This window comes from Homo sapiens, chromosome 8, assembly GCF_000001405.40.
Source record: "Homo sapiens chromosome 8, GRCh38.p14 Primary Assembly".
In the NCBI taxonomy this organism is placed as follows: Eukaryota; Metazoa; Chordata; class Mammalia; order Primates; family Hominidae; genus Homo; species Homo sapiens.
The window spans coordinates 92444474-92695711 of record NC_000008.11 but is presented as its reverse complement, the minus strand read 5'-3'; the positions used below and the strand labels follow the sequence as shown (position 1 = coordinate 92695711).

The window sequence follows — 251238 nt, the reverse complement described above, 5'->3', positions numbered from 1 at the left end:
GTCAAAAGAAAAATCTACTCGAACCTCACAAGTTGTAGTCCCTTAGGAATAGAAAAATGAAATCACCATGGTGGAGAAAGGGGGAAAAAAGAATATGATTAGAAAATATCACCAGTATTATGCTCATTCAGTCCATAAATATTGAATGGCTACTATGTGGTAGAAGCCACAATGGCTCTAGTTGGATAAAGTTGAATACAACATGGTTCCCAATCACAAGAAACTTATGGTTTAGTCCTTGAAGATACACAAATCACTATAGTCCAACAATTTGGAAGATTATTCACTTTGCCCTTCTGATAAAACTACAAAAAAAAAAAAAAACTAAAAAGAGGCAGCATGAAAACCTGTGCAATGTCAAGTACAAATGCAGCACATTGGAGGCGGCTTCAGAATTCATTATTAAACAAACATTTTTTTACCAGCTATATGTCAATCACTCCACTAAGCTGTAGACATAATTCTCTCAAATATCAGAGGAAAGAAACCTCAAAAATTGTAATAATCTTAAAGGAAGAAACAGACATGCGTGCACAGGAAGAATTGTGTAACATGTTAATGGGTCAATGCAATAATGACTAATTTGCCTTATTATTAGAGTCACTGAATATTTCTGTTTAGTTCTTTTGCAGGCGTTGAATTACAATAAAGTTGTAGTATAACACCATACAGCCCATTCATTGAAATTAGTCTTCTTAATTCTTTTCTGTTTTACTCAGTCAGATGATACAAGGGTGGCTTAACTCTAACACAAAGTTTACCAAAAAAGATTAAGAACCTGTAGAAATTGTGGTTGTAGTCAAAATAAGTAGTAGCAGCAATTAGTACTGTTTCTTGGGGTATTTATTTATAGAGAGAACTGTGCTAAATACTTTGCACAGTATGTACCCTTACAGAACAAACTTTTAAAAATTTGACTCATTTTTAAGCATGGTCTATTCCCTGAAAAATTTCAGATGAACAAAACTCAGTCTATTTTGAAGATATTTGCTATGTTCTAGCTGGAACTCAGTGGGTTAACTCAAAGCCATCTGGAACATTCAGCTGTTCAGAATAACTCATTTTCAGGGAGCTCTGTATAGTTGAGGACTTACTATACGTGTTTTCACATAATGTGAATAGAAATGTGACTATTTGTAACATTTAAACACCCACAATTTCCACAAATGAAAGAAAGTTCAGCATGATATTTATCATGACTCAGTTTTTTCTCCCTCCTCAGAATGGCACTTGCATCTTTTGGGGAGCTTTTGAATAGGCGCTGCTGCAAAATGCAGTAGGTGACAGTTAAACATACTCTTCAGCATTTGCACAAGATGAATCATGTTCTTTCGCAGTCATTTGGCTTTTCAAGATCTCTGTTAAAGAGGAGATGCAAAAACTCTCTCTTGCGACTCTTTCATCAGTCATCAAACTTGTGGCTTTTAGAGCACATTGGTTTTGAGAAGCTTTTCATGAAGCACCTTGAAACAGCTTGCCATGGAAATAGAAAAAAAAGGAAGGCAGATGCCTGAAAAAGAAATTTTTTCTTTTAGTTAACATATCACAGGATGGGCCCTATGCCCAAACTTGAGAATTCAGAATTCTCATTGACATGAAAAGGAGTTTTCTATCATTTTTTGTAAAGCTGCTGGATTAGTCCTTAATTTTGAATAAAATTTTCGCTCTTCTTGCTCTCTTTCTTTTCTTCCCCACTTTTGTTTTATAGGCATTTTCCTTAAAAAAAAAATCTGGATATCTCTCTTCATGTTGAATAATTATGTCTCTGTAGATGGTTCCAGAAAAGTTAGATTTAATGGGTTCCTAAGAAAACACACGTAATAGTAACCTTCTTATCAGACATGAAGTGGTAGAAGACAGAGTTAGGGCTGTCTTTCATCAAGGTAATATTTATAGCTAAGCAAATCAACATTTCAACTCTGCAAATTCTAAATTTGTTGCCAGACAGTATCTGGAGATTGTTTTGTGTGTTTTGATTAAATACAGGTTCCTTGAACTTTTTTTTTTTTCCTAACAAAACCAGAATCCTGTGTTAGTTCTTGTTCTTTGTTTTTTCTAGTTAGGTCTTTTGATAAATGAGATGTCTAATTAATGACTCACATCACTGAGTGTAAAGAGTCTCTTTCTTTATGATCATAGTCACCTATATTAACTTTTCTATAGTTTGTTATTGAAAATTTAGTAATAATATTTGAAAACAAAGCATTTGAATTTATTCAAAAATAAAACTTCTGACAGAAAACAAAGTAGGAAAAATAAGGTAGTAAATTGTTGCTTCCAAAATTATGCTTCTCTGTTTGTACATTGGAAAGAACAGTCTGTGTATACTTAACAAACATTTGAGTATATTCTGTGTTCCAGGCACTGTGGTAGATGCTGAAAATACGAATAGGGTGTCCACCCTGGAAACTTTATGGTGAAATCAAGAAATAGGGAGTGAAATGATTAAGACTGTAAATGAATATGCAAACTAAGTTACAGGTCTTAATAGGGTGCACAAAGAGGTTCCCCAAAAAGAATGAGGAGGGAAGAGTAGTTTCCTAGAGGGATTTTTTAAAAGAAGAAATAAAGAAAACTGGAGAATTAATCTGATAAAAATACAATCTCGTATTATAGAATAAGATTAGAGGTCCCAGACCTGACTTGAATCTCTGTGGCAGAGTGGGAAACATCATGAAATTCTTGATATGGACAAAAGAACTTTCCCAGTAGGAAAGATAAGAACAATAGAGTTGTTTCTAGATAGCAGCCATGGCCAAGAAGAATGTTCATGAGCTCACATGAAACAGTCCCAAGGACACACAAAAAAACTCACATTGAGTGAGGTTTTTAGAAGGAATAGAAATTAGCATGTGTGAACATAGATTTATAAAATACAATTGATTATTAAGAGTATAACCCCATTCATCCTTACAAGTGGTTACAGCTTGAAGACTTTAACAATGTAAAAGTTCTTACATTAACCCCCATTTATGAAAGCAAGAAATAGTGAGGGTAGATAGTCAACTGGAGACCAAACTAGAGTTGGCTGTATAAGCCATGCTAAGAATTCTTAATGTCGTCTATCAGATTTGACAATTTTGTTTGAGCAGATTTGAATTTTTAAAAGATTTTGGCCAGGCGCGGTGGCTCACGCTTATAATGCCAGCTTCTCGGGAGGCTGAGGCAGGAGAATTGCTTGAACCTGGGAGGCGGAGGTCGCAGTGAGCCAAGATTGTGTCACTGCACTCCAGCCTGGGTGACAAAGATTCTGGAAAAAAAAAAAAAAGGGTTATCATGGCAGCAGTGCAGAGAATGAATGGAGTTGAGAGAAAGGCAAATTTGAAGGTTAGACTCTGAAGAGACAGAGGAATAGAAAGAACAGCCTGAAGCAAAGCAAGCCTCAAAATAGGGCAATAACTGTGGCAATAAAAAGTATGAATGAAATAAGACCTGTTTGAGAGTATGAATCGAAAGGACACAGGTTGATTGAATGTGTTTAGCAGGAGGGATTTTAGTGGAGATAAAATATAAACAAGAAGTGTCCATGGTTTCCAGTTTTCTGGCTTGGGTGCTGGGTGGATGGCCATGCTAGTCGCTGAAACAATGATTACAGAAAAAGGAAAACATTTGGATGAAGAGGAAGAGATTGGTTAGGGATGAGATTGGTTAGACGTAGATATAGATGGGTTTATAAGTGTTGCTTTAGACTTCAGGGTATAAGTTGGAGTTGAAAGTATAGACTTGTTGTTTCTGTCCTCTTATGTTTTGCACAGAGATATTTTACTTAAATAGCAGTGCTATTAATTATATCATGTTTGGATCCCTGGCCAAGTTGCTTAGTTTTGTTTTGTTTTGTTTTTTGAGACAGAGTTTTGTTCTTGTCGCCCAGGCTGGAGTGCAATGGTGTGATCTCAGGTCACTTCAACCTCCGCCGCCCAGGTTCAAGTGATCCTCCTGCTTCAGCCTCCAGAGTAGCTGGGACTATGGGCACCTGCCACCATACCTGGCTGATTTTTGTATTTTTAGTAGAGACAGGATTGCACCATGTTGGCCAGGATGGTCTCAATCTCTTGACCTTGTGATCTGCCTGCCTCGGCCTCCCAAAGTGCTGGGATTACAGGCGTGAGCCACCACGCCTGGCCATAGCTTAGTTTTTAAGAGGAGAATGTTCATGGGAAGTTGAATTATGGAAGACTAGCTCTATATGAACTAGTTATTTTGCCTGAACACCATGAATTTAAATATGTAACAAAAAATATGTAACAGATTTGGAAACACATTGTTTAAGGAAAATTGCTTATAATGTGATTTAGGTTGTCTGAATCAAAAATATTTATGCCCCATCTCACTTGACATAACATTACTACAAGCCAAGACACGTTTATTTTTAAGAATTCTAGCATTGATCTGCCTGTTGCTGTCTGGTACAGAATGTCTTTGAAATTAGGTTTAAGAAGTTAACCATACTTGGCTTTAAGATTAAATGTTAATTAGAAAAGTGTGTTGGTTAAGAGCAACTTTGCATCTCAGATTTGATTCTTAGTTGCTATTATAACCTTTGCCAATTTACTTGTATTTCTGGGAACTTAATTTCATCATCTGCAAAATAAAAGTCATGGTAATATTATCTAAGTCATGATAATATATAGAGCTCAATTATGAAACAGGCTAAGCAAGGTACCCAGCATGTTAGTAAGTATCAAAAATGTTATCGTTTATTAATATACAACATCGCTGATAAATTGAGAATAATAAAAAAAACTGTAGGAATGAAAGTTAGAAATGGAAATGTAAAGAACAATTGAAACACTTACTAACAGAGCAAACCTCTTAAAGTTGGAAACTGTGGCTTGTTCTTTTTGTTTTGGCATTATCTGAGCATATGCAACATTCTAAAAAAAGGGGGGCACTTAAAATATGAGAAGACATTATTTAAGGTAAACTTTAAGATAATATAAAAATATAAACTATTATAAAATTTGCCATTAATTCTACTTAATAAAATACCCCAAGATTTGAAAAGAAAATATGACAAGTATAAGACAATAAAAAGCTAAAATGTCATGAGTGAAATTATGTGAAGTAAAAATTAAGTAAGCGTAAGAAAATACATTAAGAAAATAAAATTTAAAGTTTGAATTTAAAATATATGAAAATGATGTTCTAATAAATGTACAAATTTAAAGAATACAAATGGAATAAATATGCTAGTTCTCCAGATTTCGCCATCCTCCACTTTGTAGTTTTCAAATAACATTGTTCCAGCAGAGAGCTGGGAAGCAGAGTTCAGTTTAGTGTTACAGGAGAGTCTTCCCTTGGTTTCAGGCCCCTGGGGACCTCTGAGAAAGTATCCAGAGGTGTGGGATTCGCCTCCGGGCTATGACAGAGATGTTACACTTTGTGATGAAAATTGTAGCACTGTGGGGAGAACATTCTTAGAAAGATAGAAATTACCAAAAATGATACAAGAGGAAATAATCACAATAGACTCATAACAAAAAAAAGTGATTAAATTAGTAACCGAGAACTTTCCACAAAGAAAAACCCAGGACCAGATGGCTTCACTGCTGAGTTCTACCAAACAGTTAAAAAAGAATTAACTCCAATTATTCACAACTCAAAAAAAAAAAAAAAAGAAAGAAAACAAGGAAGCTCCTCTCAACTCATTTTCAAAACCAAAGACAGAAAGACACATTACAAGAAAGAAAGCTATATATATATAGACATAAAACTTCTCAAGAAAATACTAGTACACTGATCTGGTGACATATAAAGTAGTATATACACCATGACCAAGTGAAATTTATCCCAGAAACACAAGGTTGGGAAAATTAGACAGGAGAAAGAAATGTAAAGCAACCAGATTGGAAAGAAAAAACAAAATTATCTGTTTGTAGATGACATGATCTTGTATAGAGAAAATCCTAAGGAATTTCTATGTAAAAAATTCCAAAACTATTATAGCTAATAAGTCAGTTCAGCAATCTTAAAAGATACAAGAACCACATAAAAAATCAATTCATTTCTATATACAGGCAGTGAATAATATAAAAACAAAATTTAAAAACAAATTCCATTTACAATTGCATCAAAAAAATACTTAGGAATAAATATAACAAAGAAGTACAAGACTTGTAGCTTCTCAAGAAAGTGAAAAACGACTCATGTGGGAGACAATATTTGCAAATCCTATACCTGATAAGAGAATAGTATTAGAATATATAAAGAGCTTTTCTAACTCAATAAGTAGATTAGTAACTCAATTAGAAATTAACACAAATATTTGAATAGACGTTTTCCAAAGAAAATACACAAATAGCAAATAAAATACATGAAAAGATGCTCCAATATCATTAATCATTAGGGAAATGCAAATCAAAACCACACTGAAATGGAATTTCATACCCACTAGGAAGGCTATGATAAAAAATGACAGAATATAAAAAGTGTTGGTAAGAATATGGAGAAACTCAAACTCTCATTCACTGTAGGTAGGTATAGGAAATAGCACAGATACTTAAGAAAACAGTTTGGCAGTTCCTTAAAAAACTAGACATAGAGTTGCCATATGACCCAGCAATTCCATTTCTAAGTATATACTCAGGAGAACTGAACATATATATCCACGCAAAAACTTGGATACAAATGTTCACAGCAGTACTGTAGATAATAGCCAGAGTGGAAAACAACACAAATATTCATGAACAGAGGAGTAGAACAATAAAACCTGGTATATCAATACAATGGAATATTATTTGGGCTCAAAAAGGATTGAAACATTAATGCATGCAACAACATGGATAAACCTTGAAAGCATTCTAAGTGAAAGAAGCCAACCAAAACAAAAGGCCAAATATTACATGATCCATATGAAATGTCCTGAATGAGCATATCCATAGAAATAGTAGCAGATTCATGATTGACAGGGGCTGCGGCTAACGGAGAGTAAGGAGTGACTGCTACCAGTGCAGCATTTCTTTTAGAGGTGTTGGAAATGTTTGGAATTCTATAGTGGTGACGGTGACACAATCTTATACTAATGTATACTGAATTATAGATTTTAACATGATGAAATTTATAGTATGTGAGTTATATCTAAATAAATAAATAAATTGCATATAAAAGTTGTAAAATAGCATTTGGCCCCAAATATGGATTTAACATCAAAGTGGTAAGGCTTAAACTTCAGGATGCCTCACTTGCACGGGCCCACCCAAAGCCTTAGGAGGAAGCCCTGTTCATGTGGTGTTTTGTAAAGTTTGCAAAAGTAAAGTATTTTAACTCTGATTGGCCAAGACTATTATCTTTTTCCACTCCAATTTCCCTTTCAGCTCCTTCTCCTTATGTTGGGCAGCATTGGAGCAACTGCAGAAATTTAAACTGATACATTTTAACTGCTTTATCTAGGGGCCACAAGTGGCCTGAGACCCAGAGAAGAATCTCAATGTCACACTAACTTCTTGGTAAGATGCTTCCAGTTGTCCTGGTATCTGAATGGCTTCTAGGAATGCTCGTGTTACAAACTGCCTAATTCACGCTGTGTCATGAGGAAATGGTGCAGGGACAGAGACTGACTGCAAAAGAGATATGTCCTACAATTTTTGTCACCAAGATGGAAGTGGGTAATGGAGGAAAACAAAGGCACAGGGCCAGAATCTCATCTGTGGAAAATCCTTATGGATCTTATAGCTCATATGTCAAATAAAATTGATACAGGTTCCCCATAAAAATGTGTATTATGTTACTGCAGTGATTTTGAACCTAAAAAAATGTTGTCAACTATCAGTAATAGAAAAACAGTAACAATACATTTCAATCAACCACCCTATATGAAAAGCAGAATCATCTTTCTATTCTCTGCAGAAAATGACATCACATTGTTCAAGATGAGTGTATTTGTCTGTTCTCACACTGCTATATAGAATTACCTGAGACTGGGTAATTTTAAAAGAAAAGTGTTTTAATTGCCTCATGGTTCTGCATTCTGTATAGGAAGCATGGCTGGGGAGGACTCAGGAAATTACAATCATAGAAGAAGGAGAAGGGGAAGCAAGCACCTTGTTCACATGGTAAAGCATGAAAGAGAGTGTGAAGGGGGAAGTGCCACACACTTTTAAACAACAAGATCTCATGAGAACTCCATCATGAGACAACACCAAGGGGATGGCACTAAACCATCAGAAACCACCACCCCCATGATCCAGTCATCACCCCCATGATCCAGTCACCACTTTTGGGGTCACCCCCAGGCCCCACCTCCAATACTAGGGATCACAATTCAACTTGAGATTTGGGTGGGGACACAGAGCCAAACCATCTCAAAGGAACACTCAAAGAGGGCAACCAAAATACAAAGAAATATTATAGCGGTATGACAGGCAGTTAATTGATAAAAATATTATGCTATTTTTCTGAATTTTGTGGTGTTTGTGACATTTGTGAGATCTTTAAAATGTATAATTTGTTGTGATTTCTTTTTCTCATGCAAAATAAAAATTAATAATAATATTTGTTAATTTTGTGATCTTTTTTCTTAAAAGGATAAAGGTTTATTTTGGATATTAATGTAAAATATATCAGAGAAAAGGAAAAAGTGATAAACATATGATCCCATGAGAACATTTTTATATTATTTTCAGAGAGTTCCCCAGGAAAACTTTGCTACAGAACTTACATTTACATATGAAGTGATACAAAGATAGGAAAAGCAACCTTTTTTATATTGTTCATTTCTTGGGGCCTTCATGTTAGTGAGAAATCCTTTAGAATATATGGCTTTTAGAGCATGAGCTTAATGCTTTTTTCTTAAAAAGATTATCCCAATGGGATAGCTTTAGACATCTCAAAACCTGAGATCTGTCCCCATGTGATGCTCAGCACATGTTAGGCATTATACTAGAAAAAGAGAAAAACATACTCCTCTTGGAAACTACTGCAGACGTTTTAGCTTTTCCTCTCAGTGTTCTTTCATGCGAGAACAGTGTTTATCAGGACAGTGAGTGAGTGTCACCAGATACACTCACATTGAATGAATCAGGTCATTCGTGCTCAGTGATGGCTAGCATACACAGGTAGCAGGTTTACCTCCTCAAACCTGGCTTATCATAATGTCAAAAAAATCAGCAAATTAGAATATCCCTGTTCTCTGAGAGTTGAAGACCTGATTCCTCTGTCACCTTCACTCAAAAATGGAGAGAAGAAATCCACTTAGGGTTACTCTTCCTTTCATCTACCTTGTACGTTTCAACCAGAATTTTGAATTTAAAACCTCTCCCCTAAAAAGATTTGGTGTCTAAAATAATCTGGTTCTTACAAATAATTTTAGCACTAGCCAAAATAATTTTTTCAATACATCAGTGTCTTTATAGTTGTCAAAAGTTTTGTATTCAAAAAAAGATAATTAATAAAAATAATTTGCTGTGTATGCAAAAACCTGAATTAATAAACTGAATTAAAAAGTATAGATTTACTTTGGATATTGATGTCAAAATACCAGAGGAAAAGAAAAGGGGCTCAACATATGATCTCATATGAACATTTCCATATTATTTCAGATGGTTCCCTCAAAAAATTTTGTTAGGAAAGTTATATTTACATATGCAGTGACACCTATAAAGGTAGGAAAAGCAACATTTTTAATATTGTTCATTGCTTTGGGCCTTCATGTTAGTGAGAAATCCTTTAGAATACGTGGTTTTCAGAGAATGAGCATAATGCTGACAGCCATGTGTGGGGAGCAAGTCCAATGTTGAGAACATAAAGCAATGTGGTTTTCAAAGCTACACCCAATGGCGTTTCATCCAGGAGGTGAGGACTGGATGACGGATCTTCTAAGGCTGACAGCAGTCAGGGATACCTAATATCAGCTCAAGCTGAGAAGCTACAAAGTCACAAGAGAATCCTCTGAACTTGTCTCCTTGAGTATTCAAGCATGACTTAAAAGCTACAACTTTCCTAACTAGAAAGTTGGGGTGGGGTGAAAAGGGGGAGGCAGGAAATTGAGCCAAGCATTGTAATGGTATTCCTAAAGAGAAGATCCTGTCTCTCCTGCTCTCTTTCATTTGTACAAGAGGTGTTCAAAAGGAAGAATGTCAGGCATTTAGGATAGAAGCCTGTGTGGCATATTACACAATTTGCTAGCTTACCGCACCACATTCTACCTCCATGTATTTACTTCTGTTCTCATAACTTTGGACCTCCTTTACCTCTCCTTTTAGAACCATAGTCTTAAAAGAAAAAGGGAAATTACGTATAAAGATATATGCAAAGAAACAGCCACTACTACTAAAGGATAGGGAAATGTATTTTGGTTATGTGTGAATAACATTAAAAAAGGATACGCACACAGAATATTTTTAATACTTACATTAAGTCTCATTACTTTGTTCTTTCTTTGAATATTAATATGGCACAACTTTTGGCACATGGATGTCACTCAGCACTTAATCTAAAGCTTTGCAGCAAAATTGAAGGATTTAAGATACTCATACAGACAGGAAAGAAATCTGATTGTTTTTATCCTATAAAACAAAGCCTCTAAAAGTCAGTAATGTTCTTTGGTTTCACATTGCATACAAAATAAACACACTATCCTTATTATTGTAAATGTATGCAAAACCCCTTCCCTTTTTGTTGCATTAAATATGGTGATGTCATCTCACTTCAGAAACTGCTATTACATGCCATGACACTCTTAGGAAAGTCAAAGGTAGGGACGGAAAAGTAGGCACTTTTATCCTCCACTGGCTCTTTTTGAGTAATTATTGTGACCTCATTTCCCCAACTTCGAGAGGCATTGAGTTGTACTTTGACTTGCTACTATTTTTAAATCGAAGCATCATTCAAAACATATGTTTTAATCAAATCAAGCAAAGATGTCTAGGGTGATTAGCCTGGGATTTTCATGCCTTGAATTCTTTTGGCTGTGGATACTCAATTCCTCCTTTTTTACATTCCCCAGATACTGTTGATTTCTCTAGCTATAAGCTTTACATCGTTCGTGTTTATTTTAGCTTGTTTGTGTGAAAGTTGACACCATTCAGTGACAGGAATCACATTCCGAGCCTAAATGTTTAACATGTAACAGGGATTTTTAACTAAGAGACCCAATGATGCCAACTGTAAAATAATCTGTCACTTCTAGATGATCTGCTTTGTTTAATTAGAGTAAAGGTCAGAGTGGCCAATCGTATTTTAAAAGAAAGCATCCCATAATGGAGTTGGCAGAGAAGATGGAGAAAACAGAAAATTAGAAAAACATGATGATAAAAGAAAAATAGAAGCACTGGTAAATTAATATATGTATCTCATATTTGTTGTCATCTATTAAACTACTATCTGTTCCTCATTCTAGGTGGACAGTAAGGATATAGTTTGAAATTATTAAGTATCAGTTTACAGGCAGGCATGGAAGGGAGTGTTTTTTGGTGTATAAATGTTAACATCAAACATTCCAATTAAGAATGGGAAGTAGCAAGGGACTTTTGGTCATTTTCTTATACAAAATTAATTTTCTTCTACCTAGAGTGATTGATTTAAATCCGGAAGCAAGGTTTAAACTTAAGACACAAAGAGAAAAATCAGTGAGTCAAATCCATAGTGGTACATAGAGAACGAAAGTGCAATATTTGTTTAACAAATAATTTCCTTTACATAATGATACTGAAACCATCCAGGCTGCTCAATTCTTGAGCCAGAGTTGCACTGGTGGGACTACTAGAGGCAAAGAATCTTTTATTAGATTTTTCACTAAAATCTGAGGAAGGCCATAATCTCCTCCCCGTGCACATTTTGTTGGAATGTCCTGTAGCCTATGTACATGTTTTCCTATAGCCTCATAATACAAACCAAGCCTCCTGATGGTCTTCATGCACACGTTAATTCACATAGAAACAAACACGTAAACCTACTACTGTTAGGTTACTTTGCAATGAACAGCATATTTTGCTCACTGAGGGGAAAAGGCAGGAGGCAGCCTATTGTATTGTAACAGTTATCTCTGAATGAATAGAAGGAATTGCTTCCAAATGCAATAACAGAATTACTGTAGATTAGTGTAGCATTTGAGTGTTAGTGCAGAGGTAAAATTGTTTTCTCTATTGCACAACCATGATCTTGAAAGTTTTTATTTTATTCCAATAATGGAGATGCTTGATCACATACTGAGCCAGGTAAATCACAAAGCCAGCTCTTCAGCAGTCCTGGGCAGGCCCTAACTAGTGCCATAGCTGAGGACTGCATTAACCACAATTCTGATGAATAAAATTCAACACAAGCTCATTTGATTTGGTACAGTGGGAATAGGGATTTTTATTCAAAAATACAATAATGCAACAATAATAAATGCTCTCATTCCACACTGTAAAAAAAGAAGCCAAGGTACTATTCATGGCAGTCTGTAGTCTTTCATTACAAAGGACAGCATACCCAGTTCATGAACACTACAAGAAATAGCAACTTGTGTAAAAGAAATAGAAATTTGTGAACTAAGAATATATATATATATACATTTGAGAATGAATGAGTCAAGGAACAGCAGCATTGTGGTATCAATTACAATGCCAAACATGTGGCCACTTAAAAATTTTAACTTGAAACAAGAAAAGAGATTGTAATTCAGCACAACGTAGCCCATTAATAGCTTATAGTTTCGCCTTTGAAGTCAATGACCCACTTTTCCCTCTTGTGCACCCATTAAAATTAGGTAGCACCTTGCTTAAAATGTTGACAATTTTGAGATAGCATATAAAGTTGAACAGATGCTATAAATTTACCCTTTAAATGAACAGATTGGGACAGAATTGTATTTTTATGTTAGATATAACTTAAGTAAGAACTGGGTCTCTCTACCTTCGTAAATTTGTAGTGAAAGTAAGAGTCAACAGCAGATGACAGATTTGAAATTCTGCCTAACAAAAATTCTCCATCATAATAATTTTTAAAAATAAGCATGTAATTCATTAAAAAATGCCAACCAAAATTCCAGGAAAACAAATAAGAAAAAGTTATTAAAGAATATGGTTTTACTATTACCACACCCATCCCAATTGGTATCCCATCCAATCATTTTACACTAGAAAATTTTCTGGTAAGAAGGCTTAGGGATAGAACTAATTGCACCTGCTAAGCTAAGTCAAAGAATTAAGGGATTTCTATATTTGCTATTCTCAATACCGAAAACAAGATTGTCCTATTCTGTTTTTAGGAATCAGGGTTAGTTTGGAAGATCTTAGAATATTCTAGAATCAAGGGATCTAGAATTCCCAACTTCTACTTCTGTCCCTCACCTCTTTTTCCAAATGAAACTTCCAAGAAATCGTGAACCGAAAGGGCGAGGACAAGTGCTAAATTTAAAAGTGCCTCGGTTCCTGTCAGCTGGCCCCCCATGTTCTGTCACAAAGCTCTCTGGACAGCTGGGCTGTGCCTTTGGCTCAGGCTCATAGCTCGAGAGAAGTCTCTGGATTCATTTGTCTTCGTCTTAGCTGCAGCTGCCCACTAGAATCAGAGCTGGTGCTCCCAGGGAAGGAGGGACTGGAGAGCCTTGCTGCGGTGCCTCCCTCAACTAAAAGCTGGCAAGTGTGCCTCCGTCCGGCTTCCCTCAGGCCTGTCAGGCCAGCTTCACCTTCTCCCAGAACAGAGGATGGGAGTTGAGGGAGGCAAGAAAAAGAATGAGAAAAAAGAAGCTCCCGTGGAAAGGGAATGGTGCTGAGAGTTCTCCTCCTGTCCAAAGGCAGATAGCTCTGCACGGAAAACACGATCATTCAATTCCAGGCGCAGCTATGTTCTACAGGACCTGGAAAGGAGGAAGGGGTGGACGGTTAGACACGGTTCTTGTCCTTAAAAGGACTCAGAGGTAGCAGAAAAATGGGCTCTAATCACAAAACAAGGTATTCGGGCTTTATGTGTTTAAAAACCAACTTACATAGAAAGTCGAAAAAGGCAGTTACTTCCACTGTGAATGTGAGTGGTTAGAAGTGATTTAAACAGAGACATTCAGTTAAGGTATTGAATAACTAAAAGTAATTTTAGCAAATTATTGAAATGAGAAAACAATACCAATGAAAGGGAAACGGGAATAGGTAAAGAAAGTAACAAGAATTCAGGAGATAGGAAATTATGTGGCATCTGTGGTGAGTGCTGTGGTTAGAGATCTGGGGGGAAGAGACAGGGCAAGAGGGAAGCATCTGGAAATGATCCAAGAATGGTATGTTGTTGCTAATTTTGGAAGGGCCTTGAGTGTCCTGCTAAGAAGTTAAGAGTTTTATGAAGAGAAATAACATAATCAGGTCTGCTTTTGCGGAGATGACTCTGACAACACTGTGAAGGGCAGACTTGAGGTGAGAAAGGTATAGGTAGAGACACCAATAAGGAGGCTCAGGCAGCTGTCAAGGAGGCAGTTGCATTGGATATGAAGTCCAGCAATGTTGGGTTTCTCAGTAGACACTGAGGCTGCCTGCAAATGGAGCTACTGAAATAGTTTTTGAATAATTCAACATTTTAGAGTTCGAAGATGTTAAAGTTGTCATCATGGGAAAAATCAGATTTTTGTTAGACTTTATACTGATTCTATGAATAGTTTGTAAAGTACGTGTGCTTAGTGGGAGTAGGGGCTGCATCATTATTTTCTCCATATTTAGGGTTTCCAGAGGTCCTAATCAGTGATGAAATCTGTTCCTTAGGCAGTTGAATGTACAGGTACAATTAACTGAAATAAGGAACACAGAAACAGAGCAGATTTCGGAGGAAACAAGTTTAGTTTTGGGATTTTAGAAGTTAAGGTAACAGAGGGACTTCTAAGTGGTGGTGTCCAGTAAGATTTGGCACTCACTGGGTGGGACTGCACTTATAGACAAACAATATCTGAAGAGCACAAAGTTCCTTCACATGCATTATGAAACAGAAGGTAATGGTGAAAATGTCATCGCAAACACAGAAAAAAGGGGAGGCTATTTGATTGTTTAATAGCACTAAACAGACTTATTTTCTGTTTAAAAAAAAGGAACTTGTTTTGTTTTATTTCTGGGTAAGAAGACTTACAGTTTTTTTTGTTTTGTTTTGTTTTGTTTTTTTTAAGAGACAGGATCTCACTATGCTTCCCAGGCTGGAGTGCCGTGAGTATTCACAGGTGTGATAATAGCACACTATAGCCTCAAGCTTCTGGGCTCAAGTTATCCTACTGCCTCAGTCTCCCAAGTAGCTGGGACTATAGGCACATGCTACTGCACCCTGCTGACTTAAGGATTTTATAGGCTGTTATGGGTCAGTCAGTTGTTCAAAAGAGATGCCATTCTGTTTCCTGGTCAATTTTGTTATGAAAAGCTTCTATTTGTGAATTTTCTGGTTTTAGTTCATTGTACAGTTTGAGGCTACAAAAGAGAACTTGACTGACTGACATATAATGGAATCAAATTTTACTGTGCCAGGCACATAGTAGTTATTCAATAAATATTTGTTGAATATAAGTTTGTGAGATGATTATGCCTGTCTCACATACCACGCTCTTCAACTGAGTTCAAGTTGTGAAGCAACCATGAGTTTTTCACAATTCTAAACTTCAGCTTTTCCTTCTAAATGAGACTAACAGGGACGTTATAAAATGAATAGGAAAACAAGTGCATTTTTTTCCTCCATAACGTATACTGCAATTTGCGTGATATGATTTTTCCTCTTCTTATAGAATATGGAGACTCATTCACAGAATGGTCGAACGTATCTCCCGCTGATTTTGTTTTATTTTTAGAATGTATTCAAACAGCATCAAAATCTGTTCTATTCTAATGAACCAAATTAAGTCCTATCAATGCATTTTAAAATAGGATACATTAATTATCAGGCAAATAATAATAATACCTAATGAAAGTATTTTGACAAGTCCTATGATACGGACTTGTAAAGACTTTCCATACGTTATTTCAGTTTTACTATGAGGGAGGCACTTTTATTACACTCCATTTTCATATGTAAAACCCTGAGAGGTTAAGTAGCAAGCTCAAGGTCATACAGCCAGTAATAGGTGGAGCTGAGATTTGAACCAGCCAAGGGAACTCCAGATCCCATGCATTTAATTCACAAAATTACATTGCATTATTTCATGCCTTAGTTGCCATAAGGGAGGATTCTTTTTTTTTTTTTTTTACCAATCCAGCCTAAATGAAAGTAGGTTTTCTGAATATGCCTATTCTTCCCTAATTTTTTTTTTAATGAAACTTTTTAAAAGCCTCGTTTCACAGTTTCTAGTAAAATTAAAACTTCTCCTTTGTCTTAGCCACAAAGGAAATTCTCAGGAAATAATCTTGACATTTTCTCAGCAATTGAAGCTGAAACCATAGAACAAAGAAATTACACAAATAAACAAAATCAATCATGTATAAGTTTCAGGAAGGCATTTTAAGATTTCAGCCTCACTTACAAATTAAGAGTTTACCTGTTAGTAGCACTCACATTTGGCCATGGCAAGAGAATGGCATTGTTTTTTTGCCAAAGAATAGACTGTTGGAAATGGCTGTTTGAAAAGCATTTTGATAATGTATCAGCAATAAAATGTTTATAGCTTAATTGACATTAACATGTAATCTATAAAATAGAACAATAAAAAAATTATCTTAGAGACTGAGACTCACCTAATTGAAAAAGAACATTTTAAGCACTTGTAAGTACTCCAAAACAGACACCAAATATAAGAAAACAAATTTGAGGTAACAGCTCTAACAGTCAGGGTTATCCAGAGAAACAGAACCAACTGTCAGCATGTATAAATAAATTTATATAAGGAATTGGCTCATGTGATTATAGAGGCTGCAAGTCCAAAATCTGAAGAACAGGTGCTGAAGTTTGAGTCTGAAGGTTGGAGACTACTGCAGAACCAGGAAGAACTGATGTTCTGGTGGTTTGAAGCCCATCAGGCAGGACAATTCTCTCTTAGCTGTGGAAAGGTCAGACATTTGTTTTATTTAGGCCTTCTACTAATTGGATGAGGTGCACTCACATTATAAAACTTAATCTGTTTTATCCAGACTATTAATTTAATTGTTAATCTCATCCAAAACACCCTCACAGAAACACCCAGAATAAAGCTTGACCAAATATCTGCCCATGGCCCAGTTGACACATAAAGAAATCATCAAAATACCATGTTCTCTGATCACAATAAAATTAAATTTTAAATAAATAGGAGATACACATTCAGAGAGTTGAAAACTCTTCTAAAGAACTCATAGGTCAAATAAGAAATTATGATGGAACTTAGAAAACATGTAGAACTAATGACAAATAAAATGTTTTATATTAACATTTGTGAAATAAAATCAAACTGGCACTTAAAAGGAAATTGTTAGCTTTTTGTGCAAATACTTGAAACAAACTTGAAAAACAATTAACTGAATATTCAAATTATATATCAGTGCAAGAACTTAGAAAAACAATAGACTAAATTAAAAGATAGAAGTAATGACATAATAAAGAACAGAAATTAATAACCTAAAAAGAAAAGCAATAAAATAAAAATGTAAAATGGGAAAAAGACAATCATAATATAATTGTCTTAAAAAGTAATAAAATTGATAAAATGCTGGCGAGTCTAATCATAAAAAAGAAGATAAAACAAATTAACAATATTATAAATAAAGAGAAGAATAACTCCAATTGTGTCAACACTTAAAAAAATCTTACTCATATACAATTTTATGCCAATAAATTTGAAAATTTAGAGAAAATAGATAGTTTGCTAAGACAATACATCCAAAAATTAATAAAAATATTATCTAACAAATTTATTTTTTAACGTAATTAGATAGATAAATATTTACCCTTTAAAAAAAATTAGAAGTATTCTCACACATATTTGAAGAACAGCTGGATTCAACCCTATTCTGTTTCTGTAAAAGAGCCTGCTAATTATCCCCAATACCTGTTCTCTCTCTTGAATTTTAGCTGATCATGGAAACTCAACTACAGACCTCATTTTGTAGTATGTTGGCAGCTAGTTTTGTTAATATGACTGTTTTGGCCAAGAAGCTCTGAATGGATGCATGCAACTTCCAAATCACATCCTTTTGTGATGATAGAATCTGTCATCAATTTCTTCTTTTTCTCCATCCTCATGGGCTGAAATGTGTAGGCTTGGTATGGGTGAACCAGTTTTTTCTTTTAGATAATGACAAAATTTAGAAAATGGTTAAGCAACAAAATAGAAGAAAGAGCCTTGTTTTATTGGATACTCTTATGAAGCCCAGATGCCTACTCATTGCCTGTATGTTGTTTGTGCCACTATATTTTTGGACTTTATTGTTAGACCTTGTGCATGCCAGTTACAAACTTGATTCTAAAATTGGATGAAAAGGGCAAAAGAAAGAAAAATTACACTTTCCTGACTTAGTATAGACTCAAAAGTCATAAATAAAATGTAATTTATTTGAATAAAATATAATCTAATATTTTAACATTAAAAAATTAGTACATAACAACTATGTAAGGTTTGCTTCAAGAATGCAAGGATGGTATAATACTAGAAAATTTATTAATGTAATTTACTACATAGACAGATAAAAAGAAAAAAGTATATGAAATCTCAATGGATACAGAAATATTTGCATTTGGTAATATTTAGCATCACTTTGTGGTGAAAACTGTAATCACCCTGGAACTGATGGGGAAGTTTTTAAACTGATAAGGGCTATGTACCAAAATTAAGTAGCAAATGACAATTTTACAGATAAAATATTAGAATGGTTTTCTTCTAAAGTGGGAAGCAAGATAAAGGTGCCTATCATTTTTAATTTTATTCAACAGTGAATAAATAAGCTTTCAATGCATTAAGTAAAGCAGAAGAAACACACAATGTAAGAATTAGAAATAATTTGTACAACTTTTATTACTGATATTTAATATAAATTTTTATTAGATAAATTTTTTGTGGCATATGTTAAAAACGGAACATTATACCAGTTAATAGGAAGAGATTAGGGTTACTTTTACCTAAATCCTTAAAAAAATCCATTCATTCTTCACTCTAAAATATTTATCATGTGCATATCCTATGTCAGGCATGGTTTAGGTAATGGAATATGGCACAATACAAAATAATATTTGAAAACCTGAAAAGCAATACACATTTTATTTATAAGCATACACATAAGTAGTGGCCATAAAAAAGAACATATAGGGAAATGCCTGGAAATAATAAACATGAAACGAGTAGAGGGATTACTATCTTAAGACGAGGAAGTATGAAGAGTGAGAAAGGAAGAGCTCCCCGGGGGCTTCACTGAAAGGAGGTATAAATATCTACATTTTCTACATCTATATCTACATCTGTGTCTCTCTACACAATATATAATACAGATGTAAACATGTTAAAATTTAACAGAGTTGGAGGGTGGGTGCATTGATTATCATTACATTATTTTTAAAACATTCTCTGAATGCATAAAATATATCACAATAAATATATAAGAAAAAAATTTTTTACTGATGTTCAGATCCTGTATCTCAGGATGTTTAAAAAGGTAATGCTACCCTGGGACACCCATCAGCATCCAGCCAGCCAGCCAGATATCAGCTGCTTCCTACCTTGTGCTTGACTTATTTTTCAAACTTAAAATGTTAGGATTCCATATTGACCCCTGAAAATTTGCCCTACTATTGAGACATTGGACATTGGAGTGTAATGCTTAAATGCTTAAGAGTGGCCAGATTCTGGAATATAAATCATAGTTCTATCATTTCCTACTTATGTAATTTATTGTAGGGGTGATTAATTTACTTAACTTCACTGGGCTGCAGCTTTCTCTCTGAAAATGTGGGTAAAAGTAGTACCTATCCCAAAGGATTTCAACATTTGCTGAGTGCTTTTTAAAAATTCCTGGTATCACATAATGCATTTTAACTGTTACTACACATTAGAACTGTGCCTGACACAATAATTGTTTGATAATTGCTTATAATTTTTTTTAAAATAGGGAATAGCATGGTAGTTTAATAGGCTATAAAATTAGGTTGCTAGGTGGAGATCTTGGATCTATCGCTCCCTGTCTCTATGGCTTTGGACAAGTCACTTCTTTGGGCTTCAAATTTCCTAACTGGGTAAAAGGGAGATAGTAATAGCATCTACTTCCGAAAGCTGTTATGATGAGTAGATGCATTCATATAGGTTAAACCCTCATGATTGGGCTATTGGAGGGATAATTGCATTTAATATTATTTTAACATACACATATATGTCCATACATATTCATACAGGATGTGTGTGTGTGTTTGTGTACATAAATATGACACACACATATTCTGAAATCCTCTTGCTAGCAAATTAACAGAGTGTAGAATTTCATCTCACCCTGGTTTGTGTACTCTATGAACACACTCATTATCTCCCTTCTGAGTAGCATTTAATATCCATCATAGAACTGTTTATCAAGAACTGACACATTACTTTGTGACCACAGATTTCCATCATGTGACAAGATTTCTAGGACCTGAGAACTACTTGCCTGTCCAGTGCCATGAAGACATCTGAGTAATTGGATATGTCTGTTTAGTTACAGGCTCCAACACTCATAAACTCTGCCACACTGCCTGGATCCAATCTTGCCTCGGCCATTATGACTGAAAACTGTGGACAAGTCTTTCACTCCCTTGGTGTCTCAGTTTGTTAATTGATAAATGGTGAAAATTGTGGCACAGTTGGTTTATTGTGAAGATTAACAAGTTGCTACATGTAATGCACTAGAACCTACCATAAAGAAGATTGCAATTACTACCATGTCTGCTACTTTTATTACTACTAATTTGTTCATGTAATAAATGCACCCATTATGTCCTTGGCACTAGGGTAGTTGCTAAGAATATAGCGTTAGTGAGACACACTCATGATTTCACAGAGCCCAATTTTAGCACTATGCAATGGAGTAGAAGAAACACAACATTGGAATAAACAGAGTTCTTTAGGAACTCACAACCAGAGGGAGTGGTTTCCTTTGTAATCGTTGCTGGGGAAGGAGGAAGAGTGCTATTGACTGAATGTTTACTTCCCCCTAGTATCCATACGCTGAAATCTATTCCCTTAAGGTGATGGTATTTGGACGTGAGGTCTTCGAGAGCTGATCAGAGGGATGACTGTCTTCATAAAGGAAGTCTCAGCGAGCTCTCTCACTCCTGTCATCTTGTGAGAACACAGTGAGAAGTATCAGCCATCCATCTGTTAACCAGGAAACAGGCCCTCACCAGACACCAAATCTGTTGGCCCCTTGATCTTGGACTTCCCAGCCTTACAGTACTGTGAGAAATAAATTTCTGTTGTTTATAGGATGCCCATCTGTGGTATTCTGTTATAGTCTTCTGAATGGACTAAGATAAGGATCAAGACCATGAAAGACTTCACAGAGGGAGTGACATTTGAACTAGAGTTTGAAAAATAGACGTTGAAGGGGAGATCACTGGCATAGACTTGAAAGTAGAGAATGGAAGATGGTTACAGAATAGGAAGGAAAAGAAACAGTGTGTGTAAAGATAAGAAAGTATATAATTACAGTATTCGGTTTGTTTAAGGAAAGTCCCTGAGGCCAATAAGGTTCAAGAATAGGCAGGCTCACAGAGCTGTGGTAATAGTTAAAATACAACAAACAGTATACACTAGTTGGTAAATAATTGCCCTTCCACACTTCCAATATGTCACTCAAGCTCTGCAGCCTGGACTACCTTAGAACCTTCCAAACACCTCAGATTCTTTCTTGATCCACCAACTAAAGGGTTGCGCTTCCATGACTAATAGCTGTGCCTCTTCTGATTGGTTAGAATCCTATGGGTTGTTGAATATTTTTAATATCATCCCTGAGTACAGATAGTGGGAGTATGTGAGTTTACTTTTTTATATCTAATTAATTGGTATTTAAATTGACACTAAGTGATGTGAAGCTAGTTTTATCCCTATAATGCCTGCATTTGAATGACTACTTATTAACCTTAGAAATACCTAAAGAAAAAGGTATTTTTTCAAGTTGTCTTTATTGTTAATTTCTATAAATTAAAATGCAAGGAGATGCCACAACAGAACCTGGAAAATGCAGAAGTTACTTGTCTACTATCTTCTGTCAATTAATACATAATTATTGTAAAAATGTTTTAAAATGCTTAAAATAACCCCAGAATTAATAACCGTTAACTTTTTTTTAGGAATCCTCCCAGCTGATTTCAATGTAACTGGTGTTATAATGTATGTGTATGTATGTGTGTGTGTATGTGTATGTGTGTCCCCCCCAGGTAATCTTAGTGTAACTAGTGTTGTAATAAGCATGTGCATGTGTGCACACAAATACATTATGTGTATTGTTGTTCACATGAATTGCTTTCTACTAAATATTCTGCTCTGTAATTTTGCAATTTTTCCACTTAACAATGTATCTTGCACATGTTTCTGTAACAGTATATATAGATTTACTTATTTTCTTTAAAAAAATCATTGTTTAGAATTCTGCCTAGAATGTCTACCATAATTTATGATGGATATTTAAGTAATTTCCAGACTTTTATTATTGTTAACAGGGTTGTAGTTAATATCTCTGAACATATATCATTGTACATTATAAAAGTTTTTTGTGAAATTGATTCTTTGAACACACAAGTAACTCATGCTAATTGTTTTCAAATATAAATTGTTGTTAGTGTGCAAAAAAAATACAAGTTTAATTACCTGAATCCTTAATAAGCTTCTCTGAAAGCTTTATATATCTCTCAAGCAGAAAAAATAAGTAGATGATATAATTGTCCCCTGTCTAGACTGAGGCAACCATGGTGACATTTGTTCTCAATTATTAATTAAACACACATGAAACCCTTTAGATAAGCAGGTGATATGGTTATTATTAGATGTATTGCTTGTTTACAACAAGGACATATTTAGAGCTTGAGATCAAAGTTCCAAAGCTGATTTCAAAACAGTAGCATTAATTACGCTAAGGCCTGGGACTCTGGGGAAGCAATTCAAAGCGAATAAAAATGACTTCAACTACAGCGAAGTTATGTCTTTACATCATTATTCTAAATCCATTACTCAGACTGTTGCAATGGTGCTGGTGGAGGCGAAAAAAACAAAACAAACCCTCAAAAAATTTCACTGTATTCTCTCAAAGAAGATATGCACTGTACATATGTGAAAGAGTTATATCAATACTTATCCATTAATTATTTCACTTAAAACCCATTTATTCACCAATACCTGAGTGCCAAGCTCAGTGCTAAGCAGTAAGGAAGGAGCTTTGAACAAAACAGACATTATTCCTAAACTCACAGTCCTCTCCCTAGACTTGACGTTTAGCCACCATAGCAATTTTTTTCTGGGGGGAGGGGGCAGGAGGGGCAGAATGTGTTCATATAAACTTCTTCCTCAGCATTTTCACTGCCATTATTCTAGCTCAGGTCATTACCATTTCATTCCTGAACTGTTAGATTTTTATAATTGCTTACCCTGCTCCCAGCCCTAATCTATTAATCGACTTTAACCCAGTATTGCTAAAAGTGTTTTTTCTAAACACTATTCTTTTTTGAGACAGAATCTTGTTCTGTTGCCTAGGTTGGAGTACAGTGGCACCATCTCTGCCCACTCCAACCTCTGCCTCCAAGGTTCAAGTAATTCTCTTGCCTCAGCCTCCTGAGTAGCTGGGATTACAGGTGCCTGCCACCATACCCTGCTAATTTTTGTATTTTTAGTAGAGACAGGGGTTTCACCATGTTGCTTAGGCTGGTCTCGAACTCCTGACCTCAAGTGATCTGCCCGCCTTCGCCACCCAAGGTCCTGGGATTACAGGCATGAGCCACCACACCCAGCCACACATGATTCTTTTAATGTTGATCCCTTATTCAATCACAATGCCTGAGTGTTTTCTGCAATGTCCAAAATGTATATATATGCCAGTACTAATGGCCTACCATATTTTCCCCAATCGATCTGTCTAATCTGCTTACAGATGTCCCCATAGACACACACACACACACACACACACACACACACACACACCCCTACCTCACTCCAGTTAGTACGTGCTCCACACTAACTTCAGAAATCTGCTTTGGATCTTTTTGTGTCTGATTCTGAGTTCAAAGTCTTATCTCTATTAGATTCCTCCTTTGGTTGCAATGATCTAAATTTTGTTCACAATTTAAGACTGGAATGAAGCCCTCACCTAACAAAATTAGTTATCTAGTGTCTATTACATGACAGACACTGAATTAAAGCATTGGGAATAAAAATAAATATAAAAATATAGTCCTCTTACTTAATAACAGACATCAGCAGATAATCACACTATAAAATGGCAAATCTGGTGAAGACGTATGTCTACTATGGAAGTAGAGAGACGGTTACCCAGTCCAATTAGAGGTATGGGTAAGGAGCAAGGAAGGCTTCTTGGAAGAGGTTACCCTCAAAAAGAATCTTATTAGGAGGAGTTATCTAGGTGAAGAGGATAGGGACATTCCAAGCAAAGGGGAGAGCCTGAGCAAAGGCAGAGGCAGGATAAACAATATAGCATATGAGAGGAATTACAAGGCCTTCAGTATTGTGGGAAAGCAAAGCATGAGGTAGGTGGTCATGTAAAATAATGACAAAGAAATAGACCAAATAATGTGGAACCACTGGCAAATTTTGTTAGGAAAGTAACAAAATCAGAATCAAATTTGGATGCATTTTTCTGTCCACTGTGAGAGGATGAGTTTGGGCACAGAGTTGTAGAGGCTGGCAGACTACTGGAATAGTCTAGGGCCTGCATTAAAGTAGCATGAGTAGTTATGGGGATGAAGAAACTGATTCAATATTACTTAATTGGGTTCCTTGAGGGAAAGTACACATTACATGGTGATTATCTGGATATAAAAGCCAAAGGAAAAGAGGAATTCAAGGATGAGCTTCAAGCCTCAGTTTCTATTTTGGATGACTAGGTAAATGGTGTACTCCTGACAAAGTTGGCAATTACAGGGAGAAGCAGCAGATGGGGAATACCCTAACATGCTCCAAAGGATTTAGGGTGGTGCATGGAGCTACAAGTTCCCATAGGGACAATCAGGTGGAGATGATGAACTGGTTCTGGGAAAATTTCAGAGCTGGAGAGATAGCATGGAGCATTACTGGCAAAGTAACACCAGGATTACTAAAGTACACATCTTTTCTGGTGGCAGTCAAAATCCTGAAAGTGGATTAACACAAGGAAGTACAGAAAATGGAAGACATAGTGGCAGAATGTCAGGAATATCAACATTTAAGAAATAAAAAATGACAGAAAAAGTCGTGAAAGAGGACAAAAAAGAGTGATCAGAGATTGTAAGCTGGTTAAAGACAGAGCAGCAGAGTGGTGTAAAGGAACTCAGAGATTGAAGCGTTAAATAAAGGAAGTCATTACCATTGCCAGATGCAACAGAAACATCTGCCCAATTTTTCTTCAAGAGCAATTTCATTGAGGTGATGGCAGTAAAAGCCAGACTTCAGTCTATGGAAAAGTGAATAGAATAACATAGAGATAGCGTAATACTACATTCATAAAAAAATAGAAATACAGGAAAGATGGGACATAGACTGGTATAAAAATAGTGTGGGGAAGGATTTTTATTTAGGATGCAGGATATTTATTTATTTATGTTTCTAAGCTATTAGGTTTTTCTAGCAGAGAGGTGAGATGGAAGGTTGAGAAAAGAAAAGATAACTGATGAAGTAAAATATAAAGATAGTAAAAGGAAATTGAACCAAATGCACATTATTCTCAAAGACTAAAAGGAAAAAGAGAGATGAATTGTGCATGTAAATACGTTTGCAAATAAGGAGGGCAGAGTTAAAGAAGAGCACATCTAAGGAGCTCACCTCTCTCTTCACCTATCAAAGCAGAATGCTTTCCCTACAAATAGCCCCAAACAATTCTCTTTATCACTATTTTACTCGTATTATTTTAATGATTACTTAGAAATTTTCTAGACTGCCTCTCATGTGTACACACACACACACATGTACAAACACAATCTTGAAACAAATTATTAACCTTGAATAGTTAATATTGGTGCATATTGGTCAGCACCTATACACAAAATGGGTTTGCTTTATGGCTAAAGAATAAAAGTAGATTCAGGAATAAATTCAAGCACTCCAGAATGTCACATGACAATATACAAAATTTAAACGTTAAAGGAAAAGTTAAAATTAAAGTAACAGGCCTATAATCCCAGCTGCTCAGGAGGCTGAGGCATGAGAATCACTTGAACCTGGGAGGCGGAGGTTGCAGTGAGCCGAGATCATGCCACCGCACTCCAGCCTTCCAGCCTGGGCAAGAGAGCAACACCCTGTCTCAATAAATAAATAATTAATAAATGAACAAAAAATAAATAATAGAAAAATTAAGAATCACTACTTGTTTCCAACTCATCAGAAAGAGAAAGAGATTCTAGAGGCTTTTAATTCTTTGCAATTTTCTGTATGAACAAAGAAAGGAAGAGAGGAAAGACGAGAAAAAGAGAAGAAAAAAGAAAAGAAAAACACAAACTTAGAAAGACAAATATTATTTTGCTATCCTTTGAATACTCCACAACACCCACTGTGGTGCTTGGCTCATTGGAGGGGTCAATAAATGTATATTAATAGTTTGATATAAACATGGATAAAAGAATTACACGTAGGATACATGTGGAAACATATCTCCTTCATAGCACTCTCACTCACAGTGAAGAACCTCTGAGAATTAGAAATAATTAAAATAAAGAACTGAAGCAGCACTCTTGGGACATTCTGTACTCACATGAAAGACCACATGATAGCTCCTTCCTGATCCCCAAGGCCTCTGGGTGTTTGACAGCCTTTTTGAGGGTTCACCAAGCCCTTTGCTGCTTATGGCAAGGTTATGTCTGATCTCAGATCCAAATTGGTGGTGCACAGGCCCATGGGAAATAAGGCCAGATCTGTTTGGCTTCAGCTCAATTTCCACGTCTATAGATAGCCATAAAACTCAAAAAGAATCTAAGGAAGTGAGATATTTCATAAACAGGAAAACAGGATTACCACTTGTCCTGGTTTCACTTCCATGGTGAGAACAAATATAGTGATCCCTTTGCAACCAAAATTTTCCCCTACTAACTCCACCCCATATCTTCAGGGATCTCCCTGGAGTTTGACAGAAAATGTGCACTGCTTGGCCAGAGCAGTCTTTGCTTTCTCCTCTTTTTGCTTTGCCATCCTGTTTAAGGAACTGACAAATATTATCTTAAATGCTCAGGCACATCTTGTTCCTGAGACAGTCCTGCTCACTGAGGCTGGAAAAAGATTTCTTTTTCCTAAGGCTGGAATAAGATTGGCTAGCTTTGCAGTTACATGAAGTGAATTCTACAAAGCTTCAGACACTTCACTGCCCACTAAACCATGCTGGCTTTCCCAGTGAAGTTCTTTTCTACAGTGGGCAGCTCCACAGGCAGGGCTGTTGCCTATATGACCAGCTGGCCCTCTGTTTCTCTGCTGGGAGTGGTCCTTATGCTCTGAATACTAGCTCACTATCAGCTTCCTTGGTCCTTCCTACCCCTCCTCTCCATCCTTGCCTATAATTACTCAAACATACTGTTTCAGTAGAAAGGACAGGAATGTCAAAGACATATCAATGTAGGCTCTTTCATCTCAAGGTAAGGAAATGTTTGCAAATTTATTTAACCAACAGTGATTTAGCACTTGCTTTATCAGACAGAAAACATGCATGAGTCAAGTTTTTATGAAAAGGCATTTTCTGAAGGTAAAAAATAACACAAATACTAGTTATAAAAAAAATTCTATCTTTACTTAGGTCACAGAATTAATTTAATGCGTAAAGAAAGCCGATGAGAGGAAGAATACAAGATGGTGAAGAAATGCCTCATAGGCAACCTCATTAAAAACAAACAAACAAACAAAAAACCCAAAAAAACAAAAGAAGGGCTGCGCACGATGGATTATACCTGTAATCCCAACACTTTGGGAGGCCAAGGTGTGTGGATCATTTGATTCCAGGAGTTTGAGACTAGCCTGGGCAATAGGATAAAACTCCATCTGTACTAAAAATATAAAAAATTAGCTGGTCATGTTGGTGCACACCTGTAGTCCCAGCTACTCAGGAGGCTGAGGTAGGAGGATCCCCTGAGTCAGGGAAGTTGAGCCTGCAGTGAGCTAAAATCTTGCCCCGGACCAATTCTAGAAATCCATTCTACTGAAATGCAACAGTATAAAATAAGCTTGTCTATTACGGTAGAATCTCAAGACACTGGAAATGACCTTGGCACCGTTAAAAGAGAATGATTGAATAAATTACATATCTACACTATGGAATGGAATATTTCATAGGTATTTACAAAGTCTAGAGAGATATTCAATATGTGATATGAACTTTAAGAAACTGAGTGTTATTAATACTTGTAATGTGATCCTATTTTTGCCTAGAAAGCTGTGTATGTGTGCGTATTTGTATTAGTGTGTCTATGATCTTACATGCACTGAATAAAATATAGAAAAGTAAGTACCAAGTTGTCCACACAATTTATACTATTGGTTGAGAGGTTATCACAACTGTATTGATGTGATAATCCATAAATGGGTAAGCATGACTTATGTTTGTATTTTAAAAATGAAACACTTGGGGTGGCTGGCAAGATGGCTGAATAGGAACAGCTGTGGTCTGCAGCTCCCAGCAAGATCAACGCAGAAGGCGGGTGATTTCTGCATTTCCAACTGAGGTACTCAGCTCATCTCATTGGGACTGGTTAGACAGTGGGTTCAGCCCACGGAGGGCGAGCCAAAGCAGGGTACCATCTCAGGTCAGTTAGAATGGCAATCATTAAAAAGTCAGGAAACAACAGATGCTGGAGAGGATGTGGAGAAATAGGAACGCTTTAACACTGTTGGAGAGTGTAAATTAGTTCGACCATTGTGGAAGACAGTGTGGAGATTCCTTAAGGGTCTAGAACCAGAAATACCATTTGACTCAGCAATTTCATTACTGGGTATATGCTCAAAGGATTATAAATCATTCTACTATAAAGACACATGCACATGCATGTTTATTGCAGCACTGTTCACAATAGCAAAGAGTTGGAGCCAACCCAAATGCCCAATGATGATAGACTGGATAAAGAAAATGTGGCACATGTACACCATGGAATACTATGCAGCCATAAAAAAGGATGAGTTCAGGTCCTTTGCAGGGACACAGATGAAGCTGGAAACCATAATTCTCAGCAAACTAACATAGGAACAGAAAACCAAACACCACATGTTCTCACTCATAGGTGGAAGTTGAACAATGAGAACATGCAGACACAGGGAGGGGGAACGTCACACACCAGGGCCTGTTGGATGTTGGGGTCTAGGGAAGGGATAGCATTAGGAGAAATGCCGAATGTAGATGACGGGCTGATGGGAGCGGCAAACCACCATGGCACTTGTATACCTATGTAACAAACCTGCAGGTTCTGCACATGTATTCCAGAACTTAAAGTATAATAAATAAATAAATAAATAAATAAATAAATAAAACACTCAGGGCCGGGCATGGTGGCTTGCCTGTAATGCCAGCACTTTGGGATCACTTGAGACCAGGAGTTCAAGACCAGCTTGGCCAACATGGCAAAATCTGGTCTCTATAAAAAATACAAAAACTAGCCAGGCGTGCTGTAATCTCAGCTATTCTGGTGGCTGAGGCTCAAGAATCACTTGAACCCAGGAGGCGAAGGTTACAGTGAGCTGAGATTGTGCCACTGCACTCTAGCCTGGGCGACAGAGCAAGACCCTGTCTATATTTAAAAAACAAAACAAAACAAAACAAAACAAAACACCTCATGCAGACTTGCAACATACCAAGGAATTACATGAGAAGGCTTATGACGAAATAAAATGTATATTATGGAAAGAGATAATCATGGACCCATTAAAGCTCTTCCATCTCTTGGACCCAGGATGTGTTACTTTGTTCCGTTTACAAAGATCTCTCTTTTGCTCTCTTACCATATAATAAAATCCTAGCAGTGTTGACTCATGTTAAAGAGCACATGTTTGCTTTCCTTCTGACCACTGTCCTTTGTTAACACTTAAATCAAAAGTTCTTTCTCAAAAGAGCTGCGATACCATTTTTCAAGGGCGGAACACAGCTGCTTTATAGGAATGGTCCTGTATGCTACTGATAGCTTGATATTTGTTAAACGCAATCAAGCTAACCCTAAGATGCAGAAAAATAAGGCCATTCTCCTATTCATTTATGACTTAAGGAATCTAAGCCTTCTCCATGTAACAAGTATTTCATTTTAAAATTCTTAATTGGGACCAAAAAAAAAAAAAAACCACTTAGAGACATTGAAAACGATAAGCTGCTTTTGGGCATTAAAACAATTCCTCATGATTTCCCTCTCCATCATTTTCACAGTGGACTTGTCACTTTTATGAAATGCCAGGACGACTCAGATTGGCTGACATGGTTGGCATCTCATTGGAAGGTGTGATTTAAAGTAGTTTGATATAAACTAAGAGAATGTTACTAAGAGATTGAGATACCTGGAGCTATAGAGCTGGATAATTTTTTTAAAAATCTTAATTTTAAAATTTTCTAAATATAAAATTAAGGCATGGTTTCAAGGCAGGTTTCTTTAACAAAAGACAGGTAGTTTATTGCAATTGCAAACTGTGAAACTGGAAGCTTAATATTTATTCCTCATTTTCTAAACGTATATTATACTAAACACTTAAGCTCAGGAACAGGCCCTTTGTCCCAGTGTATTAATTCTTCATCACAATGTTTTGCACATAGAAGGTGTTCTAAATATTTGTTTAGTGAATAACAGAATTTGCTTATACAATTCTATGAAGCTTTTTATGACTCAGACATGGTATTTTTATATTCAACTCAATTAATATAGCTGCAGTATCAATGACAGAAATAAGAAAGTCTTGAAACTAAATCGTTTTGATGCCAACAGTTTTACACACACACACATATAAAACTTTGCACATAAATAAAAACCTGTTAAAAAATTAAATAATGCAATACCTTTTATTTTTAACTAGCACTTTTAGCTTCTGAAACAGGATAAGTAATGAAAAAATTTTGAGAGAAACAAAAGTCAAATTGAAGAAATATGATACTGTAGCTTTTTAAAACTTTCTGTAAAGCAATATATTGAGGAAAGGATTGAATTAGAATAATATTGATTGCTTCATTTAAAAAATTATTTGTTTTATTACAAGTGGTCATAGCATAAGATTTTTAAAAATTTTGACTTTTCTTTTAGACATAGGGGGTACATATGCAGGTTTGTTACATGCGTATGTTGCACCCAGTTATGCTTATTATGATAAGCATCATGCATAATACCTGAAAGATGGTTTTTCAGCCCGTGTTCCCCCTCCCTCCCCTCTGAAGTGGTCCACAGTGTCTGTTGTTCCCATGTTTATGTCTATGCGTGCTCAATGTTCACTCCCCACTTATAAATGAGAACATGCAGTATTAGTTTTTTCTGTTTCTTTATTAGTTCACTTAGAATTATAGCCTCTAGCTCCATCCGCGTTGCTGGAAGGGACATAATTTTATCCTTTTTTTATGGCTATGTAGTATTCTATGGTGCTTATATATCACATTTTGTTTGTCCAATCGACTATTGATGGGCACCTAGGTTAATTCCATATCTTTGCTGTTGTGAACAGCATGGTGATGAACATACAAGTGCATGTGCATTTTTGGTATAATGATGTATTTTCCTTTGGGTATATACCCAGTAATGGGGTGGCTGGATCAAATAGTAGCCCTGTTTAGAGTCCTTTGAAATATCTCCACACCATTTTCCACAGGGGCTGAACTAATTTACATTCCCACCAACAGTGCATGAGTGTTCCCTTTTCTCCACAACCTTGCTGGCATCTGTTGGTTTTTGACTTTTTTTTTCTTTTGTTTTTTTTAATTATACTTTAAGTTCTAGGGTACATGTGCAAAGTGTGCAGGCTTGTTACATATGTATACATGTGCCATGTTGGTGTGCTGCACCCATTAACTCGTCATTTACATTAGATATATATCCTAATGCTTTCCCTCCCGACTCCGTCCTCCTCACAACAGGCCCCAGTGTGTGATTTTCCCCTTCCTGTGTCCAAGTGTTCTCACTGTTCAATTCCCACCTATGAGTGAGAACATGCAGTGTTTAGTTTTTTGTTCTTGTGTTAGTTTGCTGAGAATGATGGTTTCCAGCATCATCCATGTCCCTACAAAGGACATGAACTCATCATTTTTTAAGGCTGCGTAGTATTCCATGGTGTATATGTGCCACATTTTCTTAATCCAGTCTATCATCGATGGACATTTGGGTCAGTTCCAAGTCTTTGCTTTTGGGAATAGTGCCGCAATAAACATACGTGTGCATGTGCCTTTATAGTAGCATGATTTATAATGCTTTGGGTATATACCCAGTAATGGGATTGCTGGGTCAAATGGTATTTCTAGTTCTACATCCTTGAGGAATCACTACACTGTCTTCCACAATGGTTGAACTAGTTTACAGTCCCACCAACAGTGTAAAAGTGTTCCTATTTCTCCACATCCTCTCCAGCACCTGTTGTTTCCTGACTTTTTAATGATTGCCATTCTAACTGTTGTGAGATGGTATCTCATTGTGGTTTTGATTTGCATTTCTCTGATAGCCAGTGATGGTGAGCATTTTTTCATGTGTCTGTTGGCTGCATAAATGTCTTCTTTTGAAAAGTGTCTGTTCATATCCTTCACTCACTTGTTGATGGGGTTGTTTTTTTCTTGTAAATTTGTTTAAATTCTTTGTAGATTCTGGATATTAGCCCTTTGCCAGATGAGTAGATTGCAAAAATTTTCTCCCATTCTGTAGGTTGCCTGTTCACTCTGATGGTAGTTTCTTTTGCTGTGCAGAAGCTCTTTAGTTTAGTTAGATCCCATTTGTCAATTTTGTCTTTTGTTGCCATTGCTTTTGGTGTTTTAGTCATGAAGTCCTTGCCCATGCCTATGTCCTGAATGGTATTGCCTAGGTTTTCTTCTAGGGTTTTTATGGTTTTAGGTCTAACATTTAAGTCTTCAATCCATCTTGAATTAATTTTTGTATAAGGTGTAAGGAAGGGATCCAGTTTCAGCTTTCTACATATGGCTAGCCAGTTTTCCCAGCACCATTTATTAAATAGGGAATCCTTTCCCCATTTCTTGTTTTTGTCAGGGTCAAAGATCAGATGCTTGTAGATATGTGCTATTATTTCTGAGGGCTCTGTTCTGTTCCATTGGTCTATATCTCTGTTTTGGTACCAGTACCATGCTGTTTTGGTTACTGTAGCCTTATAGTAAAGTTTGAAGTCGGATACAGTAATGTTGCTGGCTTTGTTCTTTTTACTAAGGATTTTTCCAGCAGCTTAGAATAAAATTGTTTTGGCTATTCAGGTTACTTTTTGGTTCTGTATGAATTTTAGAATACTTTTTTTCTTATTCTGTGAAAAATGATGTTGGTAGTTTGATAGGAATAGCACTGGATCTGTACATTGTTTTGAGCAATATGGCCATTTTAAAGATATTGATTCCTCCAACCCATGAGCATGGAATGTTTTTCCCTTTATTTGTGCCATCTCTGATTTCTTTCAGCAGTATTTTGTAGTTTTCCTTGTAGAGATCTTTCACCTCCTTGGTTAACTTTATTCATAAGTATTTCATTTTCCTGTGGCTATGGTAAATAGGATGTGCTCTTGATTTGACTGTCAACTTGGACATTATTGGCATATTTGTGTACATTGATTTTGTATTCTGAAACCTTACTAAAATCATTTATCTGTTCTAGTAGCCTTTTGGCAGAGTTTCTAGGATTTTCTAGGTGTTGAATCATATCATCAGTAATGAGAGATAGCTTGACTTCTTCTTTTCCTATTTGGATGCCTTTTATTTCTTTCTCTTGCCTGGTTGCTCCGGCTAGGATTTCCTAGATTAACTTTTTTAATTCCAAATTTATGAAGTATTAGAAGGCACTCTCAGAAATTAGCTATTTGTCTTTTTCTTCTTCGTCTGTTTTTCTCTTATAACCCCTAATTTTGTTTCTCTTTTCACTGTGTGTATAATAATAAACAATTTTATTCTAAGCTGCTGGAAACATCTTTTTGGCTCTTCTCTCTGACTCTCACATGAGGAGCTGCCATTTTTTGTCAGACACATTGGACACCAGTACTCAGAATGGTGAGTGAATCCGGATTTTGACAGCACTTATTCATGTCTGCAATTCAAAATCCATAACGTCTTTCATCCTTAGCAGTAAAGTTGGGAGCAGAATGGTCTTTCTCTTTTTCAGTCAGGCTGCATTGCTGATATGAATCTAGAACCTCTCTTGTCTTCCTTGCTTTGACATTTGATTTCTCTTGGCAGAATGAATGAAACTTTCATTTTTTTCCCCAAGAAATTTGTCAAAGTCCCTGAAAGTATCCCGAAAACATCTCTCCCACCAAAAACATGGCAACAGAAAACGAACCTGATCAGTTAATGGTAAATGAATCAGAAACATACGGATTAAATTCCCCTTAAAACACACCAGGGTTTAAAAATTAAGCAGAAAATTACTGAGTAAAATATTTTTTTTTGCCAAATCCCAAATGTTTGAAAAATAGTTCAAGATGTTTGTTGAACCTGAAATGGGTCTGAATTACCCACCCATATTTAATTCAGGCAAAAATAATTCCTACCAGATGAATGCTCTAGTCAGTAGACTTGGTAAGAAAAAAAAAATATTAGCAATGTAGAAGATACTCTTTTTAACATGTAGTAGGTCAAACTGGAAAAAAATTACCTTTGTGAAAGGCTTTCTAGGAAGATGTGATGACTCCATTCCTGACTTTTCAGGCCACCCAGCTCTCACCCCAAATGATGTTTTGGTACCCTATGAGTCACCCCTCCTCTATACCTTCCTATGCCTGTCAGCTTCACTATTTATTTTGATAATAATATGGCCAAGTAATACTGTGGAATGGTGGGAATGACCATGTCAAGATCTTGTTAACTGGAAGAAAAATCTCTTCCTGGGGTAATTTTGGCCATTAGTGATATTAAGGATTCCTATTTAATTTCAGCAATATCTGGCCTTATAAATACTGGTTCCATTAATTTTGACAAAGGATTTATCTCTTCCTAACAGATGGGTCCAACACTAGATAGCTAAGAAATAAGTATGTTTGCTGGAAATTTAAAATTGTTAACAGAAAGGTTGATGTGAACTGTATACAAATAACATGATTTTCCCAAAATAAGTACTTCCTTCTGGCATAGAAGTTTGATGAAGTAAAATAAATAGAGCAAATGAAAAAATGTCTGAGAGGCAAATAAAGGAGAGAGAGGACTCTTAAGTACCTTCTGTCAAAGCTATAGATTGGGGGCCAGTTTAGTTGCTATTGCACACACTTTAATGGGAGGAAACTGGAATTTCATAATGGGAAGGCATTTTAAAAGTTATCCAGGCTACAGTAGTTTTCTCATTTTCAAATTTCCAGATATTCCACTTAGTAACTTTAGAAAGTTATATAATAATAAGCACTATATATTACTTTCTATTGCTGCCATACCAAATTACCACAATCTTAGTAGTTGAAAGCAACACATATTTATTTTATTGTAGTTAGGCAGGTGTAAGTCCAACCCAGGTCTGGCTGTGCTAAAATCAAGGTATCAGCAAATCTGCATTCCTTCAGGAGGCTCTCCGGGACGCTGTGTGTCCTTGCCTTCTCCAGCTTCTAGAGGCTGCTCACATTCCTTGGCTGGTGTCCTCTTCCTCAATATTCAGAGCCAGCAGTGCCTCACCACTCTGACCTGGCTTCTGCCATCACGTCTCTCTCTCTGACTCTCTTGTGCTTCTGTCTTCCACTTATAAGGATTCTTCTGATTAATTCGGCCCACTCAGATAATCCAGGATAATCTCTCTATTATAAGGTCAGCCACTTAGCAACCTGAAGTTCATCTGCAACCTTAATACCTTAATCCCTTTTTGCCATGTAACATAATGTATTCACAGCTTCTAGGGATTAGGACTTGGACATTCTTCCGAAGGGAGGGGGCTGGTGGGCATTATTTTGCCCACTAAACGCTATTATCTCATTTTTAAATGGAAGTGGAAAGTTGCATAGGAGGGAGGGATTGGACTACTGCCTTTATGCAGAACTTTTTCTTTCTTCTATATTTTTATGGGAGTGGAATGACACAATAATAATCATCCATTACTAGTAATTCTACTTAATGATTTCCAAAACTAGAAATGTGTTTTATCTTCTACTCAGAGTCCAAATATTAATTTACTTTTAGGCCTGGCCAGGCCAGTGCATGGAGAGTGCAAGAATCAATCAATTTTAAATTAGTGAGTGGCTACTATGCACCTACAAGTGGAGTCCTGACTGAGATCATTCATTTGTGCTATGTTTGGGGCTTTTGGAAACCAAACCCCAGTAGTGTACACAAAAATGCAACTAACTACATTATAACTTAGTCAGAGTCAATATCTCATAGAGGTCCTTGGAGTTTTCTGAATATAAATTAAAAAGTTTTTTTGACAATCGGTGTTACTGAAATACAATATAACATAAACTGTTAGATAAAAGACGGAAAAGCCACTGGCCCATATAAGAATGTCATCAAAACTCAGCATTATAATAAACCCTAGTCTTATAACTCAGAAATATAATACTTGTAGGAAAAAACAATGCTTAATTATTTTTTGGAGAAACAAGTAGTACTAAAGATAAATGAAATATAGCATAATTTTGCCACTATATTCAATACAACTAGACTTATGCAATTTTTCAATTAAGTTTCAGACACTGGCCATAACAAGTATACCTTTGACTTTCTCACATTTACTAATATCATTTAATTTTCTTTCTATTTTCTCATCTTCTTCATTCTTCATTTATCATGAGATTTTTTTAGCTCTGTGACCTGCTCATTGATCACTTATCTTTTTTCACAGAAATAATAAATAAAAATATATTTATATATAATAAATAAGCAATAAATAAAAGGAATAACTTAATGCATGAGAAAATTGATTTAGAGTCTCAAAAAATACTTGAAAAGGACTAAAAGGTAAAGATAAATTAGATATAAATTTTTAGCTAAACAGAATTTTTCAAAAGTTCTCTTTGAATCCATGCCATGTGAGTATACATTTGTGCTTTCCAAAATGGGAACATCTAGTTGGTCAGAGAGAGAAAGAAACATCAACATGCTTTTAAGTTTTTATAGTAGGAGGTATGACCCAGTTATTCACCTCTCTTGAGAGCCCTTTCACATTACAAGTGTTTACATGCTGGACAGTCAAAATAAACTCTGAATTGTAAAGGTCATCTTATATGAGAAACTTATAAAAGCAATTTTATTTGTAAAGGTCATCTTATAAGAGAAAATTATAAAAGTGATTTTATTTATGAAAATAATGTTTGTTATTATTAGCAATAAGAGTGTCTATTAATTTATTAAGACAAAATTACTAGCTCCTGTACTAAGCCCATTATATGCATTATCTAATTCATCTCTTACATAGTACTAGGGAGGTGTCATTATGTTCACTTTACAGTGAAGGTTCAAAGTTGTTACCTAGCTTGCAACAAGATCTCACAATTGATTCCAAACACCATACTCTTCTGCTGGTTTTTAACGCTAACCCTAACTATATTAAAATCAGCATGATGTCTTTTTATATGCAATATTGTACCAAATTAACAAACTCTTCTTGCTGGGCTTCAACAAGACCCAAGGGAGTGTTGCATCTTACTCTGTTCTATTGGAAAAAAAGGACCTGAAGTCTTTACATATTAGATGAATACAATTCATCTAATTCGTTTTTTTTCTTTAAGTGAAGCACAGTTCTACTGAAATCATTATCTTAGTACTGAGCACTGACTTTAAGATTATTTCTGGGAAAGCAGCAAAGATAATTTTGGATCACTTACTGAGGAAAAGAGAAGATGGAGTTAAAATTTAACACTGAGGACATAAACAAATAAAATGACCTTATCCACTATCTACATTTGATGTAACGAAAGCCCAATAATTAGTTTCAAAATTCACTGGACTTGGTTACCAAAATAGTGTGAGCTTTTAATCCCCCACCAGTTCTTTAAATCCTATAGTGTCCTAGAATTCCTAAGGACTAATTTCTCCTGAGGAATGGCTTGGGTATTTTAGCCTCAAAGAGTGCTGTTCTAATCAATTTGACTTGTTCTTAAATGTACATACAGGAAAATATAAGGAATAAATGAAACCCAAAACCTTAGAAAAGTTGAAATCATTTTTCAAATATTAGGTAGTGTTTCCGTCATCAATTTCTTCCCAATAATTTAATCTGGATAGATTTTCAGTGGAGTTATAAAATTTTCATAGTGACATTTTCTGCTCATCCTAATATCTCTCTATCTCACACCTATAAAACTATTTTGGTGAGTGAGCGTCTTAGTTCATCTAGGCTGCTATAACAAAATACCGTAGACTAGGTGGCATACAAACAACAGAAATTCATTTCTCACAGCTCCAGAGGCTAGGATGTCTGAGGTCAAGGTGTGGGCCTGTTTCCCTATTTATAGATGGGACCTTCTCCCTGTGCTCTCATATGTTGTAAGGTGTAAGGCAGCTCTCTGGGGACTCTTCCATAAGGGCATTAATACCATTCATGACAGTTCTACCCTCATGACCTAATCACCTCCCAAATGCCTCACCCCCTTATAGCATTGCAGTGATTCGACATCAACAGATGAATTTTGTTTTTGTTGTTATGATTACAGCTTTATGGTTTGTTTTTTAAGGTATATCATTTAAGCATTTGAGTCAAGTTCAAATAATAACCATGTCATACTTCCATATTTTTGTTTCACAGAGTCTCTCATTTGATCTTCAAGGAATCTCACAGTACAGTAAAGGCCTCCTGCTCCTTTCATGCCACAGCTCTCGCTGAGTGGTGTTATTAACAAGCAAACTTTCAGGAGCTGAATGCCCTTCTAATGCAGTTATGCTGCTTGCTGGTAACTTCTAGTGACTCTCTTCAGCCAGAATCCTCCCTGAGTTGCTGGCTCGTGTATGCAGTTTTCTTCTGTCATTTCTACCTGGAAATCCATAGGTGCCTAAAACTCCACATGTTTGAGCCCTCATCACCTTCCCCATCACACCAGCTTTGTTTTCCTTATTCTTGGGGGCGGTCTTGGTGTGTCCTCTAACCTGTATCCTTGATTCCGTTCTATTTTTGCAAATTTAATGTCCCAATACTCCCTAGCTCTTCTCCAACCTCTTTCCCTCAGCCCATTGCCAGGAGACTCCTAATGGTCTCCTTTAAATCCACCCTTTGTAGAGTAATCCACATAAATGATTTCAAATATAAATATGAGCATAGCATCTTCCAGATGGTTCATTGTTTTCTTCAGGATTAAGTCCAAGCTCCTTAATGAGGGCTGTAAGACTCTCTATGAGCCATCCTGTACCCTTCCAGCACTTTTTTTTCTCCTAAAGTTAGCCAAAGTTGATCAACGTTGTCTTGTTTCATGTCTTGCCACTTGTTGAACTCTGAAAATATCAATTGCTTGATCTCCTTAAAAGGGGCACCGTTCCCTAATGTTTTTTTCCCCCTTGAACTGGCTCAATTCCCTGGTGTAAGAGAAGACTTCGAGTCTTAATTCATGTGCTGATGCTTATTGGAAGCTTTCCCTAGTGCCCCCCGCTTTTTTTGTTTTTTTTTTTTTTTTTTCTTTTTGAGACGGAGTCTCGCTATGTTGCCAGGCTGGAGTGCAGTGGCACGATCTTGGCTCACTGCAACTGCCGTCTTCCAGGTTCAAGCGATTCCCCTGTCTCAGCCTCCCGAGTAGCTGGGACTACAGGCATGCGCCACCACGCCAGCTAATTTTTGTATTTTTAGTAGATACGGGGTTTCACTGTGTTGGTCAGGCTGGTCTCGAACTTCTGGCCTCAAGATCCGCCTGCCTCAGCCTCCCAAAGTACTGGGATTACAGGCATGAGCCACCACGCCCGGCCCCTAAGCCCCTTTTTAATCCACACCCTCCTGAGATGAATTTCTCTCCTCTATGTTCCCATAAACTTATATGTTTTCATTACAAATGAACACAAGGTCATACCATTTATGACGTTTCAATTATGTGTCTGCCTCTGTGTTCCTACCCTGTGGAGCCTGAGCATTTCTTAAGAAGAATACCTAGAAACATCTGGGGTCCTTCTATTTCATTGTCTTACAATTATTAGGCTTTGTGTAAACGCTCGCAGATTGAATGACGAAATAAAAGAAGAAACTACAGCACAGGTATTTCAATCTATTTTCTTTTCTTTTCTTTCCTTTCTTTTTTTTCTTTTTTGCTACACCATGCTGTCTCTAACACTGATCCTATCTACTTCAAAACCTAAATAAGTACTGCAATTTTGGTAGGATAGAAATCACTAGTTTGAAATGTTACATTTTCATAGTTTGATACCATACACAATGAGTAGAATTTTAAATGAAAATTGATTGATCTGGTAAAATGTTCATATTCTGCCCTCTATTTTCACAGTTCTGGGTCCAAAATCATTATAATAAAGTTTCTACTTTAGCATTCATCAAAACTATAAAAGAAATGTTGCCATTCATAAATGTATTAGTGCAACAGGACCCAATGCTGCTTTCAAGGACTATTTTCTTGTACAGAGAATTTTATAGTCAGGCAATCATCTTGTTAAACATTTCCTATAAAATTTTAAAAATCATTACCTGGGAGTCTATCACTGTGGCATTAATCACACCTCTACAATTAAGCTTATTTCAACCCTTTCACTGTAATCCTTTTTCTTTAATCAAGGGTTTATTATTGGACTGTTAATGTGAGAGTTGAAATTAAAAAAAAAATGTCTCAGCCCAGGAATGAATCCTAATAGTAGCGGTTATAGAAAAATGAGAAATTCTAATTTTTTTATGAGATTTATGTTAGGATGTGGGTTTAGTGCAACACCCTCCATCTCCACCTTTTTTTCTGTAGAAGGATTCACCTGACTGAAGGGAGACTGGAGCTTTTCCTCCTGTCTTTAAGGCTATCCTTTATCTGCTGCAGTTGGGTTTTCCTTGGTACGAGCACAAAAGCGCAATTATTTTATTAAGCTGGAGGGAGCAAATACAGTTGACTCGGGGTTATTTTTTGTCTTTTCTACATCACTAAATAGAAGTGAAGTTTTGACGTTTTTAAGGAAAAAAGATCAGAATGTAGTTTTATTTTACCAAATGAATCAACTGGATTTTATATCTTTCAAGAGTTCTAATAAAAGAGGAGTTTTAAATTCAAGGACAACATGTATCTTAATAGCAAGCTAGTCAAATTTTGACCTTAAAATGCACGAATTTCATATAAAACTTTATAATTTTAAAGTGCACTCATACACATGACTGCATTTGCTATACATAACAATCCTATGAATAGTTAGAGTCATCCTAAACCTTCTGTTTCCTGAATCCCTCTTCTCCCCCTCTCTACTACTATCATCTCCTTTCGTGTCTCGGGCATTTTTCCCCGGTTAATATCTTTCTGTCACCACATATCATCTCTTGCCTCTTCAGTCAATTTTCTCCATGACAGCCTGAGAGATGTAGCTGGTGCTGCCACTTTTCCTTCATTTTTCCCTGCCTTGAATATGGTGGTGATGCCTGGAGCTTCAGCAGCCATCTTATGGCCATGAAATGGCAAGCATGAGAATGAAAGAAAATGCACTCATCATGAAAGGAGGAAGAGCAGAAGAAATCTGGGTCACTGGTGATATCAATGGATAGCTGAAGCAGTGTGGGTAATTACTTATCTCTAAAATTTCTGTTATATAAGAAAATTTCAACCCACATTTTAAAGCCATGTTACTTATCTATGACTTGAAATCAGAGGTATTCCTAACAAATATATAACTTACAAGGCTTTCCATAATTCTTCCACCTTCCAACAGCACTGGTGTTCTTTGAGTTCCTAGGATGTTCTTTCCTACCTTGGTGACTCTCCTATGACACCATCCCAATCCCCTCATTCCACGCACTTCATCTGGTTGACTCCTACCCAATCTTCAGATCTCAGTTAAAATGTGTCTTTCTCCAAGAGACTTCCTCTGATGCCTAGAGGAGCTTTTCTTTTCCAGTTGCATACTCTTATAACATACAACAGTTGTCCTTGTTGGTACATATTATATTGTTCATACGTACAATTGTTGGTACATATTATATTGTTACCACTTATTCATTCATATAAGTAATTAGTAATGTTGTATTTTTCAAGAGACTGTAAGATTTTTTAGGGCAGAAACTGTGTTGCTCATTACTATCTGCCCGATTTCTAGCAAACTGTATGGCACCAAGCATGTATTCAATAACTTTAAAGCAGGAAGGAAGGATTTAAAGAAAAAGAGAAAGAGAAAGAGAAAGAAAGAAAGATCTTTCTTTCTCTTTCTTTTTTTTCTGAAAACTAAAACCCCAAATTTGAAGGTGAACTTGAGATTTCTTTTGATATTGTAATTTCTATCTCATTTGTAGAGAAGAAATAGCCAAAAATTAGTGGTCCATGTTTTTGAAATCTAATGTGAAAGCAGCCTAGTGCACTTGTTGCAAAAGTGTTAAAAAAAACATATTTCTTCATTATTTTGGTTTTTGGTTTTCTTTTACTTCATTTAATTTGCCTTTGTTTTAAAAAGTGAGTTCATGCCTTCTGCTGCAGATCGGTGTTTGGTAATCAATGTAGTGTTGTCAAAGAGCCAGGAATGGACAGAGTGAACAGTCTTGACACTGGGTTTCTGAACATTGGGCTTTATGGCTTGATAAAGTTTGAATAGATTGCCAGAAATTCATGCATAGGCTAGAAGGGCCAATGAAGCTCTCCGGAGTTATATATACATCTTTTTTATGTATGTGTGTTTTTCTAGGGAGAGATCCAAGGGCTTTAATAAGATTTTTAATGGGGTTTCAGTTTTACAAGAGGTTAAGAATTACTGGGTCAGATTACAGGTTATAGTGATGATACTGGAAATCAGAAGTCACATCCTTTTAAAAAAGATTAACTTGTGTTTACTATATGTATGTTTTGGGGAGTTGTACTTGCAGTATAAATAAATCCATATAATAACCAGCGGTGTTTTACAGTTTCTAAATAGATTATTTGATTAATTTATCAGTCAATTTCTTAACCTACTTCATTGCAATAGATGCCAGGCACTGTGCTAAACTTATTACATGCATTATATCATTTAATTCTTGTAGCAAATCTGCAAACCTACCATTATCATCCCTCCTTTCAGGTTAGTAAATACAGTCTCTGTAAGGTTTTCAGTAACATGTCAAAGTTTGAGTCCGAGTAAGGGGAGAAAGTAAAGAAAAATATATTTCCTAGGTTTGAGTTGAGAGGAGTGCGAAAAAAATAGAAAAATATATTTCCAGCCTTCAAGGAAACAAGACTTAATTAAGGAGAAAATAATGATCATTTAGAAGTAATGTGTGATAATGGCCAAAGCTACAATAAAGAATAATAAGCATTTTAGGATTTTTTAAAAAGTTCCTTTGGGATTCTGTCTGGACCATGATTGCTGGTTAAAGGCTGAATAGAAGAGGAGAAGATTTTCATCATCCTAAGTTCCATGGGCAAGACGGGGAGTGGACAACATGCGTTCAAGGGGCTAAGGAGTTCCCAGCTTCACTAGGACTGGGTTCCTGTTGAGGAGCCAGGGGAGATAAGGCTGGGAGGGTTGTCTGGGTGAACTCCCATGGTCTTGTGTGCTAAACTAAAACGTTTGACCTTTACCCTTAGATAATGAGAACCACTTGAAGAGTGTTTTGAGCTGGAAGGTGACATCATGCATACTGTTTTTAGTAAGATTAATTTGGCAGCAGTGCACTGGATGGACTGGGAATAGTCAAGACCAGAACAAGGTGGTCCAGCTCAGAAAGCATAGAGAACTGAGAGAAACGGTCCCATGAATGGAGGCAGAAATGTCAAGAGGGGAAGGGTTTGAAAAGGCAGTCTCATGGATAATTGATTGTATTCAGTGACTTTGTCCCTTTCAAATCCAACTCTTCCCAAACAGAGGAAAAGCCACAGAAGAGACCCCACATTTATGGGCTTGGATTCTGAAAGAAGCATCAGCTCTGTCTCTACTCATTTTGTTTCTACTTCCCTTTTTATGTGTTCTGACTTAGTTTCTATTTTTCCCCCATTTTCATTCCTTTATTTATTCAACAAACTTATTTTTTCCTGTAAAAGGCCACACTCAATCTAATGCTAGATTTATGGCAGTTAGCAAGAGAGACAAGGACCCTGCCCTGATGAAGCTTACATCCTATTGTTGATGGATAAACAGTGACCAAATAAATGAATATATATTATAGAGAATCAAAATAAGGTAATGTGACAGAGAGTGACTGGGGGAAAATTTAGGCAGAGTGTTAGAGTGGCCTTTCTGAGGAGATGACATTCAAACAGACGTTTGAATGACAAAAAGTAGACAGCTACAATATTTCCCAAAATATTGGGAAAATAATATTTTAGGTATAGAGAACATCTAGTGCATTGGTCTTAAAACAGAAATGAACCTGGCTTAATTCAGTAATGAGAGAGGGTCAGTGGGCTTGAATATGGTAAGCCACAGGAAAAGCAGAAGGAGGCAATATCCAAAAGGTAGAGGCTAGATGAGGTAAGTTTGTACAGGCCACTGTAATGAGTTAAGGTATTGGCATTGAAATAAGGTAGAATGTTCCTCTATTTATGAAGTAAAACAACTGGAAAGTTTTCAAGAGGAGTGTAAGATAAGACCTAATTTCCATTTTTAAAAGATCACTCTGCCTTGAGAATTGATTACAGGAGCAAAAGAAGAGGCAGGTACATTGGGGAGGAATCTGTGATGATAGTCTAGGGAAGAGACTGCTGATATGAGAGACTTGACTAAAATTTTAATAGTGATAGTAAACAAGCGTTTGAGAGTGGGGATGTGTTTTGAAGGCAGAGTTGGTAGCATTTACTGGTGGATTACATGGGGGTAAGGAAAGAGCAGAATACAGAACAATTCCCATATTCTTTGGTTTGAGCATGAATTATGAAAGTGGAAGATGGCAAATACTAAGAGGGAAGTGGGGGAAAATTAACGAGTCCTCTTTTGGCTGTGTTAAATTCATGTATTTTGCTCCATTTCTTAAGGTTTTAGCCAGATTTTCCCCTCTTTGTTTAAAAGTCTGATGACTTAGTAACAGCTCCATCCCCTGGGCATATTTTCCCAGATGGTCAGTTCTTTTGTATTGGACTCTTGAGAAGTCTTGACTGCATAGTCTGACTGACAGATAGCTCTTGGTGGTTGGAAGACTAGTGATTGAATGTAGCATGGGTGTTTGAGATTTTTCAAGGGGATCTAAGACGTTAAAATTTAGGGATTTTGAGATTTAGGTTTGGAGGATGAAGTTGCAATTGACAGATATGTGGATATCGAGAAAAGTAGCTTGTTTTGAACCCCAAAATATACTGAATTTGGATTTGGTATGCTGTTTGAGATCAAGGCAAAAAATGTCCCTGGTAATATTCTGCATGAGTTAGAGACACATCAACTTATAGAGTCCTTTATTCCTGGATTTACAAATAAAGCATGTTGGGGGGAGTTAGTCTGGCTTCTAGAGTCACTAATTAAGAAATCCACATAAACATCTAAACTTTTAAGAGTAATACCTTTCAGCAGTTGATTTATGTCACTTTAATTTAATTCAATTCAGCATTATTCCTTGATGTTAGCCTCCATATATCAATAAGAAACTTTATTTACAGAAGGATTCACCAGAAGGCTTTAAATAGAAAGCAAATAAATGACAAGCCCACTTTAAAACAAAACCAAACAAAACAAAACAAAAGCAAAGTGAATGTGGCTTTTGAGAATCACAATTTAATGCATTAAATAAGGTATAACTGTCTAGGCAGTTACATTTTTTTTTCTGAGGAATTTTACAAAATGTTTTGCGCTTTGTTTGGAGGTATCAGAGAAGGAATGGTGGGTCCCTTTATTCTCATGGGTTGACTGATTTTTTTTTTAGGAAAATAATTTTTAAAAACAATGTTCTTTGGTAAACTCAAAATTGCCTTTATCTTGAAAAGGAAGCATCTGAAGAGTTAAGAAAAATTACTATAGTTGAAAATTTACTTCAATTTCTTTCCAGATTATTTTAAATCTGCTTTAAGAAATGCATATGTCCTCTCTAAATATATTGTGGAAATGGTTCACTGAGTGTTATGAAAAGAAAGTTTAGTCTCATTTCCTAAGCCGACTTTTTAACCTGACAGTGCTAAATGGGGAAGAATTCTTTGGGATTATTGTGTGTGTTTTGATAGAGATCCTGAAACAGCTGGTTATTTTCAGTCATTTTCTCACTGCGGGAAGATACTTCTGCTGTTTGAAGCATGGGAGACAGACCCTTGCAAAATTGGGGGAAAAAAAAGGCGAAGAAATTCAGAAGGAAAAATTTCATTTTATTTTTGAACACACATCTCTTACTATTCTATTAAAAAATGTGTATTTGTGTGACAAAAATAATATATCTACTAGTAATATTAGATTCTGACGATCCAAGGAAAAACAATTTTAAAGTCTTTAGGTAGAGAGAATTTGCGGCCTCCCTTAGTCATTTTCATGACAGAGAATCTGGAATATTTAACAGGTCTTGAACTCACCTTTTCTTAACTGAAAGGGCATTGGACTACTTGACAACTCTGATTCAAAACTCTAATCATTTCATGATGAGATTTCTGAGAATTCACTGTGTGGTTTGCTCTGAGGCCATGAGAAACACATCCATCAGGTACAGTTCTGATTGTACACAGGTAGATGGTTTATAGACTGTTAGCCTGCACTGCTGGTTTAGATTTGAGGAATTACTCTACAAGAACAAGGCAGGTTCTATTTTTGACATTTTAGCAATGAGACCACTTGTACATTATGGCCTGATTTGATTTACTGTAAGAAAATAAGAGTGCTGTAATTTGTAAAAGACATTTATTACACGAGTCCAAAAATTTAAAAAAAAAATACTTAGTGTCTCTGTCCATCCCATCTGGTTTTATTTTAATCTTACTCTAGTCACATATGAAATTTTGCTTAGCTGTCTTCATTTTCTTAGTCAATCTTGATTAATGGCCTTCAAAGTAAAAATAATTGGCCTGCATCAGGGTTGTTTTATAACTCTTGTTCACAAAGAATGTGAAAGGCTGGAAAATGAGCCTAAACAGAAGGAATGCATTACGTCCGTCTTTGAGAAAGAGCAGTCCTTCAGTTGTGTTTCACTGTGTATTTTTATAACAGGCGCCTCCTTGACCGTCCATGATATTGCAAATATGTGGTGCCAAAAGCTTATGTGTACTTCGTCAAACTGACCATGGCAGCTGGACGTCTCCAAGCAGCCACACATGTGAAGGCGGAACTCACCCAGGCCAGCCTAACAGGCCTGGGAATTTCCAAAGTAAATTATCAAGAAAGCCGAGGCTATGAAACCCACAAGTTTAAAATGGGCAGGGGGCTAATTGTCTCTGAAGTTTAAATGGCTTGTTTATAAAAGGCTTCTCCAGCATTCGTATTTTTTCCCCATTTCTTGAAAACTACATTCCACTTGAAAGGAGTGAGAGGGAAACGCAGGCGCCCTGTGAGCCTTGTGAGTTTGCCGTTGAGCTCTGCTTCCTTTCAAGATCTTCACTTCTGGGAGAGCTCCTCAGTGAAAGAAATAAATTTGAGTTAAAAAAAAAAAACATGCTGAGAAGATAATTTCTTTCTTACGCGAAGTTTTGGTAAATGGATATATGATGGCTCTTTAAAAGCTAGTTATTTTATGCTCGTACTGATGAGAAAATTAACATCAAGAATGTTCCAATTTTTCAGTAATTCCAATACTAGGTTCAATTACTCAGTAATTATTCAGAAATTTCACATGTCCTCATATTTGATAATTTAAAAACAAAATTCCCACTAGGAGTGTTGGATATAAATCGGTATGCAATGACCTACCTGCACCCACCAACAGAACAATGTTCCACCCCAGCGTGTTCAGCTGGCACCTCTGGTCCACACAGCCCGAGGGCTGGCTGGCTGCCTCTGGGAGGAGGGAGGCAAAAGGTGGAAGAGATAGCAGAGAGTTTGCTGATGTTGGTAAAAACTTTGACAGTTCGATTAAGGGTAGTTACAGTAGAGTCTTGATTGAAGACGTATTATGTTCCATGTGTTTTCACAAGAGGAAAATAAGTTATTTTTTAGTTGGGGTGGTTGGATTCTTACGATCTCAAGATGGCAGCTATAGGTAAAAATTAGCTTTAGAATTCCAACCCCGCTTCCTTCAGTCTCCCATATGTGTGTTGCTTTCTGTCAGGCTTTCTGGGCCTCTACTTTCACGGAGGTTTCTCAGCTGCCATCCTCCGTACTCAGTTCCCTCTGTCTTTCCATCTGCTCCTTTTCTTTCTTCACCGCCTGAGCCCTCTCGTCCTCTTGCTTGTCCCTTGCTTGTCCGTTATCCCCAGAGCCCACTGATCTCTCAAGAGGTGAGGCTGGATAGAGCTGGGATTTTCCTGGCTGGTGATTTGCACTCCCTTCTCCTATGCATCATAGGATAGTTTCACTTCTCAGGACAATGGAGCAATCACAGGTAATTTGCCATTCTAACACACACACACACACACACACCCCACACACGCATGCACAGGCAACACACAGAATCCATAATCTAGTCTGAATGCTATATATTTACAACAGTTTTTTCATTTATTTAGAAATCTATCGCGGTTGTTGCTTACATTTACTTGATGCTTTCTGAGTCAGTCACTGCATGAAGCACTTTAGAGTTTCTCCAGCACCTGGTTTATGCTAAACTGACAATAAATATATTATCTCAGTTACTCCTTATAAAAGAACTAAGAAACGCATATTTTAATCCTCATTTTATAGGTGGGTGAATTTAACCTTGGCTAGGCCCAGGAAATTATCTAGGTAGCTGTTTAAGTCCAAAGCCCATTTTCTTAACCTCTACAACAAGATTTTCCAAACTTGGCCCTATTGACATTTGGGACTGGATAATCCTTTGTTGTGGGGGCTGTTGTGTGCATTGTAGGATGCCTGGCAGCATCTCTGGCCTCTGCTTACTAGATGCCAGGGTTACCCTCCCTGCCCACCATCGAGTAGTGTCAAGCCCAGATTTCTCCATACATTATTGAATGTGCCCTGGAGCGGAGAACCACTTCTAAACATGTTTCTACCGCACGGAGATTCTCTCAGCTTCTTATGTAACTTAACCGATCTAGTCAAAACCCTAACAGGTCACCAAGGCTTGTTCAGCACTGATACAATCTCAATCATAGTTAATCCCATGAAATGGGAAGAGGCAGTAAGGGCTCCTCAGAGGGACCCTGCAGAGAAGCTAAAATATGTGAGTGGCTATCACCCTTCTGAAGGGACTTGTCAGAGGCCAGAGAGGATTTCTGAAAATGAAAAGGAAGCCAATGGCAATGACTACCTAATTATACATTCAAGTTTATGAACCCACCGGAGGGTGACATGTTCCCACTTATCCCTCCAAGGAAAGCATGAAACACCATGTGACTCAGAAAGAAAGTAGGACACAGGTCCGCGTCTGACTCTGTGGCTCTCAAATAGAGTGTAGACAAGTGACTGGCAGCTTTCAGCACTGCCTAAGATCTGTCCCCAGTCTAAGTCACATTGACCCATAAGACTTCGAAGTCTCTTTCTCATCAAGCCAATTAGGACTATAAGCATCAGCTGCTAAGATAACATTTTTTCAACTTTCGTTACTCCACTGCCTATAGATTCTAACTCTCTTATAAGTTTTCCAGTTCTCATTTTGTATTTTCACAAATGTAAAAAGTAGGTTTACTCCCACAGAGGGGCTCTCCCATTGATTTTTCATACTCTGGCCTGGAGCTTTGGTTCACACATGTTTAACTCACTTAGTGCCTACTTCAAGACAATATTCCAACTCATAACTATACGCCATTATCATAAGATAGAAAAAATATCAGGCCTACTACTGGGAGCATGCAAAATGGCATTGGTCCTGTGGCTTAATTTAAAACTGCCACCTAACCCAGACTTTAAGGTTAGGGAGAGTTCCCAGGAGAAAAGCAAATCATAGCCGTGACCTGATTCATGACTAGTGTTATGGATGGAATTATGTTTTACCAAAATTCTTATGTTGAAAACCCCCAATGTGACTCTATTTGGGGTTAGGGTCTTTAAGAAGGTAATAAAGGTTAAATGAGGTCGTAACAGTGAGACCTTAATTTGACAGGGCTGGTATTCTTCTAAGAGGAAGAGACACCAGAAATCACTTGCATTCTCTCTCTCTCTCTCTCTCTCTCTCTCTCTCTCTCCTTACCTCCCCACCTTCTGCCATGTGCATACAGAGGAAAGGGCACATGAGGACAAACTAAGAAGGTAGTCATCTGTAAGCCAGGAAGAGAGGCCTAGTAAGAAACCAATCCTGTTAGCACCTTGATCTTGGACTTCCAGCCTCCAGAACTGTGAAAAAATAAATAAATAAATTTCTGTTGGTTAAGCCATCTGGTCTGTGGTACTTTCTATGGTAGCCCTAGCAAACTAACACAACTAGAAATTAGCCAGATAAAGCAGGAGAGAACAGGTTCAGGGGCAGGGGTGGTGACAACACATACAAAGTCCTGGAGTGAAGGAGAGTGGCCATCTCCAAATGAAGGCCTAACAAAACGTCGTGTCTAGCACATTGTGCTGGTGTTTATGCATGATCTGCCTACCAGCTCTTCTTCTCAAATCTTACCCACCATGAATCTGATGATAAAGTAGAAATGATATTTTCTTAGGTCAAGCAGAGGGTCTGATATATATGTTGAATATTTGAAACCCCTCAAAGCCATCATAGGTTTGCTTCCAGCCCCAATTATACATTATGCATGATAACTAAAGTTGGATAACATATTTTAAAAGAAAAAAAAGGCTTTACACCAAACAAGTACTTAGTAAAGGGTGAGGTGAATAGATAAAAACATCACCTAATGTATTTATTCTGAAACCCTGTAAATCAGATTCCAATGCTAATGAGTTTTAAATTTAAAGAAATTGAATCTTCAAGCTGTTTGAGCTTTTATCAGTTTATGTGTCAAATATCATACTCATTTAGAAGACTTTAAAAACAACACTGACAACATTATTTAGACAAACAAACAAACAAACAAAGAGTAAATATTATAATTGTCTTGTTGTTTCACCACTAACAGCTTACTTGCTCCATAAAAGAGAAAGTAATGGAATTAAAGGAACACTATCATCTTCACTTTAATTGTGGACACTGCTATGTCTTTATAGGTAAAATAAAATAAATGGTTGATAGGTCCAATAATTTTGACAACTACAGAATGTGAAGACAAATAATAAGACCAAAAATCTACTTTTTTAGGTGAGTCTTGCTTGTTTTTAAGGGCCTGAGTAAATTATGTACTAGGCCCTTCATTTTCTTATGCTCTCTTCCAATCCCTACTGAAGATATCTGCGTTGATCTTTTCATACGATATGCAGCTATATGCTCTTTCTTACATAAACATTTGCAATTCACCAAGGAGAATGTAAGATGCATCTTGCATGCTTATCAAGCGCCACAAGAACTTTACAGATTACTGCCTGCCTCAGGATTCTAGTTCCCTGGTGCTTATGCATAAGCAATGGATTTATGCAAACATTGTAACATTTCCAAACAGACTGTGACATGAGTCGTTCCTAGTTCATATAAGGTTCAGATATGCAGCCTATTTTCTGCTAGTACTAGATCATTCATCTCATCAAGCTTAAAATGTATCATCTCAGCTTATAATGTTGTCAATATAAAATGTCATAATGTGGTACTCAATTTGAACAGCAAGATGGATATTAATCTCAAAGGCTTCTGTGCACTGCTGTGGTGGAATTGAACAATGTGAAGCAGCATTAGTCTGTTTGTTTGGTAGTCTTAGCATCAAGCACCATATGCATAGGTGGTAAACATTTCGTTATATACAGTCTACTAATTCTCCCTGATCTAGAGTGTTTATACAGCCCCAGTGGTATAATATGCATTATAACTTAAATTGGATAATATATTTGGAAAAGGAAAAAGCCTTTACAAAGAACAACATCATCGAAGTATAATCATAACATGCCTATTTACATAATGATAATGCACGTATTTACTGCCAAGCATGTTTGTTTTGCCTTAGTGTTTATAGCAGGGCACAGGGAACTAAAGAATTACAAAAGGGAGTTTTTCTAGTCTCCATTACTGTGGTAGGGTGATATTGGCAGTGAAGAAAGAAATAGACAAACCCGTATTTTAACTAGTGAGAAAAATGAACAATGCTAGTTGTTGGGTTCACGTTGTTTACGAGTACAAATAGGCATGTGCCCAAACTCTTCAGGTTTTTTCTCTAATTCTGAGACACAGTATCTCTTAAAGAAAGTACAAACCCTTACACACATTTTTTGGCAGCCGGAATAAAAAATTAAATACTAAAAAACATCTCTGTTGGCTGTATTCACTCTTAACAAACATGTGCTTAAGAAAAGCCACCGTTGGAATCATTTACTCCAAGATGTGAAAATCTGCATTTTTGCGTTTGCATCCAAAACTGTGAATTTTATTTATATGTCTACGAAAGCCTGGAACCTTGCACTTTAAAAAAAAGTTGGGAAATGTTATTTTGTGAGCTGTCATATGTTTTCTGAACTTTTTATAATAGAAAGGAGTCTCTGAAGAGCCCTTTTCCTCACTCCTTTAACAAAGGCATGTCCCAGTTTATTAAAAAATCATACACAACAATACTGCTTGCCAGGTTTTATAGTCCTAATGAAAATTTGGTCCAGAGCACAAAAATTATCTGGAAAAATGCCTAAAATTTCCCTGTCGCAGATGTTTCAACAGAAGGTGCTTGCATGCCATTCGTTAATACGGCGCCATACGGGACTCAGTGTGGCCACTGCAATATAACCAGTAAGTAACACACGCAGCGTGCGCAGAGCTGCGCCAAATTCTCCGTCTGTTGTGTGGGACTCGTATCCCGTGGATTGAGACGTACCTTGATGAAACTGCATTGTCATGGAATGGTAATATTTGTGGATCACCATGCACAGAAAACATCCTATCGAGAATGTGGGAGGTCCGTTTAAAGATTCAGTGCATTTCTTGGCATTGGAGTTGGTTAGAATGGATGTGAACATTAGTGTTTTCAGTCCTTTTTTCTTCCTTATATGCCAGTTTACAGGAATAATTGCATGGAGAGAAAATTCTTTTTCAAAGAATATTAGTTTGAGGGAATGTAATTAAAAGGCCGTGTGAAAGTTGTTTCATGTGGACAGAGAAGACAAATGTACAGGCTGCGTTAGTTTATTCTCTGCTTTAATATATATACGAAGGAAGTGACTCAATGTTCACTCTCTTTGAAATAAAAGGAATTGCTTCATCCTTGCAGAAGCTGATAAAAATAGAGGCACATCTAGGAGGCTACTCACGTGTTCTGAATTTTTCTGGCGAACCTAGAAAATTCTTGCTGGATAAGACTATTGAGAGCAACATCATTATCCATTGTGAGGAACAGATTCTCAGCTACCCAATACATACTCCATACTCAAATCTGGCTGCTGGATCATGAAAATAATGAGCTTATTACAGTGGTGAGACGGTTGGAAGAAGGCTGCAGAATCATTTATCCAGCATCTTGTGGTCATCTGGGGTGCTAAAGGGATGTATACACATAGTACATTATTTTTGTGTTTCCTAAAGTATTACTTTGCTATGTAGAGAGAGCTAAAATATATCACAAATTTTGAGACTCCATTTTGGCATGTTTATGTTCTCCTACTACATCAGAAAGCCTCCATCAATAAAAGTTAACTGGGCTGCTAAGAAGCTCTCTATGCTCATATTGTACCGTGTTTTTCAAAACAATAAAGTGTTTGATTAGGCTACTTTATTCACATCTTATAATTCTTTTGAGGGAAAGATGTTGACATGTTTTCTTTAAATACTTTGTTTTCTCTTTTTGGGGGAGAGAAAACAAATTGTAAATACTTCTTCATATTAAACAATTTAATATCTCTCTAAAGAAAAAAGAATTTACAGTAAGCAACAATTACTTAAAATTTTCCTTAGATTCTTTCTTATCTTTACCAAAGATTTTGACATCAATGTTAAACATTTTTGCAACAAGGTGGAAGGTGGATAGGTTATTTTGACCATTTTTCTTAAATAAAATAAATTATTGCTTGTTGTTAGTAATTATAATAGTTATTATTTTCTTAGTGTGTTCATTTATATTAATGCTTTTCAAATATATTATCTTTCTTGATCTTTGCATTAACCAATAAAGTAAGTATCCCCAATTATTGGTAAGGAAATTGAGGCTCAATGCATTTACAAAACTTGCCTAGAATCATATTTTCAGTTATGGGTATTTCTAGGTCTTGAACTTGGGACTTCTGACTCTGAATCTTGGTTTCCTCTTGTTGGATTATACAAGATTTCAGTATAATTAATTCATACTTTTAACCATGAAATCAATTACTACCAAGGCATGGTCAATAAACAATTCTTAGCCACAAAACCAAGGATTTCTGTAGGTCTACTCTAATTGGTATTATTATAATTTATGCCATTGTCTATATTGACAATATAGGACATAATTGTCTAAACTTCTATTTCTGATTCATTAATATATTTATAAGTCCATTTATGAAACTTTAAGCAGTACCCCATTCTTCAAAATTATTTCACTATTTTAAAGTATATATATATATATACACATTTAAGTATATATTTTTATGTATTTTAGTATTTTTATCAACATTTTTCAGAAAAAGTGATAAATGTGGCCTACAAATCTCTTTACTTTATAGAACATGCCCCCAGTCAAAAATAGTTTGAGGTCCACTTGGCTAACCAAAAGTCATGAGAAACCAACAACCACATTGATTTGTAGCCATGAAATTCTGCTTCAAGATGGACTCATATAACCTGTTATCTTTTTTAAAGGCGAGAAAAATGTTATTTTAAAAATCCCACAAATGTGCTTTCCTTTGAAAAGCACCTATCCTCTCTAAGTCACTCTGAGATTTTAAGTACTGGTATATTTCTATACTCCAATACAGAAAAAGACTAAATTTATCTTTGTGTGATTATCCTTCAGTTAAGAATACTACGTATGTGCCCTGAGATGACATTCCTGTTATAACATTGTTAGAAACCATTGATTGCGAGTAGCAAATTGTTCACTGATGATTCTTAGTAAGATCAATTTGAAAATGCTTCTCTCCACAGTAGCACTTCACAGGGGGGAAGGAGGAAATTTCTCTGCTTGCCAGTGAAACTCAACCAAATGATAATATGCTGATATATACTATGCCCTTCCAGACACTGATCAAGTTAATTTTTTGCTCAACTCAAAACGGCATGCTCTTTGAAGCTATGCTGCTATCACTTGATATTATTTTAATGTATATTTACTAATCTCCAAAATTCAGCTCGTTCTCTGTTGATTTTTTTTTTTTTTTTTTTTTTACCTTCGGGTAGACTAAAATATTCCTAAATGCTGCTTCTGTGGAAGATTCCCCAAGTATTCTAAGCCTTCCCAGAAGCTATTGGTCAATGTTAAACAATACTGAGAATTCTAAAGTAGTTCCACACAGTCATGCCCACTGGCTGAGCCTCGAAGGAAAAGATGCTACCAGCTGTGTTTCTGATGCATAAGAACTGTTTAATATTTTGATTTTAAATAATTTCCTTTGATATTTTAACATTTTTATAATATATTTTATTTTGTTTTCTCTCTTTCTTCAATTTGCTTCTCCCTCCTTACCATCACCCCTCCCTCGTCTTCTTTCTCACTGTTTCTTAGTTATTCCGGTCACCCTCTGTGCTTTCCAACTGGGTTGCTTAAGAAGAAAGTGCAGTTGGCTTTGCCTGTTTAATCAACTTCAGAATATTAGCCAGGTCTCAAAATACTTCTTTACTTACCAGAGGGTTGCTCAATCATTGTTCTGTTCTTTTGAAACTAAGTGAGATTTAAGGTTCTGATCTTAGTAACTGCCTATCAGTGCTCTCAGATAAGAGAAATCAACTAAAAAAAAAATACACACTTAATCTAGATGTCACTCAAATTGTTTGCCCCAAACTGAAGTTAATAATGATTGCAGAACCTCTTCATACATTCTGCTCCTTGGTAATATACGTCCTGCTTTCAGAAAAATTCATTGTTTCCCCTCAGTCCCACTTTTTTGTTTTGTTTTGTTTTAAACATCTGTCCTACTTCTGCTTCAGAATTCCGAGACCTTGAGTGGTCCCTCATCTCATTGCTGAAAACACTGAGGCACAGAGAAGGGAAAGGGCTGGCTCATGACACCAAATCAGTAAGAAGGCCCCACTCCAGGTTGCCATCTAATAGGATATTCTGAATTGAAACACATCTGGTGATGCAAAATAGAGACACTCATCTCATGTATAGAGAACATTTCAGTGTTCAGAACATCTTCAGACACCTTATCTCATGCCAGTATCCCTTTCTTCATTACCAATAAATCTTAAAAGACAACCTGAATGTCCTATGGCCTTCTCAGGACAAATATCCCAGAGACTGAGGGGAAATAGATGTGCTTGCTGATGGCTTTAGAGTGTTTTGAACCGATTAAAGTGTGTGGGCTAGGCACAGAGAAAACAGGAAACTAAAACAGCAAAAAAGACAGGACAGAAAAAAAACAAGAAAGTTATGAGGTCATGAAATGTTGATTAGGGTGGTAAATGGATATCTAAAAGGATGAAAGGAGAGGCACTGTAGAAAAATGATTGATAAGTTGGAGAATGAAATTGGCTGTGTAGGAAGGGGAACAAGAGTGAAGGAGAAAGAAAAAGTTAAAACATGAATGCCTAGGAAAAATCCTGTTATAAAGCAAAAATTTTTTCATTGTTAAAAATGCCTTCTTGGTGATGACTTCATTCATCTGTGGCAGTTGAGACTTTATTTTGTTGAGTTTTAAAATGACTATTTGTTTTGGGTGCAGGAGTGCTGGGAGAGACATTAACCTGGCCACTCTATTGATAAGAAGCTACTGCGGGAATAATGTGAAGATGTAGATCTCCTATTTTTTCTTTGCTTTTTGTTTCTCTATATAATATTTGGAGAAGTCCATTGACCAAGCATCCCTCTAAGTTTGTCATTAATAATATGTCCAATGTCTTCCACAAATGCTGCCCCCCACAGTAGAACTCATTATGAGATCCAGGGTGTGATTGCCCTGAACACAGATTTTTCCTGAGTTGAAAGATCCCTCAATTCATTTGGAATCTCATATTTTTCATTTCATATTTGAGCATTGTTTGTTGTATTTCCCCACTAGGCTATGAAATATATGATTATAATTATGAAGAGATAACATATGAATTACTATGGTATTTCAAAATAAAAATATTGAGATATTTATGTCAACAAGTAGGCAAATGAATACACCTACTTGAAATTCACAGAAATAGGTGGCAAGGTAGGATTTTGGCTTTTATTTATTATCAATTTAAATTCTTGCTCTGAAGAATAGAGATATTGCTAGTCTTTTGGTGACTGAGTTTCCTCTTACCAAAGTTTACATCTAATTTCTCTATGGGTGTTTAAGAGTAGCTATCCAGGCTGGGTGCAGTGACTCACACCTGTAATCCTGGCACTTTGGGATGCCAAGGTGGGCAGATTGCTTGAACCCAGGAGTTCCAGACCAGCCTGGGTAACATGGTGAAACCCCATCCCTGCAAAAAAATACAAAAAATTAGCTGGGAATGGTGGTGCTTGTCTGTGGTCCCAGCTCCTAGGGAGGCTGAGGTGAGAGGATCACCTAAGCCCAGTGAGGTTGAGCCTGCAGTGAACTGTGACCACACCACTGCACTCCAGCCTGGGTGACAGGCTTAAAAAAAGGAGGAAAAAAAAGAGTGGGTATCCACACACAAATTGCCCTGCATCTTTTGTGAAAAAATAGTGTGGGATTAAAATGTATTTTAGATGGATCCAGATTGGCTTTTCTAAAATGATTTTTAATTTGACTTCGAGAACTCTGTTTCTTTGTTTCCTTCATGGTCTTTATAAGTACATTTACTGTAAAACAGCTCATTAGAATTACCACGTGTGGTTTTTGCAAAGATTATTTTTAGCAAGGGTGGCTTAGTTCATTAACTCTTTTATTTTGATCACATCAGCAATAAGAGGGACTAGTTACATAAATGTTAATGAATGCATATTCATGGATGAGAACTAGGGAACTGATACCATGGCACTTTGAATTAGCTTTCAGTTTTCATGCTGAATGCAAGATAAGATCATTTTAGTGACCACAGAAATGAAGAAATGTTTGGGCTTTCCATTTTTCTCACACATCAGGATGGTGAATCGTCTGTTTAGGGGCTCTCAGACATTTTCTCCTGACTAAAGTGGTTAAGAGAGCATAGCTCCTGGTCATGCAAACTTAGGCACAAACCCCAGCTCTGCCATTTGCTGACTTAGATATGCTATTAAAACTCCATGTGCTTCAGTTTCCTCATCTATAATAAGGCAATATGATACCTCACATAGATGTTGTATGTTTTAAAATAAGATATAATAAGACATATATTTTCAAGGCACAAGAAATATCATTCCATACTGTCACTTACTCACTTTGTGAGCTATACATTTTTCCCCCTCTTATTATTGGAGTAGAAAATTGAGCTGAAAGAACATGGAAAGGTGCCAGATAGAGAATATCAGGCTGGGGTTAAATTCTGATTCTCCAGCACCGAAAACAGTGTCAAACAACACTCACTAAATGTTCGTTGAATAAAAGAGTTGACAAACAAACAAAAAATTCTTACTCTCCTTATTCAAATAGCTTATCATTTATAATAACAGCTTCATTTATTGGATATTTATTATATTATAAGCACTTTATTTTTTTACTCCCAGTAATTTCTCAATTAATTCCTTCAAAACCACACTAAGAACATTTTTATTACTATTTTACAGATGAGGAAACTGAGAGGGGAAAACTTTCCCCAAAGACATAGTAGGTGGCAGAGCCAAGAATTATTCCAGTCGTGTGCTTCAGGGCACAACCTCACAAACACTGGGCTCCACTGCATTTGCTTCTTGGTTAAATAGCGGCTTTAAAGTCAGCTGTCCTGGCCACATGAACTTCTTGAGATCCTTCCTTAATCCTCTGCAAGGAATCTGACAACCAGTTTAAGAGTTACAGTGATATTCCAATTTAAATGTCATAAATGTCCGAGCCTTTCATCCTTAGTAGCATTTTGGGGGTGTTTTAAGAATAATCAAGACTTGCAATACTCAGACTTTTGTCTATTATCTAATTTTCCTCACTTCTTAACACTTTTTTAGAGTAGCCAATAGAACACACTACCCCCTTTCTTGAAAACCTTTCATAATTTACCTCAGATCTTTCGTCTACAGGAATGTCTTATTTTTCTTCTAACAGGTGGCCAGTCACAATCTCTGTTTTAGCCAAACTAAACATTAGATGATTGTTATTTTTGGAAAACAATGTTAAAGTCCAGAGCCGTAATTGCCTGCCAGGTAACATGGCATAGTAAAAATAACATAACATTGTGCTTGTCTTGTTAAAGCATCACATTTTTCGGGATCAGAATATATTGGTCTTGGTGCTAGCAAAGTATATAGCAGCAATAAAATGCTATCAATACCAATTATTGTGAAACGGAGTCAGAAGGCTGAATACCAAGAGAACTTTCTAATTGGCTATTAATGATGTCATAATGAGTACAAGCCCAATATATTTGTGAATGTGACCATTCTTTTTTTTTTTTTTTTTTGGCTTAAACTTTTTCCATTCCATCTGAATAGCAAAGACCTTCACTATATTTACAACTTTTCTCTGGGTTTCACACCATTTCCTAAAATCAGAATCATGGGGTATTTCATCTTTAAAAGTATAAAACAAAGAGATGCTCAATTTCTCATCAAGAATTGACTGATTTTTAATTTATGGACTATCTGAATAAGAAAATGTGTTTTATATAGTGTTTGTTTTTTGAATTAAGTAATTTAGTAGAATAAACTTAAAGTCATTTCAAACATAAACATAATGTAGAAAAGTAATTTGTTCAAATGTAAGTAAAATATGGAATTAATACATTCAAAATATGAGAGCACTGTTATCTAATATAAGGAGTGTGGAAGCTAGAAAACATAAAGCCAAGTAAGTGTTTCAGATAAAATACAGTGCCCAGTTAAAGTTGAATTTCAGTTAAACAAAAAATAGTTTTAGTACAAGTATGTCCCAAATATTGCATAGGACATACTTATCCTAAAAAAGTATTCATTGCTTATCTGATATTAAAATTTAACTGGATATCTTGCATTTTTATTCGCAATCTTGTAATCCTACTAAGCTTCAGTATATTTTCACTTGTGAAATGGCTTAATAATTTCTAGCTACCTCTTCAGCTTGTTAAGATACTCAAATGGGATACAACAAGTGTATATAATGAGATTTTTGACTTAAACATATTCAGCTATATGCCTATTCCCTCATAGTCTAAAAGGATAAGGAAAATCAGAGGCAGAGAGAAAGACAAACAGCGATGGAGAGGGCAATGTGCAGGGGCGTGGGCCATTCCACACAGCCCTCCAGGACCTGAGCACATGCCCGCGGGTGAGAGTGACATGGAAGGCTCTTTCTGGTGGTGCTTCTGTCTCCCCGTGGCTGCTTCTCAGAATGTGAGCACCTGATGGTGCAGGAGTGTGATTCTAGTGTTTAAAGATACTTATTTTTCATGCAACATGGTCCCTAAACGCAAGCCAACTGCTTCAGCTGGAGCTTAACCAAAGAAACAGTGATCTGTTCCAATAGCAGGAGAAAAAAGAAGTCTTTGGATTTACTGAGAAATGGTATGTTGATATTGCATGTGGCACTTCCTAAGGAATTTTTAAGGGTAATTTTAACTGTAGGCAATCTTCATCTTACATATTGGTTTGAGAGCCCAATCTCCATATAAGATGAAGTTTCACAATAATTGATGTAGAAAGTGTTTTGTACACTATAAGGTAGTAAACTGATGGAAGGTATCATTATTTTTATATTTTTCTTTTACTTACTATTGGTTTTATCATTTTTATTATCAAAATCATTACTCCAGATGAAGTGACATTTACATTTTTGAGAGTTTGCCAGATAACTTTGAATAAATAAAAGGCAATATGAAGGCACAGACAGATTCAATGATAACTAAAGTTTGGCTACTTATGACTAATATCTTACAAGAATAAAGGAATGAATGCTTATGGTATAGTACCTTAGGGGAACAAACAACTTAGAAGCAATGAGATAACTATGAACACTAAGCATAATAATTAAACATTGACATTACTTCTTTATAATGAAATTATGGGACATGAGGTTTGTTGAAATGATTAGAGGAAAAGTATAACCCATAAAAAGAAATTTCCTGGAACTTCTGTCTAGTATATTGTAGGACAATCTTTCATGGGTTGTGGTAGTAGCCAAGTAGTTTCAGTGATTTAAAAATAGACTAATAAACACTTAAGACTATGCTACAGGGAATTGCTCTGCTATAGCAGGAAGAAAGATCAACAAATCTAAATGACCTAGCTTTGGCTAACTGTTCTAAAACTTTTCACTACATGTCTACCAGTATATATGTCCTGAATTATTCATTCGCTTTAGAATAATGCTGGGCAGGATGGCAAGAACTGAAGTAAAGTTAGTTGGGATGATGATGATGATGATGATGGTGATGACTGTGATGATGATATTACACTCATAGCTTATTACAGTTACTGGAATTGTGTATATTATTAGTTACTTGACCTAAACCTCTTTGATTGAAGGGACCATTTACCTCTTTATTCTTCCCAGTACCCGGGTGAGTGCTTTTGTCCTCACTCCTTTGGGATAGCATTAAATTTATTCCTATTTTATAGCTGGAGAAATAGACACTAAGAGGTTAAGTCACCCATCAGGGTCTCATAGCTGGGATGTGATGTACACAATATAGCCCCAGATATGGAGTGATCCAATCCTCATGCTATGTGCCTTTTCCAAGGTCATGTGAAGAATGGGCTGCAGGTTCTTGGGCAGAGGACAATTGATGCACATGAAGGAAGATTCAGTAAGATTTCCTAAGAAGATGAACTGAGACTGTAAACATGAGACACCTTGTAGAGAGATAATTTTACAGTCAGAGTAGGAAGATTATTCAAGGCAGAAGAAATATTGTAGGCAAAGAGGATAGGTAGCTTGGGAGGGGTGAGTGAGCTCCCAGAGCTAGAAGCCCTGAGAATGTTGTGCTGGCAGAGGAGAGGGTTGGGCACAATTTTCTGTGACTCTTTGGCCATGTGTGGGGCATGGGGGTTGGGGAGAGGTTGGCCATACCAGATGAGGCTAAAGAGCTAATTAGGGCCCAGAGGGTGAGTGTAGGAAGAACTGCTGGGATGGTAGGTGGGGTGGAAAAGGCTACAAGAGGAACTGTAGAAGGGCAGAGTGGAGACCCTTTTCTTTTCTCCTGCCTCTTCAGTTTGCGGCAAGTTGAGTTGAATCTGCTGAAAGGTCTTTTCAGGTGGACATATTTGCCAGGTAGTTGGAATGCAGTTTTGGCACCCAGAGAAATATCGTGGCTGTGGAAGCAGATTTTTCAAGTTACCCAAGGACAGAAACCTCAGGAGAATATAAAGCTGTCTTGGGGGAGACAAGTGTGAAAGAGAAAGAGAGTAGAGAGTAGGACACAGGATGAGGCCGACACTTGATGTGTGGGCAGAGAATGGACAGAGACTGAGCAGTCAGAAAAGCAGCAAGAGGCTAGAAAGTCTAAGGAAGTCCTATGTATTTACATAGGTAAACATGACTGGTTAGCAAATGATAATTTTGCTTTTTAGATCACACAATGTTGCCTTCTCATCCTTCTACCTAAAGATATGTACACACACACACACACACACACACACACATGCAGCCTACCTTTACTAAAGGCTTTCTGTTCTATATTCTACTTAGGAAATAAATACTTCCAAGAACTGTATAGGAAGATTCTTAGGAGCAGAGAACCAAAAAGGATTTCAAGAGCCCATTTGGTCCATCTCCTTGCCAGTAGGGGCATTTCCTAAATCATCCAAAGAAAAAAATTGTCAATTCTATTTTTGAAGTATCTCCACAGATGGCGATTCCATAAGCTTCCCTGCTAATTTGCTCCAGTGTTTAATCAGTCTGAGACACAAAGTTCTTCTTTACATCTAACTCAGTGCTCTCTTGCTATAACTTAGAATCTATTTCCTCCTCAGAGGTGGAAATGCAAGGCAATCTAAAACCCCAGAAAGCCCCCAATCAAATGTTCTCAATCTTAATTGCTGAAGAAATGTATGTGGTATTTTTTTTAACCCTTGTCAGTAGCATGCAATTTGGTCCTAATGAGAAGAAAAGGCATCTACTCCTAAATCTGCTACAGACACTGATTAAATAAATGCTCAAATGCCCTTTTGCTTGAACATGGATAATATAAGATGAAACCTCTTTAGAATTACTAAACCACTGTTTTCCCAGAAAAAAAAAAGCCCCATCTAAGGATTTTAATGAATCTTTTGGGGGAACTCTAAACATTTTATCTATGATATATATGATAAAGTGAAAAATCTTCAAATGTGTATAGATTGTTTATGAGTATTATAAACATTATTCTTAAATTACTGTCCTTCTTAAATAATGTCATTGGACAAATAGCTTATTCTTCAAGCCAGAAATCTACAATAGAGTCATTTTGAATGTTTGTGAATGATACCAGTCAGGGAAGAAAGAGATCTACTGAAATAGCTGAAAAAGAGCAACAAGATGAAAACTTTACATTTTAATATTATTTTTAACATTGGTTTGGGCCAATTATGTGGGCCTTCTACTGTGTAATACTTCATTAACCATAGTGATATGGCTAAAAAAAGACACATCCTTATTGAGAATATACATGCGAAAAGTTACAAAGCAGAGTTTTAGAAGCCTTTCCTATTGTTCTAATGAACATTCTCAGCAACTTCTTGGGAGTAGCACAGTCCGAAGCCCCCAGGATCACCGATGCCAAAGGAGAGGTGGTCACACCAAAGTTAGAGACATGATTATCAAGGAAAAATGACATGACGTTCTCTCATAGATGGAAACAATCCAAAATAAACAAATGAGAAGCAAAGCATTAGCTCCAAGATATTTAGAGATCAACTCCCAATATTTTAAAAGTGCTATGAAGAACACTGCATCAATGAATACAGAGAAGTATTATTCAGTTCTCACACATACACACACACACACACACACACACACACACACACACACACACTCCAAAAAAGAAGCTGTCCTCTCAGTTTCATGAAGGATGAATATGCTGTGCTATCTTTCTCTTACTTACAAGTCTAACATCTAGAAAACATGCTCTTTCATCTACTGGGAATTTTCTTCCCACTCTCAGATTTTTTTCACTTGCCCAACACTTTAATTTTGAAGATTCACTTTGGATGACATCTACTCAGAGGAGGCCATTCTTGACCTTCTTAATAGGCTGAGATGCCCCTGTTCTCCATTCTCCAGCTACTTCTGATACTTAACCCATCCTGAGATGAACTACATTATATTTTAATTATTCCACCCCTTGTCCATGTCTCCTACCCAATGTCAATCACAGAGGAGAACATCTTATCCATGTCTGTATATCCAGCGGCTAGCATGTTGCATTTATAACATATGTCAAATATGTGAAAATCAAATGCATATATGGCCACCAATGTCTTCCCTGCTACTCTATTTGTTGATGCCTTTCTTAGCTGAGCCTACCTGACCTTTCAACTAGGTCAGTGTTATGGATTGAATTGAGTACCCTCTAAAATTCATATGTTGGAGCCTGAAGTCCCAACACTTCAGAATGTGACTGTATTTAAAAAGAGAACCATTAAAGATGTGATTAAGGTAAAGTGAAGCTATTTGGGTGGGTCCCAATCCAATCTGACCAGTCTCTTTATAAGAGGAGACAAAGTGATACGCAAGCACTGAGACATGACCATGGTGAAGACAACAGGGAGAAGGCGGCCCAGGAGAGAGGCCTCAGAAGAAACAAACCTGCAGACACCTTATCTTGAACTTCCTGCCCCTACAACTCTGAGAAAATAAGTTTCTGTTGTATAAGTCACCAAGATTCTTACAGTTTGCTTTGGCAGCCCCAGCAAACTAGGGCTCTTCTTATACAATCTATAGTACCTCACTGCTACTTTTGTTTTGCTAATCACATTTGTAATATCTCATTTAAAACTTACTTCCCCACTTAGGGGCCCATGAGAAAAAACAAAACTAGTTTAGGTCTTTCGAAAAGAAAATTTAATTCAAGGATTTGGCCACATGGATCATGAAGGCTGAGAAGTTAAACAGAGATTGTAGGCAACACAGAACAAAAGCCACTGCTATCCCAAGGGCTGGAGGCACAAGAGCCTAGAAAGGAGGAGGTGCAATCGGGGTTACAGCCAGGCTAGCAGGAGCTAGAGTTTAGAGGAAAGGCAGCCAGCACCTGCGACAGAGAAAGGAAGAGGCAAGGTCACTCCTTTCTTGTGTTTCCCCAGACTTTGGTTAGTGCCTGCTGCTCTTGAAAAACTGATCAAGTGCCATTTGGCAGGGGAATCTAGGAAATGTACTCTGTAAAGATTACTTTCCTCTTCTCTCCCACCTTCAAAGGAGCAGGAGAATGGTAAGAAATGCATGTGAGAACAAACAGTTAAATGATGGGCACGAGAATGTAAGTAACATGATGGCTGGAATCATATCTTTCTGGTTCCTGCTTTAACTCCAACAACTGATAAACACTGTACAATACATATTTGGTATTTAACGAAGAGTTGTTGAATTAATTTAGCTGAATGAACTTCCTATTTCTCATTTGCCAAGTTCTCTGACATAATTAATATATCATGTATCTATAACCCCTCACCAGAGAATAATATTCAAGAGACAGAGATTTATTATCTGTTTTCTTAACTGACTTAGAGCTAGCACTTACAACATGTCTGGCTAGTAGTAGACACTCTATGTATTTGTTAGCCCAATGAACACAAGTTTTGTTTGATAAAAAAGCCCAACTTACCATCTTCTTTTTTTCTCTTTTTTAAGAGAAGAGTCTTGTTATGTTGCCCAGGTTGGAGTGCAGTGGCTATTCAGAGGCTCATAGTGCACTACAGCCTCAAATTCCTGGCCTCAAGGGATTCTCCCATCTCAGTCTCCTCGGTGGCTGGGACTATGGGTGTGTGCTACTGTGATCAGCACCATCTTCACGATTAAGGTGTGAGGAATCAGGTCATGAACCAGATGCCTCCTGAGTTTAGAGGAAAAATGGAACTGGTTGCTATTCAGGGGAGTCACAGAAACTTCACTGCTTTGCCACCATCTTAACAGAGCGTGATGACTGCCTGCAGCTAAGGAAAGCGGCAACATCAGAAGCACCAAGCCTCGCAAAGCTTTGTGACAAATTTGCATAAGGGATGGAATGCATGGATATAGCTGCTAACATGAAAAGCCATATCTCAAGGCTGAGGTTCCAATTTGAGATATAAGGGTTTATCTTAATAGACCAGAAACTTGAAACTTTATAGCACTTATATGGAGTTATAAGGCATGCAGATCAGATAGGTGATACTCCAGCTGAAAAAACATATAACAATGTGATATAGGGCATATACGTATAACATATACAAGCTGACCTATATTTAAACCTAAAACAACACATTAGAAGTTTCACAGAATATTGGGGAAAAATTTAATTAGGGAGATCAGAAACCTAAAGAAGAGATATCAGACTGAAGTCACAAGAGGAGAAAGGCTTAGAGGGAAGAAGGTTATTTAGCCGACAGAGAAACTTGAAATGAGAAATAGGGGAGTATCCCTGTGAATGGTTATTTAAAAGTATGAGGATTCAATGAGAAGCAGAATTAGATCCCTGCTATTTCACTTATTAGCTATATGACCTTAGGCATGTTCTTTGCACCTCGGTTTTCTCATCCAGAAAGTGAGGATAGTAATAATATCTACCTCATAGGGCGTTTATGAGGATCACACGAAAAAGATACAGGTAAGAGGCTTAGGACCGTGTCCGCTCACAGTAAGCACTCAGGGATGTTAGGAGTGTGTGCTATTATTATCTTCAATGAAGCTTGCGGAAAAAGAAAGAAATACATCCTGCAAGTGTTAGGTTGGGTGTCAGAATTTCCTCCAGGCCAGGTTTGCAGAAAAGATTTACATAAAGAATGTATGAGACATGCTTGTAAGGTAGAGTCATTCCAGTCTATTCAGACTTGAAGGCTAGAAGGTAGACTAATTCTCCACATTCTCCCTCAAATGACCTTTCAAGTTCTCCTTCAGCCTTCCCTTACATAAAGTGTATAATTGCCCTTTCTGGCAGTTCATAGAAAAGTGCTATTTCCAACCCTTCTAGGCTGCTCTGGATGGAAAATGCCCTGGGTTCTCCGAGACTTAACACCCCGCCTTGTGAACGCGAGCAAGATTATTCTCTCTGAGCAGCTCTTTTCACATGTGATAAGCTTGGCAAGTTGCCCTGGTAAGTGTCAAGCCCTGAATGTTTTTGTTTTTGCCCTGGTGGTCCTGAGGAGTTACTGGAATACTTCTGGGGATCTGTTTTTTATCAAACTCTTGGCCGACAGTGACATTGAGAAGAAGCAGGTAGAAACAGAGAGCAGGGCTCTGGACTGCATCGCGTTTAATTCTGATAGCAGACTCCCTGTCTGCCCTGGCCGCCTTAAAGCTTCCTTCAGTCTTTTTTTGGTCCCTTTACTTTGTGTTTCTCAATATTACAGGGCAATCTTGTGTGTGTGTGTGTGTGTGTGTGTGTGTGTGTGTGTGTGTGTGTGTGTGTGTATTTTCTCCCTTTTGCTCCCCAGAGAGTCTTGTCAAAACTCCTTATCTGTTGATGAATGAAAGGAATTTCTCCTGTGCGGGCGGGACCTGGTTAATGCAGCTCTGGCCAGCACGGGTGGGTCACGGAGCTCAGGGAGCAACAAAAGGCAAAGCCCACTGAAAATATCACAATTGCTGTTGTGCCAGGAAGTGCCATCAGCAAGCATTTTCCTCCAGGCAGATGGGGGGATGAGAAGAGGAAAGGCTAATGGAAGCAATCTTGAGTTAATTTACTCCACTGGGGAGAGAGACAGAGGGTACCATTAATGTCTTTCACGTTTGCAGCATTTATTCAACTTTGAAACTTGAAAACATGTGCTTAGGAGTTTGACTGTATGTTAGAGCCAAATAAGAATCAGCACCACTTCTTTTCATACAGGACTTTTTGGTTATTTAAACTGAGATTTCTTTTCTTAATTTCCTCCAAACTTCAATCATCTGAAACTTTTTCCAATTATGCAAAGCAAAGGAGACTAGGCTGCTATATCCATTACCACAAACATTCTATGATGCCTCAGTTATGTTCTTAGTGCCCATTGTATCTCACACAATCACCTGCATGGTGTGATGACTCATTTAATATATAGTGAAAGATTCATTCAAGGAATCAGTGAATGGGTCCCCCTTCTGCCAGGAAGCTCTAGTGTATATGGCACCATTGGCCATACAACGCCTAAAGAGGAAACTGCTAAAGAAAGGAAGAAAGCTGTCCTGGTTTCACAATGTGACCTATGGGTTGGGAGGGGAGATGTCAGGGAAGCCACCGGTGGTCATTCAGTGATTCTGTTAAGATGCTCATTATGTCTGTTACAGTCACATGATTAATTTACTAAGTGCATGCAAATTAAGAATGTATAAGCAATTTACCCTTCTCACAGTCTAGGGGAAAGCCTTTAGGAGTGTAGTATGAGGACCATAGCACTTAAAATCAGGAGATCTGGGTTTAAATCCCAGCTTCACTTCTTTTTTCATGTGATCAGCTTCACCTTAACCACTCTGAACCTCCAAATACTCATCTGCAAAATGGATATAGGAATAACAGCTACCTGACTTGCGCATAAAGACATTTTAACTTTAAATTTGTTTCAATCCAGTCACTCATTTCCCAGAAGGAATTGTAGCACATATACCTCTAAACCAAAAAAAAGAAAAAAAGTTATTTGTTTGAAAAATTAAAAAAAACCTTTTCAATAAAACAAACTTCTAGAAGATAGAAAGCTTATCAATTTTATTTTCAGGAAATAGAATGTCTGGCCAGGCACAGTGGCTCACACCTATAATCGCAGCACTTTGGGAGGCCAAAGTGGGAGGATTACCTGAGGTCAGGAGTTTGAGACCAGCCTGGCCAACATGGTGAAACCCCGTCTCTACTAAAAATACGAAAATTAGCCAGGCATGGTGGTGGGTGCCTGTAATCCCAGCTACTTGGGAGGCTGAGGCAGGAGAGTTGCTTGAAACTGGGAGGTGGAGGTTGCAGTGAGCCAAACCTGTGCCATTGCACTTTATCCTGGGCAACAAGAGCAAAACTCTGTCTCAAAAAAAAAAAAAAAAAAAAAAAAAACCCAAAAAGAAAGAAAGAAAAGAAAAAGAAAAAGAAAATTCTTTGCAAGAATCCTCCTTGTTCAGAAAGAACTGCTTTTCTGAAATAGACCTTTTCCTGCCCCCTGATGTGCTGTCTACCAAACAGAATGAAGGGAGCATAATTGTATTTCTTGTATTACCTGAATGACATAATAGTCGTATCATGCGATCAGTAATCTAGTAAATGAGCGGCAGACTAACAAATACCTTAGCCAACTCACAATCCAAGAAACATAAGAGCTAAAAATGAAGTTCATCTATTTCTGCTCATTGCATTCAGAAATTATACTTTGGGTGATTGGGTGATTTTTATTTGGGGATGACAAAAAGACTAAGGATTTGGGGCTCTTGTTCTCTTCTCCATTCCCCACTTAAACTTGCCTCTGCATCTGTTGGTAGATCTTGCATTGTTTGTTCCTCTGTTTCATTGACCTCTAAACTCATAATCTGAGAACATATATTTCTAAAGAAAAAAATAACCTTTTCTTTTCTGATAGCAGAGTTCTAGTTCTTTTTCTCCTTTCTGTTAATTCTCGCCCAGAAGTCCTGACACTGGCCTAGTTCCTTTTAGTTATAATCTTCTGGGGTGTCATGAAGTCATTTCAACTTTTATCTTTGCCTGTGACTGTCCTATTTCAGTTCACCTTTTGGCAGCTTCTTGTGCTTTTCCTGCTTTCTCTTCTCCCAATCGGGCCTCACATTGTGCTAAGACAAAAACAGCTGTGATGCTAGAACTGGCTGCTGCTCCTTTTGCGTGATGCAGTTTTATATTGAATGTGCCAATGGCCATGCAAACATAGATAGACTACACAGCAGTAAATAACCCCTAATCAATTGAGGTGTACCAAATATGACAAATCCTCTTATTGTCAGAGTCGCACTGTTTTTGCTGAAGCAGAACTTAGAGATGTCTTCCAACTGCCTCATTTTATAGACAAGGAAACTGAACTCTAAAGAGAGAAAGAGTCTCGCAGAGGTTGTAGATAAGAGTTATTTATGACCTTTAAATGTAAATCTGGGACTTAGAACACTAATTTGAGATAAAACAGATATGTTTTTTAAATAGAGAAATGAACAATAGGGAAATAATAAAATTTGGAACCCAAGTGGCTGGTATTGGGAAAGAAGTGGAAAATTGTTATGTGTGTAGTGAAAAGAAAGCACAGGAGAGTAGAGGCAAGACGTGTTCGAAAAGGAAATTCACCAGATAAAAAGTTAAGGAGCTCACAATGAAAAATTAAAGGACTTAATAAGGTAACCAGGTCCAAAACTGAAAGGCCCAATTTGGGAAATTACGTAGACTGAACACTTTCAAAAGCCAATGATGAAAGGTTATTTCTAGGGATAAGGAAAAGAAACCTCAAGAGAAAAGCTCAGGGTGTTAAGAATAGCTTAAAAGAATGATTTGGGTGAAACCTTGAAAGTGATTGCTCTTTCCTTAAGTGAATTAGGGAACATAGAGACGTAGTATAACTTTGTGCAGAAGTACTGTACAGTAGTTTGTAACCAGACTTGTTTAAATAAAACAGAGCTAACTACGCATGATTTGCTGACCTGTAAGCAGCAAATCCAAGCATCTACACTCCGAGATAAGGTAGGTCTTGCAGCCTAAATACCTGGCTGAGCATGAAATTCTGAAGACCATGCTTTCATATGCAGACTTTGTTGTTCACTCTTTTGAGTTAGGAGTTGATGGTTGCATCTTTTGCTGTGAGTTTGGTCAATGACAAAATTAACAGCAGTAAAGAAGGGCTGCTAATCTTTTGAGGGTTACTTGTAAGTGAAAACAACACCAGCATAAGTGTTCTAAATCTACTCTCAAATAATACCAGAAGCTGGTGATTATGGAAACTTCAAGGTCATGTCAGCAATGCTCATTTCTGTTCTGATTCGCCACATGCATAAGCTTTGATGGAAATCATATACAGAAATCAGCTATGTTCTTTATTGCCTATGAGATTGACAGATCTTGTAAAATCTTCTCAAGAGTAAGGCAGGTGATGAAACACATGATTACTATCATGAAAATATTCAATAACTATTTATAAAGTCCTTACATTTTATAAGGGACCATAGAGTATTCAAAAATAATTACGTAAAATTGAGTGAGTTTACAGTCTTTGTTGTGCTTTTTAGATTTTAGCTATATGTACCAAATAACAGCTTGCCTAGAGTACAAAGCTTCCCTGCTCTCCAACAAGGCAGCTTTGGGGATTTTTGGACAAAGTAGTGTCACCATATAGGTGATGTTGCTAATTTAGTCTTCAGACAACATTTATTTAAAAAAAATGAAAAGAATCTAACAAGTAAGATAGCATTATGCTATACTACACTACAAATTATAGATATAAATAGCAATTTTTAAAAAGAAAAATGCCATCCATAATAACTATGTTAAAATCTCTACATAAAGTCAGCAAAACAAGGGAAAAAGATAGACCAGAGATATGAAGATGAATTATTCAGATTTACCAAGTGTCACTCAAGCTGTTCTGTTTCAAAGATTCACTCATTAATTTATTCCTTTAGATAATCTTATTAAATATCTACAAGGTACTTGACAGTACAAAATAACAGGACAATGTGTTTAGCCTCCAAAATGCTAAAAATCTGGCAATGAAAACTCTCTACATGAATATCTATGGTGCAATACATGTGGCAATGAAGGTTATAATCAACACAGAGAAGGGGAAAGAAAGGTGAGAGCTATTTCATAAAGAAGATGACATTTAAACTAAGACATAATAGGAGAGGAGAATATTTGCAAGTCAACAGAGTGGGGAAGGACATTCTGGACAGAGATAATAGCTTATACAAAGTCACTGAAGTATAATAGCATATTCCCAACTCACATATCTATGAAAACTTAATATGAGAGAGATGACATTAAAAATTAGTAGGGATAACATGACTATTTAATAATGCTGCTGAGAAATGAAGTATCCTTGTGGGGAAAAAATAAAGTTAAACCCCTACCTCACACTGTACAGAAAAAAATAAATTCCAGATGGATGAAAAATATAAAAAGTTTAGAAAAAATATAAAAGATCTTATTTCTAACCTTGAGGTAGGATAAATAAGAAACAAATGCACATACTATTAAATAAAGTATATAGCTGAGTGTATTTCAATTTAAACCAATGTTACACAACAAACATTACAAATAAAGTAAGAAGATACTCCACAAACTGAGAAGGGTTTCTGCAAAGCATATAACAAAACAAATTATAATCCATAATTTTTAAGAAATGCTTACAAATTAATGAGAAATAACACATAAGAAAACTCAGTAGAAAAATAGCGTGAAGATACAAATAGGTAATTCACAGAAAAGAGAAAAAATATTGTCCTATAAGCATATGGAAGGTTGCCTAGCCTCCCTTACAAGGGGAAAACCACAATTAGATATAATTGCAGACTTATCAGTTTGGCAAAACATTAAATGTTTAATAGTGGCATATGTGAGCAAATTATATGAAACAGTAGAACTCTTATATACTGTGGTAGAATAAAAAATTGTTTGGAGAACAACTTGGCAATATCTAGCAAATTTGAAGATGCATATTTTCTTTATCTCATAAACTTTACCCCTAAACATACAATACAATGAACTCTATCTAGTAAATGTGCCCAAGAGATCTGTAAAGAACATGGACTGCAGCATTTTTGTGAAAGTTAAAAGCTGAAACAAATAAACAAAACTTAAAGCATTAATATTCATTAATAAGAGAAAGGATAAGCAGTCAAAGATGAATTAAGCTAGGCCTGTGAGCATTAACATGAATAAAACTTAAAAATATACTAGCAACCAAAAATCAAGTTTCAGGTTGATGATACCATACATAAAATATGGAAAGAAGCAAAAAAATATTATTTTCTTTAAGGAGTAAATAAATAAAAACATGCATGGCTGAAACTAATGAATGACAAATTCATGATCATGCTATCTCTGTAATGTATCTTTCTTTAAAAAAAATGGACTCAGAGCAGATCCCTAGGTAGCTATGTTTGCTCAATGATTTTCTATAATTTTCTGTGTTCTCTTTGCTAGGTAATGTGGAAACAGGGTTCTCAATTATTTGTATGAAGCTCAGGAATCATCCAATGAGATTTTTTTTAAGATTATGATATTTGCAACAGTTCTATAATCGGTAGAGATCATAACAGTGAAAGTGATTATGAAGATGGCTTATTCTTGTAACAATAAGGGTGCCCCTATGTCCGTTGGTATACTTCTTTATTTATTGTTCACTGTGCTTTGGCATCTTGTTCCTAACCATGGCCTGACACTTTAACAGGATGAGACATCCTCAGCAGTTAGAAATGGGCTGATGCTTATTGTAATTTAGGATCATGAAACTCAGTAATCAACAATTGTTTCACAGACTGGAAAGTTTCCTCATGTTCAGCAAGGCATGGAATAGAGACAGAACAAACCTCATGTTTGTTAGGTTTTTTGGACAGCCCCAAAAGCCATTTGAACAGGGCTCAGCAGGGGCAGCTCAACTCCATTCCACTTGGCATCATTGGGAGCATCTTGAAGCTTGGGCACTGGCGTCATCTGAAAGCTCACTCACTCACCTTCTTAGCAAATGATGCTGGCTGTCAACCAAGATATTACCTGTTAGTTGAAACACCTCCTCATGGCCTGAGCTTCTTCACAGAATGGTGGCTGTATTCATTTTCTATCACTGTTCAAGAAATTACCATAAATGTAGTGGCTTAAAATAATTCAAATTTATTATCTTACAGTTCTATAGGCCAAAAGTCTGATACAAGTCTCACTGGGCTAAAATCCAGTTGTCACCAGGCTGTGTTCGTTTCTGAATGAAGGCTCTAGGGGAGAATCTGCTTCATTTTCCAGTTTGTGGAGGCTGCCCACATTCCTTGGCTCATGGCCTGCTTCCTACCTCTTCAAAGCCAGCAACACTGCGTCGCTCTGTGCCTTCTTTCCACGATCACATCTCCTTCTGACTCTCTGCTCCCTCTTCCACTTTTAAGGACCTTTGTGATTATATTGGGCCACTCACATAATTAAAAATAATTTTCTCATTTCAAGGTCCTTAATTTTATTACATCTGTCAAGTCCCTTTAGCCTAGTAAGGTAATATATTCACAGGTTCCAGGGACTAGGACACAGACATCTTTGGAGAGCCATGACTCTGCCTTCCATAGTGGCTGAGTTGCAAGGATGAGTATCCTGAGACAGAGAGCCTAGCAGGTTCTGTATTACCTTTTCTGACCTAGCCCTTCTACGTGTGACCATGCAATATCACTTCCACCACAGTGCTATTTGTCATGGCATTCATAGTGCCCACAAGGTTTCAAGTGGGGGAAGAATAGACTCCAACTATTGATGAGAGAGTGTAAGGTTCTGGAGGAGTATGTGGCAACAGAAATATGTTCTGGCCATTTTCACAATATGCAACCTTCTGCACAGTGTAATGAATGAAAACATTGGCTCTGGTGTCCAACTTTCTGTGTTAAAATCCTGGCTCTTAGTGGTAATAGCAGTGTACCCTTAAGAGAATCAATCTTTCCAGTCTCAAGTTTTTTCATCTGTAATATGAAGATAGCAGTAATACTATCCCAAAGGGTAAGTCATAGGGATTAAATGACAATATGCAGAATACTGTAGAGAATGTAGAATTCTACTATGTAAAATACTTAGCCTGGTGTCCGGCTCACAGTAAGTCCTCAATAAATGTTGCTAGCAACCAGCTGTATGAATTTAGGCAAGTTACTCAATCTCTCTGAAACTCAGTTTCTTCACATATAAAATAGTGATGAGAGTACTTATTTAACAGGATTGTTGCAAAGATTAAATGGTAGATAATAAGCATTCAATAAATACTACATGGATATAATCATAATTATACACATATATATTTAGAATTATATGTAACTCTAAGTATACTTATAATAATAAACATGATGGATTTTTCCTAATCACTATCCCAAGAAAGCAACATCATACTACAAAATTTAAAAAGAATTAAACCATGAGACCATACGTGTGAAACTATTAAGAACCTCAAAATTATTTGTTAAATCTAAGTTTTTAATGACGTTTTTCAAATATGTACTGCAATAAAGATTATCAACCAAATAGTATTTTGAACATTATAGCAGTATAAATATGTACACTGATTGATCATAAACCAATGACGTTGGGATCTGCTGGCTGTGGTTTAACAACAATATTGATAAAGAAATGGGGTCACAAAGATGAGGGAAAATGGTCACTATGAGGCTTGGATGATTGTTAAGCCAGTCCAGGCTGTAAAGGACTCAGAGAGCTATATCTGTCTAAACTCACTGAACCCAGCCAAGACTGCTTGGAGCAATGCCCTAATTACACTTTGATTAGAAAAGCACCACTCAGAAACAGACTCCAAATTAAGTCATTGTTGTTCTTTGGTAAGTTCTCTTAGTACTACTAGGTATGATCTGTATAAACCCATGAAATAAAAGATACACTGTTTTTTAAAATTTCTAAAATGCCTTGTCTTTCTTGTCTTACTGAAGCAGAAAGCTCTTTTTCAAAAATAAGATTGTATATGTTGGAGGAGAGCCAGAGTTGGCAGGTGCACACAGCTCCTCCAGGATGTTGCAGGATCAGGGCCCTGTGATGTCACCAGCAAATCCACTTCCCATCAGGGTCAGCTTCACAGGAATGACCAGTGCAGTTGCACGTGGCCACTGGCTCAGAAGGATCTGGGCTTGCCATTCTATGCTCTCTAGTCACAGTCTCGAAATTACTGATAATTTTATCTTTGAATTTGGATTTTGTAAATGAAGTCTGCTGGAACAATAGAGCATGGGTGACTGCAGAGGGATGGTGGCTTAGAGAGTCACTCATGTGAGTACTGCCACCTGTTGCCTCCCCTACTTTCCAGGGACAGGTTTTGGTAGCCATGTTGCCATCATCTGGAATTTGAACCCCACATTTTCCCCTTCCCACTCTGCCGCCACTGACACCTTCAACCAGGAGCAAGAGCAGGACAGCAGGGGGAGGCCAATATCCTGCCACTACCTGCCACCCCTGGCAGGTGCCTGGGGAGGACATGGGAAGGGGTGGGGTTGGGTGAGCCTGCACCCCATAGAACCTTGGAGTATTGCAGCAGCTCTCCTCACCCAGGATTAGCAACACCACAGAACATTTGATAAGCAACCTGGGGAGAGGCCTGTTACCTATTCCTGATCAAGGTCCCCAGTGTGTCCCCCCGTGGAGGTTGGACTCTCTCAGGACCTCCCGTCCATCGTGACTGGAGTGATGGGTGTGGAAGAGGGAGACTGACAAATTGGTCTGGCCGCTCAGGCGCCTGTGAGGCTCAGCAGGCTGTGTGTATTCACCTGCCTGAGGGATTGCAGTGTTAAAAAGTCAAAAAACTTCATGAGAGGTCAACAGGGAGACCTTGGAAGGAAAAAGTTTTATATTTTTTAAATTTTAATAATACTTTCTTCCTGCATTTTGAACAAAGGGCTCCCATTTTCATATTGCACTGGGTCCCGCAAAATATGCAGGCAGCTCTACTTTCAATAGATGGGTGAATTTTCTTAATTTCTTTTAACTATAAGCAGTGATGGAAGTGAATTCAGACACAGCGCTGGGACTTGCTATGCCTACTAGAGAGGAGCCAATTCCGCAGGTCTGAATGGCAACAATTCTTAAGGTGATCAAATATGGCTTCAATACTGAGCTCAACCCGCTCTCTTAAAATAGTCTTTAAATTGGCCGCTGGCCGGCAGTCTCCAATTAAACTCCCATTCTGATTCATTTCTGTGGTTTGCTCTTGGCACTTTTTTAACTGAAAGCAGACTTGTAATTGGTTAAAACTGCATAATGATTTTATGGATTTTTTTTAAAGTGCTCCTCACTTTTAGCTGTTTCTCTTTTTTCTCTTTTTAATGGCTTTTGTTTATTTGTCGCAACAGTGATAATGATATAGCTCATCTCACATGTAGGTGAAGTAGTTGAATCTTAGGGACCCCCTAAAGAATCCAGGATCTGCCCCCAAATATCCTGGTATCCCTCTCCTAATGGCTTGGTTTTATGTATTAAAGAGTTGTCCCTGGTAAGCATGAATAGACTCCTCCTTTAGACTTGAAAGGACAGAATGTAACATGAGTTGATTTTCCACAGGATTTTCAGATCACTCCCTAAGATCAAGCTGGATAATAGTGCAAATTTCCCCAAAAGGAATTTTGTCACAGGTGTGTTTTTTTTGTCCAATATTGGCTTTCCACAAGTCAATAAATATCATGGGGTTTTAAATAATATTCTTTCCACTCATGTTTTATGATCTTACAAAATCTGAGCAGGTTTTGCCTATTACAACATATGTATTCTTTTTCTTCTTCATTTCTTCACTATATTAGCCACATGCTTCAGAGAAGGAGTCACACATTTGAACTAAAAGTGCTGGCAACCTTTTTATTTAACCTCAGACTTTAATTTTAATGACCAATGGGTGGTAGTAATAAAGATGTTAACAAGTAGCTTGAAGAGGAGGAGAATAAAGCTGACAGGATTTGCTGGTAGCTTAAAGTTGAGGGGGAAGTGAACAAATGGACATCAGGAGGGCCCATAGGTGTGAGACCTAAGCATCTGAGTTGATGAGTGCCATGTTTACTCAACTGGAGAAAACTGGCAAAAGAACTGGTTTGGTGTAGGGGCAAACCAAGGATTCTGTCCTCAAGATGCCTTTTAACATCTCAGTGGAGATGTCAAGGATGCAGTTAGACACAAAAATTTGGACCAAAGTGGAAATGTCATAAACATACAGATGTGGGAGCTGAAACAGCGTGTAAGTTTTATGCAAGGTCATGAAAGCTAATGTGATTGCCAGGGGCCAGATTGCTCTAGCAAAGAACAGCAGGTTGGGGCCTATGAGGCAGCCCAATGTCTGCTGGTAAAACAGGAGCACAAGCAAAGGGAACTGTAGAGGAGTTCTCAGAGAAGGTGGAAGAGAACAGGGAGAGTATAGCGTAACCTCAGCCTACAGGAGACAGGGCTTCAAAGAGTGTCTGGTCAACTGTGTCTAATGGGAGAGGAGTCAAGAAAGCATGGGAAAGAACTGTGGGATTGACTTTAGAACAGTCACTGATGATCCTAAGGAGAGAAATTGTAGTGGAGTAGTAGAAAAAGATGCTTAATTTGAAAAGATGAGAAGAAAGAATACATACAACACTTTCAAAAAGTTTTGCTGGAAGGGAACAAAGATGTTGATGGTAATTGGAGTTGAACTCAAATTGCTTTAGTCCATTATAAAATGTTAGCTATTTAATAAATAAAGTTAGCTATTATGGACTGAATTGTGTCCCCCCAAATTTCATGTTGTAGCCCTAGCCCTCAATGTGACCATATTTGGAGATAGAACCTTTAAGGAGGTGACTAAGGTTAAATGAGGTCATAGGGTAAGGCTCAAATCCAATAAAACTAGTGTTCTTATAAGAAGAGGAAGAGGTACAAGATCTCTCTCTCTCTCTCTCTCTCTCAATGTGTACACAAAGGAAAGGCCGTGTGAGGACACGGGGAGAAGGAGAGAAGTTACAACTCAGAAATAAAAGCTTCAACAGAAGCCAATCTTGCTGACACCTTGATATTGGAATTCTAGCCTCTAGAACTGTGAGAAAATAATTGTCTCTTGGTTAAGCCACCCAGTCTCCAGTATCTGGTTATGGTAGCCTGAGCTGACTAATACACTAGCTTACATGGTATACTTACGAAGTATAGTTTAAAATTAAAGTATTTTTAATAGTTTCATATTGCTTAAATGCTTCTCACTTTTCTGTTGATCTCAACCTCAATTTAGTATTTTTTTTAACAGTTTCAACTGTATATTACCCTCCTTTCAACTGTATATTACCCTCCATTTCAGCAAATGCACCAATATAACATTATTTGTGCAGGCCAAAAATCTCAGAGCCACCCTTGATTACTCTCTTTCTTTTATGCAACACTTATGAAAAATTGCACTGGCTCTACCTTCAAAATATAATCTAACCACTTCGTTTTCCTTCACTTCCTTTTCCTGAGTTTTAGCTACCATCATCTGTCAGTTGAAAATCCCTCCTAACAAATCCCCATATTCCACGCTAGCTCTTCTGCAGTGCCTTTCTGACATATCCCAAGTAACACATCTAAAATATGAACCAAGTCTTATCTTACTTCTTACCTTACCTTCAACATGCAAATTGTTTTCCTTCTCACAGAATTAAGTCCAAAGTTATTGGGGCCACGAGGCCATCATGATATGGATCTTGGCTACTTCTCTGTATCACTTAACTATTTTTTATATAACAAACAGTCTGAAAACTCAATGGCTCCACACATTATTTATTATTATTTTGTGCCCGGAACTTGGCTAGGAGTTGACTGATCCAGGCTGGACTCAGGTAGGATTGCTTGGCTGGGTGGCTCTGCTCCTTCAGGGACCAGAAGGCCAGCCTGAGCTATTCTTCTGAGAGCAATGGGAGATATGCAAGAGAGAGAGCAGAAACAGGCAGAGCTTCTGAAGATTTAGACTCAGTGCTGGCATATCGCCATTTTCACCTTGTTCTATTGACCAAAGCTAGTCACAATGCAAAGTCAAGTATAGGAAAATATCCTAATCCCCTTTAGAGGAAGGAGCTACAACATCACATGGCAAAGACTGTGCATCAGGGAAGAGTAAATTATTATGACCAGTAATATAGTCCACCACGTACTTGAATCCAGTTTCCTAATTTCGTCCTCTTGCTCACTTGACTTCAAGATGCACACTTGTCAATCAAGCTGCCATCTCAGGGCCTCTGAACTTGTGCTTTCTTCTACTTGGGACACTTTTTCCCTGGATTATCACATAGCTCTTTTATGTTACTCTGGCCTCTATTAAAATGTCATATCCTCAAAGATTCCTATGGCCGGGGTCAGCAAACTATGGCCCATAGACCAGCTCTTGCCTACTGCCTATTTTTGTAAATAAAGTTTCATTAGAATATCGCCACATCTATTCTATTTACTTATTATCTATGACTCCTTTTGCATTATAATGGCAGAGTTGAGTATTTGTGTCAGAAACTGCTGAAAGACTTTAAATATTTACTACCTGGTCCTTTCCAGAAAATGTTGCCTACACATGCTGTATCCGATTATCATGCTTTATTTTTCTTCTCATGTTTATCAGTTTCTGACATTACATATTTGTTTATCTGTTTATGATTGAACTTCTTCTCTATACTATAAGCTTCTCTAGGGAAGGGTTTTGTCATACTTACTGCTGTATTGCTAGTCCTAAAAATGTACCAGGTACTCAGAATTGTGTTCATATCTCCTTTAAGTCTTTGTATAAATATCACTTTCCCAGTAAGGCTTCTCCTGAAAACCCTGTCATTTCCAAGCCCTCTTCCCCTGCCCAACATATTTTCTTTACTTTATGGACCTTATTGCCTTCTTATGGACCTTATTGCCTTCTTCCGTACTACCTTTCTTAACAATTTTATTGCGTATTGTCTGACTCCTTTTATGACAATGTAAACTTCACAGGAACAGAAATCTCTATCCGAAATGTTTACGTGGTATAGTGCCTGACAGAGAAGTGCTCAAGACATATTTGTTAAATGATTGATCAAATAGGAACCACTTTTTAGGAATCAAATTTAAATCTTTAAAAATTAGAGAATAAACTAAATGATAGGAGTTAATATTAATATCATTCCTCAGTGTTTAAGGGATCCTTGAGAAAAATCTCTAAATGAGACTCAAGTCCTGCAGCAGCACTCCCATCTAATGAGGTTTCTTTGTCACAGAACAGATGAGCCTAACAGCATACAGACCAGGCATGTCAAGGTTGTTATGATCTTTTCTAAAAGGCACGCTGCCCATCAACATCAAGGGTGAATGGAAAACATCAGCAAGTGTCCCGCTTAAAGCCCCTCTGTTTAGATATTCTGCTTACTAGCATCCTTCAATATGCATATTTCAGTAAAGAGGGAGAAACTTACTTTTATATTCCAAGTAAGGTAAAAGGAAATTCATTGAATTTCACCTTGGATCTAAAATTTGCCTCTAGGGGAATAATAACAGAAAGCGGGGGAGGTCAGAACTCTTCCTTCGCCTCACTAGGATGTTAGATGAATCATGAGAGTAGCTTTTCTGTCTCCTCTGCTGTCTCACGCCCCGCTCTCAGAGTGAGCAATGCCAACTGTGGAGTGAGGACCATTTGGAAAAATAAAGATTACTGTCTTTAGGAGGTTGGAGGCAGTTCAGGTAATAACCAGACATACCCAGATGAGTTGGGGTGAAGGGCTGGTTCTCATTCATGTGTGGAGGCTGCAGTGGAGCACTTCTAAGGGGCAGGAGCATCCTGCCTGTCATCTGGATGCCCTGTGGATTCTGCCCATTCCTTGAAGGTGAGAAGAGGACATATAAAGCCTCATGTCACACAGCCTAGTTAAATAAATAGCTATTGGGTGGGAATTCGTTGACAGTAGTTTTATCATGACATGCTAAATGCTGCCAGTGCCCTGCTATATCTCCTTGCCCCTAACACCCTGAGGTGCAGCAACCCAACTTCCAAATGCCAGCACCTGCTCTTTTTTGCCTGAAGGTTTTCTCTTGCTTCTGGAGCCTGCTTGACCACCTGCACAGACCAGAAATGCAGGGGGATTAACAATTCCTGGGAGCAGCCCTTAACCAATGACTGACAGAAGCTGGTGCATAAATACCCCAGCTCTCTCACTTGCCCAGTGGATTAACTCTTCCATGGACTCCCAGAGTTTTCCCAGTGATATCAAGCAGCAGTCCCCTGCGGTGTTGACTGGTTTGATAAAGTGATATTTGCTGTCTTCACTTTCATGTCTTATTCCCCCCATACCCACCTGCACTGGTGTTTTCTTTCACCTCCCAAATAAACTACTTGCACTCAAATTATCATGTCAAGGTTTGCTTCTGGGGAAACCCAAACTAAGATACAGGTCTATCCAATTCATACTTATTTTTAGTTTCCTATCTTAACTCATATGTGTGTGATGATCTTATTTTTGTTTCAAATATTAGGGAAAATATGTTCAGCTTGAAAAGTCATATTCTCCTCTTTAAGAGTAGATTGAAAGCTTTGGGAACATTTGGTGTTAATCCTTTTAGTAACTTTTTAATGCTTAGTTATAAATGCATATATCATTGTAAGCTGAAAGAATAAACAATATCTATAGGTATGTTAATTTTTAAATTTTTAATATAATAAAATATTTTAAAATCTGATGGCTCTTCTATAAAATCCAAGCCCTTAATTTTATGTTAAGCAGTATAAAGTTTGTGAAGTGACTTATCTAAGATCTCATTGCTAATTGCTTTTACAGCTGAAACCACAATTAAATTCAGATATTTCTTAAAAGTTCATATGAATTGATGTCTAGTCAAGTGCCCTATATCCATCCTGTCTTCCAGGCTTTTCCAGTTGTACCTGCTTTAACTATTTTTTTTTAATGTTTAAGTATTTCTGGATGGTTCTGGAAAGGGAACTTTGTCTTTATTTCTTTGGCCTTTTCCTCCCTTGTAAGTGGGAGAGGGACAGCTTCATAACATGATTTCTTGGGATTTCTAAGCTTACCTGAATAACCAGGGTTATTCCTTTCAGGCAAGAGAAAATGTTCTTACCTTCTCTCTCTGCTAATTTCTGCCACCACCAGCTGCAGAAACAGCCATCGTATTGTAGCAGAAGTAATGATCTGCCTCTTGGAACTCAAGAGAGACCCCTCTTGCCACCCTAGAGACATGCATATGGCTGGTGTGCTTGTATATTTTAGCTCTGTCCCTGCACCAGACCCAGTGTATGCACCTCTCCAGAGACATTCATGCCTACCTCTCCCAGAGGCCTGGACCCTGTGACAGCCCTTACCCATAAGAGTGGGTATGCCCTTTCCTTCAATCAGAAAGCTATGCAGCTGCTGTATGGCCTCATCTTGTAACACTCCAGGTTGCCTCTGCCTCCTGCAGGGGCCAGGGTTGGGCTTCATTCAGCAAAGTTTCATCACCATCATGTCTGTCTCATCAGGAGCCCCAGAAGCTGACCTAACCAAGCTCAGAGAGGTTCTGGCTTCCCAGGGGGCTGGCTGCTTAACACAGTCCAGACATGCCATCATCATAGATTTTGAATTAAAAATAGATTTTCAGTTGACACCATTTTGAACAAAACATATAGCATTGGTATTTTGCCCATTTTAGAGACCGGGCATCAAAATAGAGAAAGCTTAATAACATTCCTAGAATTACTTATTGTATCATCAATGGATTTGAAAAAAATTACTTAGCCTCTTGATTTCATCTAACCTTGAGTTTTTCACTCTCCTGTGCCTGTTTTTGTTTGCTTTTCCCCCACTTTATCTGTAGAGAGATGCATAATGGTTAATTTCCTCCTAAAGAATAATTCATCTAGGGCAGTGGATGCTGCATACATCTGCGAGGCTCTTAAGTATCTCATGCATTATGTGGCCCAAATGGCTACATTAGAAAAAAAATTCCAATTAGTGGAATTTAAATATGGAATTTCTTTGAATAGCACTTCTCCTTTCATATGTTACAACATCCTGATCAATGGCACCAAAAAGCAAAAGGTTTCTCTTATTGCTATATATTTTTATTTCCCTCCAAATATCAATGCCACATCAACTGTTAATCTGAAAAACCTCATTTAATGTCAGCTTGCTCACAGTTATGAAAATTCAGGTAATGTATTCCTGTTACTAATTGTATTTGAGAAAGTGTTATTAATTTCATATATCAAGTTCGTAGTGGCCATCTGTTCCCTCCGAACTGCTGCGTCTCCCTCCATCTGCCCTGTTTTTCTTCTGCTAATCGGGTGGCAAGGGCTCAGATGATCGGGAAGTTTCTCCCTGACTTTTGATTTGTCACTCATCATCAAGCCAGCTGTGCATTTGTAACAGACTCCTCCAACGGGTGGTGGTGAATTTAAATCTGTCTGGTTTTCTTTCTTTTTTTTTTTTTAATAAAACTTTTTTGTCAAAAAATGTTTAAAGGAAGCCAGATTGTATTTTCTACACTGTAAAATGTGCTTTGCTGCCACTAATTTGGCTGCATCTGCACTCTCATGAATATAGATGAAGGTACATGGCCAGGATATTATTAGGGACTGCAGCGAGCAGGGAAGAATTTTAAATGCGGCAAGATACCATGGTTTAGATTTCTGAGAACATTAGGACAAACTAACGTGAAACTGCTGACATTTGCTAGCTTTAAGTTCAAGATGAGCTTTTGAATCTTAACCACAAAGATTCTTCTTTGGATAGTTTTGCTTGTGTGAGGTTGGGCAGGGGAAAGAGGTTATGAGAAGGATTCTGGGAGAGTGTTATTAAGTGGAAAATGTTTTCAAATCAAATCTCTTCACCTTTTCTCCCATAAATCATGAAGCCAATGTACAAGTGATGTGTCTGAGTTTACATCTCATAATTGAGCAAGAAGGGCACAACAGTAGCTAACATCAGGATTTTCCAAGCAACTTGGACTCACCCTGCCGGACTGGATATTAAGGTTACAGATTTAGAGACTTGAAGATGAGCCTAAGATGGTAATTAATTATTGTTTGTAATTGTTTACTATATATTTTAGTGCTAATAACAGGTTATAACTAGTAAATATTTACTAAAATGTCATTCATCTTTTCTGATACACATTTCTCCAAAGTCCAATAGACAATTGCACTACTCATATGTTTATGAGGATTTAAAAAGTTTTATTTTGCCTTCAAAATGATTCCATATAATTTGATATAAGAAAATATTCAACCCATAATCAATATACTTTTATGGAGTGTCCACTTTTAGGAACAGACAGAAACTTAAAATAATAGAACAATATCTGTCCTCAAGAAACTTACAATCTAGTTACTATACAACGTGATAAGGTACTCAATAAAGTTGCCAATGTCGCTGCTAATAAACAGCGAAACAAAGAGTGCCAGATAAAAACACGTACAAATCTTCGTAAGAAGAATCATTTTGATTTGCATTAGCTCTAAAACAAAGATTTCTGATTTCTACTACATATCTAATTAGTATTTTTTAACATTAAAAAAGTAAAATTTAATCTTAAGTTTTTTTTCCCTTATAATCACAGTACTTCAGTAACAAGAAGAATTGTCATCCTTGCTTTAGAGGAAAAAGAAAAAAAACTCTTCAACATGGTATGGTTTTAAAAACCTGGGAATCTGCATTTCAAAGTGCGGAGTCTATACTTTATTACCTGTTAAGGGATGAAGTGTGTCCTCTAAAAAATATGTTGACGTCCTGACCCTTGGCATCTAGGAATATGACCTTATTTGAAAATAAATTTGGGTCTTTGTGGATGTAATTAGGTTCAGATGAGGCCAGACTGGATTAGGTGGGCCCTAATCCAATTGAACTGCTGTCCTTATAAGGAAAGGAGAAGAGACACAGGGAGGAGACATGCAGGGAGAACGCCTTGGTACAACGGAGCCAGAGGCTGGCTGATGAACTTACAAGCCAAGGAACACGCAGGATTGCCAGCAACCACAAGAAGCTAGGGTAGGAAGAGGAAGAGGATCCTTCCCTAGAGCCTTGGGAGAAATACTGGCCCTGCTGACGCCTTGATTTCAGACCTCCAGACTCCAGAATTGAGAAAATCATTTCTGTTGTTAAGCCACTAAGTTTGTGGGAATTTGTTACTGCAGCCCTAGGAGACTAATACAGTACCATGATGCAATTTAAGAAATAGAAACAAGAAGTTTGACCACTTCCTTTTTTATAATTTCTAAAATTTACATTTAATTATAACAGAGAGAGCCAAAAGACCTCATGCTTCTTAGTGTCATGAAGGAGAGCATCCACTGACATTTTAAAGTTTTTGAAACAGTTTTCTTTCTTAAAGGTATCATCGGCAAAGCAAAATAATTGTGTGACTGTCGAGTATTTTTAAATTGCTAGAGTTAGTGATGTTAGAAAAATGACAGAAGAAATACCAGATCTAAATTATTTCAAAGTACAATGAGAATTTAATATTTTGCATCAGCATAACTGCTTTAACCATCTCTCGTTGGGAAAATTACGTCCCTGTTTTTTCCCCTAGGGATTTTATCCTTTTCCTAGGGATGCTTCTACCAAACTAGAATCAAGTTCCAATTCAATTGTCCACTTTGACTTTTGATATCATTTATTCATTTATGAAAACCCACTTTGTATATCTACTTCTCAACTAAAAAACAAACAAACAAAAATTCTGAGATACCACCATGTGACATCCTCAAGAGAATTTTGAGGGTTTCCAGACCTGTCTAGATCTTTAAGAATAAAAAATTTTAAACATAACCTAAGCATCCTCTTTGTCTCTTGCTGGTGCCTGTTCCCCAGGTCTTTCTTGCTATGCCCAGCAATACATTCCCCAGAGATAATGTGATGGCCATTTCCCTTCATCATCATTTAGGTCTCAGTGATGTTTCCCGACTCCTTTAGATTAGTTTTCGATTGATGTCAGTACTTGGTAGTTCTAAAAAAATGTAATCTTTGAATTGTCCTAAATGTTGTCCTTTCTATACAACCTTGCAAATCAAAGTGGGATCTGGGGACCAGCAGTATCAGTATTAACCGGGAGCTTGTGAAAAATATAGGCTCTCAGGCCTCTGAATCAGAAGAAAACATTTTCAATAGGCTGTCCATGTGATTTGAAAGTACTTTGAAGTTTGGGAAGCAGAGCTGTATAACACATTGTTTTTCCCTGCAAATTTCCAAAGCAACATCTTATCATACTATTATGTTCTGGGTCACAGAATGACTCTCTTTGGGACAGCCTGTTTCTATTTTGATAACAGTATCCCTCTTTTCTCTTTATGTAAATCAAAATCCTTTAACATTTATGGAATTTGTATGTGAAGAAAAGGATAAAAAAAGGCCCCAGAGCATAGGTATTACCCCACAGTATTACCATTGATGCTTCCCTTCTGCACCATGTTCATTTACACCAAGACCTTGGAATATCATCAATGATATTAATAGAATATACATTAACAACACAGAAGGGAAGACCAGGCCCATTGAAGTGATAGTTCTGTTTCCTTTGCCTAGGTAGATAATGAAGTAGATTCACTTTTCCCATGACACTGGGCTGCCTGATATTTTGCTGTGTTACATGACGTGCTTCAGCATGACTAATACAGCCCAGCTGGTCTCAACAGCAGGAAAATGTGTCGTGGGGGGAGGGGTGATATGGCGAGGAAGTTACGCCTGCGCAGGCAGAGGAGGATCTGTTGTGTCTATGAGTGGATTGGGGGTGGGGTAGGAAGAAAGAATGAATGAAAGGGGGAAAACGAGAAAATCCCAGGAGTTCTGGAGACTTGAAATTTTTCAAGCTGTCATTTACCTTTGCAAAGTTGTGGTTGGTGACTGTGTTTACAGGCTTGGATCTGTAAACAGCACATGTGCAAACCGTTAGCTATTGTTTTGAAAATGACAGTATGGCCAATAATTTCAATTTCAGTGTTTAAGCGTGAACCAGATGACGCTATGTTTTATTTAAAACTGGGCATGTATCATGAAGGGTGGAAACTTGTACCTCTCAAACACTTTTATATTGTGTAGTGTGCCATATGTTGCCTGCTTTCAGGTTTTTAAAGTGATTGCCTACTGCCTCAAGGTAGCTTGTCTCAAGATTATAATCCAAATCTTGCTTGAGGGCAGAAATGAACCCATTAATTTAACAGTACACTAATGGGATTGGTATAAAGGTGTTAATTCTATTCAATATTCCTTAAGGATTAGGTTGAATGATAGTTTGGTTAAATAAAAAAAAGGGGGGGTGGAAAATCAGTATAAAATGTATGGGGCCACATAAAAGATTTGACCGATGTGTTTTAAAATTGTCTAAAAAATAAATTTAAAAAACCAAACTCGTTAGCTACATGAAATCATTTCTAACTTAAAACTCTTTTTAAAGTCTTAAATTACAAAGTACATCTTCCTTATTTTACAACTTTGGATGGAAACCAGTTTCTTTTTCCCTATTTATTCTCAATAAAGACAAGAATGAACGCTAACATTTGCTCTGACTTATCCTGGGTATATATTCAAGAAAGTTGCTGCATGCATATTCTAGTTGAATATTTAATTTCAATGAGATTTGGTCTGGTCATTGAATAAAAGATCCCTGCCCTCTTGAATTGCTTTTAAAAATTTGTATCTTATGTCTGGCTGAAGGGAGAGGTACCTAGCTCTGAAATTATACCCACCAGCTAAATGCAATTAGCTTGTGTGATCCTTGACCCTTGTGGAATGGGAGACTTTGTTCTGTGTGGTGAAGATGTGGGCAGCAGGGAGAGAGAGGCACGAGTGGGTGAAGGCTGTCCATGCTTTGATAAAGGTCATACAAATTTCTGTGTCTTCCTTAGAGGAATGTTGCTCTGATCTTTGGAACTCCAAGGCCTAAACTCATCTAATTCTTTATCCTGTGCTGGCCCTGGAGGCATTTTACTTCTAAGAATCCAATTCTATCTCCCTCAGAGGAGGCACACGTTAGCTCCCTCATCATTTTCCACCTCACTAAGTAGTCATCCAAAATACCATTACTGCTTAATTCATTTAATACTAGTATCCATGTTCAACTAATATCTTCCTTTAAAAAAAATTGGCAGTTGTTTATAACAGGATTTCTTGTCAGGTAATATCTAGCTAGATTTGTTTTAGAATCCCTTTTTTTGTTAGCGTAAAAAACAAAACCCAGCCAGGGCAGAAGATTAGGTTTCCCTCTAGGCAGGGTTCAGACAGTTTCTTCTTTGTGTTTGGCTCTCTTCTTTTGTAAGATGTGATCGGCAGCCTGTATTTGGAGGCCTGGGAGGGAAGAGATTAAGTTCTCCTCAGCTGGCTGTCCGAGGGTGTGGCTTTTTAACATTTTGGCTAACAGATGGTGACAAACCAACAGGTGCACCCAGATCACTGCACCAAGCTTTTTACATCTGCTGGGCACACAAACAGTGTGCTTGCTGCAGCTCCCCCGCGCCAGCTGGGGCCTTGGCTGCTACGAAGCCTGGCCGCAACAAGGTGCAGAGAGATGGAGGCTGGCGACCTTCAACTATTAACCTACTGATATGATGTGCTTTAGAGGATAAGCAGGGCAAGAATGCTTTGATCTGAATATTATGCAGTGAAAAAAGAGACAAAGGGGCACGGAACCTGAAGTGAAGTGAGGAAGTGGCAGGCTTTTCAGGACTTGACAGCTTCTCTCATCAAGGCCAGAGATTTTCACTTTAAGCAAAGACCTTGGCCTGCATTTACTGCTGTCTGGGAAAGTTGTTTGATGGGCTGAAAATGGTCGGATGAAAAGAGCCTAGAGAATCCTTGAGACAAATCCCTTTGCCACAGTAACAACTAACCTTCAGCAGGCATTGGCTGTGTGCAGTGCTCTGCCTGAATTATCTCATCGCATTCTTACCAGTTTATAGGGCGGGCACTGTTATCAGTAAAGAAATCAAGTCACCTAGAGGCTAAGCGATTTACAACTGGAAGAGAGCAGAGGCAGTGCTTACTGATTCAACATTATTTAAACACATGTTTATTGAAAGTCTACTATGTGCCAGGCACAGGCCTATGTGCCAGTTCTTTAAACCAAGTAGGCCCGACTCCAGAGCATCTGCGTTGAACAGCTATGTGCAGTCAGGGATTAACTCACTTTAGACCTCTATCTACTCGAAGGTAGAGAAGGAAAAATGTGCTTGAGGTCACTAGAAGTTGCAACTTCACCTATTAACTCCATCTCAAAAGGGTTGGGTTGTTTAAAAATTTTGTGTATTTTTTTTTTTTTTTTTGCTATGATTACCAAGTTTCTTATGTCACATAAAAGAAGGTCATGCCCCATACCGTTTTACTAATCCTGACCATTAACCCTATTTAAAGCCAGGGATTTTGAGACTTAAGAATTATTTCTCCTACACTGTTATTTTTACAGTTGAAGAAAATTAGTCACAGAACTGTCTCCTGGGGTTCTACAGCTCTGTGGTATCAAACAGGGACTGGAACTCCAATTTTCTCATTTTTCTACCCTCAATTCAAATCTATTTTTTCCAAACTAGATTGCCTCATTTCCATTTCCATGTGTTTCATGCTCATCTCTGTAAAGGATTCAGGAACATAGTTGTAACAGGCTGGCTGCCACTCCAGCCCCAGCTGTCAGTGTACAACCTTATGCCTGCCAAGTGGGGAGCAAACACAGTAGGGCCACGTTTAACCTACCTTCTAGGGGAAGGAGTTACTAAGCTGGGTAACCTAACAGATCTGAACTAAAGAGGAAGGTGAACAGATAAAACAGGGTGAATTAACATGAGAGGAAGAAGAATGACTTATGGGGGTAGTCCAGGAACCTAGGGGTTACTTATTTTATTTTATTTATTTTATTTTATATTATTTTGTGAAGAGAGGGTTTCACTGTGTTGCCCAGGCTGGAGTTTGTGGTGCAATCACGGCTCACTGCAGTCCAGACCTCCCCAGTTCAAGCCACCCTCTCACTTCAGCCTCCCAAGTAGCTGGGACAACAGGCGCATGCCACCATGCCAGGCTAATTTTTTATTTTTATTTTTGTATGGGATCTCACCATGTTGCCCAGACTGGTCCCAAACTCCTAGCCTCAAGCAATCCTCTCACAATGGCCTCCCAAAGTGCTGGAATTATAGGCATGAGCCACTGCACCAAGCAGGTTACTTATTTTTTAAAAAGACTATATCCTGTGCCTGAGTGGGAGCAAGAAGCCAGACAGGACCAGGGTCAAAGTCCTTGATCTTAAAAGCACCACAAGCTCCTAAAATAACTCCAGCCATAGCAGGAAGAATACTAAGAACCATTTATATACACCCACCTTGATCATAATTTGCTGAAGGATTGGGGAAGACTTAAGCCAGTGAACAGGGATGTAAGCCATGATGCTTTGAGGATGTGGGGAGAACATTAAGAACAGCAGAGGAAGAATATCAGAGGCTGGTGGCCACTGTGATTACAGCTCCTTCACAGTCAGACCCTGCAGCAAACAACTTCAGAGATGCGAATCAGTAGCATGAGTTTGGGGCTCTTACCTGTTGTGTTCTCTATTTAATCCCATAAAACTTGGCAGCAAATAGAGGCGTAATATATGTGTACAATGAATAATAGGCTGTTTCAGTAAGAAATGTGTATCTTGCAAAACCGGGCATTTAATTCCTACAGAATTTTCAACAGTGGCCAGAGTGGCAAGTTAGTTAAAATGTAAAACAGCTGATATCTGCTGTTCAGAAATCATTGGAAGTGTGGCTCTTCATAGTCAAACCAATGCTAGCAAAAATCAGGTTCTTTAAATAAGATTTTATTCTTCCTGAAGATTCTATTCTTTATTTAGGAAGATTTTATTCTTTGGTTGAATTTTTGCTGCTTTCCTTTGAAAAGATTAAGGAGTTGGAGATATTATTCAAACAATCTGTAAAGTAATTTTTGATTGAGGTGAAGAAGGAAAACTTAGTTTGGACCTTACGTGTTGAACTTTCTGGTTGTTTCTTTGCATAGCGCAGATACTAGTAAACACACACTTGTGATTTCATCATCCCTCTGTATAAAAATGCACACATTGTCAAAAGTGATTAGTCCATTCAGAGACCACACTTGATGTTTATCTGTCTTATTGCTGGCCTCCTGGGGACGTAGATGTCCAAGGTGGACACACAGCCTTCCCAGAGAATCTCACCCAGTCTCAGAGCTCTAAGTGTGTAGGATGGTTTGGTGCTTGCTTGTTGACTGCTGATTTTAACAGCCCGGTGGGTTTTTCAAGTGTAGTGGAACGGAAAACTCAGTTGCTCTTGATGCAAACTAAATAGTTATCTTTCAAACTGTGAGTCCCTCTCTTCTCTGTGGGCATATTTAAAATTAGGAAGAACACAGCAGCCACTTGTCTTAGTGAATGCAGTGACTTGCCTTGGGCCACACAAGAGCAGCCAGGCACATTGCCAGCTCTGACAGCAATGGCGGGTTCTGGGGTGTAGACTCAGGGAGCCTCATTTCGAGTGTTAGATGGATCTTTGAGCAGGGCACGTCAGCATAAACTGTAAAAAGATCCCCACAACAGTATTAACCCCACAGCGAAGATTAGCTGAGAATGTTTTCGATCTTCACAGTCATAATCTGCTCCTCAGGTGAACAGTGAGCACCAAATGCCAGGACACTGTGAGAACAGGTGTACTAACCTCTGCCTGGGACTTGGGGAGGGGAAGTAATGAGCTAAGAATGGCCAAATCATAAGGTCCTAGGTAAGAAAGCTCTTAAACAAGTGTGCCTGGACTTATGAAGCTTGAAAATGCCCTCTTTGGCATGCTGCCTACAATATAGTGTCACATAAAACAGCACTTCATAAAGTGTGTTTCACGGAACATGGTCCCTCAAGATGCTCCATGCTAAAGTCATGTGCCATACTCTGCGCCAGCACAGGAGTACGTGAAAGACTCAGAAACATCCTTTAGTAAAACACTCTTCTGCGCACACAACTTCTGTATCTGGCCAAAAAGCTATTTTCATGCAATTACCTTTTCACGTCTTTCAGTTATTTCAGTTGTACACGCTTTAGGAAACACTGATCTAAACAACAATTCAAATGTAGCTAACATCTTACAGAAACCAAAATGCGGTGTTTCTGAGACTTCAAATGGTATATTTAAATCAAGGTTCTGGCCTCTTCTGGAGCAGTAGAATTTAATATCCCCCCTTCCTATTCCACTATTCTTCAAATCCGAGGCATTGTTGTCACTGATGCCAGTTTGGATCTAATACTTAAACATAAATCTGTTGGGTTTCTTCTTATGTATTTCACTAAGATACGATTGCAGTAAAATACTGTCACTGAAGCGCTTGAATTTCTGTTCCCTGACCTTAAGGTAAAGTGGAGATCCACCCAGCAAAGTGAGGTGGTCTACTTGTATAAGAACTGAGAGTAAGACATTAAAGATCCTTCCTACTTAAGAAAGTATAACTTGACCTAACTTATTAGTACTGCTAGAGCCTCAGTAAGCACAAGAAGCTACAGAGGTAAAAGCGCTGATCCTAGTAGGAGATCTTTTCTACCAGCATCTCTTTTATTGCTATTCTGCAAGCCAGATGCTAGGCTTCATATGGCCCACCTGCAGGGCCGGATTCCTGGGCAGCCACCTTAGCAGTCCCCCAGGGCCCCACACTTAGAAGGACTCCAGGCTTACTTTAAGGCTCTGCTGTTGCCCTGTTGAAATTTTTAATGATTTTTAAACAATGGCCCCACATTTTTATTTTGTACAGGGCCCTGCAAATTATATCACTGATTCTGACCACCTGGGGGAAGGTGAGCCTCTCTTCTGGCATCATTTTTCAGAAGGTTTACTCTCTTGACTGGCACAGCATATCAACTGCAGTTGTCACTTGCATTTATCGGTTTGAATACCTTTCGGTAGTAAAATCTGAAGCTACTTGAAGATGTCACTATGTGCTCATGAAAATATGGAATTTAAAGTCAGAGATAAATGGACTGAAGCCACAGCATACACATTTACTGAGGGTTGGATCTGAGCACTGTTACCTAGCTTCTCTGGGCTTCAGCTGTGAGGCTCCTGCTCTGCACAGGAGTTTGTAGACACAGCCAGGGGACCAAGTGGAGCTGAACTAAACCCCTTGCTGCTCTTGCTAAGCCATCTGTCCTGGCACATGCATTTGTAATTTATACAAAGGTGCTACATAAGCAGTTGATGGTCCTGCACAGCTTTCTCATTTTTGAAAATGGGAAGCGTGCTTGCTGTCTCACAAAGACTGAGATAACGTATGAAGTATTTGGTATAGGATTAACCTAATACCTGTTAAATTTCCTAAAGGTAAGTGTTTATATTCAGAACTTTGAAAAGACAATGAACATGTTAGCCTATAACCTAAACTCATAGTATAATATTAATTAAATAGTTAAGCATATTTATTTCTGATTATACTTGTTCACTCAAGAACAACATACGTGCATCACAAGTAATAATGTCGCTGAAGTGTTTTCTGATGCTAAATTCCAATTTCTCTTGACTAACAAACTTGCGGAAAACCCTTGGTCATTATTTTTTTTGTATTGTTCTTTTTGTATTGTATTTTTTGTTCTTGTTCTGCACTAAAGGCTTTTTCATACTTCTTGCTGGGATCAGCTTGCATCAGAATGGTTGTTTCTGTCATAAAGCTTCTATGATAATTTCAGTGACTACTCAATTCTCTCCTCTATAGTCATCTAAAATCTAGTTTTCAAGTAGCTTTTGTTCAATGTAGAATTCTGGTAACAGTATAAACTCCTAAAAGCCAGGCAGTCCTAGGTTTTAATTTCAGTTTTTATTAGTTTCCAGGGATGCTATAACAAATTGCCACCTTTTAACTGGGTGACTTAAAACAACAGAAATATGTTCTTTCACAGTTCTGGAGGTCAGAAGTCCAAAATCAAGGTACCAACAGTTTGGTTCCTTCTGGAGAGTTTGAGGGGGAATCTGGCCCACACCTCTCTTCCCAGCTTCTGATGGCTGCCAGCTAGGCTTGGCATTCCTTGGCTTGTAGATGCATCCCTCCAACCTCTGCCTCCATCTTCACATCACCTCTCTATAACTGTGTCTAAATTCTTCTGCCTTTCACTTATAAACATACCTGTCATTAGATTTAGGTGTTACCCTAAATCCACGATGATCTCATTTTGGGATGTTTAACTTAATTACATCTGCAAAAAGACCTTTTTTTTTTTTTTTCAAACAAAGTCGTGTTCACAGGTTTTATGGGTCAGACACTGACATACTTTCGTAGGGCCAGTATTCAACCTGTTACATGGTCCCAGTGGCTTTGGATTGTCACTGAAATTGAAAACTGAATTCATATAAGCCCAAACAATGAAAGGTATTTGTCCCCTATTGTAACTGTAAGGTAGGGTGAACATCAGCACTGAATGATTCAACAACTCAAAAATATCGTAAGAGATCTGGATGTTTTATTTCTAGAGACTTTTAGGTTCAGGGAGTGCATGTGCAGGTTTGTTACATGCGTAAATTGCATGTTGCTGAGATTTGGTGTATGAATTGATCCCGTCACCAAGATAGTGAGCATAGTACCGGATAGGGTTTTCAACACACACCTCCTTCCTAACCTTCTGCCACAAAGAGTCCCCAGTGTCTATGGTTTCCATCTTTGTGTCCATGTGCATTCAATGTTTAGCTCCCACTTATAAGTGACAACATGCAGGATTGTGTTTTCTGTTCCTGTGTTAGTTTGCTAAGGATAATGGCCTCCAACTGCATTCATGTTGCGGCAAAGGACACAATTTCATTCCTTTTTATGTCTGTGTACTATTTCATGGTGTATATATACCACATTTTCTTTATCTACTCCACTGTTGATGGGCATCTAGATTGATTCCATGTCTTTGCTATTGTGAACATACAAGTAGATGTGTGTTTTTGGTAGAATTATTTCTTTTCCTTTGGGTATATATCTATCTATATCTATATCTATATCTATATCTATCTATCTATCGTCTATCTATCTATCTATCTATCTATCTATCTATCTATCTATCTCCAGTAGTGGGATTGCTGGGTTAAATGGTAGTTTTAAGTTCTTTGAGGAATCCCCTCACTGCTTTCTATAGAGCCTGAACTATTTATTTTATACTTTCACCAGCAGTGTGTATAAGTGTTCCCTTTTCTCTACAACCTTGCCAACATCTATTGTTTCTTGACTTTTTAAGAGTAGTCATTGGCTGGGTGCGGTGGCTCATGCCTGTAATCCCAGCACTTTGGGAGGCCGAGGTGGGCAAATCATGAGGTCAGGAGATTGAGACCATCCTGGCTAACACAGTGAAACCCTGTCTCTACTGAAAATATTAAAAAAAAAAAAATTAGCCAGGCATGGTGGCAGGCGCCTGTAGTCCCAGCTACTCGGGAGGCTGAGGCAGGAGAATGGTGTGAACCCAGGAGGCAGAGGTTGCAGTGAGCCAAGATCATGCCACTGCATTCCAGCCTGGGCGACAGAGCAAGACTCTGTCTCAAAAAAAAAAAAAAAAAAGAGTAGTCATTTTGACTGGCATGAGATGGTATCTTATTATAGTTTTGATTTGCATTTCTTTAATGAGTAGTAATGATATCTATTTTTTCATATATTCATTGGCCTCATGCATGTCTTCTTTTGTGAAATGTCTATTCATATCCATTGCCCATTTTTTAATGGGGTTATTTGTTTTTGGTTTGTTGAGTTATTGAAGTTCTTTATGGACTTGATATTATACCTTAGTAGGAGGTATAGTTTGTGAATATTTTCTCTAATCTGTAGGTTGTCTGTTTCCTGTTTATAGTTTCTTTTGCTGTGCAGAAGCTCTTTAGTTTAATTAGGTCCCACTTGTCTATTTTGGTTTTTGTTGCAATTGTTTCTGGGGAGTTGGTCGTAAATTATTTTCCAAGGTTGATGTTCAGAATGATTTTTCCTAGGTTTTCTTCTAGAGTTTTTATAATGTAGGTCTTACACTTAAGTGTTTAATTCATCTTGAGTTAATTTTTGTATATGGTGAAAGGAAGGGGTCCAGTTTCAGGCTTCTGTATATGGCTAGCCAGTTTTCCCAGCGCCATTTATTAAGCAGAGAGTCCTTTCCCAATTGCTTGTTATTGTTGACTCTGTCAAAGACCAGTGGATTGTAGGTGTGCAGCTTTATTTCTGGGTTCCCTATCCTGTTCCATTTGTCTATGTATCTGTTTTTGTACCAATACCATGATTTTTTGGTTACTATAGCCTTGTGGTATAGTTTGAAGTCAGGCAGTATAATGCCTCTGGCTTTGTTATTTTTGTTTAGGATTGCTTTGGCAATTCAGGCTCTTTTTTGGGTTCCATATGAATTTGTTGAGGCTTGTTTTATGGCCGAGCATGTGGTTGATCTTAGAGTATGTGCCATGTGCAGATGAGAAGACTGTATATTCTGCCGTTGTTGGGTGGAGTGTTCTGTAGATGTCTGCTACGTCAAGTTTGTCAATTGTCTAGTTTAAGTCCAGAATATCTTTGTTAGATTTCTGTCTTGATGATCTGTATAACACTGAAATATCTGAATTTAAAAAAATTATATCTGCTCTATCTTCCTTGGAGTTAGCATCATGCACAAGTGATCTTGCTGTCTTGATGCCAAGAAAATGGCTGGAGAAGTTCTAGGCTTTATCTGTAATTTGTATCACATGCCAGTGAATTTCTAGTTGCTCTCTGAAATGAGTAAGAAACCACATGCAATCTTCCCTTATATCTAAACCACTATAATTGAATTTTGTGCCCATTTCTGAACTAGTCTCATTAGACCATTCCACATGCAGTCTGTCTTTCGCCTGAGTTACCAAAACTGGTCCATTGTGAGAAGGAAAGGATGGCAGCTTTGCAACTGATGATGTGAATCATCATTGCTGAATACTAATGCAATATTTTTGTTTCTGAAGTTAAAGTTAGTATAGTGGTATGTTAATCTCCAGTAATGTTCAGCAACTCTGCTAGGTACTTGGGTTTCACCAAGGTTGAAATTTAGCCTGATAGAAAAGAGAGAGAGAGTCAAGGGAGTTAACAGTGTTTTAATGGAGATGATTGTGTAATGGGCCATGGCCTTTCAGCTGAGTAAGGAGGAAAGTGATAACATGATAGACTGAGGACTGTGAAGAAATAGTAGTTTTTTGTTAATTGAAAGTCTCAGTGGGGTCAAAGGACTATTTGAGAGTAAGTGGACTTAAAGGTGGGTGCAAACGGTAGGATACTGGCCCATTGGGAGTTCAGTACTGGTGCAATTACTGTGATGACCAGGTCAAGTGGCTGTGGAGGGGTGCAGAAAAAGACCCTTGGATGTGAGCAGGTCATGAAGTGGTGGGTCATCCAGATGCTGGCTGCTCATTCCACTGGGGATCCCTGTAGCAAAGTGTAGGCAGGTGGTGACCTGGTGGAAGTGCAGCCTAACCTGAAGCACCAGAATTGAGATGGCTTCCTCCCTCCCTCTCCTTCCAGTGGTGAAGTGCACAGAAGCAGAAAAGTCCAGTTCACTAGGGGTGTGGCCAAAAAGAGCAAGTGCCTTTCCCTGTGTCCATTCCAAGTACATTCAGCTGGACCATAGCATAATATCTGAGATAATTAGATCCTGATGTTGTAAGAACTCCAGAGTGTAATTTCTCCCCCCTGGATACTGATGGTTGACGGATGACTGATTAGAGAGTTAAAAATAAGAGATAATATGATTGACAACTCGTAAATACCAGGGATTATTGGAAGCACTGAAATCTCCTTGGTGAATCTTGCATATTTTATTTCTGGTGGAGAAGGGAGTCGGGAGAGAGGAGGAGATGAGAAAGACGGAGACAGAGCGGGAGGGAGACACCCAGAGAAAATGAAGACAACATTTCCATCTGGGGTTTGTGCTTTTCTGAGTGCCGACTCCTTTTGATAGATTATTAGAAAACTCATATTTGCTCATAAATGTGAAAAAATAGCAAATGTAAAATTTGCAAATTTATTCCTAAATGTAGTTAAATTCATAAATATTTAGACATTTTCTGTAAAGCTTCTAATTTATAACCTTTACATGAATCTATAATTTGGTATAAAAGCTTCTAAATGCAGTAGTAATGTCACAAATGTCTATAAATATTCACATCTCATTTGCAAATATTCTACAAACCATGGAATGAAGAAATTGTGAGTGCAAACCATTTTTCAGGTGGATTTCTGTATAGGTAAATTAGTACAATGCACAAAAAAACCATCTAGAAATGATTTTGAGACCATGATTTTAGTTTATTGCTGTATAATCTTAAAAAATTATTAAGAATACCTAGAAAAAGTATAGTTGTATTAGGAATGAATAAACAGATTCAAATATAAAAATTAAAAATTAAGATCTATGAAAAATTCGAATAAGGTTTTCAAAGAAACTAGGCAGTACTAAGTAGAATGTTCAGTTTTTGAATGAATACTTATGAGGCTCAGTGTTTTACTCTGTAAAATGGTAATAATACAATCTTCATAAAGTTTTTTTTAATAACCAGGACTATGCAAGTAACAAACAACAAACACTCATCTGAAAAGTGCTTAAGGAAACAGAAACAAAAATTCAGTGACTGACATGAAAATGTCAGTGGCTGACAAACTTCAAGTCTGTCTTGATGCATGGGCTGAAATTGGGATTCAACCCCTCTCTCTCTCTCTCACACACACACACACACACACACACACACACACACACACACAGTCTCACTTTTGCTTACCTTCTCACAGTCAAGCTTTCTGTCCTCATCTCCTGACTCTGCTTTTCTTAGTATTGGCTTCTTTTCTGGTGATCTCTCGTGGCTCCTGACCTTTCCAGGGTCATGTCACCCCTACACATAGTGACCCCAGAAGAAGGAGAGTGTCTCTTCCCCAATTATTCCACCAAAGCTCTCCTGATAAATTATTACAAGATTGCCTTGGATCATTTGCCTTTTCCTCAACCAATCACCTTGCCCAGAAGAATGGAATGGAGAGAACTGGTTCTGTTACAATGCTGTCACCAGGAAAAGAGGAGGACGGATGCTAAACAGGCAAAAGTCAAAGCTGTTCTTTACATGTGCTCAGTGGATAAAATGAATCAGTGTATGGAAGGCCATAATAAGCTCCCAGTTATTTTCATCATTCCATCCACTACTTACTATTGTTAAACATCGCCTTTTCCACTTACTGTTGTTACTGCATTTTCCACTGTTGAGAAAGGTAAGGAAAGGAATTAAAATAGGAAATAGAGAAGTCTAGAATAGGTGTTCCTGCTCAGAACTGTGATGGAGAGTCTCAGGAACAAGGTTCTCCCTTTGATTCTGCTAATGTCAACTACCGTGGTCATGCGTAACCTTCCCTATCAACACAAATCCATGGGCCCCTACCGAGTCCCTGATGCCAGGAAGTCAAGGAGAAATTCTCATCCATTTGTTGGAAATGATCTATACAGAACCATAGAGCAAAAACTCTGTCTCTGGTAGTTTGTCTTTGTCTATTTTAAATCCTCCTTTATGGAGTCAAGTTTCCTATTTCTTGGGTTTGGTGAATGTTGTCACTACTATGTGGCAGGGAAGATTGATGCTTCATGTTACTAACTGCAGAAAATTGAGGAAATATTTCTATATCCTGTTCAAAATGTGCTCAGCTGCATACTTAAACCGTTTAGCCCAATCTTTTCAGGCTTACGTGCTTTTCCTTTGATGCTCTCTAATAATATATACTTATGTTTATTTATTGGATAAACTAATACCATAATTGCTTTCTAGTTTTTTTCTAAACATAATTTTCAAACTTTTTCCAAACTTTAAGGAGGTTCTTCTACTGCTAATACTCCAGGTAATGAATGCTCTGTCCACCAAATCCACATTTGCCATTTTATTACCTGTTAAATATCTCTACTTCACCTTTAGCTTTCCACAATGAAATACCATAATTTTACAGTCTATCCCCTTAAGAAAGCCTCTATTCCCTTTAATCATTTTAGTTGTCCTTCCCTGCATTGTCTCTGCTGCTGGTCCATTTTTATTAAAATGTGATGAGAAGAGTGCATGCTGTAATGCAGATTTGTAAAAATAGATGCTTGTGGCTTTGTACAAAGTATAGATAAAATTTGATTTGTGTTTGGATTCTCTTTAATAAGAGAATTATTGTCTCTGTGTGTGTGTGTGTGTGTGTGTGTGTGTGTGTGTGTGTGTGTGTTATATGCCTTTCTTGGTGATTAAGATTGCTTTTGTTACTGGAGTTATTTGCCCAAAGTCATATCATAGGTTTAACCGTTGACCCTCAAACCCAAATAATCTTCAGTCTCCTAAACTCAACTGCTATTTCTATTGTATCTTCTTGCTTTCTCTTTATGAAGATAAATTAACCTCTTTCTTAGTGTTTCCACTATTTTTTCTGAAAATAGGGTTTGCACCTACCTCATAGAGTTATGTGAAAAAATCTTGTACAGCATACAAAGAACATTGACCACTTCACTGGCTCATGGACAGCTCTCAGTAGACATCTACTAACATTATATTTGTGACCATTATTACCATCATTGAGCTGGAGGTTAAGCACCCTCTTATGAAATCAGTATCTGACTGGGACATTTACTCTTTGCTTGAGTGATTCGCCCTTAGATTATAACCATAGAAATTGGAAGATTTCAAAGGGTGAAGTGTCTGCATATAAAAATAATAAGGAGTTTTTTGTAGACATTGATTTGGCTGAAAAAGTGGCACATAATAAAAACAAAGAGTTGGACTTTACTGATCTCAAAAGAGTAGGTAATTCAAAGAACAGAAATATGAAAGCAACCAGTTGAGATCAGTTGAAAAGTTGGCAAAGACTATAAATCTTGGTCCTGCCTTCAGGTTTTCAGTTTCCTCCATAATATAAAAATTGTCCTTTAGTCATGGTGTAGTCTTTCTTGGAATCCTTATTTTAATTCTGTAACATTTATATTCCAGGAGTAACAGCAAATCTGCTGATTACTTATGAAAGCAAGGGAAAAAACATTTGCAATTACAGTCAAAATTAAAGTTATTTTCTAATCTTCTCATCTTTTTTAAGGAATGAGAAACTTTAAATATGGTCAACGTAGCACATTTTAAGTGTCAAACTTACTGAATTTTTCTATGCCGATTGAATAATAATCTTCTATAAAACAGTAAGCATTCTAGAGATTTTAAAAAATCATTTGACCTGTTTAATATGAGTTGAAAAATTCCTCCTGTGTAAGTACCATTGCATAATGCTGTATGCTGAGCTATTAAGATATATTTAGTAATTCCATTAGAACTGCACCATTGAGCAGGGCAGAGCATATGGAAAGAAGTTGGTGAAAAACTGATTAAACATTTATATCAAGTACATTTTGATTTAACTCACATAAATAATTCATTTTTATGTTTTCTTTCTTTCAAAATAAACCTTTTTGACACCTGCTGTGCTAAAAATAATGCTAGCATGGCTGTAATAAAGAAAGACTTAAAGCGCACAGCAATGACATCATCTGGTACCCAGGCAGATACTAAATTATCAGCACATAAGTGTAGAAAAGTAAGACTTGGCGTTATTTATTATTTATTTAGTACCTCAAAAATATGCCATTCTTGGTGACAAGTAAAGCACCTAGCTGAGTTTGAATATAGAGTTTGTCTCAAGAAAGGCTAAAAATTAAAGGACTCACGAAGACATACCGGAAAATGTATGAGAGAGCCATAACCATACCTGACACCATTCTTTCCCTTAAGCAGGTGATCTAAGCTAAGAGCTAAGAGTTACGTAGCTAAAGCAAAGTCCCTGAGAGATGTTAGAGGTCCTTTACAGTGCAAAGGGGGAGATGCAGGCAACTACATAGGGTCACAGCATCATTCTAGGGCAGTAATTTCCAAAGTAGGAGATAAACACCGCTGGAAGTACAAGGGATGGTTAGGTAGTCCAGAAGCGTAGTATTGAATAGCATTGAATCACATCACCAAACAATTATTTTCCTTAATTTTTTTGAAATCTTTTTGAGTAAGTCTAGGAGAAAGTCTCAAAGTAGAGCTCCTCTGACCCTAACACTCTTATAACACTCTTCGAGCTCCTTCTTTTTTCTTATTTTTAAACAGAGACAAGGCCTAATGCCCAGAGTTGTGTTTTTTTTTTTTTTTTTTTTTCCGCAATGGCATAGTGGCTAATATCACCTAACTAAAATTTGTTAACATTTCTTTATTCTAATTTATCTACTCAGGGCAAATGTTAGTTTTCCACAAGCAGCATGATATGAAAACTTCTTTAAAAACATTTTGGCAAAAACATGATTCTATTTAATGAAAATTGTTACGTAAACAAGAGTTGACCACAGAGACAGCCTGAAAAGGGGCTATGTTTAGGCAAAATTAACAATATTTGAAAATCCAGCTCCCAACAGCTGGCTGGTACTGGCTGGTTTTATCAAAGGGAAAACTTTAGGGTGAGTGTGAGAGGCATTCCTGTGTTTTTGCACTATGAAATACACAGTGGATGGCAATGAATAACCCAGCAGATTCCCTTTAAGCCAATCCTTCCCACATGGGCCAAAAAGGTGTAACTGATTGTACAATTGCTTATTGGTGAGATTCCGTTAAAGAAAACTTATTTATTTTAGAGGAAAATACGTAAAAGCACCACAACGGATATTGAGAAAGAATACCACCTATTTGGCACTTGCAAACTTAGATAGCATCTGCTTGACCAAATATTTGTATGAGCTAATTTTGTTGTAAGAGATTCACTTAAGAGAATGATTTTATTTCATAATGCGCTCTTTCAAATTCTCAAAAATAAAATTATGTATAGTCATGATCATGTCTATTAGAATGCACTATTGGCACACGTTCTCTTGATTACATTAGTTCAGCTTGAAAGGGGAATGCCAGGATCAGGCTTACAAAAGCATTGCAGATATTTCCCTCTCTGCTGCTGGATGCAGATTTAGCAAGAATGGTTATCAGAGAAAATATATAAAAGTATTAGGTTTTGAGCAGTACTAGACTTTAAAAATAAAATCAGGTTACTTTTTTTAATTTAAAATAACCATTCTCCATGATTAAAAAGTTAATGCTTTTCATTTTTAAAACTTTTTAACTGTAAAAGAGTTGAAGAAGAAAAAATAATCAAACTCTCAAACAAAAATTAAACTATAATCCCATTACTCAGTGACAAACGCTGTTAATATTTTTCTGTGCATTTAAAGATGGAGCTGCCTTCCTATCTTCCCTGTAGGACTTTTAACAGTCTGTTTAAAAACTTCCTGCTTCAATTAATATTCTTCTTCAGCAGTAGTTTGTGAATTGTGAGCTGTGATTAGACTGTGGGTATAGGAAACATTTGAGTTATCTGGACCATTTAATGGCAGTTTAACTTCCATATTATTTCCTTATTATTATTTCACATAAGATATACAGTATAGAAACTGAGAAAACATTTTCCTCATTTATGGTTTTCATGGTCTCATAGTTCCTGTAATTCAACCAATTCTCTATTTTTAAAATTGCAATTGTTTTCATTTTTTACTATTACAGATAAAAACTTCAACAAATATCTCATCTACAAATATTTAGAAAAATAAATACTACATTGAGATATAAATTCTGAGCAAAGAACATGAACACATTAAAGTTAATTTGCTCAGAAATGAAATATCAATTTTCTCTCCCGTCAGTAGTCTATGAGAGTTGTGTTTATTGCAACTTTGTCTTTAGTGAGCATTATTTTGCTGTCAAGTCTTTCAGTTAAATTAGAAATGTTCTATTTATTTAAAATGTTCAAATGTGAATAAGAACATTCAGCAAATAAAGAGCTTAATAATATTCATTAATTAATGCTCATTCTTGAATGGGATCTGGAGAGAAAAATTACAATGATGTAGAAGTCATGCTTTTCTAATTAGTACCCCTATTCCATTATGTATGGTTGTTTATATAATGCCTTTTTCTTCTAGAATATAAAGTAAAAGTTCAGGGTGGCATTCCATTCTCTGATACATATATACCAAATGTAAAAAACAATAACAAAGAAACAGGTATTCTGCATCAGCCATCAAGACACTGTCTGCAAATCTTTACTCAAGTTAATGGGTGTTTATATAATGGAATCATTCTGTCTTCATTAGTGGCCAGAATTAATCACCCCTCCACAAATAATACTTCTTTAGTACTTGTATCTACATGGTAATATTGATGACATCCTGGTCTGCAGTATAGCTTTTTGTGTACCTGTCTTTTCTCTCTTTCTAAATCCTAATTTATCTGTTAATCCTCCACAGTGGTTAATGAAAAAAAAAAAAAAAACTTGACTTAGGTTTCAATAAACTCATTTATTTAATAAGTATTTACTGACCACCTACTAAGTGCCAGAATGATGATAGTCACATTATAGTCACTGCAACAAGTAAGAGGAATGCAGTTCCTGTCATTGTTGTTTTTCAGTATTGTGGAGTAGTCAAATATTAATTCGCTATATAAATATATATAGAATTCCAATTGACTTACATGCTATAAAGGTACTGAAAGCAATGAGAGAGTATAAGAGGGCAGGCATGATGGTGGCAGTGGCAATTGTGGTTGTGAAAAGCCAGAGGGAGGGGAGGGTGTATGGAGACTGTTATGGAATTAGAAGAATGCAGCGATATTGAAAAAAAGAAAAGTAATCAATTTTGCTACTGTGTCTCTAATATGACCAGTCAAATAAATATGTACATTGAAACAAAATTATTGATGAGGTTGAGTCATCTGATTTGCTTTTTATTAATAGCATTCAACCTGTATATAGATTTTAGCTGTAAAGTATTTTTTATGTATCAAGTACTTTTCTGCACCTGCACGTGCAAACACACACACACACATGCACACACACAAATTAGTTACTCTTCAAAGTGCTACTATACTAGGATGACTCTGTTTTTACAGGAATAGGAATTTCATTCCCAGTAGTTTTCTCTGGATTCTGAGATCTTATCGGATTCTCAACTGCATTCTCCTGATGAGGATATGAGATTGGTGGCTAATCAAATGTCCCATTTTCTTGGGATTCCACAATACCATTCTCAAGCAGATTTGACTCTTTGACTGCGTAGGGAACTGTTAAGCAGTCGACCCTTCCACTGAATTCCTTTTAGGCTTTATTGTCACTCCGTGGTGGCTTCAGAACAAAATGAAATTCTAAACTATGCTAGAATGGACTGGTATCTTCCTAGCTCCTTTTCCCTCATTGACGCAATGACTAGCATGAACTAGAAAGAAACAAAAATTGCATTGAACAAATTTCACCATACTGTTTTGATTCCAAACAACTTCTCCTTCAATGCTCTAATATTGCCCTTTGAACATCTCGACATCATCCTGTGGTATGTGCTCCGTCTTTGCTTTAGGCAAAAACTCTGTCTTAAATTTAACTGATGGAATGAGATGGTGGTGATTTGAGATAGCATCATAATTCTGACTTTTGAGTGGGATGATATTCATATTTTTTCTGTTATATTTTAGGCTATCACTAGGTGTTTTTTTCTTCACAAAGCAAAACATGTTTTTATTAACATAATATACAGAATATGCTTTTGCCCTGAGTCCGTCTGCATGTTTATTTTATTATAAGAACTGTTTCCTTAGTGAAACATGAAGGAGAGAACCGCTAAATTGGGATATTAGCTTTTATGAGGTTCATTAAATGACTGTGAGTAGAGAATCAGGAGAGAGAAAATTTGGCAGACTTCTTACTACAGAGACTAAAGTTGCTGTCCAGCTCAACAGAGAAAGTTTTGTGAATTAATTTTGTTTTGAGCAATATATTGGTCACTGGCTGGACAATCTTACTTTTCCTTCGCCATAAATGTGTGTAAAACAATGTATTTACACATCAGTGCATCAACACATGCATTGCAGAAAAAAACACTAGCAATTTATTAGATATCACCACAGACAAAAATCTACTGCTAGCAGGTAGCAGACATTTATGGGTTAATCTCTACTCTCTGTCCAAAAATTGTCTGCATACTAATATATTACAACAGTCAAAGAATTACATCCCCAAACCTCAACCTTTTATGAAAAGTGCTTCATTTCAAGCTTTCAGGGTTTTTTTACATATATTGTAAACTGATTATAATTAGTTTCAACTATGAGTAATAAAAATATCAGTGGCTTAAATATTAGCAACGTTATTTTTCTATTTCAGTAACTTTAAACTATTCAGAGTATTTCCACATTCTTATTATTTCTTGATTCTTACAACAGTTCTGGGATGGAAACAGAGTAGATGGTAGAAAATGAATAAGCTGAGACTCGGAGGAGTTCAGTATTATTATAACTGCGGAAAATTTCACTAACCCAAAAGAAGAGTCCAGTCTTGAAGGCATTGGAAGCACAGTCCCTTTACTTGTTGGCTTTTCATGTCATTAGAAGACATGTGAGCCATCAACATGTAGACCTTTTCCTACCTGGTTAAGGCCCACACAAACCAGAGAGTGGAGTGAATACAACAGTTTACAACCCTTCGAAATTGCCAATAAAGACATTTCCAGTGAGCATTTGGCTAAACCTCATGCTGCCAATCTTGGCCAACAGTAATTTCAAAAGTTTTTCCCACTGTTGCTTATTGATATTGATACTACTGACAAATGTGAAAGAGCTTTATAAACAGCACTAAGTTTCTTACTACAAGTTCAATCTGTAGATGTAGGAAAGCAGAAAGAGAAAAAAGACTATGGACATTAGAGCCAGAAGGAATTAAAATTTAACCATGGCTTTGCCACTTCCTTGTTGCGTGACCTTGGTCAAGTGACTTAACCACTCTAGCCTTTGGTTTGTAGTGTGGTTATGCTCCTCTGATGAGATAATGTCTGTGAATCCACTCGTGCTTCATACTAGCTTTGTGCTTGGCAGTGTGAAGGCATTCTTTAAATAGAGTTATTATTCAAAGAAGGCCAAGCAAGAGTCTAACCAGTGCATCTCTTTTGCTGAACTTGAGTCTAGAAACAGATGGAAAGGGTTTAAAATAGTTAAGGGATTCCAGATGTAGCCAAAACCACAGGGTGGCAGAAGGTTGCCTGAAAGCCTAGATGCCAGAAGGAAAGCGAGGACCAGAAAAAAGGGAAACTACCACCTCTAAGCCCTGCTACTATTTGGTTCTCTCTTTTTTATATTTGAACTACTTAATAAACACTAATTAACCCTGTGCCCTGTGAGACAGACTTGCCTAGAGCACCATGCTCTTAAGAACTGTACACAGCTCCTGTAATTGACTCGATTATCCTCATTGCCTGGGACATCAGTAAAGCTTTCTTCCACCAACATCTTAGGGCCATAGGAAAAAAGCTTGCATGGATACACCTACATCTGACCTTGCGAAATGGAGGGTGTAGTGCAAGTGCCACAAATAACAGATACCATCTTTCTGGCACAAAAATTCCTGACTTAAATAAATAGAAGAGTGGTCAGCCAAAATTATTCTTTGAGCAGTATAAAAAAGCAAACAAGCAAAAGCTGTCAATTAAAACATCATAGCCATGTGCATATACTCATATGTGAAGGACGTGTTTGATCATGCATGAATCCATGTGCTTAAAACTGGAAGATTATATTGTACAGTCCCTTTACTCCCTCTCTAGCCAAATCAACTACAAAGGATCTTTTCAAGCTCAAACAGTGCAATATTAAAAATTTACCTCAAGTAAGCTGGGTGCAGTGGTGCGCACCTGCAGTCCCAGCTACTCAGGAGGCTGAGTGGGGAGAATCCATTGAGCCCAGGAGTTAGAAACTAGCCTGGGTAACACAGGATGACCCTGTCTCAAAACAAAAAAACAACACACACACACACACACACACACACAAACACACACACACACACCCTCTAGTGCTAAATCGCTTTTCCTAAGCACCTACTGTCTTTAGGGTCCTTTCGTATATGTCGGCTTTTAAAGGTTCTCTGTTTATTTTTTCATATTTATGTGCCTCAGGTAGATTATCTCCTTCTGAGGGCGGGAACTGGTAGTCTCTGATTTTATTCCTTCTTATTGCCTGGTCCAGGGGAAGGCACCCAGAGTATTGAGCCTTCTGACTGATTTTCTGCAGTTCTCTTTGCGTAGATCCTCTCCATCTGTGTGGTCATTTTTCCAGATTCTTTCTGCTCTGTTTATGACCACTCCTACTGCTTCTTCCATAACGTTCACTCTACCTTCTCTTCCATTTCTATTGTCCATTCATACTTGAAGGCCTAATTCTAGCACCAACTCCTTCATCACCTGTGACCTGATTAGCCTATACACTAAATCATTCCTTGCTTTGCATTCTGATTGTGCTGCCCATCATAACATTCAATTACTCCCAGGTGCTTTTATGATTTCTGGCTTTGTCTTTATAACTGAGTGTCTTAAGGGAAAAGACTTATGTCTGAATTTATTTTCATTGATCCATTCAGCAGGTAGATTTCTTTTGCTATCTCCAGTTGCCTAACCAGTTACGATAGAAACAGAGTAGACACTCAATAACTACTGGTTGTTTGTTTAGACCAACTATCATTTCCAGCATAGGTTAACCTCTAGTAAGTCCTTTCTTGGACTATATTAGGAAACTGATTCTAGTTTAAAGTTGTACTTGCTTTATAAATCTGTTCAAAATTTTTACCATGCATTTCTTGTTAAAATAAAACAGATTTTTTTTGGCCATTGAAAGGGGAGGAATAAAATATACATATATATGCACACGTATATATATACACAAACATATATATGAACAATAGATATGTATGTACAGTAGTCCCTCTTATCTGCAAGGGATATGCTCCCAGAACTCCAGTGGATGCCTGCAATCTTGGATAGTACCAAACCCTAAATATACTATTTTTTCTATTCATATATACCTATGATAAAGTTTAATTTAAAAATTAAGCACAGTATATTGTTAATAACAATAACTAATAATAAAATAGGAAAATTATACTGTAATTAAATTTATGTAAATATAGCCTTTCTCTCTCTTGAAATACCATAATATTTTTGAACCATGGCTGATGTGGGTAACTGAAATTGCAGAAGATAAAACCATGGATGAAGGGGGACTACTACATACATATATATTTATGAATGTATGTATATAAATACATAAATATTTACTCATTTTTGTTGTTGTTGCTGTTGTACATCTTTTATGTTTCTGTCCCAAGTGTTTAACATTTGTCCTCTGATCTATCCATTGTCCACCTAGCAGTCCCTTCTCCTACCCCTCTAGCCCTTGCCATGATTTTCTAGACCTACTGACTTCTTTGAATACCTAGAACTTGCCACGCCCTCTCTGATTTTTAGGTCTTTTTGCACACACTGTGGAATCTATAAGAATTCTCTCCCAATCCCGATCCTCCTCATCTTTTTTCTTCTATTTAGTTCTCATTTATCTTTCAGAATTCAACTTTAATTTCACTTTTTTTGGAAAGCCCATCCAGATGCCACAGCCTAAGGTGCTATAAACTCCTAGAACATGCCAATCTTCTCCAGTGGTAAGATGCCACCCTTTGTCAATGCCTGGATTCTGTGCTCAAGGAGCAAAGTCCTGGATCTGTTTTGTTCACCTCTAATACTTCCAGTGCCACCACAGCACCAGATACAAATGAGGTACATATTAACTCTCAGCAACTGAATGGATTGTCATAGGGGATCTACTAATCCATGAGGGCCATGAAGCCCGGCCTTTCTCAGCTAATCTGAAGAGTGGGTTCCTGTTTGTTCCCTAATTTATCTATGTAGTTCAGTTTACTGACTTTCATTTTGTTTTTTAAAGATGCTGAGCCTCTGAATATATATAATTAGATTAAGCATAATCCTTGTTTTATTTCAAATTGCTTAATTGAAGGAATTCTGGCAGGCTTTTTTTCTAGCACCACATTGTTCTTTTAGGATGGCAAGTTCTCTCTGAACATTTTCCAAGTGTGTGCCCATTTAAATATTTACCTGGACCTGTCGTTTGTTTTTGAGAAACTTTTTTGAAAATTAATTCTGAGTGCAAATTATGGCTATGTAATCCATTTGGACAAAAGCAAGCTGGTTGCCAGGTTACCATTTTAAATGGGTTCATAAAATAGTGCTTGGTAATATTACTTTAATCCGGTGTTTACTGTACCTGGCAACTGTCCTTGTCGTGTGCTTCAAAAGCATTTAGATAGGATGTGGTTACTAATAACCAAGGTACCACCACCGCTGGGTAAATAGAATTAGAGTGAGACCAAGATATTTTGCTGCTCATAACATGCATTTAAATACATGGGAGTCAAATTTGGCAAACTGGATGAAGGTCCTTTTATGTAGATGAAAGCTTTTCTTGCCCGGGATATTTTATTTATCAGAATCATGTAAGGGCACTTAACATTTGAGGAAATGCTGTCATATTTGGTTCTGCTTCTTACAACTTTCAGAAAAGAGGACAAGACACACGGTGAGAAAATCAGCATGGCACCCGGCTCGGCGTGCAGGTGGATGGACAGCCGTGCAGCACTTCTGCAGCTGTGCCTCTCTGGCAAGCATCTAGGGCTCCTCAGCTGTGCTCAGAACCCAAAAATAGATACTTTCCCTTCACTTCCTTTCCTGACTCACCTCAGATATAATGAGACTTTCCGCTTACAAAAAGTACAGCTTTATTTTTATGCTCACAAAATCACCTGATAACATTAGGATGCCAAGGATTAAATGCAGACAGCATGACTTTTTTCTCCAAAGGACCCCACAAACATGGCCTGGGTACCTACCCTGTGCCACATTCTTTTCGCCTCACTATTCTCACAGTCTCCTTTTTAAAGAAAGAGCTACCCTTCCTGACTCCTTTTGAAAAGAGCTGAAGTGTCTGTATACAAAAGTTCTTGCATAGGTTTTGGTGTGATAGAGCAGAACAATTTTTAGTATTTTGCTTACAGCAGAGTCAGGCAAGGTGTTCACCAATGGTTGGCCTTTTCCTCCTGGGCACACAGCTGAGCTACATGTCTAGCCTCCCTTAGGAGCAGCTTGGGGATTGGACTGTGGCCAAGGTAATGTGGGTAAAGGGGTGTGCACCCTTTCCAGGCCTGGCCAATAAAACCTGCTCAACCCTCTACACTCTGCCTGCTGCCTGTAGGGGTTGTGTGTGAGGTCTCCAAGGCTTTAAATGGAAGGATCTCAAGTAGAGTGCCCTCCTGGCTACCACTGAACCGTGCTATGAGAAGAAATCAACTTGTATTTTATAAAGCTGCTGAGATTTGGGGTACTTTGTTGGAGGAGTTAACCCAACCCGACAACTGTGTGCCCCTTAATCCTTATGACACTCACAAACTCATGAAATGGCTACTGTGAAACAAAGCAATAGTCAGCAGTGAATCTAACATGCCACCTGAATGTGAGGGTGGAATAATCCAGAGTAGGTGCACCTCTTTAGCCTGACTTCATCCTTTTAATACAGTGATGGTGGGAACCAGAAGTCCATGTGACCTGTCCCCTGCTCTATTTGCCAGATGCAGCATGGACCTCCTCAAAATGCTCCTGCAAACTTTTGTATCCTTTATAAACCACATATATGTTGATAATTTTGAGTTCTCATACCAAAGAGGCAACTGTATTCATGTCCTAGTCTTCCATCCTTCTATACAAGAACATTTTCTTTAATGCTTAAAGCAGCTAGATTTGACCTCAGGTTCTCAGGATCATCACAGGCTTTTGGAATCACAAAATGTGTTCACAAAAATTGTGTCTCACAGGTCCTGTTCAGCTTATACCTCTTTGCTTAAGCTGAAAAATATGTCCTTGAAGAAAACAAAATCAAGAGTAGATTTGGCAATGATTCAGTTAATCTGCTCATGATAGCCAGAGAAACCAGGTAATTCAAGCTGAAAAAGAAAATTCACTTAGATAAGGCATTTTCAGTTAGGACCATGCAGGAACATCTGCCTGCTTTTAGGCTACTGCGGTTTTGAAGAAGTGTTTTATTTTCTTGGGAAATACAAGTATAGAAGAAGTATCCAAGTACTTGAAATAACCTTTCCTCTCCCCAGATAACCTTGAGCTATCAAGTCCCAGCAAGGAGGCAGGCATTTCCCCTCTGAAAAGGGATGGTTTTAGTTTCTGGCAGTTATGCTTAAGAAGAAGGGGGGAAACTCCTTATTTTCCTTCCCAGCTAAACTATAGCCCTAAAAATAACTCAGCCACAGTAGAGTTAGTATCCTTTAGCACCTGCATTGGTGAATCTCCCAAGGCGTCTAAATTCAATTTATAAAAATTGGCTCTAAAGTTGTCAAAGGGCTGTGGGATAGGGAAAATGGGAGATTAGAATCCAAAAGGGGCTGTGCAGGAAACAGTGGAGATTTAAACTGCCTTCTCTGTGCACAGCTGCTCTGTTACTAATGCTTTTGCCCGGGAACATCTGCCTTGGGCCTCACTACATACCCAGGGTGCAGGCCGAGGGTTCAGTAGTGCAGACCGTGAAGTGGGATTATCCTTACGTGTGTTCTTTAACAGTGGTTGGTTCCAAATGGAACTGTTGGTGATCCAGAAACAAAGCGGTCTCCTTTTCAGGAAGCTGTAATAAGGGATTAAGAAACCATAGAGGCATATGAACGTTTTCCATGCGACTTAGAACTTGACCAGACTCAGCCCTTAATCAAAGTTAATCAACCCATCTGAGGCAGATCAGAGAGGCAATCCAAACTGGGATGAATGTTAATGCCGTGGGGGGCATCAGGGGCCTGACTGGTAATAGACAAGAGAGTCTATTCCTCCAAATGTGAGAGATGCTCCACTGTGCGTGGCCATATGTCTGCTGCAATCTGTGGCCTTATGGATGGAGAACTCTCCCGCCCCCAAAGCACTATGTTGAACATGGAACGAAATTGGCAGTGCCAAAGGGTAAAAGACATTTGCTGTGTTTCAAAGACAATCAAAATATTTTTAGTAACAAAAGGGTTGGTAAATAAATACACCATGGGTGTGGACTGCTTTCTATGCTATTTGATCAAAAATGAAGAGAGAGAGTTTTTAATTTTTTTAAAAATTGGTGACTGTAATATTAAGGTTTTATTTTCTTTTAAAGTGCAAGAATACTGACATATCCAAATATTTACCATTCTTTCCGAAATTGCCAGTGGGGAGCCTCTATACACACCCCAATAAAATGGCCATTTTTCAAATAATGTTTGAAATTTTTCCTCACAGAGTGCCTTCAGAAACTGGCTTATTTTTATTAAACACTCAAGTGTGGGTTGCCATGCTCTATGTATGTAACATGGATTTTATTTTTTTCTAACTAGCCAAAAGTTTTAAACCGATGGGGCATAATTAAAGTTTGTAATCAAAGAGTTGGATTTGGGAGTAAAGGGACTTACTTAACTTTAAAAGTAACTAAATTTGGCAGGGGTTGGGAGGCACTAACTTACAAAGTAGCTCTAAAAACAGTGACCTATAGGAAATTCTTTACAAAATGGTAAAATGGTAGAATAGGTGGCTAGCTTCCAAAGATGGCTTAACAAGCAAATATTTATTTGGGTGTTTGCATAATGGCACGATTATTTAATAGGTCAGCTTGTCAGAGTTTAAAGCGGGCTTTTAACATGCACTTTCAGTAATGAAGGATAGGGTGAGCTTGACAGCCTCCTGCTGAGGACCACTAGCAAAGCAGAAAAAATATTTTTAAACAAATTACTTGAAGACATCGGAAGGGCAATAAGGCATGGAAAGATTACTGGGTCAAGATTGAAAAAGACAGATATTCAGAAAGATAAATGTTGCATTTGGGGCCACTTCTTCCTAGCGGTATCTGCCCATTTCTGAATAGGTGGCTAAGTAGCCAAGAAGATTGCAAACAATGCTCCCAATAGTCTTGTGGAGATTGGAGGACAAAAACGAAAATAGAGGCGCTGCTGGTAGTGCTGGTATAACACCAGTGCTTTGGCTTAAAATTTCAAAGGTCTGTAGGAGTAAAGACTATAGGAGAAGAATAAACCAGAAGTATACAGCATCTCAAAAGAAATGAAGCCCAGATTTAAATAATCTAAATCTTTGAAAATAGAGTGAGATAAGAGTGTATTGCTAGTGTGCAGAGCTGCCAATGAAAAGTCATCAAAAGTTATCTCTAGAGGAAGACAATGTCAGTATTGGACTAATCTTATCTCCATAATTTTTCATATACAATGTTCAGCACTCAATCAAAGTAATCAGATGCATAAGCAGACAAGAAAGCATAAGGAGGTAAACAGACTACAGAAACACACATTCAAAACGACAAATGAAGACTTTAGAATAGTTACGTTCAATATATTTAAGGAGAAAACACATATTATTGAGAAGTTCACCAGAGATCTTGAATTATAGAAAAAAATGAACTATACAGAAATTACCTCAGTGGAGGTAACAGCACATTAGACACAATTGAAGAACAAATAAGCAAACCAACAGATGGATCAGAAGAAACTATCCAAACTAATGGTGAGTAAAAAGAATGTAAATTAAAGAAGAGAGGGTAAAAACATAGAGGACACTTTAAGAAGGTCTAATAGCGATGAAACCAGAGCCCCAGAAATAATGATGTGAGAAAATGAGGTATAAGTGACCAATGATAAAATGATAATTGCTGAGAATTTTCCACAACTGAAAAAAGCCATCAAGACACATATTCAAGAAGTATCATGAACCCCAAGAAAGATTTTTTAAAAAATTGTATCTAAATAAACTGCTAAAATCCAACAGGGAAAAAAAGAATATCTTAAAACCAGAAAGGACATGAAGAAAATATAAAAGGAAAAATAATTAGACTGACAACTATCTTCTGCAAAGAAAAAATAGAAACCAGAAGAAAAGACAGTAACATTTTTAAATACAAGAAAGCGAATAACTGTCAACTTAGAATTTAATACTCAGGGACAATATCCTTCAAGAATGAAAGTTAGGCTGGGTGCGGTGGCTCACGCCTCTAATCCCAGCACTTTGGGAGGCAGAGGCGGGTGGATTGCTTGAGGTCAGGAGATCAAGACCAGCCTCATCAACATGGTGAAACCCCGTCTGTACTAAAAATACAAAATTTAGCTGGGCATGGTGGCAGGTGCCTGCAATCCCAGCTACTCTGAAGGCTGAGGCAGGAGAAGCACTTGAACTGGGGAGGCAGAAGTTGTAGTGAGCTGAGATAGTGCTACTGCACTCCTATCCAGCCAGTGCAAGAGAGTGAGACTCCATCGAAAAAAAGAAAGAAAGAAAGAAAGAAAGAAAGAAAGAAAGAAAGAAAGAAAGAAAGAAAGAAAGAGAACAAGAAAGGAAGGAAGGAAGGAAGGAAGGAAGAAAGAAAGAAAGAAAGAAAGAAAAAGAAAGAAAGGAAGGAAGGAAGGAAGGAAAGGAAAAAAATTTTAAAATGAAACAAATTGAGAAAATTCATCACTAGCAGACCTAAACTAAAAGAAACACCAAAAGATATTTTTTAGGCAGAAGGAAAGATATCCCAGATGGAAAGTTGTAGATTCAAGAGGAATTAAACAAAAACACCACCATCAACAACATAAAATAAACATGTGGGGAAATCTAAATTAATGCTAAATTTAATAAACAATATTAATAACATCTTCTAGAAGTTACAATATACAAAGAATTTATATACACGAGAAGTCAATGGTGTTCAAGTGTTCCAGGGTCCTTAGGTCAAAGGTAAAATTAGTAATTTATATAATGATTTGAAGAAATTTAGGAGTATACATGTGGCAATCTCTAGAATAAACAGAAAAGGAATAGGAAAAGCTAATAGGGTTAGAGTATAATTGAAAAATTAAAAAAATAGCGAATAATTCCAAAAGAAAATGGGGAAGAAAAGAAAAAGTACATAGAAAATGCAGGACATAAAAAGCAGATGATCAACTTAAACCAAAATATAGTAGGGATTACATTAGTGTAAATGGGATAAGCCATATTGTAAAGGAAATTCTAGCTAGTTAAATGTGCCAAGAAAATAAATAAACCCCATTTGACCCAGCCATCCCATTACTGGGTATATACCCAAAGGACTATAAATCATGCTGCTATAAAGACACATGCACACGTATGTTTATTGTGGCATTATTCACAATAGCAAAGACTTGGAACCAACCCAAATGTCCAACAATGATAGACTGGATTAAGAAAATGTGGCACATATACACCATGGAATACTATGCAGCCATAAAAAATGATGAGTTCATGTCCTTTGTAGGGACATGGATGAAATTGGAAATCATCATTCTCAGTAAACTATCACAAGAACAAAAAACCAAACACCGCATATTCTCACTCATAGGTGGGAATTGAACAATGAGATCACATGGACACAGGAAGGGGAATATCACACTCTGGGGACTGTTGTGGGATGGGGGCAGCGGGGGAGGGATAGCATCGGGAGATATACCTAATGCTAGATGACGAGTTAGTGGGTGCAGCGCACCAGCATGGCACATGTATACATATGTAACTAACCTGCACAATGTGCATATGTACCCTAAAACTTAAAGTATAATAAAAAAAGAAAATAAATAAACAATATGTTTCATAAAGAAAGAAATAAACCTATCATTATTAATAGATACTATAATTGCATATGTCAAAAATCCAAATAATCTATAGATAAATTATGGGAATAATAGGTCAGCTTAGTTGCTAAGTACAAGAACAGTTTTAAATCAGTTGTATTTTTGCATACTAGCAAAAATCATTTGAAATACAAAATTTAAGAAAAATAAACTGTTTAAAATATCATCAAAAATAGCCATTAGCCCTAAATAATTCTAATAAGAAATGTGTAAGAGCTCTATACAGAAAATATAAAGTTCCACAAATCAATAGTAATAATATAAAACCCATAAAATACAATAGAAAAATTGGCAAGAGGTTTAAACATTCTTTAAAAGGATATCAAAATGACTAATAAAATATACAAATGTGTTCATTCTCATTAGCTATCAATGCAGTACAAATTGAAAACACAATGATATGCCACTATACACATTGGAATAGCTAAAAATAAAAAGACCAAATAACTGTTGAAAATATTGAGTTCATGAGAATGTCATGCAATTGAATCTCTTTTTACTGCTGTACAGAGTATGTATTGTTATAACCATTCTGAAAAATTGTTTGTCATTGTCTTTTAAAATTAAATATGCATGTATCATAGCATCCAGCAATTCTGCTCCTGGGTATACACCCAGAGAAAGGCATGCATGTGGGCCACAAAGAAACATGTATAAAATGATTCATAGCAAAATTATTAAGAGCAAACCCAAAATGAAGCCGATCCAAGTGCTTATGAACAATAAAACTGAAATTTATGTATGTACATATATACATACATATGTGTATATGTGTATATATATTTACATTTATCTATATAACAATGAAAAGAAATGAATTCTATATAACAATGAAAAGGAATGAAACAGGAGTATACATAATAAAATGGATTAACCTTATAAACAGTATTGAAAGAAGTAAGATTCAAAATATGCATTCAAACATTTAATTTGTGTAGATTTTGTAAACAGACGGAACTAAGCTGTAGTCTTAGAACTCTATCATGGGTTATGTCTGAGACATCGTATTGTGCTTGGGAAGGCATGTAAGGGGACTTCTGGGAACTGCCAAGATTCTATTTCTTGCCTTATAGTAACTTGGGTGTTTGCTTTGTGATAATTAATTGTATGAAACCTTTATAGATTTGCACACTTTTCTATATTTGTGTTTTCCTGCTCACTAACTAGAGATTTAAAAAAATAAAACATTAATAAAGGGCACTTAGGTGACCTTTCTGAATATGTTTTCTCAACTAGAAAATAGTGGTTATAGCATTGGGTTTTCAGAGCTTTTCAGTATTTAATGAGGTTACAAATATAAAGTGCATAACAGAGCAGTTGGTACCTAGGACACAATAAATATATGTGTATGGCTGGACATGCAGTATGGCTGGATGTACTTGATACACATCGTTTGAGGACAATGGTCTTTTCAGCGCTGCTTTAGGCAAAGCTGTTTTGTCTCATTGCGTGTGATTGTAGCATATAATTAAATGGATTTATACCACTAATATTTTATTAATTAAGAGAAATGTCCTCTCTAGGACTTTTACTTAAGTATCTTATAGCAAAAAAGGATATAGGAGGGTTATAGCTAACATTCTGTTTTTGTAAATGATAAACTGTCTCAGATCCCAATCTTACTTTGTGTTTGTTGTATGAACTTGGGCAGGGTGATGTTCTTAATCTTCAGTTTCTGTATCTGCAAAATGAGACTAATAAGAGAACTTAAACCACATAGGGTTACTGTAAGCATTAAATGACATAGAAAGTGCTTACCACAGTGCCTTAAGCCCTCAATATGTAATTTTAGCTTAAAAAATACTAATTGCAAAAAATTTTGTTTTGTAATTATAAGCTAAGAGAAAGAGTGCTATATTTACCTTCTAAAATGAAACTATCATTATCATTTTTAAAGTAAAGATTCTAGAAATCTTAGCCTATAAACACAGAATTTAAAAATAATTTTATTAACACCTTTTGCAAATAAATTATGCAATTTATATTAGAAAAAAATATACTAAAATAATAAAAAATCTCACTGCCTCTGGGGACAATATTATAGCTAGGTATTACCCTATAAATTTAGCCAATCAGTCTATTTTCAGGATATCAGGTAATTTTTAACTTATTAATTCAACAAACATTTAGCCAGTGTTAATCTCTCTCAGGTGCTTCTCTGAGCACAAAGATAAATAAGATATTGTCCATGACTGAGCAACTCACATTCAATGTAAGAAAAATAGCAAGATACATTCAGTCGCTCACTCAAAATTTAGGGAGCACTGCTAGATGATGGACAGTCAATGACGAATGGTCTTTATGGCCTCTGCTCTTGAAGAGCACACAATCCAGAAAGCATGATAAATTCCAATAATATGTTCTAAGTTTTATGATAAAGGACAGAAAAAGAAACAGCTGACTCTCCCTCGGCAAAGCAGTGGTCAAGAGGAGGTGACAGTTGAGCTGTGTTCTGAAGGATGGGGAGAAGTAACACCAGGTAAAAAGGCAGACGTATATATCAGCAGGTTTGGGGAACTGCAAACAGTTCAATGAGACTAGAACCAAGATGGATGGAGACAATGAAGGAAGAAGGGGCTGAAAAGAAAAGAGGGAGCCAGATGGCAAATGACCTTTTACTACCATGCTAAATGCATTAGACTTTATCCTTTGCCTGTGTATGGTTATTAGCTAGTTTTAAGTAGAGTAGTGACTTGTACATGTTTACATTTTAGAAATAGAACTCTGTTGGCAGTGTGGAGGAGGGTCAAAAAAGCAGGCTAGCCTAAAGACCATGTACAGGACAGAGTGGAAGGTGGAATATGTAGGAGACATTTCAAATACAGAGCTAAAGATGATAATGACTGCATAGGTGTGACTAGGAAAAAGGCTGGAATTTTAGTGGTGTCCTTCCAGCTATAGGATATGCAAGAGAAATGGGAGAAAGTTCAAGAGTTTAGTTTCTGGTTATCACAGTTTTAGGTGCTCAGGAATAAACAGAAGGTGTCCTTGAGATCAAGGATCACATTTTAATCTCTATAGATTATTGATATAAATCTATAACCTTTTTCCCCCATCTGATAAATGACAGTAAGAATGTCTTCAGTTGTAAATTAAATGTGTTATATTAATGATTTTGCTTTTCTAATGAAAGCCTGACAAAGCCTTTAGGGCAAGAATAAATTCTGCTGCCCCTCTAAAAATGTACCATTAGATGTCTCCAAATATTAATCACTCCGAATATCAAAAGCTACTTTTCTTCCCATTTCCTCTTCCAAATGTCCCTAAATCTACCCACTCACACTCTTACCACTAACCCCAAAAGGCTTCCGCAAAAAGGGTTTTAGGTGGTATCTAAATATAATAAAGCCTTTAATTTTGACATTTTAAAGAGCAAAGAGACTTGAAGCTATTTGCCTACGTTGGTCTTCTCTTCCTCCTGGCATGCAATTTTTAGTAAAAGATAGAGTCTTATTTTAAATTTCATTATCCTAGTATGCAGTTATTTTTTTCTTGAATAGTCACTTTGTATACATTTCCCTGATGATGCCATCAGCTCATTGAGGGTATCTCTTAAGTGTCTTTGGACTTTCTAAGGCCCTCAGTGTAGCACTTTGCACACAGTCCATGCCAGTTATAGTTATTTGATATGTTATTATAACTAATAAAATGATACCATTAACTACTTTTAACAACTCAAAGGTTAAACTTAAGCTACAAATCTTGGATTTTATAAATAAGGTGTTTGAGTTTTCAAAATGCTGCTAATTTTCCTGGAAGACACATATCATGCCCTCACAAAATCAGCTTTTCAAATTCCTTGTTGATGCATCCTCTGAATTATAAAAAGAAAATAGTAAGTTTGATTCATAAAAGGGGGAGAAAAGAGTAACTCATGCTTTGATACTCAGGGTATTAATACTATTTTTTCCCCTGTCGTTGAACCCTATGATTTGCCAAAGGAAAGAATGAAAGCCATAAATACCACAGTGACCTCATTCATGTCTTCTTAGCCAAGTGCTTGTCATATTCATCAGGTGGCCAGCCAGAACATTTATAAAGGCCACAAGGCCTTTAAAATGAATTGGAAACAGGTTTGTTTCAGTGAAATGTGGGGCATATATGCTACTGCACATTGCTATTGTCAAGGGGCATTCCACAGTCCCTTCTATTTTACAAAGTATAATTGAAGCATACCACCAAGTTAAAAAGGGACAGAGGTGATTTTTAGAATCAACCAAATCTGTTCCCTAAATATTAAGGGTTCATAAAACCTACGGCAGTTCCTGTATACATAAAACTTTGTTTCTGTGGAGGAGACCTGGTTTTCTCCCCTGAAGGGATTAATTTCCTTATAGAAGATCAGTGGACTATGCAGAGCTACTCATCAGATACTTACGGCATCTAACAATGAGACATATATAGGGGTGAGATGTGCCTACCCATTGGGAAAGGAAGCTCAAAAAGGTTAAAAAAGAGATAGGATTTTAGGTGTCTCTAGGTAAAATAACACAAAAGTGACACTAACTTCATTCCAACTGAGTACTAAAAATGAGCTATTTCATACCAAGAGAGCTCCCTCAACAGTAACTGAAGTAAGATTTCATGAAGTCTGTCTTTATGTGGACCAACAGCTTGATTCTTTCATTGTTTGTTGATTACAGTAACATTTGTAGTCCTAGAATATTCAGAGACAGTTAATTCTAGTGATTCATATTTTATTTTATTCGACCTTTAAAGGATTTTTTAAAGTGCCAGTCATCCACTAAATCCATAAAGCTGCCACGTCAATTGGTCCAATTCTTTGGTTGCTGTTAAGTGTTTATTGAATAAACCACAATATATCAAACACAATATAGATGAAGTCCACTCTAAGTTTACAAGCTAAATTGGCTTAAGCATTAGTCATAAAAAAGGTCCTAAACAAGCATATATTGATCAAATTTTAGTTGGTTTATGGGTGATGGACTTGAAGTGAATACCGTGAGGGAAAACAATGGCTAAAAGGAGTTTGTGGGGAGTGAAACTCTTCATTTGACTCCACTGTTCTCAGATTTCACCTGAAAGGTGTGGCCTGATGAAAAGCCTTGAATGTCAGAACGTTACTGGGGCTTTGCAGACAGGAGATAAAGCAATTTAGGTCAAGAGAAAGACATCCAAAACAAATGTTCTAAAACCACATCTGAAGTAGATTTCTCAATGAAAATAGAAAATTTACTTAAAAAACTGGGCAAGACTGGCAATTATCTGGTGACGCTGGTCAATACTAATTATGTGAGCAAATCTGAAACTGAGCCAAGGCAGCTTTTCTCCACTGTTTTGATTGTTTACATGTCATATAATTGAATTAAGCATAAATTTGCACTCATGCTTCTGAGGGTGTGGCTATGAGTTCAACCAAGTCACAGACACAAAAACAGTGTCATGTCTAGTAGTTCTGCTTTGAGGACCTGGAAACCAGTTTATGAAGTTTGGTTGCCCTGGGGAATAGAAGGTTCGTATGGGTGATTTATTCCTCTAGCATAGACATGGAACTTTCTATGGATATCAGACTCAAGAGTTCTATTATTGTTTCCTGGCACTTATCTGTATATAAATTTCCTCAAACATTTCTTTTCTGGAACAACAAAAATAACAAAATTAAGGGTTCTGGCTCAGAAAAAGCTGTGGTTTTACTGTATTTTAAAAGATTATTTTAGAAATAATGATATTACTGTGTAATTACTGTATTTACATTGACGTATGTCATATACAAAATCCTATTCCTAAAGCCCTGGACTGTTTATAAAACACTTTCGCATTTATTATCTCAGTAGATTCTTATATTTACCCTTTGAAGTAGCTATTACTGTCTCTATTTAACAGATATGGAAAATAAAGCCCAGGAGATTAAGTGGCCTACCCAGCTTTATACAGCTTGCAGCAGCAGAACTTAAATCCCAACGTCCCTACTCCCAGCGTTTTTTTTTTTAATTGCATTAGAATATCTACTAGAATCTAGTGAACAAACATGCTGTGGAATATTATTTCTGGAACACTGGAGATCAACTCATAAAATGCTAAAGCAGCAATCTTAGAAACAGGTATAAACAATGATGGCTCTAGCAGGCTTTTTAATGAATAGAACCTGTCATAAGATGCAGAAAGAGTCAGCTCCACCTTTGAGGCCAGCTTGTCCTCTTCCTTCACTGATGAGGTATTGGAGAGGAAATGGATGAAGTAGCCCGAACTCTGCACAGATGACTGAAACCTGGCCGTCGTCTTTGCACACGTACCAAACCCACTCACGTACTGAGAATTCTTCTCAGAAGTGATGGTAGGAAATTAAGAGAAACATAACCTACAAGGTAAAAAGGAACTTTTCCTTTGTAATGACAGTGGTTTACCAGGATGAAAGCCAGAGTGAGTCAGATTTATCTTTAAAAGGCCATGGCAATGGCTTGACTGGGAAAGCAAATGCTCCTCAGGTCAGCACCATTCCACTGAGACCCTCTATCCTATTGAGCTACAGATGATAAACTATGATAGCTTTGGAGAATTGTGGTAGAAGGAGAGGAAGCAAAAGGAATTTGTTTACACAAACTTGCTCCCAGATGTCCTAAATTATAAATAAATAATAATAGTCATCTAACCTGTTCCACAAAAGAATTTGTAAACAAACACATTTGCAGGATAGCTCTTTAAATGAGAGACTTACGGGGAAAAACAGACACTAAATCTTAAGTGGTGAGTACTGACTTTACAGCTCTGCTTCCAGCGTATTCGATGCTCCCTACCAAAGAGCAGGTTCACACAGGATGAACCAATTGGTGTGAACCAATTGGTGTGAACCAATTGGTTCACACAGGATGAACCAATAAGTCGCTAATTTTGTTCAACCTCAGAATCCTGTGAACTTCTTAGAAGATATATTCAATCTTCATTTGAAGATTTCAAATTTGGCTACTCTTTAAAATTTATTTGTAACTTTATTTGTAAAATTTATCTATAATTTACTTACAAAATTTATTCGTAATGATACTCATGGTGCTTTTGCAGATTTGTGCAGAGTGGTGAAAAACTGGACTCAACCTTTGTGCCCCTTCCCAGCTGAAGCAGAGCAAGACAAAGCTCTGCCCTCTTGCTTCAGTTCTCATACTGTGTACCACTGTCCTCTTCACAGTCTATTTTGTGCCACTTTTTTTTTTTGTAATTTTGTGTTTGTGGTGGGGGTTTTACAGTTTAAAATGGCCCTCATGTATAGTGCTGAAGTATTGTCTATTGTTTTTAAGCGCAAGAAGGTTGCGACAATGTGCCTCACGGAGAAAATGTGTGTGTTAGATAAGCTTCGTTCAGGCATGAGTTAATGAATCAACAATAGATATTAAATAAGGGTTATTTAAACAGAAAGACACATAAAACAAGGTTACGTATTCATGGGTTGATGAAATCTAACCTATTTCCCCTAGAAGCAATGGTTCCGTATTTGCCAATTCAGTGTTGCCAGTGACTTTATAAAACACATATCTACAGCAAATAATAAAATTCGACTATAGTTTTGTTTCTAGTATTTAGAATTATCAATTATATAAAAGGCAAAACAATAATTTATATTACTATTCAGAACTACAGAAGTTGTAGCTACAAACCCCAAATTTTGAATGTAGTGAGTTTTGAAAACGGTGTATTTTAAATGTATGCAAACATAGGTAGATACATGTATATATTTTCAGGCATATTTTGTTTCTTTTAATGAACACTTAACTGTTTCAAAACTAATTCAAGTGAATAAAACATTTCACAATGTTGTGAAAGGGCAATGCTATCAAATAAAATGAAGCCCCAATAAATGTGTCCAAGCTATGACTTTAAAAGGAATCTGTATTTTAACAGAATTGGTATATTGAAATACAACCCCACATGAGTATTTTTTGATATGCATTAATTTTATTGCTGAATAATAGTAATCGTTTGTATTTGCATGCTGATTGTGATTTTAAGGCCTATTCATGTGCATTAAGTCACTTTGATCCTCTGAAATGTGGGTGGACATTTGGGTTTCATCACCACAATTTAGCGATGGAAAGAGCAAATTTTGACTGGTAAAGTGACTTACCCATAGTAACATGTACATGTCATTGTTGGGCTTAAAATTCAGAAGCTGTAGATAACGTTATATATTTTGCCTTGTGTTGTCATGCCAAGGTATGTTTCTAACCTTGAGAATTTTTTACCACAACTTTTTTTTCTATTGGTAAAACTAAATCCAAAGACCATTGAAACTATCCTAAATGGATGGTTGTTAAATGTTTCCAATTTTAAATTTCACATATTTGAAACACTGATTTTTAAACTATAATTTCCCTTTACATTTGCTTCTTAGAAATGCATCATATCATGTCTGTGACACAAGAAGTATTTACTGAGATGCAAGTTGAATTTGTTAACTTGTGTGTTATGATTCTAGGCTAAAATTTCCTCTCTTAGCAAATTCAGAATTGAGCAGTGAATGTTTAATTTGGTGACACATGTAAGTCTGGTTTATATTCTTACACCAAAGAATATTCAGTTTTATGCTGAACAGAAAGGAAACTCCAAGATATGAAAAATGCATGCACCTACCGTAAAAAATGGTCTTCAAAATCTTGCTATTATGTCATCCTTGAACTGATATTTTTAATGTGACTATGTTTGGTAACCATAATATTGAAGAAATTTGGAAAAAAGACTTTCTTTTTGCAGGGGATGTGGGAGCACAAGTTTACTTGCACCTGGCAAATGATCTTATTTTACATGGGTTCAACAGTCTGTGAGGGGGCAGATGTCATGACAACAAAAGAAGGACAAATTAGACTTAGTTTAAAAAGGAACATGTGAGAATAAATACAACACATGATTATTAGCCTATAAAAGTGCTATAAGGAATAAAAACTTGACATAAAGGAGAAAGCAGGGTGGTGGTATATAACATAGAAACAGGGAAGGATGACCGAGTGGCAAGATTTTGTCCAGTGAAAAAGTTATCTGCCGAAATTTCAACATCTCATGAAATTCTTTACAGGATTGAATTCTCACCCACTGTCTTCACCCAACCCAGCAGAGAAGAAGGCTTGTGACTGTGTAAGGTAAATATGCTCATTCAGAAGTTAAGAATTTTGAGGTTTCTCAAGAGGTTGACTAGGTCAGAGAGTCACTTAGATTCCTAAGACACAATGTTTATTCCCACAACATTTCTAATGTAAACATCAGATTGAGCTCAATGGGCAAAGCTTTTCTTTACTATACCTATGTTGATATAGTAATTGTAGAAGTTTCCATCAGAAGGTTGAAGAGATAGAGTGATATATATAACTTGCTGCAAATTTGCTGGAACACGAAAGAACTTTGCTTCATGAGTATTTTAAAGGGATTGGGGTTAGAGATGGCCCTACTGAAAAACTCAGCATGGTGCAAAAGGGTAACCAAGTGAAGTGTGCAATTAGAATGCTTGTAGAGACATTCTGCTATGTTGTTGTTCTGTAATTATAATTGTATTGTAATTATTACTGATTTGTTCAGTGTTGTTTTGAGTCTTTTAGCTCTTCAAGTATTCTGCCAAACATTTAAGTATTAAAAGTGTGACTCAAACACACTAAGGTTATAAACAACTTAGATTAGTTGCACGTGAAGCCAATATTTTCAAAGAACATTCAGTCATTTGAATTAAAGAGAGAACATGAAGGAAAGTATGGACTATCTTCAACCTTTAAAAGAAAAGTAGAAATGCAGCACTTTCAATAACCCAATAATTTAGTTTTTCTTAATTAAAATAAAATAGGCATATCGATAAGACACATAGAACTTTGCTTTAAACACTCCTTTTGCAATTAATGATTAGCCTTCTAATGCCTCAGGTGTGAATTATATTAATGTTGTGGATTAAAAACAGTATGGGGCACGTTTGGGAAACATAGTTGATTTTTCTCCCCAGGACAGATATTTTTCATTTTATAAGTATGTAGCTTTGCCCAGTAGACAAATTCCTAGAAAATTATTTGGAAAAAAAAAGTTTTTATAAATAAAAGCAGTTTCGTAAACATTAAAAATGTTATGCTGTATGTAAAATTACAGTAAATTCTAATTACCTTTTTGGTCGAGTTAAATTTTCAGACAATGCATTATGTAAAGCGAAGTGGGTCTCTATGCAGAACTCTTGGTGAAGGGGTTAATTCTGTTTTCTCAAGTGCCTAATTTATTAGAGAGTTACCTTAGGCACTGCAAGCTTCTGGCTCAACATGTACATATTTTTCAAGTACAAATTAAGGACTGAGAATGAGGCCAAGAACACACCGTTGTGTGCAGCAATAGGATGGACTCACCAACAGAGAAAGGCATAAATATTGCCTCAGATTTTAATAAGGATGAAACTCCATAAACATTAACAGTTCTTTCTTCAATGTCCTGAAAACCTAAGTCGTTACACTTGATCCCTGCTTAATATTCTGCATGTGTGAACCAATTTGGGTTGCGGTTGCATTAATCAGGTAGGGGATTAAAATAAGACTCCTCTTTTATTTGTAAGATGTTTTTAAATAAAATCTGTTTTATATGACTTGTCTTGGAATTTGTGCCAGGATGTGTATCTGCATACCCATTTCTGTCTACCCCATCTGATCTTAGATGGAAGACTAAATGGTAATTTTGCACACCATCAACGAATCATGTTGATTGCCCACCTTTCTTTTGCTCTATCTCTATTTTTTTAAAAATCAGGGTTAACTCTGGTCAACTGAGGAAAAAACTGAACAAATCTTTTGTAATTGCTTTGTTTTTTCATGAATTCTCAAAAGTAGCCCAAATAAGTTAAAAGGTATTGGGGGTGTTGAGGGGGCATAGAGTATTACATTGGAAGCTTTAGTGAGAGAAAAAAACAATGGCACTGATTATTACATCCAGTTTCTACTACTTCTTTTACTATTTATCTGATGTCACATTATGTGTATATAAATGATTCATGTTTCCTTAAATCAGAGATAATTAGTTCAATGACTGCAAGACTATCTGTCAGAAGCAGAGTTCACAGGCACCTATGGTTGTCTTGCAAGTGTAGAGAGATACCTGTGCATCAATGACTGGATGTAGAATATATTAAAGTGCATAAAACTTGGATGGAAAGGTTTCATTTGGACAATAGAAATGCCATTTTCATGTATTTGCTAATGTAGATATGCAAGGTGAAATAAAAGCCAAACCTCTGTTGGATAGTGTCCATATCTACCCTGAGGCAAAGAGAATCTCACTTTGGGTAATGGAACTCTAATATCTGTTTAACCATATTTAAAGGAACAATACAAGCAGCCGAAGGAGCTGCCCAGGACAGACTAATTTTCAGGGGAGAGAAAGACAAGGAAGACTTAACCCTGCCTCTTGCTCTGTGCATTACAAAGGCATCCGGGCTCCAAGTGATAAGTTTGACTTTTCTCTTAAGCACTGTCTAATTTTTATAAAAGCTCTTAAAAATGCCAACATGCAAATTGTACATAAAATATTTAAAACATGAGCACTTCCTTTGAAAAGGTGAATTAATGAATTCATCAATCAAAACTCTGAAGTTCTGAAAACCTCTAATTTACTCTTGCTGTAATTTAGTGAGAGAAAAGTAGCCTTCTGCTGGATAGCTCCACAGAAATGTAATTAACCTTTGCTTTTGATGGAACAGGTGGGACAATTGTTAGAGTAGGATGATAAATAACACACACACACACACACACACACATACACACACAAGCATACAATTGTATAGGATTCTTACGCCCCACATTTTTGTGAGGACCAAAGTTTGAAAATACTGTAAAAAACAAATTACAAATATAAGCTGTTGCAATAGTTGTTTATAGACAGACAGATACGTAGAGGCAGGCAAACACAGAACAAAATGTTAACAAAATATAAAATTATTTCTGTTATAGAAATTGAGATATTTTCCCCTACTGAATTTTCTAATGATTTTTTTCAATTGACATGTATTACTATGAAATAAAACAAAATGAAATACTGACATTCCCATATTCTACTGGCAGGTGCCCATAGCTGATGGCCACAAGCCATCTCAGCAGCAGCATATTTTCAAGCAGAAGTTGTAGCACAATCTAAAGTGCTTTCATGGGGACGATGGGTCAGAATATTTGGCAGTAAGACGCACATAACAGAGATTTGATTCAGTTCAAGACATCCAAGAAGATAATTCTCTTCTCATAAGGTTGAAGTGTGTAAATTAAAACAAGATGCTGCTAGCTTTCTCCTTCCTCCCATCTCTTGTCTCCTGCTGATTCAGGACAGAGTTGGTTTGTCTTCCTCACTAATTCTCACCAGAGCCCCAATTCTTTCTCTCCTTTGTGGAATGAACTCAGAGTCCATTTATATTGGATTCTAGACTATGTTTAAGCCTTGGCAAGAGCTTAGGAGGAGGGCAAAGGCATTTTATAGCACGTGGAACCTTTGATACAATACAGAGGAGAAAGATTTACTCTTCCAATTTTTACAAGTTATTGCTCCTTTAATTACTTTTACTTCCACAGGTGAAAATGGATATACCATTTCTGGGAAGAGAAAAGAAGCCAATTAAAAGTGGGGCATGTCATTACACTGACCAGAAATGAACGTACCTTTTTAGAAATAAAGAATCTGTATATTCCTGTGGCTCTGATTTATTCCTAAGTTTCTTGTCTCACTCATTAAGGACACTTCTTCAGCCACTAGTGTTTGTGTATATATATTGGTGTGCATGGCCATGTGTATCCCAGGATATAAATATAAAGAATTTAATATTCTTTTTCACTACAAATGTAGTTTATATTTCAATATAAAACCTAATTTGACTAAGAAGCCAGGATTTATGCATTATCTAATTTCTCTTGCTATAGTAGAAATAACTAAATTCAGGTTGTAGTTTTAATATGTTCCTCCTTCTTACAATACCTTTCTTCAAATGATTGTGTGTCAATAAAAGTACATGTACATTGGAATAAATGGAAATACTGTAATAAATTATAGCTTCTAAATTCTCTTTAAAAAAAACAAAGTACCAAAATAAGCCAAAGAAATATCATCTTTTTAAAGTATTGGACTATGTTAAAAAGACTCTATCATCTATCTATCATCTATCTATCTACCTGATATAGATACATAAGCTATATGTATTTGTATAAATACAAATATAGATAGAGTCAGGGCTGGTCATGTGTGTGAGTGTGTGTATGCATATATATGAACCTATATAATAAATTAACTATTAGAGAGGTCCTAGAACCATTTCAATTTCTCTCCCATCCCACAATACTTTTGTTTCTTCTTTTTTTGTTGTTTTGAGAGCATATTTTTAGTGGGAGATGCTGTTGTTTGTGCTTTGTAATGATGAAAACTTCTGTCTTTTTGTTTTTAATCAGTTCCCACACACCGACTGTGTGGCTCAAAGTGTAATATGGCTGTTTTTCTTAAACTAGTGAGCAAATATGAGACTGTGTATATTAGCCTTCATGGTCCTGCTCACACACAGCAAAGCTGATCTTTAGTTTTATCATACCTTATAATTGTTCAAACAAAAATGGTCAGAGTGCTGTGAGTGTTGGGTTTGGCAACCAACACAGTTTCATATGGTAATGAGATTTCCCCCCTGTAGGAGGGCTATGAACTGCTAATTAGCATCTATGACCTAATATTCTCTAGCAACCAAGAGTAATAGCAGTAATTTCCAGTTTTATGCAGAGTACAAGCCTCTAATATTACCAACACTTTTGTTTCATTTATAATTAACTGCACACAATTATTACAGTCAAGAAAGTAAATCCTAATGTTCCTAGGTAATAAAAAAAAGAAATTATGTTTGTAAAACTTGTATGTGTGTCATGCTGACTGACTGGACTTCTTTGGAAGCCCTGAGGATCTTTATCAATCAATTAATTTTTCTTTTTGTCTATACCGATATCACCCTTAATTTTAATTTGTAATTCCTAGTTTACTACTTAATTCTTTGTTCTTTGCTTGAAAACTCATATTTATTAGACCTGCTTTTAAGTTCATGAACAAAGAAGACATTTAAAAGCTAGTAACTAGGGCAAAATGTTCTGATATTAGCTGACAATGTGTTTCAAGAGACCGGTAATGCATACTTCTTAGATAGGGATATACTTTGCACAGGAAGAATGTTTTATGAGGTGGGAATAAAGGAATTTTATTTGAGGTTCTCCCATGAAAGTTATGCTTCTGTGAATGTCAGTAAAATTGTTCTATAATAATTAAAAATGACATTTGAGAAAATTTCCTACTTTTAAAAAAGGAGTTAAACCTTATTTATCCAAAATTGTGAAGGACTACAATTTTCTGTAGGAGAGATTTTTCCCCAGATAATATACCCCTTAATACACCAAACTGTATTTTAAATATTTTGATGTTTATTTTCTGAAAATAAAATTAATCTTATGCTTTGCTCTGCATCATTTTCTAAGGTTCCGGATGACACTTCCTGTGCAACAGGGATGTCAAATTAGGTCTTTATCAAGTTAGATGGGTGTAGTTAGAGTCTTTATCTCCACTACCACACCAAGAAAAATTCTACTTTTCTGCCTTCTGTACTGGACTGTACTGGATTTTTACCTCCAAGTCTACTCATAAAACATATTTTGTTGCTCAATCTTAGCTTTTAAAAAGTTTCTGCTTTAGAAAACAGAATATCTATATACTTTAATGGCTTTTTTGAATAAGTAGGGTCATCATTATGCACATCAATTATATTATACAGAAGTATAATAGTGTAATTAACATTTAGATGCTTGCTCCTTTCCCCCACACTGAATGGCTTCAGATATCTGTGCTTTTGTGCTTAATATTCCTTGTTTCCTCCTTGATTGACAATTGCAACTTAATCCTACTGTAACCACCTTAAGTCATCTCTATTTCTAATTCTAATCTATTATAAGGCCAATGAAGAACGGAAGGTGGCCAAGGGAAACCATATGACAAAGTTCAGTAAATCCTAATGTGATGATGTAAAAGCACATGATGAAACTGTCAAATACTCTAAAACCATAAAGCATTGCTATTAAACAGAACTGGACCAACAGGTGGGGAATATAATAATGTAGACTTAAGCACAAAGTAAAGAAATACTTATTCAAGGTCTGCTCCAAGATGGCCGAATAGGAACAGCTCCGGTCTGCAGCTCCCAGCGTGATAGACCCAGAAGATGGGTGATTTCTGCAATTCCAACTGAGGTACCTGGTTCATCTCACTGGAACTGGTTGGAAAGCGGGTGCAGCCCACGGAGGGCGAGCTGAAGCAGGGCAGAGCATCACCTCACCTGGGAAGCACAAGGGGTTGGAGATTTCCCTTTCCTAGCCAAGGGAAGCCATGACCTGGAAAAATGGGACATTCTCACCTGAATACTGGCTTTTCCAATGATCTTAGCAAATGGCACACCAGGAGATTATATCCTGCACCTAGCTCGGCAGGTCCCACACCCACAGAGCCTTGCTCACTGCTAGTGCAGCAGTCTGAGATCAATCTGCAAGGCAGCAGCTTGGCAGGGGGCGGGTTGTCCACCATTGCTGAGGCTTGATTAGGTAAACAAAGCAGCCTGGGAAGCTCGAACTGGGTGGAGCCCACTGCAGCTCACCAAGGCCTGCTGCCTCTGTTGACTCCACCTCTGGGGGCAGGGCATAGCCGAAAAAAGGGCAACAGAAACTTCTGCAGACTTAAATGTCCCTGTCTGACAGCTCTGAAGAAACGAGTGGTTCTCCCAGCATGGTGTTTGAGCTCTGAAAACAGTCAGACTGCCTCCTCAAGTGGGTCCCTGACCCCTCATGTAGCCTATCTGGGAGACACCTCCCAGTAGGTGCTGACTGACACCTCATACAGGTGGGTGCCCCTCTGGGACGAAGCTTCCAAAGGAAAGGTCAGGCAGCAATGTTTGCTGTTCTGCAATATTTGCTGTTCTGAAGCCTCCGCTGGTAATACCCAGGCAAACAGTGTCTGGAATGGACCTCCAGCAAACTCCAACAGACCTGCAGTTGAGGGACCAAATGGTTAGAAGGAAAACTAACAAACAGAAAGGAATAGCACCAACATCAAGAAAAAAGACATCCACACCAAAACCCCATCTCTAGGTCACCAACATCAAAGACCAAAGGTAGATAAAACCACAAAGATGGGGAGAAACCAGAGCAGAAAAACTGAAAATTCTAAAAACCAGAGTGCCTCTTCTCCTCTGAAGAATTGCAGCTCCTCGCTGGCAACGAAACAAAGCTGGAAGGAGAATGACTTGACAAGTTGACACAAGTAGGCCTTAGAAGGTCGATAATTTCAAACTTCTCCGAGCTAAAGGAGGATGTTGAAACCCATAGCAAGGAAGCTAAAAACCTTGAAAAAAAGATTAGATGGATGGCTAGCTAGAATAAACAGTGCAGAGAAGACCTTAAATGACCTGATGGAGCTGAAAACCATAGCACGAGAACAACGTGATGCATGCACAAGCTTCAGTAGCCGGTTCGATCAAGTGGAAGAAAGGGTATCAGTGATTGAAGATCAAATCAATGAAACAAAACAAGAAGAGAAGTTTAGAGAAAAAAGAGTAAAAAGAAATGAACAAAGCCTCCAAGAAATATGGGACTATGTGAAAAGACCAAATCTACATTTGATTTAGGTACCTGAAAGTGATGGGGAGAATGGAACCAAGTTGGAAAACACTCTTCAGGATATTATCCAGGAGAACTTCCCCAACCTAGCAAGGCAGGTCAACATTCAAATTTAGGAAATACAGAGAACACCACAAAGATATTCCTCAAGAAGAGCAACCCCAAGACACCACATAATTGTCAGATTCACCAAGGTTGAAATGAAGGAAAAAATGTTAAGGGCAGCCAGAGAGAAAGGTTGGGTTACCCACAAAGGGAAGCCCATCAGACTAACAGTGGATTTCTCAGCAGAAACTCTACAAGCCAGAAGAGAGTGGGGGCCAATATTCAACATTCTTAAAGAAAAGAATTTTCAACCTAGAATTTCATATCCAGACAAACTAAACTTCAAAAGTGAAGGAGAAATAAAATCCTTTACAGACAAGCAAATGCTGAGAGATTTTGTCACCACCAAGCCTGCATTACAAGAGCTCCTGGAGGAAGCACTAAACATGGAAAGAAACAACGGGTACCAGCCACTGCAAAAACATGCCAAACTGTAAAGACCATCGATGCTAGGAAGAAACTGCATCAACTAACAGGCAAAATAACCAGCTAACATCAAAGTGACAGGATCAAATTCACACATAATAATATTAACCTTAAATGTAAATGGGCTAAATGCCCCAATTAAAAGACACAGACTGGCAAATTGGACAGTCAAGACCCATCAGTGTGCTGTATTCAGGTCTCATGTGCGGAGACACACACAGACTCAAAATAAAGGGATGGAGGAAGATCTACCAAGCAAAATGGAAAGCAAAGAAAAGCAGGGGCTGCAATCCTAGTCTTGGATAAAACAGACTTTAAACCAACAAAGATCAAAAGAGACAAAGAAGGCCATTACATAATGGTAAAGTTATCAATTCAACAAGAAGAACTTAATGTCCTAAATATATATGCACCCAATACAGGAGCACCCAGATTCATAAAGCAAGTCCTTAGAGACCTACAAAGAGACTTAGACTCCCACACAATAATAATGGGAGACTTTAACACCCCACTGTCAACCTAAGACAGATCAATGAGACAAAAGGTTAACAAGGATATTCAGGACTTCAACACAGCTCTGCACCAAGCAGATCTAATAGACATCTACAGAACTCTCCACCCCAAATCAATGGAATATACATTCTTCTCAGCACCACATCACACTTATTCCAAAATTGACCACTTAGTTGGAAGTAAAGCACTCCTCAGCAAATGTAAAAGAATAGAAATCACAACAAACTGTCTCTCAGACCACAGTGCAATCAAATTAGAACTCAGGATTAAGAAACTCACTCAAAACCACACAACTACATGGAACCTGAACAACCTGCTCCTGAATGACTACTGGGTACATAACGAAATGAAGGCAGAAATAAAGATGTTCTTTGAAACCAATGAGGAAAAAGACACAACCTACCAGAATGTCTGGGACACATTTAAAGCAGTATGTAGAGGGAAATTTATAGCACTAAATGACCACAATAGAAAGCAGGAAAGATCTAAAATCAACACGCTAACATCACAATTAAAAGAACTAGAGAAGCAAGAGCAAACACATTCAAAAGCTAGCAGAAGGCAAGAAATAACTAAGATCAGAGCAGAACTGAAGGATATAGAGACATAAAAAACCCTTCAAAAAATCAATGAATCCAGGAGGTAGTTTTTTGAAAAGATCAACAAAATTGATAGACCACTAGCAAAACTAGTAAGGAATAAAAGAGAGAAGAATCAAATACACGCAATAAAAAATGATAAAGGGGATATCACCACTGATCCCACAGAAATACAAACTACCATCAGAGAATACTATAAACACCTCTATGCAAATAAACTAGAAAATCTAGAAGAAATGGATAAATTCCTCGACACATACACCCTCCCAAGACTAAACCAGGAAGAAGTTGAATTTCTGAATAGACCAATAACAGGCTCTGAGATTGAGTCAATAATTAATAGCCTACCAAGCAAAAAAAGTCCAGGACCAGATGGTTTCATAGCCGAATTCTATCAGAGGTACAAAGAGGACCTGGTACCATTCCTTCTGAAACTATTCCAATCTATAGAAAAAGAGGGAATCCTCCCTAACTCATTTTATGAGGCCAGCATCATCCTGATACCAAAGCATGGCAAAGACACACAAAAAAGGAGGATTTTAGACCAATATCCCTGATGAAAATCTATGCGAAAATCCTCAATAAAATACTGGCAAACTGAATCCAGCAGCACATCAAAAAGCTTATCCACCACGATCAAGTCAGCTTCATCCCTGGGATGCAAGGTTGGTTCAACATACACAAACCAATTAACGTAATCCATCACATAAACAGAACCAAAGACCACATGATTATCTCAATAGATGCGGAAAAGGCCTTTGACAAAATTCAACAGCCCTTCATGCTAAAAACTCTCAATAAGCTAGGTATTGATGGAATGTATCTCAAAATAATAAGAGCCATTTATCACAAACCCACAGCCAATATCATACTGAATGGGCAAAAACTGGAAACATTCCCTTTGAAAACTGGCACAAGACAGGTATGCCCTCTCTCACCACTCCTATTCAACATAGTGTTGGAAGTTCTGGCCAGGGCAAGCAGGCAAGAGAAAGAAATAGAGGGTATAGAGGGTATTAAATTAGGAAAAGAGGAAGTCAAATTGTCCCTGTTTGCAGATGACATGATTGTATATTTAGAAAACCCCATTGTCTCAGCCCAAAATCTCCTTAAGCTGACAAGCAACTTCAACAAAGTCTCAGGATACAAAATCAATGTGCAAAAATCACAAGCATTCCTATACACCAATAACAGACAAACAGAGAGCCAAATCATGAGTGACCTCCCATTCACAATTGCTACAAAGAGAATAAAATACCTAGGAATCAACTTACGAGGGATGTGAAGGACCTCTTCTAGGAGAACTACAAACCACTGCACAACGAAATAAAAGAGGACACAAACAAATGGAAGAACATTCCATGCTCATGGATAGGAAGAATCAATATTGTGAAAATGGCTATACTGCCCAAGGTAATTTATAGATTCAATGCCATCCCCATCAAGCTACCAATGACTTTCTTTACAGAATTGGAAAAACTACTTTAAAGTTCATATGGAACCAAAAAAGAGCCTGCATTGCCAAGACAATCCTAAGCAAAAAGAACAAAGTTGGAGGCATCATGCTACCTGACTTCAAACTATACTACAAGGCTACAGTAACCAAAACAGCATGGTACTGTTACCAAAACAGATATATAGACCAATGGAACAGAACAGAGGCCTCAGAAATAACACCACACATCTACAACAATCTGATATTTGACAAACCTGACAAAAACAAGAAATGGGGAAAGGATTCCCTATTTAATAAATGGTGCTGGGAAAACTGGTTAGCCATACGTAGAAAGCTGAAACTGGATCTCTTTCTTACACCTTATACAAAAATTAATTCAAGCTGGATTAAAGACTTAAATGTTAGGACTAAAACCATAAAAACCCTAGAAGAAAACCTAGGCAGTACCCTTCAGGACATAGGCATGCGCAAGGACTTCGTGACTAAAACACCGAAAGCAACGGCAACAAAAGCCAAAGAGACAAATGGAATCTAATTAAACTGAAGAGCTTCTGCACAGCAAAAGAAACTACCATCAGAGTGAACAGGCAACCTACAGAATGGAGGAAAATTTTTGCCATCTACCCATCTGACAAAAGGCTAATATCCAGAATCTACAAAGAACTTAAACAAATTTACAAGAAAAAAACAACCACATCAAAAAGTGGGCAAAGGATATGAACAGACACTTCTCAAAAGAAGACATTTATGCAGCCAACAGACACATGAAAAATTGCTCATCACCACTGGTTATCAGAGAAATGCAAATCAAAACCACAATTAGATACCATCTCACACCAGTTAGAATGGCGATCATTAAAAAGTCAGGAAAAAACAGATGCTGGAGAGGATGTGGAGAAATAGAAACGCTTTTACACTGTTGGTGGGAGTGTAAACTAATTCAACTGTTGTGGAAGACAGTGTGGCAATTCCTCAAGGATCTAGAACTAGAAATACCATTTGACCCAGCAATGCCTTTACTGGGTATATACCCAAAGGATTATAAATCCTGCTACTATAAAGACTCATGAACACATATATTTATTGTGGCACTATTCACAATAGCAAAGACTTGGAACCAACCCAAATGTCCATCAACGATAGACTGTATTAAGAAAATGTAGCACATATACACCACGGAATACTATGCAGCCATAAAAATGGAAGAGTTCATGTCCTTTGCAGGGATATGGATGAAGCTGGAAACCATCATTCTGAGCAAACTGTTACAAGGACAGGAAACCAAACACTGCATATTCTCACTCATAGGTGGGAATTGAACAATGAGAACCAACATGGCACATGTATACCCATGTAACAAACATGCACGTTATGCACATGTGCCCTACTACTTAAAGTATAATAAAATTAAATAAATAAATAAAATAAAAAATAAAAAAATACTTATACAAGTTTTAGGAGCAATGATGATGATGATGATGCTATTAACAATGAAAATATGCCAGGCACTGCACTAGCTCATTATAGCATTTAATTTAATGTAATATGTTATGCTAGTGGGTGGATATAATTATTAGTGTTATCAATAATGTTATTATCTAACATCAGAAAATTTAGACTTTGTCTATGTAACCTTAAATAAAAAACCACACAAATTAGGGGAAGGAGTTTGTAATAACAGCCACACCTGTCTTATTTCAAACCTGTGTGTATGAGTGTCAAGTTCTTCTGCCTCCCACTAACAATAGAGTACAAGTAAAGGAAGAATTTTCCACAACCATCAAGAACAACCTCCTTATTTTATCGCTGAAGACACTAAGGATCATAGTGTTCTTGCCTCTAATCTCCTCTCCCAGGGAAGGGAACTTTTTCTTAATTACATTGAACATGAAGCCTTTACTCTCCATCTCTATTTCTTCTGCTATTGGTCTTCCCCACCCACCTCATTACTTGAAACTGCACTTTCAGGTTAGCAGAGTCCTGCTCATTGCCAAATGCAATAGATTGTTAGTTATGTCTGGTGTGTTTGGAATAGTTCACATTGTCAACCACTCTCTTCTCTTTGTATTTCTTTCCCTCCTTACATCTTGATGCTAGCTTATGCTGGCTCTCCTCCTTCTCTATCTCAATTTCTGTATCAATTACCTTTACTTTTTACCGCATGACAAGCTCTCCTAAAAGTTAATAGCTGAAAACAACGACCATTTATTTAGTTTACAATTCCACAAGTCAGTAATTTGGGCTGTGCTTGGCTCAGCAGTTCTGGTCCCAGCTGGGCTCACTCATGTCTCTGTGGTTAGCTGCTGGCTTAACTGGGGGATGGTTGGCCTAGAATGTCCTCTACTGGGCTGGCTTGCTTCTGCTCCAGAAGGCCTCGTATCCTCTAGCTTGCACTTGCACAGGACAGCCTGGGCTTGTATACTTGGCAACTGCTCAAAGTTCTAAATAAGAATGTGGAATCATGCAAGTCAAATAATCACTTCTGCTGAATTCTGTTGACAAAGCCAGTCTAAAAGGCAACCAAAATTCAAGATGAGGGAAAATAGACTCTACCTCTTGACAGGAAAACTTAAAAGCCACACTGCATGGGCAAAGCTATAGGGAAGAGTGAAGAAGGGATTGTGGATATTTTTTGCAGTGTACAACAATCTCTTTTGTGAGTTCCACTTCTCTCACTTGCATTTTAATTGCAAGTTTAACTTTCATGTTCACTTTTGGACTTTTTTCTTCTTTTTCAACTTTTCCCCCTTCAACCATCACATTTATTCCCATGACTTCAGACATCACTCAACAGATGATTATCAAATATCTATATTGAACTCTTACCTTATTCATAAGCTCCCAACTGTAATTTCCAAGTACTTACTAGAAATGTACCTGGTTCCCTATGTGTGCCTCAAATACAAGTTCAAAACTCAGCTCTATATTCTCCCACAAACTTGTTTCTATTTTTTTAAATATCCATTCTCTGCCATTTGTGTTATTTGCCATCCAGAATCATAGTCTAGAGACTTCAGAACCATTTAAGTTTTTTTATTTTTAATTTTTGTGGGTATATAGTAGGTTATATATTTATAGGGTACATGAGATGTTTTGATATAGGCATGCGATGTGTAATAATCTCATTATGGAGAAAGGGGTATCCATCCCCTCAAGCATTTATCCTTTATGTTACAAAGGATATAAACAATCCAATTATACTCTTCTAGGTATTTTTAAACGTACACAAGTTATTATTGACTGTAGTAACCCTGTTGTGATATCAAATAGTGGATATTATTCATTTTTTCTATATTTTTTACCCACCTTAGAACCATTTTTGATGCTTCTCTCTCCTTCAGTCCTTACATTCAGTCACTCAGCAAATCCTGGCCATTCAACCTAAATGTGGCTCATCTTCCTCTTTGTTTATTCCTAGTATCACCCAGATTGGGTCCATTGTTGCTTGTTAGATTATTTATGAATTTATTAATTATCTTTTACTCCTTCATATGCACAATCTAATATATCCTCCTCACTGACAATAGTATTCCTAAAACACACACGAGACTTCACAGTTTCTTTTGAAGAAGTCTTTTATAATAAGTTTATCATTATTTGGAATAAGTGGAAAGTCTACAGACCCTTGTTATTGGAGATTTGGGGCATTCCTGGGGGTCTGTAGGGTCAAGAACTATTTTATATGTCTTTGTTGTATTCCCAGTGTCTAACATCCTGCCTGATGGTTGCTTATAAATATTTGTTGAATGAATAGATACATGAATGAATAATAATAGATCTACTAGAGGGGGGAAGAGCAGGCAAAGACTTTCTATGTGTTACGTTAGAAAAGGTAAGAAGACTTAGGCCAGATGCAGTGGCTCACATCTGTAATCCCAGCACTTTGGGAGGCCAAGGCGGGTGGATCACCTGAAGTCAGGCATTCGAGACTAGCCTGGCCAACATGGTGAAACCTCGTCTCTACTAAAAATATAAAAATTTGCTGGGCGTGGTGGTGCATGCCTGTAATCCCAGCTAGTCAGGAGGCTGAAGGAGGAAAATCGCTTGAATCTGGGAGGCTGAGGGTGCAGTGAGCCAAGACCGCGCCATTGCAATTCAGCCTTGGCAACAAGAGTGAAACTCCATCTCGAAAGAAAAAAAAAGAAAAGAAAAGAAAAGAAGACTTAGAGATTAACAGACATGGGTTTGAATCTAGCTGCACGACCTCCTCACAGTGAATCTTGGACAGTGTATTTAACCCTTCTGAGACTCAGTTTCTTTGTCCATAAAATGAAGAGAATTATAATTAACTTCATGTATAATTATAATTATACATGAAGATATTACTAATCATCTCTGTTGTCATCACTGGTCCCAACAAGAGAGTCATTAGTTTCAGGTGTGACAATATGTGACAAGGACTGTATAAGGGTCTGAGATTTGAGCTTGGGTGGAATCCAAGTGTCAAGATACTACTCCCAAGTCCTAAAAACAAACAAATAAAACAAATTGGGGCTCAGAATAAAAGAATTTCAACAGGAATTCAGACATAGGGAAAGAACAATTGGAACTGGCTTAGAAGAAAGGAATAGGGGAAGAAGTCTGGACATTACAATAGGAAGCATGTGTAGAATAAGAGAGGACAGACAGGGTTCATTGGTGTTGGAGAGATAAGCATCCCAGCTAGTGGTCTATATATCCCCAGAGTCTGGATGGGAATGAATCTGCAGGAGTATCAGTAAGATATGGCTCCATCTGCAATGGAAAGAGGTTTTGGGGCAAAGGACACAACTGTTTTTTTCTATCTGTAAGGTCTTTATTGAGCTGTTACTGTACCTGTTTAGGAGACCTTGGGGTCCATACTGTCTGCAAACAATAAAAGAATCAGCCACTTCATAGGGCATGTTTCAATTTGGTCTCTCTTTTTCAAGGGTTATCCTTTTCATACTTTATAAATGTTTAATTTTCTCTTAATAGCCATGAAGTCATTCTCCTTATTAATAGGTACACAACTTTGATTCCTTTTTTTCCTTTCTGCCCATCTATATGTCAAATTACATGACTATTCTCAATAAATACAGGATAATAATATCTTGAATAACCTAAAGAATTAATGCTTTTAAAGATAATATGTAATAGCTTAAAATATCTTTCATGGTATGCAAATATATTTGTTCCTAGTTAAAACCTTTCAATAGGAAAGGTAGGCAATTCATCAGAAGATTGGTTTGATTATATTACCTTTTTTCTTCATCCACTTTTTTCAATCACCCTAATCTTCCACATCAGAATGGCAATTTGACTTCATCTTGCATTCTTGATTCTGATTGATTGGTAATGGCTGCCTAGAGCACAGTGTTCAGGAGAATTCAAAGGTATCATCCAGACACAGGAGCAGAGTCCCATGATTGATTAACAATGTCTGTTATGGGAACGTAAAGGGGAAAGGGCAGAAATTTTGTAGTCTATTTGACAAATCTATTCTGTGTAATGGTATAACCATCTCTTATATCAGTGGTTTTCAAATTACTGGTAGCCATATAGATTTTCTCATCTCAACTGCGGAACACATAAAATGAACTTAGTGACTACTTTCTTAATTCTCTAAGAATGATACATAATTGCTGCTATACTAAATGCATAGGAGAGAAGTTAATTCTAACATACAATGTATAACTTAGGGCATAAAAGCTTAATTATCTCCACGTTGAAAAAGACTGAAGTCCAATAAGTGCCTCAAAGGCTGCTATAGTTGTAAGGAAGGTCCAAGAGGGAAAGATTCCAGTCTTCCATTTGTAAATCAATCAGATCTCTGTTACAGGGAAATGTGTGTGTACATGTGTGTGTGTGTGGGGGGGGTGTTGGGAGTGCATGCATATATATTACATATTTGTATACACAACATACATGCTACAATTCAGAATTCATTTGAAGACTCTTTGAAATTTATTCTCTTTTTTTGTCTCTATATAAATTTCTCCCTATTGTCTGAGATAAATTCAAATGTTTCTGTGTATTTTGCTTTTAATTTCTTTTTTTATCATGAGAGTACAAAAATGTCCTCTGTCTATGAAAATAATGTGAATGTTAGAACAAATGTCATCAACCCTTGAGATAAATAAAATCTGGATTGTGTAGTCAGTAGGAAAATCAGGCCCATAGTATCATGATTAACAGAATCCTTGAAATAAAAAATTGGATGTAAATTTCTATTTCCACCTTAGCACCTGGATCTTGAAACAGCTGCCCCTTTAATCATTTACAAAGTCCTTCAAATAGTGTTTTTCCCTATGTTGTGTTATAGCAAGTATAATTAATATAATTTCAGCAAACCTGTAATAATCTGTGTGTAGATTTTTTGAATTGTGTCTAGTAATGTCTTCAGATATATTGAAGCTACTTAAAGCCGGATCTGCTTTTCGGTGCACATCATTTCAATGCCCCATAAATAATTAATCACAAAAACCTACATTAATGCAGCCCTCAGATCCTAAATTGGGACCTAGAAGCTAAATGAATGCAAAGTTCACATTCTCCAAGAAATATTCATTTTCTCACATGGCTTATTTTACACAATTTATTTGCTCTATATTTAGAAGCGCAATTAGCAGCCCAATATCATATGTGCAGTGTGGAAAAAATTCCTGTTATTGTGAGCACTCTGCATTGCATCTATTTCTTCAATGATTATTTACTAGGCACCTACTCATGCCAGGCACCAGGTTAAAAGGATAGAAGAGTTCAAGGGTGACTATGGTCACAAAAACCTTACAGTTCTGTGAAAGACGTAAATGATTAAACATAAATAAAAATAGTCATTAGAAATTGTGATCAATACTATGAAAGATATAAACTGTTACTTGAGCTAAAAACTAATGAGGCAGGCTCTTTAGGCATGGTTGGACAGTATTTTCTGAGGAAGCCCATTTATACCAGGACTCCCATCTCAGTATGTCCAAGGTGCCTGAGTAAGATCTGTGAGCCTGAGCTCAGTGCAGGGAAGGGTAGAACATGAGGTAGTTCTGCAGACATGGGCTGGGACCTAATTATAAACCATTGATTGGTTTGATGGTGGGCATTACTACAATTAGCTTATTTTCAGTTTTAAAGGATGAGTTTAACAGGAGGATTGTTGGTGGGCAAAAGCAGCAAAAAGAAGATGTACTAAGTGGCAATCGCAATGATTCTGGCCACCAATTGTCTGAAACCTGGGCAGAAGGAGGCATAGAATGGATGACTGTGATCTATATTTGAAAGGTAGAATAAGCCAGGCACGGTGGCTCACACCTGTAATCCCAGCACTTTGGGAGGCTGAGGCTGGTGGATCACCTGAGGTCAGGAGTTCAAGACCACCCTGGCCAACATGGTGAAACACTTTCTACTAAAAATACAAAATTAGCTGGGCATGGTGGCACACAACTGTAATCCCAGCTACTTGGGAAGCTGAGGTAGAAGAATCCCTTGAACCTGGGAGGCAGAGGTTGCAGTGAGCTGAGATCGCACCACTGCATTCCAGCCTTGGAGACGAGAGCAAAACTCCGTCTCAAAAAAAAAAAAAAAAAAAAAAAGGATAAAGAAGAAAGATAGAATGAGTAGAACCTGCTGGTGGATTGTGTGGGGTGGGGAGGAAGGCATGGTAAGAGAAAAGAAGAAATCAGGAGTAACTCTTAAGAAAGTGAGTGGATAATGGTGCCATTTACTAAGATAAAGCTGGGCAAAGGGGCTTATTGGAAAAATTGAGAGTTCTATTTGAATGAGTTAAACTTTAGATGTCTGTGAGACATCTGGACAGGGATTTTGAGGAAACAATCAGATAGATGGGGAGTACTTTAGGTTTGAAATACAAATTTGTGAGTCATTACCATAGAGATGGCATCTAAAGCTGTAGAACTGGATAAAGTCACCTAGGGAAATAATATGGTTAGAGAAATGAAATGGGCTCAGTACTTGGCCCGAAGAACACCAATAGTTAGAGATCTGTTTGAAGAAAAGACTTGCAAAGTAAATAGGGAGTAAGAAACTACGGATTTGGGAAGAGTACAAGGAAGGTGTATTGTCATGGAATCCAAGAAAAGAGTGTTTGAAAAGAGGGGGGAGAGTCAGCCCTGGAGAATGCTCCTGAGAGGTAGATGGAATTGCCAACAATCGGCGCTTCCTGGGTCTGGCAGCATGGAAGACACTCAAGACCTTGAAAAAAGCAGGTCAGTGGACTAGTGTTTTGTGATACAATTGGTTGAGTAAAGATGGGGGATCATTAGTCCAAGAGAATATGGTGAATAGTAGCATGAGCAAAATCTTTAAGGAAATGCAAGATGGAACTGAAATTCAAAATAGGGGTTGAGGATTTGGCCTTTCATGAAAAAGGTAGGAAGGTTCACCCTATTGATTCTCTTTCCTCAATAAACTAAGACACTTTGACCGAAGAGAGGAAATAATGTTGAGATCTGTGGTGAGAGAAGAGGGTTTTTCTGAGAAGCTGTATTTTCCTGTGGACAGCCGTGAGGCAGAGCAGTGTCGAAGAAAGCCTCCCATGCCCACTTGCACTGCCAGAGACCCCCAAGACGTCCAGGGAAAACCCGAGGAGTGCGGTCTAACCTTCCTGATCTATTAACAGGCAGAAAGTACTTACAATTTAAAATCAAAATGGCAAAGACTCAGAAAATAGCCAAATTAATGTATCTCTACAGTGAACGATTTCTTACTTTCAGAGGTCAGGTTTGGAAACTGGAGTCTAGAAAGTGTTTGTTTTTTGATCAGGCTATGAAGAAAAAGTTATTCACCTCCACCTAAACACTGAGTATTATTTGGCTTGAATTCTATTTCTAAACCCTCTGGAAAGTTACATAGGTCTTTTAAGAAACATAGATTTTCAAAAAAAGAAAAAAGTTCTGCTAGAATGGTGGAAACTGATCTTAAACATTTCAATGCAAATTAATTTTTATACCAGCTTTAAGGTTTGAAAGAAATGGGGGCTGAGGGAAAACAAGTGTGAAGGGAAAGAAAATGACTCTTTTCTGACTAGAAAACAATCACCGTTAGACAATTGTGTGGTTTTACACACTCCTGGATCAGAGAACAAACTCGTGTCTACCTGAATATGTGAGGAGCTGGCATTCTTTCTATTTTATAACTCATACCAATCTATGTGGAGCAGAAAGATGCATGAAACAAAAATAGTGATTTTTCTTCTTAGCAAACAGTCAGTAAACCCCAGAGAGCAGAGTGAGAAAGTGTGTGCCACCACAGGATCTAGAATTAAAGTTGAGGGCAAGTATGACTGAGGAAAAGACAAGCTTTAAGGGTTTGTGACATTTTGCTCCAAAACATAGATGGAAAATCAAGGTTAGATCATTCAAAAATGAATACTTGAAATTTGGTGCAGAAGTAACACATTTTGCCTTTGTTTTGAGATTTAATATTATGTAAACATGTAAAATAATGTTACTAGCAATTGTCATCACAGTTCATTTAAAGAATGATTTTACATTTTTACAGAAAATATGTTTTATGTGAAAATACAGTTATCCAAACTATTTGCTCTGTTCTTTGTTTAGTTTATGATAAATTTAGCTATTTATATTATGCCATAAAAATTTATCAGTATCATTTCCCTGATGTCAGCACCTGATATTTGAAAATTAGTAAATAGAATGAAATGTCTCTATAAATCTAAAAGATGTGATGCTTTCCATACAAAACTCTCTGAGGAAGTGGTTTGACCTCAAGTATAGTAGGTATATGTTTAGCTTTAAACACTAGCTCCTATTCTCTATTGCTGTAAGTTTACAGCTCTCAAATTCTTACTAGAAAGAGTTTAAAAGGACAGAGAAGCCAGCTTTTTTTTTTTAGCTTCATGCCTATACAAACTTCCATAAACCAATTGTAATAACTTTGGGAAAAAAAAACTAGCATCTCTGTATGGGATTGTATGCTACTATTAATGAATACAAACAACACTTACTCTAAATGTGTCTGACATCCTGCTGTGTGAAACCACTAACACATTTTATCAAAGTACTTAATCCAGTGGCCTCATGCTTATATGTCTATACATATAACTTAAAATAAAACAAAAGGACATATTTCCTATTCAGGTTCCCTTTTTAATGTCTAGTATGCACAAGGCCCTAAAATTAGTGTTCTAGGAAGTCCCTACCTTCAAGGATATGAACACTTTTGCTATGCATCATGGGCCTAGTAGTGTCTTTCTTCTGCTAAGATTTTAAGGACCAAGGACAGTTACAGCACATCTCTCTGGATCCAAATTACAAATAAGCTTGATAGTTTTTATTAAAATACATGAATCATTATTGCCTAGTTATAACAGCAGAAATGTAATTGAAGAGTAACAGACACTGCTTGGAAAGAATAATTTCATGTTTATAGTATTTTCTAAGAAACAAAACCCCAATCCTAAAATGAAATTATCTTTAAATATTTTTTTCAGAATCATTTCCATAATCCAGGAGAGAATTAGAACATAAGGACATTGCACTATATTCATCTCCTTGGTACTCTGGGGACATTAAATGATAAGAAGAAGAAAGGCAGGAGGATTGGAAACTGTAGCACTCACTACCTTTGGAAGGGCTGAAGGTTGAGGTTTACCTTGGGAGGGTATCCAGTCTTTGGTCTGTTTTGGGGTATGCATCAATAACTGCAGGGAGTGGGGAGGCTGGGCCAATCCTGGGAGGCTAAGCAGAGTGTGGTCTAAGGAGGAGGGGTGTTTGGAGTAGAATTGGAGAGAAGGCAGGAAGGCAAACTAAGTTGTTCTCTGTGAATCATATTTCATTCTGAGCTGTGAAATATCAGAGTTAAGGATGTATTCCTGGAAAATTACTTTCAGGTTGTCTATGAGTATGCTAGCTCTCAGCCAAGCTAATGGGCTACCTTGGTTTTGGAGACCCAGAAGTGGAGAGGACAGATACCTAAAAAATCTCCTTTGGGCAGAGGGAAGACCCAGAGGAAGACAGGCCTCCTGAGTGAGGGAGAGAGGAAGGGCAGTAGGTCTTGGCACTTCAACTAGAAATTGAATTCTTATTTTGACAGACCTATAGGAGCTTCAGTTTACTTGTTCTATGGATATCTGTAGAGATAATACTGTCTATGGATCGCTGTGAAGATTGTGTAAAGTTTTTTGCACATAGTAGATATTCATTCAAGGACTGCTATTAGTGTTAAAGAAAGTGTTCTCTGGTTGTGCCATTAAAGAATTTAAGAAGTGGTTACTTCCACAAGTCTTAGGATTTTTTAGAATAGAGCTATTGAAGGTGCTCTCTGAGCCCTAAACTCAAGAGTTATTGAATTTAGGAAGCGAAGGATAATTTGCAGATGACTGGGTGCACATTGCAAAGAATCGGATGAATGGAGGACTAAAACTTCTATCTTGTTTTGGGAAACAGTATGTTTTGGGAAACATATTCTCCATCAATATGCTAGTTGTGAACAATCTTGATCACAACGTTAGATTCAAAGTAAAGTTAATACCCTGGGGAACCTGAACAAGTTTTAGCACAGCCACATTAAGCACTCGATAAGTAGACCTAATTTTCTCAAGCAAACTAATCTCAAATGGTCGAGTAGCCCAATTTGCAATTGATACTGTTGATTCACATGAATGTGAAAATAACGGCTTAAATCCAAGAACCAAGAAGACAATGATTACTTCACTAAAGTTAAAGTGATAATCAAAGGTCTTTTTCAGACTATTTCCTGGTCTTTTTGGTCAATTAATTGTAGAATTTTTTTAAATGAACTGAATTTGGAATTTGGTCATTGCTGAGTTGTTTGTTTGCACATGTGGTAGCTTCCCTTTGTACACAAGCATTCCTCTATGTACAAAATAGCAGATAATGTTAAGTCTCGTATCTTTTTTTTTTTTTTTCTTTTTGAGACGGAGTCTTGCTCTGTTGCCGGGCTGGAGTACAGTGGCGCCATTTCGGCTCACTGCAAGCTCTGCCTCCCGGGTTCAAGCAATTCCCCTGCCTCAGCCTCCCAAGTAGCTGGGACTACAGGCGTATGCCACCACACCCGGATAATTTTTTGTATTTTAGTAGAGATGGGGTTTCACCATGTTAGCCAGGATGGTCTCGATCTCCTGACTTCATGATCTGCCCTCCTCGGCCTCCCAAAGTGCTGGGATTACAGGCATGAGCCACCGTGCCTGGCCAAGTCTCATATCATTTTTGATTCTGCTCATTTTGAGTTTCTAAATTGGTTGGAAGAGTCAATGCAAGAATACCTAACATATAGATTTTACTATTAATATTTATAAAATAAGGATTAAGAATTACTAAAAGTTACTCTGCCATAACAAACACGCCAAATAACTAAATTTTTAGGCATTGAAAAATCTGACCATGTTTTAGTTTTAAAAAATGATTAAATACTATTTTTTGAATGTTTTGGTTTTGGAAAGTTGCCAAATGGGTTTTGCCAAACACATTTTCCATCATTTCTCAACCCATGTGGGTGTTTTAATGAATGTGTGTACTTATGTTCTGATTAACTTAAACTTAGCTTCACAAAATCTGTTTTAAAAACAATATGACTTCCAAGAAGACTTTAGAACTGTCCTAAGCAGCCACATCTTTACTGTCAAAAAGGAAGTCATAGTTAATGATGAATAAACATAACAGATGTCTAAATTTAGAATGCACATCTAAATCTTAGACCCACATCTTAAATGAGTTGTAACAGCTTTACTAACTGGTGCTTAGTGAAATAAATAAGATTTCACTCTGAGCTATTGCTATGCTATATAAAGTGGAAGGTAAAGTGAAACATCATCCATCTTTCCACGTCCATTAAATATACCAAGAAGAAAGATAGCAATAGTGAAAAGACAGTTCAAACCTTTGCTTCTTTCATATGGCAGACTAAATCTTTAAGTATCTGTCACAATAATTTACAATAAACATATTTTAAAATCAACAGTGAACTGAAAACAGGTGTTAAGGAAAGCAATGGATAGTAATACAAAAGCAATGTGCTCCTAGGGAAAAATTCAGAGCTGGTATGCTGGAATCATCAATGAAACCTGGGCTACACAAGAAAGGGAAACTGAACCTGAGATGGGGAAGAAGTCTGAGATGGTCCTAGGCTGGTAGCAGCCCTTATATCACAACTGAAGAATACCCAAATTCTCTCTAGATAAAAGAATTCCCAAGTTAGGTCCTCAGAATTTTTGCCAAGTAAGTTACGTGATAGAAGATTCAAGTTACTAGAAGATAGAACAAAGTCCTCTGCTATAGGTGTTCACAATATAAAAACAAAACAAACACTGACACAACGAAGCAAGCTACCATAAGTGAAAGTCAGACTAGATTCTCAAACAGTTCAGATATTGAAAATTTCAGATATAGTATAACTATGTATAAAGAGTTTTAAAAATATAATTTAAAAACGAGTAACATTCTGAAATATAACCTAGCTTATTTGAAAAAGGAACCAAATAAAACTTTTAGAAAGTAAAATGAGACTATCGCAATAAAAAAAGCACAACGGACAAATAAAACAAATATAGTTAAGAACAATATTAGTAGAATGTTACACAGTGACACAAGAGATGAGAAAACAAAAGTATAAAATACATGAAAAAAATGATAAACAATATGTGTCAAAATGAGAAAACAAAACTTAGAAATAAATTTAATCACAGAGGTGGAAGAACTATACACAGAAACTGTAAACATTGATGAAATTAAATACACAAATAAATGGGAAGGTACTCCATGCTCACAAACAATGTGAGTGAATTTAATTTCATTTGTTTTGCTTGCTGTACAATTCGATTTCTCTGGTTCATGTTTCTTATTGTTCCAGAAATTTATCACCATTACCTCCTTGACTATTGTGTCTACATTTATTTATTTTTTTCTCACTTTAACACAGATTATTTGTCTCTCTCCTAGCTTTTTTTTTCCTCTTGTTTGTTTTTTCAGTTAGGTCTTTATTTGTTTATAAAAATGCTATTGATTTTTGTATGTTGTTTTTGTATCCTGCCATTTTAGAGAATTCATTTATTAGTTGTAACAGATCTTTCACGGAATCTTTGCTGTTTTTAACATATATAATCACATCATCTGCAAATACAGATAATTTTACTTATTTTCCAATTTAGATGCCTTTTTATTTTCCCCTTATCTAAATTCTCTTGAGAGTACTCTCAGTACTACGTTGAATTGAAGTGGTGGGAGTGGGCATCCTTCCTTGTACTGGATCTTCAAGAACTATTGGTAAGATAATTGTACAGTGTTTGGAATTCAGGCTAAATGAGTAGATTTTAGTTCCTCTTGCCATGATAAACAAAACAAAACAAAAAAAACTATGTGAGTTGATAGATATGCTAAGTTGCTTCACTATAGTAACCTCTTTACTGTCCCATAACATCATGTTGAATACCTTGAATATACACAATACATTTTTTAAGTTAGCATATAATGTATGAATCAAAGAAATAAAAAGTGTAAACAATCTAATGGAAGATTGAAAAACACATAAAAAGTAATGTACAGAATATCTATAAGTGACAAATAAACATATAAAAATGCTCAATATTGCCAGCAACATTTCCAGTAATCAAGGAAATGAAAATTGACAACCTAATAACATTTCATACTAAAATGGCAAAAACTTATAAATCTGGCAATATCAAGCACTGACAAGAATATGGAACAAAGTAAAACACCATCCATTAGTATTAGAGATCTATTAATAGATCTAATACATTGATACAACTATTTGGAAAGCAGTTTGGCTTTATCCTCAGCTTTGCTACCCAATGCATTTATAACATGCAGATATAAAAGTGAACATTTGATAAATACTTTTACTCTGATTCTTTATATTTAATTATTTTATTTTAAAAAGTTTATTGTTGAGGCTTATTAAATTTATTTTCTAATCCAATAATGACTTTTTACCTATCGTTTGAAAAATATTCCTATAGAGAAGCTCATGTGTTACCCTGGAAATAGGTATGAAAATTCAAAATTTTTTATAACTTGATTTAAAACAGCAAAAAAAAAAAAAAAAAAAAAAATGCTGGGCATATGGTGGCTCACGCCTGTAATTCCAGCACTTTGGGAGGCCGAGGTGGGCAGATCACTTGAGGCTAGGAGTTTGAGACCAGTTGGGCCAACCTGGTGAAACCCTATCTCTACTAAAAATACAAAAATTAGCTGGGGACGGTGGTGGGCGCCTGTAATTCCAGCTACTCGGGAGGCTGAGGCAAGAGAATTGCTTGAACCCAGGAGGCAGAGGTTGCAGTGAGCAGAGATTGAGTCACTGTACTCCCACTCCAGCCTGGGCAAGAGAGTGACACTCTGTCTCAAAAAATATAAATAAATAAAAACAAAAATAAGATAAAGTGAAACAGTGAAAAAAGAAAGAATTGAAATGTTCATCATCAGAAATAAACAGATAATTTAGTTTTGATATATTCAAACAAAAAACCACATAACAATGAAAATAAATGAACTATTACAACATAAATTAATTTTAGAAATAGTACTTTGAAGGAAAAAAGCAAGGCAGGAATTAATGCTTACAATATAATTTTTATAAAACTAAAAATCTAATTTTTATGTACATATATAATAAAACTTTTACAAAGCAAAGGAATATTAAATCCAAAATTCAGAATAATTGTTACCCTTAGGGGCAAAGCAATGGGCTCAGAAAGAAATATGCAGGTGGCTGCAGTGGAACTAATTCCTAGCTCAGACTGTGGGTTTATGTCCATGTATTTTATTATTTTACTTTCACCCAAATATGTTATGTATATATCAAATATTGCATAGTGATATCTGAAAAGAGATCTGAAAAATAACTCTTTAATAGTTCAAGGTTTTGAAACCTGAGATGCTATTGAGGTGGATGCTAACACACACATCTTAATTTCCATGAAATAGGTAATAGATGGCAGGGGAGAAACATGCAAGAACTTTCTGCCAGGTTTATTGGAATCTGAATGAGTTACAGAGGGAGGGTGTGTCTCCTGAGACCCTTTAGTGTGGGCTTGACAGTCATATGTTTTCAGTGGTTCAGGAGTGGTCTCATCCAAGGCAATGATTGATGTCTCAGGGATGGATTAGATGACCTCTTTGATCCTCTTCAGCATGTGGTCCTTGGTCGTTCAGTCATGTCCTCCTCTGGGCCTTGACAACTGCATGGCCTCACTCTCTGCCTCTCTTTGTCTCTTACTCATCTACTTTAAATAGTCTGCCAGGAAACACAGACATTTTATTTTCAAGTAAATGGTATCTCTCGGACAAAACATTCATCAGAAGAGGCAAATAAATCTAACAACCTTAATGATCAACTCTGGACTTCGAACTCTTCACCTTCTTCGAGGAATGTCTGTGTCTATAGGGACTGAAAGGCATGCATACTAATATATCCACACTCTGCATTATTATCTAAAAAAAATTTGTGTCATGTGTTTACTAACAAAAAATTAAGACAACTATGTATCTTTGCAAATATATGTGTGTGTATATATATATACACACACACAATTATATATATGCACACATATGTGAAAAATATATGTGAAAAAATAATTTCTAAGGAAGATCCTGCTACTAATAACCATGGTTTTAGGAACTAAACAAAGAGGTAATATTCACATTGCCAGTCTCTTGATGGCATCTTCATCAGTATCCTGATCAAGGAAACCAACAATTCAGCATGCTCAGGCTCCAGTGATGCTTTCAGATGTAGCCTAGGTTTCACCCCAGTCACATGGAGGGAGGATCTGTTTCAGAACCTGAGACCAGCCAAGTGTTCATAACATTTAGTCACAACTACAAGAACATATACTACATTGCCACACTTGATTGTTAGCTTATATCTCTAAATTTCAGGTTTAAGCACACAAGTGTCTTTTTTTTTTCTGTGTTAGTGTTTATTGGGAGCCCACCACTGACCAAGCACTGAGCAAGGCGTTTGCGAGACAAAAAGTCACATGACACCTCACAACAGCCCTGTGAGGTAGGGATGAGTCCCATGGAATAGTCCAGAAAACTGAGGCTCCCAGGTGACCTGCCAGCTCACATGTTAGCTAGTTGTGTGGTACAATCAGGGACTGAATGCAGTTCTTTTTGACTCCAGGTTCAACCCAACTCTTGGTTCCATTGTTTTAGAAAATACAAAAGGTTTGGTCCTAATCTACAGAATCCTTTAACTACATTTCCAGGTTTTGTTTTGTAACCCCCACCATCATAATCTTTTCTGAAGTTTGGAAAAAAATAGGATATAATTTAAAAATTAATATAGGTGTGTAGTTTGAAGTTCGGCAAATGAGTACACATGTTCTGCATGGTTCAGGGTTCCTTTCTACCTGGTTCTCTGACATGGGTCTTTATACTAAACTTTTTAGACTAATCAGACCAATTCAATCCCCCCTTACAGGCACACACTCATTAATATACAGCCTTTCTTTTCATGGAATGTTTTCACTTTGTGATTTAGGGGGACTTTGTGAAGTACTTTCCTTTGGTTTCTTCCCTTTGGAAAAGTTTTGGAGGTCTTTGAATGTCTGCCCAGGTACAATATATAAAATGCTTGTTTTTTAAGGAGAGGAAATTCCAGCTCCATAGAAAACATCTCATTTATTATATAGGATGAAGGGAGGAAAGTGTGCTCAAGGAAATTTTTCTTTTTTATATTCCAATACAAGCTTTTTACAATAAGAATATATTTGTATATTACTTGTGTCATTTAAAATGAATAAATAAAATAGATTAAAGAAGAATTCATTGGAATGAACTGAGACGTGACAGGGTGTATGATGTAACACACATGACCACGATTTCTGATGCTCAAGGCAAATGTCTGTGTTAATTTGCCACTGGAGTCTTACAGCAAACACCGTACTTCCCCCAGCTTATCCTACCCTTGAAGCAGCAGCCAGCTGCGAGACAGATTCCCACCCAGACGGAATGCAGGTGAAACATCAATACAGCAAGAGCCTAGTCAAAAGGGGGCATGTGGAGTTTGGAGAGTTTTAGAAATTTTTATTGCAGAAACACATGTGTTAGTGTAGCAGATGGAAGTAATTATGGCAGGAAAACTTTGCCCTATCTTTAAAACCAAATTCCAATAGTGTGAGCTCAGGCTAATGACTATCCTTAAGGACAAGTAAAATCAGACCACAGTGAATTTTAAAGATTGACTTCACATTGCATCAGGTCATGATCTGCACTGCAAAAACTCATCAAAACTTGATTTTATCTCTACCTCATTTCTCATTGGAAAAGGATGTGACCTCAAACTCACTCATCTAAAATTAATATGCTTTCCTGTATTCTCTGTTACAAACCTCCTCTGACACTGGTACTTTACAGTCTGACTTGTAGAAAGTACTATTATGATTGCTAATGAATAGCATGATTATTCCAAATTGGAGAAATGTGCTTTGTTTGGCTATTTCTTTGCATGTAGTTCTTTCTGAAAGCCTCTTGTTCTCTTTGAAGGAGACAGGCCGATACCTGACATCTCCCTTAATAAATAGTACCATGGGAGTTAAGATGAAGAAAATAAAGCGAAATAAGGCTGAGTGCTAAATCTGTGACCTATAAAACAGTCGGAAGGATTCGAAATAAATCCAGCTGCATGAACTCTCTTGTCTAAGGGTTTACCCTGCAGACTTGGGCACTAAAGTAATTTCTCTCCCTCTTTGGTGTTGTCATACAATTGTCTCTACTTACTGGTGACTCAAAAGAACAAAAAAGAAAACCTGGCTGGTAATGATTATGGATGTACAGAAGTGTGTTAGTTTTACAGTGATATAGTATCACTTGTCAGAGTTCAACACCGTTACTCTCATGGAACCAGTGGCTGAAGGATTTACTGAAAAAGGAGCAGAAGGACTAGAAAAGTATAAAAATTCAGGACCCAGAATGGATAAAGTGAACTGTTCAGTTTCTTAAATCAGTTTTCTGGAAACATACCCAGTGGCTTACTTTCTATTGAAAGATTAACTTGATATTTAAAACTTGACTTTTTAATATTTTGCTATTCTAAGTAGAGAATGATGACCTAAGCCAAAAAAAAAAAAAAAAAAAAAGTCTGACAATTGTATATCAGTTTAAAGCTAGTCAGTTAAAGACACAAGGTCAAATTCCAAAAGTGGTTCAGTCATACCTGTTTTTTCAACCCAACAGTCTTGTTCCTTTGGACCAGCGACTTGACTTCTCTACTTCTCAGTGGACTCATGCAAACACGGGGGAATAATACTTGCCCTACCTATTTCATTAGGTTGATTAAGTATGGAAGTGAGAAAATACATTAGAAAGAATGAATGGAAGTGTATTTTCCTAGGTGACCCAAACAAGTAATGTTTTCCTTAGGTGAGGAAACCTGTAACCCTCATTTTCTTTTATTTTGTAACTTTTATTTTTAATTTTCATGGGTATATAGTAAGTGTATATATTTAGGGGCACATGAGATATTATGATACAGACATATAGAACATAATAACCACTTCGGGGTAAATGGGGTATCCATCCCCTCTAGCATTTATCCTTTCTTTGTGTTATAAACAATCTAATTATACTCTTTTAGTTAATGTAGTTATTTTAAAATGTATAATAAATTATTGTTGACTGTAGTCATCCTGTGTGCTATCAAATGCTAGATCTTACTCATTCTACCTAATTATATTTTTGTACCCATTAACCATCTCCACCACCCCACCACCACCTACTACTCTTCCCAGCCTCTGGTAACCATCATTCTACCCTCTATGTCCATGAGTTCAGTCGTTTTAATGTTTAGCTCCACCACAAATATGTGAGAACTGGGAAAGTTTGTCTTTCTGTGCCTGGCTTATTTCACTTAACAAAACGACCTCCAGTTCCATCCATGTTGTTGCAAGTAACAGGACCTCATTCTTTTTTTATGTCTGAACAGTACCCCATTGTGTATATGTACCACATTTTCTTTATCCATTCTTCTGCTGATGGACACTTTGGTTGCTTCCAAATCTTAACTATTGTGATAGCTATAGTGCTGCAATAAACGTGGGAGTGCAGATTTCTCTTTGGTATCCTGATTTCCTTTCTTTTGAGTATATACCTACTGATGAGATTGCTGGATCATATGACAGCTCTACTTTTAGTTTCTTGAGGAACCTCCAAACTGTTCTCCATAGTGTTTGTACTAATTTACATTCCCAACAACAGCATATAAGGGTTGCCTTTTCTCCACTTCCTCAGTAGCATTTGTTACTGCCGGTCTTTGGGATATAAGCCATTTTAACTGGGGTGAGATTATATCTCATTGTCATTTTGATTTGCATTTGTCTGATGATCAATGATGTTGAGCACCTTTTCATATTCCTCTTTGCCATTTGTATGTTTGTCTTTTGAGAAATGTCTATTCAGATATTTTCCCATTTTTTAATCACATTATTAGATTTTTTTTTCCTATAGAGTTGTTTGAGCTCCTTATATATTCTGGTTATTAATCACTTCTGAGATGCATAGCTTGCAAATATTTTCCCCCATTCTGTGGATTTTCTCTTCATTTTGTTGACTGTTTTCTTTGTTGCACAGTAGCCTGTTACTTGATGTGATTCCATTTGTCCATTTTCGTTTTGGTTGCCTATGCTTGTGGGTTATTACTCAAGAAAGCTGTACCTAGTCCAATGCCCTGGAGAGTTTCCTCAATGTTTTCTTGTACAACCATCATACCTTGAGTTCTTAGATTTAAGAGTTTAATCTATTTTGATTTTATTTTTGTATAAGGTTTCACTAGTCTGCATACGGATATGTAGTTTTTCCAGCATCATTTATTGAAGAGACTGTCTTTTCCCCAATGTATGTCCTTAGCACCTTTGTAAAAAATCAGTTTACTGTAGACACGTGGATTTGTTTCTGGGTTCTCTATTCTGTTCCATCGGTCTATGTGTCTGTTTTTATGCTGGTAATGTGCTATTTTGGTTACTATAGTTCTGTAGTATAATTTGAAGTCAGGTAATGTGATTCCTCCAGTTTTGTTTCTTTTACTGAGGATGGCTTGGTTATTCTGGGTCTTTTCTGGTTCCACATAAATTTTAAGATTTTTTTTTCTGTTTCTGTGAAGAATGTCATTAGTATTTTCATAGGGATTGCATTTAATCTGTAGATCGCTTTGGGTAGTATGAACATTTTAACAACATTGATTCTTCCAATCTATGAACATGGACTTTCTTCCCATTTTTTGTGTGTCCTCTTCAATTCCTTTCATCAATATTTTATAGTTTTTATTATAGAGATCTTTCAATTATTTGGTTAAGTTTATTCCTAGGTATTTTATTTTATTTGTAACTATTGTAAATGGAATTACTTTCTTGATTTCTTTTTTAGTTTGTTTTCTGTTGGTATACAGAAATGCTACTGATTTTTGTATGTTGATTTGGTATCCTACAACTTACTGAATTTATCAGTTCTAATGGTTTTTTTAATGAAATCTTCAGGTTTTTTCCAAGTATAAGATAATATCATCTGCAAACAATGAGTAAAATGGGTAAAAAGTAAAATTTGGTGTTTCCATATGATAATACACTGTTCTGAGGTGACTGAAAATTATGGTGTAGTAAAACATGTATTTACCTTGTAAAATGTGTGCGATATATTGCAGATGAAAAAATAAAGTATACTTTTATTTACATGAAGCAAAAACAACCAAACAAAAATCTCTATCTCTTTGCTTGAATATACTGTCACATAGCAAACCTGTATCAATGATAGTGGTTAGGAGGTGGGAATCTGGCTGATATTTTTTCATTGCATTTCTTGTGTATGTTCTTAGATTTTTTAATTAAGCATTTACTGTTTGTTTGGGTGAAATGTTATTATAAATAGAAAACAGATTATAAAATAGAAAATAGGATTGATTAGAATAGTATTGAACTTTTTAACCAAACTTGCTTTTCTCTTTGTTCTTGAGTTTAGATGATTGAATCACAATCTACTAAGTCCTGTAAATTAAAAGGCAGGGATTCACCTCTCTATCTTTCTTCACAGCTCACTTCCTATAGGCTGTTACTGCATTCACTCTGTCGCTGTAATTTATCTCTTTTCTGGCTCCTCTTTTTCCTGCTACTATTGTCTTACTTTAAGCCCCCATCACTTGTGACCTGATTAACTGAAAACTTCTCAAATTATCTTCCTCTCACCAGTCTTTGCTCACTCTATTTCATCCTCTGTTACATCTATTTCCCTAAAAGTCAAATCCAATCATATGTTCCTCCTTTTATAAACTTTTATTGATTCCTGTTGTTCACTAAATAAACTACAAACATCTTAACATGTTCATATTAAACTCTTAACTAGCCGGGTGCAATTTTAGTCTCACATACTGCACTCCAATGACTGATTCTATGCTGTATTTATAGTAAATCCTAAAATGTGTGATTTGGCGTATAAGACCTTGCTTTTATTCATAGCTTTGTTATTGCATGGAATAGCCCCTTTCTCTTTGTGATCTAGCAACAGTTCTTTTACCCTTCTGCGCACAGCCTTCAGTTTCCTTGTCCCAAACTTTCTTTTCTTTCCCTTCTATGTCACCCCTGTCCCTTGAGTCATTACTAGTTTCACTTGTGTCCTCTTACAACTTTATTTTATAACAAACTATGAAAAAGTTTGGGGTTACATTATTTATATATTCATCCACTTAAGGATAGTTTTGAGTGCCTGTGTGATGATAGACACTGTGCAAGATGGTGAGAGTAAAGCAACAAGGAATACAAAGGCTTCAGATGCTGTCCAGTGGGACTTCTCATTACCAAGGAGAGGATGGAGCCGCATTCTACAGTTTGCTGTCCATTTTTTTCAGTGCTTTCACTTTGACTAATCAAAAACATCAGTCTCTGCCTTTCATTAGGGCCATGTAATTTCAGTCTGAGGCTCTTTAGCCATACACTCAGCACTGAATGGTCAAGCCCAGGCAAGTTCCTGATGGCTAGTCATCATCTTCCAGCTCCCAGCTTCTGTTGAGCTTCTAGTCTGACCCCACAGTGTTATCCTGTTTCTGCCTCACTCTGTCTTCAATCTAGTTAGTTCACTTCTACATCCCATATTGGTCCATTCTGACAAGGTTTCCCATAGGCTGGTAGAAAATGCCGTATCTAAGCTGGTAGAAAATGCTGTATCTAAGAATTGCTTTCTGTTCAAAGTGCTGACTTTAACTACTTGCCTAAAATATAAAGATTTCAACAACATACATTTTGGTATATTTAAATTATATTTTATTTAATTTAATAATGTAGTAATAGATATGTAAATCATAAATTATGCTAAATAATATATTAAGTAAGCAATTAGGAAATAATGTTAATCTCTTTTCTAACATTCTATGAAAAAATTTTATTGCAACTTTTCACCAACATATTCAGTATCAGTGCATCATTAGAGAACTTTTTGCCTTGTAAAATATATTCCAAAGCATGTGATGCTCTTTTCTGCTTTTAACTTAGACAAGAACAAATTTTGAAACTAGATATAGGGTTATGACTAAAAATATTACGCCATAAAAATCTTTTTCTATGTCAATACAGGTGTTTTATCCTGAAGGATATATAAGGCATAGCCAGTTATTAATTTAATTTTTTAAATTTACATTTTATAACTTAAATTCTTATGTATGTAGTTTTGAGTTTCTTTGGATGCTGAAATCAGAACTGAGATGAGAATGTGGATGGAGGTTGTTTATTATGCAGATGATTCTAGGAAGCAGGAGTGAGAGAGCAGGGAGAGTGAATGAGGAAAGGAGAAAATATGAGGCCTGGAGAAAAAGATACAGAGGTTGCTGCTGTGGGTAGGAGGAGTTGGACTAGAAGGTAAGTTCTTCCAGGACCTCTTGTAAAGCATCCAGAATATCTTCCAGAATTGTTCCCTTGAAGGCTGGAAGGCTAGAACATATATTCCCTGACTTCCATTTCCCATCTGTTGAGGATGACCCTGGGGGCTTTTATTTCCCATCCCTTGGACTTCAAGGATGCTACTGTGCAAGAATCCCACTTGCCCCCAAAGCCTTGGAAAAGACACTGTGGCAGAAAGCCAGTGCTTGAGATAGGACCCTGTAAGCACGAGGAGTGTCTGCCCTCCCAAGATATTACCAAAATGAGAACTGGATTGAGCTGATGTGATGCAGGCATATTCACAATAGTCAAATGAGCCAAATAACATCCTTGCTTACTTTCTATCCTTTTTTTTTTTTCTAATTCATTGTTTCATTGTAATCTTGGTCTATTTTCTGAATAGTTTTTTCTCCATTTTTTTTTTCATCTTATAGCTCTTTCTTGGTCTCTGATTTGTCCCTTGTGGGTTTCTGTTGTTGCTTCCTCTTTTTAGTACCCTACCCTTGATCACACTGCCTTCTCCTAAGGCTAATATTGTGTGCTTCATTGTTAAGTCTTTAATGCCTCCCGACCTGCTATACAAAAAACAAATTCACTAAGCATACAATTTTAGATATTTTGCAAATTTAAACATATATATAATAATTGCACATATTTAGGGAGAACACATGGTATTTTCACAAATGCATACAGTGTATAATGGTAAAATCAGGGTATTTAGGGAATCTGTCATCTCAAACATTTATTATTTCATTGTGTTGGAAACATTTCAAATACTCTCTTCAGGCTATTTTTAAATACACAATAAATATACAGTTGGATAGAAGGAATACATTCTAATGTTTGCTAGCATACTAGAGTATAGTCACTCTAGTATGCTAGCAAACATTAGAATGTATTCCTTCTATCCAACTGTATCATTTATACCTATATACCAACCTCCCATCATACCCCTAACACATTTTCCAACATCTGGTACTATCATTCTACTCTCTACCTCCCTAAGATTAACTTCCTTACCTCCTACATATGAAGAAAAACATAAAATATTTGTCTTTCTGTGTCTGACTTATTTTACTTAAGATTATAACCCCCAGTTTTGCCCATGTTGCTGCAAAGGACAGGATTTTATTCCTTTTATAGCTAAATAGTATTCCATTATGTGCGTGTGTGTGTGTGTGTATAAAATTTTAAAAAATGTATTCATTCATTGATGGATACTTAGATTAATTAAATATCTTGGCTATTGTGAATAGTGCTGCAATAAGCATGGATGCACAGGTATCCGTTTGATATACTGGTTTCCTGACTTTTGAATAAATACCCTGTAATGGGATTGCTGGAACGTATGTTAGTTCTATTTTTAGTTTTTTGAAAAAATTCCATACTATTTTTCATAATGGCTGCATTGATTTACATTCCCACCAACAGTATATAAGAGTTCCCTTTTCTCTACATCCTCACCAGCATTTACTATTTTTTTTTCTTTTTTATGATAGCCACTCTAACTGGAGTGAGATGATATCTCACTGTAGTTTTGATTTGCATTTTCCTGATGATTAGTGATGTTGATCATTTTTTCATATACCTGCTGAGCATTTATATCTCTTCTTTTGAAAAATGTCTATTCAGATCCTTTGGTCACTTTTTAATGGAATTATTTGTTTTTGTGCTGTTGAGTTTGAGTTTTTTTATATACTGTGTATTATTCCTTTGTCAGATGAATAGTTTGGCAATAATTTCATCCATTCTACAGGTTGTCCCTTTGCTTTGTTGATTACAGGTTGTCTCTTTGCTTTGTTGATTATTTCCTTTACTGTGCAGAAGCTTTCAGTTTAATATAGTCCCATTGGTTTGTTTTTGTTGTCTGTGCTTTTGAAGTCTTAGCCAAAAATCTTTGCCTAAACCAGTATCCTGAAGCATTTTCCCTGTGTTTTCTTCTAATAGTTTTATAGTTTCTGGTCTTAGATTTAAGTCTTTAATCCGTCTTGAGTTTACTTTTGTATATGATGAGACATAGGGGAGTAGTTTCATTCTTCTATCTATGGATGTCCAGTTTTCCAGAAACTACACCATTTATTGAAGAAAGTATCCTTTCCGCAATGTAGGTTCTTGTTGCCTTTGTTGAAAATCACTTGGCTATAAATTAATTTATTTCTGGGCTCTCCATTCTGTTCCATTGTTCCGTATGTCTATTTTTATACCAATACTACTGCTTTAGTTACTATAGCTTTGTAGTATATTCTGAAGTCAGATAGTGTGATGACTTTATCTTTCTTCTTTATCCTCAGTATATTTTGGCTTTTGGTATCTTTTTTGGTTCCATATTAATTTTAGGATTTTTTTCTATTTCTGTGAAGCATGTCATTGATATTTTGGTAGAGATTATATTAAATCTGTAGATTGCTTTGGATAGTATGGTTGTTTTAACAAAATTAACTTTTCTGATCCACAAACATGGGATGTCTCTCCATGTATGTGCCTCCATTTTCTTTCATCAGTGTTTTGTAGTTTTCCTTGTAGTGAAAACTACACTTCCTTAGTTAAATTTATTCTTAGGTATTTTTTTCTTTCACTTCCTTGGTTAAATTTATTCTTAGGTATTTTTTGTAGCTGTTATAAATGAGATTACTTTTGATTTCCTTTTCAGCTAGTTTGTTATAAGTGTATAGATTTTGTATCCTGGAACTTTACCAAATTTGTTTATCAGTTCCAGCAGTTTTTTGGTAGAGTCTTTAGGTTTTTCTATATATAAGATCATATCCTCTGCAAAAAGGGACAATTTGACTTCCTTTTTTCCAATTTGGTTGCTTTTTCTTTATCTCTCTGGCTAGGACTTCTAATGCTATGTTTAATAAGCATGGTAAAAGCTGGTATCCTTGTTTTCCTCCAGTTCTTCCATAAAAGCCTTTCAGCTCTTCCCCATTTAATATGATGTTAGCTGTGGATTTGTCATATATTGTCTTTATTATATTAAGATATATTCTTTCTATGTCTAATTTATTGAGAGTTTTTATCATGAAGACATGTTGAATTTTATCAAATCCTTTTTCTGCACATGTTGAGATAATCATGGTTTTTGTTCTTCAATTTGTTAATGTGATGTATCATGTTTTTGATTGATATATATTAAACCATCGTTGAATTCCTGGTATAAATCCCACTTGACCATGTTGTATTGTCTTTTTGATGTGTTGTTGGATTTAGTTTGTTCATAATATACGAAAGATTTTTGCATGTATGCTCATCAGGAATATTGGTATATAGCTTTATTTTTTGTTGTGCCTTTCTCTGATTATGATATTATGGTAATGCTGACCTCTCAAATGAATTAGAAAGAATTCCCTCCTTTTAAATTTTTTGGAATAGTTTGAAAAAAACTGGTGGTAGTTCTTTACAGGTTTCGTGGAATTCAACAGTAAAGCCATCCAGTCCTTGACTCATTTGTGGAAAGACATTTTATTAATAATTCAATCTCATTATTGGTCTGTTTATGTTTTCTATGTCTTTTTGTTTCAATCTGGGTGGACTGGATCCTAGAATTTATTCATTTCTTCTAGGTTTTGATCTAGGTGTTTTTTCTAGTGAACAACTATAGACTAACAAATTATATAGTTAATCATTTTTTCTACTGATCCTTAGTATTTTTGTGGTATCAGTTGTAATGTCTCCTTTTACATTTCTCAATATATGTATTTGGGTCTTCTCACTTTTTTCTTTATTAATCTAGCTGTTAGTCTGTCAGTTTTTCTTATTAATTCAAAAAATCAACTTTTGTTTGCTTGATCCTTTGTATCATTTTTTTTGTTTCTGTGTCATTTAGTTCTGCTCTGATCTTTAGAATCATAATCCTGAAAGACACAATCCTGAATGTCATCATCCCAAATGTTGAAATTTCTAAAGATCAAATTCCTGAAGTAAAAATCCCTAAAGTTTACAACCCTTAATGTCTACAATCTCCAATATTACAATCACATGATAATTGTATCATGTTAGGTGGAGCTTTATTATTTTCTTTATGAAGAAGAAAATGAATTTCAATTCAATCCCCAAACCATGTTGAGAGACTTGGAATTAGATGTGATGAAGACTTCTAAAATGGAATTTTAAGGTGTTATTAAGTTTATTTTTTCCACTCTGTCCAATGCATTTGGCAGAAAAGTCAGATGAGTAGATTGGCCATGCAATATGACAACAATGAAAACTTAAGTTTAAAAAATGCTTCATTTTCTGAATTGGCATATTTTTCAGAAGATGACATTTCAGGAGCTTTTAATGAAGTAAGCCATATTTGCCTGAAGGAGTCAATGAAGTTACTGACTGGTTTGAAAATACTTATGTGCATGATGGGATAAGAAGACACTTAGGCAAAGATGTTGCTGTTCAATAACCAGTAATTTTTTCTGCCATATTTGTAGTCTGCAGATGAGTGCATATAGAATCTTTCCACATACCTGAAACAACATAGAAGCTTGGCATAGAAGATGGAAAAAATCTAATGGGGAACACTCATGTCAGTATATATTGAATCACAGAAGAATTCCAAAAGAGCATCACCATGTAGAAAATGAAGTGAATGTATTCTCCAAGGAGAGCTATGTCCTTTAAAATAAAAAGAAGCTATTCATTGTAATGCAAGACTTCAAAATATAGTTAATTAACATGAAAGTCAGCCAGTTCTTGTGAACCATCTGGGTGTCGTTACCTATGATCTATTTATCCCTGTAATATACTTTTTCATATGTCTAAATTTATTTTTAGTTTATTTGTCCCTTTTATTTTATTTTTAATTTTTTCAGGGTTTTTTTTTTACTATTTTTAATGGTCAATTATGCTATGTATTTCATCTTCACATTATTTCCAGTATTGGAGGTACAAATCTGTAGGTTTTTAGAGAGTTCTAATTCATTTATACATTTTTTGCAACTGTGACTCTATGAAAATGCACTAACACAACATTGACTTTGTGTCTAAGTAAAAACACTGCAATTTCCTCAGTAAATGAATGGAATGAATCTGTAGTTGTGAAAGATAAAAATATCTTGAGATCTTGTCTCTTTGAGTGACTAGTGTGGTGGTGATGCAATGGTGACCCACTAGAGTTTTTCATCAATTTCATCAAAAGACTTAACTTGCCACAAAATTTCAGATGACTCAGTTATAATGCACAAAATTACCGACCATATTGATATGAATTTATACATTTCACTTTTTGAGCTATTTCTTTGTAAATATGGTTTATCTGTTCATAACTGTTATGCCCACATGATTATCATTGGTATAACTGAGTGGTTACACTTGCAAAAATATTTGCTATTATTGCTTAATTTATTGGCCTCTGAAGTGGTCTGTCATGTTCTTATATGATTCTCAAAGAAATCCCCTTTTACAGTGTAAATAAATATTTTTTTAAAAATTTAAATTATTGTTCCAGAATTATATTTTTGGGATTTCGATCTTTTGGAATTTCAAAATTCATAATTAAGATGTTCAGGATTGTGTCTTTCAGGATTGTGATCACCTCCAGCCTTTATTATTTCATTCCTTGTACTAATTTGGTGTTTGCTTTGTTCTTTTCTAGTTCCTGAGGTGCATCATTATGTTGTTTATTTGAAATCTTTCTACTTATTTGATGTAGGCATGTATTGCTATAAACTTCCCTCTTAGCATTGCTTTTGCTGTATTCCATAGGTTTTTGTATGTTGTATTTTGATTTTCCTTTGTTTCAAGAATTTTTTATGTCCTTTTTAATTTCTTCATTGGCCCAGTGTTTGTTCAGGAGTATGTTATTTAATTTCCACGTATATGTACAGTTTCCAAAATTCTTCTTGTTATTGATTACTAGTTTTATTCTATTGTGGTCCAAAGAGACACTTGATAAGACATCAATTTTTTTATTATTATACTTTAAGTTCTGGGATACATGTGCAGAATGTGAAGGTTTGTTACATAGGTATACATGTGCCATGGTGGTTTGCTGCACCCATCAGCCCATCATCTACATTAGGTATTTCTCCTAATGCTATCCCTCCCCTAGCCCCGGACTCCCTGACAGGCCCTGGTGTGTGATGTTCCCCTCCCTGTGTCCATGTGTTTCATTGTTCAACTCCCACTTATGAATGAGAACATGTGGTCTTTGGTTTCCTGTTCCTGTGTTAGTTTGCTGAGAATGATGGTTCCCAGCTTCATCCCTGTCCCTGCAAAGGAAATGAAGTCATCCTTTTTATGGCTATGTAGTATTCCATCCCTGAACTTTCAGTCTATATGTGCCTTTATAGGTGAAGTCACTGTCTTGTAGGCAGCATATAGTTGGGTCATGATATTTTTATCCATTCAGCCAGTCTCTGTCTTTTAATTTGGGAATTTAATCCATTTATATTCAAGGTTATTATTTATTGGTGATGTCTTATTCTTTTCATCTTCTTAATTGTTTTCTGGTTGTTTTGTATATCCTCCACCCCTTTCTTTCTCTCTTATTGTTTATAATTATAGTTGGGTGGTTTTTTGTAGTGGTAACTTCTGACTTCTTTCTCTTTCTCATTTAGTATCTGCTTTACCAGTGAGTTTTGCATTTTTTTGTGTGTTTTCATGATGGTAGATATTTTCCTTTTGCTTCCAGAAGTATGACTCTCTTAAGCATTTCTCATTAGTCTGGTCAAGTGGTGATAAATTTCCTTAGTTTTTGCTTGCCTGGGACTATTTCTCCTTTATTTCTGAAGAATAGCTTTGTTGGGTGTATTGTTCTTGGTGACATAGTATTTTTTTTCTTTTAACACTTTCTATGTATTATCCCATTCTCTTCTGATTTGTGAGGTTTCTGCTGAGAAATCCAATGTTATTTGTATTCTGTCTTTGTCTTTGACTTTTGAAAGTTTGACTATAACGTGCCTTGGAAAATAATTTTTTGGGTTGAATCTATTTGGACATCTTTGAGTTTCCTGAGAAACTCTGGGTGTCTATATCTGTTAGAATACTTGGGAAATTTTCTGTTATTATTTTGTTAAATAGGTTTTCTCTGCCTTTGTCAATCTCTTCCTCTGGAACTGCCAAAATTCAGAAATTTGGTTGCTTTATGATGTCCCATATGTTACCTAGGCTTTCTTCATTCTTTTTAATTATTTTTTGCAAATCCAACTGAATAATTTTAAAGGACCTGTCTTCAAGTTTAGAAATTATTTCCTCTGTTTGGTTTAGTCGATTCTTGAAACTCCAAATTGTATATTTCATTTATTGAATTCTTCAGTTTCAGGATTTCTGCTTGGTTCTTTTTTGTAATTATTTATCTCTGTTGAGTTAATTATTCAAATTATGAATTGTGTTTCTGTCTTATTTGTATTGTATATCTATGTTCTCTGTATCTCACTGAGTTTCTTTAATATCATTCTTTTGAATTCTTTTTTCGGGTATGATATAGATTTTGTGTTTGTTGGAATCTGTTGCTAGAGAATTATTGTGTTCTTTTTGAGGTGTCATGTTTTCTTGCTTTTACATGTTTCTTGTATCCTCATGTTGATATCTGTGTATTTGGCATAACAGTTACTTCTTCCAATTTTATGCATTGGCTTTTGTAGGGAGACTTTTTCCTATAGAGACTTTTTCCTATAATGTAGTTTCTGTATGAATGGTTTTTGGATGTAATCAGCATCAGTAATTTCTGTGACTTCTGCAGTGGCTCAGGCTGCAGTTCTTAGTAGATGCTGTGATGAGGGTTTGCTGGGCACAGGGATGCCAGGTGGGATGGTCCTCAGGCACCAGTGGTGGCAATGGCAAGCAGGGATGCTGGTCCTTGAGCCACTGGATGGCATACAGTTGAACCGGGGTAGCAGGGCAGGTCAGGCCAATTTTTGGGCCTCCAGGCAAATTGCTTGGGTGCCAGCAGTGGCAGCAGAGGACTGGCTGGGCAGGGAGTTCTCAGGCCCCTAAGCAGCATATGTGAGGTCCACAATGGTAGAGTAGCAGTGGCAGGCCAGTATTTAGGCTGTCAAAAGTCAAGTGAGGGTGCCAATGGTGGTGGCAGCGGGCTGAGAAGGTTAGTCCCCATGTCTCCATGTGGCATGTGTGAGTATATGCCAGCAGCAGTGGTGGTAGCAGGCAGGTTGGTCCCATCCTCAGATCCCCAGAAATTGTACATGGATGCCAGTGGCAGGAGGCAGGGTGGGCTGATCCTGAGGCCCCTAGATAGTGAGTGTGAATGCCAGCAGAGGTAAGCGGGGTGGGCCTTTCTTCCCATCCCCTCAATGGTGTGTGTGTGTGTGTGTGTGTGTGTGTGTGTACCAGTGGCAGTGAACAGGGCATGATGACCTGCAGGCTCCCAAGTGATGCATGTGGACACTGGCAGGGGTGGTATTGAGTGGGGCAGGTCTGTTCTCAGGAACCCCTAGATGGTGTACATGGCTTCAGGCTGTGGTTGGCAGGGTAGGTCAATTCCCAGGCCCCCAGCACACTGGGGTACCAGTTGTGGTTGTGGTAGGTGGGACAGGCCTGAGTTTAGGCCCCCAGAAATGTGCATGGGTGCCTCCATGGCAGGTAGGGAAGGTCATTTTTCAAGTCCCCAGATGGTGTGCACCAGTGATAGTAATAGCAGGTGGCATGGGACTGTTCTCAGGCCCCTGGATGTCATTTGCAAGTGCCTATGGCAGCAAGACAGTCAGGCCTGTACTCAGGCCCTGGGTTGGTGCCCAGGTTGGTGGGTCCCCAGTTTCCCTGAAGGTATGTGTAAGTGCACAGTAGCCCTGCTGCTGGGGACTGATGGAGATGCTGTCAGTGGCAGCAACCTCAGATGGGCAGCTCTCAGGCTCTGAAGAGTATGAGCTTCAGCTTCCTTTGTCTTGCTGGCAGCCTCCTCTGTACACAGTCCCATCCATTCCCTAGGGTACAGGACACTGCATGGTCTAGAGTGCTGGGGACCTGGCTGCACCACTGGATCCAGCTGGTGTTGCAATGCTACAGCCATCTGGGTGGATGTAGGGTATGTTAGCAGGGCTCCCAGGATATAGAGATGCAGGGGCTCTTGAACCCCAGAGTATATAGTCTGGTAGGGTCTGAGCTCTCAAAATGATGCCCTACAGCAGTACCTTGGGTGCAGGGTAATGTGGGACCTGGTGTAAACTTTTTCTCTGGGACAGTGCCATTGTGTGGATTCCATACAGTCTTTTTGTACTAGTCTCAGGGCCTGTGTGGACCAAAGGGCTCTCCCTGTAGCTAGGATTGCAGGAGTCCATGGTGGGAATGTGGAATCCTGGGGATCTCTCACTTTCATTTCCCTACGCTGGGACGTTTCTTGTGGCTTGGAGCCAATCCAAGCCAGGCTGGCTGCTTCACTTCCCTCTCTTTCCATGCCACAGAGGTTTCCTGTCACTTCCCCTCTGAATTCTAGTGTTGTCTCTTAGACACTCTATTCGATATGTGATTACCCACTGTCTTCGTTCTTTGTGGAGGAGGCAAGTGCCAAGTGCCTCTAGTCAGCCACTCCGAAGACACCTCTATTTTCCCAGTTTTCCTCTGCTCCTTTCATTGCCTCCCTTTCAGACAAATTTTCTTCACCTATTTATTTAAACTTGGATCTTTCTTGTTAGAATCATTCCATAAATGTCGGTGATCTTTGGTGACTCACTCGGTCATAATACCAAGACACTAAAAAGCTGATTGAAAGGTCTGTGTGTGGGAGCAGAGATTTCAATGAGTGAGCTTTATTGTAAGATGGTCGGGCAGGGATTTTGACCATTTTCATGGGGACTTCAAATGTTGGAACCTCAGATTCTTTTTTCTTTCTAACAGTTTATCCGGAAATGAATTGCCTAACTTCCTCTCTTGGGTCTTTAGCTTGGCTGCCCATATTCTAGGAGTAAAACAGAGGAAATGATGCTTGAGGTTTCAATGTGCATTGAGTTTACTTTCTCTTACTGTTTCTTTTTCATACTAGTACCTCAACTCCATGCTCCACTGTGCCTGGGATCCATAGTCTGGTGACTCCATGGTTTAGTTTCTTCAGGAAATAAGCCTCTATTTTCTTAGCAGGGTGAAGGAAGCATCATCACCTTGCTGGGCATATGGTATAGGGGTGGAGAAATGGCAAGATCTGACAGCCTACCTGCTTCTTACACAGACTTTCAGTTAAATTTCCTATCTTCAGCCCCACTTTTCACTCTCATTTTCTATGGAAGAAAGCAAGCATCTCAGTCCTGGTTTTTCCTAATATTCTTTTACTTGAATAGACTTGCTTCTCATTTATATACCTTTCTGATGCACTTGGGTTCAGCTTTCTTTTATCTCCTAAGTCATGCACTTCTCACCCATCTTATTTCTATTTCCAAATGTTTGTCAGCATCTCTCATTCACTTTTGCCTTCTCTTTCATCCCCTTTGTATTTGCAGGTATATACCTTTTCAATTTCTTTATAGTAATTTTAAAGGGCCTTCAGAAATATAAATACACATGATCATGTCACCATACTCAACCAAAGGCCCCCCAAAACTATGTCTGTTGTTTTTGCTATTTACATTTTTGTTGCTAATTGTCATTGAATAAATGCATAAAATAATAATTCACAAAACCAAAGAGCAGTGAAAAGGAGATGACATTCATCAATTCTTGTCTTTATGACAACCACAGTGCTAGGTGCTACTGACATAAAATCTTATTGGATCCTTACAATCTCTATGTTGTTCTATGATAGTCATTTTATAGATGAGGAATTGAAGCTTATACAAATTAAGTAATTTGATGAAGATTATGAAGCCAGCAAGTAGAAGAACTGAGACTTCAATTTAATGCTTATGTCCTTTTCAGTGCATCAGTGATTGTCCCTAAAGTAATTCCCCTCAAATGCAAGGAAATGTCTCAGAAGGTCAATGTATACACCACTATTGATGACAATTGATGACAAATATAAGCATCTGATCATTCCACAGATATTAATGACTATTTTTGTGCTAAGTACTATATCAAATATTTACTTTTTAAATTATGCCCTGTATTCCTTTAGAAATGACTCTTATCTGAAGGATTTGGTAGTGGGGGCAGGGGACAATCTATCTTGATGACTTTTGCTGGGGCTTACAGCTTGAGTTTGTTGTTTGACTCTTTTATATCAATTGAGTTGCTGTATCATAAGGCATTCTTAGCAAGCCAGGAAAGCAAGATGTTATCACCCCTAGAGGTCTAGCTGAGGAACAAGAACCTTAGATGAAAGCAAAGCTTTAACCGTACGGAATACAGACTTGCTTGCTCTGATCCCAGAATCAGAGGACCATGGTCTCAAGCTGGAAATGAAAGGAGGACTGAGATCATGTCATCCAGTGCCTGGGGGTATGGTGAGACAGGGCTGGGAATGGAAATGTGAGGTGGACTCACTTATCATATTCTTCATTAGCTGGGTTTTGCCCGAGGTAGTGAGGGGTGTAATGTGCTAGGTTTTATGTTTGTCACTTGTTCAGCTCTGTTTATCCACTGGCTCAGTTACTTGACACACACACTTACGGAATGAAGCTTTTTTCTCTTGGGCCCCTCCAAGCATCTTCAGTCTCAGCTGCCTTAAGAATGCACAGATGAGGCTAGCATCCATCCTTTTGGATGTGATAACTCAATGGCCCTGTGAGGAAGAGCTCATACGACTTTATCCTTATCACAGTGATGTATTCCTATCTCAGCCATTTTTCTTTTTCTGTGTCTTGCAATATCACTTCCTTACCTTATCCCTAACACATGTGAACACACATAGACACACACATACAACAAATCAAAATGTGTTACCCCAAGATGCCCAAATTCATGTGTAGCAAACTAAATCTTTTCCCTAATGAAAACACTTCCATTTTCTTCAAGTAAAATCCTTCTGAGCAAGGCTGTATGTCCTCATTTCCCTTTTATTTAAGGAAGACTTCACTCAGAATAGAGCCTTTTTTTTTTTTATCTTCGATGAATATGCTGCTGGCTTCCAAAATGCATTAGAGCTTTCATTATGATTTATAAAGACACACATGCACAAATATATGTAATATATTAAATAAAAACTGTAATACACTTCTATAGACATTGTTATGGCATAGAGTTGAGAGGACTAATTTTATTTGACACTGTCTTTTAGCAGAGACAAAATAATGTTACACTCAGCATGCCATGTGTAAAGAATTCAGGGTAGAGAGGATAAAAATATACAAGAGTAAGAAGCCATGACAGCATAGTCTCATGACACGCTGCTTTATTATTATTCTTAATCAGAATATTGATAGGGTGGGAAGTATTTTGGCACTAAAATGTCCATATAATTATCAGCTGCATTATATATATATAATATATATATATTATATATATAAAAAATATATATTATATATATATATAACAAGTGTTCAACATGTTTTGTATTGAAATATTTTATTTAGGATGTATTCCTTCCCACCCACAGAAACAAGAGGTGGAGGGTCGGGGGTGAAGCAACAAAATAAAATAAATGCTCTGACTGAAGGCATTGTTTCACCAAACGTTATTAAGCTGATAAGGAAAGCTGATATAAAGTTCAGTGTAACAGGACTGGGGATGCTCAGGGGACGGAAAGTCAATTATGGTCTTTTCACCTTTGTATTGTTGTGGCTAAATGCAGAGCAGGTTTGGAAGTTAGAAACTGCTGATGCTGTGTGAGGCCAGTTGAGCGATCTCTGTGAAATGATTTATGATGGTCTTAAATCCATTGTTAGTGGGCAAGAGCCACATTTCATGTGTGATTGGTGTGAGTAGTTCTTCATGACAGTTCCTCTATCGGTTTTCCCCATTTTTGCATCATTATTCGACATTTTCTAGGAACAGTTCTTTCACTCCCTGAGCAATAAAAGCAGCTCTTGTTATTGATTGTCGATAATGTGCCAAGCTCTGTTTTTGATACTTGGCTCACATTATTTCTAATCCTTAAAACAATCTGGCAAAATGGACATTATCTCCATTTTACCCAAGAGGAGACTGGGGTTCAAAAAAATTAAACAATATAACTAATAAGTGATTGATAGAAATAGATTTGATTCACGTCCATGGGACTCAGAAGCCTGTGTTTTTCTGCTAATTTAACACATAGTCCCTTTATAAATTCAACCTGGATACTCACAGATTCTTTCTTTCTGTAATGACTCCAGTGAAATGCCATGATTTTGATCCTGGGGGCCTTGGGACCATGACCACTCAGATGCTTCATGAATTTCTTCAGAAGCGTTTAGTAAAATTAGTAAAGGTAGAACATGTATTTTTTTAAAAAATAGAAATCCACAGTTCAAGTAAAGATGAAGAAATCTAGCTGACCCCAAAGAAACTTAACTTTTGTTTTTTTTAAAAAAAGAAGAAAATAATGAGTAAAAGTTAGTAAGAGGGACTTGCAAAACTGTAGAAAAACTGGAGCAAACTGAGAGAAGGGTAACCAAAACATTGAGTGGCCCTAAAATCAAGAAGCAGAAGCAATTGGTGAATAAATCAGGAGTGGATAGGCAGAGAGTTGATCTCGCTCATCAATACTTGAAAGGAGAACTATGGGAGAGAAAGTTAACCTTCCACATATAAGGTGGAAGAATGCGGACCTCGGAAGATCTAGCTCAGGGATAAAGGGGAACTGTCTCTAAAGTTCCTCTAAAGAACACTCAGGGTTCTTACATGAAACAGGCAGTCCAGAGAAGTAGTAAATTCCCAATTACTAAAGGTGGCTAGGGAAGACCAAGCCTGTCAGCTGAAGGGAATTCAATACAGGGAATTTAGGAATCAGAGAGGTGATTGAAAAAGATTTCCTTTAATGTTCCTTTCAGTCCTGGTTGGAAATTGGCAACCCTGATGCTACTTGCCAAATATGTGCCACAAACACTTTTGGATAGAATTAAACCAGCACATATTGGTGTGCGAATAGTTTCTTAATAATAAAATTGGATGACATTATCAAAGCGTTGTGTATTTCTTTCTCTCTTTTTTTTCTTTTTTTAATTTTTGGCTTTATGGATTCTGCCACAGGTTTTAGGCCAAAATGGTTAATTAATGCTCAATTAACACAGCCCCTGTGCTGATTAGTTAATATTATATTTGTATCAGTGATGAGGAAAGTGACAGACTGGATAGAAAATTTAGACAGGGTGTTAAAAATAAGGCAGGACATAAGCCCTACACCTGGTCTGGTCACTGGTCAGGACACACCCTTCTGCCTTCTGTTCAGCTTTTTTTTTTTTTTTTTGCATCCTTTATGTGCATCTCTGTTTTGCTGCACACGGCCTTGAGCCAGATAGTGTCGTGAGCTCTCAAATGCTTGTCTGCTACCAGCATCGTCTGATATTCCTCATGAGTGACGGCCAGCTCCTGTAAACAAGCAGCAAACTCGGCATACATCATAGACTTCAAACCATGGAGGGTTCAGTTCCTTTCTATATCCTTGAGGAAAGAAGAAGGGCAAAGAATAGGAGAGAGAATGAAGGCCCAAGAGTACTTAAAACAGGATGAACTAAAACTGGTCTACTTTGTAATAGGTCAGGTTAATCACAGACAGGCTGGATTCCCACGATTTTATGAAAGAATAAAGAAATTCAGAAGGTGCATTTTTTTTTCCAGTGTTGGGGACTGAGAGAGTTTTGGGATCTACCTAAACTAGATGCTTCTATTTTAGCATCACAATGATACAGCTACCATGCATTTATTTTTTTAATGAATTCATTGCTAGACATCAACACTTGTACCATAAATTCTTTCTAGGCATTTAACATCTTAACAGCGTTTCAAGTGCACATTGTAACAGAGTCCCCCAGTAATCAAGTTGCAGGAAGGCTGTTATAATAGTCTTTCTCTGTCTCTGAATTGCAGCGGGAAAGGCAGTTTCTTTTCTGTGAACAAAAACTTTTTAAACTAGTTTCTAACAGGGTGATTTTTACTTTTGTCTATGACAATTCTGAATAACCTGGTAACTATGTGTAGAAAAATGCATTTCAATATCTGTTTTTATAGAGAAGCTATTGAGAGCATTTTGAACTTTATCCTGATTAATTCTAACATGTGTTCCATATATTTCTGAACATGTAAATACTGTCATGGGACCTGTAAACTGTTGTTCCTTTAGGTGAAGGCACGTTAATTATTTTCTCTGATTATGTTTTTCTTGGGGGGAGGAGGAAATTGAGCTCACCCGGGATGAAACATTTTCTTTCTTAAACATTTTCTTTCTTAACAGTAAATGGATTTAATAGAAATCCCAAAATATTTTGGCCTGATTTCTATGTTTGTTTAACTGTTTTAAGATGCATACAAATTAAATGCTGAATGAAACCTTTAGCCAATGAACAATAAAATGCTCTAGATTCTATAGAGATTGTTGAAAACTAACAAATCCTTCGTTTGTATTTAGCACTAGTTGATGAGGCCTTAGATTTAGTAAGGTTGTGGTCTCAGGACTTATTCTTCAGATAGAGAGAAAAAAAAAGATTTACATATTAAAAAGCATTATTAAAGCAGCAAAATTGCAGAGACTACATTTTTCCCCAGGAGGAGTCATTTCTGGAGAAATATCTCTTCAGCCTTTTCCCCTCCTTCTTCCCCAAGATCCGCAATGTACCTTTCAAATATGTTGTCTCTTTGCTTCTGAGAAAGTGCCTCCATATTTCTCTGTGTGTGGCAAGTGTGTGTTTTTGTGTAAACCTGTTACTTAAGAAACATCTCTACAAGCAAACCAAATCTAGACCTGAAGTTCCCACTTCATGAACAAGTGGACCCTTTCATGTCCAGTTTCTTGAACATGGTGAGCTCCTATGTGACAAAATAAATATTTATATGTGTACGATGCTGTGTTTTGAACTGCTTTATTGAAAGATAACTGGTTATTTTAAACCTTTTCTCTCAGGGCACTTGAACCTTGAAAACACAGCAAATGTTCAGGAGACTGTGAAAACTAGCCCCAAGATGTCCCCTCTATCAGGAGCTAAGAAACAACAAGGCATTTCTGAAAAAAATTTTGCTGCTTTGGCAACATTTTGACAGAGAGAATTCTCTTGGTTTCTACTCCCCGCAGCCTGCTTCTACCCAGCATAAACATAACCAAACTGCTGTTCAATTACATAATGGCCATTTTAATTATTATTTTGTTTAAGTCAAAATGTATATTAGTTCCCACAAAGCTAATTTTTAGCAGGAAGGTAAAACAGTGTAACTCCAAAACAGAAGCTTTCCTTGTAGTGCGCAGAGGTCTGCATTTAGGGTGGCCCTCCATGTCTCCCTCATGGTTTGGCAGGTCTCTTACCATTTCATTTCAATTATTACCAAAAGCTATCCATGTAGGAGTAGCTCCATAAAACTGAAAATTGCAGTTAGGTTCACATCTTAACAGCATTTCAAGTGCACATTGTAACAGAGTCCCCCAGTAATCAAGTTGCAGGAAGGCTGTTATAATAGTCTTTCTCTGTCTCTGAATTGCAGCGGGAAAGGCAGATGTGGAAATTATGAGTAATGTAATTGATAATCTTAAAGCTTTTAAATACCCAAGCTCTCAACAATCAAGATCTATTTGAGTTCAGAATCTAATAAGAAGTAAATACAATAGGTTTCAATAAGACATTTTATCAGGAGCTCAGCAGCACTTTCACTCCTGCTTTTATGGGCAATATTATCATCTCATCAGCTGACAAGTTGGAGAATTTTATTGTGACACATAATCATTTTTAGTTCATCATATTTCTCCTTTTTCTTGTGCAGTTTTTTAAAAAATAAAGTTTGCTCATTAAATACAACATTTCAGAGGGTTTTTGTCCCTATTAGATTTAATAGGAAAGGAAGCAGAGTGTTGTTAAAACAAGCTGTTTATTGACAACTAATTTATTGTGTTCCACTGTAGGAGGCTCTGTAAAACACATCATTGTGTTAAAAATAATGCCACTAAGAATTTTTCTAGATACCTAGAATCAGAAAGCCCAGCTCCTGACAATTATTTCCAAATTCATCCTACAGTTTATTCCCTAGCCTAGCCCCGAGAACTTGCATGCCATTAAGAGTTAATTCAAATGCCACATTAAATACACCTCAATATTATTTTCGTTAATATGCAAATTATTCATAATATCAGGGTGATCTTACATTCAGTGGGAACAGCAATAATGCCTGCTTAATGATGTATTCATCAGTGCCGTAGGTGTCTTCATACTATTACTGTTATATATGGTTTTCAGAAACAGGCTTGACTACAAAGAAAATTGTATTGTCTCTGCAGTAAAGGTTTCAATCTTTTTTTCTCTTTTGGTGAAAAAATATCTTTGTCAAGCAGGCAGAAGTACTGATAATCCTTCTAATGTTATCATTTTCACATCCAGATATACTGCTACCAAGTAACCTAGCTTCTGTGATCTGGAGTTATTATCATTACATTTTAATCACAAAGGAATCTCATCAAAATATGGCTTTTTCTTTTTTGATTGAGAAGAAAAATGACTTTCACATTTCCATCATTTTTTTCTAGATCTTCTAATAATATGTTGAGCAAATTATTTATGAAATAGTGTCTTCCCTTGCCTAAAACAAAACAAACGAGTATGCAAGTGTATATAAATGAATAAATAATTTCTGGCAAAATAATTCAAACTTTTCATGGCACCAATAACATAAAATATATAATGATGTTTATTCTCTGAACATGTTTTGTCACTTTCCAGTGGAGCAAAAAGGATAAAACTGGTTTAAGAAGATGCAACTTGTGAAATCTGGTCATGATTGCTCTATCGCCTAAAAAGTCATGTGGGGGTATGCGGTGGCAAGGTAAATCAGCAACAACCTCAAAAGGGCATTTACATACCTCTATCCTCTGCATTTAAGGCATTATTTAATGCAAAATTTTAAAATTAAAAATCTCTAAATTTGGAATTATCCTAACTATATAAGCAAAAAAAAAAAAAAACCTTCCTGTGATTGTAAGCCTCAGGTTAGACCACAAACCATGTCAAACCTTAATACCTCTCTTTAGAATGTTGACTTTCAGTCACAGCCTTCCTGCCTTGGGTGTGCACTCAGCTACAGTTGACAGGAAGAACACATCGATTGACTATACAAAACATTCAAATTAAATGTACGGCTACTAAAGAAAAGCATAAAAGAGGCAGAGGAACTTTCCTCCTCCCAAGCTCACCATCCCGGGATTTCCCAGTGATAAAAATTAAAGCTAACCAAAGGATCTTTTGGAAGCAAGATTGTTTTGCCATGGATGAGGGATTACTGATTGGCTTTTTAACTTCAGCTTTTCCAAATAGTTTTTCAGTTATTTAATTTACTCTACATGGAGTCTATTGATTATTCAAGTTGGCAGTCAATTTTATAGGGCACCCCGCTGTTTCTTTGCTTAATGTAGTCAATGATTGTAATTGCTTGATCAGTGCAGCCCATGAAATAGGTTTTGTGTCTTTTTTACAATGCATTGATGGCTTTATCTGATGCAGCCTTGGCAGGGGCCGGGTTTTACAGCGCTACCCGGAACTCCCAGAGGTCTCTAGATTAATGGCTATGGCGAGCTGCCGGGGCTGCTGATGCTGCGCTCCAGAATGTATTCACACATCTGGCATGCCACACTTGGCGCTGGCGCCAGCTTTGTGTTGTGCAGCTACAGAATCTCTCACCAGTGCCTAGTTAACTGTTTTCACTAAGGGAATGAGATAAAAAGCCATCCAGAGAGCTGTTGGCACCCACTCTCTGTCACTGTAGTCACACATTAAAAATTTTTTTCAGTCTTTTTTTTTTTAAGAGGCAAATGATGTATGGAAACAACAAATTACGTGGAATGTTTATGTTTTGAACTCTGTTTGGATTCTGAAAAGCATCCCATGGGTGTTCAAATTTCCTGTAAACCAACAAGCAGCCCCTCCTTCCTTTAACCACCGCCTTCCCTTGGATGAGAGCATGATAGTATGAAACGCATCCAAGTTTTCCGTATGAGCTGACAGGGGCTTTGGATTTCGAGAGAAAGGTGGATAGTAGAATCACAAATGTGAAAAAGCAGCCTGAACCACCCTCCACAGCTCATTACAATAAAAGGTAATTCTCCTGTCCTTCAGTGAATCGGGTGAAATTGCTCAGGCATCATTTGCCTATGCCTGCATGTCAGTGTTTCATATTTGCTACAACTTGAATTACATTATTAGACATGTAAAATGTAGTTTTAATAAGTGGACCAAGAAAAAGTAATGAAATCTGCAATGGAGTTTCATAAATCCATGGACAATATAATTATATAGTACACATACACTATTTACAATGCCCAGGATGACATCTATCAAAAAAAGTAAAAATGTGATAGATTTTTAGACCAGCTGGGCTCTGAGTTGATTTTCTCAACAGAGTTTGACATCGGAGCTGGACAGGTACAGTTTCTTTATTAATACTTTTCTCTATGAGTAATAAACTATAAATGAATAATGCATCTCTGAAAAGGAAAAGTCTACTGAGAAGACAGAAAATAATACTTTAAATTCGTAGGTCTGCATGGAACTGAAATTTCATTAGGGAAAGCAACTATATAAGAATACCATATATGTGTGTGCAATACTAATAACCTGCTGGACTATGCGCAAGAAAAAAATATTAAAATTTTCTGAAAATAACCATTCTTGTTTTTAGATTTTACAGTCATTGCGTGATGTCATTGCTAGGATCATTTCACCGTTAATTCAGATTTTAATGCATTTACAATAGAAGGCTCTCCAGCAAACTCCCCCTCTCACCCTTTCCTTTCTTGGCCTTCAGACACATTCTAAATATAATTCATCCATTTTGTGCATAGCCGTATATATTACACAACTTTCTTTCCTTATACAGAATGTTATTATTTAATAAGTTGAACAGAAAGAAGCCAAGTCAGCAATTTATCCCAGTTCACTGCCAGCCAAGCTTTTGAAATATGAAGAAATGCCTTTTTCTCAAGGACTGGGTAAAGCATCTTTCTGTTCCTCTACTCCTAATTTCATTTTACTTTGAAATGTCATAAAAATGACAGTCATTTTGAAATAGATGTCTGAGTCACGTTATCATTGCGTGTGCATCAAGATGGTCTTGTCTGCATGACTGAAAGCCTGGATCCATCCTCCTGCACCCCACAACACACACACACACACACATATACAATGGGTGGCACAGCAAAGAATGACATGAGAGCTAAACAAAATACTCAAAGGAGCTGAAGGGCTCACTAATATGACAGCTGATGAAAAGCCTTGCTTCAAACTGATTTAAGATAATTTGTGATATGGGATGCGTGTTTGGAGAAGGTCTGGGAAGATTTTCATTGTTCAGGTTAGGATGATCACACCCACCCTCTCCCCCAGCTCCCTCACAGTGACAAAAGCTTGGCAAGTCAGTTCCTGAGGGAGACCGTGTGCAGTTAGTTGATCCTGTGGTGGGATTAGCTTGATTCTGGGTCTCCATTCATTCATTTCTCGGTTTGCTGAGCACTTATTTGGGAGGCTAGGTCCCTTTTTCCACACCTCTCACCCATCTGTTATTGATTATAAAGTTCCAGAGGGCAGTGCCTTTGTCATTTTCGCTTGCCTTTTATTTTTCCTTTTGGTAGCAAGGTGTTATGCAGATGTGGACACGTAATAAATACTACAGTGCTGAGCTTTGTTGCCCCTACATAAAAGGAGACATGGCCAGAGGAAAATAAGTGCAAGTGGGTTTAATCACACAGCTGAAAAGATGGAGAAAGTGTGTGGACAACACAGACTTTTACAAGGATGACAGGGTTCTCTCTTTGCTTATCTTCCTCCCAGAGTACAACGTTGTGAGAAGGAAATCAGGGACAGGAGTAGCTTTGTCCAACAGAAGTAGATTTGAAACCCTACCCTTGTCCTTAATGCTGTGTGATCTTGAGCAAATTATTTATTATCTCTGAACTTCACTTTCCTTTGAGGAGAAGTACAGAGACTAAAACAAATTGCCCGTTGTCACTGCGAGGATTAAACAGGGCGTCATGAAGCAGCACCTGGCTCAGTGTCTGCCACATAGACGGTATTGCATAAATGTTCCACCCAGCTGTGCTTACAGGAGGACAAGGTTCACTTTCTTGCTCTTTCTTTCCTCCCGAATACCTGTGCTACTTGTATGATCTATCTTTTTCCCCCCGCCTCTGGCCTTTGTTTTAATCCAACTTTGCTTTTCATGCCTAATCATACCAATTGCTTCCTGAAGACACAAACTAAAATATGGTTTAGAACAATAAAACGAACACAATGTGCAATAGCTAAAGATCATCAGGTTTGGGGGAATATTACTGGTTCTCCTACACTGCATATATTTCAGAAAAGATCAAAACTTAATTGATACCATTTGTTGCTTGAATTCCTCTACGTGGAAACTTCCCTGGGCTACCAGGCAGCAGAATGAGCCAGGAGTTGAGAAGCCAGGACCTAGTGAAAGCAGGCTATCCTGGCCAAGGTACTTTAGCCTGAAGTGAAAGAGGTGAATTTTAACTAAGGTTTACAAATGAAGCCAAAGATTTAAAGCCAGGGTAACCAAAAGCAAAGTCTAAGATGTGAGCGATGGATGCGAATTTTCTGGTTTACATGGTAACAGGAAAGAAATGGGAATATATCTAGAAAAGCAACAAAAGACTTATATGATTGTCATGAACACAACTGGCCTGGCCCCTCAGCTTCCTGTTGGTATGGGGGTATGTCAGGTTGTCTTAAAGAAAATGGGTTGAGGCAAAGAATCCTGAATATTGAATTCTGAGCCAGATGGCATGTGACTCTCTGCCTAGGTAGCAGACAGCTCTGTGGTTCTCCTGATTGGTTAGATCCTAGTTTACTTGGCAGGTTAAAGAAAGAAGTCCTTGGAGATAGCAGTCACACCTGACCCTTCTCTTACCTCTCAACAATTCAAGGGCTTAGGGCTGATACCATGATAGAGAAGTTGTCTAAGAAATGAAGTCTTCTACCTTGGTACATGCTGCATGTTTTCAAACCTACTGCCAATAACAGCAGTTTTCCAAGAAAGTTTATAGCTCTCAGTATTTCTCAGAGGGGATATATCTGTCTACAGAGAAGCTGGGGGGAAATGGGAAGAATGTTCTCTAATATCCCTTTAAAGGTTAAACTCTTTGGATACTCTAACATCAATGTTTGTGTTATTCTCGTACATAGAGATACCCACCCATTCTCCTAGGTTTTTCTGTAACCACTGGTGAATATCATAACATAAATGCTAAAATGGAAATGTATAATAGTAAACTGAAGTTTTATTCATTTTCTATGAATCACAATGTTTGTGGTGTTTCCACCATTGAGTTAGGGGCATTCAGGGTGGGCATTCAGGGTGCTTCGGGAAAGGAGAGACACCCACAGTGATACGAAGGGCAGGGTGGGACAGGAGGCCCAAGCTGTGGCTACAATAGCTCTGATCCTAACCAGATGTCATTCTGGAAATGAGGAGAGGGGTACAGTTTGAGAGATAAACAACTCTAATGGAGGATAAAATTTAATTTGACTAAAAATATACTAGAAGTGGGTGTGATTTTAACTGCTTACTTTGCCATCATCTCACATCTAACATCAAACATTCCTCCTGCTTTCCGCCCATCTCCACCACAATTAACAAGAATAAGGGCCTAAGAACAGGAAGAGGCAGGCTTAAGAGTGAGAAGATTACTTTTCCCACAATTCTGAGTCATAGTGAATATATTTCACATCTACTATGAGGACTGTTTAGTGAGAAATCTACAAAAGCCATGATCCTTTCTCTTCCACTTTAATTTTGGCCGTAGTAAGATACTCTGGCTCATATTCCAACAGAAAGAAAAAAACAGTGTGGGGGGTTGTCTAAACCAGCACTTACTGATCACTTAGCATGTATAGGTATTAAGTAGTAGACATGCTTTTACATAAATATAAGTGTGCACATTTGTGTGTGTGTGTGTGTGTATTCTCTGACATTAAGTTTCATTTAAGCCTATTTACTTAAAGTGAGATAAACATTATTATATTCACTTTGTAAATGAGGAACTGAAACTCAGAGAGAGTCTAAGTAACTTCCCTGAGGTTACACAGATAGTAAGAGGTATATGCATGGTTCACACCCAATGTGACTTAATCTGAAACCATGCCTTTTACCCTCCTTCTTGTTGCTTTATACTATGAGTAAGTGGTGTACTTTACACTACAAATAAGCACAATTCAAAATTGGCTTCTTGAGCTCTAGATCCTTGGAGGACTCATTTGTGGGTCTGATTCCTGAATGTGGTACATATGTTTGTTATAGAACACTGTGTCCTGCTTGCTTAGTCTTGGACATGTTGGTTGTGGACCCATCCTGGAAGGGTGAACCTCAGCTGCTAGGTTCTGTGGTCTCCTATCTACATATTCATGTGCAACTCCTATGTGGGCATGAAGAGGGTCCAGTTTGGATGTTCTAGACTTTGAATATTCCAGGAAAAAAAATCCCATTTATAAAAAAGCTTTAAAAATATAGACAGTTGTTTATAGAAGAACTGTAAGTGATTTTTACAGCTAGTATTCAGAGAAAAGCTTAATTCAAATGCTACATCTGCATTTTGTTTTAATTTAAAAGCTTTATTATCTGTGTAAAGGACATACTGATATTAAGTACACATATTCAATGTGAATTAAAGATTCGAAACTCTTTCCCCAATTATTGTCCTTGGTTCCCACAAAATTTCTTCTCCCCTCAAATCTAAGACTTCAAACTTAAAAAAAAATAGGATGATGTGTTTTTTATTTAGGTTGAATGCCTTGAAGATTGAATGCTTCAGTCTTCTGCAACCTGTGGGCAGACAGAGCCACACTGTCTTCCTCTTGGCAATGAGGATATTTGCTTACGTTTTGGTTTGCTAAAACACCATGCCCTTCAGTTACTTACCCAAGTGACATATTCACCTCAGTGATGGAAAAGTAACCTGACTCAAACCCAAAAATAATCTTCACAAAAAGGGGCTATTTAAAAATGTTCCATATGATATTCCTAACCAATAGTTTCATAGACCAATGAATTTTAAAACAATAAAATAGATACAATAAAATAAAAAACAAAATCATAGAATTTTCAAAGAAATATCTGTGATTGTGAGAAATTTGTTCAATATCTCCAAACATAAAAAGAAAACATTTTATTGATCTGCACTTGCATCCTTTGGGTAACTATTAATATGTTAACTATACATTTAATTTGCTATATTTTATCAATGCTTAAAACTATACTTATATGCTTAAATCCACTTACTGATGAGAAGCTCTTTGAAAAAGTCGGCCTCCACAGAAAAGTTTTTGTTTTATTTTCTATCTTATTATCTCTTTAAAAATAAAATTATATATTCATTTTATTTACATCAAGTATTCTTTTGGTTTACCAACTAATTGTTTTCATTCATGGTAAGCAAAATCTTTTATTGCAAAGAGTATTTTTAAACTTTTGTTCTCATAGATTGGGCTGAATGAGAAGTCACTAATTGTGTATCTCTGTGGATATCATATACATTCTAGAGGTAAAACCCATGTTGTCAGTGAACCGTGGGGGTGCTGGCTAGACTTCAACTTTGTCATTAGGGAAACTGCTCATACATGGACTGTTCCTGAGAACTCTAGTTCTGTTAAATGTGCTTCCCTAACATTTTTTGTGCTCCTAATTTGAAACTTTTCTATCAGTTTTAATCTGCACATCCCTCTGCACGTCCAGATTCTCGCTGTGCCTTGCAGAGGAAGTGCCAGCATTCCATGAGAACAACGGTCTCTGTGGAATTTTTGGCTTGACCAGAAGCAGGAAGAGTAGGAAATGTTATTTTAAAAAGTCCCGTTTTTCACACTGCTGATGTCTGGAGAGTCGAGATAAGCTTTGAGCCTACTTCCAAATCTCTGGGTGCTCCTCCAAGCGTGCTGGAAATGGGGGTGTGAAACATAGCTTGCTGAGGTGGGATTGGACAGGGATCAAGACGCAACAGAATTGGCAGTAGGTCTTTTCTCCGTTTAGTTTCCAGGATGCTGGAGGTGAAGCTGGAGTTTTCCCATCCTTAATGCCTTATCTAGAAGACAGCTCTGTGAATACTGGTCCAAAATGTTACTTTTCTTTTTTGTAAATATTATACTTTGAGTTGTTGAGTTTTGGTGAGCCAGAGAGCCCAAAAGTAATCTTTATTCTTGAAATATTTATACATAGAAGCATTACTGAAATAAGAATGCATGATTCCTTGGATTGGATTACATAGTTGTGACATAATTACTTTATTTTTAGTTCTTAGTGCTTAATGGAAACATGACATGGAAGTGGGTGCTGGGGCAGAAACTAAGTTGTGGAAGTGACTGAATGGTTAAGAAGCTGTTGACTCCCCCAAGTCTCTGCATCCTTTTTATTCTTCAAACTATCAACTATTTTCTTAACATTACCTGTGGATTTAGAAAAGATGTAAATCATTGCATATTTGAAAGCTGTTAGTGATGAAATACTACAGTGAGCTCTCCAAAGATCTTTTTTTTTAACACATGAGTATTTCCCAATCTAAAACTATATTGTAAATATCTTCAAGCTGCTAAAGATCTAGCCAATATATATATGAGAAAGGAAAATTATTCTTATAAGTTTAGTAAATAAAAGCATCATGTACAATAGTTCTTTTAAATTTAAAAATTACCCTTTACAACAGGTCTCATATATTTACCTATTTTATAACCAATATTCTTTAACCAGAATAGAGAGATGTTAATATTCCAGAAATGCAGTTCTGCAAATAATGCTGGAAATACTCATTTATTCTCTCTGAAAATGCACAGTACTTATAAACTTTTTTTTTCTAGTTATCTAGGAATTCATGAGAAAAGAGAAGACTCAAGACAGGTTTTAGATATTGGACACTATTGCATGGCAACAATTGAGAACACAAATTCATCTGCCTCAGCTAATATCCAGTGCCTCCTCATAATTGAATTAAGCAAGTGGTGTAATTAAGTGATTCAATGACAGCATTTACTAAGTGGATCCCTCAAAGATGCCCAGTGTAGGGCATTCAGAAGGTTTAAAAGGGAGGACACTTTTTGTTTTAACATGGACAATGACTCCTTATGAAATTGAATATTGTTTTAAACTTTCTCTTCATCTTTCTACTCTTTCATCAAAAGGATACATTTATTTAGTCTATACTTAATATGTCCTGTCTCTGAGTTTTTACTTGGTCATTTGTAATTCTCTCTTCTACATTTTCTCTGAAATCTCCAGTTATATTATGATAGATATCTTTAATATAGACTATCTAAATAAGTATAGATAGATATATAACAGCAACTAATGATGTTGCATCTTAATCAGAAAACTATAAACAACCATAAGGTCACTATTCCCATGAATTTGTTACTATGGCTGGAGAAGATAATCTCTTAAAGCAGTGGCTTAACTTTATCTATGTTTGTCCTCATAACGAAGTCCTTCTGGAATAGTCCATATTAAAGTCACCTTGCCCCTTACTTTAAAAAGAAAAATTTTAGCATTCAAGCAAAACTGAAAACTTTGGCATTAATATTAGACCACAAAATCCTGACTTTCAGAAGCAGGGAAATACTAAAGAGGCAAATGGTTGAGGAGGTTTCATTTCCTGCAAATGGAATCATATTAGTGCAATCAGCCTGGATTTATTCGATGACTCAAGTAATATTTTTCTCCTTTAATGAATATTAAATTTACCAATACTCTTTACAAATACTATTTAATAAGGTTTAATAATAAACATGTGATCATGTATAATGTGCAAGCCAAAGAATAATAAGATATAGTCCTTTTCCTTTAAGAGTTGATTTCTTATGGGGCAAAATAAGCACATGAGAGGTCCTACTTCTGCATGTGGACATTGGGATGGTGCATTGGGGATGAAATATCTCCAGTCAACTATATCTAAATAGCTAATGAAAACACCTTGTAATTTGAGACAGAATATAAATACACAAATGTATAAATAATATGACCTTCTAATTTTCAGGGATTTTCATAATCCTTAACATACTTTCACAAGCATATGCCACAAATATATGAAGTGGGAAGAGTGGAGTTTATAGAAAATGGAGAATCAAAAAAGTAATTAACAGAGCTGGGTCTGGAGTCAAGTTTTCCAACTCCCATTATTTTCCTGTTTCCATTTCAACCTGGACTTTTTCATTTGAGAGTGACTAGGGTGAAAAGTGATCCTAAATTTTTCGAGGGCAACAGAAATAGTATTATCATAAAAATTGTTTATATTTAAAAAAAGAAGGAACAGATTATCCTTGGTTTTATAGCAATACCATGCTATGAAACACAAACAAGTGTACACCCTTGAGGACTTAAAAATGAGTTATTACATTTATTTGCTTACCTTGGCATCAGTGGCAACATGGCTTAAAGGCAGTGACATGTGGCAGAAAGAAATCAATAACTAGAAATAGATATGCCATGGCTCTAGTTTGAAAGGGTAATCATTTCATTTTTCTTTAGTATTTCATGGACTTTGTCACCTTAAATTAAAAAATAAGAGATCAAACTGGATCTGAAAGTTTAATATTTATTTGAAAATTATTTACTAAAGTAGCTAGCAGCCTTCAGTGTCTCTTGTTTTTAGTCTATTGTGTTCAATTGTGAGTATCATGTACATTCCACAAGAACTAATTTGTGTTATTTAGGTAGAACTGTTGGATTTATTTGCTTGGCCTTGATTAGATTAGATCTGGCCTTATCAGTTGGGTCATTCTGTTTAACTTCTTATACTTATATTTTATAATATTATAATAAAAGATGAGCACTTCCCATCAGTGCCTGTTCACAATCATTTATCCTTAATGTGTCTGAAAGAAACAGAGAGAAATGAAAGAAGACACTTTCTCATTCATGATTCTTTTAAAAACTGTTCCCTTGTCTTCACCCCTCCCATCCTGATATCGCATGCATGGCTTGTTCTCAGCCTGCTCTGAGATAAGCTAGGGCAGGCCCTGTAATATGATTCAAATTGCAATCTCATGTCTTGCATCCCCCAAACACCTCATCTCCCATGCAACCTGGAACCTTCATTCCAGTCCCCAATTAGACTAATATCTCTGCCCAGCTCCGATTGGGGGTGATGAATCGGCTGGGAGGATGGGGGGAGACAAGGCGATCTTCTCAGCTCCTCTGCATTCCCATAGGCACGCAGCATTTGACAGATTGGGCAGAACTGCCACGAAAGAGTCTGACACAGATGGTGTAATTAGAAAATGCGAAGTGCGAGTGTGAAATTTATCTTTGATCAGCACCTCCTTGCCAGATTGTCATCTATGTTAATATGATGATGGCTTCTTGGAGATGGATAGAAGGAAACAGCAGCCTTGAAGAGGAAACAGAGACTGTTCACTCCACAGAGAAGATATTCTATTTACTTCTAAAATCCAATCAATTTCAACAGGCCAAAATGAAATTGTACTTACTTAATTTATATGAAAAACAAGCCTAACCTGATTCGCACACTTTATTAAGCCTATAATCAATATGGTAAAATCTGAGCTTTAGTTGGAAGGGGAGACATGTTAATTTTTTATGGAGTAATAAATAAAAAAATACAATCTATAACTGTAGGAGCTGTTGAAGACAATGTGCATGTCTCTTTATCAAGGCTCTATGAAAAATGCATAGACGAAAATCACTATACTCCATAGCATTAAAACTCTAGACACTGCCAGCAAAGTTTTATTCTTTACTTTTCCTCCACTCTTTTTCTTTCAAAATAATACCTAGGATTTTTACTCAGTTCAAAGTACACCAGCCTTATTTTCCTTGATGTGTTCAATTTTGTGCTTTTTCTCTGTATTTCACAACTTTGAAATTTTTAAAAAATTAATAAAACACGTTTTTAGTCGGGATTTGATAAAGTTGCTTTCTTTTTATATTATCTTCCTGAAAAATCCAGACATTTACCATTACAAGGACCAAGTATAGCCATAAACCATTTCTTCTTAAGTTTTATATATCCAATAAGAGTCATCTTTTCTTTGGATGGCTCAAAACGTTCAGGTTTGCAAGCATCTATGATAGACTACATTTTGCTATGATCTGCTCAAATGTTCACATTGATGGTGCTAATTTTCAGGAAGGTAAATTAGCATAATTAATGACCAGCCAAATTTGGGGGTAATACAGTATGTAATTAACATTAGAGAGTTCTGTTGTACCACCTGCCCCCACATTTCATTGTTGCAGGGATCGAACTGTACAGGAGGAAATTTTCCCCTTTGCTGCACTGAGCAGAAAGCAGCTTTCTTCATCAGAATAAGCCATTAGCTGTAATGGCATGTAGGTGTAATGGAATGTGCTCTAAACATCTGTGCTGAGAGCACGGGAGAAATTGCTGCATGCAGTCGTAGGCCTTTGGGGAGCTTGATTAAGGGTTGCTTCAGAGAACTTGAGATCTGGCTTGGGATGCAAAAACAAAAAAAAAAAAAAGGAGAAAGAGAGAGAAGAAAGGAAAATAATGCTAATAGATTTACGGATGTACTGCAGGGAGAGCAAAGGATTTTTAATTTTTTTCTTCCTTTATTGCTCTTATATTGCATCTGTTCTCTGTTGGGCTTTCACTTATTGAAGTGATCTCGAAAAAATGTAGCTCTAAATGCAGTTTGGTGGGAAAGATCATAGCTGAAAAATAAAATAGGTTGATTTCCCCCACCCCCCATTTTGGTTAGCTAATGGAAAATTCCTCACAACCTGTGAAGAAAAATACTAAGCATTATTTATCTTAAGTGTGATCTTAAAATTAGTCTCAGAAAATAACATGAATATACAGATTTGGGGCTGTAAATACTTTCTTGTTTTTTTTTTTTATTTTTTATTTATTTATTTTTTATCAGTCTCCACAGAGCAGTTCTTGCAATGTATCAGATAGCTGGGTTATTCATTTTCAACTGTTTAATTCAGTATTTCCAGCAGTACTTTAAGCTGATTTTGAAGTCACTTTTTAGACAAAATTTGCATGAATATATGTATTATAGGTAACATGATTTGAACTTCTGAGGACATCAGAAATTATTTTCTACTCATTTATTTTCTCAGCAAATACCTACTGAGCACATGCTAAGTAAAAAATACTTTTTCCTCGCTGAGTGTTTGGTCACCATTGCTAGGAATGTAATACATTACATTTGGCAGCAAGCATTGCTGATTGTATTACCTTAGCCATCTCCTTATTCCATGCTGACTGCTGAAGCCAAATCGATCATGCAGTGATATACATTGATTGCTAAAACAACTCAATTGAATACATCGATTATGATGAGCTTTGGCCATTTTAGAAGTGTTAAAGAAACAAAATATTTGCTTTACTATAGCCTTCAAAGTAAAGATAAGCTAAAAGAGAGTTATATTTAGATAATGGGCTAGGGAAGGGTTAAACATTTGTGAAACTCATGCAACCAAAAGGGAATTAGCATTCTGCATGGGACAGATGTGAATGTATTGCTTAGAAAATTAGAAACAAACCTGAAAATATTGGGTGATTTTGTGATTAGGTAAATCTTACACTTTCTAATTATAAATGACAATGAAGCACTCTATTTGCTGGAATCTATCTTCCTTATGAACTAAGAAGCTTGCTGAGCTTGTGCCAAAAACTCCTTGCACTGAAGTTTAAAATATGTAGGAAGGCAAGAATGTAATAAAAATTCAAAAGCTAATAATATTATGGTGGCTGGCATTGTTTACAATGTAGAGCACCTGCTGTTTAAAAAAAAAAAAAGAAAGAAGAAAAAGTGAAATCATCAAACTGTTCCTAAATGGAAAATCTGGGCTCTCTGCCAGTTACACAATGTGTTTCAGGTGCACTGTAAATAGGAACAATAAAAGGTACAGGCGAAAGAATATGAAATGTTAAATCTCAAATACGCGAGAATATTAATATGATGTTTCTTGAAAGAAAATCTTGGGACTCTTCCAGTGTTCCCCTTTGCAAGGAGGGGGTTTAAAATTTTTACACAGCATATGTAAAGTTCTAAAACTTTTAATTGCCTTTATCTCAAAAAGAATACATATGAATGCAGGACCATTTGCTTCAGCTGCATTGCCCTTAGTTGTTTCAGACAGAAAGGTCCATCTAGACCTGCAAACGTGAATTGCATTGCTTCCAGTGTCTCTGTTACGTACCTGTGTGTGTGAGTGTGTGTGTGTATGTGTGTCTGTGTATGTGAATTGCAGTTTGCAGAATTAAGTCCTGAGAGAAAAAAAAAAGAAGGAAAAAGTAACTTATATTGCCTATTGTTGAATACTAACTTTCTGCATTAAAATTAGCATTATGAGCAACTATAAAATATCAGACACAAAGGGTGATGGGATGTCATATTTCTATCTTCTCACTATGAAGCACTTAATAATGGATTCTTCCAGAATTAGACACCTATTTTTACCAGCTAACAACTCATATGTGCCAAATTTCCCTTTCTAGTTCAAATGTTTTCCTTTCTCAATGAGGCATTTTAAAATCAAGTCATCTTTAAAAAATTCCTATTACATTTTAAAATGCCAATCTTTCACAAATCAAACTGAGACATAATCTTAATGCCTATCTTTTAAAAATAATTTCTAGAGTGACACAATTGTTTTCCAATGATAAATGGAAACTAACCTTCAAGAACTCAGCATCTTTCAAATATACAGTATTTTTAGAAACTGAAAATAAAATTATTTTAGTCATGTCTTTCAGACACTGAAAATTAAGAACTAAACAGTTGCAAAATATTTGGGTTAAGTTGTGTTTGAGTCAGGAAATAAATGGAACTCCTAGGTCCTCTTAAATGTCTTTATCACAATGGTAATGATTAATACAAAAAGGTGGGCTCTGCAACGAGACAAAATAGAAGAAGAATTCTTGCCTTTGTATACCTACTCTACGTGGGATAATATTTATTGCTCTACCATTTACTGAGTCAGCTTGAGAAAGTTAATCTCCCTTAGCTCAGTTTCTTCATCTTTAAAAGTGGCTTAATATATCACCTAATATGTACAATTTGTATGAGGATTAGATGAGATAATACAGCTAAAGCACTTAGTCTAATGACTGACACATAATAAGATTTAGCTAGGTTAGTTAGGTATTGTTATTGTGATTATTTCTGAAATATTTGTACTTCCTTTATCACAGCTGTCAAGAGGCAAGATAAGGCATTTGCAATTGGCAGTGTTTCAAAGGACTCCAGATTTCTCCAAAGAACCTAGATTTCCCAGGTATGTTTCCTCACATGTCCTTTCATCTGGCATCATCGGTGGTAGAAATTCCATGTCACCCTGGCACTGATTTCCTTTTGACTTTACTATTACACACTCACATTCAGGACTGCATGTAAAGCAATGGGTTATTATGAAAAATATAGGGCCCAATTCTTTCAAGAGTTCCTTGAAGAATATGAATTAGAATTAAGAAGGTGGAGAAGCTAGCAGAATAGGAAATGGACAATATTGGCAAAAGAAATTTGTAATGCACAGTATAATACGGCAGGAGATTGGAAAGCAGAGAGATCAGATTAGAAGCATTAGAAAGAAGATTAGAAAGTGAGCTTTGCCTCAGACAGACTTGTGTTGTGTTCCTGGTTCTGTCATCTATTACTATCTATGCATCTTTGGCAAGTAAATCTTCTTCAGCCTCAGTGTCTCATCTGTAAAATAGGGATATTAATACCTACATCATTGTGAGAACAAAATACCAAAATGGCTAGTAAAGCGTCTGACAAATAAAATATGTACATAAATATTTGCTGCTTATACCGTAAATTGTCTTTGACCTCACTTCCCTTTTTAGATTTATTTTTAGAAATCTACATAAATATACTCTCTATAAAAATCTATAAGGTGCTTATCATAAAGGAACTTCAACTCTTTAATAAAGAATAATCAGGAAAGTCTATTTCAAAACTAACTTTATGAGTCAAGTTTCAAATATCAGGCCTTCCTCCTGTCTAATCAATATTCTCCAATTCTATAATCTACAAAAATTATATATCTCCATATAACATGATGTAAATATGTTAATATAATGTTGCTAGTTTAGTTCTTACAATTATGGAATTAGAAACATAAAAAAGAGATTTTTAAAACAGCAAGGTTTTATGAAATATCAGATACTACCATGGCATTGAACAACTCATTGTAGACTCCTAAATGAGCACATAATTTGTATCAAGTTTTTCGATTTTGTCAAATCACTTAAACAAGTAGTGGCTTTAGGTCCCACCAAAAGGTGGGTACCTTGGATTTGGCCCCAGTCATTTAATGCCTGCTTAGATTATTGAGATGTTCTTTTTAACTTCCATTCCCTTCTCCAAATAACTTTCCACATCATCTCTCCTTAGAGGACAATGATATTGTCATTGTTCTTCCTCTTAAATTCAATTGTCTGCTCTCTTAAATTCTGCAAATCACCTCATAAATCATAATTGATTATGTTCATAATTGAACAGTTAAATATTTCTCTAGTAATATGATGTACCTTTTGACTACATTCTTGTGCAGGTATTAGCCATCTACATTAGTGCAGCTTACTGATATTATCTTGAAGATAGATGTATCTATATTATCACTTTTAAAGTACAAGACATAAGTACTAAAAAAGCAATGATAATATGCAACCCCTTGAATGAATATGATCTCATATTGATTATAATGATGGTGATTACTTTGATGAAGGTACTGAACATGTGCAAAATAGAAACAAACATTCAAGATGAGTGAGTGATGAGTTCTGCCTGTGGTCAGAAGAAAACAACACTCCCAACTCTGCAACCTGATCACTTCCCTACTTAGTCCTGTTTGTGGAGCCGCCTTATTAACGACATTAGAACAAAGATATGAAGGTGATGTACAATCATTACTAGTTTTTAACCAAAGATTTTGGTCACAATAAGGACCAATAGCTGTTTCTTTGGACCTCTGAGCCCATCTCTGCTGGAAAGGTATTTGATACATTTTAGCATGCAGGAAACAATAAACATTTACATTTATTTTAAAAATGCTTTTCAATTAACAGTTAAATTTTTTTCACTGTTTTCTTAATTATTTGTGACATTTCTAAGGTTTTTGTGAATAGAGGAATTTGAAAAAATTACAGGAAATTTTAATCCCTTTCCAGATGCTTGAAGTAATGACACAATCTACAGTTTTTAACAACATAATGCATTATATTAAAATCTTTGGGATTTAAATCACACAGTCACAGAAATCTCAAACCTGCTTAAGCAAATAAGAAAATTTAGTGGATCACTAGTTGAAAACTGCTGAGACATTATTGCCTTCAGGCATGACTTGATCCAGGAGCTCACATAGTTACCAAGGTGCAGCTCTCTCCATCTCACCACTGTACTCCCCTTCATGTTGGCGTGTAGGCGTTTCCCTTGAATTTCACCCAGGGCTCACTAGCAGCTCCTGATTTAACTACCCTAGAATTCAAATTTAATGGAAAAGCAAAAAGAATCTTCCCATTTCTCCTTTAGAAATCCTTGGTTTAGTAGTGATTTTCTTGGTTTGGATCCCATGCCCATCTTTAACTATCACCATGGCACGGGGCATGTGACACCTCAATTGGCCAAGACCACCTCAGTGCCTCTTCTAGACTGAGGTATGCAAGACGATTTATCCTAACATGCAGTCTAAGAGTAGGTTTGTTTCCCAAAGGCAAGTCAGGATATGATTGCTAAAGGAAGAGAAAAAAAATGTTGGATGGCAATCCTATGAAACAGCAGACATCTCACTGACTACTGTATCCTCAGACTGGAGTAAGGCATTGCACACAACAGATTCCTGATACTTGTGCGTTACCATTGCAAATAGTGCATCACAGTGAGTACATGAATCAGACAGAAGTGAACATTAGTTTTGTTCACTCAAATAACAAATATGGAATACCTAGATTTGAATGAGGGTGCTTTATAATTTTTATAGTAATTTATTATATGGGCTACGATAATGGAACAAGCAGGGGAGAGTGATATGAATGGCAATTCCACATAGAGCGTATGGTATGAGGAATTGTCTTATGTGTAAAATTCGGTGGGTCTCCATCATAGTGGCGTGGCGTTTTGTCAAATTACACCAATGGTAAAATACTAGGAATATAAAAAGAGCATGCATAACATAGTGTAGTTAACAGGATGGCTACAAAAAAAGTGTGTAATTCTTCTTTATTCATTCATTACTTCTCTAAAATCTTTCCTATGCCTGTCATGTATAGCTTGATCACATCATCTGGAGTACGGGTGGCCTTGAATGCCTTGCTAAGGACCTTGATCTTTCTCAGTAGGCAAAAGGGACTTGAAAGGTTTTAAAGAGAGTCAAAATGTAAATCTGGCTCTGAATTACTGTTGACAAATGGCAAAATAAACTATGGAAAAGAAAGAGAGAGGGGGAAGTAGAGAAGGAAGGAGAAAGCAAAATAAAAGGGTTGGTAGGAGGGAAAAAGTAAACTAGAAATGATATTGAGGGACCAGTGTATTTTCCCATTTATCTTCTTCTTCCTTTCCTGCTCTTTTTTCTGCCTTTATTACCAATGTAGTATGCATTCATTTATTAAAAAAACAACTTTACAGAATTATATATAATAAATGTTAAAACCTGTCTTCCAATAGCCCTCCATAAAGTTAATTATTGATAATATTATGGGATGTTTTTCAGATTATGTTCTCAAGATCCTTCCTCCTTTTCTCATTTTCTCCCTTTCTCCCTCCCTGCCTCTCTCTTTCTTTCTCTCTCCCTCCCCCGCTCCAGAAATGGTATCATCCTCTGTGTTATTTTGTAACTAGCCTTTTTCTTTCAATGATACATCCTGAACAATCTTCCAAGTCAGTACATCCGTATGTATACATATATATGTGTGTATGCATGTGTGTGTATGTATTTTTAAGGCTGTATGGAATGTAATAGCTTGATTTTACTCTAATATATTTAAACATTTTTTAGTGATGGATATTTAAATGGTCTCAAATTTTTTTACTTAAAAAAATGAATAAACCTGCTGTACATCTGTCTTTACCTAATCACGTGAGGATTTCTGTAGTATAAATTCCAAGAAATGAAATGTTGGATTGAAAGAGGTGCAGATTGGAAAAATACTGCCAAAATGCTTTCGAAAATTTTGTACCAATTTATAGTCCCAGCCATCGTGTTTGACAGTGCCTATTTCCATAGTCTCAAAAGCCTTGCCCTAGTCTTTTAAATTTTTGCCAGTATTATGGGAGAAAAATGAAATTAAAATTTAACATTCCCCTGATCATCTTTCCTTATCTAATCCTCACTATAACCATGCGAGGTGCATATTATCATCATCCCAATTTACAGATTTGGAGACAAGATTCAAAGACGTTTTTGCTTTGGTTCAGGCCAAAATGTCATGGTTTGGTGGCTATTAGTGTTCAAAGGCTAAGGTAGCCAATGTCCAATTGATGGGGTAGGTCAGACCAAGAGGCATGTTTCAATCAAGAAATATTTCTTGTCAGCTTTCCACCGAACTGTGGAGTTGGCTGTGGGCAATACAATTGAAGTGAAAAAAGCATTATTCTAGCTTTTATATTTGGGTCTTCTGAACAACTACCAATAACTTGTGAGGCAAACTTAGACAATTATCCTGTGAGCCTAGGTGGGAAAAAGCCAGCTGTTGAGTTTTACCTCCCTCACAGGAGGTCCCTGAATATTAATGAGGCGATCACTAGTATTTCCATATTTTTAGCAATTTGCAAAGTAATACCAATTAAAACAAACGTGTCAAGTGAACAGGTTAGATTAAAACACTACTAAAGGACTTAGGTTCTCCTAAGGTAATTGACACATACGTTGTGTAATTCCTGGGGTCTAGATTAAAAGAACAAGTGGTTTTCTCAAGCATTCCACCTGCCCTTGTTCCCAGATGTCATTCTCAGGCCCCATAGTGTATCAGGTATTTCTTAATTGCCAATTAAAACACATGCCACCTTTAGAAAGGTGTAATAATGAGCCTTTTAAAACAATCTATTGCAGAGATTCTTTTTTTGCTTCAGTTGGTAGTTACTGAAAACATTTCTGTATTTCTGGAGAATATGCTCAACGAGTTAATTCCTCCTGCTTCGGTAGCATATAATACCCATTTCCTAACTGTGACCGTAACCTAAACACTAAATGGCTATTTAAGCATATCAAATACCTAACGCAGTATCTATCACATACTAGACAATCGATATATATGTCGGTTCATTTTCCGTTTGCTTTGCTTTATCTTTTTCTAGAAAGTGAGCATGACAATTAGATCTTTGAAATTTAACTACAAATGTTCTCACCTTTAAGGCAGTCTGACAGAGTAGTATTCCAAACTTTTAGCTACCAATACCAACATTATAACAGACCCCAAAACCCAGCAACCTTCCACTTTATTTTCTTTTATTTTTCTGGTAAATATATTTATCGTATTTTCTAGTAATAAAATAATACATGTTCATTTGACTAAACGAAGAAAATCTAGACAAACAATAGAGTGCAATAAAACCTTCACTAACACCACTGTGCAAAAGAGTGTACCAGGAACATTACAAGTATGTCACAGTTTTTATTTTCTAAACAGGAAGCAAATCACCACAATTTTCTCCTTATTATTAATATTTTCCATGTATATAAAATTATATTACTGCTTTTATATATATAATTATATATAATATTACTATTATATATTATCTAATTTAAGCATATGTTTACTAATTCTCTGTTGAGATACACTTATTCATATATATATATATATATAGTTTTTAAAATATTAAAAGTTGAACTTTGATGAACATTTTGTGCATCTGCTTTGGTTCACCTGACCAGTGATCTCTAGGTGAATTCCTAGAAATGAAACTGGATATGTTTTAAATTTTGATGCATTATGCCAAATTGCCCTCAAGAGAGGTTGTACCAATTTGTACATCCATCAAAAGATTATGACCATGGATATTGGCTCATACACAGTCTATTGCTACAGTTTTTTCACCTTTGCCAATTTGATTAGTCAAAGATATATTTTTTGTGTGTTGTATTTATTTGATTAATTTTATATGTATGCCTATTTGAGTCTTCATATTTTTCTATTATGATATACATGTTTTTCTTATATAGGTTTTTTTAAAAAAACCTTAAAGGGGGTAGTCATATATGTTATGATTATTTATCAGCTTATTGTCATTTTGTTGTTGTAGTCATTTTACTGTTAGATATAGTAATTCTTGTCAAACAGGTTTTAATTTTTGTGTGGTCAAGTCTAGCAGTTCTTCACCTTAAGCCTCCTGGATTTAGTATCATTCTTTAAAAAGTTTCCTATCCCAGAACAACTACATTTAATTTTTAGAGTTTTCATAAATTTTATGTATTTAATTCATCTGAGATATATTCCAGTATAGATATAAAAGAGGAGTATGATTTTAAACTTTTACCAAATGCTTAACCATTTACCCTAACATCAGTTATTGAATAATCCATCACTTTCAAATTAATTTTAGTGTCTCATTTATCATATATAAATTTTTATGTATACTTGGCCTAGCAATCTGGCATTTTCAAAAGCAATGAATTGACTTATTTTAGGAAAAAGAGTGTAGAAACGCTCTAATTCCTCAATTTAAAAAAGTATGGCAATGTGAAAAAGCATGTAAGAGGTGGGGTTATAGGTACATGTTTTCCTTTTACAAATTTCTTTTGAGCTTGTTTTTATATACAAAACATATTACTTGTGAATAACGTTCAAGTCTAAGTTGTTAACTTACTGGGTGGATTATAGTGCCATTCATGGATGCTGAGACTATAGGAAAAGGAGATTAGATGGAGGTGAGATGTCATGTAAAGTGTTAACAGACTGAGCACCCAAGTAGAGGCACTACATGGATGAGTATAGAACGCAGGAGACATACCCTGGATTAAAATCAAGGCTGTAAATGTGAACTTGGATGTCTACTGGGGCTGGAGGAACCAAGCACGGCTGAGATCGCCTGAAAAAACTGAGAGTATGGCAGAGCCTCTTATTCTTGGTTACTTGTCCAGACATATGTCAAGAAAGTGTACAAATAAATGTCCAGTTCTGAATCAAAATCTCTAGGTAGAACCGTGACATCTGTATTTTTATAAACTTCACTGGTGAGCCTAAATACAGCCACAGTTGAGAACCACCAGTAAGAGAAAATGGTAGAGGCAAGAACCCTGGCCAACATAACATTTAAAAGTAGACATAAAGCAATAAAACATTTTTCAGGAAAAGCGGATATATATATATATAAAGGTCCTGGATGTAAATAAAACAGCTTGCCATGGCCTAGCAACTGAATGCAAGCAGGAGTTTGGATATGAATGATGGCAAACTTTAAACAGCTACCATTCCTTGAACTGTTACGTTAAGCTAAACACTAACCTATCTATACCTCTCTATTTATCTAGATGTGTGGATACCTACACAAATACATAGATACTGATATATTATATAAACTTAATTTTTACAACAATCCTAGGGGCTGGATGTTATTATAACCATTTATAGAAGAATACATTGAAGTTTAAAGAGATTAAATAGCATTATCAAAGTCATACAATTGAATTAATGGAAAAGACAAAATTTAAAACCAACACCGTGTTCTTCAGCATTAAGCTAATGCTTTAAGAGCCTTACTCTGGCAATGTTAGGGATGGAGACAAGAACCAGCCTGGAGGCAGAGAGACCCAGTAGTTGAGGTGAAAAGTAGTGACAGCCTTGTTGGTGTGAATGGAAAGAATGGGTTGGGGAGTAACAGGAGCTGAAATTCACACTACCCATTCCTTGGATCTTGGGAATGAGTGAAATAAATGAACTAAATTGGTTCTTGTAATTTTAGCTTGGATTATTGGGTAGGTGGTGGTACCATTAATGGGGGAAAATAGATTTAAGGTAGATGGTTCTAGTTTTAGAAATGTTGAGTTTGACATACCTGTGAGACTTTTGTTTAGTGATAAAGTTGAAAACCAAATAAAGTAAAAGATCCTAAGCTAATTATTTTACTTTATTTTTAAACTTTTTATTGGAAATAGAACACATATACAGTAAAGAAGATTAAATGTACATACCTCAATGATTTAACACCAAGTGATTAACTACGTATCTATTTCAATATCTATTTCCTTATGATATATTTTCTGCTTATCTTATAAATGCTGAGAAAGGTAGGGCAAAATCTAACACGGTGATTGCGGAGTTGTCTGTTTCTCCTTGACATTCTGTCAACTTATGCTTTATATTCTTTTTTTCCCCCTTTTGCCCATTATGGATTAATTTTATTTCATTCTAACTATTCCTCCATTAACTTGAAAATTACTCTTTCACTGTTCTAGATATTACAACATGCATCATTGACATATCAAAGTAAAATAGTAACTGGTTCTTTCTCTTTCTTTCTGGATAATGCAATAATCTTAAAACATTTTAATTTCATTTTTTCTCCTACTCCAATTTATATGTCACTGTTATGCATTTGAATCATATAAATATTTGAAGCTAAATAAGACATTGCATTAATATTATAGTTAGTTTATATAGTCAATATTATTTTAGATATGACCACATACTTATCATTATCTTTGCTTTACATCTCTGCTTGTATCTCCAACACTCCATCTGGCATCATTTTTCTTCTATCTGAAAAATGAAGTCCTTTAGTATTTCCTTGAGCAAAAATCTGCTGATAACAAATTCTCATGTTTTGTTTGTCTAAAAATATCAATACTTTGTTCTTGAAATATATTTTTGTTGCATTTGGAGTTATAGGTTGACACTTATTTTCTTTTAATACTTTTAAGATAGCAATCCTTTGTTTCTTGGTTTCCACTGCTTCTTTTGAGATCTCAGCTCTTAGTCTGTTTCACCTTCAAAAGCAATCTGTCTTTTTTTTTTTTCTTTTGCTTCTTGGGTGTGGATTTCTTTTTCTTTATCATTCTTAAATTTTTTGTAGATCCTTGAATTTTTACCTTGATGCCTTAACATCAGTTCTTAAAAGTTGTCTCAAAGGTTACCTCTGCTCCATTGTCTTTCTTCTCCTCCAGGAACACCCACTGCAATGTATTATGCCTATTCAATGAATCCTCTATATCTCTTACCCTTACCACTGTACTTTCCATCCATTTTTCCCTTCATTTTCTTCTCATGTATTTTCCATTCCACTAACTGTCCCTACAGCTGAGTCTAAGCTGCTGTTAAATCTATCTGTTAAATTCTTGATTTTTGATTACCTTATTTTTGAGTGATAGAATGCCCTTTTTGTTCTTTTTTATTTTTATTTATTGATTTTGAGACAGGGCCTTGTTCTGTTGCCCAGGTTGGAGTGCAGTGCTGCAAACATGGCTCACTGCAGCCTCAACCTCTTAGGATCAAGTGATCCTCCCACCTCTGCCTCCCAAGTAGCTGAGACTATAGGTATGTGCCACCACGTTTGGCTAACTTTTTAAATTTTTTGCAAAGACGAGGTCTCATCATGTTGCCCAGGCTGGTCTCCAACTCCTGGGCTCAGGTGATCCTCCTGCCTCAGCCTCCTGAAGTGCTGGGATTAAGACCATGCCTGGCCTTGTTTTTATTTTTAATAGTTTCCCATTCTCTGCTTAAATTATTAATCTTTTCTTATGTCTTTGAACATAGTAAAAGTTATTTTAAAGTTTGTGTTTGATACTCAGTTATCTGGAGCTCTTGTGAATATTTGTCTATTGCCCATTTAAAAAAATGGTTTTTATTATTTATATTAGTCTATTTTCATGCAGCTGATAGATATACCTGAGACTGGGCAATTTACAAAAGAAAGAGGTTTAATGGACTTACAGTTCCACATGGCTGGGGAGGCCTCACAGTCATGGCGGAAGGCAAGGAGGAGTAAGTTGTGTCTTACGTGGATGGCAGCAGGCAAAGAGAGAGCTTGTGCAGGGAAACTCTCCTTTTTAAAACCATCAGATTGCATGAGACCCACTTGCTATTACCAGAACAGTACGGCAGAAACCACCCCCATGATTCAATGATCTTCCACTGGGTACCTCCCACAAAATGTGGGAATTATGAGAGCTACAAGATGAGATTTGGGTGGGGACGCAGAGCCAAACCATATCATTCTTGTTATTATGTCTGTTCATGTTTCTGGTTGTTTTTATTGATAATACAAACAACATACACAAAATTATTTACAGATATAATTTGAGGCCTAGGATAATATCATTTTCCTCTATAGAGCATTTGGGGCACTGGCAATTACCTCAATTTAATTTCAGTGATGAAAATGACAAAGTTAAACTGCTGTCTATTCCATTTCATCATTACTTTTATTGTGCAGTTTTTAGGGACCCAACACAATGCAAGGGGCTTATCTCCTGGGAAGCCCCTAAACCCTAATATCTGTTCTTGTAACTCATAGACTAGCAGGGTTGTTGTTCACTCTCTCAAAGTCTTAGCTGACCTCTCATGTATAAACAATTTTCCCAAGTGGAAAAGCAGCCTCATACACTAGGCTCTCTCCCTACACCTCTGCCCTGGGTAATACTTCATCCCTTGTTGCTTCTTCAAATATTTGCCCCTAGAGAAGGAATCAGAAAATAAAAAAGACAAATTCAGGTATTAAGAGATATAGAAGAGGTAGAATACCATAAAGAATTACTGAGGTAGGGGAGGGAAAAATACTTCCCCTGGGTTGATCAGGAAAGGTCTCTTGCTGGAGCTGACATTGAGACCAGGATAGTGAGAAGGAGGCAACCCTTTAAAGATCTAAGGGAAGACAATTCTAAAAAGAGATGAGAATGAGCTTCTTTGAGACATGGAAGGAAGACCAGGAGGCTGCAAAGTGGAGGATCATGGCAACAGTGAAGGGAAGTGGCACTGTGGGGGCAGACAATGGCTCCACCAGGTAAATTAGAAGTTGAAGTTCATTTATTCTGGTTTCTATGGGAAACCACTTGAAAATACTAAGCTAGAGATGTATGCCTTGTAGCGGTTAACTGGGCTATGGTGTGGGGTTGGACTGTGAGAGGTCGAGAGTGGAGTCAGATCACAAAAGAGGATGCTTCAGAAGTCCATGGAGTGATTGTGTCATTTGAAGAAGGGGGCAGTAGTGAAGACAGTGATAAGTAATAGGAATCAGGATATGTTTCATTTCCCCTTTGAAATGTTTGCTTTCTGTCTAGTTCTGGGTGCATGTGTATAAATTTGCAATATCTTTCTGGCTCAACCTGCTCAGTAAAACAGCTTGACATCCGTCTATATAAAACTCAGCAGAGACAGTGCTCCTACAGTAAATAAGTAAATAAATATTAAAGGTAACATAGCTGTAACTGGGCACTGTTCTAATGTGCTTTACACATAACAACTCAATCTTCCTGTAATTCTATGAGGCATAATGAATAATACTAATATCATTATTCCCACTTTAAATATGAGGAAACAGGAACAGGGCTGGATTATTTGCCCAAGACCATACAGCTATGCATGGACATCATTCACTAGTGGCTGCTGTTATTCCTTGATTTTTTTTGTTTTTGTTTCTGCTTTGAGAGCAGCACCTTGATGTCCTTTTGAGAAATCGCTCCTTTTCTACTCTTAGCCTATGCTGTTCCTGTGGTGCTGACTTCACTCACAGCTCCAAGGGAGGGCATGTGACTCAAGCTTAGCCAATCAGCACTGCCTTCTTCTTGATACAGCTAATCGTTCAAAGATGAGTCAATCAGAAGCAATGCAATTGCTGACTGCGAAATTGGAGGTCTGGCGTCTTTGTTGCCAACATTAGATGGGAAGTGTCTAAGTATGATGTCAGTATAAAAAGACTGAAACTAACAGAAAAGAATTGGACCCCAGAGATATTGTTGAAGCATCCGGGGCCTTGTACTACCTCAGTTTTAAGTTGCCCATTAAACTCCCTATTTGGCTAGGCCAATTTGAAGTAGGTGCACTGTCACTTGCAACTGAAAAAGACTTCAAACAGCTGCACCCATCCTTTGAGGAATCCCCTGCACACTCACTGCAGGGAATCTGCAAATAGGGAAAGTTGCCATTTTAAGAAAGGTCCATGTTTCTCTAGTGCACTCAGCCTCTTGCTGCCCAACAAAAAGTTGTTTTTTCTCTCCCACTTATCAGACAGATAGAATGACAAGTAGTTAGGATCCTCAATAGTCCTGTATCACACATTCTGTACTTTAGACTTTTACAAGAAAATGAACAATTCAATTACACGTTTACTACCCAGTTATAAATCTCACCTTTGGTTCCATGCCTCTGGGAAAGGATTGCAAATTATGGAGGGCAGGCTTTGGTCCATACTATTCGCTTATTGGATTTGAGTTTTTCTATTTGCCTTTCTAAAGAAATCTTGCCATGAGTACTATTGGAAATGCTTTCAGACAGGGAAAGCAAGAACTACTTGCTAAGATCTAATTTTCAGTTAGGGGAAAAATAGTTTCTTTTTTCCTGCCTATGGCAATCTCACCACATAACAGACAGGCAACGCATAATGGAGACCCCAGATCCCACCAGAAGGGCAATACGGTACAAAGAGAAACTAGAGGTTCAAAATCTTTTGTAATTGAGCATTAAGATTTATGTAAGTTCTACAAAGGAAGGGACAGAGTCCTAAGAAGTAGGGCATAAAAGCAGCAACTTTGAGTGCTCAGTCGCAACTATACTCAGAAGAAAAGGAGGCCTGCAGAGGGCCAGGAGTGAGGCAATGAGAAGCATGAAAAGGAGGGGACCTGACTGATTTCCAACCAAAGACCTGACTTCTGTGTCATGTTAGAGCAGCTGTGCCTAGGATCACAATGCTGCTTGGGTGTCACTGTCCCAATTTCATCCCAGACACTACTTTCATACTCCTTTGCCACCAAGCGGCCCCACTCCCAACTCAGACTTTTTAGCTACTCCTGCTTCCACATGGATGCAGCAACCTCCCAACACCTCATCCCTCACTGCCAAAAACTTCCACCCTTGTTCTTCCTGAATCAGGTCCTAATCTAGAAAAGAATAAATCTTCTGTCACCCCTTTGCATGTCATTCTATAATGGTTTTTTTCATTGTAAATTAATTGCAGTGAGGTAAATGCCTCCCCCTAATATATGTCCACGGGGAACCTGTGAATGTGAACTTATTTGAAAGCATGGCCTTTGCAGGGGTAACCAAGTTATAAATCTTGAGATGAGATCATCCTAGACTATTCAAGTATGCCTAAAATCAAGTGGCAAGTGCTCTATAGGAAGAGAAGACATAGAAGAAGAGAGACACAGGAGAGGAGGAGGAGATGTGAAGACAGAGGCAGGGACTGGAGTGATGCATGTACAAGCCAAGGATCAAGAGGGTTATCAACACCATCAGGAGCTAGGAGAGAGGCATGGAACAGATTTTCCCTCAGAGCCTCCAGAAGGAACCAACCCTGCCAAAACCTTGATTTTGAACTTCTGGTTCCCAAAACTGTGAGCAAATAAATCTCTGTTGCTTTAAGCCACCCAGTTTGTAGTAATTTGTTACAACATCCCTAGGAGATGAATACATAGAGTAAAACTCAAATTTCCTTACCATGATTAGGAGACCCTATATGACTTGGTCCCTACCCACTACTCAGATTAAATGTTTTACTTCTCCTCGTCTCACTTGTTGTCTCCCTTCCCCTTATCCCCTCTGTTTCTTTTCTCTTTCTGTTTTGTTTTTGTTTTTTTGTTTTGTTTTGTTTTGTTTTGTTTTGAGATGGAGTTGTGCTCTTGTCACCCAGCTAGAGTCCAGTGGCACGCTCTCAGCTCACTGCAACCTCCGCCTCCCAGGTTCAAGTGATTCTCCTGCCTCAGCCTCCCGAGTAGCTGAGATTGTAGGTGACCACCACCATGCCTGGCTAATTTTGTATTTTTAGTACAGATGGGGTTTCACCATGTTGGCCAGGCTCGTCTCGAACTCCTGACCTCAGGTGATCCACCCACCTCAGCCTCCCAAACTGCTGGGATTACAGGCGTGAGCCACCACTCCCGGCCCCCCTCGATTTCTTTAACACACATGTTATTTGCTTCCTAATGGCCTTTGTCTATTGCTGTTGTCTGCTTAAAAATCTCCCCCTCCCCACAATGTTTGCCTAGATGGCTCCTTCTTGTCATGCTTCTCTCAACTCAAACACAGGCCTTCCTGAACCTTACTAACCAAAGTACATCTCCCTCCACTCCCCAGTTAGTGTCTACCACATCATGTCACAACACTTTATAGCACTCATCAAAAGTGACAAATGTCTTGTTTATATATTTCCTAGATTGTGAGCTCAGTGAAGGTAAAGTTCGTGTATACCCATTTATTCAACAGCTATTAATTGAGCATCTGTTATATACCAGGTAGCATTTTAGACATTTGGCAAATGTAGTAACCAAACAAAATCAGCCTCTGCTCTTAGGGATTTACATTCTAGCTCATTTTCCATGGCTGTCTCCCTGTGCATGAAGCTCTCTCCATTATTTTTGGTCATTCATTCAATGTTAAATGACTATTAATTGACTAATAGATAAAAGCATTAAGTTCTAGTTATGAATTCTTTCCCTTTTCCTAGTAAAAGCTTGGCTCTGTCTGCTTAAGGAATTTAATAAGCACAGACAATTTTGAGATACCTTCACACTTGTCATTGACAGGGCCTTTTTCTTACAAGAACATGGGAATTCCCTCATCTGTCTAGTCCCATCCCCACGTTTTCATAATTTCTACTGGTGTGATTGAAAGTATGATTTCTCCCTTAGAACATGTTCTGGGAAGCCAAACAAAAGACCAAGCCACACTGGACTTGCAAGTCTTTGCCAAAGATGGCAGCCACCAGGGCAGTTGGCTCGATTAACCACTGCCACGTCTAAAGGTCAGCCTCTGGGACTGTTTAATTGTGGCCATTAAAGTGTTTCAGCGGCTGCTTCATAGCAGTAATTTGGAGCCCAGGAGAAACCAGAGGCAGCTTCAGTACACCAGGTCATTTGAAAAGAGGCTGGCTGCGCTCCATATGCAGCCTGGTAGCAGCTGAGATTTCCAGAAGTACTTAACCTAGCTTAGAGGTCATGGCCTAAGTAAAAGTAAGATTCCCTTTCTCCCAAAGTAAAATTGTAGAGTAGTTCATTTGCCTCCACATTCCCCCTCATCACTTCATGCCCTCCTCATTTTTCATCTTTGACCCAGGACTCCAGAAACCTTACTAATCAATCCACTAGTCAATCAATTAACAATCAATTAACATGCATTAACTGAGCAACTGTTATATACAAAGCAATGTCAAGATACTACCACATTTTCACTATTCACCCCCTCCAGACCACTCTGTTCCATTCCTCATCAAGCCTGCACCTCAAAGATACAGCTAGCTCATCATGAGCACACTTTCCTGCTGAGCCTAGATACAGGCTCACATTTTTTTCTCAACACAACTTTCTAGGCAGTCACTACTCATTGCCTGGGCCTGGCACTGGGATGGAATCTTTTTTGCTATCCCTGAATTTTTGTGCAATCTCCTCCTTTGACTTGCTAAATTACACAGCTGGTCTGTGGTAGACCTGGAACCTAGGTCCCTGTCTCTTGTCTAGGACTCTTTATGATGTCCCAGTATAAACAAGTTAAATAGCATTTCAAAGCTAGCTAGACTTGTTAACTAAAACAAAAATACAATCTAAGTTAGCAAGAAGTGCAAAATAAAATAATATATAGCATTATATTGGAATATTTAAAATGTAATGTCATATATTACCTGTGTAATATACATATGTTATCATAGTTACTTTATAGCCCATTTTATTTAATTTTTATAGTAATTCTATATAATAGGTAATATCCTCCCTATTTTATACATAGGGAAACTGAAATTCAGAGTTTAAGTAACTTCCTTGAAAGCTGCTAAACAGTAATTGTGGAGCTGGGTTTGAAACCAGGTAGATTCACCTGGCTCTCAATATATCTTATTGGCAGTACACACTGCTACCATTGTTGGGAGATAATTCTCCATGGGTGTCTCAGATTTCCGCACATCTTGTGAACAGACACAGTGACAACATTTTGTTCCAGTCCATATTTTCAAGAATGTCTGTACAGCAAACAGTCTTCAAGAGTAGAGCCAGTGTCTCCCTCCAAAGAAGAGCAGAGATTTGTTTGTTGTCCCAGATATTAAAGATACTATCTCCCTCTGGGGCAAATCTTGGACAGGTTTGCTTGCAGCCCATAATAAAAGATTGGGATGTTCCAATCTGAGGGTTCCTCAGATGTGTCCCAGATGTGTTACTGCATGCACACAGTCTCCATGGGACCTGGGTGACAAAGGCAACCAATGCAAACATGAAGCTCACGTTTGCCTTTTGCTCAAGATTCACATGTCTCTTGTTAGCTTATAAGTAGGGTCAAATCTCATACCCTTCAAAGTTTTTAACAACCACGAGTTCCACAGCATGAGACATTGAAAGAGGCTGGGGTGCTCCTGCTCCTGACTGCCTACTCCACTGGGATTCCGAGTTGTTGGTTCATCCTGTCTTCACCTAAGGCAAGTTATATAGAGTCCCAATCCCTCAGGGACTAAATAAATATGCCTGGAGATAAGTCTGAAGTAATATTAATAATGATTATATTTACCTCTTACAGATAAAAAAAATTGCATTTTCATGCATCTTAAACTGATATCATTAGAAATGTGGCTGTTTCCAACAAGATGGGCATTTGGAAGGAAGATGTGTTATTAACAAGAGAAGCTTCTCCCTGTGGGAATTAAATTGGAGCATATCTGAACTGCACTACTTTTTTCAATCTGGCCAGCTCTGCCCACCTCTCTTACCATTGTTCACTCATGACTCTCAGGACAATTTCCTTCCCTTGGAATGAATTCTTAACTTTGTTCTGATTGTGAAGACTTGTTTATGACTGCTTATTGTCAGAATGAAGATTTGAATATTCTGATTTTTTCCTTCTCAGGTCACCTAAGTTATTAGATCAAATCATATGACAAGGTAGAAAATTTTATTCACTGGAAATGTTCCATAAGAATGATTTACAAGATAAGCTGTTAGAAGAAATTAGAATCACACTTCCAAGAGGAAGTAAACCTTCTTCCATGAAGTAGTAGACAGGACGTAAGGCTCATGGCAGTGTGTGGTTGGGTTTGGCCAGTGGGTAGGGTCAGAAATTCCATTGGTTTTCTTCAGCAGGGAGACAGCAATGAAGGGGAGAAGAGAGGGAGGTCAAGGATGACTCTGATGGAAAGAAAACCAAGTAGATAAGAGCATGAGAAGGATTTTAACAGTTGTCATGAGAATCAGGGGAGAGAATTTGATGTCTGGAAAGTATTTCCGAGAAACTCTGTGCAACATGTTTGTGTTAAATCCCTGTGGCATCCCCTTTGAGAAAATTAGTAATGATCTATATTAACCTTTAATGCTGCTAGACTTCTCTTTGTGTTTTCATTTAATGTGACTCTGTTCAGACTGGCCCCACAGGGCCCCAGCTATGTTTTACACTGAATTAAGGACTTAAAGCTCTTTATCATTCCTTCCAAGGAATGGTTTATTCACAGGCACGATTGTTGGGCTACTTTGCTTTTCCTACAATTTTTCTCCAACTAACAACCAAAGTGGGTATCAGAGAATGAGGACTAGGGATTCTTTTTTACTGTAATAAGAAAAAGTATAAATACACAAAAGAAGGAAAAAATAGCTTGAGGACAAGAAAGAAGAACCATTTCAGGTCCACATAACAACCTTATGAGGTAGGTATGTTAGCTCCATTAACAAATAAATTAGAGCATGGAGTTTAAGAATCTTATTCAATGGAGAGGATGTGGAGAAATAGGAACACTTTTACACTGTTGGTGGGACTGTAAACTAGTTCAACCATTGTGGAAGTCAGTGTGGCGATTCCTCAGGGATCTAGAACTAGAAATACCATTTGACCCAGCCATCCCATTACTGGGTATATACCCAAAGGACTATAAATCATGCTGCTATGAAGACATATGCACACGTATGTTTATTGTGGCATTATTCACAATAGCAAAGACTTGGAACCAACCCAAATGTCCAACAATGATAGACTGGATTAAGAAAATGTGGCACATATACACCATGGAATACTATGCAGCCATAAAAAATGATGAGTTCATGTCCTTTGTAGGGACATGGATGAAATTGGAAATCATCATTCTCAGTAAACTATCACAAGAACCAAAAACCAAACACCGCATATTCTCACTCATAGGTGGGAATTGAACAATGAGATCACATGGACACAGGAAGGGGAACATCACACTCTGGGGACTCTTGTGGGGTGGGGGGAGGGGGGAGGCATAGCACTGGGATATATACCTAATGCTAGATGACGAGTTAGTGGGTGCAGCGCACCAGCATGGCACATGTATACATATGTAACTAACCTGCACAATGTGCACATGTACCCTAAAACTTAAAGTATAATAATAAAAATAAATAAATAAATAAATTGTAAAAAAAAAATAAAAAAAATAAATAAAGAGCTCACTGGAAGTTTAAAAAAAAAAAAAGAATCTTATTCAAATGTGTAAAGGTAGGCTAGCTGCTAGAAGAACCTCAAAATTCTTGCTGCCAAACCCATCAAAACTTAATTTTTGTCTCGTGGAACATTCCAGTGTAGTTGGCTGTGGGTTACTGGAGGTGGTCATGGGTCAGAACTCCCTCACGAGGCCACACCTAGGTGCAAAGGAAGCTAGGAAATGCAGTCTGGCTGTGAGTCTAGGAAGCGATGATTTTGGAGCTCTAACAAGCTCCGCCCACAAGGTAGAATAATTAGTCAGTAGCAGTGGACTCCTTCAGACATAGGTCTATTTGGTGCCAAGACTATTCACTCAGCTAATGTGCTGTATCATTTCCTTTTCTGAAGCTTTATTTACTTTTTGATTAGGGCATATTTAGATAAACAGCTAATCTGCTTCTCCCCTTACACTTCTGCATGTCACAATTTTTTCTAAGGCCAATAGTGCAATACCAGTCTTTGGGGTGGCCTTTTCACAGACTTCTTAATCATGAAACAAATCTTATCAGAATTTTGTTTTCTGATCATCTTTCTTGTAGTAAGATTTCACATTAATTGAAAGAAAAACAGGGTGAAAATAAATCTTACATTTTTATCATCTCCCTGCAATAGAGAAAGGAGGGGGAAGAAAAGCCTCAGCTAGAATAGGCCCCATCTCTGAAAGCATATCAGAGCTAAAGAAGAAAGGGGAAAATGAAAATGATCTTTAGATGTCCTTCCAGAAACTTGTGCCCAAAGATTTGCCCAGGAATATCATATGGATGTCCAAGTGGCTCACATCAAGAATTGTACTAAAAAAGTTCCCATTGTTATATATGAATACTTTTCCTTTTCAACATCTGAAAGCCACATGTGATTTTCAATCAGCCAGTGAAAACAAACTGACAGACAACATCCCTTAGGAAATGCTTGGTACGCCATTAAGTTTCAACACACTTCTCCTTCCCTTTCTTGAGCAATCCTATATTTCTGCATTTGTGTAAGTACATATGTGTGGCACATTTGTTCACATGCTGCTGAGGAGAGCAAACGACTCTGCATTCTTTCCTGGGTATGTGCTCATGCAGTGACTACACATTCCTTGCGTGGTGAGTGGCGTTCACCACACTGGGGAGTCCACAGGTGCTCACGAAATACCTCGCAGTCCAAGGCTACAGCCTGCCTTGCAAGGCCACGCGCCTTCCTGGCCACCACCCACACCCACAGGAGGGTTGTGTGAGGTGTGTCCTCCTCCCTGCTCCCCCTCAGTGTCCCCATGGTTCTGGATACATAGCTTTTGATGCTATTGTGCTGTAAATGCTAGTTTACATCTGTTCTCAACTTTATGGCAATTGATCCGTTTTAGAACCGATCACAGACCATTGCATATAATAATTCTGTAAAATGTTCTTGATACGTGAAGTCATAAAGAAAACAATCAGAGCCCTGAACAGCAGCTTGCCTTGATAATTCAGGGACCTAAAAATTTGGCATATAATAATCATAGTATTCTGACTCCACCTAAAACCCTAAACATTTGATCAACTTATGTAGTTACTAATATGCTGTTCAGTTTTAGTTATGATTAGAAATTTAAATACCATTCTTTAAATGGTGATCTGATTTTTCTGACTGCACACAATGTTCCATGCAAATGTTATACCTTTCCATTGCATATGTTAATTTATTTAATCTTGACAACAACCCTATGAAGTAGGTGCTCTTAGTATCCCCATTTTACAGATTAGGAAACTGAGTCACAATGAGGATAGTTAACTTGCCCACAGACACACAGATGGCAAATGCCAGAGCCTAGATTCACTTAGCAAGACTGGCTCTGGAGCTTGAGTTCTTATCCACTCTGCTAAACGCATTCATTTAATAGCAGCTTATTGATATCTAATGATGTGCTCAACAGAAATAAATTAATTTCAAATAGTGCTAAGTGCTCTGAGAAAATAGTCTGATATGGAGAGAGAGAGAAGCATTAATTAGTAGGGGCCAGGGAAGGTCTCTCTGAGAGGTGACTTTTATGTTGAGATTTATTTGATGAGGAGGCACCAGCAAGGCAAAGCTGAAAGGACAAGATGTTCCCAGCAGGAGATATTGCAAGTGTAAAAGCCAAGAAAAAAGGGAGAGCTTGGTGTGTTTGAGGAATAGGCCAGTGTGGCTAGAATATAGTTGACAGGGGGAAAGTGGTACCAGGTAATGTCAGAGGGGCTGGCAGAAGCTAAATCAGTGGAGTTATTCTTAGGATTTATGATCAGTGTGATAGACAGCCACTGGAGCATTTTAAATCATTCTGACTCTTTTGTGTGAAATTAATTGTGATGAGAAGACTAGAATGGAAGAAGAGAGTCTAGTTGGGAGGCTGTTGCAGTACTCCATATAAGTTCAGGTAAATGATGATGATGGCTCAGGCTAACATAGTAGTACTGGGGGGAAGTAAGTCGTATCCAAATATGGTGGAGATGACGGGAAACATTTAGGATGTGTTTTGGTGATAGTGCCTATAAATAGAAGCAGCCATCAGGAAAGGGCTATGCCAGGAGCCACCTCTGATCTTCGTCCACCTTGACCCTCTGGCCAGTCGTCAGGAACCGGGAATTTGGAAATAACTCTCTCATCAGCAAGTATCTTCTGCTCTGGTTTCTGACCTGGAGTTGTAATGTATGGGATCTCTTCAGTGAGAGATCATCATTCAAAATCTATTAGAATGACTTCTAGGAACTGTCAAGGCTGTTTACCTCCCCTGCTTTCAAGAGATCTGTGTATTCACATAACACTGAAGGGCATTCACTCATGCAGAGTGGATGGGAATTTGATAGGAAGATATGTCTCCAAGCAGAGGGAACAGGTAGAGCAGAATGTAAAGTCAGGAAAATACAAGGAGAATTCAGGTACGTTTAGAGCAAATTAAGCTGGAAAGAGAGTGAACTGGGTGCATTTATGGAGAGTACTGATGTTTTGTGTGCTTTATGTAGGGTAGTAGAGAATCAGCAGCAGATTTTGGAAATGGGAGAGAGCCATGAGCTGTCTTTCTTTTAAAGCTAAATGGGACTCAGCAATTACCTATTCCACCTGCCTACTATTCCCTTTTAAAGAAAATAGCCCCACTGTGCCTTATCTATGGGAAAGCCTACAAATTTCATTATGTTAGCACTCGTGTTGCACAGGAGTCTTTTGCTCAGAGTAAATCAGCAAATATTTTTGATCACTTAATGTGTGCCAGGTTCTCTGGAAAAATCCAAGATGACTAAGACCGGTCACCTGCCCTCCACTCATTCATACCAATGATGTCAAACTTATCAAACCTAAAACATATAAGACCAAATGTAAATCTCTACATTTGGTCCAGATTTACATATAAGACCAAATGTAAATCTCTAAATTCTCAATTCTCTACCTCATCTACAAGCTTTTGTTACTGTGCTCCTCTGACCAAATCTTCAGGCTCCTCAAATTGAACAGAATGTCAGAAAGACAAGGTCTTAACCATTGTAAAGTAAATATGTCCAGAAAAGAAACAAACTTAGCAATTCAGACATTCAAAAGCTACTTAATTGAGTTTTCTGAATAGTGAATGCCTTTTAGTTAGCATATTGGTGAAGATATCAGTTTAATTATTTAGCAGAGGAAAGAATAACAATAATTTATACAAAATAAAAGTTTACTTATCTCACTTAAGAATATGAGCTGGGAGGCAATCCATGAGTTTATTTAATACCCAAACTGCTATCTTGATGCTTTGCAATTCACTAATGTTGTCTTTATCTACACAGTCATGGATGGCTCGCCCTATTCATAGTTTAGCTCCTGGGAAGAAGGAAAAAAAAATGAATGGAAAGTAAACCCCTTACTTTTACGAATATGAGCCACAAATGGCATGCATCACTTCTGTTCAAATGTCATTGGCCAGCAGTTAGTTACATGATCATACCCGGCAGCAAGGGATGCCGGGTAATCATGACCTCAGCTAAAATTCTGGGATAATAGTGCTAAAAGAAAGAAGGGAAGAATGGATATTGGAGGCCAACAGCAGCCTCTGCACCATGGGAATTTGTGGTGTGATTCTAGAATGCTCTAATATCATTACATTGACTTTAGGTAATATATCTGAGAACCATTTTCACTCAAGTTTGGTTCTCAATTTTAGGATAGAAATGGATCATTTTCAGAATTATTTAAAATGAAGGTTTTTAAGCTGCAATCCTTGTCTGTCGAGGAATCTGCATTTTCAAGAGACGTCACAGGTGATTCTTTTGCAGTTTCCGCAGTTTGGGACTGGTGGCCTCTACTATGGGCTACCTTGAATAGAATTCAGGCCTGGTTTATAAGTTGTACATAATAAAAACCTACCACTTGTGGCATATAAACATGAACTTGGGTTTACATTAGGGAATGGTGACCTGAACTGAAGGAGTTTAGATCACTGTTAAGACTATGTTAATTGGCTGGGCGTGGTGGCTCACGCTTGTAGTCCCAGCACTTTGGGAGGCTAAGGTGGGCGGACCACCTGAGGTTGGGAGTTTGAGACCAGCCTGACCAACATGGAGAAACCCTGTTTCTACTAAAAATACAAAATTAGCTGGGCGTGGTGGCCCATGTCCATAATCCCAGCTACTTGGGAGGCTGAGGCAGGAGAATTGCTTGAACCCAGGAGACGGAGGTTGCAATGAGCTGAGATTGCGCCATTGTACTCCAGCCTGGGCAGCAGGAGCAAAACTTAGTCTCAAAAAAATAAATAAATAAATAAAGACTATGTTAATCAAACTTTCTCACACTAGATCTAGGATTCCTTGAGTATAAAGAGATTATTATATTTTGAAAAGTTGACTCATTTACCTCTTCATGCTGTAATAAACACAATATTAATAAACTACTATACTATTTATGTGGTTTTGTAAGTACAATTTTGGGCCTTATCTCATTTTGTCTTTCCAGTAAACAAGATTTTGCAGGTGAAGTAGTTGAGAGATAGAATTGCCTTGCTCATAGACTCCAAACCCAGATCTTCTTGCTTTCAATGCTAGTGTTTTTTTTTTTTTCACCATGCTACAGTGCATCTCTTTGTTTCCCATCCTAAGTTGAGATCAAAATAGAAACAGCTCAAAATAGAGCAGAAGCAGTGAGCAGAGTGAAGAGTAGACAAATGCATTATAAAAAGCATGAGGCAACAAGAGAGAGGGGTCTCAGAAACATTATACTAAGTGGAAGAAGCCAGACACAAAAGACTTTATATTACACCATTCCATTTACATGAAACATCTAGAAAAGTAAAACCTATAGACACAGAAATAGATTAGTGGTTGCCTAGGGCTAAGGGTAGGAACAGAGATTAACTGTAAACAGGCATGAGGGATCTTACTGGGGAGAATAAATTTCTAAAACTGGATTATGATGATTGATGCACAACTCAGTATGTTTACTAATAATCATTGAATTGTACACTTACGCATGAATTTGATAGGATGCAGATTATAACTCAATAAATTTGTTTTTTAAAAGAATCATGAGTTAATATTAGAAGTATAGATTTTATTTTCAGTTCTGCCACTTACAACTTGGATTAAATTGAGAAATTAACACAACCTTCCTAAGATCCTTCTATTAGTCAGAGTCCTCAGAGAAACAGAACCAACGGGAGATTAGATAAATAAATGGAAGGTTAGGGCGATAGATAGATGATAGCTAGCTAGCTAGCTAGCTAGATAGATAAGATAGATAAACAAACAGATCGATAGATAGAGATAGATGATAAATAGATAGATAGATAGATAGATAGATAGATAGATAGATAGATAGATAGATGATAGATAGGCAGATGAGAGAGAGAGAGAGAGATTGAGATCTGGAGACCCAGGAGAGTCAGTGATGTAGTTCTGGTCTGAGTCCAAAGGCCTGAGAAACAGGAGAGTCAGTAAGTCTACTGTAAGTCTCTCCTACAAGGACAGAGTGTACATTCCAGTTCAATGGCAGGTGATCAACATCTAGCTCAAGAGGTCAGGTAGAGAGAGAGAGAAAGAGAGAGAGAGTGCTCATGCACATTTTCCCTTTCTCCGAATTTTCTATTCAAGGCCTCAACAGACAGGATGATGCGCACCCATATTAGAGCAGACAATCTGGGCAATCAGCTTTACTTAGCCTATGATTCAAATGCTAATCTTGTCCAGAAGTATCCTTACAGACATACCCAGAAATAACATTTAACCTAATATCTGGGCATCTCATGGCTCAGTCAAGTTAACATACAAAATTAACCATCACAACTCTGAATTCTCATCTCTAAAATGGGGATAAAATTAGTGTGTACCACATACAGTGTTCTATCTTCTTAACACATTGGAAGAGACAAAAAATGTTGGACATCCTCGGCATTAGGGCTGGAAGTTTACAATCACATGTAAAATAAGTCATGATAATTCACATATGATAATGTTGGTTAGGGATAAAACTGTCAGTAAAAGATCATTAAAATGACACTTAAAAAATACATTAAGGACAATATATGAGGACCATGATGACTGATTGTGACTTCAAGTTCAGTATTCTATTTATCTACATTATATCTACAAATATGTCTTTAAATTGGTACATTCCATACCTATATATGTGTACAAATTCATGTATATACCTGAATATATGTGTACATATATATATATATATGTACACATGTTGAAATGTTGATCATATGTTGATCTCCTGCCATTGAACTGGAATTTACACTCTGTTTTTATAGGAGAGACTTACGGGGGTACTTATTGGCTCTCCTGTTTCTCAGGCTGTGGACTCAGACCAAATACTTGACTATTTATATTTCAAGTATACTTTCCATATATATTTTATATCTGTCTCATATATATTTACATATACATGTGTGTGCACATATATATATACACATATGCACACATTCCATTTATCTGCAACATATATTCCATCTGTGTGTCCATGATGATTTGATGGCAGCATTGAAGCAGGAGATGAAATACAGGATATCTTACGTAGCCTCTTGTTCTTAAATTCTACAAAACAAGAGTAATTTTGAAATGCATCTGTCTACTTTGGCTGCCTTCAGATTTGTGAGTAGCATCTAGCATTCCCTTTTACTTCACACCTGAAATCTAGAAACCACTCTCCTATGGGAATATACACTTGAAGAATGAACTTCTGTTTTGCCTTATGAATAAGAGTCATCACAAAATAATGGGACATGCTGGACGACCTGTCTGTGTTGCACCATTTGTAGTTCACCTCGGAAAATTACAGCAACAACAATGATCAGGCAAGCAGCTCTGATTACTAAACACTATTTCCATTAGGCCGATACAAATATGCCACTCCTCTTCTTTCCCTGGAATCACTTCCTGACAAAAGATTATTTAAATTATTTTAAGATGTTTATTTTATCATCTTCTTCCTTCCTCATGTGATTTTTGAGAGTTTAGCTTTAATGCATTATGTGCCTCTGCTGTAAGCCTTTTAATGTCAACCTGTCAAAAACTAATTACATTTTTTAAGTCAGAAAACACTTGATAGCTGATTTTTTAAAAAAAATATTATTTAAGTCAGTATCACTTTTCTATCTAACATTCCAGGAAATCTGCCATGTGTATACTCATCCTTCTTTAGGTCCAGGATGCACTTATAAAGAATGCAGTGCTCTAATAGGGCAGAGCTGAAATTCCCTCCTGTGTTGCAGTGGTTTGCTGTGCTATTTAATGCATCCTTAGCAGATTGGCACACCAGTTTCCTGATATAATTTAATGTTAAATAACACTCCCAAGACTGTGTCAGGAAATAAGCTACATGTAAAATGTCACCTTTGACGAAAAGAAAACAATTACAGTTATGACATGCAATTTGTATCAGCCTCTTTAGAGATAATCAAAGAAAGATAACAGAATACACTAGCCAATGAATGGGCTAGCAGGGAGGAAAAGAGAAGAGCCTTTGTATTTTCATGGTTCCATTTCATAGGGAGGAAAAGAGAAGAGCCTTTGTATTTTCATGGATCCATTTCTCCTTGGCACACCCAAGCCAGTCTTTTTCTGAGTCCACTGGATAAGCATTTGTCATAAGCTTTACTGTACCATGGAGTTATGATTAATATTACAGCTCAAGTATAGCAGGTTGAAAGACCACATTCATTTTCAAAGTCACGTCGCATTGATTAGAATTCACTGCAGGTTATTCAAATAACGATCCTCTCTTTCCCCAGGAGAATCTCTGTCTGATTTTTCTTTATCCTCATTAAAGATCCCAGGTGCAGACAAAGCTTTACGTACTTCTAATTTGCATTATCCTTGGGAAGGAGGTAATTCACATGCCTTCAGTATATAGCACTTGTTTTTGTAGTTTGCTCTTTCCTATCATCTATTTAAATAAATCAAGAAATTTAGCCTTTATAAACCCTCAGACAATAGAAAATGCCAAATTTTATTATCCTTAGTAATGAGCCCATGGATCCCGAACCCTTCATGATAATTCAGATAAAATGAGGCATTTTTGTTCAGTTCTTGGCTGTACTTCGCTTAAAAAGACAATGATTTTTTTTTTCTTTCTCAGGGGAAAAGGATTTATTTTAGGAATAAAGAGCAGCACAGAGCATTTTTCGGCCTTATCAGAACTGAAAAGCAAGGGTTCATCATGAAATAAATGTAGCACTGAGATAAACCTCAGCAGAACTTGATATGTTGTTTGGCTAATTAGATAAATTTCTATGCAAGGACTGATCAATTATTGCCTCGGTTGAGATAATTTATTAGCTACTCTTCCCAATTTAGCATTTTCATTGAATCACATATGGATTTCATTGACATAAGGTGTGGGCCTCAAAATTATGACAAAGAATTCTGCCTTGTACTATTTTTACCTTTAGTTTTTGTGTAATGAGTTTAGCCTGAAGCAGACTGACAGCATTGTTGACATTTCATTGAGTTTCCATTTCTCAAGAGAGAAGAAATTTTAGCTAATTAAATAATGCTAGAGTGTCTTAGAAACTACAAAAGCAACACGAAACCACACGGCAGTCGCACTATATTTGTTAAGACCACTTGTGTATTTCTGAGATGTTTAGAAAATTGAAGTCTGCATAACAAAACTTTTAAAGAGACTCAGAGGCTCAAAATGATGTGGCTGGCATAATTGGAAAGGTAGGAGAAGAACAACTGAAAGAGAATTTTCATAAAAATAATCATTGTTCAGGATGTGGATGGGGAGTGAATATGATTGTTTCCTTGGGTATGGTACAGCAGCTTAACGGTTCTGAAAATTGTGTATTTTATATGTATTGCATGTGTGTGTTTCATGCTGAAAGTCACATGTGTTATTTACAGGGTGGAATTGCTACTTCCAGGCCAGGGAATCAGCATTAGCTATATATTATATTTAGGTATTAATGAAAGCTGATCTCTAGCCTCCTCTTTCATTTTTGGGGGACAACATGGTTGCTATGATCTGTGAACATGCTCTTGGTAAGTCTCTTTATACATAACCAATATAAAATAAAATTAAATATTTTATTGGCATTGGTATTAATTTGTTTCTGATAAAAGGATGTGTAATCAGGCCCAGAATCTCATTGACTCTGAGTGAAATAAAATAGAGTGCACAGTTGGTGGGAAAAAAAAAAGCCCTTTTAATTCAATGAGGAATTATTTCACATGAAATAAAATTTTAATGAAAAATAACTGAAGATTCTACTCAGGTATGTCTTTTCAGTTGAGCTTGACAGAGCATCACTGTGCATTTAATAAAAATATGAGTCAATGACAGAACAGAAAGGCAATACAGAAATGTTATCATGTCCACTCCGAGAAATATGCTAAATCATTCTGATGACAAGAGACAATATAGCTGTTGACATTCTAGAGCCATGTTGAGAATTATAGTAAAGTGACATGTGAACCTACCCTGAAAAAATTAAATTTTTAAAAAGAGCATTGCATAATGAAATAGACACCTACTCTCTGTATATGTGCACCTGAATGTGTGTGCACATGTGTGCATATGGGTGTAATATGTGCACACACACAGGTGGTGTGTGTGTGTGTGTGTGTGTGTGTCTTCAATCTTGAGTATCTCAGAGAGGAAGGCATGGAGAATCCAGAGAGATTTATTTTCTCTTTAATCCTCAGGAAACCTCGGAGATTTCATTGACATTAATTAAGCCCACCCCAGGATCATGGACTTGGTGGGCTTGGTGAACTTTTGTTTTAAAAGGCAAGCTTGCCTGCCAGACGAGTTTTTTCCCAAGCTCTCATTTATTGTGGTTTCCAGCAGGGGATCTTGTTTCAAGGGATATAATCAAAGTAAAGGACATTTCTTCTGGGACATATTTTACATAGATTAAATCTCATTATGCAACTTACTCTTTAGTCTATATTCTTTTTTATGAGCTTCTATTGCATGAACAAATTTAACACAGCAAAGTGTGAATTTATTACATCAGATACACTGAGCTCCAAGGAAGGTAAGGTCCAGTAGAATAACACTTTTAGTTTTTCTTACCTACAGTGAATTTCAGCTCACAGAATTTTAGTGGAATCTCATTAAGGTATACATATAATTACTTTTTGTAAGAAACTATATTATGTGTGTGTATGGTGAACATGTATTTCAGAATCTGTTAAGAACACATGTTCAATAGATAAGTGGAAGGGGTGTTATATTTTAATAGTTTCATTGTTATTTGATTGCCAAAGTAAATTACATATTTTCAGATCTAATCTCGTGTTTGCTCTTCTGTGATATAGTCAGCCCTACAATTAAAATTGTCAGGGTAAACTGAGAAATTGATTTTTTTAGCCGGACAAAAGGATAGGATGTGCAGTCAAGCTTCAGGTTAAATTGTCCTGCTCTTTCTAGCAATTTTCTTCACCATTTAGTCTCTAAAGGTACAATTTCCTTCAGTGGAGTGGAAGTCCTCTCTGTTTCAGTTCTCAGCCTCTCTGCTATGCATTTAATGAAAAACTGACTTATAATTCTATCTGTTTTGTAGTGTCTGAGGGGATCCTCTTGCATCCTATCTGTATGTTGGGTAGTTCAGTAGGATGACTGAAAAAGAACCATCTTAAGAAGCCAACTGACCAATAGGTCAGTTAAATGGCCAATCAAAACATAGACTTCTTTTTCTTTTACTGATCAATGAAGTCAAATTCCCTGTGTAAGTGGTTAACTCATCTTCAGAACTTGAAACATAATTAAACCAGAAGGAGTCTGTTATGATTAGAGGTGAGAAGCTGGGGCTAGTTAAGCCATAACAAAGAAAATGAATTCAAATGAAGCTTTGCACAAAATGCAGTTTTCCTTTTCTAATCATATTATGTAAAATGTATTTCCTAATGCTTTTGAAAAACAAAGCGATTTATATAACAATTCAAAAGTATATCCAACATGTCTGACAAACACATATTCTGTTCTTTGTGGATTTCAGACACTTTACATTCCATTGATGTATTTTCAGAATTTTTCCCCTTTCTCTCCGTGGTTTAATGTCTTTATGGTGACCTTAATAATCTTCAGTAACCTAATTTAGTTCACTACTGAATAAATATTTCTCTAGATGACTTTCACATAGCTTAATAATGTATGCACTACCTACCTTAGATAGTAAGTTCCTAAAATCTGTACTATTTATTATGTTCTAATTCTTTATGGCTATAATAATTTCTATCAGATTTCTACTATCTAATTAGATTTTGTAGCTTTTATGATATAACACAGATAATTTTTTTCTCTTGGTATTAAGTTAATCTTAGATAACTTCAAATAAAATGAATATCATCAAATTTGAGAAAATGTTTAAAAGAAAATGCATGTTCAAAATGTGCTTTTTGTCTATTTCATTATGAAATGCTCCTTTTTTATTATTTCACCCTATTTTCATCAAACTATTTTCCCCTCGTTACTTATGTTGTAGTTATTCCAATGTTTCTATCTTATTATCTGTTTGTGTATCAATCAAGGTAATGGTGCAAGTAAAGATAGTGTAGATAAACACACAATTTTGGTCAAATGTGAAGAGTGCCATATTCTCTGGTAAGTTAACTTGTGGAAAGTACAATTTCTGACACCATCCTAAACTATCAGTTTAGAATTTTCATCAACTGACAATGCTCCCTTCTACAGCATGGACAGCTGCATACTTCAGCACTGGATTCATTTAACTCTGCATGTTGTTTTCAAAATGAATGAGAGTGACATGCTCTGAACAAATGTTCCTTTTATATTGCAGCAGACAATGAGGTCCTCCACCAGTGCTTCCTAGAACCTGGGGACAACACAGTTGTTATGCAGCCAATCCATGCCCTGGATGCAAGTTTCGCAGGCTCCAGTATCATTCTGGTCATTCCTCTGCAAAACACTACTGAAAAAGCAGTTACGCATGGGATCTTGAATTTTCCTGTAAAAAATGTATTTGTAAGCCCTGGATCTAGAGATCTAGAGGCCTATTGGTTAATAATTAAGAGGGTGTGTGTGTATGTGTGTGTGTGTGCATGTGTGTATGTGGGTGATCCAATACATAAGGTGATTTATAAAATACAATACTGCCAAAAAAAGTCTCTTTTAATGCCCTAAGACTTAAGAGAGCTGCAGTCTTTTGTTTTGTTTTGTTTTGTTTTTTTGCTGTTGTTGTTTGGTCTAATTTAAAAATAGTCTCTTCTAAGCCATTAAGAGAAATAGATACAGTGAGCGAGTCCAGGGCTGTGAGGCAAGAGAACTAGTTTTAACCCTGCAGCGGGCTGGCTAACACTTAGCAATTCATTCTACCCTTCAATGGAAGACTAAACTAAGCTGAACGTACTCTGTTTTCTTTCAGCTATAAAACTATGCCTTCTGAATATTAATAGCCAGATTTGTACCTACCAAGTAAAGAATGAAGGAATTTGTAAAGGAATTTTAGTCCAATATCTTCATGGCTTTAATAATCTGAGCCATTTTCTCACTCACTTTACTACTCAGCTTAGAGAGACTCCAGTTTGCTCTGTCTCACCTCAGACAAAGCCTCTTGAAATGTTGGTCAGACCTTCAGCGGGAGCAGTCAAGTAGCAATCATTGTAATTGGTAGGAACTAACATTTAAGAACCTGCCCTGTACTTTCACTGCTTAATGTGCTCTCTCTATATTAACTAATTTCATCTTCATAACAGTCGCAGGATTTATATACATTTATATATTGTAAGTAGTCCCATTTTGAGGATGCGCATACTGAGGTACTAAAAGCCTAAAATTGTTTCTCCTGTAAATGTGTTGCACTGAGAACCAGCCAATCTGGTTCTCGGTGCAAATCTGATGAACCCAAGCCAGATTCTAGAAAGTGTGTTCATCCTTAGAGTCTACCTTCAGCCACAGTGATTACTGAATTACTGTCTGGATACTGAACAGTTCTATTATAAAGAAATCTTTTTTAAAAAAATCTCCTTCCCCAGTGACCTAATAAAGAGTGCTCTGTGCCCAACGGCCTACTCTTGGCCATCTTCACCAGCCAGCCACACTTCAGGCACTGCCTGAGGGGTGCAAGCCAGGACCCAGTTCCAAGCTGTGCAACTTTGACTTATGAGATGGAGGAGGGGGATGAGAGCATGTGTTAGGGCCTTTGACAAAGGAAAGAGCTAGTTCTTGGGTACTGAACGCGAGCCCCAGGTTCCTAAAAGCATAAACTGTTCTTGTTCTTCTCATATTATACAATTTTTATTTAGTAGCTAAATAATAAGCAAAGCATTATATAATCATGTATTAGTGACTTATTTCAATTTTGCTACCAAGAGATGAAAAATTGTTATCAAAATGCAGAGCATAAATCTTGGAACTGTCATTTGGATGTGTCACATCAATGTGTTTGGTGATATGAACCTACTATGTGCAGACGTAGGGGTTACAGCCGCAAGTAGAACACGTCTTGGGTGGGCCCGGCTCTCTTGGAGCTCAGGCAAAGGCCACAACTCCAATGATGACGTTTTACTAATTACTGGAGACAAAGTGTTATGAACATGGCTTGATTACTAATTGCTCTGCTCTCTTCTGAAAAGATATATTTCATTTGAATAACAGAAAATCCTTTGAAGCAAATGTCACAAGGTAAAAGTCATATTGGTTTTTAAGCATATACAACTTGGGATAGTTAGTTAAGCATTGAACTGGAACAGGGGTGAGAAACGGGCAGTATTTAAGAGCATGTGCAGCCCTCTCAGAACTCATTACATCTCAACATTCCGATGTAACAAAGCCAGGAATTTTCTTTTCGCATTTGACCATTTCCCTTTTAAGAGATATAGGTATATTTAGAAGAAACTGAAGCCCAGAGAAGTTAAGTGAGTTGCCTAGGGTCCCCCAGCTAGTAACTCAGAGTTAGGATTCTAATTCACTTTTTTTGACAGCTACACCAGTTGTTCCTAGTTGACAGGTACATGGCTGTTTCTAATTGTCCCATCTTTCCATCCATAAGAGTTACAAGGATTTCTTTCCTCTTGGTTTTTGTGTAGGATAACTAAATAAGATTTCTCAATCATATTTTTAAGTACTAAAAATAGATTATCCATATTATTCGTATAAATATTTAAAAATACAAGAAAATAATAACTTACAACATACCAGTTATAAATCTCTGTTAACATTTTCTTATATATCCTTCCAGTCTACCTTCTTTTTCTATATATCTTCATATGGATTTTCAAATAAGTAGGTTTTCTTTGTTTTGTTTAAAATCATTTCGAATTGCTCTAGAATAAAGAGGAGTTACCTTTTTATATAAAAATGATTTAAAACTATAATTTAAATCCTTTGGGATACCTTCAAAATTATCCTAACATTAAATACCAAATAAGACTCCATAGTACACATCCTACAATGTTTGGTTACTTGTGAGTGAACAGGTGTGTGTGTGTGTGTATGTGTGTGTGTGTGTGTGTGTGAAATGTATCTTATTCAAACAACAATATAATCTAAGTATATTTCCATGTCATTAAATATTGTTGTACATTATTTTACATCCTTTAATAATACTTAATTATACTAAGTACCATAATTTATTAACATATTCCTCATTTTAAACATTTAGGATGCTTTCAAATTTTTTATTCTCATAAATGACACTTGAAGTAAGGTCTAGATGAACAGCTTATAAAACTAAATGTTTTTACATATTTATAATTTTTTCTTGAGCTTAAATTCCAAAAAGTAGAATTTTAGAGTGGAAGGTATAAAAAATTTACAAAATTTAAAAATACTTTATGTCCAAACTACCTTTAGAAAAGTTGCATCTCTGTACATCCCACCAGTGATATATATATGTATGGATGTATATGTGTGTATATATATATATATATATATATATATATATATATATATTCTGTCACCAATATTAAATATTATACTATGCTCTCTTCTCCACTTTGACAATTTTATATGCAAAATGCAGCTAATTTCTTTAAATCAGCATTCATTAATTTATAGGGAAGTTAAACTTACATTTATCGGTCATTTGTATTATTTTGATTATTTCATGTCTATAGGATGCTCTTTGCTTAAAACTATTTGTGAAATGACCTTCATTGTAAATTTTTCTATGTTGTAGGCTCTATAGCCTATCAATGGTCAAACTCTAATCAGCAACTCAGATCAATATAAAAACTAATGTCTTGAAGATGGGTTTTGTGAGAAGATTGTAGACAATGGAAGGGGACTCCTTCAGAGATGAATGTAACAGCTTAGTTAAGATTTGATTACCCATGTTCTCTAAAGAGAGTACAGACAAATTTAAACATGGGATAAGTTGAGATCTAATGAGCATCTTCATGGAGACAGTTTGGGCACCATAAACTCCAATGAACTAGGTAGACAATATTGATTGCTGTATTTGACTGGTAAACCAACTTTTCTCAGGAAATATTAAATTTACAATATATACCAAACAACTCCTGCATTATGAGTCTAAATCACATGAAAATAGCACGTAAGATTTCTTTAGACACCAAAAACTATGAAGCTGAAGTTTGCAAAATTTTGAAAAAAAATGTTAACAGCAAATCTCAACTTACAATTTTGGACTTTTATAGAACTGAGTCAAAGTAGGTTGCAAAGAGAAAATGCACATGTGGATTCAATTGTAAAATGTGTAATATAATTTTTGAATAAAATATGCACGTTATAAATATATCAGATTATATTTATAGTGTATAAATTGTATAATGGGGTTAGAACTATTTAATATTTTTTGGCTTTCATGGCTTAACAGACAGGAGTGTCATTTGCTCCTTGAAATTAAAACACACCCACACACAGTAACTCCCCACGCTGTCTTTGATGAAGAATCTGGCCTTCTAGTTCATTTAACACGAAATAACAGATTTGTGTTGATGGTGCTTTTGTTCTTGATAGTGAGAGAACTGTTACTGAAAAATTAGCTACTCACCCTCAAGCAATCACTAACATTCCAGTTCCTGAATAGAAAAGGGGAGAGGAGAGCAGATGGAAGCAAACAAAAATTGTATTAATAATACATAACAAAGTGCTGCTAAAAATGATATTTCAATAGAGGAAAACAATAGGAAAACTGCAGTTTTCATTGGATCTTAATGTATTTATCAGTCTCTAATGCTTCCATCTTCAAGCAGTTCTCTTTTATTGACACGACAACACAAATTGCAGAAGTAAATTGAATCACAGACTCAGAATGTAAAAATCAATGAGAAATAATTTTGTAGCACTAAAGTGAATAGTGTAATGCTAGGTATTCATTTAATTAACCATGAGCCTTTCCACATAATGCACAATCATTGCCAGCTTTTCAGCTCATAGTTGTTCCAGGAATAATGGGTTTGGGATTCATCTTTAGAAAACCTGCATTAATATTTGAAAGCGTTTAAATCCATTAGTGGGTCATCGGAACACTGCAGGTCACTTTTACATTGCTAATTGAAACAATAGTAATGGGTTATAATCTACTGTCTAATAATGCCTGGAGTGTTTTACCGCTTTTATATCTGCAGATTCCAGGAAATATGTAAATTTGTTGCTGAACTGTTATAAAAATATGGAAATTTAAGCCGCAGACATCAAAGCATTTTTTCCTAAAAAAAACACCACGTTAATAAACTGAAGAGTTACACTACATTATGGTGTCAGGATAAATTCCTTACTCTAGACCTTCCCTGTTCTCTCTTCTGTGCTCTGGGCGCAGCATCTGGTACTCACATTTTCCACGTTGCCATTAGGAGAAAGTGAATATCATTAAACCAGTGAGTAAACAATCATGTCATTGTTTCCATATGCAAGCTATACATTGACTCAGCCTGCTGGGTCCTGGCTGCTTTTTTTATTTGCCCTACATGAATTTATGCAGGCATTTTATTTTTCATGGAGATTTTCAATATATATCAACATTTTCTTGGATGGGGGCAGTAAATGTGGCAGCAACTCTAGCATATGAAATGAGAATATGATTTCAGTGTGAAACATACATGTGTGTAAATACATACACATATATAAAAGGAAATATATAAGAAAGAGTAGCTTTCTGAATTCTTGTAAATTGAATGTCATACAAATTGATACTTAACCAGAATTTTCTCTTTTAATTAAACATGCATCTCATGCCCTTACCTGCAGCCTCCTATGCTTAATTACAGTCTGATTGTGCAGAAAATCCAGAAAGATACATCTCATTATAATAAAGAAAATGCTTTGGTATAGGTAGAGATTGTGTATGCATGCATGCCTATTTTATATAAATAAGATATGTTCTTAGGAGCACTTTATGCTAAAGCTCAAAGGAAAATAAGGACTTAAATCTATTCACTCTTTATCAACATGATCACATTAGCAAATTTGGAGGAGAGGGGATGACTACAAGAAGCCTCAGAGAGGGTACGGAATTTGGTGCTGTATCAAGAAAAGCAACATTTTGATTTCTGGTTTTCATCGTCTTCTCAAATGTATTTATGCCCAAGGAAGGTGATGTAAGTTGGAATCAAAATTCTGATTTCATCCACAGGGCACTGGTGAGAGTGCTTCTAAGCAAGGTAGTATGAATTGCATACACAGACCAGAAGAATCCATGTATTAATTGTATTGTCTGTAGAATTTAAATGAAACATTTTAATGACTTTAATGGGGGTTGTGGATAAGAAATGGGCCAAATATCCATTGGTTCCTGAAAATAGAAAGGAAAAAAAATGGTTTGAGATGCTCATAAGGACATTGCAAAAAGGAAAACTGACCTTGTAAAGTCCTCTCTTAAATATTCCCGCCATGTTTCCTGTCTTTCTCCATGCACTAGTAAGCTCCCTTTGAAGTCAGTATTACTATACTTGAATCAGCAGTACAGGACATGGAGAAAGATGAAACAATGACCCCAGAAGCGAGTTGTTACTTTATCAAAGAAGGACAAGTACTATTAGCCTATAGTGCAATAAATAGCCACCTCAAAGGTATTTTTCACTTTTTTTCAGCTAAAGGAATTGACAAAGGGATTGTGACCTGATGCTTCACAATGAGAACCCTGTTGTGATTAAATGGTATGACAAATTGGCCTTTGTGTACCCAGTTATAGCTCTTACGAGTTTTATTGTGCCTACAAAAGAGATAGGTACTTAAGGGTTAAGAGAAAATCCCACAATAATATCACATATCCAGTGAACCGAGAAATCCTATGTGAAGGTCAGAAATCCCTTTCCAACCCCTGGGAGTTTGTATAGCTTTACCCTTCTAGTCTAGCTGTGTTATGATAATACCAAGCATGCAGAAACCCAAGAAACCAAATTCTTGCCTTTTCTTTAGGCAAATTGTGGTACGTTTTCATTGACATATATAAGAACATATATAACTGAACTGACACTAGAACTCCATCACTCTTCACTCACCATTCTCTATCTTAACAGCAATTAACACTTTTATTTTAGAATTCTATTTGTTTCCAGAGTGGGGAACCTGGCCACCAGTCATGAATGAAGATTTGCCCCAACTTGTCACCAAGAACACACTACTTCCTTTTCCTTTAGGAGTTTAGTCATCCTTCATTTCCTTTTAACTAACCTAGTGGTGCACATTTCAAGATGTAAAGGAAACTCTTTAATGTAAAAGCTCTTCTAGTTCTAGGTTGCCGATCATTTCCTTTCAGTGCATTGAAAGAACACTCATTTGGGTAACCCGATTCCTTCCCATAACTTAAGACATCCATTAATGGTATGTCATTCATTGGTTCACTGGCTATTAGCAAAAGAAATGCCTGACCTTGCTGCCAGGAGTCAGGGAAACAAATCTCTCCATTTTAGTGTATGCGCTTTGCTTTGCATTTCAGTGACTTAGCAGATCCCTTTATTTCTGTGTTAATCTGTTAGGCAATATGCTTTCTTGTCCAAAAGTGTTGTGACCCTGGTTCTGGGTTAGATGACAAGGCGAGCACTTTGGCTAAAAGGTGACATCCCTCTTTCAGCCATTCTACCAGACCTTACTGTCTCATTTTTTTATTTTATTCCTAATTTTTTCATTTATTATGATGGTTTCATTCTTCATTCCTTCAATAAACAATATTTACTGCTTCCTACTTAAGAGAAGAATTTAGGAACCTACCGTATTCCGATGCTTATTTATTCTTTACTAAAGTCACCCAAGTTTTAGTCTATGAATATATGGGTAAAGACCACACACACACACACACACACACACACACACTCTAGCTCACAGTTACATGGATAAGTTCTTCAGGGGTGACTCTGAGATTTTGGTGCACCCATCAGCTGAGCAGTGTACACTGTACCCAATGTCTAGTCTTTTATCCCTCGCCACCTTCCCACCTTTTCCCTCGAGACCCAAAGTCCATCGTATCTTTCTTATGCCTTTGCATCCTCATAGCTTAGCTCCCACTTACAAGTGAGAACATACGATGTTTGGTTTTCCATTCCTGAGTTACTTCACTTAGAATAATGGTTTCCAGTTCCATCCAGGTTGCTGCAAATGCCATTATTTCATGAATAAGAGTGAGTTGCTTGCATCAGTAAGTTGATCTTATTTTCTGTAATTTTTGAAGTTCCAAACTGTTATTGTTCTAAAGATTACAATAGTCTTTATATTGTCTATTAAGAAGCACGAGGCCTCATATATTCTAACTTTGACTCAGGGACAGTTCCTCCACCCATGAGGGAAGACCCTGTCCCCCAGCTGTGTGTGACTTTAGGAGGGGTAAATGTAGAACACTGAAAGGTGTGTGATCTTACCTAATCAGCAGTTCCCTAGAGTCATCCTTAAATATCAATGAAATACCAGCTATCATTACCAGCTAAATATTTATCTTCCTAATGGCACCATTTTGTAGAAGAACACAATTCTCCCTTCTCCAGAAGTAGGAAAATGGGAACATAAATACAGCTTATTGATAATTATTAGTATGATTATTACCTGGACATCATAAATAACAACAGCCAACATTTAATATGCATGTAAAAATCTGTCAGACACTGATCTAAGTGTTCATATGGACCATATTTTATCAATCCTAAAATGAATATTTTCTTTCACATATTCATGGCTCTGGAATTGGGCTATGTTTGACAACCTATAGGAAATTATTGTTTACTTGGCATTGTTTATTGGTTTATAAAATATAATGAGTCATATTCTATGAGATAAAGTATTAATTTGTTCAAAGACCACAGCAACTTTGTGAGTTAAGTATTATATTATATTCATTGTGTAAATGCAACTGAAATACCAATGCAATTAACTATCTTGTTCAAGATTAAAAATTATTAGTTTATAGAGGTAGGATTCAAAGCCAGGCAAAGTGATTCCAGAGCCTGTGCCATTAATCTCAATGCTTTGCTACTTCTTAATGGACAAAGAATCTCTTGGATGAGTCTTTCAACTTCCTGCCTGCATGGTATTGTGTGTGTTTTATCACCCAGAATTTAAAAATACGCCCTTATACGTTTCTTTCTCTATCGCAGGTTAAGTTGAAAGTTAATGGAAGCTGCAAAGTGTTTGCCTTCTGTATCTGCAATGGAAACCCCACCTGCTGTCTTCTTGGTGTTTTTGTTCCTTGTCTTTAAGACCTGGTCTCAAATTCAGAAGTTCAATACCAGCGTCAGTTTGACTTGACACAATCTATGGTTGTAGTGTATTGATTTCACAAATTGAACCTATGGTGAGTTTGAATTATGAATTGAGAGAGAAACAACTGTGGTGAAAACTGAAGTCATGAGGTTTATCTATTCAGAACATTCAATAACTAATTCAAACACAAAGTTTTTTTATATGTTTAAGGCAGATAAGGTATTGAATCTGATAGCTTTATGGGTGGGTAAGAAGAGATAATAATAAAACTAGCTCCCAAATAGAATAACAATTTAAAAGTAAAATAAGCATGTGTTCATATTAAATCACTCTCGCTTTCACTATCAAAAACAAAACTATCCATGTAAACAGAATAAACAGATGTAATTCTACTAACTCAGCCTCATGTACAATGATATCATTACTTCATTACAACAAATAGCATGACAAGTTTACCATAATTGTTTAGATAATCAACATGACAGTCTCAAGCAAGTAGTATGTCTCTGTCCAATAATGCAGCTAATGAGTTAAGGTGAATGTTCTCACTAATTTGAGACACCACGTGAGGTGCATATGCTAAGAAGCAATGTCTGGGATGGGTGCGGTGGCTCACGCCGGTAATCCCAGCACATTGGGAGGCCGAGGCAGGCAGATCATGAGGTCAGGAAATCGAGACCATCCTGGCTAACACGGTGAAACCCCATCTACTAAAACTACAAAAAATCAGCCGGGCGTGGTGGCACACGCCTGTAGTCCCAGCTACTTGGGAGGCTGAGGCAGGAGAATGGCGTGAACCTGGGAGATGGAGCTTGCAGTGAGCCGAGATTGCACCACTGCACTCCAGCCTGGGCTACAGAGTGAGACTCTGTCTCAAAAAAAAAAGAAGCGATGTCTGAGCAGAGAGACACACAAGGTTCCTAATGAAGGCAAAACAGGTACAATATGTCATGTTTGTTCAATATTATAAATAAATTGTTTCATATTTGTATGTATTTGCTTACAGACTTCAAATGGTATGCATAAATCCTAATTTCAAGTTAAAAATTGCCATCTTATTTGAACACAATTGGAAGATGTAGAGTGAACAGTTATAGACTGTCTTTGAACTATTAGATTTCCTATAGAATCATGCTAACTAAACATAGAACATGTTCCTTTATTAATGACTGTTGTAAATGGAAGAAATCATGGATCGCTGGAAAACATTATTAATTCATCATTCTTAATTCATTGTCAAAAAACTCACTTCTTCAAATTAGTCTTACTATTTTTATTCATGGCACAGAAATGAAACTCTGTCATCAAGAAGCTATTGGACACCTATATGGACATGCATTTACCTCTCTGCCCAGTGCAATTATTTATAAATGTCTGTGGAAGAATAGAGAGAGGAGGGAGGAAAGGAAGAATAGATTATTCTGTGTCTTTCAGGTAAATAATTTATTTGTTTGGTTTAAATAAACCACATTGAGGAATATCAATCATTTAAGGTTACTTGTACACAACTTAATAACCTTATGTAGCAAGATCTTGGCCCTGGTACCTCAGTGGTTTCAAAGAGTTTAATGCCCTCTTTAAGTGGGAAGAATATTTTTCACTTCAGGATCTAGACTTATAGGTCATTTGGCCTCAACCACATCTTGACCATTAGTTTAAACCTAAATCCAGAATTTTGTTATCAACTGATAAAAGTTTAATTACCTTTGTTTATTTTATGTAGCAACTACTGTGGTTCCTTTCCTATTGTCTAGTACAATTCTGTAATGGAGTCATAATCAAAATTACTTTATTCATATAAAAACATTGATTATTTTTTATGTGCCTAATATTGTTCTGTGGACTATGAATATTAGAAGCAAGTATATGATTATTACCTTTAAAAATCTTTCAGTCTTCTTGAGACATATATTGTAAATTCATACAAAGTTAAAACAGAGTATTATTAATTCAACCTTCTTCACCTGAGGTTCTTCCTCCACCCGCTCCCCCACAAAAAAGTTAAAACACACAGCAAAGCCTGACTTAAGTGGCACGGAGTCATAATAAACATTACATGGGAAGTTTATAAAAGGACGCAGTCATAGTCACAAGCGTCTTGGTCAGAGAGGGCTCCATGGTGAAGAAGAATTCAGCAGATCCTGACTTATGGTTAGTGTCCATGGAGGTGTCTTGCTGGGCAAGGATGGGGAAAAGATAAAGATTCTTCATTTAGGAAAAGTATAAGTCAGAGAAGCCAGAATGAGCAAGAAATGATTGGGGAATAAGAAGAGTAGTAAGTCCAGAGGTCATGCAGGGGATATGGCCTGATCAAGACAGATCCTGGATGGCTTGAAATTTATTCATTCAATAAATATTTACTTGAATACCTACTATATATAAAGCACTTAGCTAGGAGCAATAGACACAACTCTTAAGAAACAAACAAGTTTAAAAATGTTTGTCCCACCAACCTCATGAAGTTTGTCCTTTTTTTCAGGAAGAGAGAGACAAGAAAAGAGAAAATATGAAAAACACTAGAGCAACACCTAACTCTTGATTCCTGGGTTAGAGAAGGCTTTTTGTGAGAAGCCTAACACTAGAAGGCTATGAAGGAGTTTGCCGGGTAAAGGGGTGGTGGGAGAAAGGAGGAAACAAGTCCAAACTAATATAAGGTCAAGACACAATGACAGTGGACTGAATCACAAAGTCTGCCATTTTTTTTTTTTCCAATATGGTTGGAGAAACTAGAGATGAAGGTGGAACAGTAGTCAGATCATGGCCGGCCTTGAGGGCCATACCAGAGAGTTTGAATTGCATCCGGAAGGCAGTAGGGAGCCATGGAAAACTTTTAAGTTGAGTGATTAGAAACAAAACTCTCTCTGTTAATGGAGAATAAATTCAAAGGGCAAAAATGGAAGCAGCACACAAGAGATGATGGAAACCTGAGCCACAGTCAAATATACGTGGCTAATGATTGGATGCAGGGACTGAGAGAGACAAGAGCTTGAATGTTGTGTAAACCAAATGGGGCTTGGTCAGTAGACAGCAGTGAAGGCATGAAGTCAGTTACGAACTTTGGATCAAGTAAACAGCACCACAGAGCCAATATTAAAAAGATATTAATTTTTGGGTGATTGAAGTATTGTTTTGGGTGAGAGAGACAAAAAGCAGGGAGAAAGGACAAATAATACGTCAGCTTTGGAGGAAGTACGGAACTAGAAATGAAGATTTTGGAAGTGCCTACATTTAGAAGATAGAGGATAGACTACTAAATTAAACTGAAAAGCATTTGATTGATGAAGGTTACATCTGGAGAGCACATAATTGAGTAGGCCAAGGAAGAGCAGACTGTTTAGTAGTGGCAGATTCCTCTGAGAAGCCAATATTTCTACAGTCAACCAAATGTATTTAGTGTTTACTATGTGGCAGCCACTAGGGCTCATACCCTAACAGGATAGACAGAGAGGTTAGACAAACAGTCCTCTCCCCACCCCCCAAAGCATACAATGAACCATATAAACAAAACAATGCACAAGTTACTAGCAACTTAAATGTTTCTAGCCCTTACTATACTTTAGGCATTGTGCTAAGGAGTTTACTTATCTCATTTAGGCCTCACTACTCTTCCTAACTTCTAGATAAAGAAACTGAAGCTTAGAGAGTTCTAAATCAATGTTTGTAACAACTTCGCTAGATTGTTCAAATGTAGCAGGAATGATCATGATCCACTTGGAGTTTTTGAAGAAGAAACGTGATTGGCAAAAGGGCAATATGTTCAGATAGGTGAGATAATACATGAAGAGGCCCAAGGATGAAGGGTGCTTACTGCTGGCACTCTATGAAAGTTTTAGGAGAGACCATGTACTAGGGTGGACACAGCTGAAATTGAGATTGGAGCAGTGAGCAATGATTTGTATGCTTTACTAACTAGGCATTTGGGCTTACACTATAGATTCCAGGGCCCAGTGACTAACAGGTTTTAGATTTGTGTTTTAGAACTATTAACTGTGTTAGCCAGCTCAGGCTGCTACAACAAAATACCATAGACTGGTGTTGTATTTTGTTTTTTAAATTAGATTATTTTTAACTTTTATTTTAAATTCAGGGGCACAAGTGCAGGTTTGTTACATAAGTAAATGTGTCATGGGGCTTTGTTGTACAGATTATTTCATCATCCAGTTATTAAGCCTAGTATCCGTTAGCTATTTTTCTTGATCCTCTCCATCCACCCACCTTTTACCCTCTGAAAGGCGGGTGTGTTGTTCTCTTCTATGTGTTTTAACAACAGACATTTATTGATCACAGTTCTGGTGGCCAAGGTCAGGGTGCAGCCAATTCCATTCTGGGTAAAGGCCCTCTTTCTCACTGTGTCTCACGTGGCAGAGAGAGAGCATCCTGATCTCTTTTTCTAAGAACATTAATCTCATCAAGGGGCCCGGTCTTCATGACCTCGTCTAACCCTAGCTACCTCCCAAAGGCTCTACCTCCAAATACCATTACACTGGGGGTTAGGGCTTCGAAATATGCAATTTGGGGAAAACATAAACCTTCAGTCCTTAATATTAACTTAGCAGCTCTGTGGAGTAAAGATAGAAGAGCAAGCACAGAGACAAGGAGGCCAGTAAAGAAGCTGATGTGTTGAGTGATGGAGGCTGGAAATAAGGCCAAGTCAATGGGAAGAGAAAGGAAGGAGATCATTCAAGAGATGCTATGGAGAGAAATACTCAACCTGAAGGCCAACGTGGCATCAGAGCTAAAGGAGAGGACACTGCTTGGAATGAGTCCCAGATTCCTGACTTGGGCCAAGGAGTAACTGGTGATACTTTTTTTTTTTTTTTTTTTTTTTTTTTTTGAGATGGGGTCTCATTCAGTCACCCAGACTGGAATGATGATGCCAATTTTTAACAGAGGACTTTATATAGTCACTTTGTCCTACCCCCACTCCCACTCAAAACCATCTCCTAAGCAGTAGTACAAGAGAATTAAATTCAGTAAGTACCACAATAGAGAAAATGTTGCAATATTTCAGATGAGGTGATTGTACAGAATTATAGGAAAAAAATCAGATTTCAGAAGTTTTCACAATGGGTAAAGAGGAAAAGAGAGGCAGAAATATTGACCACTCAAAACTATTCAAGAAGATTAGCAGAAAAAGTAGAGAATTAAAACCGTAGACAACCATGAATGAACATCCAAAATGTCCAAAAAAAAAAAGTCCTCAGATCACCTGGACTACAAGAATTTTCCAAATAGAAATATGCTTAGTGAAATCAGCATTTCACTTTGGGGCCTCATTTGGGTGGTGAGTAAAAGAACATGCACTGGGGTCATTCCCTGAAGTCTGTGACACTGACCATAGGAGGTTTATGGCTCCCTCTTCCTGGTCTGTTCCTGGCCTGTTTGTGACATAGAACACTGGACACCCTTCTAGGCTTTCACATCATGATGATACAGTGAGAAGGCCACAGTTCCATGAGTATAGCCTATATCTACTTGAGGATGTTTCAAAATTATTTTTAAGGTGGCTAGGAATAGTCTTATGCCCTTTGTCTAGAAAGAAAAGACCTGTCAGTACTCAGGCCCCCATGCATCATCATCCCACTTCAGTCAGTTCAGAATGTACCAAAATGCATGGTGGGTGCATGTATCTAACTAAAGTGTTAGAATTTTCATTACTAGGATAATTGCCTTCACAGATTGTGTTCCACTGCCAGGACAGGGGTAGAGTCCACAAATGGTTCTGAGACATGATTTGAACTGCCAAACTTTGAAACACAGAGAAACGGAAAGCTGAAGCAAGCAGAACCCCATTAAATGCCCAACCCTATGATCTCTTGGGAAATGTATCCCCATCGAGCCTTTTCCCCTCCCTTCCCACCCGCTTTGGTAATAGTTCTGAGCAAGGATCAGCTTCAGCTGTGCAACATGCTGGCCAAAATTTCAGAAACCCTGGAACCAATTTATTCCATCTGGAAATTAGTTTCAGCTTTTATTGCTGTAGAATTTAGTCAAACCAGACCCTATATCCAAAAGGAGTTCCCTGCTTCTTTACTGTTAAAATTTTTTCTCTTCTAAAGCACACTCACTTAAAAGATTTAAAATGATAATCAACATCAAAGATCTGTGACTTTTTTTCCCACACCAGATACATTTTCCCATGCAGTGTTTCTCCCAGGTTGCTCTCTTTCAAAGACATAAAGAAATTTTACCATTGATTACCATAAACAGGGGAATCTGGAGAATTTAAACTGTCCTCTTGTAAATGTATATTTTAGTTAACTTTTCTATTATGCCAGGCAGTGACTCACTTGCTTTCCTAAAACAGCAGCTAGATGGACTGCTTAATCTTCTTGCCAGAAAAATACAGAACAAAATATTAACAATTAAGTTCAAATAAAATCTTGGCCCCTAAAATCAGTTTTTACAAACATATAAAAAAGTATGCAATGCTGAACGTTTCAAATAGCCTTGTACATAAAATTTCTTTGTTTCAGTCCATCTGCTACTGATTAAACATTTTATATTTCCATTGTGATTAATTATGCTATTTATATACTTGAAAATGATTTGTTTGGAAAGGTATGGTCTAGTGTAAGTCTTTCATTTCTGAGAATGACAGCCCTTCCAAAAGTAGAGCAACACAATGCTCTCAGGAAATCCACCATCTGCTTTCTTATGCTTTTATAACAAATTACAAACCTATAGCAAAACAGAATTGAGAGAAAACAGAGTATAAATAATGCTAATGGCATTCATTTGAGATGTTCAAAAATGTATCCACTTTTAATTAAGCCAAGATACTCTCTTGGTCCCCAAAGAAAACTGCTTTAGAGTTAAATCGCCAAATGGCCAGACATTTTCAACCTGGTCTAGGAGGCATTCTTAATTCATTCTAATCTAGGCTGAATTTATCAGGTATTAGAACAGACCAAGATGGTGGACACCAGGCCTCTGTGTCACCTTAATCCCATGAAAAGAACCGGATTAGAGTTATAATAAACATAATTGAGAAAAAGACATGCTCTGGACAGTGTGTGATAGACCATTTTTCAACATGACTGTTTGTTGGTGCCAACAGACAGGAAGGACCTAGTGCCAGCTATTTCCCATCATTTGAAACTTAACTATTGTTTCAGTTTTGCATGACCAAACAGGCATCTGAAACCACAGAATAAAACCATTTTATTCTGCCTAGCCAAACCATTTTCAGTGAAATTTCATAAATCCAAACAATCTTGCCCTCAGACTAGAATAAAAGTATGCCAAATATCAGGACGTGATTTTTTTTCTTTTAATGACTACTGTCCATCTCCAGAAAGAAGGATTCTGTAGCAAGGAATCCTCCTAAAGACCATCAGCAAAGGTAGCCAGCAGCCACAACTGACATTCTGCTTACTCTCTCTTTCTAGCAGATGCCCTCCTCATTAACACACCCAGGGCTTCTGTGGCTCCGTGTGCACTGCAAACCATTAGCTTGCTCTAGTGTCTCTGTCTTTCCTCTGCTGTTTTCTCCATCCCAACTGAAAGCTATTCTATGATTTCTGGCATCTCTATTAAGTAGTGAGTCGCATGGAAATGATTAACTTTTGAACTGCAAAACTGAAAACACTCTCTTGCAGACTGTGGAAATGAAACATGTCATGCAGCAAACGGTTTCCCGTGATGGAGTTTGCAGCAAGAAAGAGAAATCATTGGCTGAGATTTCGGTTTTGTTGTTGTCATTGTAGATCAAAAGGATGTGATCATCCTTTCTGATAGCTTTTTTTCTCCCCTTGGTAAACAGTCTCTGAGTGAGTTCATTAAATATTTAAACAGCCCTGGTATCTATTAATGTTATCAGACACATGAAATATGTCTGATGGATTTATTCTGCCGTTAAGGAGCCATACCCCAGTGTCCCTCCTGGGACAGTGCTCCAGCTGTTTAAACCATAATTCCATCACTAGGAGGCATGGTGAAAGCACTGACCTCTTTGAAACGGACTCATTGCTACTCAGCCTGTAAATTGCAAATGAAACCTTTCTGTAATAATGTTAAAATATGCATGCATAGGAATTAAGGCACTTGGGTCATCAGCAAAGCCTGGTGCGTTTTCTGTAACCTCTAAACAGCTGGTAGAAAGAATCCAATAAGTCAATTCCTTGAGAAGATTAGCAATTAGGGGGTGTATGAGTCTTTTTGGGTTCAATAGCTCTCCCATCATATATTGGGGAAATTTAATTAATTCTCTGAAGCTTTTAAGTTTTTTAAATTCCATTACTGTTTATTTGATCCTGTTTCTCAAAGGAGATAAATTATGTTGATACTGTGGTCCTTACTTATTCTCCATATAATCAATCTAATATGAGATCATGCATGAGGTCCTTCAAACTGTGTGCTAATTTGTTGTCTCATTTTTACCTGCTTCATGCTTATGAGAAAACAACCATGACAAATATGATAAAGGATGTCTCGCCAAGTCTTCCACATGAAGGAAAGAGATACTGTTGTTCACTTCTGGTAGGTTATCCGTGATATTTTAAGTGTGTTTGTTTTACATCAATTTAACTTAACATGAAAATCCTTAAATAACTTACGAGAAATACTGATAAAGTCACGTGTTGACATCTCCTGAAGTTTTCGGTTTCAAGAATATGAATTGGATGAGTTGAACTCATTATCTTAAAAAAAAAAAAACTTGTTATTCTTTCTGAAGCCATCAAACAGGTGGCAGACTTGGCACTTGAAATATAAACCAATCCTTTAGTGTCGCTCAATGTTGGATACGTACAACCATCAATGCTAATTGAATAGACAGATCAAACTAGTGAAAGACAAAAATCTGGGAAGTATAGTGAACACACTAAAGGACAGAAGGAAGATTTCAAAAGATCTGACAAGTAGGATAACGGCCGAAATCTAATACAATAACTTAATGGCAATAAGTGCATAATTTTACATTTCATTCTCTTTTTTTTTCTTTTTCTTTCTTTCTTTTTTTTTTTGAGATGGGGTTGCCTCTGTAGCTTAGGCTGGAATGCAGTGACACAATCTTGGCTCACTACAATCTTTGCCTCCTGGGCTCAGGTGATTCTCCCAATCCAGCCTCCTGAGTAATTGGGACTACATGCACACACCACCATGACCAGCTAATTTTTTTGGTAGAGATGGAGTTTCACCATGTCGCCCAGGCTGGTTTTAAACTCCTGGACTCAAGTGATTCTCCTGTCCCGGCCTCCCAACATGTTGGGATTACAGGCGTGAACCACTACACCTGACCTATATTTCATTCTTTGGGGGAAAATTCTATAGAAAAATGGGAAAATATGGCTGGGAAAAGACAAATGAGGTAAATGGCATAAGACAGTGTGTTCCAGTGAAGTTCTGGAATCAATGAATCCACTAGCCTTTGCACATTCTTCTGTCTGTGAGAGGGGTTAATGCTGAGCATGTGTGAGATGGAGGTTAGTGGCAGCACGTCTGTCCTTTGCTTCTCTGCTTTGTGCTGGAATGAAATTAACATGGATAGAGGAAGGACTCTCTAATCTAGCAAGTAGTAGAGAGAATTAAGAGAAGCCACCTGGCTACATGTACAACTTTCTCTCTTAACTATGTCAGTCTATGTGGGATAGACATACATGATACAAATCATTTTTTACCTCTAGCTACTAAGTACTTCTGTATTTTGAGACCACAGTTAAACCAAAAAGTGAAGAGTCAATAGGTAATCCAGTAAACAACCCTAATTATGTGCAAGAGATGAAATGTAACTTTACTGTGAGAAAAATTAACAGTAATTTTAGTTGGCTTTATGAGTCAATTCAATAAAGACTAGCAATAAAGGCTAATATAATCTTATTTTTCAATGGTCCACGTAGAAGCTAGTCCAAAGCTGACAATATAATGCAGTCCTATATAATGCAGTGGTCACACTACTTCTGGAATATCATTGTCCTTTAGGAAAAATAGAGCTTAACTGGGGCATCCCAGGATCAAACCAGATGGAAAGAGAGCTGAAATGATCAATGACTATCAGCACACAATTAGGCTCAGTAAGTGAATCAAACTAGGTTAGGAATAGGTACTGGAAATGTGGAAAGGGGATTAGGTCTGAACTGTATGGTACTTATTAATATAATTAGGCTAGTTGGTGGGTGTTATAAAGGAATCAATTTCACCTGAACATAAAGAAGCGCTTTCTAACAAGTAAAGCTGTCTGAAGATTAACTAAGCTGCCTTGCGATATAGCAAGTTTCTGATATTAGAGGTGCAGATTATAAAATCATTTGGTTTGGTGAAAGATTCACGCATGGGAGAAGAGGCTGGATAAGATGGCCTGTAAACCCTCAGAGTCAATGAATCTATGATCTTTCGAAGACCCCAATGAAGGATTAATATAAAAGATATTCCAGAATACATAAATGGCAAGTCTCTGAAAGAGAAATTTATACAAAGAAGTTTTCAAGACAACACTTTCAAAGTAGTAATGCCCACTTTTTCCATGGTGAAAAAATTGATATGGCAAAGGAATATTCTCACAAATTCAGCAAATCCAATTCAGTTCTCCGTTTTGAAAACAACACTTTAAGCAATGAAAATACTATTTGAATTTCACCAGAGCTTTGGAAAAAGATATATTTAGTGGTTATTAACCTAGTACTTATTCTTCCATTGCACAAAATGCCTCTTTTCCTGAAGAATCCCCTGCAGAGAATTCCCAGGCTGGGGCAGGGCAGCTGCCTTGCAATTGGCATCCAAACCACACGGCATAGCCAATAATAACTTGCAGTTAAAGTAGCTGCAAGACAAAGATGGTAGTCATTTAAAATAATTTCTGCCACTGGAATTTTTTTAATTTTCAATTACTTAAGGGTCAATTCACCTGGAATTCTGGGTTTGACCTCTTTAACTATTTTTTTTTTTTAAGAATCAAGGGTATAGAAGGTATAGGCATAAAGCAATGTAAGTACTCCTTCATGGGACATAAGCTTTAGGGAACTAAAGATAGGTTAATTCTATGCCTGATTCATTCCATGGACCATTTAACGAGAGTCTTCGGAATTGTTCAGCCAATAATGAACTCACAGGATCTAAAGGTAATCACTGCTGCAATTAAAATTTACACCAGAATTCTATTACCCTTTCTACAGATAAATGTCTTGTATTAAGTGGTCTAGAAGGAATGCATAAACTGGTTCAATAACACCAGAAATCTCTGTTATTTGTTCTTTCTTATATTCATTCTCCTCTGTCTCCCAAGCATGGGACCATGCTTCCAGTTAATTCTAGGAAAATATTTATTTTTTGTATAGTAATTTAGAACTTAAACCTGTTTTCTCATGTGTTAGCTCATTTAATTCCTATAACCCAGGTTCTTTCCATTATTGATAATACTAAAAGCTAATCTCTTAATTTCATAGCTATTTACTATTCTATTCCAAGAATTCTTCATGTATTATCTCATTTCATACAACAATCTCCATGAGATAAATATTATTATTATCCTCATTTTGCGAATGAATAAAAAAAGCTTCAAAAAGTTAAGGATGTCACTGCAGATCACAGACTAGTAAGTGATGGAACCAAGATTTGAATGAAGGGAGCTTGATCCATGCTCTTCTCCACTACACCCCAGCCCACATCACCTTGAGGTCTCCTTTGTGTCTTCACAGTGCATTCTAGTACATAGATTCTGCCACAGCTAATGGAAGGTTGTTAAAAGAAGCATGAGAGTATTTGTCTTTGTTTTGAGTAAAGATGATCCCATGGTTCTTTTAACAAGACACATAATCTGAATAAAAAATTCCCCTTTGACTCTTATAAAGCTAGCAATAGTAGTTGTGATTATTATAAAGTAAACAGTGTGAAGTATTCAGTGGGTCAATGAGTTCAGTAGTGTGTAAGATGACAAAAAAAATCAATCTCTGTCTTAGTTCAATACAGATAAAAATCCAGACATCAGCTGTGAGCAAGCACAAAATGTAATTTCAATTTTGTTATTTTAGTACTAATTCAGAAACCAAATACTTTTCAAAATGGCATAAAAAGGTGGCTATAAGCCAAGAACTTCATGTTTAACGTGATGTATGGCATTTCCTCATGTTTAAAAGTATGTGTATCACCTTGAGTACTTATGCAAACAATCTGAGCACAGGTTCCTTTTAAAAGTTAGTTGATTCCAGTCCACAGAACAGTAAGAAACATGTGAAACCATTAGAAAAATTTAATTCCCCCTTTTATGCTAATTCCGGTTTGAAAATAAAATGTGTTCTAAAGAAAAAACTGAGTTATATTCTATAGACCTTTCAAAATAATTCCTAGTAATTATAAAGAGTACTTGCTGTTCAATTTCAACCCCATTGTTCAGATGTGCAGGAAGACCCAGGAGTAGCTCAGTTTCCCTTTGTATTTGTTGTTCATTTGAAAAATAAAACGTTATCACTATAGACTCAGTAAGTGGGCGTACTCAAGATTGGGAGAAGTCAAGCACATTTTGAGTCCACCGATTGCTTCAAATTATATTATTTTTCAAACATTTTGGGTTTGAGGAAACTCAAAACACATTTTCTAAGTTCTCTTTTCCTTTTAAACCCATGTGTTTGGTAAGAGAGATTTAATCCATATGTTTCTGATTCATTTTGAGTTAACTCATCAAATTGTTGATTTTTAAGATCCATTTGATGTCCAAAAGCTTTCTGATGGTTGTGATTTTTCCCTCTGAAATAGTATTTTGTTTTTTCATGTGTAAACAAACATGGGTCTCAAAGATTCATGCTCCATGTACCAAGAACTTAAATGGGTGCTAGCTCATTCAAACCCACTTCACTCACCCAGGGGGAGTTATGACATCTATAATAGCTCAAATTGCTCAGCTTTGTTTTTCTTTATATGGCTTTCTCTTCAAACCCAACTGGAATCACATTATGGATACATTTTATAAAATCTAAAAATATATTTTTCAATTATGTCTTATTTAATATAAGCAGGAGATAAAATCCACAAAACTTTTCTTGAAACATGCTGTTGATAGGAAGGCATGTCCATACTGAAGACAAAAGGAGAGAAAAAAGAAAATTGTCACTATACTAATAAAAATCCTGTTGCTCATCTAATGGTCCCCAAAATGAGATCAAATCATAACTCGTTTGGGGAAGCTTAAACAGGTCTTTAGAATTCTTGTTATATAATTTAGAAAAAAGGAAACCAGAAGTTTTAGAGATTGGAATATGTGTAGCGGAAGTTCCCTATCTTGCTTTGCTTCATTTTTTTTTTTTTTTTGAATCCGGATGGAAGAAAATGAAGGATACATGTTGGTCTGCCCACATAATTAAAATGCTTTAGCCCAAGGCGATGTCTTCCATCATTAAATACCATTGATTTTAACATCCCTCCCTACTAAAAGAAATGCTATCAGATGAGGTCCCAATAAGTTATAATATTTCCCATGAATAAAGAGAGAGAGAGTGAAGAAAAAAAGATTTCACGGATCTTATGAAATCCTACAGTGCCCTGAAGCCCAAAGCTGTGTACACATAACACAGCATCCATTTCTCATGGTCAGGGAAGAATTTTTTTTTTTTTTTGGCCATGAAACATCACGGAAAACTAATTTTCATGCACAAATGTCTGCCTAGTGTACAAATCTGTGAAGCAAACATCCACATCTAACGCAACAAATTACTCTTAGGTTAATCAGTGGTTGTTTGCATTACAGATGTTTTTAGTGTGAACAATACATTCTCACACTGCAGCCCCTAAAGGGTTCCCAAAACATGTTGAACTCAGCCTCCAGTATGAGAAGCAGGAAAGGTATGGTGCTTTGAGTAACACTGAAAAAATAAAGATAAAGGAAATGTTTCCTCCCCTAACTTCTAGAGAAGTCATGGCTGATATGCCTGGAGAAGCTGTCCTTGCCAGCCCAGAAGTAGATGATGCTCGTTCCACTGTATGAGAAAACTCTGGAAAAGAGAATGATAATTAAAATTCTTTCTGCTCAGATGAGGAAAAACATAAGCAAGCAGACAAACAAAAGCCAATCAAGCATACCTTGAAGACACTGTGGGTACATTTTCAGACCACAACTATAAAGTGAATATCACAATAAAGTGAGTCATATAATTCTTTGGTTTCCCAGTATGTATAAAAGCCATGTAAAAGCTATGTTTACACTATATTATAGCCTATTAATGTGTAACAGCATTATGTCTTAAAACAAGCTTGTCCGACCCATGGCCCATAGGCCACATGCGGCCCAGGAAGGCTTTGAATGCAGCCCAACACAAATTCATAAACTTTCTTTAAACATTATGAAATTATTTTGTAATTTTTTTAGCTCATCAGCTAGTTAGTTTTAGTGTATTTTATGTGTGGCCCAAGACAATTCCTTTTCTTCCAACGTGGCCCAGGGAAGCCAAAAGATTGTACACCCCTGTCTTAAAATATATACATACCTTAATTTTAAAATACAAAAAAAAAATTTCTTTAAAAAATGGTAATGATCATCTAAGTCTTCAGAGAGTCATAATCTTTTTCACTGATGGAGAGTCTTACTTTGATGTTGATGGCTGCTGACTGATCAAGGTGGTGGTTGCTGAAGGCTGGGGTGGCTGTGGCAATTTCTTAAAATGAGACAACAATGAAGTTTGCTGCATCAAATGACTCTTCCTTTTACAAAAAACAAAAAAACAAAACAAAAAAAAAAAACTTCTCTTTAGCATGCATTGATATTTGATAGCACTTTACCCGCAGAACTTCTTTCTTAGTTGAAATCAGTCTTCTCAAACCTTGCCCCTGCTTTATCAACTAAGCTTATAAAATATTCTAAATTCTTTGTTGTCATTTCAACAATGTTCACAGCATCTTCATCAGGAATAGATTCCAACTCAAAAAAAAAAAAAAATAACACTTTCTTTGCCCAACTTTAAGAAGCAACTCCTCATCTGTTCAAGTGTTATCATGAGCTTGCAGCAATTCAGTCACATCTTCAGGCTCCGCTTCTAATTGTTAATTCTCTTGTCATTTCCACCACATCTGCAGTTATTTTCTGCACTGACATCTTGAGCTCCTCAAAGTCATCCATGACGGTTGGAATCAACTTCTTCCAAATGCCTGTTATTGTTAATATTTTGGCCTCCTCCCATGAATGACAATGTTAAGGCATCTGGAATGATGAATTCTTTCCGGAAGGTTTTCAATGTACTTTGCCCAGATCCATCAGAGGAATCACTATCTATGGCAGCTATAGCCTTACAAAACATATTTCCCTTTTTTTTTTTTTTTTTTTTTTTTTGAGATGGAGTCTCCCTCTGTCGCCCAGGCTAGAGTGCAGTGGCACAATGTTGGCTCACTGCCAGCTCCACCTCCCAGGTTCATGCCATTCTCCTGCCTCAATCCCCGAGTAGTTGAGACTACAGGCGCTGCCACCACGCCCAGCTAATTTTTTGTATTTTTAGTAGAGACGGGGTTTCACCATGTTAGCCAGGATGATCTCGATCTCCTGACCTCGTGATCCGCCCGCCTCAGCCTCTCAATGTGCTGGGATTACAGGCATGAGCCACCGTGCCCTGCCACAAAGCATATTTCTTAAATAATAAAATTTGAAAATTAAAGTTACTCTTTTATCCATGAATTGCAGAATGGATGCTGTGTTAATAAGCATGAAAACATTAATCTCCTTGTACATCTCCATCAGAGCTATTGGGTGACCAGGTGCATTGTCAATGAGCAGTAACATTTTGAAAGAAATCATTTTTTTCCTGAGCAGTAGGTCTCAATAGGAGGTTTCAAATATTCAGTAAACTATGATGTAAACAGATATGCTGTCTTCCAAGCCTAGTTGCTCCATTTGTAGAGCACAGGCAGAGTAAGTTTAGCATAATTATTAAGGGGCCTGGAATTTTGAGAATGGTAAATGAGCATTGACTTCAACTTCAAGTCATCAGCTGCGTTAGCCCCTAACAAGAGTGTCAACCTGTTCTTTGAGGTTTTGAAGCCAGTCATTGACTTCTTTTCTTCTGTAGCTATGAAAGTCCTAGATGTCATCTTCTAGAAGAAGGCTATTCGTGTAACTACCTCCATCTGTGATCTTAGCTAGATCTGGGTAACTCCCTCCATCAGCACTTACTGCATCACCTTGCACTTTCACGTTAAGGGGGCAACTTATTTTCTTAATCCTCAGTAACCAACCTCTGCTAGCTTCAGAATTTTCTTCTGAAGCTTCCTCACCTCTCTGAGCCTTCAAAGAATTGAAGAGAGTTAGGGCCATGTTCTGGATTATGCTTTTGCTTAAAGGAATGCTGTGGCTGGTTTGATTTTCTATCTAGATCAATAACGTTTTCTCTATTCAGGCTGTTTCACCTTCTTATCATTCATGTGTTCACTGGAGTAGCACTTTTAATTTCCTTCGACAACTTTTCCTTTGTATTCTCAACTTGGCAAGCTATTCAGTGCAAGAGGCCTACCTTTTGGCCTGTCTCAGCTTTTGACATGCCTTCCTCACATTAAGGTTACATATTTCTAGCTCCTGACTTAAAATGAGAGATACGTGACTTTTTCATTCAAATACTTAGAGGCCATCGTAGAGTTACACATTGGCCTAATTTCAATACTGTTGTGCCTCAAAGAATAGGGAGGCTAAGAAAAGGGAGAAAGGTAGGGAAACGGCTGGGCAGAGGAGCAGTCAGGATACACACAACATTCATCAGTGAAGTGTCATCTTATATGGGTGTGGTTTGTGGTGCCCCAAAACAGTAATAACATCAAAAATCACTAATCAGATATCAGCATAGCAGATATAATAATAATGAAAATTTTGAAATATTATGATAATTACCAAACTGTGACAGAGATAGGAGGTGAGCGCCGGCTATCGGAAAAACGGCATCGATAGACTTGTTCAACACAGGGTTCCTACAAAACTTCAATTTGTAAAAAATGTAATATCTGTGAAGTTCAATAAAGAGAAGTGCAATAAAACAAGGCGTGCCTGTAGTTGTTCCCCAGAGCCTTCTTTCGAATGGTCATAAGCCAATCTCCATTGGTCATTCATTTTTTTCTTATTGAGTCCTTTGTAATAGCATTATCTCAAGAGTGAACTATTTAAAAACCTTGACATTTCATTTTAACTATAAAACAGTAGCTTAATGCTGGCCATCAGTGTTCAATTCACTAACCAAAGTCCTCTTGCAGAAACAGCACAATGTTCTTGCAGAAATAATGTTGACAAAACTTGCACCATAATAGCTTTTATAAGTATATATACCGCATACACATACACACACATATAAACATACATATAAACTAGGATTTCAGTATTGAACAAGAACTATCACCTTAAGATTTTTAGACAAATTGGCACTAATTTCTTAAGAGTAAAATTTATCTAGATAGTGTATCTTTGAATCTTTTGTATATTATAATTGAAAGAATTTTAAGATTAAAGTGAAAAGGATTGCATAACTCTGAAGTGAGTATGTTTGTCACTATGATGAAAACTGAAGACAGAACAGCAGCATTACCCATATCGCAATTCAACTGATATCACCAGGAGGTAAATTCTTCCCTTTGAGGAGCAAGTGAAAGAAACCTCTAGCACAGTGGCTCTTCATCCCATTGCACATTAAAACCATCTGGGAAGCTTTTAAAAAAATTCAGTGCCCAAGTCCTACCCTAGACAAAATGTATCAGAATTTCTAGGATTGGTGCACAGGTATCAGTATTTTTAATAGGTTGGTGCAAAAATAATTGTGATTTTGCCATTATTTTATGGCAAAAATTGCAATTACTTTTGCACCAACCTAATAAAAGCTCTCCCAGTTATTTGTAATACACACCTCAGCTTAAGAGTTTTCTCTCTGAGAACTTCGTATTTCCTTGGTATATCAGCTCCAGAGAGTGAGAAGTTAGGTACTGGAGAAGAGAGAAAAGAGGGAAAGTTCCCAGAACAGCTGCAGCTACCATATGTAAATAATGATGTCCATATCCACATACACATGCTATAATAATAGATGGGAAACCAAATAAATATGACTTTAAAATTCAGCTTTCTAGTTTTTGTTTCTTCGGATATTTTGTTATATCTGAAGTAGTGGTTCACTTAGGTCTTGGTGCCCTGGCATAAATCTGTCTAACCTTGAAACTAACTCAAACTTGGATACCATTCTGTATGCCAATTTGGAGTTAGACGGAAGCTCCAATTTTTGATGTTCAAAACATCAAATGTATGAAGCAAATGCTGTTATCCTTTATTTAATCTCTACCAAAGACATCTTAAATACTTATTCTTTAATAACCAAAAAAACTGGTGTTTCACAAGTCATTTGCCACATAATTTCTTATACTCCCTAACTAAAATACTATAGTTATAGAATTTCAAAAACATATCTCCCATAAGAATTTAATAATCACACAGGAGAAAACTTTTAACTGTCACCTTACCTGTCAGTAAGAATTTTAAGTGTATTAAAAAGTGTGTAATCTTTTCCCAAACACTAGGTTCTAAAATATCTGCTGGCCAGGAGTAATGGCTCATACCTGCAATCCCAACACTTCGGGAGGCCAAGGTGGGAGGATCGCTTGAGCTCAGAAGTTTGAAACCAGGCCTGAGCAACATACAGAGAC

At 36.9% G+C, this 251238-nt stretch overlaps 4 long non-coding RNA genes across 7 annotated transcripts, besides 1 other annotated feature; 3 read left to right on the top strand and 1 right to left on the bottom strand.

Annotated features, from left to right (window-relative positions):
* Positions 1 to 12261: 12261 nt before the first annotated feature.
* LOC101926956 (uncharacterized) lies at positions 12262 to 26864 on the bottom strand. 4 transcript variants are annotated; one of them, NR_188017.1, is made up of 4 exons: positions 26745 to 26864; positions 17937 to 18123; positions 16602 to 16903; positions 12262 to 13774 (listed from the first exon to the last, which is right to left on the bottom strand). It is a non-coding gene; the product is annotated as an uncharacterized LOC101926956 (long non-coding RNA). The 4 variants fall into 4 exon arrangements; NR_188020.1 differs by having other exon boundaries at positions 17937 to 18084; NR_188018.1 differs by lacking the exon at positions 17937 to 18123.
* A 13353-nt stretch (positions 26865 to 40217) lies between these two features.
* Positions 40218 to 130269, top strand: LOC102724710 (uncharacterized). The gene is made up of 5 exons (NR_125827.1): positions 40218 to 40269; positions 41551 to 41770; positions 67489 to 67611; positions 126646 to 126709; positions 130142 to 130269. It is a non-coding gene; the product is annotated as an uncharacterized LOC102724710 (long non-coding RNA).
* Positions 185797 to 186091: a silencer, noted in NCBI's record as "tiled region #14314; K562 Repressive non-DNase unmatched - State 24:Quies". NCBI's record gives its function as "represses a minimal TATA promoter and a strong SV40 promoter by Sharpr-MPRA in K562 cells {active_cell/tissue: K562}" and the evidence as "EXISTENCE:reporter gene assay evidence [ECO:0000049][PMID:27701403]".
* Positions 185891 to 235586, top strand: LOC105375639 (uncharacterized). Its single transcript, XR_007061005.1, has 8 exons — positions 185891 to 186065; positions 193270 to 193352; positions 194808 to 194974; positions 223847 to 223989; positions 230061 to 230126; positions 232554 to 232750; positions 233948 to 234093; positions 235139 to 235586. It is a non-coding gene; the product is annotated as an uncharacterized LOC105375639 (long non-coding RNA).
* A 4405-nt stretch (positions 235587 to 239991) lies between these two features.
* Positions 239992 to 251211, top strand: LOC124901977 (uncharacterized). Its single transcript, XR_007061006.1, has 3 exons — positions 239992 to 241140; positions 246496 to 246725; positions 251113 to 251211. It is a non-coding gene; the product is annotated as an uncharacterized LOC124901977 (long non-coding RNA).
* Positions 251212 to 251238: the final 27 nt, after the last annotated feature.